This window comes from Dromiciops gliroides, chromosome 1 (assembly GCF_019393635.1).
Source record: "Dromiciops gliroides isolate mDroGli1 chromosome 1, mDroGli1.pri, whole genome shotgun sequence".
In the NCBI taxonomy this organism is placed as follows: Eukaryota; Metazoa; Chordata; class Mammalia; order Microbiotheria; family Microbiotheriidae; genus Dromiciops; species Dromiciops gliroides.
The window spans coordinates 150051263-150339620 of record NC_057861.1 but is presented as its reverse complement, the minus strand read 5'-3'; the positions used below and the strand labels follow the sequence as shown (position 1 = coordinate 150339620).

The 288358-nt window shown below is 36.3% G+C and overlaps 1 protein-coding gene across 3 annotated transcripts; it reads right to left on the bottom strand.

Moving 5' to 3' along the window:
* Nucleotides 1–144632: 144632 nt before the first annotated feature.
* On the bottom strand, nucleotides 144633–269983 carry TRIQK (triple QxxK/R motif containing). 3 transcript variants are annotated; one of them, XM_043976655.1, is made up of 4 exons: nucleotides 269860–269983; nucleotides 201817–201895; nucleotides 151544–151629; nucleotides 144633–144970 (listed from the first exon to the last, which is right to left on the bottom strand). In XM_043976655.1, the coding sequence occupies exons 2-4, from the start codon at nucleotides 201875–201877 to the stop codon at nucleotides 144857–144859; spliced, it is 261 nt and encodes an 86-aa protein (XP_043832590.1). In that variant the 5' UTR covers nucleotides 201878–201895; nucleotides 269860–269983; the 3' UTR covers nucleotides 144633–144856. The 3 variants fall into 3 exon arrangements, with proteins under 3 accessions (XP_043832590.1, XP_043832592.1, XP_043832591.1); XM_043976657.1 differs by having other exon boundaries at nucleotides 269872–269932; XM_043976656.1 differs by having other exon boundaries at nucleotides 269751–269880.
* Nucleotides 269984–288358: the final 18375 nt, after the last annotated feature.

The following is a 288358-nucleotide window of genomic DNA, read 5'->3' as shown; positions in this document are numbered from 1 at the left end:
TCTTTCAACTACAACTAACAACTGTCTTGTTGGCAGTGGATAGTGCCATCTTTGTAAAGAAAAGACACAATGAAATAATCCCCTAGTGTCCTATAAAAGTATGGATTTCCCCAAACCTAATTTATTCTCGGTATGGTTTCAGCTCTGGAGAGAATAGAGCTCAATTTCTCTTAAGGATAAGATAGTAATTTATTGTTGAACATTTTCATACTCATGAGTGATGGCTTCTTAAAGAGGGGCTGTTATGAATGAAATTCATCTTTAAGCTTGACCAATTTGAAATTAAGCTTTAAAAAAAAACACAGAAAATTTCAACCCTTTTAAATGAGAAATGACCTAATGTTTAAGTTGAGTTTTACAGCCTTTTTTTTAAAAAAGTAGGCTACAGCAAAGCCAGTATGTTCAATAAAATAAAATATCCCAGTCACCTAGTATAATTAAAACAAGTGAACCAAATGATTTACTGTTTAGCAGTAAAAAATCCCCCTGGATGAGAGAGAGAGAGAGAGAGAGAGAGAGAGAGAGAGAGAGAGAGAGAGAGAGAGAGAGAGAGGATGCCTGATCTCCAGCCAGCACCGCTCCAGCGTTGGAGCCTCTCTCTGGGGTCTGAAACCAATCTGTCTGTAGCATGTGGTGGATAAGAAGGGGGTACAATGAGTACTTCCTTGAGGTCAGAGGGTCACTGCCCTGTTGTATATGACCTGAAAAGATGTTCTGCAAGCTATTTAAAACACCAGGAACCTTAAGTATCCTCCCATATCTATCCTAAGAAAGAAAGATCTACCACAAAATCAGTTTACATGCACGGGCTGGAAACAATCAAATATGGGATTGGAGATAACAGAGTAGCTGCCATGAAGTCCCTAAGAAATTGTTTCCACATTTGCTTCCCATTCACAAAGATAACCCTGGCCTAACCCATAAATCACCTTTTCCTTGTTAGTGGTGTCTACAAGAGCTGGTCTGTGGCTTTCCATACGTTTTCCTGCTAAATGACGCTAGATTGAAAAAGTCTCCTTTCCCTGTCAGTTAAAATGTCACCTTTCACTTAGGCAGCACCCCCACCACGACGATGTCTTAACTCTAGGGTGGGGAACAGTCAATGGGGAATGTTTTGAACACATAAATAAGAATTTATATATATATATATATATATATATATATATATATATACACGCACACACATATTCATTAAGAAAGAGATTTTCTTTTCCAAAGCTAGAGGGAGGAGGGATAAGAAGAACATGGCAGCAGTTAGTTGCCCAGAAAGGTGTTTATAATTTACACATTAATTTACACGGGGCTAGTCTGCTTTTCTGCCACAAATGCACAGTTACCATAGCAACTACCACATTATAGAAACATAATGCTATTTTTAATCTAAAAAATAACTTCTTAAGAAAAAATGATTGGCAACACAATGGAAAATCCCAGGCCCACCTCAGCATCCTGTAAAAACCTAAAAAGTTTAAGCTCTAAAGGGTAGATGTGAGCAAGTCCATCTTAAGTTACATATGTGTTTACACACATTTTTCCATATTAGAATTTATCTTAAATGGTATTTGGCTGTAAAAACCAAAACTTATCATCATCATCATTGTTTGGCTGGGAGAACATGGTATGATTGATAAAGGGCGATCCTCTGATTCAGGAAGACCCAATTTCTAGGCCTGCTTCTGACATATCCTAGATTATGTCACCCAGAGCAAGTCACTGGACCTCTCAAGACCTATACCCAACTCTCTAAGATTATGTTATAAGAGCTGTAAGTCTGTATCAGTGCTGTGAGGACCCTACAGTGTTGAAATTACTTGTTTAATACAATTAATAGAGTCAGCTATGGCTGGATATAAAAGCTTACTTTGGAAACAGAGAAACCTGGGTTAAAGTCCTTCAGCCTCTCTGTGCACTAGGTCACTAAGACTTTAAGTTGTGGAGGAGGTGATGCCTATATTGGTAAAGGGATTTTTCTCATCAGAGAGTTTCCTATATCAACTAAATCGTCCATTCCTATTCTATTGTAATAAATAGTATCAACTCCTCCTCTACCTGCCCCCTCACCCCTTCAGAGTATGAGGGAATACATAAATATTACCTTTGCCATGATGTGTTCATTAAACCACAATGTAACAAAAGTGTATTGATTTATGTAAGGAAATGAACAATACAAGATTCTGAATTGAACTACAGGTTTGGGCAATCCAAATGAATTGATCCATGGAAGTCAGCTCCCTATATTCCTTGATGTAATCTAGAACTCATCAAAGTCTTTGAGAGTTAGGCTATGATGATGCATACCAGCACTGCTGCTTAGAGTCTGAAGGGACTCACATATTTTAGACTGGGCTATATTTAGCCCTAAGGGAATTACCTCTATTTCCTCAATTAGATGATTATGAAAATATTCTTTCTGACCTATGGCTAACGATGAACTCATTTCTATGAATTTTTTAAATAATAATTCACCCTACACATTGGTGCCACACATTAGAGCCAGTATGGACTTCTGTATCTAGAGCCTAGATTTTGGACCCTCATTTGATCGATGAGGAAACCGAGACCAAGAAAAGTTAAGGATTGAAGATGGACAATTGAAACCCAGATCCTGACTCTAAAACCAGCACTCCTGATAGGTCATGCTTGCCTGGGAGATAAGCTAGCTTCTCTATTTGATAGATAAGGAAATTGTACAAAATGTTAAGCCATTCTCCAACAATGAACCACTAAGCTCAATAATAAAAATTTTATTGTAAGAGTAATAATTCTTGAAACCAGTAACACAGTTTTACTGAAAAAAATATTACGTTCAATTAGTCAGCTGATATTGGCATCAACTTTTTTCTTTTTTTGCCATAATAAACCTACTACATACCACCACTTTCTAAACCAACTATAAAAATCAGCACTGACTAACATGCACAGGGGCTAGAATAAATCAGGACAAGCCTAATGAGAATTGGGTTGTGTATCTCATGGAAATTAGGCAGCTTTTCCCATTTTCCCTTTGAAAAGTCCCAGACTAGACTTCCCTGGTTAAAGACTGAATGTTATCTGATTTCAGGTCCATTTATTTGAGTGGACAATTAGCTTTACCTCAATCAATGGGTTCTTGAGCACTGACAAAAATCAATGTAAAACCTTAGTTAAGTGGCTAGTGTACCAAAGGCATTTGTGCAGATTCAAGCTCAAGACATAGAAACTGTTTGCATTTTACAATCAGAATGTTAAACTAACAATGATTACCAAGTAAAGAGGAATTGAATTAGGTCACATCAGCCAGAAAAGTACCTAAACTTGTAAGGCTTCCAAATAAATTGTATTTGATTTAAAAATTAATTCAGGTTGAGATCCCTAATCCAAAGGATGTATGGTCACTGTTGTAGTCGTTTGATTTATATGACACCTATTTTATGGCACAAAGAGTGGGGAAAAGGTATCCAGGAAGAAGAAGCAATTAGATTTGACATACTGTTTTTTTGGGGTTTTGGGATGTGTGTATGGATGTATATACATAAATATGTGCATGTGTGTGTATATACACACACATGCACATATATGTATACACACATTTGTCCTTCTTTTAAATCATCATTAGGAAAATATCACCTTTATAAAAAAATGGCAAACCATTCCAATATTTTTGCCAAGAAAACCCCAAAAGGGATCATGAAGATTTAGACACATCTGAAAATGACTAAACAACAATAAAACAACATGATACCATAATAACTAATACTTAAAAAGGTATATCAGAGTTTACAAAATACTTTACATCCTTTGAACCTCACAGAGAGCTTGTAAGGTAGGTTTTATACATGTTGTTTTCTCTATTTAACACTTGAGAAAACTGAGGCTTAGAGAGGTTCAGTGAGGGTGATGGTTGCATAAGTGAGATTTGAGCCCAGGTCTTCTTGACTCCACGCATAGCACACTATTCATACTCCACTACCTACCTTCATGAAACACGACATGAATTAATATAGATGATAAGAGTTATTCACTTAACTAATACAAATACTGTCATAATGTATCAAGATTGTGTTAATATATTTACTGAATCAAAGCTGGAAGGGACCTCATACAGTTCAACCTCCTCATTTTACAGAAGAAAACATGAGGTGTGGATACATCATGTGATTTGCCCAAGGTGTGTCAGGTAGAAAGTACAAGGATCAGGATCTGAATCCAAGTTATTTCTTTCTCTTTCACAGACTTTTGGGATACTCTTTGCTTAAGACTTCACACAATTGGTGACATGGCCTGATGCACAAAATTTCCCCAAAGTAAATGCAAAAGCAGAAAGTAAGAAGACTGCAAGCTATATTACTCTTCCACAGTAGGTCTTATCTGCCTCTCCTGATCTGCTACCAGCTAATGCAATGAGTTCAACAACCACAAGATAAAGACTCATCTTGACACATCAGTCCAAAAGTTCTGAGCATCCTTGCTTTTGTCCATTTCCTTTAGGTAAACATAGAATGGGAGAGGTGGCTAACTTCCTGTACCTCAGCTGAGCTGCCCTGCCTCTTCGATTATGATACCACTACCCTCCTTTTCCAGGATATTTACAAATTGTCTATTTGACAAAATCAGAGAAAGCTAATAGCGTCTCAATTTGTTTTAATGATAATGTCATCTTTCAGGAAGTGGGGGAAACAACAAAGGGAATTTTTGATTCTCACTAAGAGGGAGGAAGTGGTTTGTGTGGTGATTATAGGAACCTTGAATGGAGTGAGCCCTCCATCTTATAGTTGGCAATTAAGAGAAGAAAAGCCAGGTATAGTCTCTAATACACACACCCTGATTTTGAGGAGAGGAGATTTCAAAGGAAGGGCAGGTAGGATGCAACAGTCTAAAATTTTACAAGGTAAAAACAGGAAAGGAAGGGATAGGAAACACTCAAGAATGAAATTCTGAAGACATACCAGAAAATAAATCTGATGGTGAAAAGGTAATTTGCCAAAAGAAACTAATGTAGATACATCAAGGATTCACCAGGGAACTTAGATTTATTTTTTTTTAAGATACCTACAGAAAGGGGGCAGCTAGGTGGTGCAGTGGATAGAGCACTGGCCCTGGATTCAGGAGGACCTGAGTTCAAATCCGGCCTCAGACACTTGACACTTACTAGCTGTGTGACCCTGGGCAAGTCACTTAAACCCAATTGCCTCACCAAAAAAAAAAAAAGGAGAAGAATAATGATAAGAACCATAATGAACACATCAGGGAGTACCCCTAGAATCCTAAGTGGTGAGACTTCTTAGCTCTAGGAATCCGACTCATCTACGAGAAGGGAAGTTGGGATAAGGATGTAGTAGAGTTTTATATGAGTTATATTTCTACCTGACTGTCAGTAAGGAATCTGTGAGCAGGCTTTGTTAAGAGTTAGGGCAAAGGACAGAAAAAAAAGAAGAAAAAAAAAACCATGATAGATGCCCTCAGGGAATTAAAGGGTACCAAAGAGAAGGGTACCTCAGAATATCTAAAGAATGGGGGCCTGAAAACAAATTTCACCTAATTCACAATTTTGCCCAGGGCCAACCCTGAGACAGATGAACCAATTCAGCACAATTTTCTATGTAATTGGGTTATACTAACTGAAAGAAATTGCAAAAGATATGCATTTTTTTTTCTTGAGTGTTGGTCCTATCTAGGAAGTAAGAGCAGGAAAGTTCAGAATAAATAATTGAGAAACAGCTAGGAAATTTACCTATGAGTCTCACAGTCTAAAAAATGTTCACTAAAACTCTTCAAAAGATTAAACACCTAGTTTTACCTTTCAGAAAGTAGCTCCAAATTTCTTGACTTTTTGCCTTGTAGTGTATGAATATTTCCATACATTTTCTAGTGTGTAAGATGCTATCTGGAGGGACTTGGAGAAAGGCAGAATTTAAAATCAGCAGAGGATCCCAAACCCAATCCTGATACTTCTTAGCTTTGACCTTGAGCAAGTGATCTAAGGACCCTGAGCTTCCGTTTCTTTCTTTGTAAAATGGGAATGATTATATTCTCACTACCTACTTCATAGTGTTATTGTGAGGAAAGTACTATGTAAACCTTAGAGTGTTATTAATATATAAGATATCATTATTAACTCTTTCACCAGGGTATAGAGGAGAGATATCTGGTCTCTGAACCAGAAGTACCTGGTTTTAAGTCTCACTTTGGTCACATACTGACTCTAAGACCCTGGGCAAGTCACTTAAACTCTCAGTGCCCTAGGCAATTCTCTAAGGCTATAAAAAGACTAAAAAAAGTTAACCCATTAAGCAGCTCCCTATTTTAATGAAATAATAGTTTCAATCCCTAGCCCTAGGCCCTATAGTGCAGAGTGCTACAAAATATCTCAAAAGCCTAAGGATCTTTCTGTGGCATAATTTAAGATAAATCAGCTAAGGGGATTTCCACAATTGGAGCTCTCTACAGATAAAATTGCTTATCTGGGCACAGCAAAATTCTTACACAAAGGGAGAATCTATTGAATACATTATAAATCACTTCATGAAGATCTATCATATACTACTTATTGTGCTCATTGTACACATCTGCATTATTTTTATAGGTACATATCAAAATATTACAAAAATGAATGTTGGAAACTATCTTTACATGTAATTGAGGGAAAAATACTATTAGGTGAAACGAAGAACAACAACAACAAAAAGACCTTGTAGAAACTGTGAGGTTGTGCTCTATTAGCATAGCCTTTAAAAACCTGGGGTCTCTTCCATGCCATGAGTTGTCAGAGGCATAAATTGCTAAACTCTTTTTGTGACCCCAGAATTTCCAAGAGCAAAGGCCAATAAGTTGAATATCCACCTTGATGGAGGAGGCTAAAAGGGTTAACGGATAACCTCTATCAATAGTACCTAAAAGGGGTTAACAGAAAAACCTAAGACCCAAGCTTTAATTTAGATCTGAGGTCTAAGAGGGATCCAGACCCCAGTTAATGGATAATTTGAGTCTTCATTAATACAAGTTAGGGCCTAGGTTCTCCTTACCCACATTAATTGGCACTCATAACAAGAACATAAAGAGGCAGCTCATAGAGACCTTAACTATAACAATGATACACAGACAGGGTATAGAAATTCAAACTGAATAATGAAAATATTTTGAAACTAGACATGGGAATGAAAAGGTGACGTGTGGAAAAGGTCAAATTTGTCCTCGGATTCACCTTATGAGATGTAAACCCCCAAAACACACCTCCATGGAAAAAGGTACCTGCCTCGGGGGTTGGCTTAAGCCCCCAGGAACTCCAAATTAGGATAAATCCTCCCCTGTACCTCCCTAAAGTGGAGATTATTATAATGAGACTGATAATCAATTTGATATGGGGGGGAAAACCAATAGGAGAAAGCACGTGGGTCCTTAGGATTCCTCTATAAAGAATTACACTCTCACACAAGACCTAATTAGGAATAAGAGAACAGGTTTATTGGGGTACAAGAGAAACCGGCCAGGAGGAAGGTTTTGCCAGAACAAAATGCTTCCCCCCCCCTAACTTGTGGGGTGCCATTTTATAGGGTTTAGATGGGGGTGGGTAATAGTCTCTTATTGTGTGAGGGGCTGGTGGTCTTCCCGGGTTGCGCTGCGGTTGGAAGAATCCCTCGTGAGAGATCTGGTGGTGGGTGTCAACTTTGTCCTGATGGGTCTAAGCAGTCTGCTGATGGGTGGTTCCAGGTGGTCTTCTCCTGGATTACCTCATCCAGATGCTTAGAATGACTGGAATGTAGGGTGATGGTCCTGGAGCATGCTCAGTTTGATCTGTGCCGTTTATCTCCGTTAGGTGAGTGTGTGTGTCCTTGATTGTGTTCAAGGAGAGGCCTACTTGATTTCAAGGGAAAACCCCTGAGGTTTCAAGGAAAAAGTTCCTTGAACCCCCCAGAGAATTGCTGGGGTGACCGGGGCCCATAATCCTCCCATGACAAATTTATCTATACTATAAATATAACTGTCTTTTCTTTCCCTAATCGAGAGACACCTCCATGGTGCTGTTCCTGTGTTCACTCACAGTATTGCAATAAAACTTGGGAAACTGAGTCACTGAATCTTGTAATTCTTTTGGGACGATTCACAATCCATCTGATCAATTAAATCTATCCCACATCAACCTCATGCCAGTGTCACTGTGACAGGACAAAGTAGAATGTCACTGTCTTCAAACAACTAAAGGGGCTTGTCCACACAGAGGGTGATGGAGAGGTGCATGGGGGATGGAATGCACTACATAATGGATGAGAAAGTCTAAGGAAGAACAGGAAGAAACACACCAACAAGAAAATAGATCATAGAAAAAAATGAGTTGACTATGTGACAGTTGGATAGCAACAATGCTCCAGTAGCTCCCTTGAAATGTCAGGAGAAATTGAGGAAGGTCTTCAGTGCATTGGGAGCACCCCTTATAGTGACATTTGGGGAAAACATAATTGAGAATTGTGCAGGATGGACAGGTTAGGATGGGGGACAATGCCCCAAACTGGAGAGAAATCTCAAATCAATGTGACCACATATGCATTTAAGTAATTTATTGTGATTGCTTCACATCCTTAAAAATGGGAGGGGGGGGGAAGAGGAGTAGAGAGGGACAGACCTATAAGGAGAAAGTACCTAGAACTTGGGAAGAAAACATTATAAAAACACATTAACTGTGGCGGAGTTACACATAGTGAATGAAGCTCAGTCTTTGCACACAAACTTCCTTTGGGACCCAGGCAGAACACATTTACCTCCCCTCCAGTTTTAATAATATTGTTAAGGAATCACTTATAAGAAATTGCAAAGAACACTTTGGGGAATTGCTAAATAATTCTGCAGTAGTACAGTTCAGGCATCTTAAGTGCTGGACTATATGGGGTCCCAGTTTAATTTTTTTTCCATGAAACTATGAATAATGTCACTGCTGTCCCCCTGAATAAGTTGTAAAACGAAAATGGATGCTCAAAGCTTTCATGTTGTTAAATTAAATTTTAATAAGTTTCTGTATAAAGGATATATTACTTAACACAAGTAATATGTTTCTCAAAACACTCTAGTAGAGGGAAAAACTACAATAGTAATTATTCCTTTCCTTTGTTTTTCAGGACATAAAATCCTTTCCAGAATAATTCTATTTAGAGGGCTTGGGGTTGCTTTGTTTTTGTTTTTTGTTTTGTTTTGGGTTTTTTTGCCATAATACCGTATTTTGTTTTTCAAGGGGCTATGTTATGAGAGGCATGCTGTAAAAATCCAGAGATGCTGCCAGTAATTAGGCAGCTGGGTGGCCTAGAAATCTTCTCCATTACACTTTTGTTTCTTTGCCAGTTCTGCCTGTTCTCTCTTGAAAGAAGGTTTTGTTTTTGTTTACATAGCCCTTACAGGCAAGAATGAATCAAGCTCTTTTCACTTGCCAGACTCTTCTGCTAGAACTCTGTCAGCCACATTTATAGACTTGGGGCTCTGCCTTCTCAAGAACTAGGGGGCTTGCTTGGGACCTCCATCAATATTGAAATCACTATAAAACCAAATGAATGAGTGCTGATGGACAGGGTTTGGTTTGTTGAGTGGGCAAAGTCTATTCATGGATGGATGTGTGCTTGCATTCACTACTATGTATTCAGGCTATTAAGAGATGCATATTGCAGATTTTTTTTTAAAGCAAAGTAATTCCAAAGCATACATGAGGACAGTTAAGACAGTATGACTTCAGGCCCCAGGATAAATCAACACTGGGCCTCCAAGATATAGAAAAGCTTCACTCTCTCTTCTCTTGCCCCCTAATGGTGGTTTTCAACAAAATTTGTTTTTTGAATGAAAAATCTAATAGCAATAGGCATATTCCAAATTTTCTTATTCTACTGCTTAAGGGAAAGCATAGGTCATGGGAGGCACTGTGGAATAATAAAGTCCCATAGATGCCATCAGGAGTACCTGGTTTTTTACCCACTTTGACCTTTAAAAAAATAGGCTACCTTTGGTAAGTCACATAACCTCTTTGAGGATGTTTCTCATCTAAAAAAATGGGGATTATAGTATTGCTTGTACCTTGGTCAAAGGGTTATTGAGACTTAAATGAGATAATAGATATAAAGCACAATACAGACTTTAGGATGCTATATAAATGACACTTATTAGTGTATGTATGGCAGGGGATAAGAAGTACTGTATGCACTAATAAATGCTTGTGATACTAGTGATGGTTTTGTGGGCTGCTGGAATTTTAAATATATATATAATTTATATCCATCAGAATGACATCCAGGAAGCTGGGGTTCTTCCATCTCCATATCTGGTGATTTCAATGATCTTTAACAAGATTTTACTGAGAATGACATGCAGTATTATCTTGCGAAATGATCACAATCAGGAAGCAATCTGGCTTGTACTAACTATACAGCCCTTCAAAAATAGCTCTTTCCAGGATCACTAAGTTCCAGCTTCTTTCTGTTTTCTTCCTCCTTGAACACTCTGAAACACGGATGGTAGCTATTTCCTTATTGATAGTAAGAATAACAACATAATTCTTTTTTTTAATAAAAGTATTTCATTATTTTCCAGTTACATGTAGAGATAGTTTTCAACATTTGTTTATATGATTTCAAATTTCAAATTTTTCTCCCTCTCTCCCCGCCTCCCTCAGACAGCAGGCAATCTGATATAGGTTATGTGTATCTATCTATCTATCTATCCACACATATATATATATATATAATAACATTAAACATATTTCTGCATTAGTCATGTTATAAGAGAAGAATCAGAGCAAAAAGGAAAAACCTCAAAAACAACATAATTCTAAAGTGCTTTAGGTTTCACAAAGCATTTTCCACACAACTCTATAAGGTACATAGTTCAAGATCATTGGTCCCATTTCATAGAAGAGGAACTTGAGAGCCAGAGAGATTAAATGACTAATCCAGAGTCAATTAATCAATCAACAAGAATTTATTGTCTACTACATGTCAGGTATTGTGTTAGGTGCTGGGAATACAAGGACAAAAGTGACACAATACTGAACTGCAAGGAGCTAACAATTTCACCAGGGTAGACAACGTGTACATGTGTATTTATTTATTAAATAGATGTCAAATACATATATTTGAGGATAGCATAAATTAGCAGCTAGTGGGATCAAGAAAAGGCTCAAGTCTGAGCCTAGCTTGAATTGGGTTCTGACGGAAAGCAGGAATCCTGTTAGATGAAGGTGAGGAGGGAGTAGAAGCATAATTGGGGCAAAGGAATGGGTCTGGGCAATAGAGTGCTGTGTGTAAAGAACAGTAAGAAGTCCAATTTGGCCAAACTGCAGAGGTCACTCACTAGGCTAGAAAAGTAGGTTAAGGCCAAGTTGTAAAGTGTCTCAGATGTGGCAAATAGGAGTGTATAATTGACCCTAGGAGTATTACAGAGTTATTGGATTTTACTGAGTAAGGGGAATAACATGACCAGGAAAATCATCTTGAAAGCTGTGGTGAGAAAAGATTAGAATAAAGAGACACTCAAGAAAGGAGATCTATTGGAAAACCATTGCGGAAGTTCAAGAGAGAGGTGATAAGAGGCTTAATGAGGGTACTGACTTGGTTAATAGAAGGGAACTCATGAGAGGTGTTGTTGAGTCAGAAAAACTTTTTTTTTTCAGGGCAATGAGGGTTAAGTGACATGCCCAGGGTCACACAGCTGGTAAGTGTCAAGTGTCTGAAGCTGGATTTGAACTCAGGTCCTCCAGAATCCAGGGCCGGTGCTTTATCCACTGTGCCACCTAGCTGCCCTGAATAAGGAAAACATTTGGTAACAGATTGGATCTATGATTTGAAAAAAATGAAAAGTTGAGGATGGACCAATGTTGTACATCAAAGTGACTGGAAAGATATTGGTGATCTTAGCATAAATAGAATAAAACTTCTATAAATTTGGAAGAGGAGTGAGATTTGGGGATAATATAGGTTCTATTATGGACATATTGATTTGCAGGTATCTAAGGGACATCCAGTTTGAAATATCCAATAGGTGGCTGGTGGCATATGACTAGAGTATAGAAGAATTGAGGATTAAATATAAAAATCTGATATATATATATATAGATAGATACACATATATACTATATATATACACATATACATACTATACACACACACACACACACACACACATATATATAGTTGTTGTTGTTGTTGTTCAGTCATTTCAATTGAGTCTGACTCTTTGTGACCCCATTTGGGGTTTTCTTGACAAAGATAGCAGAGTGGTTTGTGATTTCCTTCGCTAGTTCATTTTACATATGAAGAAACTGAGGCAAACAAGGTTAAGTGATTTGCCCAGCATCACACAGCCAGGCTGGATATAAACCCAGGTCTTCCTGACTTCAAGTCCAGTGCTTTATCTACTGCATTTCCTATATAATTTGTTAATTAAACTCATGGGAACTGGTGAGGGGAGAGAGACATAGAGACAGAAAAAGAGTACAAGTCAGACAGACAAAGATAAATAGAGATAGACAGGAAGACTAAAAGAGAGAAGCCAAGAAAAAAGGTCTGAGACAGAGAACCCTGGGGGTAAACTTATCTTGGGGGTACATACATGGGCAGGCCTTGGATAAAAGACTAAGAAAGCCAATTGGCCACTCAGTCAGACAAGGTAGAAAGAAAAGTATTTGAGAACACTGTCATGAAATCTCAGAGAAACAGAGAGCATATAGGAGGAGAAGGTGGTCAACAGTGAATAATGTTGTAGGAAGGTGGAGAAAGAGAAGGATAATCAAGTCAAGGTAACAGGCATTTACCAAGCACCTATTCTGTGCTAGTCACTGGGCCAAGCACCAAGTATAAAAAATAATCACTCGGCCTCAAAGAGATCATAATCTAATGGTGCAAGAACACCATGCAAGCAACTATGTACAAACAAGATCGACATAGGGTAAATTAGAGAGTCTCGGGGAAAAGGTGCTACCATTAAGGGGGACCAGAAAAGACATTTCACAGAAAGGAGAATTTTAGCTGAGACTTACAGGAAGCCAGAGAAGCCTGGATCTGTTTGCATCTATCTCTGACGATGCTGGTCCACTGGATCTCTCTCTCTCTCTGTTCCTAGCTAGGTGAGTTGTGTCCCACTGGTCAATGGGGAGAGAGGGCAAAATAAAAATTCGAGGCTTACTCCTCCACCACTCTTTTTGCTGCTCTCTAGTATAGGCCCAAGGATCTGCTGCTTCAAGCTATTACTAAGCTGAGAAACTTCTTCCTGCAACTAAATTGAACCACTTTTAGCAGGCTTGCTATTTCTAAATTTAAAATACATAATCCAAGTGGTCAAGTTAAGTCAACAAGCTGTTGTTCAAGACTTGCCATGGGTCAGGCACTGTGCTAAGCACCAAGGACACAAAAAAAGGACAAAAACAGTCTTCACCCTCAAGGTGGGAAAGATGACATACAAACAAACAGGTTCATATAAGACATATACAGGATAGACAGAAGTAGTCTCAGAGGGAAAGCACTAAGATTATGGTGGACTAGGAAAGCCTTCTTGCAAGAGGAAGGGTTTTAGCTAAAACTTGAAAAAAGCCAAGAAGGACTCATCAATTGGGGAATAGCTGGAGAAATGATGGTATTTGGAAGTAACAATAATATTGTGCTGTGAGATGAAAGTGATGGCTTTAGAGAAACCTGAGAAAACTTGTATGAACTGATACAGAGTAAAACAGGAGAACAACTTATATAGTAAGGAAAAAACAACTTTTAAAGATTTAAGAACCCAAATCGATGTAATAACCAATCACAATTTCACTGGAATAATGAGGAAGAATTATAACCACTTATTCACAGATGGGGACCAAATAAACATGGAGAAGAATATATACATTATTGGACATGGCTGACTTTGCTAATTTGCTACAAGGATTGTGTATTTTTTAAGTTAGTGGTAAGGACTTGAGGAGAAGAAGGAAGCTATCAAAAGTGTTGCTAAAAAAAAAGGAGGGTCAATAAAGCTTTCTAATAAAAAAGATATGATACAAATTTATTTTTGAAAAACAATAAAATTAGTAAGAATAATGGCATAAACTAAATCAGTCCCAGTTCTAGAAATGATGTGCCAGGATTATTAGTGAAGACATTGAAAAAGGAGTATTATGACTTTCTCCTAAAAACATGAAAATACATAGAAAAGAATTAGACACTCAAAATGCAACACAGACAAGCAGGACAGCTTTGAAAGTAGCATTTAACTTTCTTATATATTCTTTAAAAAGCAAGCTCTATGTAATATTCTAAATTTCACTTAGAATACCTTTTTTCCATTCTATTTTCTACATGGAGTTTTTCTTAGTGTTAAATTCTGTGGTAAAAAGTTTTTTAACAGTCGGTTAGTGAATACGGAAAGACACCAGTTTTTAAAGGACCACCCTTTCGGGGAGGAGACTGAGGGCAGCCGTGCATGGGCTACACACGCCAGCCCCGCTGCTAAGCACTCACTCCACTTCCGGGGTGCGAGCTTAAAAGGCAAGGAGAGAACGGAAGTGGGATCTCTTGGCTGCTCTCCTGGTCCGATGACTAGCGCGACACACAGACAGACAAGGACTGGAGTTGGACGCGGCCCGGCTTGCTGTTAGCAGCACGTGCTTGACTCGGTCTCTCTCTCTCCCCAAAGGTGGCCTTGGGCTTTTGGTGAGTTTTATATGGAATATAGACTAAGCTTAGACTTAAGACTATTTGTTTTGTATTTCTATTTTCCTATCCCTCTAATCAACATCACCTGGTAACTACCACACAGTAAAAGCTCTAACTAGAGACCAGAAGCTTCTTTCATTTACTAGTCTGGGAGATAAATTAAGGGAAAGGTTAAAGAGGGGAAATTTATGATCTAGTATCCAATTTTAAATCTCACAATTCAGCATAGTAAATAAAATATAAATATATTTTAAAATACTTATTGATTAGTTACTATGTAGCTCCTTACTCTTCTTGGAGTCTCTGGAGGTGATATGTACATTGTAAGCCTCTTGTACCCCATTAACCTTTTCCGGGCAGGCAGTTGGTCAGCATCAAAGAAGGTGGTAAATGATCCCACAAAAATAGAAAGGAAGATGAACAATGGTGAGTTAAAGTCAGAATTTTGACCAATCACTTCCTCTTGTTCTATATTTCTTTTCTTTTTTTCTTTTTTGGTTAGGGAGTTGGGCTTAAATGACTTGCCCAGGGTCACACAGCTAGTAAGTATCAAGTGTCTGAGGTTGGATTTGAACTCAGGTCCTCCTGAATCCAGGCTTGTGCTTTATCTGTATTTCTTTTTTTAAAATTTTTTGTTTGTTTGTTTTGTTTTTGTGAGACAATTGGAGTCAAGTGACTTTCCTAAGGTCACACAGCTTGTAAGTGTTAAGTGTCTGAGGCTGGATTTGAACTCAGGTCCTCCTGACTCCAGGGTCAGTGCTCTATCCACTGTGCCACCTAGCTGTCCCCTGTTCTACATTTCTTAAAAAACAGAGTGAGTCTACAGGGAAAAAGTAAAGTACAAATCCCCCCAATACTAATTAAATTGAAGAAACTCAATGGCCACTTTTCAGTTTCCTTTTACCTGTCATTGATCAGTTTTGTCTTGCCAACAGTTCCCAGGCTTATGAAAGGGCTGGAGGGGGGCAGAGGAGGTGGTGATCCCCAATGCCAGGACCTTCAACATGTTTCTTTAAACCTATAGGCCTTCAAACTGATACAGACTTTTCTCCCTCTTCCCCTCCCCTCCCCTCTCTTCTCTTTTCCTTTCCCTTCTCATCTTCTTTCTCCACTGTCCCTCTGCCCTTCCCTGCTCCTCTCCCTTTCTCTCCCCTAACTCCTACTGACCTTCTTTCTCCTCCTGCTCTCTTCCTCTCTTTCCTCTTCCACCTTTCCTTCTCTCTTTCCCCAACTCTTTCTCTCTCACCTTTCTTCTATGCTGTCACCTCTCCCATATGGCAGAAAGGCAAATTTAGTGATACCTGATTCAAACACCTTGGCACTTTTAGACAAATTTTATCAAATGAACTTATGCATATGAAAGAACTTTGTACGCTGTAAAGTGATATGTCTGTATGTATATATGTGTGTACACTTGTGTGCACATACACATATATGTATATATGCATACATACATGCATGCAAATAGGCAGAGCTGGATCTGAAGCTTATAGTGAGTAAATTCTCTCTCTCCCCTCCCAATGCTTAGCAGAATCTATCCTGTAACTTAGAATCTTAGAGTTGCCTGAGACCCTGAGAAGTGAAGGCATGTGGCTGGGGTCACGCAGCCTGAGAGTGAGAGAGGTAGAGTGTAAATACAGACTGTCCTAACCCCAGTGCTGGCTGCCCACCCATTTTACCAGGCTTCAATAATAACTCCCTGTTTCATTACATTTGGTGAAACATTAATGCAGAGCAGCCAGAATGCTTTTGGAGTTTGGGAGTCAGGAACTTCGGTTCAAGTCCACTCTCTCCCATGTTTCTGCTTGTGCTTCAGGCAAGAACAAGAAGACTTGAACGTACAGTGAGTTGCTGTCCTTTTTCTCTTTGATGTCTTTGGTTTATAGCTGGGGCAAAGAGCATGGACAGTTTGGTAATTTGGGGAACATAATTACAAATTGATTTCCATAATGGTAGGACCCAATTCATAGCTGCAATAGTACATTAGTATCTTAACTAGCTGTGTGACCCTAGGCAAGTCACTTAACCCCAATTGCCTCACCAAAAAAAAAAATTTTTTTAAATAGTACATTAGTATACTTGTTTTCCCCATAGCCCTTCCAACATTTGCCACTTGCATCTTTTGTTATCTTTGTTAATCTTATAAGTATGAGGTAGAAACTCAAAGTTGCTAGTATTTACATTTCTCTAATTATTACTGAGGATTTTTTCCTGATTGTTAATAGCTTGGATTTCTTCCTTTGACCATGTATTTTTTAGAGAATGGCTCTTAGTTTTATAAATTTGAATTAGTTCTTTTCATATCTCCCATTTATGACCTTTGTCAGAGAAACTTGTTGGAAAGATTTTTCCCCCATTACCTGTTTTCCTCCCATTTTTAAACTAAGTTTAATTTGTGGTAAAAAACACACAAATATTATAAAATCAAAATTCTCCATTTTTATCTTGTGTGACCTTTCCTATAATCCATTTAGTCCTGACCTCTTTCCATATCCATAGTTCTAAAAGGTAATTTCTTCCTTGCTCCTCTAATTTGTTTGTGATGTCACTATTTGTGTCTAAGGTATATATTCATTTGGAATTTATCTTGGTATATGTTATGAGGTGTTCTTATGAACTTAATTTCTGCAACACTGCTGTCCAGTAGTTTTGATAAAATAATGAATCATCTACCCAGTAATTGGGTCTTTTAGTTTCTCAAACACTATGCTACTTTGTCAGCTTTTGTCTGTTGTATAGGCTAATCTGTTCCAATGATTGTCTTCTCTCTCTCTCTCTTTTTTTAGTGAGGCAATTGGGGTTAAGTGACTTGCCCAGGGTCACACAGCTAGTAAATATTAAGTGTCTGAGGCCGGATTTGAACTCTAGTACTCCTGACTCCAGGGCCGGGGCTCTATCCACTGTCTTCTCTCTCTTTTAAGCAACACCAAATAGTTTTAACAGCTATTGCTTTGAGATCTCATCCTGAAGCTTCCCTTTTCCCCCATTTTTAAAAACTGTACTCTTGGAATTATTAACTTTTAGGTTTTTCATGTGATTTTTTGTTTTTACTTTTTCTAGTTCTATAAAGTATTTGGGGGTGGGTTTGAGACAGCACTGCATAAGCCAATTAATTTAGGAAATACTGGCATTTTATTATATTTGGCTGGATCTATTGTCATGGGGTGCAGAGCACCCCAGAAGTTCTCTGGGGCACATCAAGGAAACTTCTCCTTGAGAAACTAAACCAAAGGACAGATAACGCCTAAAGAGATAAGCTGAACCAAATGGACTGAGCTAGCTTCGGATTCCTACCCTTCATTCTGGTCTCCCTTGGGTGTGGCTGCGGCCTTTGTGTCCTGAAGAGAGAGCCACCCCTCACCGAATTCCTCTAGTCACTACCAGTGGGGGATGGTCTTCCACTCCTCACCCAATTCCCCCAGCTACCACCAGTGGGGGATGGTCCACCCTCACTAAAGGAACTTTCCACTGGCAGATGGTCCACCCCCATCAGGCCTCTATAAAAGTACTTTCCAGTCTCCTGTTCGAGGAGATTTGGTACCTCGGAGACATGTGCTTTGTGCCTATCTCCCCATGAGAAGTCCAAGGATTTCTTTCATGGTTTCCCTCCCCCCCAACCCTTCCCTTCCCTTGCTCCTAAATAAACTACCACCTTGTTCTAACTACTTTTGTGTGCAAGAGGATGTAATTCTTTAAAAAGGAATTCCTAAGAACCCCATCCCCTAACCCAAACCTGTACCCCATTTCCCCCATTACACTATCTATGAACAATGTTTCTTCAATTATTTAGGTACGCTTTCATTTTTGCAAAAAAAATAACTAAATAAATAAAGAGTATTTTGTAGTTAATTTCACACAGTCACTTGGAAATTCTACTCCCAAGTGTTTTATAGCTTATGTAGTTCTTTTCAGTGGACTTTCTCTTTTGTATTTTACATACTATTATAATAAAAAAGGGCTTGGCAAGCCCTCACACCAGAGGTAAAACTCCTGAATACCTCATACACCCCAGTTCTTATTACAAAATGATTGAATCAAGAAAGAAAGTGCTATTTCTCTATCAAAATATATTCTTGCTAAAAGAAGCTATGTAACCAGCACTTATATAGTATTTTATATATTTATATAATGCTATTATAGTTATGTATATATTTTATGTTTTATAATATGTTATATAGTTTATATGTTTATATTGTTTTACTAAATTATTTGGGGGGCTAACTATTTTTAGCTAAATTATTTGGGGCCAGACTTGGTTTTTCTAAAATATTGCTACTTACAAATTAATGGCTATCACAGCTGTCGAATATTAAAATAAAGCTTTTGTATGTGCCTGCCTCCTACAAACAGATCAGAGAAATAATGTTTAATCTCTCCTACAAATTAATAAACAGATCAGAGAAATTACAACATCTTATATCTCTCACAACGAACCAGATCATAGAACATGATATATATGCCTGTCTCCTACAAACAGATTAGAGAAATAATGTTTAATTTCTCCTACGAATCAGAGACAGACAGAAAAAACATACCTGTCCTCCTATGAAAACAGAGAGAGAAAAAAAAATATCAATTGAATATTTTATTGTCCCAGGAAGAAAGTTAACAAATCATGGTCATGTGGAGACTTCCTCCTAAGAGAGAAGCTCAGAGGACTCCCCATTTCTTAGGGTATATAAGGTTTTAGTCAATTGACTACAGGGCGTTTTCAGTTTCTAATGATATGTCATACTAATGTATGACACAGAAATCAACCCAGAAGCAAAAAGTCGTTTAACAATTTTAGTTCTAACAAGTATGAAGGAAATACAGAAGCATCATGATAAGACTACAGAATTCCAAAAAAGGGTTTGGAAAGGATGAGGATGTCCAGATGTTACCATAAGATAGGGACTTACTATGCTGAAGGAAAAGAAGTCACTGGGTAGGGTCTTTTATCTGCTAGCTAGCTGGGTTAAGTTTGGAGTTTAGTTGAAGGACATTTTGCTCCTATTAATCCAGGGTTTCAAATCCAGGTGACCCATATATTCATATTAACATACCCTTTTAGACAGTGTTTATTATTAAAGTATATTAAATGTTAGTAAAGAATATTGACCATGTGGCAGTTAATACAAGCCACCCCCCCCCAGCAGCATATTGTCTCTAAGAGATCACATGACCCCAACCAGAGTTCAGAAGCCTTACATTACCTACTCTGGCCTAAGAGCAGAGAGCTCACGAACTGGACATCCTTCCAAGCCTAGAGTGAGAGCCAAAAAGAATGGCCTGTGGTCTGAGTCTTTTTCCTCTTCTGATAGAGGTGGCTCCTTAGGTGCTGATCAAAGCTATTTGGTTACATCATTTAATTCCATTGGTTAACACGACCTGAGGGTGTCCATATTAAAATAACATCAGGGTCTAATGGGAGACCAACCTGGGTTTAGGGGCATTCAGATAGGTGTGGTTTAATCCCATCAAGTTAATCTCCATTTCTATGGATCCGCCCTTGGGCTCCTGGGCTGGTCCCAAAAGAGATTAGCTAAAGTTTCTAAGAACTACACTTTCAAAGTAAGGGCAAAGAATAAGGGTCCCCCCAAAACAAAACAAAACAAACCATTATTCGTAATTATTTTCTCACAATTTAACACTATGCAGATAGTGTTTTAAAGTTTGCAACAAACTTTAGATGTTAACTCATCTGATCTTCACAAAAACCCTATGAGGTAGATATTTTTTATCATTCCCCATTTTATGGATAGGGAAACTAAAGCACAGTGATTTGTCCTGGGAAGATGAGGCAAAATTCTTCACTCATGCCTGAAATCAGTGTTTAGCCTCAAACTACAACAGACAAATGAAACAAAAGTGAACCCAAAAAATAGTCACAATTCTTAAGGTTTAGAGCTGGAAGGAACCTCAGGGATTGTGAGGAAAATTAATCCTGCTCAATAACTCTATGGAACTCAGCAGGCAGTGATATGTCAAAGGCTCATTTATTGTCGTTCTCATGAGAATGGGTAACCCAGGGTGCAGCTGGTGGGTGCAAAGACTGGGTGCTCGCAGGCCCTGTTTTAAACCCTAGTCCCTAATGCGAATGGACCCTCCCCCTTTTTCATCACTCTTCTGATTACTCAAGGGTTACAATCTACAGGCAAAAACTAGCTAACCAGACCACAGTATTCCTAACCCTAATTTCCGTAATTATTCTTTGGGTTCTTAGTCAATGGGGGAGGTGACACAGGGGCATATCTTCAATCTTCTCTCATATGAACACAGCCCAGGAGAGGACCTAGCTGAAACCAGCTCAGGACTCCTTGAACCATGTGATCTTGTTTGCTGGAGGGGAAGGAGGGGGATTGAGACCTTTTTCCTCAAACAGGCACTGAGGAGTGTAATTTGAATGGTGACTATTATATTCTTCTTGAGAGGAGACTATTCCCCATTTCTTCCCTGGGATCGTCTCCTACAATGCTTTTATCTCACAGATGGAGGAAAGAGGCTCAGAGAAGTTAATGGCCTGCCCAAAGTCACCCAGGTAGATGGTAGTGATATGGTGGGAAAATGGGGTATGGGATGTGTTAGGGATTGCACACAAAACGTAGTTAGAATAAGGTGATAGTTTATTTAGGAGCAAGGGAAGGAAAGGGAAGGGTGGGGGGAGGGAAACCATGAAAGAAATCCTTGGACTTTTCATGGGGAGATTTGGCATAAAGCACATGTCTCCGAGGTACCAAATCTCCTCGAACAGGAGACTGGAAGGTACTTTTATAGAGGCCTGATGGGGGTGGACCATCTGCCCGTGAAAAGTTCCTTTAGTGAGAGAGGACCATCCCCCACTGGTGGTAGCTGGGGGAATTGGGTGAGGAGTGGAGGACCATCCCCCACTGGTAGTGACTAAAGGAATTGGGTGAGGGGTGGCTAGGGATCCCTCTTCAGAACACAAAGGCCTCAGCCACACCCAAACTTATCTCCCCAGGGTAAGGGAGACCAGAATGAAGGGTAGGAATCCCAAACTAGCTCAGTCCGATTTGGTTCCTCTAGGAGAAGTTTCCTTGGTGTGCCCCAGAGAACTTCTGGGGTGCTCTGCACCCCATGATAGTAGCAGAACCAGGATGCAATCTTAGGTCCTAGTGGTATTTACAATACAGCATCCTGCCACGTGGGGTAGAACCTCCTTAGACCTTTCCAGCATTATATTAAGGGACATAAAATGTCAACGAAATACATCTTTACTAGCAATTTGTCTAGTATATGAAAACAGATGTACTCTTTCTGCTGAAAGACATAGTATAGTGAGCTCCCTATATGCTCAATTCAAGATGCTTAGCCTCCTTTTATAGTTCCTAGTGCCATCATTCTTGTTTGTTTCTTTATATACACAAAAACCTATAAAAGCAGATGCTGTAATGGAAAGAACACTGGATTTGGAATCAAGACAGACCTGGGGCTAATTGGGTGATAGGGGATGAGTCATTTCATCATTTTAAGTCTTAGATTCCTCCTCAATAACAAAGGGAAAAAAATATCAGTAGTGCCTGCCTACTTCACAGGATTATTATGAGGATTCAATGAGACCAATTAATCAATCAACAAACATAGATTAAGCATTTACATGCTAGAGATACAAAGGCAGAACTGAAACAGTCCTTACAGCCTGTAGGGCTTATCTTCTAAGCAAGGGGAAAATACATATATAAATAAATATACAATGCATAGAAAGTGGTTTGTAAATTTTAAAGTAACACATACCTGTGGGCTATTCCTATTAGTGGGAGCAGCTAGATATCTCAATGGTTAAAGCACTGGACCTGGAGTCAGGAAGACCTGAGTTCAAATCCAGCCTCACACACTTCCTAGCTATGTAACCCTGGGCATGTCCAATAAACTCTGTTTGCCTAAATCCACTGGAGAAGGTAATGTCAAACACCAGTATCTTTACCAAGAAAAGCCCATGGGATTACCGAGTCAGATGCAATTGAAAAAACAATAATAACAATTCCTATTATGATACAACTGAAATAACAACAAAACCCATGTTTGCATTGTGCTTTAAGGTTTTCAAAGTGCTTTATATCCATTATCTCCCATAATGCTGTTTGTTATAAACAGAAGTTCTAATACATTATAATTTGTGAGGTCTTGCCAAACCCTTTTCAGGGCTACTCATGAAACTTTGGTGTCCACTTTCCCCCCAACTTTTACCTTTGGCTTCAAGAAGCTGTAGCATGCACAGCAGCCACACCTAAGTAAACCTTCTTGACAGAAGGGCTAAACCAGATTGAGGGTAACTGACAGGTGCCTGAAGCAGGCTCTGTGGAACTCCTAGAGCTTGTTTGGACATCAGAGTCCAAGATGGCGTTGGGCCATCTTCTCAACTTTTGTCCTCTCACTGGTCTTTAATGACTCTGGAAGAGAAAGTGAGGAAGAGCTGCACCATGTCATCAGCCTCACTCTTTCTGAAGACTTGGTTCAGCTCTGTCTCAAATCCAATTCATACTCAAGTCAAGATATTACCTGTGATGCCACTGGTCCTCTTTAAAAACAAAGGATCAACACAATTCCAATAGTCAGACAATATTTAGAAATATGGGTATATACAAGGCACTTACAAAATGAACACAAGATCAAATAAGAGAATATATTTATTCTTTATTTCATTTTTATTTAGCTTTTAAAGAGGGATATTTCCTTTGAAGATAGAGCAAAGACCAAAGTACAAACATCTCCCCTCTCCTAGCCCCTCCCCACCTCAAGGGGGTTGTCTTCTATATCCCTCCAGTCTCTGGGAAGAGTAGGCCCTAACTTAGCTCAGTTCCACTCAGTTTTCTCCAATCTCACTAAATTTATATTCAAATGTTAAATGAATCCTTGTCTCAGATACTTCTGGACTAGGACCACAAAGTCATTCCTGAACTTTGCTCTGTGTTCTGTGGTAAAAAAAATACGAAAGTTTCTTAACAGTCAGTTAGAATAACTGAAAGACGCCAGTTTTTTTTTTTTAAGGACCACCCTTTCGGGGAGGAGACCAATGGCATGAGCTATGCCAGTCCGCCTGCTTCGCACGTCAGACTGCCTGTTAGCACTCCACTTCCTGGGTGAGAGCTTAAAAGGCAAGGAGAGAACGGAAGTGGGAGTTTTTTCCTGCTCTGCTGGTCTCCTGACTGCGCTGCACAGGCTGATGCTGATGAGAGTTCGACTGGGCCGGGCTTGAGGTTAGCAGCAGCATGCGCTTGACACGGTCTCCCTCTCCCCAAAGGTGGCCTTCGGCTTTTGGTGAGTTTTGTACGGAATATAGACTCAGCTTAGACTTAAGACGATTTGTATTGTGTTTCTACTTTCCTATCCTTCTAATCAACATCACCTTGTGACTACCATACAATAAAAGCTCTAACTAGAAAACCAGAAGCTTCTTCCATTTACTAGTCTAGGAGATAAATTAAGGGAAAGGTTAAAGAGGTGAGATTTATGATCTAATATCCAATTTTAAATCTCACAGTTCCTCAGAGCACTGATGCTGGGTTGTTGCAAAACCTGGATATTGGGATACCTAGATACTTCCTTTTCTGGCCTATGGAAACTCCTCAGATCTGAGTCTCTAATTTCTTCACCTAAAATGCAAAAGAAGAAATGCAAAGGCTATGCATGGCATGAAGTCTTACATGTAGGCCTAAGCAGGGAGAAAGCCCAAGGCTTTTCCCCTCATAACATTGACAATGAAGTAGTCATATTACCAAGCAGCCAAAGAAAACGACTAAAGAGAAAAATCTTAAGTAATGTATTTAGAGCCCTTTGAAAACCTCAAAGTGCTATCATAGATATAGATATAGATATACACATATGTGCATTATATATGTGTATGTACCTACATGCATTTTTCTTCAGTCATTTCAATTGTATCTGACCCTTTGTGGCCCAGATGTAGGAGGCAAAAAGGGGTTAACAAAAAAACGCTAAGATCCAAGCTCTAATTCAGATATAAGCTGTAAAAGGGATTCAGACCTCAGTTAATGGATAACTTAAGATTTGGGAAAAAAGTCAAGGCTTAGGTTCTCTTACCTACATTAATCACCATTCATAACAAGAACATAAAGAGGAATTAAGGTCATTAAGGTCAAAAAGACCTTAACTATAACAATGATACACAATGATACACTGACGTTATAGAAATTCTTTTTTTTTTTTTTTGGTTAGGCAATTGGGGTTAAGTGACTTGCCCAGGGTCACACAGCTAGTAAGTATCAAGTGTCTGAGACTGGATTTGAACTCAGGTTCTCCTGAATTCAGGGCCAGTGCTCTATCTACTGTGCCACCTAGCTGCCCTAGGGTATAGAAATTCTAATGAAAAATGAAGATATTTTGAAACTAGCCATGGGAATCAGAAAGAGACATGTAGAAAAGGCCAAATTTGTCCCCAGATTTGCTTTGTGATGTGTAAACCCCAAAAGCACACCTCCACAGAAAAAGGTACCCACCTTGGGGGTTGACTTAGGACCCCAGGAACTTCAAATTAGGATAGGCCCCCCCCCTGTACTTCCCTAAAGTAGAGATTATTATAATGAGACTGATAATCAATTTATCCATACTATAAATTTAACTATCTTTTCTTTCCTTATTTGAGAGAGACCTTCCCACTTTTCTGGTTCTCTCCCTGTGGTCACTCACACTATTGCAATAAAACTTGGGAAACCGAGTCACTGAGTCTTATAATTCTTTTGGGATGACTCACTATCATTTTGACCCTAATTCCATCTCACATCAGCCCCATTTTGGGTTTTCTTGGCAAAGATACTTCAGTGGTTTGCTGTTTCCTTCTCCAGTGGATCCAATGGATCCATTTTGTCAGGCAACCAGAGGTTAAGTGTCAGGGTCACACTGCTAGGAAGTGTCTGAGGTTGGATTTGAACTCAGGTCTTCCTGACCCCAGGCCCAAGCCTCTATTCACTGAGCCACTGCCTGACTCTTATATACATGCATATGTGTATTATGTATGTATATAATGTATTGTGGAGCCTAAATTTCTGTGATGTTTAAAATCTAATGTGTGGTCACCTGACCTGATCCCAATGTGGGGAAGAAAGTAGCTAAGATTTACTGATCAATTCAGCAAGAATTTAGGCTTTTAAGTATTTATTAAAGTGTATTAGAAGTTAGTGAGTAGAGAGAGATTGAGAACAGATTCCTTATAGCATGGGAAATGCTAGCTTAGATCTATTCAGTACAGCTAGAGAGAAAAACCTTCCTTTCCTAGCAGCCCATGTGAAGTCCTGCCACCACGCCAAAGTCCAGACGAATAAAGGCTTTTCCCAGTCCTCTCTGAAACAGGAAGCAGGGCCATCCACACACACACACACAGCTCCAAGCTAATTGACTGGTAGCACTGATTGACACTACTCACAGGTGGCAGGCACAACTTCCAGATGCCAATCTGACCTTCAAAACCCTATAAAGGTCACCTCATGCTTTCTCCTCAGGGCAGAACTTCCCTGCAATGTCTTTCTCAGCAGTTTGGTGGTGCTCCAATTCTCACACTCATCCCTGTGCTTCATGGGAAGAAACATTGTTTCTTCGAATGAAGCAATAACATTACAGATACTTATGACTAACAAAGTAAGGAGTATGAAAAGAGAGAAAAAGAAATTGAGCAGTGCATTAACAAAGGCTAAAGGGGGCACCCCTCCTTTTAGCAGGTGGACCTTACAAACAGAGAAAAACTAAAGGAGCACTCCCCTTTAGTGAGTGGACATTATAAACAGTGTACACAATGTGGAAAAGGAAAACAGAAAAATGCCCATTTAAGTCTTTGGAAGTCTTGTCTCAGATGATTCTTGGGATGTCTTCTGGGTTCAGTCGTGGAATGGTAGTCTTTCAGGTGTTTCAGATGCTGGTAATCAGCCAGGAAAATTTCCTACAAAATTGAGCTTAACACAACTTTAAACAGCTTTGCCAATAATCAAATCAAACAATGAGAATTCTCTAAAAAAAAAAAACATGTCTAAGGAAATTCAGGATCTTAGTTGTTACACATGAAAAATATAATAAAACAAAAATTGAAACATTCTCTAAAACTTAATATTACTACATTCCCCCCTGTGGAGGATAAATTGAGAAGACAATTGTGATATTTATTTAGAAAATAATTTTTATCTTTGTTTCATCACTTTTTTGCATCATCTGCCTAATTATCCTCATGCCATTATGAGAAATTAAAGAATCTAATATAATTGGTAGCAGATGTCAAGGCCAAATCCAACATTGTATTTATCATGACTCGAGATAATTATGGGGATTACCATAAACAAACAGAGAAATAAGTGAGTCAGGCTTAGTCAGATGCATAGGATTGAGATGTCCATGACATCAGGCATGTAGGAGGGGGAATTGAAGTCAGGTGTCGAATGAGATGGCATAGCCGGCCACCCGGTGCCACGTGGGGGAAAATTAAACCAAGAAAATCCAACCTCAACACTTGCCAATAGCCGTTTTCTTGGCCTTTCCCAAAGCAGTGCAGTACCTGGACTTCGTGCATATTTCTCCTTTTGTGACAGTTCAATGTTTACTCTTGTATGTTTTCCTCTTGTGATTGGATGGCATCTTGGCCAACTGGCATCTGATAACTCAGAATGAGGGCAATTAATGTCTTAAATGATAAATTCCCATAATCCAAGTCTCATATGGATTTAAAAGTTGAGGATATTAATGATTGCAAAAAATGTGAATGTGCTTAGACTCAGAATATAATATACAATTATGCAATAATTCCAAGCAATAACTTTTTTTTTACTAAGTATACAATTACTTTTGTGAAAAATCAGAACATATTTTAATACAAGTTAAAACACAATCTTAAGGGGCTGCTAGGTGGCGTAGTGGATAGAACACCGGCCCTGGATTCAGGAGGACCTGAGTTCAAATCTGGCCTCAGATACTTATCACTTACTACCTGTGTGACCCTGGGCAAGTCACTTAACCCCAACTGCCCTGCCAAAACAACAACAACAACAACACAATCTTAAAAGAATAAGAATCTCTACAAAAATAAGCAGATACTATTGAGTTCAAAATGTAGTTGTAATAGCATAAAAAAGAAATCCTTATGTAATATTTGAGCTGACTTTTTAAATTAAATTTTTTGTCTAGAACATTTTTTATTTCAATATCTAAAATCCCTAAATTGCATATTATTCTGCAAAATATGTCCCTATTTATGTATGTGTGTATGTGTATATATGCATGTATGTATATATCTATATATAAATATGTATGTGTATGTATATCATATGTGTGTGTATTTGGATCAGATCTTTTATTTCATTAACCTAAGTAACTCACAATGATAAACTCCTCTTTATCAAATCAGCTTGTCATCAGCTCTGCAATTAACTGTCTTTGAGATTTGCTAGGGGGCAATGGGAGTGGCCTGCAGTTACACAGCCAGTATATATGTCAGTGGTAAGACTTGAACCCTGATGTGCTTGATTTTAAATTGGGCACTCTATCTCTTGTGTGTCATATAAAGTATTATATCTCCACCCCTACCTCGCCCTTTTCATCTCCTTTTTTGTGTTGTCTTCCCCATTAGTATGTGACCTTCTTCTTCTTCCTTTTTTATTTTTGTGGGGCAATGAGGGTTAAGTGTGCCCAGGGTCACACAGCTAGTAAGCGTCTGAGGCTGGATTTGAACTCAGGTCCTCCTGAATCCATGGCTGGTGCTTTATCCACTGTGCCACCTAGCTGCCCCTAGAATGTGAGCTTCTTGAGGGCATGAACTGTCTTATGCTTGTATTTGTACCCTAGGTGCTTCATACAGTACCTGGAGCCCCTTCTTTTCAACTCCCTTTTACAAGTTTTCCCTGTCAGAATATAAGCTCCTTGAGGGCAGAAATTCTGCTTTTGTTTGTATTTGTACTCCCACTGCTTAGCACAGTGCAGGGCACACAGAGTAAATGCTTGTCATTTGCCTACCTGCCCTCCAGTCATAGATAACACCAGTTATTACTGGCAAAACTAGAGAAGTATCTTGCCTCAGCTGTCAAGCCGGTCCCATGCCTACATCTGGAGGGAAATCACACCAGTCTGTGCAGCTCTGGGAACAGACTTATTTGTTGGATTGTTGCAGAGGTGGGTACTCAAGGGGAGGGGTGGGTAAAGAGGGGGCGGGAAATCTACATATCACTGTCACACTGTGGCGCTGAAGATGTCAGCAAGTGGGTCATTTCACTCCCGCCAAAGTGCTTTTTTTCCTTTTATTACCAGCCCTATAACAAGATTATTGAAATGATTCAACAATAGTCGTGCCACAGCTATAGATACTTGTTGAAAGTAAATAATAAAAGCATTTTATCTGAATTGCTGTCATTTTCCTGTTGAGGGATACATCTGTTACATAAGTGTGTTTGGAGGGGCGCCTGCCTCCTGTGAACCTCCTCTAATTTCGTTACACTGATAGGTGCCGCAGCCGTCGGAGCCTTCACTCTAACAATGTTAACGGAGATGAAGAGGTCAGTCATTTTCTAGCAGCAATTTTTTTTTAGACGCTCGCGTCAACTGGATTGCTCCAAAATTGAAACGTAGGAAGAAATGGATTTTTAAGGAGACGGCTGTGGGATGTTTGTTTGCCCGCTGTGAAGTCACTGGAGATGGGGGTGGGGGGTGGGGGGGTACAGGGAGAGGGAGGCGTCACCTTAAGCAAAACCAATTTGAGGAAGGAAACAAATTGGCTGCATTCAGATTAAAGAATATGAAAACATTGCCCCCAGTTCCACTTGGAGCATTAGTCATCCCTAGAATTGAAAGATAAACACTCTTTCCCCAAACTGTTGGCTCACTCTAGTAAGATAAACAATGCATTGGCTATATTTTATAGCGTTATTTATAATTTTCTTAAGCATCATTAAACAGTGACTCATGGGCTGTCGATTCATTACCCCTCCATATTTTTTAAACATTTTACTATAAACTCAAGGAGAAACAATTTCAAGCAGACTCAAAAACATTCCAATTTGCATTAAGCAAATACTGTTAAGAGGATAATGACAATTAAAAAGTCAATGGCTTTGTTTAAAATAACACACAGTGAACAAGTGGGTTTTGTCCATGATCATAGATTTAAATCTAGAAAGGGACATTAGAGGTTATGAACCTCCTCATTATTTATAGATGAAGAACTGAGGTCCAGAGAGGCTATGTCTTAGGACCACATATCTAAAGCTGGGTATGGAAGGAACCTCAGAAATCATATAGTATAATAACCTCATTTTACAGAAAAGGAAACTGAGGACCAGGCAGCTTAAATGTCTTGCCTAAGGTCACACAATATATATAAGAAGCAGGATTTGATTCCAAGTCCATTCTTCTTTCTACTGCAACATGTTTCCATCCCTTTCTCAGACAACCAGTAGCTGGTAGACCTGATATTTGTACTCAGGTCCTCTAATTTTCAAGGAGCTTCACATACATTATAACATTTGATCTTCATATAGCTCCTGGGGGGTTGGGGGGGCTATTATTAACCCCATTTAGCAGGCAAGGAGACTGAGACTGAGAAAAGAACTAAGTGACTTTTTCTCAAGGATACACAGCTAATAAATGGGACATTTCAGACTTAGGTCTCCCTAACTTTAAAATCAGCTTTTGATCTACTACACACATCACCTAGCTGCCTCACTGTACAATGCTGCTTCCTGTGTACCAAGCTAAATCCAAAGTGTAATGTGTGAATCTATTACAGTGAATAGAAAATGAGAGGAATGGAACAAAGAGGGTCCAGTGCTACTTCAGAGTGTGCAACATAATTTTATGGGTTGATGTAAAGAAAGGCATAATGTTTTATAGAGACCCTATGATGTTATTATGAGAGATATAAAGGAAGTGGCTTCATCTCTTCAGCCTCTTCTGAATTTTTAGTCTGTAGTGAGTTTGTCATAAACAAAGGACTGTCCTCCCTAGGTTGATGTCAAGATTAGATAATATGATATGCTTAATAAATGCTTGTTTCATGAAGGCAAAGAGGCATGGGGGTAAAGGCAGACACTGGATTTTAGAATTAGAAGGTATACATCTGTGATCTGGTTCACCCATAGATTAATTCTATAACCTCGTGCAATTCATCAAACTTCTCTGAAATTTAAACTTCTCAGTTTTCTGTTCCTTAAAAAAAAAAATTCTTAAACTTTGGGTTGTGAGCTCATGTGGGGTCACATGACTAAATGCAAGGGTTGCAAAAATTTGGCAACAGTAAAAGGTTATGCATACCTATTGTATATACCTATAGACCTGGGATTGTATAAAAATTTCTTGGGTGAAAGGGCTGTGAGTAGAAAAAGTTTAAGAAGTCCTCCCTTAAAATATAGATAATCTTATTCTACTAATTTCAGTGAAGTTATGGTTACCTCCCAACAACTTTGTTGTTGTTCTTTGTAAACCTTGTATCACCATAAAAAAGCAAACTGTAGTTATTATAAAATATAGAGTATAGGTTATCATTATTTTAACTTCACTAGTAGAGTAATTAAAACACTGGGATGTATGGGATGTTCAGGAAGGACTAGCACCTCTGCTGTGAGGACTTGCCCAGCCATTTTCAGGGCTGCTCATCTACCTTTGGTGTCCACCTGTCATCCAATGCTTAACTGTGGCTCCGTGAAGTTGTTTAATATACAGTGGCTACAACTTGGTAAATCATCTTGACAGACTGGCTAAAACAAGCTGAGGGTAACTGATGGGCCTCAAACCCATTGGTGACTTAGAGGAATGTCTGCTCCAAGCCTGTGAAGACTTTCCCCTACAGAATGAATGCATGAAGGGGGCAGCTAGGTGGCGCAGTGGATAAAGCACCGGCCCTGGATTCAGGAGTTCCTGAGTTCGAATCCGGCCTCAAACACTTGACACTTACTGGCTGTGTGACTCTGGGCAAGTCACTTAACCCCCATTGCCCTGCCAAAAAAAAAAAAAAAAAGAATGAATGCATGAGAACAATTTGTTCCAAAGGCCATGAAGGCAATGGAAGCAAGCACTGTGGAGTGCTTAGAGCGGGGTCAGACATTGAAGATGCCAAGTCATCCACTGCATCTCTGGTCACCTTTAGTTGTCTTGACTGTTGTCTTTCCATTGGACTTTGATGACTGTGGAAGAGAAAGTGAGACTGAGAACTGTGCAACTCTGCCTCACTTAAATCCAAGACATCACCCTGGTCCTCTTCAAAAGGAAGAATTAACAACAACCAACAAAAAGATGCCATAATACAGAATAATGTGCACTAATATGAAGCCATGTAATACTGGGAGACTGAGTAGGTTTCTTGGTCCTATGGGACAGATGTAGGCAAGTTAATCAGTTAATAATTCAATCAACAAGTATTTATTGAGTATTAATATGTGCCAGAAAAACCCAAACAAACAACAAAATTCCTTCCCTTAGAGAGTTCACACTCTAAAAGGGGAGACAACATGCAAACAACTATATACAAAGAAGCCATATACAGGTTAAATTGGGGATAATCTCAGAGGGATAGCACTGGCATTAAAGAGGATGTAGAATGGCTTCTTGTAGAAAGTGGGATTTTTGTTGAGACAAAGAAAACTGATGAAATCAAGAAGCAAATACAAGGAGGGGATCTTTACCCATAATGGGGGATATCCAGTGAAAATGTAAATAAGAGGGGCAGCTAGGTGACACAGTGGATAAAGCACCAGCCCTGGATTCAGGAGGACCTGCTTAGGTTTCAGACACTTGACACTTACTAGCTGTGTGGCCCTGAGCAAGTTGCTTAACCCTCATTGCCCTGCAAAAAAAAAAAAAAAAAGAGAGAGAGAGAGAAAAGAAAATGTAAATAAGAATTATGATTTATGCATACTTGAAGGAAAATTTAACATATTTCTAGTAAGTCTGAGTCTTCTATAATGTATTAAGACCCACATATATCTTCGATGAAGGCTAACTTGCAATCAACCAATCAGATATGTGTTCTGTCTGACACTGGCTATCAGGATCATGGCAGGCATCACATAAAGACATAGATGGGTAAATACATTGATATTAGTGTGAGAACACTGATGCAGAAAACAAGCCATCTATACCATTATAAAAGCTTAAGGGAGCTGTCCAAAGATCAGAGAGATTAAGTGACTTGTCCATGGCCACACAGTATTAGAGAGGGAGTTAAATCCAGGTCTTCCTGATTCCAAGGTTAGTCATCTGTATATTATGCCATACTACCTCTCTTAGACAGAGATATGGAGAAAAGTTATGTGCTAGTTTGTGAAAGAGGAAAGAGAGACAGCAAAAGAGAGAAGAGGAAAGGAGAGGAGAGAAGAGAAGAGTAAGAAAGGAGAGGATAGAAGATGAGATTAGAGGAGAGGAGAGGAGAGGAGAGGAGAGGAGAGGAGAGGAGAGGAGAGGAGAGGAGAGGAGAGGAGAGGAGAGGAGAGGAGAGGAGAGGAGAGGAGAGGAGAGGAGAGGAGAGGAGAGGAGAGGAGAGGAGAGGAGAGGAGAGGAGAGGAGAGGAGAGGAGAGGAGAGGAGAGGAGAGGAAAGGCAGGGAAGAGAAGGGAAGGGAAGAGAAGGGAAGGGAAGAGGAGAGGAGAGGAGAAGACAAGAGAAGACAAGAAAAGAGAATATCTCTAGTGTCTCTTCCAAATCTAAAAGTCTATGATACTAATTTGTAAAGTCATGACAAGTAGTAACACTACAAAACAAAATTCAATAAGGGAATGAGTATTTAGAGAGAAGAGCAGAGAACCAAACACGGGCATCTACAGAGGGATAGAAGAAAACAAGGAGGAGAGTAAATTAATTAGAGAGACAGGAAAACTACATTTAAATTATTAAAAAAAGTATTAAAAAAAAACAAGAGAGGAAAGACTCTAAAAGGAGAGAAGGTAGAGTTTGATAAGACAGTTTTTCTAGAGAGATTCATACTGGAAGGAATGAAGGAAGGAAGAAAGCAATGAAGTAAGCAAACAAGCATTTATTAAACTCATATTACCCATCAAGAACTGTGTTAATCCCTTTATAAACACTATATTATTTGATCCTCATAACACCCCTGGGAGGTAGGTGCTATTATTATCCTCATTTTACAGTTGAGGAAACTGAGGCAAATCGAGGCTAAGTGACTTACCCAGGGCTTGAGGATAGATTTGAATTTAAATCTCTTTGACTCCAGACCCAGAGCTTTATCCACCTTGTCACTTAATTGCATACAAAGTGCAGAACGCTATAAAATGAGAAACATCTTAAACTAGTTAAAACTTTTCATTCTTATATGTCTTCTCTTTTCACCTTAGATAGACGAAAGATTCCTTAAAGAAAATACCTGCTTATGTCTGAAACATCCTTGGAAGCCAGCACAGTACTTTGAACATGGTAGTCTCTCAATAAATGTTTGTTCACTTGATTTGTATCTATTGGCTCATGATTCTTTTTTCCCCAGTTTTATTGATGTCTTCCGTTTTATATCACATTCATTTCCAAATATGTCCTTACCTTGTCCCCTACCTAGCTAGCTTTACCTTGTTTCAAATATATATATTTTTTAATTCAGCAAGCCAACTGACACAGCAACTGCGTTTAACAGCATATGCAACATTTAAACTCCTAGCCTCCTACCTCTACAATGAAAAGAATGAGGTTTTTCTCATCTCTTCTCCAGGACCACCATTGCTTTATTTTCTGTGGGTGTTATGTAGAATCAAGAGTTCTTATCTCTCAGCATATGGCAAAATTCCCTGTTCATAAATTGAAGAAAATAAGGTAATGAAATTTTAAATCCTTTTCCAAATTCTTAGAGTAATCAATCTGCTAAAACTTGGTTATTGTTGTGCAGTAAAATCATTGAGCACTCATAAATACTACTTATGAGTCTGACACAGGATCACTCATGGTGCACAAGAATTAGTGTGTGTGGGGGGGATGGGGATAGGAACATTTATTAAGCATCTACTATATGCCAGTCATTGTGTTAAGCGCATTTCGGATGTCATCATATTTGATCCTCACAATTCTATGAAAGAAGTGCTGTCATTATCCTCATTTTACAATTGAGGAATCCAAGGCAGCCAGAGGTTAAGTGACTTGCCTAGGGTCACACATCTAGAAAGGTATCTGAAGCCAGAGTTGAACATAAGTCTGCCTGACTCTAGGCCCAACACTCTATTTGCTATGCCCTTTCTTCAAAAAAAATCCATTCCTGATGTTATTTCCATGGATATTTATCCAATGATGACCATGTTTTGATTCCATATAAGAAATATAGTTTGTTTTAATTTCAAGTCCAAAAGTTTCAGGATTTCTTTGTGGATCATATTTAAGAATTTTTTTCTTTAAGGTGATAACTTAATATCTTAACTCAGAAAGTCTCCTTGTATTCCAGTTTCAAATTAACGTTTCTTGGCCTAGCAGCCAAGTTTTGCTCTTGATTACATGCATTTAAGTCAATAGGAGCTAGCTACAGGCCCATTTCCATTATTAACAATGGGAAATTAATTTTCAAGGCAGTGACTTTAATTATTTCCTTTAATCTTTGATTGTGAGTAATGTCCTACTTGCTGCCTGGAAAACTTTTTAACATTGCATTTATATCAACTCTTGCTCAAGTGATGGGCCAGTTAAGTTAGTCCACTGCCATATGTTTGAAATACAATGCTTTTTAAAGTCACAGTTTATTATATAATTCCTACAGTCTTGTAAATCATTCTCAAATCTGGCAAAGTTGAGTAAACTAGTGTTAATATCAGCTTTCAATATTTATGTCTACATTTAAAAGAAAACCAGAAGATTGCATTGTTTCTATATATTATACAATCAAAATCCCAGGTTACACATGCTTGAATAATGTTTGATGATTAAGAAATTCAACATTCAGAACTCATTTTAAATCACAAATTTATCTGTAAATATAAACTACTTGAACTTTTTTGGGAACATCCATCTGTCACCCATGTTCAATGAAGAAATGTATGAATATGGCTGCTCTTAATGGAAAACATGGAGGATGCATCTTAATGGAAAGAAAACTTCATCTGACTAAGGGTTTTTTAGCTATTTCATCCCAGTGCAGCAATTGTCACTTCAACATTGGCATCACGACTAAAAAATAAATTCTATAAAAATAACTAGTTGGCTTTGTTAAGGAAAAAAAACATCTTCCCCTCCCCCACTGGGTCCAATGAAGTTGTATTAGGAAGGAAGGAAATAAGCATTCACTAAACACCTGTCATGTGCTAGGGGCTTGCAAATATTACCACATTTGAGTCTTACAATAATGCTGGGATATAGGTGCTATTCTCCCCAATTTACAGTTGTTTAAACTGAGATAGACAGGAATGAAATGAGTTGCCCATGGTCACAGAGTTAGTAAGGATCCTGGGCTACATTCTGATTCCAGGTCCAATATTCTATCCACTGTGCTACTTAGCTCCCTCTACGAAAAGTACAGTGATTGAGGGCAAAAAAATTTTTTTAAACAGATAAAGCTGAGTAGAGTTAATATTAGCTTCATCTTAATATCTAAATTAAAAGAAAATTGAATGATCAAACTATTTATCCTAGTTATCCTAAATCCTAGTTTATATATTTGAATTTGCTGATTGACAAATTCAACATTTGCAATGATTTTTAAATCACAAATTTACCCATAAACTACTTGAACTCAACAATTTTAAAACCAAAAGATGTAGAATTATTTCTTTATCTTGCATTCTGCTAAATAGAAATATCCCTATTGCCTCAATGAAGCCTTATACACCTACATGCCTGTATATACTTTAAAATATTTCTATTTTCACATAACTAGAAAGTTACTCATATCTTTTACAACTTCTATTTACAAGAGTATTTAGTCACACTCAATATTGTGGTGCATTCTATTTATTGTGTTTTGATTGGAGAGGCTTTGTTAAAGCTACATACATCATAAAGAGGTAGAGATTGCCTCTTTGCCAAACCCTAAGACAAGAGGCAGACGCACCTGACCTGGAATCAATATCATTGATACTGTCCTCTGCTAAGATAACTCACTGAGGCCAGCTTCATGCTTTTCTTCCCCTACACACAGACACACAGACACACATATGGGCAATTAGATCCCTGACCTCTCAGAAAATAGTGAAGCCAAATGCTGTTCCCAGGCCTAATATACATGTTGGAGTAGAAGTTAGTGAACTCGGGGCAGCTAGGTGGCGCAGTGGGTAAAGCACCGGCCCTGGATTCAGGAGTATCTGAGTTCAAATCCGGTCTCAGACACTTGACACTTACTAGCTGTGTGTCCCTGGGCAAGTCACTTAACCCCCATTGCCCTGCAAAAAAAAAAAAAAAAAGTTGGTGAACTCCTAATGCTTTGGGTGCTGAGCTCCCTGACTCCCAGGGTCCTAGAAACATTTCTCTAAATGCTAACTTGCCTCGCAGAAGCAGATACAAGAGGCCAGGTCAGGGACTATTTCCAGCAGGGGTTGCATCCTAGAGGACTTGATTGATGTCACAAAGAGGATATGTACTCAATGAGGAATTCTCCATCTGAGCTGCCTGCCTTCTGAGATGTTTCCTCTTTCCCTATCCCTCCAACTCAGTTTTGTGACAGCCACCTCCATTGTACATGAGGAATGGCACTTCCCTGTGCCCATCCATCCTTTAAAAAAAAAAACAGTGAGTTTACTCTGGGTGTTAAGATTTGAGAGCCCTGACTCTCTGCCAAGGGGTCACAATTTTGCTGTCATTAAGTCTTCGTTACTCAGATGACTGCTACATTAGAAAAGACAATAGAACTCATCACTGACAATACATGCATTGCACATACTTGGTGTTTAATAAATGTTAAGTTGAAATGAATAGATTATAATGTAAAAATGGCTGTATAGTTGAGAGCTTGATTTTAGTCTTGACTTACAATTAATTTGCTCTGTGATTATGGGTAAATGATTCTATCTTTCTGGGACTCAGTTTCCTCCGGTATATAATAAAATGGCTGGGTTAGAATCGAGATATTCTATAATATCCTTTTCTTTTCTTTTTTTTTTGGCAGGGCAATGAGGGTTAAGTGACTTGCCCAGTGTCACTCAGCTAGTAAGTGTCAAGTGTCTAAGGTCGGATTTGAACTCAGGTCCTCCTGAATCCAGGACTAGTGCTTTATCCACTGCGCCACCTAACTGCACCCTTGTAATATTCTTTAAGGTTTAAAAACCAATGTTTCTATTGAAGAATATATTAAGCAGAATCAGAAAAAAATCACAATCACTACAATAGTAAAAAACAACAAAAACAATCTAAATAATGTAATTATAACCACCAAAAAAAGAAATGAGAGAGTGCATATTTCATTTGGGGAGGAGTGGTGGAGAGGGTACATATAGTTGTGCAACATTGCATAAAATTTTAGGCAGCTAATATGTTGGTCAGTTTTAATGAGCTATTTTTCTTTCACTTTTATGATGATTCACTGGGTAGGAAAGGGGGATCAATTCAGAAATTAAGGTCATAAAAAGGTTATTGACAAAAATTAAAAATAAAAATTTCCTGTGACTTCTTAGGTTCAGAGCATATGAGGGAATAATATAATTGTAGAGTTCTAAGGCACTTTAGAAGTCATTTGACCAACACCCAACCAAGCAGAATTCCACTGAGCCAAACAACATCTCTTTACCTTGTCCACAATTGGATCATGGTGTAATGATTGGAATGATGCCACCTACTGGAGACTTGCTGTGGGAAAGCTCCGCCATGAGGAAAATGCCTCAGAGGGCAAGGCCATGTGGCTTTTCTTTGGTGTCAGGAAGTGATGTTTGCTCATGGGTACTGTCTATCAAGGCTACCAGCCAATCAATTTGAGGAGCCTCCTATTTTCTGGGAGGAGACAGGAAGGAGGAAAGAGGGCCTACGTGGAGAGCTCTCGCTCTTTTGGGGTTCCTGACTTGATGGTGATGGTGGCGGCAGAGGACTTCACAGGAAATTTGAGGAAAGATAGGAATGCCAGGCTGTTGGAATTCTGTTCTCAATCTTTTTCTTTCTATTTTTCAATAAACCCTTAAAAACCTAAACTCGTTTTATCAATGATTTTAGTCAGTTTCCCCCAAAACTGGGGGAACAGATTAGAATCCACATTTAGAATCTTAAATTACACAATGGAAATGTCACCTGATGTTTTAATGATGCCTGGATACAATAAGTGTATAGTTTTCCCCTAATACACTATTTTTTAAAATGAAAGGGAAATTAATTGAGTTTGGTATACCTTTTTCTTATTCCCATGGAGACTCCCAGTGATCACTCCATTTCTTTCTACTCGTTCATAAACCAGGCAAGTCACTGAACCCTTTGAAGCCTCAGTTTTCTTATCTGTAAAATACATTGGACTGGGGGCAGCTAGATGGCGCAGTGGTTAAAGCACCGGCCCTGGATTCAGGAGTACCTGAGTTCAAATCCGGCCTCAGACACTTAACACTTACTAGCTGTGTGACCCTGGGCAAGTCACTTGACCCCCATTGCCTCACTTAAAAAAAAAAATACATTGGACTGAAAGATCTCTACGGTCTCTTTCAGCTCTAAATCTATGATCCTATTATACATTAACAAGAAATTTTTTTTTGAATTTATATGACAATACATTAAGTTCACTGGTTCATAACTTCCAGAATCAACTTTCTTTGCTTTTTTTAAAACAAGAACGACATTTTCTATTTCCATTCTTACAACAACTCCTTCAAGATCCCCCACAGCCATCAACTATCATTCCTTATAGGATCCAGCATTGTAATTTGAGTAGACCAAGGACTTTCTATTTCACTAAATGCAACAACATGAACTGCTACAGTCTCCTCGACTCTGATGGGGCTTCGTTTGTTTCTGAATCATATCTTTTCAATTTGAATCATTTAGCTTAACTGAGAAAATGGAAGTTGATTTCACTCTACTGTTTCTTAATACTCTACCATCTGCCTAATTCTTGTTCTTATTCCTACAATGAAAATACTTTAAAAAACCCATTTTACTGTCTTTTTTCTACAACATCCTACTCCGGTCCCTCATTATATTGTGGAGGTGATCCTTTATTCTTAAAATATATGCCCCAAAGGCCAAGCTCTGCCAGGTCTGGCCAAGAAAGGAAAGTTTTTATGAATGTGTCTAACAATGGACTACCCAGTAGTTATTCAGAAATTGTTGTTCAGTCCCTTCAGTTATGTCTGACTTTTTGTGACCCCATTTGGGGGTTTCTTGGCAAAGGTAATGGAGTAGCTTGCCATTTCCTTCTTTAGCTCATTTTGCAAAGAAGGAACTGATGCAAACAGGGTTAAGGGATTTACCCAGGGTCACACAGCTATTGTGTCTTGTGGTAAAAAAATATGAAAGTTTTTTAACAGTCGGTTAGGATAACTGAAAGATGCCAGTTTTTTTTTAAGGACCACCCTTTCGAGGAGGAGACCAAAGGCATGAGCTACACACGCCAGTCCGCCTGCTGCGCATGTCAGACTGCCTGCTAGCACTCCACTTCCGGGGTGTGAGCTTAAAAGGCAAGGAGAGAACGGAAGTGGGGTTTTTTTTTCCTGCTCTGCTGGTCTCCTGACTGCGCTGCACAGACGGTCTCTCTCTCCCCAAAGGTGGCCTTCGGCTTTTTGGTGAGTTTTATACAGAATATAGACTAAGCCTAGACTTAAGACGATTTGTATTGTATTTCTACTTTCCTATCCTTCTAATCAACATCACCTTGTGACTACCATAAAAATAAAAGCTCTATCTAGAAAACCAGAAGCTTCTTCCATTTACTAGTCTGGGAGATAAATTAAGGGAAAGGTTAAGTAGGGTAGATTTATGATCTAATATCCAATTTTAATCTCACAGTCTGAGGCTGGATTTGAACCCAGGAAGCCTTCCTGAGTTTTTTTGACTGTAGTCCCAGCATTCTATCCGCTTTAGCCTAGATAAATTCAGAGAGATTCATTAATAAGTTACTGAGATTATAAAGTAAGACTAAGTCAATAAATTGATGAATATTTTTTGGTTACTGCAACTCATGAATAGTATCTATTAAGGTGAAGTGTGGGCCTACACTGCTGAGGGCACAGATTATTAATGTACTGATATGCATATTGTTGTCTTTGGAGTAGGAGCCATGGTGTACTGGATATAGCATTAACCTCAGAACCAGGAAGCCCTGGGTTCACATCCAAACCTGGTTATGTGAGCCTGACCAAGATACAATTTATCAGTACCAGAGGCAACTTAGGAGTATAAGTTGAAGAGAAGGTGGCAGCCTGCATTGGCAAGGGGAATTTCCTCATATGGGAGTTCTTTATACCAATAGAATCGCAGGTCCAGTTCCTACCCCTATTGTTTCCCTTAACATTTTTTATCAATCTCAGCTCTTGATTTTATCCTCTATGATACAATTCTTACTGCCCATAGAAGTAGTGCTGTTATTTTTAAAAAATTAATAAATTCATTTGTTATTTGTTCATCTGATTTTAGTTCCAAATGTTAAATTAGTCGGAATAAAACCTTCAAAACTGGCATCATGATAAGTTTCTGTATCAGAGCTGAAGAATAAATGAAAATACAGAGGAGATTCCCTAGTTATAAAAATACTATGCATTATACATTTTAAATCATTTAGTAACTGCCTAAAATATGTTCATATATGATGTTTTTCTATGAACATTGAGATAGTGTAAATATTCTGAAGCTTCAGTATTTTTCTTTGTAACAAAAGATTCCACACAAAGTTGGAGATAAGTGTTTTCATCATTTTATGAAGTTTATTTAGCTTTTTGATGCTGAAAGTTTCACAGAAAATAACTCCATTCAGCCTTTTTGTTTGGTAGCATCTTAGTCTTCCTCTTCCTCAGTGAATCCAATTCAATAGGAATTAATTAAGAGCTCACCACATTCCAGATTTGTTGCTCTGTGCTGGTGATACACAAACCAAAATGAGAAAAAAAAATTTCCTGCCTTCAATGAGCTTACATTATACTGGTTCTGGTAATGTTTACCATAGGAGATTTAAATGATTCCTGGCACATATAGAGATCATTGCAGTAATTCTTATATCTAGAAACACACACACACACACACACACACACACACACATACACAGTGGCAACAGGGCAGAGTAGATGGAATACTGGACTTTAAATTAGAAAACCTGGGGGGCAGCTAGGTGGCACAGTGGATAGAGCACCAGCCCTGGAGTCAGGAGTACCTGAGTTCAAAGCCGGCCTCAGACAGTTAACACTTACTAGCTGTGTGACCCTGGGCAAGTCACTTAACCCCAACTGCCTCACTAAAAAAAACAAACAAAAAAACCCCTGGGTTGGAATTCTGTACCACATTCATTTGCTGTGTGAACCTGGAAACACCACCAAATCTTGGTCTCAATTTCCTTGCTTGTTCAAAAAAAAAAAAAAGATAGTATGTAGCAAACACTTTACTAAGTTGTTATGAATATGAACTCAGATTTTAAATATACACACATACATATATGTATAGGCAGAAAACATACACATGTGTATATACATGTATACATGACTATAAATACATGCATGTGTGCATGCATGCATGCATGCATACACACTCCTTTAAAAGCCTTAAATAATCTCTAATCTCTCCTCTAATCCCCTCCTGGTAGCTTGGTGCCACAGTGGACAGAGTGCTGGGTGTGAAGTCAGGAAGATTCATCTTCCTGAGTTCAAATCTAGCCCCAGACACTTACTTAGCTGTGTGATCCTGGACAAGTCACTTAACCTTGTTTGCCTCAGTTGCTCCTCTGTAAAATAAGTTGGAAAAGAAAATGGCAAACCACTCTAGTATCTCTGCCAAGAAAACCCCAAATGGGTTCTTGGAGAGTCAGATACAACTGAAAAATGACTTAACAACACAATCTCTCCTCTCCCTCTCTCCCTTTCAGTTTTATAAACAATGATTAACATGAATAAAAATACTTGTTTGAAGCTATTCCTCTTTTGGAAAGTGGAGGAAAATGCAAGGATTATTATTAATGTTCTGATATGTCTTCTAATTTTATTTTATGTAAAGAGTTCAACCCCAGTTAAAATACCTTAAAGTACAAATGTGTGGCAAAAAAAAAAATCATACTCCAGAACTATATTCCCCTAGACCCTGTCTTAAAAAAACCCATATTAAACAAAAGAGCTAGTCATATGTGAGTTAATAAAGTGAACACAAGGGAGATGTACCTCCAAATTAGAGCCAGACGGTGAATAACATAGCAGGAATGTACTTAAACCTCGGTACCAGCTTGTGACAAGGTCTGCACTCTGTCTTAGCTCTCAATTTTTGGAAAAGCTTCAGGAGCTATGAGAAAAACTTCCAACCTGACAAACACTACAGGGCTGGGAAAAGCTCCTGTTTTAACTCAGCCCAGATGTGATCTTTAATGAAAGCATTATGCTTCGGCAGCTGCAATGGATGGTACAAACATTTTAAAGGGAATAAATTATTTTAAAAGGTTTTCTTTCTTCCCTGTACAATTATGCTTGACCTTTGCTGGGGTAAAATCTTAAGATAGACTATAAAGCAATTTATGGCTACTTATCTTCCAAAGGGAGCATGCTGTAGTAGATGCAAAGGAAAGTGATGAGAAAACTGAAGACACATGTGCTAAATAAATGTGCTTATCACGCTGATATAAAGTGCCTTACATGATGTTTCCTGAAAATCAAAGTTTTCAGCATTTACACAGTGAAATTCTTATTCTAACTCCAACATTGATTATAGTAATTCACTGTTACCCCCTTTGCCCGGATTTTCCTTTGATCTTCATATTTACATTTTCATGTCTTCTCCTCAGGTGGGATAATACAATGATTTTGCAGTTAAATTTTATGATATGTAAATGTGAAAATGCCAGGACTAGCAAAAGGTCTGCAGTTGAAAGAAATATCTTTAAAAAAACAGACAAAATCCAACCCAGGTTAGTCTGCAATGGGAACCAAACATTTTCTTAAAGATAACTAAACAGGGTCAATATTCAGGGTTGTAAATATGGACCCACAGCAGCATCAGAACATTGTATAAAACTCTGAAAATGACACTAAAATGGACAGGGGATTCATTTAATGGAATGTCTGGTTTCATCAATAAATGGTCCAATAGATCACATGCCATATAGTCAATCAATAGGCATTTGCTAAGCACCTACCATGTGCCAGTCACTGTGCTGTGTTGTGGAAACAAAGAAAAAGCAGTGGGAGAATCTTTGTCATCCTGGAGCCATGGGGGAGAGACAACAAGCAAACAACTATGTGCAAACAAGGTCTATACAAATTAAATGAAGGGTAGTGGAAAGGGAAGGCAGCAAGAGTAAAGAAGTCTGGGAAAGGAATCTTGCAGAAGGAAAGACTAGGTGAGACTTGAAGTCTCACAGAGAATAAGGAAAGAATAGTTGATTTTTTTAAATGGATGATTAAATGTAGCAAATTTGGAGTCATTCCATGAGTTAGGAATGAGCACTTTAAATATTTATTAGAACTTTTGAAAAGGCCAACTTAAAAAAATAAACAATTCCCATTAAGACCATAAAATATCAAAGTAAATACAAGGAAAGTGCCATTTTAAGAAGTCATCCCCACAAGTAATAAGAAAAAAAATAGAAGGCAAGAGAATGAAGTGATTGGAAAATATGAATTGATCTTTTTTTTGAGTCTAGAAAGTTTAAGTTGTGATTCTCTGGCAGATCACTCTGAATGCATTTCATTGTTCTTGTTACAATTGTTTTAGGGATTTTTTTTTGACATTTTAATTAAAAAAAGAACTATTCCCAAAACACAATATGAGCAGAAGATGCCATAAGTTTAAGTAAAATGATCTTTCATCCTCATTTTGCAAAATTCACAGTCACATTTAAATGAAGCAACATTTTTTCCTCCAGGGTGAAATGCCTCTTTGAGAAAGTAGAATTCACATAGGTCCAGAAACATTTTCATCATTTGATTTTTATACAGTTATCATAAAGAATAGAAACGAGATGCTGAAAGCTTTGCTATTTTAATGGGTATGTTTACGTGCATGTGTGTGCATACATGTATGCTTACTGCCATGCCTCATACAAAACCTTTCAACATCTACAAAGGAGAAATAGACAGTGGAGCAACATTAAGAAAAGCTCCTCATTAAGAACTGGTGGGTTATTAACTGATTCCTATTACCTGAGTGCATCCAAGGCTCCAGGAAAACAAGGGGGAATCTCAAGTCTGTGCATCCAGTTAGCTGATAGCCCTGCAACCTCGTGCCCCCAATTTATTAATGAACTTCTAGGTTTAAAACTTATTTGGGAACATTTGCTTGAGAATATACAACCTCTCAGCTCAGTAGCCAGCTTTTAAAAAATTAACAAATCATTTTTACAAGCTAGGTGGCTGATTAGTTGTCAGCGCATGTGCTTTTATGAATTTAACAGAAAACATGATGTATCCTGGGGGGTGGGGGTTGCGGGAGGGGACAAGCTCAGTACATGTATTTCTGAATAATACAAAGTACTACAGTCCATTGTACCCAAAACGATGGATCAAGGCTTACAAAAACTTAGAAGTGACCAAGTATGTGGTCAGTTAAAGCATTTATTAAGTACCTACCAAGTGCCAGGAACCCTGCTAAGTGTTGGTGGTCAGATCAGTCATTGTGCAAATAGGTGAAGTGGATAATTTGGGTACTGAAAAGACACCCTTTTTTTAACCTCAATTTTCTAGACCACTGATTGTCTTAACCTTACATTAAACATTTAGACACAGCTCAGGCTCTTGATAAGATCCCCAGTGATGTTTAAAACATTTGCATTTTCTTTTTTTAAATAATATTTTATTTTTCCCAATTACATGTAAAATAATTTTAAAAATTCATTTAAAAAATTTTGAGTTCCAAATTCTCTTCCTTCCTTCCCTCCTCACTCTCTGAGATGGTAAGCAATTTGACATAGGTTATACAGGTGCAATTGTGCAAAACATTTTCATAGTAGTCAAAACATTTGTATTTTCAAAGATTACATGCAGCATAATGAATCTAAATTCAGTGTATTTTTTCCTCTGCATGAGCACAGGAAATCACTTAACACAACTTTTCTAGGCCTCAGTTTCCTCCTCTGTAAAATGAGTCCCTAAATCTGGATTCAATGACCTGAGTATTTTAGATCTAAGATCCAAATGGTCCTGGTTCTGCTGTCTCTATGATCTGGGGCAAGTCAATATATCTATTTCCTTGTCTGTAAAATGAATGAATCAGAGTAGCAGATCTCTAAGATCTCTTCTGCTTTTAAATTATAGGTGCATTTTTAAAAAGATAGGCTAAAGTTTCACATGTATAAAAAAAATGGTCAACAATTCTCTAACCTGGAATGGAAACAGAGATAAAGTGAGAAAAATGAGAGCTGAAAGTAGAGCCTATTCCATTTAAATTTCTTCACTTTAGTGCATGACTTCGGAAAACAAGACATTTGTAATGTTTATTTTAATTAAACACATGCTCAATATTACTCTCTTCCCCCCAACGCAGTAACATTTTAAAATGCCATGCCCCAGTGAGGCAGCTGGATTTTGAGGTAATCGACTGCCTGCCCTCTTTCTCAGCAGCAGTACAACTAATAATAATATAGTGTAACCCTTATATAGCAATAATTATGCATTTACCTTAACCTGCACTGATAGGGCTACACATACCTCTATGGAATATATTCATATGATTTATAGTGCCAATCTTCTATAAGTGCTTAACACCTTGGGTCTCCTGCCTCAATCTCATTTTACTCAGGTGACTCAGAGGCTGGCTCCCAGTTTTCACTTCAGCCTCACAAGTCAAATTTGCTAATATTTAGCAAATGCATGATCACAAATGTATACTCCCATTTAGAGGCAAAATTAATGCCAAGGGGCATTTAGAGTGAAATATAAAATAAGCTATTTCAAATAATCATTCTTTTTAAAAAGATTAATTTAAGTGTACCCAAACTAAGGTATTATTATTATTTTTTAAAAATCCAAAGTGCATGGTTTTGTTAAAGAAGGCATAATTTCAAATAATTTTATTTTTGTATAGCTAGAAACCAGTAGTGCCCAAAGCTTTGAAATTCAGGTTTCATAGCAAAAAAATTCCTTTATTTTAATTGCTTTTAATTCATAGTTAATGTACTAATGTAAATTAGGATGAATGGAATATTTTCCAAAAGCATACATCATACATTTATTTTATAGTGATGAAAAATTTAGACTTCTTAGATACTTCTTATATTTCAGAAGCAATAACAAGCAGTTTTTAAGTGGTAAGATAGTGGCATTTCTTTCTGTATCAGAGATAAAGGTGGCAACCACACCTTTCCTAGGCTGTTTTATAATAGAATGTGCCCTCATTTATTAGCTACACCTTTTCCATGTAAGTTGCAGAGGGAAGTAATTAAATTTAATAGAAGCTGCCCCTGTTTTGAAGACACTCTTGATTTAAAGCCACTCACAATTTAAAGCTGCAGGGAAATGTAATTAAATTTTATAGAAGCTGTGGCTTTTAAATGAAGACACATGATATATGTGAGTGTACACATATACACACATATGCACATATATACATAACTGATTAAAATCAAATTTAGAGACGTAGTTCTTTTTCTGTAATTATTATTATAGTTCTAGAGTAAAATAATAAGAATGTGAATTTATGTAATAATGTTACAATATATGACTATAAAACACAATAATATGATTATTATTCATATGCTTTTGAGATTGCATGTGTAACAACTGAAAATGATAAGTGGAAAATCAATGGAAAATTACTATGCCTTAGTTATAGGTACTATTGAAATTATAAATTCACATTATAATTATAGTTTTCCTTACTACTAATATTACCACTACTATCATTATTATTAAAGATAATATGATATGATATATCCAGTGACCTCTTCATTGACAAATCCAATAGTCTTTTCTCAGTAATTATTAATTTTTCATCTTTCTCTCACATATGATACTGCTGAGTATCTCTTCTTTCTGTATACTCTCTCCTTTAGTTTTTATGTCTTTATTTATTTATTTGTTCATCTATCCATTTATTTATTTGATTTTCATTTATTTATTTGTTTGTTTTGTGGGGAAATGAGGGTCAAGTGACTTGCCCAGGGTCACACAGCTAGTGAGTGTCAAGTGTTTGAGGTTGGATTTGAACTCAGGTCCTCCTGAATCCAGGGCTGGTGCTTTATCCACTGTGCCACCTTGGTTCTTTGGCTTTTATGAACTGTCTTAATGGGATTCTTTCCCTACCTATCTGACCCCTCCATCTCAATCTCACTGTTGTTCCATCAGCTTCCTGGATGCTAAGTGCATCTTTCTTCCAAGGAGTTCTCCTTTACCCAGCTATCTTCTTTCTCACCACCCTTTCCCTTGGGGATTTCATTCACTCATATAATAAGCTCAATTACCATTCCAATGAGGATGACGCACATTTATCCCAGAATCCCACTATATCAAAATTGGAAGGGATCCGCCATAGTGTCCATCTAGTCCAATCCATAACTATTTCCAGTTTCTGTACTGAGTTCCAGCTTTACATTTCCAAATACCTTCTAGAAAACTCCACTTTAAAATACTATCTTGAATGCAAAATGCCCCAAACAGAATTCATCATCTTTTCCTCTAAACCTGGCCCTTCTCCCATTTCTGTGAATGGCTCCGCCATACTTTCAAACACTGAGGCTCAAAATCTTGGCATTATCTTTGCTTCTTCTTTCTTGCCCCCGATTCTTGTCAGTTGACAAGTCCTGTCAATTTTACCTCCAAAATGCTTCTTCTATCTCTTCCCTCCTCTCACTCACCCTGTTTCATTATATTTTGACTCAACCCTTATAAGAGCCTTCCCCAATTTTCCTATAGTATTGTGTCCTCATCTTTCCTTTTTCTACCACTTCCTCCTGCCTTGTCATACCTCACTACTTACTGTTAGCTTCTTGAAGGAAAGAAATGTGCCATTTTTCTTTTCTTTTCTTTTTTTTTTTAATCCAAGCACTGAGCACATTGCCTTGAGCATATCAGGCATATAATAAAGATTTGTTACAGCAAATTAAATTAAATAATGCCCATTAATACAGGGTTTTAAAAAGAAATTTTCTTACAATATACCTGTTAGGTTGTTAGTAAGAGTAATATCTTCATTTTCATAGAGAGAGAAAAACTACCAGTCAAGGAAGGAAGTTAAACAACTTGTCCGTGTTCTACCCTCCCATGGTTCTCCTTTCTTGTCTAGCCACTCTTTCTCCTTCTTCTTTGCTGGGTCATCAGCTTCCTGCCCCTAAGTGTCATGGTCTCTTAAGAAGTTCTCTTTCATCCACTTCTCTTTCTCTATAGTACCTTCTTTATTGCTTTAATCCACTCATATGTTCTTAATTATCCCCTCCATGAAGATGACACATAAACATTTACAAAAATACTAGAATGTCAGAGTCATGTCAACATCAGAGTCAGAAGCCATAGCCAGGTTTTCTGTCTTAATAGTCCCAGCTAACAAAATGTCAGCACATAGCTTTTTCCACATTGCCTGTAGTATTAAGTACCTCCTGGCAAGGAAAATACCTATTTTTCAGTAATGTGCACCAGAAGGATTTCTCAAAATGTTATAGATTAATTTCCTTTTTACTAAACTAAGAATGGAATTTCTACATTTATATGTGTATCTGATATAGGTAATATTGAACAATTCTGAGATAAAAAGATAACATGTGGGTATTTAATACATACAAGATAATTTTTGTACATAAACATGGTATTTGCCCTAATATTTACTTCCAACTGACTTTTATATTTGTAAAATAATAGCAATTATATATACATATACATACACACACACACACACACACACACACATATATATATGAATTAAGATAAAAACTTATTACACAGTCTTCTACTATTACTACTTGTAAAGTCTCCCCATAGTCCCTGGGATCATCTACATTGTTAACATTGATTTATAAGGTCAAACTTGTTCTGTTTCCAACTTTTTACTGAAAGGCACGATGATATAAATTAAGAATTCTACAGCCATTAAGAAAGTGTCTTGTGTAGAGAGAAAAAAACAACCCTCCTTTGTAGATTAAATCTTTGAAGAAGACCTCTGTGAAAACTCTTCAGGCCTGCTTTGTTCCTTTAATGTCCATTTAATGCCTTGGAGAGGGTATCTTCTATTCTGACCCCCTTGAACCTCAGTGCCCAACTCAATAAACCTCTGAAAGCCACAAAACAGCAGAAAGAGGAATCTTTAAACCAAAGAACCTTCCTCAGGGCTAGAAGCTGTGTCATCAGGGTGAGAATGAGCCCAAATAGGAAGGGTAGATCTAGTGTCTTTTTACTACCATCAATTATCCACTTAGGATCTACTCCTGCAATAAATGCAGTACTTTTCTAACAAGCTCTTGTTTCCCATGCCTCCAGCCACAAGCATTGTTCTCCAGCGGACAAAAAATCCTTTCTTTGTTGTTCAGGAATATCAACCTAGGTAAACTGTGTAACCAAATTTTTAAAAGGACAATTAGGTCTTTGTTGAGTCCTTAGGGCCTTATAGAAAGGTTTTCCTATAGTTAGTTTGGTGGGAATTTCAGGCATGGTTTGAACATGTGGCTCTTTAAAATCATTTTTTTTTAAATTTCGTATCATTCTCAGTCATTTTTAAATCAAGTCTGCAAGAAGCAATGACTGGATGTGCTTGCTTTTTTTTTTTTTCCTTTTATTTCCCTTACCCTGAAACCTTTTCCTGCTTCTGGGGACAAGTCTTCATAAGGTAATTTGTGTCCTTTCATCAATTTTTTTTCAGTTTGCAGACAATAAACAGAAAATAAAGGGGAAAACCATATCCTTCTTGCAACAATAGGCATGCTTATTTTAAAATGATATTTTGTGAACCTAAAAATTCAGTAAGCACCTTAAATAATTTTTTTCCAAATACTTAAAAACTCTTCCTATCATTCAGCACATAGCATGGTGCCACAAGCAAGAGGGTGCTAAGTAAATTTATTTACCTAAAAATAAAGATGTTTAGTAATAATTTCATTTGCATATAGCCTTATTAATATTGTCATTTTAAAATTTTTGTATTGATTTGTTTTGTTTGTGTAGCATGTTCATTTCCCAATATATTTTTCATTCCTCTCCCACCACTCCTCCCCATTCATTCCTTATAGCAAATAGTAAAGGGAGGGAGGGGGCAGTTCAGCAAAGCTAACCCACACATCAATCAAGTCCAAGAGTCCAGGCAGTGTTCCACATCCATAGCACCCCAACTCTACAACGAAAGAATAGATGGGGGGCAGCTAGGTGGTGCAGTGGATAGAGCACTGGCCCTGGAGTCAGGAGGACCTGAGTTCAAATCTGGCCTCAGACACTTAACACTTACTAGCTGTGTGACCCTGGGCAAGTCACTTAACCCCAATTGCCTCACTTTAAAACAACAACAACAACAACAACAACAACAACAACAACAAAAAGAATAGATGGGCATTCTCCTATTTCTTCTTTGGGACCAAGTGTGGTCACTACAATTACATGGCATGTGCTTTCAAGTCTTTGTTTTTTCCATTTACATTGTTCTCATCATTGTATTTTTTTTTTTTGGTTTTTAATCCACTTTTCAGAAATGTTCTTCAAGGCCTCAGTTGAGCTACTGTAGCTTTTTAAAAATTCCAGTATAGTACTTAATGGTAGCCATGGCAGGGACTGGGGAGGTGGGGCAAGGGAAAAAAAACAAAAACAACTTAGCTGATAACTTTATTATATATTTAAGTGGGATAACAAGTTGTACACAACAGATTTACAGTTTTATGTGCAATCATTTTAAATACACACACACACATAAAGACACTATGTTATGGAAATGTTTTCTTATCCCATACATTAAAAATAAATAAATATAAAATTCCAGTATAACTAGAGGTGAGTTGGTCTCTAGTTCCGCGCCTACTCCCACCCCCATATACACACATGGGGAGCTCTCAAAGAAGTTTCTAGTTACTCCAAGGGCATGATGACTCAGTGCTTTGGCCTATGGTGGCTGCTGAACTTGGCTGTTTTTAACCATTTGGTGGTCCTAACCTTAAAGGACTCCTTATGTTGGTATGAGTACAGAACCCTTGATTCCCCCTGACTCTGTAGCAGTGACAGGGGCCAGGATACTGCACCAATTAAAAGGAAAGATAATCTCCATCTGGCTTTCCCTTCTTTCAACCCTCCAGGTGGCATCTTGTTATGGACACTTCCACTGAAGGATAGAGGATGGGTTGTACACTTTCCCACCAAGGAATCGAGGCTATGGTTCTGATAGTCCCTGGCTGCCTTCTGGATTTCATGTTTCTTCTTCTGAGAAGGTGACTGAGCCGATAGTTTTTTTGTTTTTTGGGTTTGTTTTTTTTTTGGTGGGCCAATGAAGGTTAAGTGACTCACCCAGGGTCACACAGGTAGTAAGTGTCAAGTGTCCAAGGTCAGATTTGAACTCAGGTTCTCCTGAATCCAGGACCAGTGCTTTATCCACTGTGCCACCTAGCTACCCCTGAGCAAATAGTTTTATGGATTTATACAAGCTTGGAGGTGACCATGTGAGTTGAAGAGGCACAGAGGAAAGGATATGCTGGTAAATGTTTAACATAAGGGCAAGTGGGATATAAGAACATACTTTTAAATCTGGTCTTTATCATTCATACTTTCTTAAGTCTAGGCAATCAAAAGATGACAATCAAGCCCTGATGTGTGGTTACTGCTGATTTCTGAAAAGTTCGTTGATTTCAGTTCATGCTAAAGCTTTAACGAGCTACCCTTGCTGGATAGTTAGAGTTGGCTCCCCATCCCCACCCCCCACCCCCCACCCCCACCAACCTGGAGATCCTGAGTCCACTGAGGGAAACTAACGTGATAAGGGGAGTTTCTTTATCAGAGATGACCAGATGAGAGGAGGAGACCCAAGATATTGTCAGTAGATGTACCATGAGCTGTTTAGATAGTGAAGTGCCAGTGCAAAGAAGAAATATAAAATGCCTGAATGACAATCCCTGCTTTATGTATTGATGAGTTTTAAAGTCAGCCTCCTGAGAGATTGTTTTTTTTTTTTGTTTTTGTTTTTTTAGTGAGGCAATTGGGGTTAAGTGACTTGCCCAGGGTCACACAGCTAGTTAAGTGTTAAGTGTCTGAGGCCGGATTTGAACTCAGGAACTCCTGACTCCAGGGCTCCTGAGAGATTGTAATGGTAGCTGAGCATGATGTACATTTGTGAGATTTTGTATTTTAGTATTTCTTTTGAATGTTCCATACCTGATCGTACACTTAATATTGTTTTATTTCCCTGTTTGGGGAGATCTGTACATGAAGCAATAACTAAACTTTAAGCAATCTTTTCCCAGAGTGTTGGAATGGAGAACTGAAGGAGTCAAAGAATTTGAGGGGAAAAAAAGGAGCCTAGCCCCTGGTCTGAGCGCATGCACGAAGAGAAAGAAGTCCCTTAGGAAGAAGGGAGGGATTTCAGTATGTCTGCCACCTGTGCTCAGAGCAGTTTTAAAAAAATATGCCCATATTGTTCATCTAAAAATTTCCACCTTCTCCCTGATTAGTCAGTTATCTATGGGAAACCTATGTAGGTAAATTGCCCACCTCTTTTCTGGCAATGTTAATCCAGTTATAAATCAGATAGAATTATATTGGGAAAATGATGTAGGTCAAGAGGAAACATAATTATATAGTAAACTGAAGATGTATTATATAGCCTAAAGCTGGTAAATAGTCACAAATGAGACCATTTAGCAAATGGCTTGTGTTTCTGCTTAAACTTTTATTTTGAAAGTTGTTTGTTTAAATAGTAGGGCCTTCATTTATGATAACTGTTGATGACCAATAATCAGTGATATTTCTGTGAATTTCCCAGATTTCAATTTCCTATCAGGGAGGCAGGTATAGCCAACATTTTAACATAGTACATCTCCTAATCAAAGTTTGAAGTTTTCCTTAAAGAAACCAATAATTGTATTTAAAAAGCAAAAGTATTGTTTATGAATTTGTTAATGAATTTGTTTTTCTTCCTTGCTAGACACAATAGTCAGAATTCAATATTTATTAAATATTATAGATAAGATGCTGTAGTACAGAGGTATCAAACTCATTACCCCCATTAGCTGGAAGGCACCAGCAAAACTCCAGTGCCATTGTATCAAATTAGCATGTAACTGGAAAATGTTTAATGAAATAAAAAGTAGAACACAATATAAATAATATCAATTTGTGATTTTCTAAAACAATATGATACTTAGACCCATTTCTATTTGAGTTTGATGCCACTGATAGTGAAGAGAATGAATGCATGAATGAATGAATGCAAAAGCACATGCTAAATATTTGCTATGTATAAAACCCTGGGTTGGGAATAAAAAAGCATGACAGTCCCTGATCTATGATCTCTTTGGCTCACAGAACCCATTAGTAACTGAGTCTAGCTTGCCATTCATTGTGATAATACTGTAGTTTCTCTTGACTGATAGATTGATAGATCAGTAGATGGATGGATGCATAGGTATTACCAGCACAAGGATCTTTAGTGACTCCCCATTTCCTCTAGAACAAACTATAAATTGGACAGCTTGGTGGCCCAGTGGATAAAGTATAGTTTGACATCTTAGCTATTGGTATATCCTTTGTTCTTATTTTATTGTTAGCTGTCCACATGATACAAAGATTTCGCACCTCTACCACCACTAAGTCATCTGCTTCTCTTCATATCCTGTATTCGTTGACTTTTTTTGTGTGCAAAAGCTTTTTCCTTTTCATATGATTAAAATAATCTTTTATCTTTTGTGATTGCTTTTATCATTTGTTTAGTTCAAAATTCATCTCCAACCCATAGATGTAGAAATGTATATGAATTTCTCCTCCCACATTCTCTACTATCTAAGGAGTTCATAAGGGATTTATCTCATCATTTCCAATACTCACCTACTCTCCTGGATTTCATGATTTCCAGAAGTCATCATTCTGAAAGATGGAAATCAACTCTGAAGGGCAGATCTCCTCAGACCATTTCCCACTGCACCTTCAGGACTTTTAAGTGTCCTCAAGTTGGGCAACCGCACCCTGCCCTGCTTTTCAGCTTCATTTTATGTGTTTTCTCATTTTTATTCAATTGTGAACTCCTTAAGGGCAGCAACTGTTTTTTTGTTTTTCTTTCTATCCTGTAACGATTGGAATAACGCCACCTGCTGGATACTTACTGTAGAAGAGTTCTGCCCATGAAGGGAAGGTCTTTGAGGGCAAGACCAGGAGTCAGGAAGTGACGCGAGCTAGTGGGAGGAGGAAGGAAGAGACTGGCGCTCAGTCTCGCGCTCTTTCCTGGGGACACTGGCGGAGAAGGGAGCTAAAAATGTGCTCTCCCTTTAATAGATAGGAATCTAGGCCTTTCTCTCTCTTTACCAAATTCTTATTCTCCTTAATAAATGCTTAAAAGTCTAACTCTTGCTAAAGCTTATAATTTATTGGCGACCACTCATTAGATATTTTAGACAGACTAGCTAGAATTTTAGCCCTTAACAGATGGCTGACCACGAAGAGGAAAGCTAAATCTCAGTCTTCTGATCTTCTGGTTGGGTAAGAAATTTCCCCTCCCTCTCCCTTTAACTGCTAAGTACTGGTGTACTGGCTGTGTTTTCCTTTAAATTTTTTCGAATGGACCTTTTAAACTCCCTAATTACCCTATTTTTGATTTTAGTCTGTTTAACCAGACAAATGGGAGATAAGATCATGTTAATGCTTTGTTTTTGTGGATTTTCTATTTTTCTTTTTATTTTTGTTAAAAGAGCCAGCAATGTACTCACACAAAGAAATATCACTCCCTCTCCCAACCATGCTTTTTCTGAGAAACCTGAAGAGATTCCTGCAGCTTTTCCCAATTCTAACACTAATTGTTGCTCTAATTTTGCATGCCTGGAGGCAATGACCCACCCTCTAGAAGCTTTTAATCCCCTAGCACCTGGAGGCAAAGTGGGGGAAGAGGAATCCAGGCCTGAGTTCAAAATCAAATATTTTACAGAAATGTAGAAGTAAGCAGCAAGGTATTGATATGAGTATTGGGGATTTTAGATATCGGAATCAAAAGTGTTCTAACTTCACTCAGATTATTAATGTCAGTTCAGAGGTTACATAGGATTTCTATGCTATTACATATACATTTTGGAATTAATGGTATAGGTTTATTTTCATAGAGATTTTAATGCTTTTGAGATTGTGTCTTATACTTAGTTTCTAAAACAAGGAGAATATTTGTAAAAGCCTTTTATAGTCATGTGATCAAGTTTATATTTTGTAATACTCTTATTAATATTAAGTTCATATTCATTTAGATTTCCCTAGTTTGAATTTCATTGTCTTTTATTATTCCACGTGTATTTTCTTCTATTCATTCATCTATGTAATTTTGAAACATGGTTTTGATTTCATAATACAATGTTAATTCTAGGAGTATTGTGCTCCCATATTCTGAGTTATTTGTTTTTGCTATTTTTTCTCAACTGATTATTTGATCAAACTCTTTAAAGCATTTCCCTGGCAAATTGTTTGCCATGGCAAGTGTAAATTGATTTTAGAAGTATTATTTTTGATAAGCATATTCCAAAAAAAAAAAAAGAGAGGAACATTTGTAAAAGTTGTCTTTGAGATTGTGTTGTGCTTTAACTTGTATTCAAATATGTTCTGATTTTTCACAAAAGTAATTGTATACTAAGTAAAAAAAGGGGTATTATTTGAAATTGTTGCATAATTATATATTGTGTTCTGAATCAAGATGTATTCACATTTTTTGCAATCATTTATTATCCTCAATTTTTAAATCCATATGAGATTTTAAATTATGGGAATTTATCATTTAAGACATTAATTGCCGTTATTCTGAGTTATCAGATGCCAGTTGGCCAAGATGCCATCCAATCACAAGAGGAATACATGCAAGAGCAGACACTGAACTGTCACATGAGGGGAGACATGCATGAAGTCAAGGTATGGCCGAGGGAACGGCTTTTGACAAATGTTGAGGTTGGATTCTCTTGGTTTAATATTTTATTCTCTTTTTCCCCACAATATTGTACAGATGGCTGGAAGTATTCATCCCACCCATCTCACTCCTACACCTGGCTTCTATGCTCCCTCCTATATGCCTGATGCCATGGACATCTCAATCCCATGCATCTGATTAAGTCTGACTCAGTTTCCTCCAATATGTTCGATGGCATGGACATATATTCCATCCACCTATTTTAAGCCTGGCATACTGCATGGACAGTACATATTGCTCAAGTGTGGGAATGCTCATATCCCATCATTTCTCTGTTCTTTTATGGTAACCCCCATAATTATCTCAGGTGTCATGATAAATAACAGTGTTGAATTTGGCCTTGACACCTGTTACCAATTATATTAGATTTTCTAATTTCTCATAATGGCATGAGGATAATTAGGCAGATGATGCAAAAAGTGATGAAACAAAGATAAAAATTATTTTTAATAATTAATATTGCAGCAATTGTCTTCTCAATTACCCTCCATAAGGGGGACTATAGTAATATTATAATTTTAAAGAATGGTTCAATTTTTGTTTTATTATATGTTTCATGTGTAACAACTAAGATTCTGAATTCCCTTAGACATGTTTTTGAGAACTTTCATTGTTTGATTTGATTATTGACAAAGCTATTTTAAAGTTGTGTTAAGCTCAATTTTGTAGGAAATTTTCCTGGCTGATTACCAGCATCCACACATCAACCCCTGAAAAGACTTCCATTCCACGACTACACCTAGAGGACATCTGAGAAAAGACTTTCAGAGACTTTAAATGAACAGTTTTGATTTGTTGTTTTTGTTGTTTTTTTTCTCTTTCTGTTATAATATACACCATCTGTAACATGTATTCTCTGCAGAGGCCCTCCCTTTGCAAGACTAATGTCAAAGCGTCGGTTCATGAGGACAAAAAAAAAATCACCCCTCTGGACAAAACTTTCCTCTCTTCCTTTTCTATATTGTTGTTCACATATTATTAGTTAGCAATAGTTATTATATTCTTTTTACTGTTCCGTCAAGGAAACATTTTGTTTCTTGAGGAACAACAGGGGGGACTGTAACGATTGGAATAACGCCACCTGCTGGATACTTACTGTAGAAGAGTTCTGCCCATGAAGGGAAGGTCTTTGAGGGCAAGACCAGGAGTCAGGAAGTGACGCGAGCTAGTGGGAGGAGGAAGGAAGAGACTGGCGCTCAGTCTCGCGCTCTTTCCTGGGGACACTGGCGGAGAAGGGAGCTAAAAATGTGCTCTCCCTTTAATAGATAGGAATCTAGGCCTTTCTCTCTCTTTACCAAATTCTTATTCTCCTTAATAAATGCTTAAAAGTCTAACTCTTGCTAAAGCTTATAATTTATTGGCGACCACTCATTAGATATTTTAGACAGACTAGCTAGAATTTTAGCCCTTAACAATCCCTAATACTTAGCATAGTTCCTGGGACATAGCAGATGCTTAATTAAAGTTTGTTGACTCTCTGACTTCTAACTTATTATTATATTTAATATCCAGGTCATGTATCTATTTTGAATTTAATATGGAAGAGTATTTAAGATATTGGTATAAACCTAAATTCTGCCAGATTCTTGCCAGTTTTCCCAGTAGTTTTTATCCAATAGAACATTCTTTCCTAAGTAATTTATTTTTTCCTGTCTATCAAATACTGAGTTATTAGGTTCCATTATTTGTTTACCATATCTATTCTGTTTTGTTGATTTACCTTTCTATTTTTTACCAGTACCAATTGGTTTTGATGATTGATCTTTTCAAATAATTTGAGTTTTGCAAGTGCTATTCCCCCTAAAATCTTACACTTTTTCATTATTTTCCTTGATATTCTGTATCTTTTGTTCCTCCTAGTGAATTTTGTTATTATATTATCTAGCTTGGTAGTTTGACTTGTATAACATTAAATCTGTAAATCGATTTTGTAGTATTGTCATTTTTATTATATTGACAAAACCCAGTCATGGGTTTTGAATGAATAGTTCTCTAATTTGTTCTTCATTTCTTTAAAGACTACTTTGTAATTTAATGTTTACAAGTATTGAGTGTGTTTTGGTAGATTGGCTCACCAATATTATATGTATTTTTAAGTTATTTTGAATAGGCTATCAATACCATTAACTCTTAAATATGAAGTGTTACTAAACAAGAAGGGAAGACAAGAAAATAATGTAATATTTAATCAATACAAAGCAAAAGAAGCACTATTCAAAACATAGAAATCTCTATATAAACTTAAGTCACATTCTCCCACAAATTTACACAGCAGGGATGGGCTGCAGAGGTATCTTCATAAATACCTTGATGGATCGCTTCTCCCAAGCTTGCACGGACTTTGGCCTAACCATTAATCTAAAAAAATGAAAGTCATGTGTCAGAGTGCTATGTCGCCTTCATTGATACTCATAAGTGGCTACCAGTTGGATGTTGTAAGCCAATTCTCGTATCTTGGCTCTGTTGTCAGTGACAATTTCTCACTTGATTCTGAGATCAGCTAGAGGATTGGGAAAGCTACTTCAACCATGGCTAAGCTTGCCAAGCATGTCTGGGCAAACAGTAAACTGACAAGATGAACCAAATTTGCCGTCTATAGAGCATGCGTCCTGAGTACCTTACTGTATGGCAGCGAAACATGGACTATGTATACTAGACAAGAGAAGAAGCTTAACAGCTTCCACATGCGCTGCCTTTGGCGCATCCTTGGCATATCTTGGTCAGATAGGATCACCAACACAGAAGTGCTCCAATGCGTGCAACTTCTGAGCATCTACATGCTACTGAAACAAAGAAGGCTTCACTGGCTTGGTCATCTATACCTCATGCAAGACGGGCGCATTCCTAAAGCCCTACTTTATGGTAAGTTAGCCTCAGGCCAAAGACCTGCTGGACGCCCCCAGCTTCACTACAGAGATGTATGCAAGTGAGACTTGAGGGCATGCAGCTGGGAGGAGATGGCCAAGGACTCAGGAGTAGCTTGCACTCAGCTGAGATGGGCCTTCAAGCTCTGGAGGAAGAAAAAACGAATGAGATGCAGGAACCGACGGGCAACAGAGAGCGCAGTTTTCCGGTGTTCTCGTTGCGGCAGGAGCTGTGGCTCCCATATCGGACTGCACAGCCACACTGTGGCCTGTGGCTCTTCAGGGCACTGATCCATGGTTGTCCATGAATGTTGGAAGCCTACTACTACTACTACTACTACCCTTAAATCTACAATTTCCCAGATCTGTTCCTTTGGCAAAGAACTTGATATTCTTTTAATGAAAAGTTCACTTTAACTCTGGGTTCTGCAAGGCTCTGCAGGTCTTTTGGTAGGGACTGATGAGTTTTCTCCTCTCAAGTCATATAAAGCAAAGCTTCTTAAACTGTGGGTTGGCACCCCATATGGGGTTGGTAACTAAATGTGGGGGTTGTGAAAATTTTGGCAATAGTAAAAGGTTATGCATACCTTTTTTTATATACCTGTATACCCAGGGTCATATAGAAATTTCTCAGGCAAAAAGGAGTCATGAGTGGATAAAGTGTAGGAAGTCCTAATACAAAACAGTAAAGGCAAATATTTTTTTGCAAGTTATAGACATCACTAGAGAACAAAGCATCCTTTCCCTGAAGAAGCTCTTTATTCACTACTTGAATTTTCCTTTCTTCCAACCAGCAATTTTAATAGCAGTTTTTCTTCTATCAGAGCAGCTCCTCACAACAACAATAGAGCCTCAGCCTCTCAGCTTCACAGGCTTCTGTCTTCTGATGCCTCCATTTCTGTACATAGGGATACACCTATTCTGGTAGACTTCTCTGATCTCTTTCTTGTACTTGACTTCCTCAATTGCTGACCATCTTCCAATCTGGTTTCTAATGAAGCAAATCAGGACCTCCTTGTTTGTAATGGTCATCTAATTCAGGTTGATAAATTCAAAATATGCATTTTTGTCAGATATGACAAAAATATTCCATATAGTCTAGTCCCAAAACAGTTCTTTAATTAAGTTCCCCAAGCAACAAACTATATTTCCTGAAATCATATTCAAATTAACTGATGGAAAACAATGCAGTACAGCCATATCTAACATGAGTTAACACTTTTGCCTATGTGCTATTTGTTATTCTTTCTCAGATTGATGGCCCCATTACTTAAAGAACCACATTAAATGTAATCTGGCTTATATAAGGCCAAGGAGGGAATATCACAGATGGGAAACTCTAGATATTCATCCAAATTTCTAAGATTGTATCCAAGTGCTTAGCTATAAGAGAATTGTTGATGGTTTCATTACTCTTTGTATAACTCTATATTGCTTTCCAGAATTTGGGGGGATGGTTAATTCAAAGCTCCAACAATAGTATATTGGTGTGTATACGTTTTCACGACCCCTTCAACATGGATTATTTTAATCTTTTTTTCATCTTTGACAATATGTTAGATGTGAAATGAAACCTTGGAATTGAATTGTTATAGTTAGCAATTTGAAGCAATCTTTTATATAATGATTAATAAACTTTTTAAAGAAATGTTTATTCAATAAAGCACCAGCCCTGGATTCAGGAGGACCTTAGTTCATATTCGATTTCAGACACTTGACACTTACTAGCTGTGTGACCCTGGGCAATTCACTTAACCCTCATTGCCCTGCAAAAAAAAAAAAAAAGAAAGAAAGAAAAAGAAAAAAGAAATGTTTATTCATATCTTTTGACTACTTATACATTGGAGAATGGCTTGATTTTATGTATTTGTGTGATCTTATATTTTAGATATTAGACCTTAATCAAGATATTTGATGCAATGTCTTAATTGACAGCTTCCCTTCTTATCTGTATTGATTTTGTTTGTGAAAAAACTATTCAATTTTATGCAACGGAAATCTATTTCATCTTTTGTTATTCTTTCCATCCTTTGATTAATTTTGGCATGCTATATCATTGTTATAATTTAATTTTTAAAAGTTATTGTCATTTATAAAGATGAGTCATTCCCCAATTGAGAGATGATTAAAAAGGTATGAACAGGCAGTTTTCATTGACTTCTTTTTTTTTTTTTTGGCTAGGCAATGAGGGTTAAGTGACTTGCCCAGGGTCACACAGCTAGTAAGTGTCAAGTGTCTGAGGTTGAATTCGACCTCAGATCCTCCTGACTCCAGGGCCAGTACGCTATTCACTACACCACCTAGCTGCACCCTGGCAGTTTTCAAAGAAGAAATTAAAGCTACCTGTACTCATATTCTTTAAATGCTCTAAATCACTATCGATTTGAGAAATGCAAATTAAAACAACTCTAAGCTACCACCTCATACCTATCAGACTGGCTAACATGACAGAAAAGGAAAATGACAAATTCTAGAGGGGATGCAGAAAAGTAGGGCCACTAGTGCATTGTTGGTAGAGTTGAGAATTGGTTTAACCATTTTGAAGAACAATTTGCAATTATATCCTACAGGTTATAAAACTATGTATACTCTTTGACCCAGCAGTACCACTAGTAGGTCTGTATCCCAAAGAGACCAAAGAAAATGGAAAATAACCTATAAATATAAAAAAAATATTTATAGCAGCTCTTTTTGTCATGGCAAAGAATTGGAAATTGAGGGGATGCCCATCAATTGAAGAATGGCTATACAGATTGTGGCATATGACTGTGGTGGAATACTGTTGTGCCATAAGTAATGACAAGGGGGAGGTTTTCAGAAAAAATTCATGGGAAGACCTATATAAACTGATGTAGAGTGAAGTGAGCAGAACTCATTGTACAAAGTAAAAGCAACTATAATAGTGATCAGTTGTAGAAGATTTAATTACTCTGATGAATACAATGATCCAAGACAACTACAAAGGAGTCATGAAAAAAAATGGTATTTACCTCCAGAGAGAGAATTGAGAAAGCATAAGTACAAATTGAAATGTAATTTTGCACTTCATTTTTCTTGCTTTTATTTTTTGCAACATGGCTAATATAAAATATGTTTTACATAATTTCACATGTTTAATTGATATCATAACGTTCAAATTCCTAATAGGTGAGGGAGGGGCTGGAGGGAGTAAGAGAAATTGGGATTCAATATACACCCCCCCAAGTTAAAAATAAGTAATAACTTTTAAATTTAAAAAGTTGGTCTTTTTGATTTCTTCTTTGACTCACTCATCACTTAGGATGTTATTATTAAATCTCCAGTTAGATCCATTACCTTTGCTTATGTTTCCTGTATTAATTACTATTTTTATGATTCCTGTGTTCCATTATACATGATCTATTCTAGTACTGTATACACTTAAAATATGTATATTATTTATCATTTAGCAAATGCCATAAATATTTCAGCTCTAAATTCTGCAACACCTTCTTCAAGTCTATATTTTATTTTATTTTTTATCTTTCTATTAGATGTCTCAAGATTTTGGAGAACAGTAAAGTTTCCTACAATTATTGTTTTGCTATTTACATCTTTTTGTTAGTCAGTTAATAGTCTTTTTTATAAACTCATCTGCATGCCATTTCATTTAGCTACATTTAGAATTGATACTGTTTATTGTTCACAGTCCCTTTATGCATAATGTGGTGTCCTATTTATATCTCTTGACATTGAAAATTTTTATTTTTGCATTGCCTGATAGCATGACTATAACTCTTACTTTTTGGAAATCACATGATGCACAATAAATATTATTCTCTCTCATTTTTATTCTCTATGAATCATTATTTTAGATGTATTCATTCTGTATAGTAAATTAATGATTTTTGTTTTCTTACCCATTCTTCTACTATATTTCATTTTATTGGATTCTTCAATACCATTTCTATGTTATTAAAATTTTAGTTCTTTTCCCATATTCCAGATTTTTGTTTCTTTTAACTTTTTTTTTTTTTGCAGGGCAATGAAGGTTAAGTGACTTGCCCAGGGTCACACAGCTAGTAAATGTCAAGTGTCTGAGGTCGGATTTGAACTCAGGTCCTCCTGAATCCAGCGCCATGCTTTATCCACTGTGCCACCTAGCTGCCCCTGCTTTTAACTTTTTAAAGATTTTTCAGTGAATGTTGGAAGCAATGTCAAACAGAAGTAGTTTTATGTGGTGGAAGTCATTTTGTGTTCTTGGTGATGAAGCTCAATATTGTCATGTGCCCTGATTGTGATAATTCTCCACTCCTAAGGCTATGTTATCCTATCTCTGCTTCCCCATTCTCCCTACTGCTCTGGGTATTGACTATGCTTGGGGACTCACTTAATACTCACTTAATCCTTGATACAGTCTTTAAAGGTACTCTGTCTAATATATATGCCCCTTTCTTCTAATGTGCATATTTTTTCCCAGTAGAAAATTATTTTAAGCTTCCTATCTCTTGTCACAGATGTACACCTCCCTCCTCATAGGAATGCTCTTCAGTGGTACTCTTAACTCTTTTCTTCCATAGTGATATATCATTTCCTCATATTCCTCACATCAATCTCATTTCTCCATTTATTTTACCCTATTGTTCTTTAGACTCCATTTTTTTGTTGAAAGACTTAAGAAACTGATATTCCTCAATATTCACTTATGGACTTTATAGGGGTACATTTCCCACTCTGATTTACTACCTCACCTCTCCCTGTGTATACAACATCCCACTGGTTATCAATAACACACAAGATATTAATTAATATATGAGAGTAGGGATATTTTTTTTTTGGCGGGGCAATAGGGGTTAAGTGACTTGCCCAGGGTCACACAGCTAGTAAATGTCAAGTGTCTGAGGCTGGATTTGAACTCAGGTACTCCTGAATCCAGGGCCGGTGCTTTATCCACTGCGCCACCTAGCTGCCCCGAGAGTAGGGATATTTAACCCATGCAGGATTAATAAAACTCTTCCCTATTCATTTTTTCTAATTCATTGTTTTCTTTACGTCTTTCTCCCCTTAGGTCCTCTTTGTCCATCATGATCCTCTTTATTCATTCTTTTATGCCTCAGTTCAGTCTTTTAATAAAAGGCTATAAATATGAGAGTTGATGATATTACTTATGATTTTCTTGATAATATACTTATCTTTCTTAAGTTTCTCATATTTTGATTGTTTACAAGTTAAATATTCTCCTCACATTTAGATGTGTTCATTCTATTTTTGTGAGAAGATCTCAAATCTTTTTTTGAAGTATATTTTGTCACTATTGATTAGACAGCTTTTTAGGATGGTATTTGTGTTATAGCTAGAGCTTTGCCTTTTGGCACAGCCTATTCTGAGATTTCCTCCAACTTCTTGGGGGTTAGGGGGAAGGTAAGTTGTCCAAAAGACCACTATCTTTGGCTCATTGAGCACACCCAGTTTCCTCGGAGAATAACTAAAAGTTGCACGTATCTAGGTTTTCCATGTGTATAAAAATGGTCTTCCAGATGCCATACAAATCTTTGAGGTAACAGTTATATTAAATATAGAGCAGTCTTTATTTCATCCAACAGAAAATGCAAAGGAAGCAGAGAATTCAGTGTCTCCCATAAAAATAAAGAGAATATATAAAAGTATTCACAATGGCTGCACAAACAACCAAGACAATCCTTCTCCAATGGTTTTTACTTTTCTACAGAGCCCTATTGTCCTCCATACTCAATGTCATTCTGTAGTTTGGATACCCTTTAGAAAGAACCAAATTTTCACCTTCCTCCCTGACATTCAGTTGAATGCCTTTCTTTCAAAATTTGTAACATAGAAATCTACAGATACATAGTCCCACCTTGTGGCTTGGATTCCCCACCTAGAAGGGTAATACAGTTTGGACTGATAGTACAGGGAGCTACTGCCTTCCCATTGGACCTGCACAGTCATAGGAGAAGAAAAAAACAAAACAGTCAAATCCTGCCATTTACTACATGTGTAATTTTAGACAAGTCACTTAAACTCCCCTTCTCAGATGAGTTGAAATGAATGACCCCTTAAGTATCTTCCAGCTAAGGATATACCAGGATCAGATCTTGATTAATTGTTAAATTTTCAGTGTGAATGTTTACAGGTCAGAAATGGGCAAGTGCTACAAATCAGGGCTTGATTTATTGTTTGTTGATTGGACTTAAGAAAGTGTTGGGGGGGGCGTGGAGCCAAGAAGGCAGAGGAAAGACATTAAGCTCACAGGGCTCCTGATACAATAACCCCAAAAATAACAATAAAAGAACCCTTGGGGCAGAAAAACACACAAAAATAGGGGCTGAGAGTTTTCTCCAGTTATAGATAGATTTCAGGGGGTCATGCTGGGCCACGAATAAAGCCTATCCCCCCAATCTGGCCGACACACCAGACACAGGCCAGAGGAATTTGCCCCAGTGCCTCTGAATCAGCTGCAGCACCGGCGTCTTTTGGAACCGAGCGCGCAGTTGGACTGAACGGCTGTCCTGGGCGGGGTGGGGGGTGGTGGTGGTGGGGTAAATGCAGGGGTACTTGTGGATTGGGGGGAAGGATTTGACTGTCCCACCCCAGCGGGCAACCAGGAAGAAATCCTGAGCGGCGGGAGACTCAGGTGAGGGAGGGGAGCAGGAGAACAGTCTCATCGGAAGCTGAGAACCACACCACAGAAAGCTTTGATGCTTGGTTTCTTAGTAAATAGGCCTGAGGTTATCTCCGGACCTGAGAACAGGCCAGGTGAGATTAAAGCCTGCCCCCCCTCAACCCAAAACACCTGGGACCCTCTGAAGCTGAGAACAAGAATGGAGCTGAGAAACAGTTCCCCCCCACCCCCACCCGCCAGTAGAGAGTTTAAAATCAAATGAAAGCAAGGCCAGGCAGGCTGAGAAAAAGCCCAACCATCCCCCATGCCATGCTGTAGCTTGAACAGAGTGTCCTGGTAGCAGTGCCACACTTAAAGAAGGAGTTAAAAGACAAGAAATAGTAAGCCAGGATGAGTAGGCAGAGAAAGCAGAAGACCATCGATAACTTCTTTGGGAGTAAGGCAGACCACAGTACAACCTCAGAAGAAGAAGATAATAATAGGGTCAAAGCTCCAACATCCAAAGCTTCCAAGAAAAATATGAACTGGTCTCAGGATATGGAAGCTCTCAAAAGGGACTTTGAAGAGAAAGTAGGAGAAATAGAATGAAGATGTAGAGAAAGAGAGGAAGGAATGCAAAGAGAAATGAGAGTGATGCAGGAGAGTCATGAGAAAAAAGTCAATAGTTTGAAAAGCCAAATGGAAAAGGAGATTAAAAAACTGTCTGATGAAAATAACTGCCTAAGAATTAGGATTGAACAAATGGAAGCTAGTGACCTTATGAGAAACCAAGACACAGTAAAGCAAATCCAATTGAATGAAAAAATAGAGGGCAGTGTGAAATATCTCCTTGGAAAAACAGCTGACCTAGAAAATAAATCTAGAGATAATTTGAAAATCATTGGACTACCTGAAAACCATGACCAAAACAAAAGCTTAGACACCATCCTCCAAGAGATTGTGAGGGAAAATTGCCCTGACATTCTAGAAGCAGAAGCTAAAATAGAAATTGAAAGAATCCACTGATCACCTCCTGAAAGAGATCCCAAAAGGAAAATCTCCAGGAATATTATAGCCAAATTCCTGAACACCCAGGTCAAGGAGAAAATACTGCAAGCAGCTAGAAAAACGGAATTCAAATATTGTGGATCTCCAATAAGGATAAAGCAAGATCTAGCAGCTTCTACATTAAAGGACCGAAGGGCATGGAATATGATATTCCAGAGGGCAAAGGACCTGGGACTTCAGCCAAAAATCATGTACCCAGCAAAACTGAGTATAATTTTTCAGAGGCAAAAATGGGATTTCAGTGAGAAAGAGGTCTTTCAAGCATTTGTGATGAAAAGACCTGAACTGAATAGAAAATTTGACTTTCAAATACAAGATCCTGGAGAAGCATAAAAAGGTAAATAGGAAAAAGACTTCATGAGGGATATTAAAAGATCAAACTGTTTGCATTCCTACATGGGAAGATAATACTTTGAAATCATAAGAACTATCTCCGTAAGAAATTCAGGGGCAGCTGGGTGGTGCAGTGGATGGAGCACCGGCCCTGGACTCAGGAGAACCTGGGTTCAAGTGTGACCTTGGACACTTGACAATTGATGGCTGTGTGACCCTGGGCAAGTTGCTTGGACCCGGTTGCCTCACCAAAAAACAAAACAAAACAAAACAAAACAAAACAAAACAAAAATTCTTCACAAGAAATTCACAGAAGATAGGGCTGAACTAAATATGAAGGGATGATATCTGTAAAGCATTTATGTTTTGTTCTTTGTAGGGCAGACGGGGAGAGGAGTCTTATGTCTGGGGCTGGATTTGGTCTTGGGGGGCCTCCTGGGTCCAGGACTGGTGCTTTGTCCACTGTGCCACCTAGCTAATCCATGATGACATCATTAAAATAGGGTTGAAGTGTAGGAGAAATAAACTGGGGAGGGAGAAAGGGAGAGATGGTCTGGGGAGAGGTAGTTCACATGAAGGAAACAAGAAGAAAGCTTATGGAGGAGAGTAGAAGAGGGGGAAGGAGTTGGGGAGTGAGTGAACCTTAATATCATCAGAATTTGCTCAAAGAAGGACTAACATACATACTCAAGTAGGTATAGTAATATACTTTTGCCCTGGGGGAGGGAGGGAGAAAAGGGGGGGAGAGAAGGGAAGGAGGAAAGGGCAGATTGGGGGAGAGAACATTAAAAAGCAAAACACTTTGGAAGAAGATGAAGATGTTCTGCATTACTGCACCAGTATGACACATTGAATTGCTTGATCCCATAGGGAGGGTTGAGGAGGGAGGGAGGGAGGAAGAAAAATTTAGAACACAGAATTAGAAAAAAATTTTAAAAAAGAAAAAAAAAGAAAGTGTTGGAGAAAATGTTAAAAATGCAAATTAAACTTTAAAGTATGTTATGTGTTTCTGACCAGCACACCCTGATTTTACCTACAGCTAGCTCTATTAACTTAAAATCCTAAAGTCAAATCTTTTGTTTCCTCCATGTTGTGGTTTTAGTCCTTTACTACTTCTCTATCTGTGGGAAACTGGGTGGACATACATATCTCCTATGTACTTCTCTAGAACATTCCATTACTGATTTAGTTGTTACTTCCCTGTTGTTGCTACATTTTAGACCAGCAAAATGTATTCTCAGGTCTCTAATCTCCAGCTGTTTTCTCAGGAATGAGAAAAGAAAGGAAAAGGGTAGGCAAGAACTGCCCTCTATGGCTGTAAGCTTACATAACTCCTATGTTGGTGATGAGGGGTGGGTGGGAAGGTGGAGAAACTCAGTTGTTATGTATCTCTGAAAGAAAGTTGGGAAAGAAAACACAAAATATAAGTCCCAAAGCAAGAACAGGCTTGCTGGTTCACTCATATAATACAGCACAAAGGATTGCTTCTCCCAAAAGAGCCCATACTCACAAGGTTCAACCCAACCCATTTATCTTGGGGGCAGCCCCGGTCACAACAACCCATTTCCTAAGAAGTACCAAGAGACAGCTACAAAACAATCTATTCATTTGAGGGGCAGCTCCAGTCCTGAGACTTACATTCACTTTTTATCTTTTTAACATGGTAACAACCTCTATAGGGAGAAGCAATTAGAAGTCCCAAACAAAAGATCACCATCCTGTAGGCTCAAGGGAATTCTCTTGATCAGCCTTGCTACTTATATGAAAATTCCAAGATCCTTCAGAACATAGATCATTTGATATGTTACTCTTTTTTTTAAAAAAAAAAAACTCTCCCAAAGCTGAACATAGAACATTCAATCAATATTTTTGAAATTAAAATAGAAAAATGGAAGAACAAGTCAGAATATGGGCCTGAATAATAAGGATAAAAGGGAAAGTTAGTAAATAATAAGGGGAAAATTGAAGTGCAACAGAGAGTACGAATAATACTCATAATAAAAAATCACAACATATAAGAAAAATATGAAAAAAAAGAAAAGATTAAAAGAATAAAGGTACAAAGAATAAGATACCACAGGAGTGCCAGCTGTTTAGTAGGATAAAGTAGGCATAAAAGAAAGTCATTGAAGGATAAAATAAAGTATTATAAATAATTAATGTACCAATTATAAATGATTCTTATATATGTACTAAAGCAGGACTTATAGGAACTCTTTGACAACAACTTCTCTAGTTCATATTATTTTACTTCATTCATTTGTTCATTCATTCATTCATTTATTTGCCAGATCTATCATTCCATTCGTATAGGAAAATAGTTGGCAAACTATACCTGAGGGACAAATCCAGTCTATTGCCTGTTAAATAGCAAGTTTATTCCCTAGAACATACATTCATGATTATTACCATGTAGCTTCATGAGACATATGTGTGGGTCCACATGTTTAAAGGAATATGATGCTCTAACTCTCTATGCAGCTGTGTCATCTTCCCATTTCTACCACTGGTTCCATACTAGAAGGTCTTGTTTCCTTTTCTTATGGCAACACTCAATACCCTGGCCTAAACGCCTCACTATTCAGGGTTTGCAATATCCTTCTGGTTATTCCCCGTTTCAAGTTTCTCCCCATTCCAATCTATTCTATAATCATACACACATATATACACATATATATGCATATAGAAATATAGTATAAATATAATATAATGGTATATTACATGACATATAATTATATATCATTTTATATTATATTTGAGCATAAATATAACAAATTTATTATTTTTATATAAAATATCATATTTATACCACATGTATATTATATTAGATCTATGCTATATTCATACATGCATACAACAAAATATGTAACATGACATGTAGACACACATGTATATGCATATCAACCTACAAAGATATATATGCAAATAGACATATGTGCATGTACATGTACATATCACATTATGTATTGTGTTCTATTTATATATAAATATAATGTAATACCATATAGTCTAAATATGATATATTTAATATAGAAATATATTGTGTTATATTTATGTTTAAATATAATATATAATACAGAATATAATAAATATATAATATTTTAACATATATCTCCAGTGCTTAGCACAGTGCCTGGCATATAAAAGGCTCTTAATAAATATTTATTGACTGACTGACACTGGTTGTCACCTCCATACTCAGTCCACTCCAATGCTTACCTATAACCTGTAGAATCAAATATAAAATCCCCTATTCAGCTTTTATATTCCCTCACAATTGTCCCCTTTCTACTTCTCCAATCTCCTTATATTTTATTCCCCTCTTAGTACTCTAGGATCCATTAACATTTACCCTACATGTTAGCCTATCTCAACTCTATGTCTTTCCAATGATTCTATGTACTTTGTACCTGGAGTCCTTCCCTTGCTCATCTCTCCCCCTTGGTTTTCCCGGACTCCTTCAAGACTTAATTCAACTCCTCCCATCTTCAGAAGGCTTTCCCTTCCATCTTTTCATCCACATCCTCCTCTACTCTTAGTGCCTTCACTCTAAGATATTCTTTCATTTACAATGTATATATCTTGTCATCCAGGGCCATCTCCAGTTTTCCTGATGTATGTCTTGCCACTGGATGCAGATGGCTCTGGAGGAGAGAGTGAGGTTGGTGACTTTGCACAGCCCTGACTCACTTAAATCCAATTCACTGGAAGTCATGACATCACCTCCCTGATATCACGGTCCTCTTCAAGAACAAACAATCATATATTTTGTATGTACAGTTATTTGCATGTTGTCTACCCCATTAGAAAATGAGCTCTTTCAGGGTGGGCGATTGTGTTTTTGTTTTTGTTTGTGTCCCCAGAGTGTAATGCAATGCTAGGCACATAGCAAGCACTGATAAATGCTTGTTGAAGTAGACTAACTTGAACTGAATTAAATTGAATTGGTTGCTCCTTCTTTACCAACTTCCCTGATATTTCAGAAATATTCTACTCTTTCACCAGAAATACTTCCAGCTACTCCACTGAAACCTGCTATTTGGACACCTTCCAACCCACAGGCTTACCTTGGATCCCAGTAACTACTCCTTTGACATCACCATGCTGAACAGTTGGGTTTTTTCTTTTTTTCTTTTTTTTTCCATGAGAGGGAGTGGAAATCATTCTGGACTTGAAGGAAAGAGAGAACTGGATTTAAAATCTGCCTCTAACTCTTACAAGTTGTATGCCAATGAGCAAGTCACTTGCCTCCATTCTTCCATTTGAAAAATGGGGGTATCAATACCTGAAGCACTTACCTCGTAGGTTTATTATGAGGATCAAATGAGATAATGTATGTAAGGCACTTTCTAGAAATTAATGTATGGTGTAAATGTCAGCTACAACATTATTATGCCTATTAAAATATACGTACTATTTATAAATCTAAATTATACTTTCCCAAACATATTTGATTCTTCAGAGAAAGACCAGACAATATTTTTGATATAAATGAGTAAAATGGTTAACAACTATTTAAAAACAATTAAGATGTATGAGATGCTTATGAAACATAAAGTGAGATTTTAATTGCACCAGAAAAAAATACTTACTTAGAGATAATTTTTGAAGTACATGCTGGCAAGATTTCTAACAATATATTAGGTGATAATAATAACATGTTTTGTGACAGGATTATGACTAACCTTATAAATTAGACTGAATTTAATTATATTAAAATGATGGGCTATTTAAAATTATATTCGAATTAAAATATCAGTGTATACAACTGCATGCATAACATGACATTTAGGCTAAATTCCATTTACCAGCTAATATATACACACACACACACACACACACACACACACACACATATGTATATATAATTAATAAATGGATTTGTGCATTGCCTCTCAGGACTTCAGCTTGCTCTCTATGGATGAGGACTGAACAAGATGATGGCAGCAGACAGTTTGGAGTACTGGATAGAGCACTTGATTTGGAGTCAGTAACATCTGGGTTCAAGTCTTGCCCCAGGGACTTATTAGCTGTGTGACTCTGGGTGAGTCACATAGTTTCCTCATCACTAAAATGAGGATCTGAAGACCTCTAAGGGTTTACTGTAGTCATAGAGGCAATAGCTGGAAGAGAAAGCGACAGCAGCCATAAGTAACATTGGAAATTTGCCTACTGTAGGCTGGCAGTGGTGACTGTGGAAGTTGGGTGCAGCTACTGGGAGGCTATGGCACAGTTACACACTTTTGCACAAACTCTGAGCCTGGTAAATACAAGGAAACACAGCCCGGGTAGCCCACGTAGTCTGTCAGCTCTTGTTTTGACTCCCGTCTGCCATTGCAAAGGCCCAGGGCTCCCACTCTTGGCAGAAAGTTCCTATCTGTCAGCAGTAGTTGACAGGTGAGACCCACTGGCCCAGGATCAGTGAGCTTACATTGCAGAAAGGCCCAGCCCACCTGTCAGCTGTCACAACCACTTTCTTTACAACCCTCCACTCTAGGAAAGGTGATATCTTATTGAAGAAGGATAACCATGTGAGTTATGAAGTACAAATAGGGTGAGGGTTGTGGACATATTAGATAATTTGCTCCTTTTTAAAGCTGGTGTACCTCACACAAGGTGCTCTGGGGAAATGGCTTTTTCCATGCCAACTCAAAACTACATGCTGGAAAGTTTGGAAGATGAACCGTTTGCCCAGCTGACAAAGAGAGGCCTGTGACTGAGCAGATCCCCGGCTCATCTGCAGATCCCACCTGGCCGGTGACAAGCAGCACACAGTGTACTGCAGCAGTGACAACATGGGTACCTCTCTGTGGTGGGCCCCACCTGTCGACTGGGCAGTTAGCCAATCTTTCCAATTTTAGAGCCCCAGATATAAACATGAAATTTGGCATGGCACAGAAACTTCAGCCTGCCCTGACCCAATTGAGGAAAATCACCTTTAAAAAGTAACAAAACATATTTATAAAAATACCTTTTCCCCACTGGTCCTCCTTAATTATCCTTTTCCCCTGTCTTGGTATCATGTCATCTTGGCTGAAGGGGAAGTAAGGATGCTGATAGTATGATCTTTTTTTTTTTTGCCACTAAGGCTAAATGGGCATTAAAAAACATCATTGTCTGAATGATGCTTGATCAAGGTACAAAGACCCATGTGTCCCAGTACCTCTTACTGTGAGTCCTAAAACTTCTGAATTAGCCTTAGGCCTGTTAAGAAGAAAGTAATTACAGACCAACTACACTTTTATTAAGATGAACAAATATTCAAGCTAGGTGGCAAAGTGGACAAAATGCTGGGTCTGGAATCAGGAAGACCTGATTTCAAATCTGGCCTCAGAGGCTTACTAGCTGTGTGACCCTGGGCAAGTCACTTAACCCTATTCGACTCAGTTTCCCTATCTGTAAATGAGCTAGAGAAGGAAATGGCAAACTACTCCAGTATCTTTGCCAAAAAAATCTCAGATGGGATCACAAAGATTCAGACACAACTAAAAACGACTGAACAATAACAATAAAATATTCAAGACAAGAGACTTTATTACTAAAGGGAAAGTAAGGGAACAGAATTCTAAAACTAAGAAAATTGAGGAAGAAGCAGGAAGAGAGTTAGATTGGTCAATAAATCAGTCAACAAGCATTTATCAAGTGCTGACTACATGCTAGGCATCATGTTAACACTGAAGATACAAAGAAAGGCAAAAGAAGACTTTCTTTCCTTGCAAGTACCTCAAATTCTAATGGGAGAAATAACATGAAAATAACTATATACACAAAAGTAATATACAGGGTGTTGTTGTTTGTTCAGTTGTGTCTAACTCTTCATGACCCTGTTTGGGGTTTTCTTGGCAGAATACTTTGCAATTTCCTTCTTGAACTCATTTTACATATAAGGAAACTGAGGCCAACAGGGTTAAGTGACTTGCCCTGGGTCACACAGCTGCTAAGTATTTGAGGCCAGATTTGAACTCGCAAAGATGAGTTCCATTGACTGTAGGACTATGCTCTATTCAATGCCCCACCTAGCTGCAGACATATACAGAGTAGAAGATAATTTCAGAGGAAAGGCACTAGGAATGAACAAGAAAACTATAGGGAAACAGACATGTTACCAAAAATGTTACTTTCCTACATAGATGACATTCAGTCAATTTAATCTAAAAATAGAGGTACACAAATATATATAGATATGTAAAATAGGTATAATTGCCATGCTTTCAATGTATACTGTACTTCTCTCTCTAGGTAATCCTCATATTTTTAATCTCCTTCAATATCATTAAATCCAAGGGAGATAAGAATCATTGTCCCCATTTAACAGATGGAGAAAAAAGGTACAATGAAGTTAAATGCTTAAATAGTATGTCTATAATCATACAATCACTCAACAGCAAAACCAGCATTAAAAATACTTCTGGACCATTTCTCTTTTCACTGAACAACCTGTGGGAGTCCTCTACACATTCTAAGTAGGTGACCTCCTAAATAGCATAATTTGAGAAGCACCTAAACCCTCCCACTGTGCTAAGATATTTATCTCCCTGGCCAACCAAAATGCCTGACATAATCACCTAACATTCTCTGTAGAATAACTCTTTGGGTTCAAGTACTACATCTTGAAGCGATATGTCTTTAAAAAAATAATAATTTCCCTTGGTAGGGTAGCCATAGCATCCAGAAATATATTAGCATAGATTAACTCCTTGGGTTTGTTAGCTGGCACCTTGGAATGGAGAGAGAAAAGTAGACGAAGAGGTTTTGTTTTGTTTTGTTTTTTTAATAGAATCACTCTTTGAATTGGAAGGGATAGAAAACACAACCTAAAACAACCCTTACATGACTACAAATGACTGCAACATTCTGGACAAATGATGATTCAGACTTCACTTAAAGACCTCTAGAAATGGGAGCCTTACCACATTCTGAGGCAGACCATTCCATTTTTGGATAACTTCAGCGTGGGAGAGTTTTCCATACATCCAGACAATTTGTCTCTCTAGGAGTTCTCTCCATTGCTCTTGTTTCTCCCCTCTCCACCCAAGCAGAACAAATATAATCCTTCTTTTATATGACAACATTTCAAATGCTTAACACTTAAAAGTAGCTAACACTTCCTCTTATCCCCATCTCAACTCTTCTTTTTCTCCAGGACAAAAATCCTCAGGTCCTTTCCTTTATCCTTGCTATATGTTCTTTAGTCTCCTACCATTTGGGCTGTGTACCTCTGGACGCTATCAAGTGTGTCAATGACCCTCATACAAAGTGGCACCCACAACTAAATATAACAGTTCAAACATAGTCTGACCCAGTGTTGTCCAGTAGGAATATCGCCTCCCTAGTCCTGGAAACTATAGTTTTCAGTGTAGTTTAAGAGTAAGTTAGATCTTTGTCTCCCATGTCAACTCCCATGTCCAGTACTTAGTGTAGTACTGGATGAGTGCTTAGTATAGTACCAATGATGACTACTTAGTATAGTAGCAATGAGTTATCAATGTCACATTCACCTTGCCATGTCGAACTCATCTTCTTTTTGGATCATATAATTCTTTAGTGATATTCTTATACCTCTTCATACTTACCTTCATTATTATTTATTTGTACCATAATACAGGCTGCTAATGGTTAGAAGGGAAAAAACAAACATTTATTTAGTGCCTACTGTGTGCCAGGTGCTGTTCTATATATCTTACAAATATCTTGGTCGATCTTCACAACAAGCTTGTGGGATAGGAGCTATTAAGATCTTCATTTTATAGTTGAAACTGAGGTAGACACAAGTTAAATGACTTGCTCATGGTCACACAGCTAGTAAGTGCCTGAGGCCATATTTGAAGTCAGGTCTTTCCCATTCTAGGTCTAGTACCCTCTCCATTGGACCACCTCCATTACCCTTTCCATTTACTGAGTCTCCAAAGTATTGGTAGCTATGGATCTTACCCAAATATCAACATTTATAGTATAAAGCCCGAGGCACCAATCCTGGTGGACTTGTACACCTGTACTATAAAATGGTACTTGTTGATTATACTGACACTTTTATTGAAGGCTTGATGATCCTAAAATATTATCAATATTCAATTGAAACACTCAAGGTCTGCATCATGCTAGGGATGGTAAGGCATAGTTCATGACTTCTTGATACCTGTCAAAGTTAACATTTACTTGAGAAAGTTGGTATCAAAATATCTACCTTGGTCAGAGTGGATCCTATCAGGGAATCCATATACTTTGGCATCCACGGAAACTTTCTAGTTCCTGATTGGGTATGCCCATGCATACCAAGGGAACTAAGCAGTCACTCCAAATTGTGACTCATATTTTTGCTTTCTCCAGAGGTTAAAAGTCAATACATATAAGTTCCAAAGGTTTCTTAGTAGTTATAAGCTCTAATGATATACCACAAGCTGGCAACGCCTTTCTTTGCATATATAGATCATGTCCCAGATTTCTTAATGACATTTGCTACCACCATTTTAGAATAGTAAAATGTGTTTCTTACTAGTTCTTAGATTCTTTTTTGGTGACCTATATTTTTAAAATTGTCATGTGATGCTTTTATGGCCATAGAACTATGAGCACTGGGTAGCACTAACTGCCTCCTAAGAACATGTATTGTTTGAGGTCAGTAACAATAGAGGACACCACTTCCTTCCATAGCTTCACTTTTTGTCAGTGTTTCCCCAGCCTTCTGTGGAATGGAATTTCCCTGCTTCTTGGTGTGTTATCACTTCTTGCAGTCCTTCATTCATCATCTATTATGGTTATTAGCCATCCATAGGCAAAGGAGACAAAGAGGGTTGATTTAATGCAAAAAGGTTCATGTACTCTAGTCAAAGTCCCAAACTCTCAGCTACATTTCCATTCGATTGTGGCTCAGCTTCCTGTATGTCACATACAGCTTTTACTCTTTCCTTAAGTATAGCCATTGCTTCATTGTTAGATGGCTTTCAGGACACAAAATGTGCATCCACATTAGACTTCTTGGTTTGGTAAGTGCATGATGGTAGTAGTTCACAGTTTTGATATTATTGCTACCAGTATTGTTTCTGGTCAAGATATGTCAGTGGATTTTTGTCCATGTAATTGTGAAAGTAAGCAATGCATGCAGAGTCTTTAAGCTTTTCAGTGACATTCCACCACAAAGTGAAGAACTCCAGTTTGTGTGGTGTGTGAGTGACGTGTCTCACTGTCACTGAGTCCTTGGGGGGTATATCCAATCTCTTCTGTTGAAAATCAATTTCACTGATCTAAGCCCTTTAGGTAAACATCCTTATTCAGGATAAAAAGTTGCATTTGGATCTACATAGGCCAACACTTGTGCATATGTGAGGCAGTTGAACAAGTTTCTGTAGGCTCATTCTCATTCATCTACCCAATAATCTCCAAATGGCTTTCTAGGATTTAGAGAAACAACATTTTTACCTTTAGCTTCTGCTTCTCTTCAACCACATATCCCTTGTCAAAATCATTCAGTGGCTTGGCTGTAGCCATGAAACTATTGACAAAATTACTATTGTAGCCTCTGAGTACTAGAGAAAGGGATCTTAGATCTTTCTGGATCTTTGGATATGGGTGATGAAGAAGTACTTCTGTATTCTCTGGCTTATTGTTCGTTCCTTGCTGAGATACTTGGTGACCATATACTTCATAGAGATTCTCTGAAATTGGCACCAGACATTTGACAGCTTCAGAACAATTCCCTCTGGCTACTCTTACACTATTTCTTCAAGTTCTTCTGGTGTCTTTCCAAAAACAACAAGGTCACTAAGTACACCAACACTTTCAGGTAATTCATATATTCGTTTGCTTACTCCATCAGCTACTGAGAAGAGAAGGTTGCCCTCCTGAGATGCCTTGAGACATATGCTCAACCTGATAAAAGCAAACTTGGCAGATAAAAATGTCTTCATCTTACCTTCCTTTGCATTGGAATCTGATAACATTTGTTATATAAAACTAACACTGAAAACTCCTTGCTCCCTAAAAGGCAATCTTCTATCTACTTGGAATTCTGACTATGTCTTATCTCTCAGCCTGTACTATTCTTTTTTTTTTCTTTCTACCAATATCAATATAGGCTATTCTATACAAATAAAGGCTGATCAACTGATCAAAGACTGGTCAAATTGAACTAATGGTCAAGTACGATACCTAAAAATACTTTGCCTTCCTCCAGAAATTCTGAGCATAAAGCTACCAAAAAAAAATCTACAGTGATTTATGTAAAAAGATTTCAATGGCATCCTGAAATCAAAGCTCAGTGGGAAGAATATATTTAAAATAATTGACACCTACACAATAGTAGTCTTAATATATGCTTTGGGAACTGTAAAAATAGCCAGCAACAGATTTGTAAAGTATCTAAGCGAAATCCAGCAAAATACTAATGAAACATAGGATCATTAACATGAGACAGTTAAGGGAAGATTAATACTTCCTTATCAAAAAAAAGGGAAAGGGTATCACTGGGTATTCTCAGAGCACACTATAAACAAGTTAAAAACCATAGAACTACTTTTGGAATAGATGTTCCCAAGCTAATAATAGGTATATATGCATATATGCATGCATGAATGCATGTGGATATAAGCACATATATGATAAGATTATATAATTTATATATGTGTATATACATACAAGTGTAGATATATTCACACATACATGTACATATATGTGTATATGTATGTGTATACGTACATATTCATTAGCTTGGTCAAATGTAACCAGAAATGGCTTACTTCCATATGGAACTCATAAAATATCTAATAGGAACCAAAAACTCCTCCATGGGTGCCATCCACATGAAATCAACCAGTAATATGTCAACAACAACAACAAATAAACATTAAACAAATGATGTTAACATACATACTTGATTATAGAAGTGGAGGAGTTTATGTTGGCAATTCAGATTGAGATCATCACCACCCAAAATTGCAAAAGTTATAATAAATGATGTAGACTTATTTATTGATTCATTATTTATTATTCAATGTAGGTCATGCAAGAAAACAGTAGCAACTGCATATCACTGCAAATTGAAAAAAACTTGGCAGTTGTAAAATTCTTAGCAAGATATGTGATTTCCCATTATTGTTTTATTTAGAATTTTATTGTTTCCCAATTACATGTAAAAACAATTTAAAAAATCTATTTTTACAACTTTGTGTTCCAAATTCTCTTCCTTCCTCCATCTCCACCCCCCCCCATAAAAAGGCAAGAAATTCAATATATGTTGTACATGTGTAGTCATGCAAAACACTTCCATGTTAGGTTATGAAAGAAAACATAAAACAAAACTCAAGAAAAATGAAGTTTAAAAATGCTTCAATTTGTATTCAGACACCATCAGTTCTTTCTCTGGGGATAGACAGCATTTTTCATCATAAATCCTTCAGAGTTGTCTTGAATCATTGTATTGCTGAGAATAGCCAAGTCATTTACAGCTGATCATCTTACAATATTGCTGTTACTTTGTACACAGTACATTTCACTTTACATCAGCACATGTAAGTCTTTCAAGGTTTTTCTGAGAATATCATACTCATCATTTCTTATAACACAATAGAGTTCTATTATAATCACATACAACAATTTGTTTGGGTCCCAATTTATGGACATCCCCATAAATTTGAATTCTTTGCTACCAGATAAGATCTACTGAAAATATTTTTTTGTGCATATAGGTCCTTTAACTTTTTTGGTTTTTTATCTCTTTTTGGATACCAACCCAGTAGTGGTATTGCTAGGTCAAAGAGTATGTCATGGTTTTATAGTCCTTTGGCCATAGTTACAAATTGCTCTACAGAATGGTTGACTAAGTTTACAACTCCACCAAATAATCCCCCCTGGATCTCTTTTCCAGGTCAGTTGTTTTTCCAATGAGATATTTCACATTTCCTTCTATTTTTTTCATTCCTTTGGTTTTGTTTTATTGTTTCTTGATTTCTCATAAAGTCATTAGTTTCCATTTGCTCAAATCCTAATTTTTAAGGAATTATATTCCTCAGAGAGTTTTTGTATCTCATTTTCCATTTGTCCAATTTGACTTTTCAAGACATTCTTTTCCCCACTGGATTTTTGTGCCTCTTTTACCATTTGGCCTAGACTGTTTTTTATGTTATTTTATTCAGTATTTTTTGTGTCTCCTTTACCAAGATGTTCACTTTTTATTCATGATTTTCTTATATCACTCTCATTTTTCTTCCCAATTTTCCCTCTGCCTCTCTTACTTTATTTTCAAAGTCCTTTTTCAGAGCTTGTATGGCCTGCTACCTATTCATATTTTTCTTGGAAGTTCTGGATGTAGGAGTTTTGACTTTGTTATATTTTTCTGAGGGTATATTTTGATCTTCCTTGTCACCATAGAAACTTTCTAGAGTCAGCATATTTTTCTGTTTGCTCATTTCCCCAGACTATTTCTTTTTTCTTTTTTTTTTGCAGGGCAGTGGGGGTTAAGTGACTTGCCCAGGGTCACACAGCTAGTAAGTGTCAAGTGTCTGAGGCTGGATATGAACTCAGGTACTCCTGAATCCAGGGCCGGTGCTTTATCCACTGCGCCACCTAGCCGCCCCCCCCCCCCAGATTATTTCTTGACTTTTAATTGTTTGTTAAAGTGGGCCAGTGCTTCCAGGGTGGAGAATGCACTGTTCCAAGTTTCAGGGGGTTTGTGCAGCTGTTTCAGAGATACTTCTAGGAATTTGTAAGTTTTTAGTTCTTCCAAGTTGGTAATTTAAGGAAATGTATATTTACTACTCTCCTGGCTTGTGCTCTGGTCTGCAAGCACCCACAAGCCTGCTTTCCTGCCCTAGAACTATGAATACAGTCCCACTCTACTCTGGCTGCAAGCTCTGGTGTGCTAGTGCTCCTCCCCAGCCTGGTTCAGCCACCCAAGACTGTGACCTGGATCTGAGTATGGACAAAACAACAAAGTTTTGCCTCAGTGCTCAGCCCTTCCCTCAGAGGGAAGACCTCTGTAATTTCCTTCTGGCCAATTGTCTGATCCCCTTACCCTTTGTGGGCTGAGTTCCAGAAGCAGTTGCTTCTGTTGATTCAGTGGCTCCTAGGGCTTGATCCTGGATTGCTGGGGATGGGTCTGCTGCTCTGGTGTGCCCTGTGCTAGACTGTGCTCCACTCTCACCTGGATAGGAAAGATCTTGCCAACATTCTAAGTTGTTTTTGCCTGGAAAATTATTTGACCCTGTCCTTTTGTGGGTTCTGCTGCTCCAGGAATTGTCTTATACCATTATTTGAAGGTATTTGTCCTGGGGATTCCTCTGCCGTCTTGGCTCCACCCCCTGATTTCCAGAGTTATATATCAGAAGCTCAAAACCTAGTACTTCATGACAAAACCTAGTACTTCATATTAAGACCTCAAAATATTCTTGATGATTTAATATTCAAATTGTACTTGAATTAAAATATCATCATAGAAAAAAACTGTTGCTCACAATCGTCCTTTGCTACTCCAGATTGTCAATGATATAGCACTTACTATGTACATTCACTGTGATAAGCATTTTATCAGTATTGTCTCATTTGATCCCCATAAGAGCCCTAAAAGGTAAATGCCATTATTATCACCATTTTAGAAATGAGGAAACTGAGGCAAAGAGAGGTTCATAAAAATGTTAAGAAGAATATTTTTAAAAGAAGTTATCATACTGAGTACCCATAATCATAAGCTATGTAGAATTAAAGACTTTTAGAGGTGATAGATAGGTAGGTAGATATATAGATATACTATACATCTATACAGAAAACATTTTATATTATGACTATGTGTCAGCCTCTATAATAAACGTGGAAGATACAAAAACACAAGGTGATTCCTGTCCCACAAAGTGCTTTTATTAATAGCAGAATAAATCAAAACTGGAACAGACTGGAGTATACTGCCCCCCCCCCCGCCAACACACACACCCTTCATTTTGTCTACATGTGTGATAAGTCCATGGAACATTAGGCATAATAAAATCTAATATTTATATAACATCTTCAGATTTTCAAATCATTTTTGCAACTATTATTTGGTCTTCACAAAAACCTTGTGAGGTGTCCCCATTTTACAAATGAGGAAATTAAGGCAGAAAAGTTAAGTCACTTTTCCAGGAAAACATATGTGTCCAAATAGGATTCAAATTCAAGCCTCCCTAACTATCTCCTGAGCCAGCTTAGTTGCCTAAGAAATAAGAAAAATAGGAGGAGAATGAATTTTCAGGGGACTGTTTCTATATGAACTCCATTGTAGGCAGCTAGATAATGCCATAATGCACAGAGCTCTGGGCCTAGAGTCAGAAAGAGCTAAGTTCAAATCCAGCTTCAGAGAGTTAACTAGCTGAGCGACCCTGGGCAAGTCACTTTACCTCTGTTTACTCAGTTTCCTAATCTGTCAAATGGGGATCATAATAGCACCTATCTCCTAGGGTTTTGAGGCTCAGATGAGATCATAATTGTAAAATGCTTAGCACAAGGCCTGGCACTTAGTAAATATTTATTCCCTTCTTTTCTTCCATTGAACTAGGAAAAAACCATTGCCTTTTGGACAGTGATTTAAAATTTGCAACACATTTTATATAAATTATCTCATTTAAACTTTATAAACCACCTTATGAAGTGCATATTATAAGCATTATGTCGACCTTACTGATAAGGAAACTGAGTTTCAGAGATGTTCAATATTTTGCCTATGGTCACATAGCTACTGAGTGTCAGATAGAGGTAGGTGGCACAGTGGATAGAGCACAGGACCTGGAGTCAGGAAGATCTGAGTTCAAATCCAGACTCAGACACTTACTAGCTGTGTGACCTTAGGCAAGTCACTTAACCCAGTTTTCCTCAATTTCCTCATAGCAAAATAAGCTGGAGAAGGAAATGGCAAAACATTCCAGTATGTTTGCCAAGAAAACTCCAAATGGGGTCCCAAAGAGTCTTTCTTACATGACTGAAAAAACAACTAAACAACAACTAAAACAATCTCCTGATTACAAGCCCAGTACTCTATCTCCTGTACTATGCTATCTCTTAAAAGTATTTTAAGAAAGAAAACTGTAATGATGGGAATGTGAAGGACAGAACACCATTCTCTTAAGCATCTAATTACATATTATTTTGTGCTAAGTATAACATAAAAATAATTGTTAAAACTTGGTTCCTACCTTCTAAGATAGTCACACTAATGTGTAAATATAAGCAAGAATCAAAATAGAAACTTTGAGCCAATATAGGAAACTTGAACATTTACATTATCAGTAACTTAAATGAATACATTTTAAGGATGAAATATAATAATATACTTGTCCCAAGAACATTATATTTCCATGAGATAAGGGGCAGCAGTCAATACTTCTTGGGTTGACTTATGAAAGTTTTATAGAGGAGAGGGTCTTATGTCCTATTTAACCAATGGAGTTCTCTTGATAGGGATTTCTTGAAACATATAAGTGCAGAACAGTGAAACTTCAATCATTAAACACCGTTTCATTTTTTCCTATTTACTTTATTTTTTGACAGTGTCACACTGATACCTCAACATTACTCACTCTCAGCATTCAATTGATTTGCTCAGTCATACACACATATCCCAGAACTGTAGCAATATTTACAAAAAATATAGATGAATCCTGATATAATGGATAAAATACCAATCCTGGAATTAAAAGGTCTGGTTCAAATCTCACCTTTGACACTAAACGTTTGGCAATTAATTTAGATGCTTCAAGGGACTCTGTTAGACTTTTCCATTAAATCAGAAATGAGTTGGAATTTGTTCTTATAAACAGATTTTCCATGCTGGGTATTCCCTACCTTGACAAAATCACAGCTTATTTGCATATACACATATTTTGTGAAAGCTGCAGATAATAGGGGTTATTCCCCAATGGTGGCACCATATAGTTATTTCCCAAAATATATGCCCTCATCCTTGATCAGAAGAAATCATTAAGAATCACTAAGGAATGACTAATTTTTCAACAACCACTTGAGTCATTCTTTATATTATTGCTATTATTAAGCACCTAACAAGGTTTATATTATAGAACAATGCATTTCCTTGAACTGAAAATAAGGCAGTAATTCAATAGAAAAATTTATAGGCAGTGCAGAGCCTCCTAAATTGAATTAGAATCTTAAACATAGCACTTATAATACCCTTGGGTGTAGGCTTTTTTAAAGCATTAGGGAACTCAAACAAACAAAGTCTATATTTTTGCATAGTGTGTTTTATGCTCAATTCTGAAATATTTATGTTTGGCATTATTCTCTCCATGTGAAAATATAGGCTTTGTGTCTTTCATTTGCTCAATAGTTTCTGCTCACTGATACCCACGGGCATACTACACCCACAGTTTTTGTGACAGTCCTTGTAGCTGAAAAAGGAATTTTTACAATAGAAATGAAAGCGACATTTAATTTGTAATTGCAATATAGTATAAGAGGTTATTATCCAGGATGTGTATCAATGAAGATTTATTGAGTGAGGCAGAAAGCAGAAGGTCAGTCATCAGTGAAGATCATAGAAAACTATCAACCATTTTACACAGTTTTTTTTAAGCATTTCAAGATGTCTTTTCTTCCCAATTTTGAATAGATTTGAAGCTCATTTTCTCCCCCACTCTCTTTTAACCATATACAAAAATTCCCTAGCAAGGTGACTGACTACCTGTTAATAAAAGTTTCCTAGAATTATTCTAAATCAATTATTTGCCTTTCAGCTTAAGAATTGTTATCTTGAACTACCCTTGGTTTCACTGATATGTTTGATGGGCAAGCCTGATTTAAGAAAATGCCTGGGTAGTTTAGGTCTGATGTTAGAAAGAGAGGAGATACTAAAAGGTAATTCAACAGTTAAGAAAAGGAGTTACTTAACTGTGACATAGAAAGTACATTCAGCAAAGGATAATTGAAACACTTAGCTCAGAGTAGACTCAACTTCATCCCTCTTTGTCTCCCTATAGGGTAGGAAAGGGTGGAGGAAAAAAGCATTTATTAAGTGCTTACTCTGTCCCAGGCATTGCTAAATGCATAAGCAAACAGAAATTAAGTGGCTGTACACAGAGTCACCTAGCATTCTTGGTCTTTTAATACCTCTGAAAACAGTGGTGATGGCAAGGTCAAAGTGTTATTAAAGAATGGATTACATTAAAAAATATTATGATTATGTTTATTATAAGTAAAAGAATTCACATTTTTATAAATTATTCCATTTTACAAATCACTTTCCTCATAATAATATGAGTTAGTGTATAATATAATAACTCATAATAATGTGTTAGCTATTCCCAGCAATACAGTGATCCAAGACCATTCCCAAGGACTCACTATGAAAAAACAAAACCAAACGCAATCGGCCTCCAGAGAGAAAACTGAAAAGTCTGAATGCAAATCAAAGCATATAATTTTTCCTTCATTTTTTTTCATTTTTTTTCTTTGAGTCAATGTCTTCTTTTACAATATGATTAATATGGTAATATGTTTTGCATGATAGAACATGTATGACATGTGAAATTGCTTACCATCTCAAGATGAGGGGAGCTGAAGAAGGGAGAAAGGAAATTTGGAACTCGAATTTTTTTTTAAACAATTACAAATTGTCTTTACATGTAATTGGGGAAAAATAAAATCTTATTTTAAAAATAATGAGTTAGGTAGTAGAGGCATGATCCAGTTTTTAGAAATGAAGAAAACAACTTCTTCAAGGTTACGTCATAGGGCAGTTATTAAACAGTAGCTAGGTGTCAGAGAAATAACATCTTGGACCTGGAGTCAAGAAGACCTGAGTTCAAATGTAGATTTAAACATTTACTAGCTGTCTTTAATTGGCAAATTATTTTTCTTATTGGTAAAATGAGCATAATAATATCACCTTCCAGAATTGTTGTGAGGATAACATTAGATAATATTTGTAATGTATTTTGTAAACCATAAAGAATCACATGTTAACTATTATTATTATTATTAATAGTAATAAATATTAGGCCAAGACTCAAATTCAGGCCTTTTGACTCCACTTTATGGTTCCTTTATTCTTTTCTTTCTCCAGCTTTCTGTGTAGCTTTTGCATTATATCTATATAAGCTAAGTAAAGTCTGTCAGACTTGAAAACAAGAAATTCAAAAAGTCAGAAATTAAAGTAGAAAATAAAACTGAGGGAAAAACCATCAAAATGATATATTTGTACTTCATTCACATGTATTATTCAAATTACACAAAGTCCAATGCTATGTATCTAATGGGAGTTCAATAATTAAATGATGGTAGTTATTTGAGGTATGTCTCTGTTAACCTTTTCCAGAATGAATGGACCAATTCATAGCTCAATCAAGAGTTTCTTAGTTTGCTGTTCTCCCAATACCTTTCTAACAATTTTCATTTTCATCTTTTGTTATTTCCCTCCAATTTGATGTGTGAGATAAAATCATAGTCATTTAAATATGAATTTTCCTTACTACTGGTGATTTGGAGCCTTTTTCTTTCATTTGGTAAATGACAACTTTCATTTCTTCATTTGAGAGTTGCCTGTTCATATCCATTGACCAATTATCTATTGGAGAATTGGCTTCTGTTCTTATGTTTCTATTAATTGTCTATAGATGTTAGAAATCATACTTCTTTCAGAGAAAGTTGCTGATTTTTTTCTAATGGATTATTTCTAATGAACTACATTAATTTTGCTAGTACAAAGCCTTTTAATTTTGTGTAATCAGAATTTTCCATGTAATTTTTTGTGTACATAATTGTTTGCATATTCTCTCCCCTAGAATATTAATTCTTTAAGAGCAAAGACCAACTTTCCCCCCCTTTTTTTCTATCTCCTTCACTTAACGCAAACCTGATAATTTTGTTGTTGTTGTTGAGTTGTGTCCAACCTTCATGACCCTTTATGGGATTTTCTTGGCAAAGATATTGGAGTAGTTGGCCATTTCTCTTTCCAGCTCATTTTACAGATAAGGAACTGAGGCAAACAGGTTAAGTGACTTGCCCTAGGTAAAGTGTCTGAGGCCTAATTTGAAAACATATAGTCACTTAACCCCCATTGCCCCACAAAAAAACCAAAAACAAACAAACAAACAAAAAAACCCATATAAATGAGTTTTCCTGATTCCAAACCCAGTGTGCACCTAGCAACCCCTCCTCTCAACTGGTACTTAGTAAGCATTTAATAAACTTAATAAAGGCTAGTTGACTGACCGATTGACTTATTGACTCACAAAGTGAGATAGTAAACATGAAATGCTTTTATCTCTGCTTAATTTATCTCAGACAAAAGTAGCTTACAAACCTGAGTCTTCTTTTCTCCAGGCTAATAATGTTCTCTTCCTTCAAATGATCTAGGTATAGTATGATCTTCAACATTGTGTTCAACTTCATCCAGAATTACTACTGCTTGCCAACAGCCCTCCTAAAATGGGTCAAGCAGAGCTGAGTAGCATATCCTATATACCCATATGAGTCTTTTGATGCAACTTATTGTAAAAATAACAGTAGAATTTGGAGCTTCTATGCCACATAGTTGACTCAGAAAACCCTCAGATCTTTTTTCACACAAACTAGCCATGCCTCCCCAAATTGTTTTTCTAAAAATGATTTTTCGAACTCAAGATTAGGATTTTAAACTTACTCTTAGTACATTTCATCATATTGGATTCAACCCGACATTCGAGCCTTTTGAGATCTTTAAAAGTCCAGAAGCTGACATCAAACATAATACCTATCCATCTAAGCTTTGAATTATTTGCAAATTTAAATAAGCATGCAATATATACCTTAATGCATGCAACTGATGTGGTTTTTTTAAGAAGATTAACCGGGGCAGCTAGGTGACGCAGTAGATAGAGCACTGGCCCTGGATTCAGGAGGACCTGAGTTCAAATCCAGCCTCAGACACTTAACAGTTACTAGCTGTGTGACCCTAGGCAAGTCACTTAACCCCAATTGCCTCACCAAACAAACAAACAAACAAAAAAGAGAAAATTAACCAGAATAGGACCAAGCCCTAATTCCAGAAATACTCCACCAAAAAAGGCTTCTCATGAAACTATCAGCCCACTGAGGTGTATTCTCTGGATCTAGTCATTTAAAATTACTAATGAAGCTACCAGAATTCACCTTGATATTGCTCAAATCTTTCCATCTTGTCCATATGTATAGCCTGAGAGACTTTGGCAAATGCTTTACTGAAATCTGGGTTTACAGTATTATACAAATTACTTGGGAAAAAGTAAAAAAATTGAGTTTGCTGCCATGACATGTACACTAAAATATCTAAACTGTAAAATGTTGTACATTTAAAAAAGTATTTAATAGGAAACATGTCCTTGATGTGTTGCATTCACTTTATTTAAATTACTTGGCAGTAAGGTAATAAGCTTGTTTGTTTGTTTGTTTGTTTGTTTTTCTGGTGAGGCAATTGGGGTTAAGTGACTTGCCCAGGGTCACACAGCTAGTAAGTGTCAAGTGTCTGAGGCTGGATTTGAACTCAGGTCCTCCTGAATTCAGGGCCAGTGCTCTATCCACTGCGCCACCTAGCTGCCCCCAAGGTAATAAGCTTTTGATACATTCTTTACTTCTTAAGCATGAAATCGCCCATCACATTAGATATTTTTTCTTGCCATATCTGCTAATTAAATATCTCTTTGTAAAAGCAAGTATATACTAACTGGTTAAATAAAAGTGAGTTGGGGGCAGCTAAGTGGTGCAATGGATAAATTGGATTCAGGAGGACCTGAATTCAAATTTGGTCTCAGACACTTGACATTTACCAGCTGTGTGACCCTGGGCAAGTCACTTAACCCTCATTGCCCTGCCAAATAAATAAAAAATAAATAGATAGATAGATAGATGGATGGTTGGATAGATGGATGAATGAATGAATAAATAAATAAAAATAAAACAAACTAAAAAGGAAGTGAGTCACTAGTCACTGGTAGCTGATTGTTGGGAAATACACCAGAATAGAGAACTGTGCCAGTAGCAGTAGAAAATAAGTTCTAACCCTTCTTTGGGCAGCCCCTAGAACCCTGAGAAGGGCATTAACCAACTCTTAGGGAAACCAAAGTGAGAATACCGGCCACAAGTGTCAGGAATTATTATTACTATTGTTTTTACTTCTAGATGGTAAGCTCCTAGAAGGCAAGAAGAATGTTGGTTTCGTCTCATAACCTTTATAATATAGAAGGATGCCAGTAAGAATTGGGAAGTTTACAACTGGATTTATAATAGGAGACTTATCACAATAGATATTAAGGGTACCTTTGATGAACAGAGCATTTTTCCAAATTAAGCATTGACTATAGCCTAGAGATTTTCAATGGGATTTAAATTATCTGAGTTCCCAACCATTTAAGTATATTTATCTCCATATCTTAGATACATTTCTTAACCTTTTGTGACTTGTGATAAGGTTCAAAATTCACTTGCTGTATTCTATTTCTGTTTTGGAAGTTTCATAATTCCTGAACAATTCTGTTACTCAGTATATACATATACTCATTAGAGTTCATCGTTCCATTCATGGGGACAAGATTTCCATGGCCACTGGAAGTAAAAATCTTCAAAATATATATTTTTTGCTAGATATTTTTTTGGTTTTTTTTTTAATGTATAAGGTATTTTATTTTTTCTGTTACATGTAAAGATAGTTCTCAACTTTTGTTTATACAAGCTTTACAATTTCAGATTTTTCTCCCTCCCTCCCCTCCCTCCCCCCTCCTCTAGACAGCAGGTAATCAGATATAGGTTATATCTATATATCTCTATACATATAGATATAGATATATACACACACATATATATACACATAATAACATTAATCCTATTTCTGCATTAATCCTGTTACAAGAGAAAAAATCAGAGCAGTGATGCAAAACCTCAAAATAGAAAAAAAAAACAACAGCACCCAAAACAAAAGAAATAATATGGTTCAATCAGCATCTATACTCCACAGTTCTTTCTTTCTTTTTTTTTCTTGGATTTGGAGATCCTCTTCTATCATGAGTTCCCTGGAACTCTTCTATACCATTGCATAGGTGAGAAAAATATAGTCCATCACAGTAGGTCAACACTCAATGTTGATGATACTGTGTACAATGTTCTTCTGATTCTGCTCATCTCACTCATCATCAGCTCACGTAAGACCCTCCAGGTTTCTCTGAACTCTTCCTGCTCATCATTTCTTACAGCACAATAGTATTCCATTGTATTCATATACCACAACTTGTCCAGCCATTCCCCAATTGATGGGCACCCCCTCAACTTCCAATTCCTTGCTACCACGTAAAGAGCAGCTATAAATATTTTTGTACATGTGGGTCCCTTTCCCCCTTCCATGATTTCTTTGGGCAAAAGACCTAAAAGTGGAATTGCTGGGTCAAAGGGTATGCACAGCTTTATTGCCCTTTGGGCATAATTCCAAATTGTTCTCCAGAATGGTGGGATCAGCTCACAACTCCACCAACAATGCATTAGTGTTCCAATTATCCCACAGCCTCTCCAACATTTATTATCTTCCTTTTTTGTCATTTTAGCCAATCTGATAGGTGTCAGGTGGTACCTCAGAGTTGTTTTAATTTGCATCTCTCTAATCATTAGAGATTTAGAGCATTTTTTCATATGGGAATAGATAGCTTTGGTTTCTTCATCAGAAAACTGCCTGTTCATATCCTTTGACCATTTCTCAATTGGGGAATGACTTGGATTCTTATAAATTTGATTTAATTCCCTATATATTTTAGAGATGAGGCCTTTATCAGAAGCACTGGCCTCAAAAATTGTTTCCCAGTTTTCTGCCTCCCTTCCAATTTTGGATGCATTGCTTCTGTTTGTACAAAAATTTTTTAATTTAATATAATCAAAATCATCCATTTTGCATTTTATAATATACTCTATCTCTTGTTTGGTCAAAAACTGTTCTCCTTTCCAAAGATCTGATAGGTACACTATTCCTTTCTCTCTTAATTTACCTATGGTATCACCTCTTATATCTAAATCATGTATCCATTTTGACCTTATTTTAGTATAAGGTGTAAGATGTTGGTCTATGCCTAATTTCTGCCATACTATCTTCCAGTTTTCCCAACAGTTTTTGTCAAATACTGAGTTCCTATCCCAGAAGCTGGAGTCTTTGGGTTTATCAAACACTACATTACTAGTGTCATTTACTACTGCATTTCCTGAGCCTAGCCTATTCCATTGATCTACCACTCTATTTTTTAGCCAGTACCAGATAGTTTTGAGGACTGCTGCTTTATAGTAAAGCTCCAGGTTTGGTACCGCTAACCCACCTTCCTGTGAATTTTTTTTCATTATTTCCCTGGATATTCTTGATTTTTTGTTTTTCCAGATGAATTGTTATTATTTTTTCTAGCTGTATAAAATAATTTTTAGGTAGTCTGACTGGTATGGCACTGAATAAGTAAATTAATTTAGGCAGTATTGTCATTTTTACTATATTAGCTCTGCCTATCCATGAGCAATTGATATCTTTCGAATTATTTAGATCTGATTTGATTTGTGTGAAGAGTGTTTGGTAGTTGTGTTCATAGAGTTCCTGGGTTTGTCTTGGTAAGTAGACTCCCAAGTATTTTATATTATCTACCGTTACTTTAAATGGAATTTCTCTTTCTATCTCTTGTTGCTGGACTTTGTTGGTCATGTATAGAAATGCTGATGATTTATGTGGATTTATTTTATATCCTGCTACTTTGCTAAAGTTGTTAATTGTTTCAAGTAATTTTTGACTTGATTCTCGAGGATTCCTTAAGTATACCATCATATCATCTGCAAAGAGTGATAGTTTTGTTTCCTCCTTGCCTATTCTAATTCCTTTAATTCCTTTCTCTTCTCTGATTGCTAAAGCTAACATTTCTAGGACAATATTAAATAATAGGGGTGATAATGGACATTCCTGTTTCACCCCTGATCTTATTGAGAAGGCCTCTAATTTATCTCCATTGCATATAATACTTGCTGATGGCTTTAGGTAGATACTGTTTATTATTCTAAGGAAAGCTCCCCCTATTCCTAAACTCTCTAGTGTTTTTATTAGGAATGGGTACTGTACTTTGTCAAAAGCTTTCTCTGCATCTATTGAGATAATCATATGATTTTGGTTGGTTTTCTTATTGATGTGGTTGATTATGTTAATAGTTTTCCTAATGTTGAACCAGCCCTGCATTCCTGGTATAAATCCCACCTGGTCATAGTGTATTATCCTGGTGATCACTTGCTATAATCTCCTTGCTAATATCTTATTTAAGATTTTAGCATCAATATTCATTAGGGAAATTGGTCTATAATTTTCTTTCTCTGTTTTTGCTTTGCCTGGTTTTGGTATCACCACCAAATTTGTGTCATAAAACGAATTTGGTAGAACTCCTTCTTCACCTAGTTTTCCAAATAATTTGTATAATATTGGAATTAATTGTTCTTTAAATGTTTGGTAAAATTCACCCATAAACCCGTCTGGCCCTGGGGATTTTTTCTTAGGGAGTTCATTAATAGCTTGTTCAATTTCTTTTTCTAATATGGGTTTATTTAAGGATTTTATTTCCTCTTCAGTTGACCTGGGCAGTTTGTATTTTTGTAAATATTCATCCATTTCATTTAGATTGTCAAATTTATTGGCATACAGTTGGGCAAAATATTTCCTAATTATTGTTTTAATTTCCACTTCATTGGTGGTAACATCACCCTTTTCATTTTTGATACTGGTAATTTGGTTTTCTTCTTTCTTTTTTTTAATCAAATTAACCAATATTTTATCTATTTTATTGGTTTTTTCATAAAACCACCTCTTAGTTTTATTGATTAATTCTATAGTTTTTTTTTGCTTTCAATCTTATTAATTTCTCCTTTAATTTTCAGGATCTCTAATTTAGTGTCTAATTAGGGATTTCTAATTTGTTCTTTTTCTAGCTTTTTAAGTTGCATGCCCAATTCATTAATCTCCTCTTCCTCTCTCTTATTCATGTAAGCATTTAGAGCTATAAATTTTCCCCTAAGCACTGCTTTGGCTGCATCCTATAGATTTTGGTATTTTGTCTCATTATTGTCATTCTCTTGGATAAAGTTATTGATTGTTTCTATGATTTCTTGTTTGGCCCATTCATTCTTTAGAATGAAATTATTTAGTTTCCAATTGATTTTCATTCTACTTTTCCCTGGCTCTTTCTTACATGTAATTTTTATTGCATCATGATCTGAGAAGGATGCATTTACTATTTCTGCCTTTCTACATTTGACTGTGATGTTTTTGTGCCCTAATACATGGTCAATTTTTGAAAATGTGCCATGTACTGCTGAGAAAAAGGTATATTCCTTTCTATCCCCATTCAATTTTCTCCAGACATCTATCATGTCTAACTTTTCTAGTAATCTATTCACCTCTTTCACTTCTTTCTTATTTATTTTTTGGCTAGATTTATCTAATTCTGAGAGGGGGAGATTCAGATCCCCCACTAGTATAGTATTACTGTCTAATTCCTCTTGTAACTCATTTAACTTCTCCTCTAAGAACTTGGATGCTATACCACTTGGCGCATACATATTTAATATTGATATTACTTCATTATCTATAGTACCTTTAAGTAAGATGTAATTTCCTTCCTTATCTCTTTTAATGAGATCTATTTTTGCCTGCACTTTGTCTGAGATAAGGATTGCTACCCCTGCCTTTTTTACTTTAGCTGAGTCATAATATATTCTGCTCTAGCCTTTTACCTTTACTCTGTGTGTATCTCTCTGCTTCAAATGTGTTTCTTTTAAACAGCATATTGTAGGATTCTGGTTTTTAATCCACTCTGCAATTCACTTCTGTTTTATAGCAGAGTTCATCCCATTCACATTCACAGTTATTATTACTGACTGTCTATTCCCCTCCATTCTATTTACCCCCTTTATACTTTTCCCCCCTTCTTTCACCCTATTCCTCCTCACTGACGTTTTACTTCTTACCCCTGCCTCCCCCAATCTGCCCTCCCTTTTTATCACCCCCCTCTCTTTTCTTTACCCTTTTCTCCCTTGCTTTTGTCCTCCCTTCTATCAATCCCCCTCTTTCCCTTCCCCTTTTGTTTCCCTAAATAATGAGTTAAGTTTCTTTATCCCAATGAACGTATATGTTATTCCCTCTTTGAGTCAAATCTAATGAGAATAGGGTTGAAACAATGTTCCCCCTCCTTTCTTTCCCTCTATTGTAATAGGTTTTTTTCCAACTCTTCATATGATATAATTCATCCCATTCCACCTCCCCTTTCCTCTCCTCCCCATAGACTCCCTTTTTAACCCCTTAATTCTTTTGTATCATCACATCAAAGACAATTTATATTTATACCCTCTACATAAAGTCCTTCTCTCTGTCCAAATACATTTACAGTTCTTAAGAGTTATGAGTATTATCTTCCTGTGTAGGGATAAAAACAGTTTAACCTAATAGGGTAACTTTTTTTCCCCCTCTGTTTCCCTTTTTAAACTTCTCTTGAGTCTTGTATGTTGAGATCAAATTTTCTATTCAGTTCTGGTCTTTTCACCAGGAAAGATTGAAAGTCCCCAATGTCATTAAATGTCCATCTTTTCCCCTGAAAGAAAATGCACATTTTTGCTGGGTAATAGATTCTCGGCTGCAACCCAAGCTCCTTTGCCTTCCGGAATATCATATTCCAAGCCTTGCGGTCCTTTAATGTTGAAGCTGCCAGGTCCTGAGCAATCCTGACTGTGGCTCCATGGTATTTAAATTGCTTCTTTCTGGCTGCTTGGAGTATTTTCTCCTTCACCTGATAATTCTGGAATTTGGCTACAATATTCCTTGGGGTTTTCCTTTTGGGGTCTCTTTCAGGAGGTGATCGGTGGATTCTTTCAATGATGATTTTATCCTCTGATTCTATGATATCAAGGCAGTTCTCCTTAATAATTTCCTGGAATATGGTGTATAGACTCTTTTTCTGATCATGGCTTTCAGGCAGTCCAATGATTCTCAAATTGTCTCTCCTGGACCTGTTTTCCAGATCAGTTGTCTTTCCAATGAGGTATTTCACATTTTCTTCTATTTTTTCATTTTTTTTATTCTGCTTGACTGATTCCTGGTGTCTCATGGATTCCTTATCTTCCAACTGTCCCACTTTAATTTTTAAGGCATTGTTTTCTTCAGTGAGATTATGCAGCTTTTTTTCCATTTGGCTAAGTGAATTTTTTAATGTATTGTTTTCTTCAGTGAGATTATGCAGCTTTTTTTCCATTTGGCCAAATGAATTTTTTAAGGCTTTGTTTTCTTCAGCTTCCTTTTCCAAGATGCTGATTCTTTTTTCATAGTTTTCTTGTTTTGCTTTCATTTCTCTCCCCATTTTTTCTTCTACCTCTTGCAATTGATTTTTAAAATCCTTTTTGAGCTCTTCCAGGAAGGCTTTTTGTTCTTGCGACCAATTCACCTTCCCTTGTGAGGCTTCAGATGTAGACAATTTGAGGCTATTGTCCTCATCTGAGTTTGTGTTGGCTTCTTCCCTATTGATACAGAAGCTCTCAATGGGGAGGGCTCTTTTTTGCTTCTTACTCATTATTGCAGCTTATTTATTTATTCTTTAAGGTGAGGTCTGCTCTGGGGGCTCCAGGGTCCCTGTTTTGGGCTTCTTGTGCAGGGGTATAGGTGCTGTGTGACCGGGCTTTTACTCTGAGGCCTTTATGGTGTGTGGAGATCCCCTGCCCTGCACTTCCTGTCTGATTGCGCTCGGCCAGCCACGCGCCAGACCCCGGCGTCTGATCCCACCTGACCCGTTCGTCTCCCTCCCGGCCGGTGCAGGTAGGTTTTTCCACTGTCCTTTTTGGCCACCAGATTTTTGAACCAGGTTCCGGGAGCCTCAGTTGTCCGGCTGTGGCCCGCAGTTCCTGCTGACTTGCCCTGACCCCCTCGGCGCTGGGTTGCTGCCCTGCGCTGGGCCTCCCTTTTGCCCGAGTCAGACCGACCTTTTCCTGAAGTCTTCTAAATTATCTCTGGTTGGAGGACTGTGTCTCTCTGTCTCTTTGCAGGTTCTGTAGTTTCAGAATCTGTCCAGAGGCTTGATTTAATGTTTGTTTTGAGGGAACAGAAGGAGAGCTCAGGCAGCTTGCTTCTTCCTCTCCGCCATCTTGGCTCCGCCCCCCCTTTGCTAGATATTTTTGTCTGATACTCATATTTTAAAGGCTTACCTAGACTTTTAATAACAATTTTAGTATGGCTGTGAATAAAAATGGTAATTTAATCAGTAAAAACTCCCTTTTCCCAATCTTTACTATTCCATAATTTGTATTGTCTTGCCCATGACAAGTATTTTTCTCTATTAGCAACTTTAGAAAAAAAATCTCACTCCTCTTCCAACTCCAAGAAACCTACATAATACTGTAGAAGAATTAGTAACAATCCCTACAACTGTCAGATCACTCAAATGATCTTTTCTGGTTTGGAGGGTTAATGATATTGATGATTTGTTAGTTCTGCTGTTCTGTTTTGTTTATTTTTGACAAGACTTTCTTTTATGCCTCAGTGTCACTAATCAAGTGTCATTGTGGCCTTGAAGGAACTTTTTCTTCTGCCAGCCAACAGCCACTGCTATATGTCTCTAACTGTTGTTTAAGTGTGTTCTTTCAGAGCTATAACTTTTGTGCATGTCATTATAAGTGTAACCATTCTTAAAAATCATGGAATTAAAATATAACTAAAGAAAGCAATGAAACACATGTACATGGTGCAAAACCCAGCACTCACTTGACAGAGATCTAAGTGGGACAATCAGCTCTAGCTGGTTTAATTTGGTCAAGGTCAGATGTTCTGAGTCAGCCTAGTATCAGCAAAAGCACACACTCTCATTACCTTTCCTTGAAAAATGAAACCATATCAAAATGATTACTTGTCCCAAGTAATTCTTTCATTATTGTACTAAGGCCCCAATATTCTCCTGATAAATTAGTCTACACTTAGCAGTCTAGAAATGGGGAGAGGTAAGAGGAGGGAGTATGGTTTGGCTCAATCTCTGGCTGAGGTTTCTATGACCCCATCTTTGGCTAAAGTTAGAAGCCCAGGCACGTGCCCCTGCCGTCCACGCAGACATGGTGCTCCACCCACCTCACACTGATGCCTACATGGACCTGGCCAAATTATAATGATTGGAAGCCTGGTGAGGGCAGTCAGGTGACCTTCAGTGGCCAGAAACTGAGGTGGCTGGAATTTGTACAGCCACCTGTTGATTCTTGTCAATCAGGGCTGCCAGCCAATTAGTTTGGGGCTGTGTGTGTGTGACTGCCCTGTTTCCTGTGAGAGAGGGGTTTTCTGGGAAGGAAAAGGGGAGAGATTCTCCATATTGGTGTGTGAGAGGGAGAGAGATGGGGCGCAGTCGTTTTGCTTTTTGGGAACAGCTGAGTCCAGTTGGTGTGAATTCAGGTCGTATCATTTTCCTTTCCCTATTCCTTTTTTCCTTTGTCCCTAGTTCTACTAACCTTACTTGTGTTTTAAATTTATTCTTGTTAATAAACCCTGTTTTGTTTTTTGAAAGAGGCTGTTAATCTCCTTCCTTACCCCAGTATTACGGCGAGCCACCCAATTAACTTTCCTCATATTGAATTTGGCCCTTACAGCTGTATAAATAAAGGCTTAAGTTCTCAGATAAGGGACTTGAGAGTCCTGCTAAGACTAGTCAGATGACATATATTGTATGATGTTAAGTTCTGGACTGACTCTTAGGAAGGAGTTTGATAAGTTGAAGCATGTCCAGAGGAGGGTGGCCAGAATAAGAGGCATAGAAAATATGCCACAGATGTACTAATTGAGGGAATTAGGCTAAACATTCCTGAGAGAGACAGCCAATAGATGTACTTTTATTAATAACCTGCCAGGTATTAATGAAATGATCAAATTACCCAGAGACTATGTCTGTCATATTTTTAATCATCATACTCCTAGAGAGCTGATTGTTAAACATACCCTCGGACAGAAGAGAAAGGTAATGCTGTTACACAATTCTAATAGAAATATTTGGGTTTCCAATGGTTCATGCTGCATTTTCTCTAATAACCCTGTGGGATCATAAGAGATGACATTTATTTATAAGACACTTGGAAGTTTACAAATTGCTTTACATGATTGATCTCACAGTGGCCTTGTGGAAAGAATGTTGGATTTGGAGTTAAGGGATCTAAGTCTGAATTCTAGGCCTACCATTATGTTGGGCAAGCAATTCAGGCTTGTCATCTAGGTAAGCAACTCTATGCCTCAGTTTTTTCATCTTTGAAATGAGAATGTTTGACTTGATAACATCCAAGATTCTCTCTAGCTCTGTGACATCTATAATAGCATTTATAAAGCACTTTTAGACTTGCAAAGTAATTTATTTAAATCATTTGATACTCACAAAAATCCTCTGAGATAGATATTATTATTATACTCATTGTGTAGATGAGGAAATGGAGGCAAAGAGAAGTTAACTGACTTGCCCAAGGTCACAAAGCTAACATATGTCTAAGGTCGTTTTTTAAAAATGTATTTTATTTATAATTTATGGAATAAGCATTTCTATAACATAGTATAATAAAAATATGATTGCACATGAACCTGCCAATCTATTATGTGCAATTTACTATTCCTTTAAAAAACATAGTAAAGTTATCATGTAAGAAACCCCACTCTATAGATGGCCACCATTAGACATAAATATGCATATGTGTGAATATATGTATTGTATGTAAAATCATTCCATACATGCTTTTATTTATCAGTTCTTTCTCTGTATGCAGATTGTATCTTCCTAATGTGTTTTAAATTATTTGGGTATAAGCTGGGTTTTCTAAAATATTGCTAATTATATATTAATGGCTATTGTACCCATTTGGGCGGTATTATTAATTAATATTGAATATTAGTAAAGAATTGACCATTTGGCAGTTAACACAAGCAGGAGGAAAGCCCTTGTGCCAGATTGTCTCTAAGACAGCACATGGCTCACCAGCCTACCCTGTCCTAAGAGGAGACTACTTACCAATTGACAGCCTTCCCAAGCCAAGAGTCTGATCCAAGATGGTGACAACCAGAAGCCTCACATGGTCTTGGCTTTTATTCTCTTTTGATAGAGGCAGGTCACTATACAGTGATCAAAGATAATTGGTTAGCATCATTCAGTTCCATTAGTTGACAGGACTTGAGGATGGTCCATATTCAAATGAACTCTATAGATGATATCAGGGGAGAGTATGCAAAAGACCATCCCCTAAATTGCTCAAGGTAAAGTCTATTATCTAGGTGTGGCTTAATATCATCTGCTCAATTTAGCTAGATGAAAGACTCTATATCTCCATTTCTATTGTACCCTTAGGCTGGTCCCCAAACCAGCTAAAATTCCTAAGAATTGGACTTTTTGGGGTGAGAGGGAGAGAGGACTGAAACTGATCTGGGTTCCCCCTCCCAATAAAACTCACTATTAATAATTATTTTCTCACAATTCATATGTCCTTCCTAATTAATTTGTATATTTATAATAGTCACAAAGAGAATTGCTAAAAATAGTTTAGAACATATAGGTTCTTTTCCTTTTTCACTAATCATTTTTTGAAATAGACCTTGTAGTGATATTGTTGGGTCAAAGGGTATATGTGGCAGCAGTCTTTGGGCATAATTCCAAATTGCTCTCCAAAATGGTTGGATCAGTTCACAATTCTACCAACAATAAATTAGTATCCCAATTTTCCATATCTGCTCCAACATTTGTTGCTTTCCTCTTCAATGATTTTAGCCAATCTGACAGGCATAAAATGATATCTCAAGGTTGTTTTAATTTGTATTTCTCTAATCAATAATAATTTAAAGAATTTTTAAATAAAAATAATTTGTTTTGACTTCTTCATTGGAAAACTACCTGTTCATATCCTTTGACTATCAATTGGGGAATGACTTGTGTTCTTATAGATTTTACTAAGACAGGATTTGAACTCAGTTCTTTCTGACTCAACCCCACACTGTTTAATGCACCATCTAGCTATGTATAAAACATCTATGAAGCTCACAGCAACCCTGTAAGGTAGCTACCATACTTGTTATAATTTCATAGATGAGAAAACAGAGACTCAGATTAAGTGACTTGCCTATTGTCACATAGTAAATAAGTGTTTCAAGCAGATTTGGAACCTAGTTCTTGTTGGCTCCAAGTGAAGCAAACCCTTTCATACACCTTGTAGTTAGTTACCCAAATCAGGGACACATGAGCTGCTGAAAGATGTGACAATCTAAAGGATCATGCTTCAATTTGTCAGGAAAACTGAATAAAATTATGGCAATTCTAAAAGCGGCTTCCACCCTTATTAATTTTTTTTTAATTTTACAATTTATCAGTGCCCTAGATAAATTATTTTCCTATCATCTTAAATACAAATATGCTGTCCAGCATGACAATTTTCTAGAGCTTAAATTATATAATATATAGACTCAGGAGAGCTGTACAGCTAGGGAGGGGTGTGTGTGTGTGTGTGTGTGTGTGTGTGTGTGTGTGCTCTTGCTGCTCAGATGTGGTCACCAGGTTCTATCAGGGTGAGAACTATTGATGTATGAGAGATACTAATCATGCTATTACTTCTATTCACCAAACCATACCCCCAAAAGTAAGCCCAGGCCATTGCTTTAAGCTACAAATGACAACATAAGGCAAATGACCACCTTGAATGACCTTGCTCCTTTGACCCAGAGTAACTGAGTAACTGTTCTCAAGAGATGAGTGATACAGCTCTCTTACACAGTCCCCAACCCCCACCTCCATCTCTCCACATTGCAGATTGCACTGTGTTTGTTGACGCTGTATTTTCTTTCAAATTCAGGTATAAACAAAGTCATAAAGTGCTATCCTTTTCTGGGCATCTGTTAAGGAAACATTAGCTTCTAACAGCTTAGCATGGCTGGGCCTTCACCTCCAATTTATTTCTTCAAAATAACAGTTGTTGGAGGCATAAATACAGACATTTACAGAAAACCTCATAAATAAACATATGCAACAAATCATATGCTCACTTTACAATGGTAACTTAACACAGACCTGTCTATAGGAGATTAGGTCATTGGCATGAGATGTTCCATTTAACAAATCATTCTAATGTTGTTAGATCAGCCTGCCCAATTTACCTCTGGAGAAATCCCAGATAATGTAAATATCCCAGGTAGGGATAGCATCATTATTTCACTCTCAGAAGCTCTTTATGTCCCATTAGCTTCAAAACAGGTATGTGTGTGGTAATGGTGGTAGCTAAATATAGAGAAATTATGAAGTGTCTATTGTCCACAAGGCAAAGAAAAATTGAAAAGCAGTCCACACTTTCAAGAAGCTTATATTTCATTGTGGCAATAAATTCTAACAGATTAATCCTTGTTTATATGATAATTTGAAGAGGAAGGAAAGAACAGATCAGTAGAGGTTTTATATAATCATTGGCTTGTGAACTGAGCCTTGAAAAAATTTAGGTTTTCTAAGAGATAAGAAGGCAGCTCATTGCCAGCATGGAGAGACAACTTGAGCAAAGATAGAGTTTGGGGAATAACAAGTATGGCCAGTTAGGCTTGAATAGATTGCAAATGGAAGTCAATAATGTGCTCTAATCCTAGAAGAGAAAGTTGGAATCAAATTAGGAAGAGCTTAAATTGCCATTGTAGAGCAGTTTGCATTTTATTTCTGAGACAATAGGGAGTCATTGAAGGTTCTGCAGCAGGGGAATGGCATGATCTTTAGGAAAATTATTTTTGGTAGCTTGTGTGGAAGATGGATTAGAGAGGGGAGTGACTAGAAACCAGGAGTTCAGATAGGAAGTTACTACAATTGTCCAAGCAAGAGATGATGAAGACTTAAAATTGAATATTGCCCGAAGAATTTTGGCCTATGAATGTAAATGGGATATCATTTTGCTATAAGTAAAAATAAAGATGAACAATTTAGAGAAACTTGGGAAGATTCAAATGGACTTATGAAAAGTGAAATTAGCAGAACAATTTACACGATGATCACAATAATAATGTGAAAGATGGGATTGTCTTGGACCATTGCATTGCTGAGAATAGTTAAGTCATTCACAGTTCTTCAAGGAATACTGCTGTCTCTGTACACAACGTTCTCCTCATTCCGCTCACTTCACTATACATAAGTTCATACGCGTCTTTCCTGCCCTTTCTGAAATCCTGATTGCCATTTCTTACAGCACATTAATATTCTATCACTATCATATATCACAACTTGTTTAGCCATTCCCCAACTGATGGGCATTCCTTTGATTTCCAATTCTTGGCCACCATAAAAAAAGGTGCTATAAATATTTTTGTACAAATAGGTCTTTTTTTTAATTTTTGGGAATCTCTTTGGGATATAAACCTAGAAGTGGTATTGCTGGATCAAAGGATATGCACAGTTCTATAGCCCTTTGGACCTAGTTCAAAATTGCTCTCCAGAATGGTTGGATCTTTTCACAATAGTGGATTAGCATCCCAGTTTTCCCACATCCTTTCCAACATCCAACATTTTCTTTTTTTTGTTATATCTGCCACTCTGATAGATATGAGGTGATACCTCAAAGTTATTTTAAATTGCATTTCTTTGATCAATAGTCATCTGGAGCATTTTTCATATGATTATAGATAGCTTTGATTTCTTTATCTGAAAACTGCCTTTTCATATCCTTTGACCGTTTATCAACTGGTGAATGACTTGTATTTTTATAAATTTGACTCAGTTTTCTATATATTTGAGAAATGATGCCTTTATCATAGATACTTTTTTAAAAAAAATCCTTTCTCAGCTTTCTATTTCCCTTATCTCTTTTTCTTTCTTTTTTTCTGTTTTTCTTTTTTTTTTGTAGGGCAATGAGGGTTAAGTGACTTGCCCAAGGTCACACAGCTAGTAAGTGTCAAGTGTCTGAGGCTGGGTTTGAATTTAGGTCCTCCTGAATCCAGGGCCAGTGCTTTATCCACTGTTCCACCTAACTGCCCCTATCCCTAATCATCTTGATTATATTAGTTTTATTTTTGTAAAACCTATTTAATTTTATATAATCAAAATTATCTATTTTACATCTTGCTTTGCTCTCTATATCTTCTTTGATCCTAAATTCTTCCTCTGTCCATAAATCTGACAGATAAATGATTCCATGGTCTTTTAATTTGGTAATGGCATCAACCTTTATGTGTAAGTCATGTACCCATTTTGACTTTATTTTACTATATAGGGTGAGATGTTGGTCTATACCTGATCTATACCATACCACTAGTCCAATGATTCTTAAATTTTCCCTCCTGAATCTATTTTCCAGGTCTGTTGTTTTTCTGAAGAGGCATTTTATGTTTTCTTCTTCTTTTACATGCTTTTGATTCTGCTTTAACACTTCTTGATGTCTTATTGAGTCATTAACTTCCATTTCTCCAATTTTGGTTCTTAAGGAATTATTTTGCCCAGTAATCTTTTGCACCTACTTTTCCATTTGGACAATTGTATTTTTTTAAGGAGTTATTTTCTTTTTCCAAGCTACTGACTCTCTTGTATAACTCCCATTTCTTTCCCCATTTTTTCTTCTATCTCTCTTATTTGATTTATAAAGTACTTTTTGAGCTCTTCCAAGAGGGCTTTTTGGTCTTGAGATCAATTCCTATTACCCTTTGAGGCATTGAATGTAGGTTTTTTGACATTATCGAACTCTTCTGAGTTTGTGTTTTGGTCTTCCCTGTTACCATAGTAGTTTTCTATGGTGAAGATTCCTTTCTTTTTTTCCTTTTTCCTTTTTTTTTTTTCCTTTGCAGGGCAATGAGGGTTAAGTGACTTGCCCAGGGTCACACAGTTAGCAAATGTCAAGTGTCTGAGGCCAGATTTGAACTCAGGTCCTCCTGAATCCAGGGCTTTATCCATTGAGCCACCTAGCTGTCCCTTCTTTTCTGTTTTTTATTCATATTTTAGCCTATTTTGTACCTTTTAAAGTTGAATTTGGCTTCTGGGACACAGGGTGCATTGTCCCAAGCTTCTTTTGCTGTGGGCCAGGGGCCTGATCACTGGCTTTCTGTTCTGAGGCCTCAGGGGCTTGCAGCTTGCTTACTACACTGGGGTGGCCCAGTCTAATTGTGCCTGTTATGTAGCGGATACTCCAGCTGGCAGATTTCCTTCTGCATTGAAGGCCGTCTGCCTCACAACTGGCCTGCTGTGCCACTAGTTTTCTGAGTTAAGTCCTCAGGTACTGATCTGTGCTGTGGCTAATAGTCTTCCGCTGGCTTGCCCAGACACCTTTTATTCATGTGAGACAGACCTTTCCTGAAGTCCCTCTAGGTTATCTTAAGCTGGAAGATTGTTTCACTCTGTCTTTTTGAGGTTCTGTATCTTCAGAATCCAATTAGAGGCTTTATTTAATGCTGTTTCTGAGGGAAATTTGGGAGACCTCAGGTGACTTCTTGGCCCTGCCTCCTCCTGTGCCTTCTCTTCTCTCTCTACAGTCTTAGTGAGTTTATAAGTTCTCATGGCTTCAATTATCTTTACACAGGTGATTCCAAGATCCATAAATATGTATCATTAATCTGTTTCCTGAGATCTAGGTCCATTACCTGCTATCTAAAAGACATTTCAAACTGGATATCCTATAGGCATCTCCAATTCAACATGTTTAAATGAGAATTCATGGGCAGCTAGGAGGCTCAGTGGACAGAGAGCCAGGCCTGGAGTCAGAAGGACTCATCTCCCTGAGCTCAAATCCAGCCTCAAAACTTGCTACCTTTGTGACTCTGGGCAGGTCACTTAATCTTGTTTGCCTTACTTTCCTTATTTGCAAAATGAACTGGAAAAGCAAACCACATTTCAGTATCCTTGTCAAGAAAACCCCAAATAATGGGGGTCAGAAAGAGTTGGACATAACCTGAAATAACTCAACAACAACAACAACAAAATGAGACTTCTATACTTTTCCAACTTTTCTCATTTCCCCATATATATGTAGAGATATAGCTATGGATATAATTAGATACAAATTAAATAATTAGAAAGTAAATATACCTGTATATGCTTCTAGATGAATTTAAGCTTATTGAAGGCAAGGATTCTTTCAATTATGTCTTTATATTTTTAGAGTGTAGCATGGTTCTTTGCACATGGTAGTTACTGAGTGATTGTTTAATTTAATTGAACTGAGTGAAAACAATGAATTGAGCTTAAATAATTGGCTCATATACGCTTCAAAAGCATTAGGGCCAGGTTAAAAATCCAGGTTTATTAATTCCAATTATAAAATGAGAGTGTTGGACTAAAGTCCTTCAAACTTTAACTATGTGTTCTAATCATGAACATTAGTAGTCTGTATCCAGTGTTATTCTATCTGCACATTAGTGTAAGCTTTTGAGCCACTTAAGCTTCTTTATTTCTCTCAAATGACTTCTCAGTTTATCTTTGACCTTACGTCAAAGAACAAAGATTAAGTTACAATCACTTCACATGGTCTTTATTTTATTTGTTTATTTATTTAGTCATTTTTGACCCAAGAAATCAACTTATCTTCAAGGACAACAATCAGAGTAATTCTAGATGTTTCAGGAATATACAAAAAACTATTCTTGCCTTTGTTATAGAAATTATTCTATCACTAGAAAGGAAAATGAGTAATAAGAAATTCTCAATCTTATTTAGGCAATCATTTAAAAAATGTTTTATAAGTGCTTTTAGAGAGTACAAAACTACATTTTCCTTTTCCTCCCTTAAAGTCACAAGGGCTACTCCATTCTCATTTGGGTCAGTGGCCGCAATAAAAACATCTGGTTAAAAGGTCAACACAGTTTCTTTTGACCCTGTCTCCCCCCTCATCACTATTTTCTCACAAAGGTAGGAAGATTGGGGCAGCTGCTCTTGGTAAATGTATTCTCAATTGTGGGTGATCCCCTCAGGAGAGGCTCTGTCACCAAGGGCCTTTCCCTCATTGACAGCTGGATGCAGCTTGTCTGCTTGACTGCTGCTCCTTGGAAGAGAAATGGAAGCATTTCGGGCTGTTAAAGGTGTGATTGATGGGTGCTGTCAGGCCCTACCTGTCAGCTCATTGCATTGACAAGACTGAGCTCCCCTCTGGGGAAGGAGGCAGAGAGTACACAGAACCAGCCTCCAATCCTTTTCAATGAAAGTCAAACATCCTCCTTTAGCATTCTGGTTCCCCAGCAAGTGGCAACTTGCTTTCATGATGAGATCCACAGAGCTGGAAATTCGGACTTTAGTGGATCCTGTGCATTTATGCAAGAGGGGGAGGGGGGGTTGTGGAGAGGAATTAAATTGTTGTTGATATTTTTTTCCTCTGTCAATATAGTAGGTTTGTTTTCTGATCTAGGGTTTGAGGATAGAAAAAAAATAGATGACAAAGGACAAAGACAGATTCTTTTTATCTGTGCACATTTCTGGTTAACCATTTTCATAAATACCCATGCATATATAATTGTACAGATACCAATTTCTCTGAAGTAATGTGTATTTCCCACCTGCAAGTGAACTAAGGGAATTGACCTAGATGCAGATAAAATCTAAATCCTAGGCTCAGGCTGGCCAGACTGCAATTTAGCCTGGGCTTCTCTGGCTAAGACTTCAATTGTAAGTGTGATGGTGCCTTCCCTTGTTTTGGATACCATAGTTTTATTAATACAGCCTGAAATCACATTTGCTATTTCTGGTAGCCAGAAAATAAAATTAGTCTTTTTTACATAAACCATCATCAAGTTACCTTGCCCTAATTCTGTAACTGGGCAGTTGATTTTTTTTTTTAGTTGAGTGCAACATATATAAGCTATATCAGACTGCTTACTGTTTCAGGGAGGAGGAAGAAGGCAGGGAGAGAGAGAATTTGGAACTCAAAATTTTTTTTAAAAGTTTTAAAATAGTTTTAACATGTAATTGGAGAAAAAAATAAAATATTTTAAATTTTCTGAAGTGATCCAGTGACAAAACAAAGTCAAGTATAAGACTTTGTAGTTTTCCCTCCTCAAATTCATTTTGCTTAGAATCAGTTCATTTTTCCTGTATAAATCTTTTGTAATCCCATTATTCAGGGCCTTGCACTGTATCAAATAAATTATTTTCAATTGAATTGATTTCTATTACCTAATATATCCATTCTTAAATCTGACAATTATATCATCTGATGCCTTTATCCAACTTATCATTATGAAATCTGGGGTGCAGGGGAAAGGCCAGTGATAGAGCTCTTTGGCATCATTATACCTAGCATTTAAAAAGAACTTTAAGGTTTTCAAAGAACTTTACATTTACTGTTGTTTTAGTATTATCCCTATTTTATAGATGAGGAAACTGAGGCAGGCACACTTGTCCATATCTATTAAGTATCTAAGATAGTGTTTGATTTCAGGTCTTCCTGACTTCAAGTTCAGTACTCTATCTACTATACACCACAAAGTATAGCACTAGAAAACTTTCTCCCAGAGTGATATCAATCCATTAATCAAAACTTCTGGGTGCTTTTATTATACCCAATCTGATCTATACTATGCATGTCATTCTGTGATCATTCAGTTCACATTTATTCATCTTGTGAGATGTGTGGGATATTCAAGGAGGACTATCACCTCTAGTGGGAGGGCTTGATGAGCCTTTTTCAGGGCTGATCCTCTGCTTTGGGTGTCTACATGGCACTCAGTTCTGGCCTGTGGTTCCAAGAAACTGAAGCACGAACAGTGGCCACACTCCAGTAAAACTATTTCAGAAGACAGGATAAACCAGTTTGAGGGTAGCTGAACAGGCCTCAAACCTATTGGTGAGTTGGGATGCAGGGGGAAGGGTATATACCTCAAACATATGAAGAGTTCCCCCAGGAAACTGGGCATATGAGAAAAAAATGTTCCAACAGCTGTGAAGGCAGTGGAAGCAAGCATGACGGAACTCTTAGAATTTGGTCAGATGTCAGAAACCAAGGTCATCCACTGCATCCCTGGCCATTGCCAGTCATTTTGACTTCTCCTGCAACTGGACTGTGATGACTCTGGAAGAAAAAGAGTGAGGCTGAGGATTCTGTGGAACTCTTCCTCACTTAGATCCAATTCATGAGCAGGTCAAGACATTATTCCATGATGTCATTGGTCCTCTTTGAAAATGAAGGATGAACAACATCAATCCATTTTGTCCCTAAGAATGTCATGAGAAACTATATAAATATCTCACTTGTGTTCAGATTTAATATATATTTAATATTTATCTATTCTCAGTCTTCCTAGTGTTCCTATTAAATTGTTATAACATGTTTTGCTCTTAGTGAACCCATGTTAGCTCCTTGTAGTCACAATTCGATTTTCTAAGGTTTCACAAACCATGTATTTAATAAACTGCTCTAAAAATTTCCTGGAGACTAATGCTAAGTTCACGAAGTTTAGTTTGGGGAATTTATCTGTTTCTGGTGTTTGAAAATCAGAACATGTCTGGGCTCTCAGTCTCCTGGCACTCCTCCTGTTCTCTACCATTCCTCTGAGACCATTCACTGACAGTGGCTCAGCAATCACACCTGCATGTTCTTTCATCATCCTGAGTTGCTGAAATGTTAGATACTGGTGGGGATACAAGTAGTCTGGAACGACTACAGGGCAGTCTCTACCTGGAGGAGCAAATTCTATGAACTTTCCCCATATCTGGGAACAGAAAACATTCTGTAGTAGTCCAGGGTCTGGATTTTGGCGGCAATCAACATACAAACCCATTGATGTCCTCTTCAATAATTACTGGAAGAATGAAGTTAAATATTTCCTAATGACATTTAAAAAATAATATCCTTTAGGTCTTCAGGGTGAGAATTAATGACTGAAAATATTGATCCAACTCATGAGCTAATATAATACTCTCATAACTTGTGCAGAGCTTTGATTTAAATCGTGACCATGACCACAAATTAGGGGGACCATCATTTCTGAAAGCCTTTTTGGCCTGCTTCTCCCCAGCAGAGATTGGAGTTAATAGAATGTTTTCAGGTTTTTATTAAATAATTATTTTGGCTTAAGGCAAGCAACATTTACCAAACACATTTCCCCCCTTGTACATAATGGCAAACATCACAAATGATAAAAGAAAATCATAATCAAATTATCATATTAGCATCCAGTAGCAAAGGGAGTAACAAATATCATGTATTGGAAAAAGACATTCATGGGGCATCTAGGTGGCGCAGTGGATAGAGCACCGGCCCTGGAATCAGGAGTACCTGAGTTCAAATCCGGCTTCAAACACTTAACACTTACTAGCTGTGTGACCCTAGGCAAGTCACTTAACCCCAATGGCCTCACCAAAAAACAAAACAAAAAGACCAAACTTATCTGAAAATATCTAAGAGGGTTAGGGTACTGTAAGTTGAATGTGTCAACAAAATTGCAAAGGCCTTGGAATACTCAAATATTCACATGAAAAGAACTAGTACTCAAAAGGATGTAGGTTACCCAGATTTTAGTTCCAACTTTATCAGTGGTTTGGCAGCTGATCTTGAGGAAGCAATTTTTTGCCCTCTGTAAAAATAAGAGTAATGGCAAATGACTCACCCACTTCACAGTATTTTTGTGAAGATCAAATGAAATAATGTTACATGGAAGTGTTTTACAAATTTTTAAGATAATATATAAAACATGGTTCCTTAAGTCATCCCATAGGATTGAAATGACAAAGAAATTAGAATGATAAAACTCCAAAGACTTCGTCTCTGGGGTCTCATCTTACCCATCATCCCACAGTCCCCATTGTTGGGGCCGAATGATTAATCTGCAGTCTTACCAGGATCTCTCTTCTTTGGCTGACCACCCTCGGATCATATCTTCTTTTAAAATCTTTCATTTGGCTATAGGGACACATAGGGTAGAGAGCCTTCCCTAGTGCTAGGGCATTCCAAAGCTGAACCCCAGCACCCCCATTAAGACTAATTGACAGCCTGAATTTACCCCTGGGAGATGAGGGATAATCTAGCTATCTGTCTTGTCTACAGGTTTAGCACCACAGTCCTCAGGCCCACAGACAGAGATGTTTAAATATAAAAATGAGGTAAGGCTCATCCCTCCCTGACTCTACTCCATTAAAGCCAGGTTGGGGGTGAAGCGAATGAAAGGAGAGCATCTGGGATTGTGGTTCTCTCGGTTGCTGCTTAATGTCTCCGGTGGCCTTGGAGTACAGGCCTGCTCACAAGGGCATAAAAGGCCATCTCTTTATAATTGGGAGCAGACTCTGGAGCTATGTGGTCAGGGATACCCACAGAGATGCTTGCTGTTCCTGAGCAGCTGCGACGACACTTTCCTTTGAGCTAGGAGGCAAGGCCCATTAGTAACATGAAAGGGCTGTTTAATTCTGAAACAAGATGTGTACAAATGTGTGTCTCCTATCAAAACTCATCCATGGCTTCCGAAGTTAATTAAAAGCTAATTTTCTAATGAGGTGGCAACAATAGCAACGACCTGTTATCAGTATAGGACCCACTGCCAGCAACCAGTGTGAGAGTAGGAAGCCTCTACATTATATTAGACCATGCCCTACTTGCATTAATTAATTGGCTTTGCAACTGTATTGCTTTCACAGTGGACAACAGTATAGACTGGCATTAAAATAATTACAAATTGAGATGGTGAGAAACAACCTACATAATGCTGAATTTGGAGTCAGAAAGACCCAGGTTATAATCCTGCCACTGCCAAGAACTTACTAATTGTGTGACCATAGATAAGTGATCTAACCTCTATGAGTCTCATTTTCCTCATCTGTAAAATGAAGATGATAATACTTAGAGTTTTTTTTCTCCAGGAGAATTTTGAGGGTAAAGGAGGTATGAAGGGAATAATATTTACATAGTGCCTACTACATGCTGACCACTGTGCTAGGTGCTTTTTTAAAATACATATTTCATCTGATCCTCACAACAACCCTGGGAAGTTGGTGCTATTATTATCCCTCTTTTATAAATGAGGAAGCTGAGGGCAGCTAGGTGGCGCAGTGGATAGAGCACCAGCCCTGGAGTCAGGAGTATCTGAGTTCAAATCCGGCCTCAAACACTTAACACTTACTAGCTGTGTGACCCTGGGCAAGTCACTTAACCCCAATTGCCTCACCAAAAAAAAAAAAAAAAAAAAGAATAAATGAGGAAGCTGAGGCAAACAGGGTTCAGTGACTTGCTCAAGGTCATACATCTAGTAACTGAGACTCAATTTGAACTCAGGTCTTTCTGACTCCAGGCCCAGTGCTCTATCTACTGGACCACCAGCTGCCTCTTTGTACACTTCAAAGCAGCGTATAAGTATCAGTTATTATCCCAGAGCACCTGCTGGGATATTTATTTTATGGCAATGTCTGTTTCCATGATTCCTACTGTACAATATATTATCCATGAAAAGGAAGTGTTAAATTCAGGGATATTGAATATTTGCTATTATGTTGAATGATGCAAATCCAAGAATACACAAAAGAGGAGTTTTACTAGTGCAGGAGATTCCTGTCATGAGGATTCCCTCCACCAGTATGGATGAAAACTAGCCTGACTTTGTAGGTCAATACTAGGTCAGGGGCCTTGCCAAGGGTCATCCAGCTACTAAGGGTGGATCTGAACTCTGCTCAAGTAACATGGTCAAATAAATCTTCTGAATAACATCCCATTTAAAACCAGCCTTGCAATCAAAATTAACAGGGGAATGCCTTCAGTTAATTTTTGGTTTAAGCCAACAGTTTTGTTGATTTAAAATGTCATTTATTTTAGATCACATACCCAACCAGGAGCACTGCTAGGCATTGTATTAATAATGATAGTCTTGCAGGCAGCTATGTGGCACAGTTGATAAAGCACTGGCCCTGGATTCCGGAGGACCTGAGTTCAAATCTGTCGTCAGACACTTGACACTAGCCACTTAACCCTCATTGCCCTGCCCCATGCCCCCCACAATTCACATAATCACTATAAAGATGCTAAGGGAAAAATTATTGAAATGTTCCAGGAAAACAAAACTTCAGCGGAAATTACAGGAAACTAGGTATTTAATGCAGTATGATATTTACTTGTTAAATCTGTATCAATACATATCTTCAAGTCAAATTTAGTGTCTCTAGGACAATCTAATAAATTGAATAAAGACAGTCCTTATACTCATTTTGTGGCAAGCAGCGGGTAGGAAAATGCACTTTGAATATCTCCTTCTGCATGTAGTTTCTTGCTGCTGACTCAATAGGATGGCAATTTCTTGTTATTTGTTCATATCTTTAGATAATAGTGCAGTGCTAGGTCTTTTGAGACAATTGGACCTGTTCAAAATCGTGAAGTATATACAGATTCTTATCTGCCTTTGGGATTCAGCGGGGCATTATCATTTTCTTCTGTGTGATGATTACAAGGAAATCTGTGAGAGCTTATAATGAGGTTTTTCTCCTCATATTGAGATTTACTCTCTAAGAGTTAATCAGCTAGATTGAAGGTGAGAATGGTGAAAGATTTGTTACATAAATAAAACTTAGTAACACAATCGTTTTTGAAAGTATGGAGTTCACATTTTGGATACTGATCATTTGCAAACTGTCTTGCAATTATCTTCTTAGTTTATCCTGTTTCCTTTTTACAATTTGTGTCTGTAATAAGGTTCTCAGTAAACTTCAGTGGCTCCCTATTACCTCTAAGTTCAAATGTAAACTTCTTTATTGGGTATTTAAAGATCTTTATAATGTGGCTCCAATGTGCCTCTCCAGCCTTATTATATATTAATCCCCTTCATGCACAATATGGTCCAACCATATTGGCTTTCTTACAATTCCTTTTATAAACCAGTAGGTGGTGCAGTAAATAGAGCTCAGGGCCTAGAGTCAGGAAACCTCATCTTCCTGAGTTCAAATCCTGCCTCAGACACTTACTAGCTGGGTGACCCTGGGCAAGTCAGTTAACCTCGTTTACCTCAGTTTACTCATATGTAAAATGAAGTGGAGAAGGAAATAGCAAACCATTCCAGTACCTTTGCCAAGAAAATCCACTGAAAATGACCAAACAACAAAATGACAACAGCAGGGATCTAATGTGCCTTTTCTCCCTTATTGTACATTAATTCCTTTCATTGTATAATATGGTCTAGCTATATTGATTTTCTTGCTGTTACTTTTTCAAACCACTATATTTTCTCTCTTGGTGTCTTTGCACAAGCTGGTTCCTATAACTGGAATGCACTGACTCCTTACTCTTGCCTCTTAAAATTCTTAATTTTATTGCAGTTTTTATTTGTGATACCTTCTATATAAATCCGTTCCCTATCCAACCACACTTCCCATTAATTCAATTCAATAAACATTTATTAAGTGTCTACTATTGCATTCTATCTGGGAGAGCATTCAAGACATGGGGGATGGCCAGAAAAAAAAAATACCTGGAGCAGAGAAATGGAATGTTTTATTTGTAAAACATCCAGGAGGCCAGTGTCACTGGATCAAAGAAAATGTGTTAGGGAATGATGTGTAAGAAGATCAGAAAGTTAATGTTGCATCTCTTTGATGGGGTGTGGGGGGAGGAGTTAGGGAGATCTCTTCTCCCCTACTGTCACTTCAGAGAAGGTGCAGATATCCTCTGACTTCTTACTTCCTGTTGGCCAAGCTAATACTACTGATTGGCTGCTAAGCTGGAGTTCTGTGGATATACTTACTGGATGGGGAACTCCTACCCCTCAGGATTTTCCTCTTTCTGCTGGCCTCAAGGTGTAAGGACCTCTATTTGATATCCATAGGGTAAACAGGGGGATGCTTACCTCATCAGCCTTACCCATGAACGCATAAGTTCCTGGGTAAGCCTGTGTCTGTCCAAATGCTACCTCATGTTTGGTTTTTCTTTTCTTTGTTACAGGGACTTATGAAAGCTTTACCAGCTCTTTTGGGGCAGGGACTGCATCACTTTTGTCTTTATGGGCTGAGCACCTAGCACCCCGCCCACATAGTATATTCTTGATTGATTGGGGATGAGAAAGCTATTTTTTTTAAAAAGTTTATATTTTATTTTTTCTAATTATATGTAAAAGCAATTCTTAACATTTTGTTTTTAAAATATTCTGTTCCAAATTCTCTCCCTCTGTCCATCCTCTCTGTCCTCCTGGAGAAGTCAAGTGACATTTTTTTTTTTGTGGGGCAATGAGAGTTAAGTGACTTGCCCAGGGTCACACAGCTAGTGTATCAAGTGTCTGAGGCTGGACCTGAACTTAGGTCCTCCTGAATCCAGGGCCAGTGCTTTATCCACTGTGCCACCTAGAAGTGCTCAAGTGACTTTATATAGATTATATATTTGCAGTCATGCAAAACATTTCCATCTTAGCCATGTTGCAAAAGAAAACAGCAAAAAAAGAAAAGAAAGTTGAAAAATATTCTTCAATCTGCATACAGACTGCATCCCTTCTTTCTCTGGAGATAGATAATATTTTTCTTCTTAAATTCTTCAAGAATTGTCTTGGATCGTTGTATTGCTGAGATTAACTAAGTCATTCACAGTTAATTGTTGTACAATATTACTGTTACTGTGTCCAATATTCTCCTGGTTCAACTCAATTCACTTTGTATCAGTTAATATTCCCAGGTTTTTCAGAAATCTCCCTGCTTGTCATTTCTTATAGCACAATAGTATTCTCTCATAATCATATAACATAACTTATTCAGCCATTTCTCAATTGATGGGCATTGCCTCAGTTTCCAGTTCTTTGCCATCACAAAAGAGCTGCTAGATCCTTTTCCTTTAAAAACATATCTTTGTGATACAGATCTAGTAATGGTATAATTGGGGCAAAGGGCATGCACTGTTTTATAGCCCTTTGGGCATGGTTCCAAATAGTTCTCCAAAATGGCTAGATCAGTTCGCAATTCCACCAGTAGTGCATTAGTGTCCCAATTGTCCTATATCCCCTCCAACATTTACCATTTTCCTTTTCTATTAGCCAATCTGATAGGTGTAAAATGTTACCTCAGAATTGTTTTAGTCTGCATTTCTCTAATCAATAATGATTTGGAGCATTTTTTCATAGGGCTATAGATAGCTTTGATTTCTTCATCTAAAAATTGCTTGTTCATATCCTTTGACCATTTATCAATATGAAAATGTCTTATATTTTTATATATTTGCTTCAATTTTCTATGTACTTGAAAAATTAGGCCTTTATCAGAGAAATTTGTTGCAAAAATTTTGTTTTCTGCTTTCCTTCTAATCTTATATGCATTGGTTTTGTCTGTGCAAAAACTTTTTTAAGTTAATATAATCAAACTTATCCATTTTACATCTTGCAATGTTCTCTATCTCTTTTTTTGGTCATATTTTTCCCTTAGCCTTAGATCTGACAAATAAACTATTCCAGGCTCCCCTAATTTGCTTAAGATATCACCCTTTATGCCTAAACTATATATCCATTTTTACTTTTATCTTGGTATATTGTGTGAGTTGTTGGTCTATTCCTAGTTTCTTCCAAAACTGCTTTCCATTTTCCCCAGCAATTTTTTTTGTCAAATAGTGAGTTCTTATGCCAAAAGTGTTTATCAAATATTAGATCACTATAGTCATTTACAACTGTGAATTGTGTACCTAATATATTTCATTGATTCATCACTCTATTTCTTAGGCAGTACCAATTGTTTTGATGGTTATCTCTTTATAATATAATTTGAAATCTGATACTGTTAAATCACTTCACTTTTTCATTTATTCCCTTGATATTCTTGAACTTTTGTTCTAGATGGATTTTGTTATTATTTTTTCTAGTTATAATTTTTGGTAATTTGATTGATATGGCACTGAATAAGTAAATTCATTTAGGTAGAATTATCATTTTTATTATATTAGCTCAGCCTACCCCTAAGTAATTAATATTTCTCTAATTTTTTATATCTAACTATATTGTGTGTGAAAAGTGTTTTGTAATTATGTTCTTAGTTCCTGGGTTTGTCTTGGCAGGTAGACCCACAAATATTTTATATTGTCTACAGTTATTTTAAATGCAATTTCTTTTTCTATTTCTTACTGCTGGACTTTGTTGGTAATATATAGTATATTAATGATTTATAAGGTTTGATTTTATATCCTACAACTTGGATAAAGTTGTTAGTTCTTTAAACTATTTTTAAGTTGATTCTCTAGGATTATCTAAATATACCATTATATCATCTTCAAAGAGTGATAGTTTTGTTTCATCATTGTCTATTCTGGTTCCTTAAATTTGTTTTTATTCTCTTATTGCTATAGTTAGAATTTTTAGTATAATATTGAGTGATAATGGACATCATTGCTTCATCCCTGGTCTTATTGGGAAGGCTTCAAGTTTATCTCCTTTATATAGATAAAGGTTGCTGTAAGTTTTATATAATTATGACAATATTTTAAGGAAAGCTCCATTTATTCTTCTGTTTTCTAGTGCTTTTTTCAAAATAGGAATGAATGTTGTATTTGCCAAAAGCTTTTTCTGCATCTATTGAAATTGTTATTTTTGTGATTAATATGTTCCATTTTGTATTCTATTTCCTCTTCTGTTAATCTGAGAAAATTATATTTTATAAATGTTCATCCATTGTACTTAGGTCATTAGATTTATTGATATATATATATATATTTGGCAAAATAAGAATTATTATTAAGAGGCAAAGTCCCAAGAAACAAACATTTCCAATAAACAGTCAGAGATTGGCTCAATTTTAGGGGTGTGTGAGTATTGGAAAACAGACCTTCAATTTTTTTTAATGGGGGACAGCCAGAGAAAATTCCAGGAGCCAAGAGATGGAGTGTCTTGTTCATGGAACACCAAGAAAGCCAATATTGCTGGATCAAAAGTACAAGTTGAGGAGTAAGATATAAGAAGACTGGAAAGCTGGGAGGGGACTAGGTTCTGAAAGGTTTTGAATACCAGACAGCAATTTGTATTCATCTTGGAGGCAATCAGTAGCCATTGAGTAAGCAGTATGACATGATCAGATCTGCACTTTAGGAAAATCATTTTAGTAACTGAATGGAAGATAGATTGGAGTGGGGAGACTATAGAAGGTTATAATTCCAATAATCCAAGCGTGAGGTGATGAAGGCCTACACAAGGGGGGTGGTAATGTGAGAGGAGAAGAGGAGATGTATTCAAAAGATGTTGGCAAAACTGAAATCATTAGGTCTTAGCAAGAACTTGGAAATGGTGGGGTTGTCAGAATAAGAGATAGTGAAGAATACAGGATGACTCCTAGGTTGCAAGTCTGAGGGATGGGAGGATGGTGCTATTCTCTACAAAAATAGGGAAAATAGGAGTAGAGGGTTTAGGAGAAAAGATAATGAGTTCTGTTTTGGACATATTAAGATCTCTACTGGACATAAAGTTTGAGATGTCTGAAAGGTAGTTGGAGATTCAAGATTGGAGGTCTGGAAAGAATATGAGGTAAAATCAGTCATAGGTCATCTTTTGCCTCAATTCTTACCTAACCTTTAATCACCAAATGGGTGTTGCTTCAGACAAACTGAGACCTGATGATAGACCTTATGTCTTGCCACTGTACTCAGATGATCCTGGAGGAGAGAGAGTGAGGCTGATCACTTTGTATGGCCCTGTCTCACTTAAATCCAATTGACTTACAAGTCAAGACATCACCCTCCTAATGTCATTAGTCCTCTTCTTGTCCTTTTCAAGGAGAAACAACAACTGCTGGTTCTTCTGCCTGCCTCAAGTCTCTCCTTTCTCCAATTCATCTTCCATTCAGTCACTACACTGATTTTTCCTAAAATGAAGTTTTGATCATGCCACCCCCTCCTCCTACTCAATAATTAGCTTATTATTGCCTCAAAAAACAAATGCTAAATGCTCTGTTTGGCAAGCAAAGCCCTTTATAACTTTGCCCCTTCCCACCTTCTGGTCTTCTTATAACTTACTCCCCAACACATACTTTTCAATCCAGGAGGAGGAAATGGATACTCCAGTATCTTTGCAAAAGAAAACCTCAAATGAGATCACCGAGAGTCAGACACAACTGAAATGACTCAACAACAAGGGCCAGTGCTCTATCCACTGCGCCACCAAATTCCACCTGTCTCCAAGAGTTTTATGGCCAACAACAAAAACAAAAAAAAGGCAATCCACATCCTACCTGATGGAACACTTGGAAAGCCTCCTTTGGAAAATCTGTTAAGTTCTTACTCATACAATAGTCATACAGTAAATGCCCAGGCTCATAATTGAAGGTTTTTGTTTCTTGAAGCATATATCAGTGGTTAAGCTCCTCTGCTTTCATCTTGGAGAACTTCTTTACCTCAGTAAGGTATCAAAACAAGACTTTTGTGGAGGAATTAACCATTGAGAAACATAAAATAAATAATTTGTTCTTTTATTCTTCATCTAATAAATAATTAATTCTTCAGATAGCTGAAAGTGAAGAAGATAATGAAACATTAGAGCAAATGATGAATATTATTAATCCTGAAAACAGGAAATCGAGATGACATCAATAAATTACTCATCTTTACCGGTAGGTAAAACTAAAAAAAATAAATCTATAAAGTAAATAATTTCAAAATAAAATAAATCTGTAAAATAAATAATTTCAAAATGTTAAGCCTGTATTTTCCCCCACTTTTCTATTTTTTTTTTTAGATTTTTAAGTTAGAATACTAGAAATGTGTTTTAAAGGGAAAAAGTTCTACAAATGAATTGCTGGACACTAAAACATAGAGCTAAAATGACAGTATGCCAATATGAACATGGTGTAGCCTTGCAATTCCAAAGCCAAATTTTGGTCAAGAAAAAGAGAAGCAATTATAGTAGCACAATTACAAAATATAAGATAAATGTTTAAAGAGTATTGATAATAAGGTCAAATCTTCCAACACAAACATAATATTCCACTATAATTTTTCTTATAATCATTAATTAAAATTTAATATCCAATTCTATAGCAATTCCTACCAAGTTATGCAGAGAACTATGAAATAATATATAATAGATACTCAGAATATTATAAAAACCATGTAGAGAGTGAGTATAAATGGATGCTGAATAGGTCATCGAAAGCGGTAATTGAACCAAAACATACTATACCTGCTATTTTTAGCATCTTTCATCTCAGTGATGGTATACAACCTGGCCCATCAACATTCGTGTCAAACATCTGGTAGGTTAAGCCATACTTTGCTACAGAGAAGATGTAATATAGGAGTACTAGCCCTCTGATAGAGCGATCTTGTATTCTCTTGGAGTTTGGAAATACACTGAGCATGTCAGTGTGCATTAAAAAGGTAAAGCTTTTGGATCTCATTTTAATTTGGGGTTCAGAAGACTATAATTGTGGAGCACCTCTGCAAGCTAGAATTTAATGAAGCTAGAGGCTCATTTAAGCAAAGAGGGCTGGGAGACCTGGAGTTTTGGTATTGCTGTTTTGTTTCATTAAATGTTTCCACTGTAAAAGTAAAAAGAAATGTGACTTGGTCCCTGTCAGATGATGAAAGGCGGCAGACATCATTAGGACCTAACACATGATTCACTCCTAGCCTCCGTCAAAGAGGAGCCCTTTGTTTGCTCATGATCAGACATAAAAATCTTCCTACAGATTGATTTGAAATCATTTCTCAGCTCCTATGCTCAGATCTATTGGTGAAACCAAGTGTGATTTCCTATTACAACTTTGTAAGCTTTCCTCTGAGGCTCTATGTGGCAGGATGTTTCAAGGGGCAGCTATCCTCACAAAGAAAAAAGGTTCAGTGCAATGAAGGTTTTTTTGAATTTCAGAAAAAGCATCTTCTCAGTCACAGCATGTTTCTGGGAGCAACCTGATGCTAGGCAATTTATGATTATTAAAACATACAATTTGCATTTAAATTAAATGAATTAACAAACAGTAAAGCTGACAATAATGTGCTGTATTTACCCATTGTCTCTTTCTTTCATTTTCACACATGCTTTAGGAAGGAAAAATGAAATTTACAGTGTTTCACTTGTTTCACACAGGAAGAGACTGTGAAAAATATAAGTTAGGACAAATCACTTTAACCTCTCTTACTTTCCTTCCATTTTGCTGGAGAAATATACCTATGCCTGCCACTGTCCCTTACTTTACAACATAGAAATATTGCTAAAAAGTTGTGTGTCTAGCACTTCTTCTTCTTCTTCTTCTTCTTCTTCTTCTTTTTTTTCTTCTTCTTCTTTCTTCTTCTTCTTCTTCTTCTTTTTTTCTTCTTCTTCTTTTCTTCTTCTTCTTCTTCTTCTTCTTTTTTTCTTCTTCTTCTTTTCTTCTTCTTCTTCTTCTTCTTCTTCTTCTTCTCTTCCTCCTCCTCCTCCTCCTCCTCCTCCATCTCCTTCTTCTCCATCTCCTCCTCCTCCATCTCCTTCTTCTCCATCTCCTCCTCCTCCATCTCTTCCTTTTGTGCTTTAAATTGCATTTGAATTTTGTAGAGAAAGAGGATCATTATTTAAAGGAATATTTACTGAAGTGAATCTTTTGTAAAGTGAAGAATTCCTTTAAATGTGAATAACTGGGCCTGACTCACCTCTTATATTGAGACTTTGTTTTATAAGATTTTCTTAAATCATAGCAAGCTGTATATCAATCTTCAAAAATGCCTTAATTAATAGATGTCAGGATCATACTAGTGATAATCAAAAACAGCTAATGTGTAATATAAATTGGTTGTTAATTAAAACATGGGATTGGCCTACATGGCTTCTAAGATAGCTTATAATACTAAGATTGTATGATTCTATGAATATGCTTTAATAATGATGATGGTGATTAGCAAAGAGCATCATTACTTCAATCAACCCAAAAGCATGTATTAAGTGTACTATGTGAGAGACATTGTGCTTGAGATACAAAGAGAGAAATAAAACAGTCCTTGTTCTCAAGGCACTTATGTTCTCTCAGGGATGCAGCGTGTGTATATAAAAAAATACATACAAGGGAGGTATAAGTGAGAAAAATCTTCATGTATGTAAAGCCTAAAATTCTAACTGTGATGTTTAAAATCTAATGAGTAGTCACCTTAAATTAGAAGCTTTAGCACCAGTGTTTGGGCATTAAGTATTTATTAAAGTATATTAGGGGTTAGTAAAGAGAACATGTAGAGAAAGAAAGAAAAAGCCCTAGCTCCCTGCACCTGAAGCTGCTCCTCTGGCCATCTCCAACAAAATGGACCTTCTCTCCCCTTCTTTCCAGCAGAAGCCTTCTGTGCACCTGCCCAGGTGCGGTCCCTATACACACAGCTCCAATCTAATTGGCTGATAGCATCGATAGACAAGACTTAACAGGTGGTAACTTCTGGATGCCAGACAGCTTCCGGATGCTTAGTCACATGTTTTCTTTTCAGGGGGGCATTGCCCTGGTTCTCACAATGTCCCTCTCAGCAGGGTGGTGGTGATAATCACATGTAGAAGATAGTGCTTGAGTTGAATTTACGACAATATATAAGATTCTAGGAGGTGGATGTGAGAAGGAAATTGGGCATGGGGAACATCAAGGGAATATGAACAGGAATGGAAAATGAAGTATAGTATATGAAGAGTCATTTTGTATGCCTGTGAAACCTGGATAGTATACCATTACCATGTCAGGAAATTGAATGGCTTTCATTTGAATTGTCTTAGGAAGATTCTGAAGATTACCTGCAAGATAAGGTACTGGACACTGAGGTCCTTTCTTGAGCTGAACTGCCAAGCATTCAAACTCTGCTACAGAGAATACAGCTCTAATGGGCTGGCCATGTTGTTATAATGCCAAATTTATGTTTGCCTAAAAGGTTATTTTATGGAGAACTCACACAAGGAAAGTACTCATATGCAAGTCAGAAGAAGAAATACAAGGACACTCTCAAGATTTCTCTGAAGAACTTTGGAATCTACTGCATGACTTGAGAGATTCTGGCAAAGGATCTTCCAGCACACTGTGGCCATATTAAAGAAGGAACTGTCTTTTATGAGTGAAGCAGAATTGCAGCAGCTCAAAAGAAATATGAGACATAAATTTAAGGACATTGCCACTCCAAGTGTTTATGTGGACTATTGTGCCCAACCTGTGATAGTCTTCTGAGCTCATATTGATGTGATCAGACATAGTCAGACACACCATATCTTGACTCCAATATAGTAATGTTATTTTGGTCCTCTGCCATAATGGACAAGAACCCAACAACCAATATGAAGACTCAGAAAGCCAATATTCCTACATTGTAGAGTGAGTCAAGGTGATTATAAATATAGGTGGCAGCCAAGTTGTGAAGAACTTATATTGGAGCTCAACAGTAGTAGGGGTGGGCAACTAGGTGATACAGTAGATAGAACACTGGGCCAGAAGTCAGGAAGACCTGGGTTCAAATCCAGCCTCAGACACTTGCAGGTTGTATTATCCTATGCAAGTTACTTAACCCTGTTTGACTCAGTTTCCTCATTTATAAAATGAGATGGAAATGGAAATGGCAAACCACTCTAATATCTTTGCCAAGAAAACCACAAAAGGTGTCCTGAAGAGTCAGGCATGATTGAAACAACTAAACAGGAGGCAGCTAGGTAGTACAGTAGATAAAGCACGGGCCCTGGATTAAGGAAGACCTGAGTTCAAATCTGACTTCAGACACTTGACATTTACTAGCTGTGTTACCCTGGGCAAGTCACTTAACCCTCTTTGCCCTGGGAAAAAAAGAAACAACTGAAAAAGCAACAAAAGCAGTAATAGGGGGCCACTAGAATTTATTAAGAAGGGAAGAGACAGGATGATAACTTTGCTTTAGGAAAATCACTCTGGCAGTTTTACAGAGGGCAAGTACGGCAGAACGAGGTTGGGGGAGGGACAAAGAGACAGACAGAGAAAGATGCAGAGAGAGATAGCATCAACATAACTATTATCACCACCATCATCATTACCTTTGAAGATTCTTATTTTCAGAATTCTATAAATACATGTTTCAAAGTCTGTTGATAGACAGTCAAGACAGATAGGCAAAGCATTTATTAGCTTACCATGTACCAGTATTTGTGCTATAGAGGGTGGGGAGGAGGAAAGTGGATAAGGAAAGAGTCAGGAGTGGAGTTAAGGGAGGACTGAACATAGGGAGCTTAGATATGCCTGAAATTGAGATTCTGGGGAGGAATCCATCATTGGGACTAGGGCGCCACAAGAGTGGAGGCATCTTCCAGGGTAAGAAGATTGCCTGGAGAAGATGGAGAAATCTGGAGAGGCAGGAAAGTAGTTGAAAAAGGAGTGTATCATTTTCATATCTTTTTTTAGGCAATTGGGGTTAAGTGACTTGCCCAGGGTCACACAGCTAGTAAGTGTTAAGTGTCTGAGGTCGGATTTGAACTCAGGTCCTCCTGACTCCAGGGCCGGTGCTCTATCCACTGTGCCATCTAGCTGCCCCATTTCCATATCTTTTTAAAAGAGAGACAATAATAATTATTAATGTTGGTATGAGGAAAAGATCTTGCAAAAAAGAAAATTAAAGTTTTCTATAAAAGAGCTAATATTAAAACTGTGTGATCACAGGCAAGTTCCTTAAACTCTCAGAGTGTCAGTTTCCTTTCATTAGTAAAATGACGATAATAAAGACCATTTTGGGTATCTAGATAGCACAGTGTATAGAGGGCTAGGCCTTCTTCAGTTCAAACCCAGCCTAGCTGCATGACCCTGGGCAAGTCAATTAATATTGTTTACCTCAATTTCTTCATCTCTAAAATGAGCTAGAGAAAAAGAAATGGCAAAGCACTCCAGTATCTTTTGTTTTTGTGGGACAATGAGGGTTAAGTGACATGCTCAGAGTCACACAGCTAGTAAGTGTCAAGTGTCTGATGCTGGATTTGAACTCAGGTCCTCCTGAATGCAAGGTCAGTGCTTTATCCACTGTGCCACCTAGCCACCCCCTCCAGTATCTTTTTTAAAAGTTTAATTTAATTTTAATTTTTTTCCTAATTACATATAAAGATTATTTTTGAGTTCCAAATTTTTCTCCCACCTCCCCTTCCCTCCCCTCTCCCAAGGCCAGCAAGCAGTTTGATATAGATTATACATTACAATCATGTTAAACATATTTCCACATTAATCAAGTTGTAAGAGAAGAATCAGAACAAAAGGAAAAAAAACACAAGATAGAATAAACAAGAACAATCACAAAAAAGCAACAACAAAAGTGAAAATAGTATGCTTTAATCTGCATTCAGACTCCATAGTTATTTTTTTTCTGAATGTGGAGAGCATTTTCAACCACAAGTCTTTTGGCATTGTCTTGGATCATTGTATTGCTGAGAAGAGTTAAGTCTATCACACTTGATCATCATACAATGTTGTTGATAGTGTACAATGTTCTCTCGGTTCTGCTCATTTCACTCAGCATCAGTTCATGTAAGTCTTTCCAGGTTTTTCTGAAATCCATCTGCTTATCATTTCTTACAGCCCAATAGTATTTCATTACATTCATATACCACAATTTGTTTAGCCATTCCCCAATTGACAGGCATCTCCACAATTTCCAATTCTTTGCTATCATGAAAAGAGCAGCTATAAATATTTTTGCACATGTAGGTCCTTTTCTCTTTTTTATGATCTCTTTGGGATACAGACCTAGTATTGGTATTGCTTGGCCAAAGGATACACTCCAGTATCTTTGCCAAGAAAACCCCATAGACAGTAGTGGCATGATATCATTTGCAGGGTCATGAAGAGTCTGACAAGACTGAACAACAAGAAGATACTGTTTAGAAAACAAAACAAAAACCAAATGAAGGATTATTAAAAGGGGCTTTTAATATTGTCAGCAAGAATTTGGATACCGTTACTTAGGGGGAGAGAATAATGATAGACTATGGAGAATATAGGGTGGAATGGGATCACTTGTACAGGTGGAGGCATTTGTCTTGGAAAGGAAAAAGGCCACCATTTCATATTTAACAGGGGTTAAGGATAGATATATGGCAAATATAGAAGGGTGAAGATTGTGGCAGAAGGCTTCTGGGTAGTATAAGGTGAGGAAGAAGGGAAAAAGGAACTCTCCGGGAATAACCTCAATTTTTGTAGTGAAATATGAAGATAAGATTCTCACTTCTGAGTACTGAGGGAAGGAAGAATAGAGGAGGCCTAAGTATGGATGAAAACAGCTGGAAAAGTTGCTATGATTAGTGAGGTAGTAAGTTAATTAGGGATGCATAAAAATGTTGCCTTGATTCAGTGAGAGCCCAGTTGAGCCTGATGAAAAGGCTGGGAAGGGTTTGCATGTGTGTGTGTGTGTGTGACATGTCAGTCTTTGATCACTTGATGAGATGACATAGGTATGAAGGATAAGAGCCTCCTGCTTAGCCTGAGAATATATAGAAGTATAAGCACTGTTTGGAAACTATAGAAAAGATAAGCTTGAAATAAGGAAAAACTCCCTAACAATTAGAGCTCTCAAAAAGTATATATAGTGTCCTTGAGAGATCGTGATTTCTTTGTTTTTGTTTTTGTAGGTCAATGAGGGTTAAGTTACTTGCCCAGGGCCACACAGCTAATAAGTGTCAAGTATCTGAGGCTGGATTTGAACTCAGGTTCTCTTGAATCCAGGACCGGTGCTTTATTCACTGCGCCACCTAGCTGCCCCTGAGATAGTGATTTCTTTATCACTAATGGCCCTTTACTAAGGCTAGACCATTCTTCTTCATAAAGGGACTTCCTTATGTGCTAGACACTAACCCATGTAAATTCATTGTGCTGCAGAGAAAAATGGTTTCTTGGTGATTTTTCTTCCAAAATATTACATGTAGGTAGGTCTGGATTTTGTTGTTATTGCTGCTGCTGCTACTGCTACTGTTACTGTTGTTTGTTTTGACATTCCTTATGGTTTCAGGGCAGAAAAGCAGGACTGTGGTTGCTTGCAGACCAAAGCACAGGCCAGGAGAGTGGTGAACATACCTCTCCTTAGATCAAACCACCTTGGAAGAACTAAAAACTTAGAAATACCTAGAAGTATCTCTGAAACCATCCCCCTGAGGCTTGGGTCAGTGCAGCCTCCACTCTCGAAGCAGTGCCCCACTTTAACAATTAAAAGTCAAGAAATAGGCTGGGGACATGAGCAAACAGAATAAGTATCATATTGTATTACCCAATGCTGTGCTCCATTCTCCTGGTATTTCTATTATCTGTGAACCACCATTTCAACTCACTCTTTGCACATTCTCAGATTATCTTAGGGTCTATCTAGCCTTCCCAAATGGGATCCATATGCCATCCTTTGACTCTCTTGACTATCACTTAGTATTCTGTTAACTAGGTGAGGGTATGGTCTGTGGTTAAGGCATAAAATACTTAAGTGGTATCACACTTACCATCACCATCACTATCACCACCATCATGTTGCACTCATTTTGGACTTCCTCGAATCCTTTGGCAGCAGTTATTTTTGGAATTCTTTGGCTTTTCCACCATGGTCCTGCACTTGGTACCTTGCCCCCTACTTCAAACTTCACAGCTTTCCCTTTTGTGTGTTGTCTTCCTCCCTTAGAATGTAAGATCCTTGAGGGCAAGAACTATCTTTCTTGTTCATATTTGTATTCTCAATGCTTAGCATAGTACCCAGTATATAGTAGGTATTTAATAAATGTTTATGACAATTATCTTAATAGCTAGCATTTATGTAGAGCTTCAAGGTTGGCAAAGTACTTTGTAAATATTACCTCATTTTGTCATGGCTTTTATTAGAATCAACTGAGCTAGTTATAATGGGCTTTTATTATATTAGAATCAACTGAGTTATATTATAATTTCGTATCAGTTGAAAAATATAGCCATGTACATATATATTGAAGCCTACATTAATTTGTGGGGGGGATGGGGGAAAAAGGAAGTATGCACTTTACATTTAGAACAAAACAGCCTTTTACTAGTATTTTAATTGGAAGGGAGAGATGGCACAAAATCCAATGTTCAGAGGATGTCCTGGGATCAATAAAGATTCATTTATATCTCTTATATACCTTTATGTTTATATTACATACAATGATGCTTCATTACTAAAGTGAAAAAAATGGGCCAATAAATATTAGGTTCTCAAAAATTCAATAAAAAGAGGACCCTTGGGGGAGCTGAAAACTTCAATTAACCAGATCATTCACTATGCACAATGCCAGCAATCAATATTTGACTCAATTGAATTCAATAGCACCTATTACATACAATGCCCTGAAATAGCTGCTAGGAATTCACAGAAAAAAAACTGAAACAACCTTGCCCTCCAGGACCTCATTTTCCATAGGAGGTGGGACAGGGATACTATCTTTGTATTACAGTGTATTTTGTATTTAGATGTAGAAAAGAGTTGCTTATTATTATGTTAATACCATTGAGGCAAATAATCAAGGGGTATATATTTTTTTTCCTTCAAAGAACTAGAATTGTAATGAATCCAGTTATTATTAGCTGGATTAATTTCTTTATATAATTTTCTATCAAACTTGGCCTCAAAAACATTTAATTCTGAAGATAACTGAAAGTATTTTCCATGTGCCAAGTAATCTTATATCCAGAGTCTATTGGTAAAATTTAGGTTCAACACATCAAGAAACACTCTGTATGTGGATATACTTATTGATACCATTAATACTATTAGCTCTACTCAGCATTTTCAATCTAAATGTATATACTCAAAAAGAAAAAAAAAAGTACTTAGGATAATAGGAACAAAAATAAAGACAAGTATTTTTCTTTTCTTTCCTCTTTTCTTTTCTTTTCTCTCTCTCTCTTTTTTTTTTGCAGGGCAATGAGGGTTAAATGACTTGCCCAGGGTCTCACAGCTAGTAAGTGTCAAGTGTCTGAGGCTGGTTTTTGACTCAGGTCCTCCTGAATCCAGGGCCAGTGCTTTATCCACTCTGTCACCTGGCTGCTGCAACAAATATTTTTCAAAAGCAGACTCAAAAGACAACAAAATGTCTTTATTAAGGCTGGCTAATTTTTGAATTTAACATTTTCATATGAGATAATAATTTGAAATGCTTTAAAACCAAATTCATAACTATTGTATAAGATATTTAGGCAATGTGTTAACATTATCCAGTAGCTCAAAACTTGGCCTTAGTATATATTTTTTTAATTAAAAAAAAAAATTTTTAAGGGCAATGAGGGTTAAGTGACTTGCCCAGGGTCACACAGCTAGTTAAGTGTCAAGTGTCTGAGGCTGTATTTGAACTCAGGTCCTCCTGAATCCAAAGCCAGTGCTTTATCCACTGCGCCACCTAGCTGCCGGGCCTTAGTATATTTTAAATGAACACCTAAGTAGCCTGGCACATTTTTATGTATGTATGTATGTATGTATGTATGTATGTATGTATGTATGTATGTATGTATGTATGTATGTATGTATTTATTTATTCATTCATTCATTCATTTACTTACTTATTTATTTATTTATCTATTTATCTATCTATCTATCTATCTATCTATCTATCTATTTATTTATTTATTTATTTATTAGTAAGGCAATTAGGGTTAAGTGACTTGCCCAGGGTCACATGGCTAGTAAGTGTTAAGTGTCTGATGCTGGATTTGAACTCAGGTACTCCTGAATCCAGGGCCGGTGCTTTATCCACTGTGCCACCTAGCTGCCCCTCTGGCACATTTTTTATAATCTCAAATCCACCAGTCTCTTCTAGACAAAGGGGAACCAAGCTACAGTGAGAGTTCATCAATAGTTCCTCCACTTTTCTATGATTGTTTTCTTTCCAGGGAGTTTATAGGAAATGGATTCTTCTAAATGAGGACAGATCCTTTCTGAGCATAAGATAAAATAATATACATACTCATCAGTAACATTACCTCTAGTATTTATAATTCTTACTTTCCTAAATACAAGGAAGTAGTGATATCAAATCACCCAATGAGACATAAATAATAACCATCTATTATTGGCATTTCTTATTTAACTATAACAGATAATTATTTAAAAATGGAAACAAAAATATTATAGTTAGTGCTTTTCTAGCATTGAAGAATGAAAATGGCTGCTCAATGTTGCATAAAAGTTTGCTGTTTTTAAAATTTTTTAATGTCTTATTGATATTTTTCTTCTCTATATCATAGTCATAGGTCACCTAGGTAAGGCAGTGGGTAGAGTACTGGGCCTGAAATCAGGAAGACTTAAACTCAAATCTGACCTCATACACTTATTGGCTGTGTGACCCTGGGCAAATCACTTTAACCTTCATTTGTGTCAGTTTCCTTATCTATAAAATGGGGATAATAGCACCTTCCTCCCAGGATTGTTGTGAGGATCCAATGAGATAATAATTGTAAAGTACTTAGCATAGTACCTGGTACATAGTAAGCACTGGTAAATGTGAGCTATTATTATTTCCAGAGGAACCTCTACTCAACCCCCACCCCAAACTTCAGATTGAGCCTCTTTCCCTCTTCCCCCTTGCAACAAAGTAAATGAATTAAGCAAAACTATCTGACATAGTGACAGTGTCTGGCAATGTACACCACATCCTGCCCTAGTACACCTCCTCTCTCTATGTCATGAAGACATGGTTAAATTTCATTATCTGTTCCCTGAGAGTTTTATAGAGTATTTTAATTATTTAGAGATGAGCTTCATTTTAGTGACATTTTCCCATTGACGTTGTTGCAGTCATTGTGCATGTGTTCTTGTGGTTTCACTCTTCATCCGTTCATGCAAATCTTCTCATGTTTCTTAGGAGTCTTCAGTTTTCTCACTTCTTAAAGCATAATAAAATTCCTCCTACCTCTATATACTCTGGTTTTTCAGAAATTCCCTAACCAACACACTTTCAGTTTTTGATAGGCTAAACCTAAGAAGAGGAAATAAAATGTATAAAACTGAACTACACAAGTACATCATAAAGGAGGCATTGTTAGAAAATAACTTATTGGGGCAGCTAGATGGTGCAGTGGATAGAGCACTGGCCCTAGATTCAGGAGGACCTGAGTTCAAATCTGGCCTCAGACACTTAACACTTACTAGCAGTGTGACCCTGGGCAAGTCACTTAACCCCAATGGCCTCACCAAAAAACAAAACAAAAAAACCAAACTTATCTGAAAATATCTAAGAGGGTTAGGGTACTGTAAGTTAAATGTGTCAACAGTGTGCTGTAGTGGTGACAAAAAAGGTGACTTAACTTTAGGTTAATTTCACATTTAGGAATATGCATAATGGTCTAACTTTATTCTATCCTGATTGTATGCCAACCTAAGTATCATGTTCTGCATTTTAGGAAGGACATTAAGGAGTTAGAGTGTACAGAAAAAAAGTAGTTATGATGGTGAATGAAAGCTCTTGAATTTATGCCATATGAAGATCAAAGAAACTTTGGAAGTCTAATCTGTAGATGTACAGACTACAAGATGTTTCTTTTCAAGTATTTGAAGAGCTGTCATTTGGAAGATCAGACTTGACTGATCTGGAATTGGAGAATTGGGGGTTTGATGTAAGGAAATCTTTCTAACATAAGAATAGGTTAAACTACCTCATTTCAGCTCTGGTGACTTGACCAGGCCAGAACAATTTTTGATGGAATTGAACAATTGTAACTATGTAAAAAGATCTTGTACACCAACTTGAATCAATCAAAGCCATTGTGTGAGAGATTAGGTCATGCCTTACATAATTTATATCAAAGGAAGAAGCTATCTGAAAATCCAGGAAAGAGATTATGACAGTCTGGATTCAAGAGGTCTAAGTAAAAATAGCTTTTCCAGCATACCCTTGAGGAGCAAAGGAAGAATTAAGCTGCGCCAGAGGATGTAGATAATCAAGGAGAATCATGGGGTCTATAAGCATCTCAGAGTGAAGCTCTTAGGCTGAGACAGGTTCCTCAAAATGTCAGCTCTTTCCCCAACTTGCTTTTCTAATACTTATTCATCCACAACCAGTATAATATAATATACTATTTCATTACCCAAGTTTACAACAAAGTGAATTTTTCCTCAAGAAGGTCAGGGGTTAACTAGAGATAGATGTAAATTTCAGGTCAGTCAGAGAGCCCAACCTCTGCCTAGGTGTTAGGAATTTTTGTCACTGGGGGCATAGAGCAATTGTGAATAAATTTAGAACTTTCCATCTAAAATAAATTCCCTGAAGTCAAAGAGGAGTGAACCATGTAGACCTTAGGGGCTATTATGTTCCACAGCCAGACTTTAAATAATATCATTTTTACAACAGGCCATTACCTCAAAAATTGCAGCTACCCCAAAGTACAATGGATTGCCTTGAAAGGTTTGGGGTTCACCTTCATTTGAGATCTTGCAAAGTGTGACCCGCAATTTGTTAGGTTAGTTTAAATGGAGAATTCTTATTCAGGTTAAGATTTAAATAGATCAGGGCTTCCTAAACTTTTTCCACTTGAGACCCTTTGCACTCACAACCCTGGGTGTATAGGTATATAAAGTAGGTATACATATCAAACATTTACTGCCAAATTTTTCATGACCCCCACATTAGTCACATGACCCCATGTGGGGTCATGGCCCACAGTTTAAGAAACTTTGAACTCCTTGACTTCTTGGGTTCTTTCCAATTGTGAGATTCTGTACTCAACCCTATGAACCAACCTAATGGGTATTTTTTTGTATATAATATTTTATTTCACCTGCCAATTCTTACATTATAAATAGCAGGCACCAACTTCTTGTGACTTAAGGTACTTGTGCACGCTACTTTCATCTTTTATTTTTTTTTTGGTATCATTGTCCCTTTTGTTGTTCTGTTAGGTGCTTTTAAATTACTGAAATAATTGCTCCACAAATACATGATTATATAAATGAACTGAGTTACTTCCAATTTCACCACTAACTAGTGGTGTACTAGATGAATAAATCACTTAATGCCTTCTTGTCTTCCTTTTGCCATTCATAAAATAGAATCATTTTAAATTGTTTGCTTCACAGAAATCTATTGACAATTAATGATAAAATGGGCTTATTTGTTATAGTATCTGTCACTCCTTAAATTAGGCACTCAGGGAGACAGAATGACTTTCTAGTCATCAAGGTGACAGTAATGTGTTATTGTTTTGGTGGTTCCCAAAAGGCAGTGAGCTTCCTTAAATGTCTTAATACTAGATCAAAACTGAGACTCAGAGTATCATCATTCCTATCTTTTATGCCTATGCTAAAACTCTGAGCTAATATGAGAGAAATACATCAATGAATATGTCAGTATAGTCTAAATGGAAAAACTTTCAGTAAAACATATTATCATATAAAATATGTGTAGCTATCTCCTTTGACTTCCTTGTTTCATCATCTGACAATGCAGACTTTCTTTGCTCTTGTCTATTTTATGTAAATTGCTCTCAAAGTACACATTTTAAGCAAAATTAATCATCGGTAAAATTCTATCTTCTGCAGCCAAGAAATCCTCTGAATCAATTGGAAGTGAAATTGACAATAAAAACAACCATCTTCAATTCAACTCACCTGATTACTGTGTCTTCATTTATCCAGCTTGATTCTTCAAAATCCATATTTAAGGAAAATGAGGCCAAAATGGCACAGAAGGGAGGTTAGAATAATAACCTTAAAAATATATCAACTTTCTGTCAAGACTCCACTAAGAAAATTCAAATTTTTATTGCCAGACTGGAGGCTCCTTCTTTACACTCAAACCAGATTTCATGACACCTGGTTCTTTCAGTCAATAATAAAGATGTCAAAATCCTGAGCCATTTACCAATATGAAGAGTTTAGATTCAGGTTCATTTTAACAACATCAACTCAAGCAGGAGAGTTGCAGTTTCTCACTTTCTCAATGTTCTGTTCTGACCTAGACAAATATGCCAGAAAGAAATCATTACTATGTCATATAATTATAATGAGTAATAGTTGCTTAAATATATATGCATATATTATCTTATAATCAATAACATGTGATGAACATATTCCCAGTGATAAAAACATGAGAAATTGATTCTTATCATGTCCTATTTCCAGAGAAATAATTTATCAGCTATAACTATTTGCTGTAAATTGCTACCCACTGCACATATAATTTCATTCAAAACTAGTGAAGGGCTAGGGTACATCTCCTCTAGGTGATTCCTTGTTAAACTAGCTGATGGCCTTAAAAGATTTGACTCCCTATAGTCTATGTAAGATATTTCTCATTGGTTCATTTATAGAATGTTTGAAGAAAGGGTTCCTAAGGGGGGGGGGCGCGGGGCAGGAGTGGGGGAAGAGGAGAGAGATGGTAGAAGAATTTTATTGCTTAGTCCAGAAATACCAAAAACTGGTTTCAAAATACTATGAAATATCACAAATTATTTTAAGGAATGATGTGAAATTCTCAGAAACAAAATTGATTTTAATTTATTTTATTCAAGATAAATCTATATGACAGAATCCCTTTTTGGAATAAGGGACAAAAAAGAGTTGGGAAGATAAAAATCAAGGTGTGGTAAATCTCACATCTATAAAGAATAAAAGGAAAGGAAGTAAAAATGCAAATCAGGGATGAACTAAGCAGAGAGAAGAAAGAATAAATCAGAAAAACATAGAGCCTGTTTATGTTTCAATAGTTTGTATAAGTTTGTATCACAGGCAATGCTTGTATGATTCTGCCCAATCAGACATCCAGTCAGTTGGTCAATAAATAGGAGACACCACCACAATACCATCCAGCATGCCCACATCAAAGAAGACACTATATAAGCAAAGCAGAATTGTAGTAGCTCCAAAGAAATGTGAAAATTTAGAGACCTCTACTTATCTCACTATAATCATTATTAGCACCTGTGGGGACCAATTTTTTATTGGGGAGTGTTAGCCTAAGTGACCAGCCGCAATATTGGGGCAAGGAAGGAAACCAGCAGCCTCCCTCAAAACAGAACAGGATTTATTTTAACAAGAATGAATTTAAAACACACACACACACACACACACACACACACACACCCACACACACACACAAACAGGATCAGTAGGATCAAGGGAAAGGAAATAAAATGGGGAAAGGGAAATTATACAACCTGAAAAAATACCACTGCCCAGGAATCAGCTGAGATTACACAGCAGAGCTCCTGTCACCTTCCAGCTTCCAGCTAGAATGGCGAATTCTCCTCCCCTTCCCAGAAAATCCCAGTAGCCCCCAGCCAATTAGCTGGCTGCTCTGACAGTCACATGACTGCCCTTACTAGGCTTCCAATCATTATTATTTTGCCTGACTCATGTAGGCATCAGCGAGTGATGATGATGTGAGGTGCCAGCACCATGGTGATGGCTACAACCAGTGGGTGGAGCACTGTGCCATTTGCAGAGCCTCAGAGGCCAGTGTGCGCGCTGAGGTTTTTTTTTTTTTAATTCTAGCCGAAAGATGGGGTCATAAAAACCTCAAATAACAATTAATTCTTTACACATTATTGTGCCCAAGATGATATTGGTCTTATCAGCCACAGTTGGACACATTGTATCTTGATGTCATTTTGGTCCTCTTCAAGCACAAAGGGCAACAACCATTAAGGGTTTATTATGTGCCAGACACTGTTCCAAGTGCTGGGAATACAAAAAGAGGCAAAATGAGTTCGAGGAGCTTACAAAATGGGGGATACGACAAGCAAACAAATATGTAGACATAAGCTACATACAGGATAAATGGGAAGTCCTTAAGAGAGAGAAAGCAGTATAATGAAGAGGGGTTGGGAAAGCTTCCGGATGAAGATGAAATGTTAGTTGGAATCTTTTTTAGATGAGCTCTGTTGGACTTGATGACTGTGAAACCAAGAAGGGATTTTTGTTCTTCCTATTTCTGTAGATGCTAATATTATTATCACAATGATCCCAAACTCTCTGTGTGACCTTTTGCTATTTTGGAACCTGTCTTAGCTCCTAGTTAGTTTAAGACTTTCTCCCATGACAGGAGAGAGGCTATACTACTTTACATGTGATGTGATTTAAGGACATATTTTTTCTGTAACTAATTAATGAATCCCATCATTATCACAATGTCATAGTTATCCCCATATCTGGAATTTTTATAGTGCTTTATGATTCTCAAAATGCTCTACATAATATCATTTAAGCCTTACAACAAACTGATGAGATAGGTACTATAGGTATAATGATGAACATTTTACAGATGAGGAAACTCAGGCTCAGAGACTTGCCCATGGTTATATAGCTGATAAATGTCAGAAATAGGCTTTGAAAATAGGTTCTCTTCATTCCAAGTCTTAAGACAGTAGTAGTAGAAGTAGTAGTAGTAGTAGGAGGAGGAGGAGGAGGAGGAAGAGGAGGAGGAACAGCAGCAGAAGCAGTAGTAATAGTAGTAGCATTAAAAGAGTAGTAGTAGCAGCAACAGCAGCAGCAGTAATAGTAGTAGTAGTAGTAGTAGAAGTAGTAATGTAAAACTAGTAAGAATACATGAAAATAGGGGGCAGCTAGGTGGTGCAGTGGATACAGGACGGGCCCTGGATTCAGGAGGACCTAAGTTCAAATCCGGCCTCAGATACTTGACCCTTACTAGCTGTGTGACCCTGGGCAAGTCACTTAACCCTTATTGCCCCACAAATAAACAAATAAAAAAGAATACATGAAAATGAGGGATAGAAGAAAATGGTTGTGGCAACAATAGGATGTAAAGTAGGAAAAGGATGAAAACAAATCAGAGTAGCAGAGTGGGACAATAGTGAAAGGGAAGAAATATTGGGACTCAGCATAGTAGAAAAAAGGGGTGTGGCAGACAAAAATCAGAGCACTAACGAAAACAAGATCCTGGTAACACTGGGAGCAGGGTGTTACTTCAGAGTGCCAAAACTTGGAGGACACTGATAACACTTATGTTCCTTTAGCAGGGAGAAATGTTTAGCACCTAGTTAGCTAAATCATTAATCAGGAGGATCCTCCCCAGCAGTGGCTTTGTTGGGGCCCAGGTTTTCTCTCTTTCCCTCAAGGGTAGCTCTATTGATCATTGCTGGGATGATCTTGGCAAGTGACTTAAAGTGTATGGCTTCTAGTTTCTTCAATAAAATGAAGGAATTGGGAAATGATGTTCTTTAAGGCCCCTTCTAGGTATAAATCTCAACTCCTATCAAGTCTAAAAGACCAAATACATTATTTGCTCCCCAAATATTTTATGTGTTCCAGTTAATGCTATTTTATTATTTCTTTCAAAGCAGCAAAAATAATCTTAAGGGCATTTCTCCTCCTTCTTTCTTGGTCTTGCACTATGTAAAATATTAATATGGGTGATAGAACTAAAGCATCTTACTCAGAAAAGAATAATGTAACTTTTATTTGTTTTTATTTATTCATATCTCCATTTTTAAATTGCGGCAATTGAAAAGGTTAGAGTGATTCAGAATCCTAATTCTTTTTTTTTTTTTTTTAATTTGAAAAGGGGAATAGAAGACCCAAACTTTTTGGTGGCCTAGTATGTGCTCCAAAGCCAATCCAAATGACGACCTGACTTGTCACATTGGATAGAGCAACTGTAGAAGCAATTTGTTACAAGCAGATGGATAATTGAACACTAAAAAGGATAATGAACTAGAAAGAAATTAGATATTGAAACAGGTCTCTTCACTGATTTTGTGGGGCTTTCCCCTGCAGCTCTAGTTTGATATAATTTTATTTGCCGAAATTAGAAAAAAGGCAGGATTGAAATGGGTGCCCATGAAAACAGAACCTTCCACATGTTATAGCCTTTACAGTCACCATTTTCTTGATTGGTCCAAATATTTATAGTTCATTGTTATGACTGCCAAAACTGGCAACCACAAGGATTGTTGTCTCAATTAGGACAGTAAACAGATTGTCTCTTTTTTAATGAAAAAATCTAAAATGTAATACTTCACAGTTTAACATGTTTATTCATCTAAACGAGCTAAAAAATAATGGTGCGACATCTGTTCGAGAGGCACTGGTACCTCAAATTTTGGCTGCCTCCCCACCAATTTGGTTGTTGTTTAAAAAAAATGAAGAAGAAGAGGGAATGCTGTCATCTAACATTCAATGACTTGTAAAATCCTTATTTTTCCCCCTAAATATGGATCTCACATCTATTAACGTCGAGGGGGAAAAAGTGTTAAGATAATAATAATATGCTTAAATATGGAAGAGGCTGAAGGAGTTTATACAGTCAAACCTCCTGTTTCATAAAGGAGAACACTGAGACACAGAGATATTAAGTGTCTCAGCCAAGGTCACAGGTACAAAGTGGCAAAGCTGGAATATGAACCAAATCATCAGAATCCACATCCGTCATTATGTCCACTATCCTGTGTTGCCTTAAAAGTCATAAATGGATAGGTTTTATGCAAATCACTTTATTTTTCTTCATGATATTTCTACGTAGACATGGTATCCTCGGTCCCTTTTGTGTTAATAACCTGGAGGATTAAACCCCAGGGCCACAGGCAAATTCTCTGGATGGTATCTTGTCTCCCCAGAACAATATTACCAAAGCTTTGCTCATGCTACACAAGTGACATAAGGATCCTATTTACTGTACAGGAAGCAACAGACATTTTCTACAGTGGACAAGCTGGATGCCTATATCAGTGATGATGCTTTTAGTGGATCAGTCTAAGCTACAACTATCAAGTAACTGTAGAGAAACCTGAGCGCTGGGAAGCCAAGTACTGCCACGTGGTGTGGTGGCTTCTTTGGTCTATTATTTGATCCCAACAAGCCTTATATTATCAATTCATTCTAGAAGTACATAAATCAATTTCTAGGGAATTATTTCTAAACCTTTTCTGAGTTACATTTTATTTATTCCATATACTTTTAATGTATGGAAACTATAATAATATCAACACCCCATATAAATACAGTTAAGTTTAAATGTGGACAATTTTCTTCATTTGGATCAAAGAATCTCCTTCTATTAAGTCATTATTGGGGATAATGTGATTCCAGAGTTACAGGATCAATTCCATAAACATTTATTAAAAATTTGCTATGTGTAAGGCCCTTGCTATGTGAAAGAATATGTACAAGACTAAGTGTTTCAATTTCCTTATAAAGAAATACTCTCTGGGGAAGCTAGGTGGCACAGTGGATAAAGTACTGGCACTAGATTCAGGAGGACCTGAGTTCAAATATGACCTCAGACACTTGACATTACTAGCTGTGTGACCTTGGTCAAGTCACTTAACCCTCATTGCCCAGCCAAAAAAAAAAAAAGGAAAAAAAGAAATACTCTCTTCCACCATCCCTGGCCTATCCCTTATTCAGTCATAAGGAAACTGAGGCAAACAGGGTTAAGTGACTTGCCCAGAGTCACACAGCTACTAAGTGTCTGATGCTGTATTTGAACTTCAGAAGATGTCTTCTTGACTCCAGGCCCAGCATTTTATCCATTGTGCCACATTGTTGCCCCTGACCCATCCCTTAATCCCAGTTATTCTGAACATGTGACAAAATTGTTTCATGGGGAAACATAAGGAGAAAATTTAGCTAATTCAATACTGGAAAACAACAGTACTAGAAAAGAAATTCAGTTTTCTTCTTATCTCACTATAGTTATTATTGTCATCTTAGTACATAAAGGACTTTTTTTTCCCCTCAGGAAATGGGTGATAAATGATCTTACCATTCACATTCATAACAAATAAGAGATTTTACTTTTCTCACCTGAAATTCATTTTAGGTTCTTCCCTTGTATTGACTTAAACAAAAAGATTGTGTGCAAGATCCATATATATCTTTTCTCAAGGAATTCTAGATTTCTAGTATCTATTTTTAGTACATTTAGTATTCTAGACTTTAGTATTTATAATAGTAGCTCTTTTCAATTGAACTACATTATAAGAATTGAAGACAGTAGAGTTGTACAGAAAGTGTTTTTTCTATGTTTGGAGTAAATATTAGAGAAAAAACCAAAACTTGCTTCCACACTCCCAAAATTAGTTTGGTTAAAAGTTTGCATTTAAATTGAATTTGTATCCATAAGTTTGAAAGGATTCGAGAAGGCATTTGTGGTGTTTGGCCGTTTCTATTTCTCAGGCCTTTCTGGAGTCTGGAGTTCTATTTATTCCCCAAAGCTTAGACCCTATCTTATCCTGGGTCAAAATAAGAACCAAGACATTCCTAACTGCCTACACTGTATTTCAAATGGTGCCATATGCCATGCTGTACTACTCTGGTAGCTCAATTCCCATTCATTTACCCATTATTTAGTCAACTTGAAGACTCAAGTCTCCATGATTTGGGAATTTCTCCATTTATCCTTATCTAACCATGTATACTGCTATTATTGGATCACTTTCATTAAAAGAAATTTGACAAGAGGTTATAGTTCTAGATCCTTGTTAGTATAAAAACAAATTTTTAAAAAATCTAGAAAAAAACAACTTTCTGGTGCTTTAACAAAATCTATGCAGATTCGAAAACCTCACCTCTCCCAAAGAGTTAGTCTTGTCTGTCTGTCTGCCTGCCTATCTCTGCCTATGCATGCATGTTATTTGTATATATGTACATAAAATTATATGCATATTTATATTGAAAAGTGATTAATCTTCAAAAGCATAATGATTACTACTGAATTCTTTTCACTAAAAAGCAACAACAAAACCAATTGCCAAAATATTGCCCATTTGTCTTCAATGGTAGGAAAAAACACCAGATAAACAACAACAATGAAGCCTGCAAATTAGCTAGAATTTCTGTGCTCATTATATTCTCTGTTATATCCCCACAAGATATAAATGCATCTAAAGTACATTTCATGAACACTTTCTCCAGCACATACTGCCTCAGGCAATGAGGCATTCCTCATTTCTAGTCCCATTTCATCCCCATTATTGGGTAAACTCAAAGCCTCCCACTTTGAGGAATGTTCATCTATACAAATAAACTGGTGACAATGACTCAGAAAGTCAGAACCTTAAAAAAAAAAAGTCCAAACCCAAACCCATAGTTTAGATAGGTCAGTAGATAAGAGCACTGGGACTTAAGTCAAGAAGACTTAAATTCAAATCCAGCCTTAGTCACTTATTAGTTGTGTGGCCTTGGGCGAGTTAGTTAACCTTGGTTTGCTTCAGTTTTCTTAAGTGAAAATGTAGATAATAATGGCACCTTACCTAGCAGAGTTGTTGTAAGGATCAAATAAGATATTTGTAAAACACTTAGTATAATGCTTAGCACACAGTGCTTGAAAATGCTATTATTATTATTATTAATAGTAGTATTATTAATAGTAGTAGTAGTGGAGTTAATACTTATCAAATACTTCATGTCTTTTATGCAATATTTGGAAGGAATTGTGAGAACTTTGCAGAATGAAATATTTTCAAGGAACTTTTTGGTTATGATCATTGATTATGTTTTAACTTGTGCCATATTTACTTTGGGTAAAGTTTCTGATCGAATACATAATGCAGCTATGTTATTTCATTTAAGTCACCGCTAAAAACTAGGAATAACCTTTATTTAATGTAAGTGCTTTTGAACACCATATGGGAGAAGAAATAACTAAATGAAAATTGCTCACGTATATGTGATGGGGGTGGGGAGACAACAGCATTTTGTGACATGTGGCATGTCACTCAGGGAAGTAAAAGGCCCGTCATATCCAAAATGCCAGCTTGTGATATTCCTTTGCCTTCTCCTTCACTAACAGACATGCCACATGTCACTAAATGCTGCAACCTTCACTAAAAATGCCATCCATATTGGTCAACCATAGTATACAAAAACTACTGATTTGTCGTTTTAATTTGTGAGTGCAAAACAAGGGGAAACCAACACTCGCTAAATTTTGTCTTCAGATATTAAGTATGAATGATCAATAAGCATCTGATTTTTTTCCATATTTGAAAAATAAGGTGTGCTATTGGCACAAATTCTAGACAGAATAGTTTCACAGAGGAATAGTATTTTTTAAAGGCAAAAAAGTATTCTAGTTTAAAAAATGATCCATTTTGGGCATGATGGCATACTTCTTTTTGTGGGAGAGGCTGAGACTGATGAATGTCTTGAGCCAAAGGGTTCTGAGCTTCAATAGGCTAAGCCAACTGGGTGTTCATATTAAATTTGACACCAATGTGGTAAGCTCTTGAGAATGGGATGCCTAAGGAGAAGAGCCCAGGTCTAGGTAGGAAATAAAGAGAGGTCAAATTTCTCATGTTAATTGGTATTAGAATTGGGTTTAATTGGCTATAGTACTTCCAGCCAGGGCAAAATAGGGGGACCCAATAAGAAGACAGGGAGTAGGGGGAGTGTCCACTGTGCTTAAATGAAAGGTACCAAATATTAAAGTGTTTTAAAAAACATATATTCTTTTTGGCAGTGCAATTATGATAGTGATAATGCTTTATATACATATGCCACTTTTCAGAGGAAAAAGAGTTTTCTTTGCATTATCTGATTTTGTTTTTACAACAGCGTTTTGAAATAAGTAGGGAGGATATCATTATCTCCATTTAGGGACAGCTCAGAGAAATTAAAAGACTTTTTAAAGGTCACACACCTCATACAACATGGAGCTTGTTCAATGTTGTTTTTTGTTTTTTGTTTTTGGTGAGGCAGTTGGGGTTAAGTGACCTGCCCAGGGTCACACAGACAGTAAGTGTTAAGTGTCTGAGGCCGAATTTGAACTCAGGTCCTCTTGACTCCAGGGCCGGTGCTCTATCCACTGTGACACCTAGCTGCCCCCAATGTTGTTTTTAATGGATGTAGCCTATCCAGTATGAAAACACTTTTATTCCATATATATCTATATATCTCTCTATATATAATTCAAAATTACCATGGGAAAGCTATATACCTAGATTCATATTGATAGCCTTCCTATAGGAGTACTCATTTTTCACATATCACAGTATCTTATGAGATAAAATGATAACTTGCTTCCCAGAGGATGTAATGTGGAACATTGGGTAGAAGTTGCAGCGAGACACATTTTTCCCTTGATGTGAGAAGAACTGGGCTCCCTTGGGAGGTAGAGGATTCCCCTTCATTGGTGATCTTTTGACAAGATGATCACTTGTCATGCATTTTGCATAGAAGACTCTTGTTCCAGTCCAATTTAGACTCAGTGGACTCTAGAGTCTCTTCCAGATCTGAGATGCTTTAATCTAATTCATTAGTCCTTAAGCTTGTCAGTCCACATGCCACATAAGAATATAAGTAAAAGAACAAAAATCCTACCAATCTCAGGGGATTCTTGCCCAGGTAAAGAGCTGTTGCTGCTACAGCATACTTAAATTGTTAATTACTGTGCTATTTAATGAAGACTTAAATGTGCAGTGGAAAAATTAATGTTCTCAAAACCCCCCAACAAAATGTATAGGACTATATATATATCACTTGTGTTGAGAACAAGGCTAGCAAGGATTTAGAAAAAGAGTCATTTAGTGGAGCAGCTAGGTGGTACAGTGGATAAAACAACGGCCCTGGATTCAGGAGGACCTGCATTCAAATCTGGCCTCAGACACTAGACACTTACTAGATGTGTGACCCTGAGCAAGTCACTTAATCCTCATTGCCCCAGCAAAAAAAAAAAAAAAAAAAAAGTAATTTAGCGACAGCACAGTGTTCTGGAAAGAGTGTTGGACTTAGAATCCAGAATTGTGGGTGTTAATCCTGACTCAGATGCTTAGTTATGTAATCTTGAGCAAATCACTCATTTTCTCAGATCCTCTGTGTAAAATGGGGATAATAATCTTCATGCTAGTTACTTTATAGTAATATAAGAGAAATGTTTTGGAAACTTTAACACTTCACATAAATTTGAGTTATTATTTGAACATTGTTCTATGCTATTTTAGAAAGTGAAAGAAGCAATGAGAAATAGAGAATAAGAATTTAATCACCCATTAAATTGCTAAAATTAGGCATATAGTAAATTAGCTAGGTGGTGCATTGGATAGAGTGCTGAACCTGAGTTCAAATCTGTCCTCAGTCACATTAGTTATGTGACCCTGGACAAGTCATTTAACCTTTTTTTGTCTCAGTTTCTTAATTTATAAAATGAGCTGGGGACAAGGAAATGGCAAACCACTCCAATATCTTTGTTAAGAAAACCCCAAGTGGATTCACAAAGATTTCACAAGAAAACCCCAAGTGGGGTCACAAAGAGTTGGACTTGACTGAAATGACTGAACAACAACAACAAAATTAGGGAATTGGTATTGAGCAATATCCACTTTTAAATCAGATAATTAATTTTGTAATAACTAAATAAGCCAAGATTATGATTTGAAAATTCTATGATTTTGCTAATACAAAAAATTTAGGTCTGTTTAGTTCTAATCATTGAGTCAATATGTAAATTGTTGACGGTTTCTTAATGTCATTAAAAAGTTCTTCATAAGCTACTCTATTGGTTTATCAGAATACTTAATATTGTTTAATTTTTTACAATGGCGTGTTATTTAGAAATTTTAAAAAATTATCAGTTTTTAAAGTTCTGACTTTATTCATCATTGACAAATGAGTCAATAACAACTGTAAAAAAGATTTATCTAAACTGAAACTAATATATGATATATAAAGAAACATTCTTTATTCTTGTGTCATTTATTCCTTTTTGGGGATTTAATCAAGTTATGTCTTGAGAGGTGAAATGTAAATTTGTATAAAGCAAAATTTGACAAAACTTTGGATCATTTTTATTTGGAAGAATATGCATGAAAAAGATTCTTTTTTTAATATATATATCCCTAACAAGAGGAGCAAACTGATACTTCAAGCAGCAGGAACAACATAATTAAAATAGAATTCCAACTTTGTATTAATAGAGTGATATACTAATTAAAAACAACATCAACTGAACTTTCTATTTACACCAGTTCAGACAGCCCAAGAGGCAAAGAACTCGATTTTAGAGGCATATGTGACTCTTCGAGCTTCTGTCATCCAGGTGCCATTTCTGAAAGAGCACATGTGCTCTGAACAGTTGGCGAAGAAAGAAAAAGATGACTGTAAATGTATGTGCAGATAGAATCTATGATGAAATAGAATATGCTTGTAGAAAAAGAAGCATTTTCTCCTAAACCACAAAATTTCCTGGGACTTTTCCTCCAATCATATACTTATGAATGCAATCTGAGTAGGTGTCCATAAACAAGAATAATAAAGAATAAACTTTAATTTGAAATTTCATTCCATGGGATTGGAAAGAAACAAAGGATTTGCTGATCAGCAAAGAATCCTGATTCATGAAATTGTATTGGGAAATTGGACTGGGCTTCCCAAGAAGAGAGGATCCATTGTGCTGTTTTGTTTGTTTTTTTTTTCCAGCTAAACAGTATAAGTAGTATAAACAGTATAAACTGTCCAGTGCAACTTGACATATTCCATTGTAAAATGAGAATCTTTGCTTGATATTCACTTAAACCTCAAAAATGTTTCCCAAGTGAAGCAGAACAATTGAAAGATTCTGAGAGTTTCATGCTTTGAAAAACTTCAGAATGTTGTTGAAAGTATTCTCAAACAGTGTTATCCAAGGCATTTGCTTTTCCAAAAAGGGACCGAGATCCAATGATCAATGTGCTGCTAATTTTCATTCCCCTCCAGGATAGGGCCAACCTCATCAGATAATTTAAGATAAAAGAAAGCGTAGAAAGCCAGCAGGAGTACCAATATAGCTGCAAGGACAAGGCCAACTTCCTAGAGAAGAAAAAAAAGACAGACTTAAAAACAATGAAAAGAATCAATTTTAACACCAATGAAACCCAGCAAATCCTACTTATTTGTGTATTCCTTTTGAAACTGAGTTTCCCATTCAATCTTTTGTGAACTGAACAGAGGTTATAAAGCCTTTTGCCTGTGTTTCACTAGGATTTTCATTAGAATGATAAGTTATTTAATGGGTGGGTTACTATTCTACTATCACTACTATCCCTCCTTCTTTAATTTCTGCTCTTAGCAACAGAAGTATGAGAATATGATGTGTTTTATATTTACAGGGTACTGTACCTTACTGGAATATTCCTACCACAATGATCACCAATAAGTCTACTATAGTAGTTGCAATTCAAAGCTAATTTCACTATGTGAAGGCTATTTTTTTGATGCAAAAATCATTCCATCTTATTGGACTGTAGCCTTTGCCTATAATTGATGATGAGTTATAGCTCATCCTTCTTAAACACCCTCAAAATTTTAATACACAATCTCTAAATTCCATAGTTTATAACAGTGTAACAAAGGTAAGCCATATTATTTTCTTACAGATAGTACAATCCAATTTAACACACTATCTACCCCAAACGTCCTCTGAACCACAGAGAACAGTTTTGGATAGTTTATTACATGCTTGATATGAATTATAGTAATCATTTACATGGGGAATTATGGCAAAAACCAGTGATTATGATGATTTATATCAACGTTTCTGTAGGAATACAAACCATGTCTCAGTAAAACAAGCAAGTATATTTATTCTCCCCATATGACCACAACATGAAGGCCTCTTCTCAAGATTAACCCATCATTAGACAAAATAGAAAAAGGAAAGGGCAAATAGACCATCCTAAAATTCAGAAGGAGTTAAAACTCCCTTGGGGTTTATCCACTTATAAATCATGTCCACAACTTAGAATTATTTTATGAAGAGGTAGGCATTTGCATTTCCATAAATGCAGGTTTCCCCCCTGAAAAAATGATAGTTCAGTAATACAACAGATGCTACAACCAAACTTTAAAAAATATTAAAATTAATTTTATTTATGGTTAAATATGGATTTTTTAACTGCAATGTTGAAATTACAAATGACCACTTTGTATATGTGCCTAAATTAGTGCATTTATTTGGGGTTATCTAAATAAATTTCGATCAAAATGATATTGTGGCTGAAAAGTTAATATGTGATTTCATACAATGATTTTTAGAAACAATTTTTAATTTACTGATATCATATGTCAAATGAAAATTCATTTTTCTTTGTTACTGTAGGAGTACTTTGGCATCTCAAAAGGGCATGGCAGCATCAGACAGGTTTCATTTATTTTCGTGTATCCACAGCTGTGCTCCTAGACCCATCTGGTTACACAGCTACTAATTTTAAGAGGATGTAATAAACAAGTGACACACAACTCTGTGAGCTCCATCTGCTCTGTGTAGTGGACAGCAAAAGTGCTAGATAGCTTCCGTTCACACTGACATAGTCCAGGACTAAAGTTTTCTCTTGTTTGGCAGCCATCATTCACCCTTCACTGCCAATCAATCATACTGCTCCTCATCACTGTCTTAAAAATGTCTTCCCAACATGTGCATCAAAGATTTCGGTATTTGAAGATGTAACAAATATTCTCAGGTTTGGGGAACAAAAAGGGATCACAGATCTGCGAACAGTCTTAAAGATGTTCATCCTGATAGTGAAGATGCCTGGTATTTCTATCATGGCCTCAATTACATAGTTATATATAATATACACATGCTACATGTACCTATATACATATATCTCTGTCTACTCACTTGCATATGTCATTTCACTACTTGTGTGATTTTGGGCAAATCATTTCTTTGGGTATCCGTTGCTTCATTTGTAAAATGAAGGTGTTATACTAGATAACTTCTATGGTTACTTCAAGTTTCCTTAGAGACCAGGAGGTCTTGGAATTGATAGAGTACTGGGCTTTGAGTCAGGAAATCGAGAGTTCAAATCCTGTCTCTGATACTGAATACCTATGTGATTCAGAACAAGTCAATCACTCAGCCTCAGTTTCTCCATGTATGAAATGAAACAATTGGACAATGTCTTCTAAGGTCTCTTTCAAGACAAAATCAACAATCTCATGATTCCTTCTGGTCATGTACTTATAGCTTACATCTGTACAGTTAAAGGGGATCTGAGAGGTGTGGCAGTATAATATGCCACGGATATTTAATCTAGTTCAAATCTAGTTTCAGCCATTTTGTTGCAGAGTTTAGCATCATGGAGACTAACATTTTGATCACAGAAGAGTTTGAAAGATTGCATCATGAATGCCTTTAAGCACACTGTTGGAACTAGTCAAAATTTGGTGGCCTATAGGCATTAAGTGATCTGAAATTAATGTCTTTAGGATCGGATCACAAAGAGAGTTCTAGAATTATTTCAAGGTTCAGAGCTTTAAGGACCTAACTGCAAATCTCTTATTTCAAGGGTTTAGGAGGGTCTGGTTATTATTTGAATACTGCTTTAACTGGATATTTTATTATGAATGTAACTGGAAAATGTTAATCTTATCTGAAGTAGCTAGAAAGCCTCACAACCTCAGAGACAGGAAACTCTGAAATCAAGTCCAGTTTGTGATACATACCGGTTGTTTAACCCTGGGAAAGTCCCTTTACCTCCCCATGCCTCAGGAAACTTTCTAAGACTACAAAAGTTTCAGGATGGTTGCTAATCTGTGGAGAATTGTTTCACTGGGAATTCCCTATTCTGATAAAATCATAGGTCCAAACCAAATTGTTATAGTACTGTATCAGCTAAAATCTTACTTTTGAAAGCAAAAGGTTAAATCTACATTTTCTTCCCCTTAATAAAAGTAAACATACGGATGAATGAGTAATTGAATTCTTCAAAAAATAGCGATGATTCAATTTTAGCCATATTTTAATTTTTGGCTCAAAATCTTCTAATTAAAAAGCAAGAAAAATGTAAATACCAGTTGCACAGATTTCTGACATTCCCTTTTTTTACTGGGTCATAACTTTAGGTACTTTATTATATTCAAATTCATTTTTTTAAAAAAAGAAAGATAACACAAATCTAATTTCTCATTTGAAAATGAAATTCTTAGTCAAATAAATAGCACATCTTCATGCCAAATCATAAACATTAATTCTATTAGTAGTCACATGAATTTAAATACGGACCTAAAACTTACAAGAGATTATGAGATATTTGAGTATAGTCAATAAACAAGCACTTATTAACACAATTACAAAGTGCCAGAGACTCTGCTAAGCACTTGGGATACTTTCAAGGAAAGTTAAGTAATTCCCAGTCTATGAGAGAAGACAACATGTAAATAACTATGATGCATATATAAATGTATATTCTGGTTTTTGTTTACTCATGTCTGACTCTTCCTGACTCCATCTGGGGTTTCGTGGCAAAGATACTGGAGTGGCTTGCCATTTCTTTCTCCAGCTCATTTTACAGATGAGGAAACTGAGGCAAACAGGGTTAAGTAACTTGTCCAGAGTCACATAGCTAGAAAGTATTTGAGTCTGGATTTGAACTCAGATCTTCCTGACTCCAGGTCCAGTGCTTTATACACAGAGACAGAAACAGAAAAGAAGAGCACAGTGAGACATAGAGAGGGAAAGAAAGAAAGAGACGAAAGAGAGGAGAAAGAACAGAGGACAGAAGGAGAGAGAAATGGAGAGGGAGAGATAAAAGGAGATAGAGAGAGAGAAGGAAAGGAGAGAAGAGGAAGAGAGAAACAGACAGAGACAGAGAGAGCACAAAAGCCTCCTGTAGAAAGAAGGAGGGTGGTTTTTAAGTTGGATCTTGAATGAAGCCAGAGAAACTAAGACTGAATTGGGAGATTATGTTGTGTGCAAGGAATAATGTGTAAGCCAGTCATGAGTTGACACTGTGTCAAGGGAAGCAAGGTAATAAGGTTGAAAAGACAGGAAGGAGCTATTTGTGAAATGCCAAACAGAGGACATTTCCATGTATTATTAACATTCACATCTCCTTTGACACCTAGCAGCATGCCTTGTATACAGTAGGTGCTCAATACATGTTAACAATAATTTCATAATGAGTCAGAATCGTTTCTCTTGTGAAAGGGCTATAATTCACAGGAACTAGCAATGACCAAAGCAAACATTTTTACCACCCTACTGCATATGAAAGCTTAAAGATATTTTAAAAGACATCATAATTCATTTCAAAGAACAAGTTGTAAAAGGATAAAATATGATGTGATTATGGTCATTCTGGTTCAAATAGATAAGAGTAAAAACTTTTGATGCTTATTAGTCCTTAGCTGCTTTGCTGACATTATCAACATGGATAAAATCACTCATTGGGGAAATTAAAAAGCGTTAAATGGCAATAGCTGAAAGTAACTTGGTTACTTTAAATCCTATGTTGAAATGACAAGGCAATCAAAGTTTGACAGGACAACCTAATTAGTATGCCAGTTTTGAAATGCAGAATACCTCCAGGGGTCTGATTCTAAAAAAGTTTCACATCATTTTAATGGGCTATTCACATCAGTTTTCAAGCAAAGTAAACAATTTTTTTAAACATTAGATCTTTTGTTTTCTACAGGTTGGCAACTCAAAGTGACATGGCAATTTATTAAACAGGGGAAACAAAATGCTCTAGTTTTTAAACTCTTCTATGACTACTTCAGATATAAAGTCCAGGAAAAATATCCATTTTACCCATAAAAAGACAAGCATATTTCATATTTCATATTTCATGTTCTTTAAATGGCATCAGGCATTTGCAATTGCCAGAGTTAGTCCTCAGCTCAGTCTGAAACCACATCGTTATTGCCTTAAAATTTAAAAATAAATCCCCAACGGGTATTTGGGCTAGCTATTTTAACTTAAAGAAAGTGTATATCACTAAATTCATATTTTTTACCTTAATTTAAATACATAACTCTTTAACTATGCTAAGAAGGATAAAGCTTTTTTCCTCCCAGACTGGCATCCCTTTGAATTAAGGAGCATCTAATAAAAGATATAAAGGAGAGACATTATTGTCCAGCACTTAGCATCGAGTCTACCACATAGAAAGCATTTAATAAATGCTTGTGGATTGTTGATTGGAGGAGGAGGGTTATTCCCATCTGTTAGGAATCATCAACAAACTTAATACTCAGAAATTAAAAAAAAATTAACTTGGGTCTATATGTACAATAAAAAGTTGATAATTTTTTTTTTTTAGAAAATGCATGTCATGGAAGTAACTTTTTAAAAAGGGGAGTGAAATTTCACATAAAAGAAATCAAAGAAAGGCTTCAAAAGGTTAATCATCTATCTTTTAAACAAAAAGGCAATCTCTTTTTTCTCATTAAAAACTGACACACTGCACTAACGGAGGAGATTATGTTGTGAAAACATTCTGCAGCACAAGGCAATGCTTGATCAAGATCAGCAATCAGGAGCGAAAAGAAAGCCCTGTTTCGTGATTATAATAGCAAATTCTGGAAGACAACCAAATATATCATCTGGCAGCTCAACAGCTGTTACAGCCTGGTAGTAATACCTTGGCATTTGCTATAAGCTGTAATGTGGAAAAATTGATTTTTCATCTGCCAGAAACAAGAAAACACTCTTCTTTTTTAACATTTCTGAAGTTTCTTTAAATAAAATATCTATATTGAGCAATTTTTATTTTGTATGTTTAACAGGAGGATTGCCAAGTTAAAATGAATCATTAATAGAGAAACTAACAAATACATTTGAAAAGAAAAGAACAGAAGTAATAATGGAAATAAATATAATTTAGCTAAACTACATTGTATACTAACAAGATTATATTCAGTTGAATTTTATATCTTATAGCTCAGACTAATATTTATTAACTTATGTTGAATTGTATATGTAGTTCCTAGACAATTAAAGATACAATTTCCTAACAGACTAAATCTAGGATCTTTCTCAGGGTTGAAAGATAAGGTATTGGCATTTGTCATTAAGAATAGCAATAAGCTTCACAATAGCAAATACCTTTATTTTACTGGTGAATAATCCAAATACAGAGAGTAACAATTAGATTTTAAACAACTATTACAAATAATTGCTTACAAATTTAGAGAGTGACTAATATTGTATAAATCATTGAGGTTTCTGAACTATGTATACAGTAGCTAAATAAGAAATTATAATTCTAAGGGTATTACTACATTTGAATGACTCAATTAAATAAATTCATGTTTCATTTAAAATTATAGAACATTTAAAACCCTTTCAGATCATTCTCCATTACTCAGGAGTTATAAGATGTTTTAAATAAATGCGGACTTTTATAACTATTTTAGATCCTGGCATTCCACATAAAGTTTGAAGTGAAGTTGCTCAGAAATCAGCATTTTCTTGGTTCATCTTTTAAAAAGAGAAAGAGAGAGAGGAAGGAAGGAAGGAAGGAAGGAAGGAAGGAAGGAAGGAAGGAAGGAAGGAAGAAAAAAAGAAAGAGTTAGAAAGAATGAGAGATAGAGACAGAGACAGAGACAGAAAGACAGAGAAGTGACATCCATTCAGCAAATTTATAAAGTTATATTTACCTTTATGCCTATCGCTGCTTTCTTGGCTTCTGATTTTAACTTGGCTGCTCTTAAAACAGGTCTGTTTTTCTTATAGTCTTGTTTACCTAGGGTAAAACAGTTTCAGAGAATAAGTTAGGATTACAATGTGGTCATGTTCAATAGAAAATTAAAGAATTCTTTAACAGAATGAAATAGGTACAGTGTGATTGAAAACAGAAGAGAAGCAAGATGATACTTTGGAAAAGGCATTAAACTATGAGTGAGGAGATCTAGATTCTAGTCCTAACCACTTCTTCCTAGTAGTTTGAATCCTGGCAAGTTATTTAACCTCAGTTTCTTCATGTGTAAAATAAAAGAGTTGGAATAGCTGTCTAAGGACACTTTAAATGACCTATAAGTTCATGCACAGAATCAGAATTTTATTAACACCTACAAAACCTTTTCTCAATAATAAAGGAAGCATTTAGTGAATTCCTTATGAAACAAATATGATTCTTCTACCCAAACCAGGGAGGGATAAAGCAGATAAACTACAATCCAATTTTATTAATGTATATTTAGGTGAATTTTTCCCGTAAAATCTTAACATAGACATTGCAGCAGTATACTCTCAAAATATTAATTTTAAAAGTAGTTATTACAGAGATGTAAGAATGGTTTAACATAAGAAGAATGAATAGTATAGTATACTCAACCATATATACAATCTAAAGCCACATGATTAAATCAATAAATGTAGAAAACATCTTTGACAAAAGTAGTACTCATTTATGTTAAAACATCTAAAGATTACATATGGAACTGCCTTTTAAAAATAATATCTAAATATGATTTAATATATCTGAAACCAAGAAATTACATTATTTGCAATGAAGAAATACAGAGCTATAAACTAAGTTCGTGGATAATGAAAGGGTATTTCATCTCTCCGTAACTACCTGATCTTTCTTTTATTTATTTATTTATTTTTGAATAGGCATATCAGGCCATCTATTATTTAATTTCTTACTTAACCTTAAATCACTGAATGGGCATTGCCTTAGATAAACTGAGACCTGGGAAAGACCTTACAAGGAAGATAAATTTCTTGAAACAGAGTTCTGGAAACCAGGCTTTGATAAGGCCCATTGGAATTCAAATAGAGCTACTTAACTATGCCTTAAACCCAAATCACCTTGGCTCTCACAGATTGGTCAATAATAGGTCCCAATCCAAGCCTCTTGTTTGGGTATTCTTGGCTCAGAGTGAGTTTTATCTCAGACAAACTGAGATCTGGGAAAGACCTAGCTTAAAAAAGTCCATGATCCCCCACTATATCAGAGGCCATCTCCAGGCTTCCCGATCCATGTCTTGCCACTGGACCCAGATGGCTTTGGAGGAGAGAGAGGAGAGACTTATCACAGCCCTGCCTCACTTAAATCCAATTCACTTGCAAGTCAAGACATCCCTTTCCTGACAACAACAATTACATGATCTAGTAATAGGAATGCTAGTTATAATAATTACAGGAGAAAAATTAAGGTATAAACAATAGCAAAGAACAGACATAACCATGCCTGTTTGTAGTTGATAATGATGCTTCTATATCCATAGACCTCCTAGCCTTGAATAAGAGACAGAGGTAGTGTCCTTTCATTTCTTTTCTTGGGAGCTAATTTTGTTCTTCTTAGTTAAGTAAAATTCTTTTTTTTTTTTAATTGTGGTTCTTTATATTGGCATTGTTTAGTTCATTGTATATAATGTTTTCATGGCTTTTTTCACTTCACTTTGCATCATCAGTTCATCTAAGTCTTTCTATACATCTATGTATTCATCATCATCATCATTTCTTATAGTACAATGCTATTCCATTTTATCCATGTGCCAAAACTTATTTAGCCATTCCCAAATCAATGCATATCCTTTCCCCCCCAGTTCTTTGCTACCTTCCCAAAATACTGCTATAAGTAATGTTGTGTATATAGAACCTTTCTTTTTATCAGTGTCCCCTATTGTGATATATGCCTAGAAGTGCACTCTCTGGATCAGAGAGTATAAGTATTTCATCTACTTCATTTCTATAATACCAAATTAGTTTTCAAAGTAGTTGTACTAATTTACAGCTCCATCAACAATGCATTGTGTGTCTATTTTTCCATAACCTCTCTAACATCCATTATTCCAATCTTTTGTCATCTTTGGAAATATTCTGTGTGTGGGTAAAAATCTCAAGGCTGTTCTTATTTACATTTCTCTTATTATTATTGATCTGGAGCATTTTTTCATATGGTTAATAGTTTTCAGCTCTTTTGAGATTTGTTCTTGGATTTGTCAAACAATATTGATAATAACTAGCATTTATATAGCACTTGAAAGTTTATAAGATGCTCTACAAATATTATCTCATTTGATCATCACAACAACCTTGGTAGATAGGTGCTATTATTATTGTCATTTATAAATAAGGAAACTAAGGAGGGCAGAAGTTAAGTGACTTGCCTTGGGTTATACATCTATTAAGTGTCTGAGGCAGGATTTGAACTCAAGTCTTCCTGACTCCAACTCTGATAATCTATCCACTGTGCCACCTTACTTCCTGAACTAAGCTCCCCTGCTAGTACCTAAACATTGCTACTTCCTAATATAGCTTTAGATCTGGTAATTCCTCCTCGTTTTCATTATTTCACTTAAGATTCACAATCTTTTGTTCATCCAAGTGAATTTATTATTTTGGCATGTTCTATAAAGAAATTCCTTGTATATTTGATTAGTATTTCTTACCACTAAATCTGTAAACTCTTTTAGCTATTAACCCTCATTAAAAAAAATATGTTGTCCTGCCCACACTAACAATAAACATTGAATTTTTCTCAAATTAAATAGTTTTTCTGTGTCCTTTTATAAATACCAAGTGTGAAAGCTAGGTGGCAGCATGAGTAGAATGCTGGAACTATACTCAAGGAGAGTATATTCATTCAAAACCTTTCTCAAACACTGTGAACTAGTGAACACTTAACTTCTACCTGCCTCAGTTTCCTCATTTTCAAATGAGGATAATGATAGCACCTAACTCCTAGAGTTTTTATAAGTATCAAATGAGAGAATATTTATTAAATGCTGTGCCAACCTTAAAAACAACATATAGGGCAGCTAGATGGAGCAGTGGATAGAGCACCAGCCCTGGAGTCAGGAGTACCTGAGTTCAAATCTGGCCTCAGACACTTAACACTTACTAGCTGTGTGACCCTGGGCAAGTAACAACCCCAATTTGCCTCACTAAAAACAAACAAACAAACAAACACAACAATAACATATACATGCTAGTTATCATTAGTAGTAGTAAAATTATTACTAGTAGTTAAACCATTAGATATTTTATAAATTTTATAATTACTTTGAATAGGATTTCTTTATAATTTCCTTATGGTTTTCACTGGTGCTATATGGGAATGTTCATGATTTGGGGAGTGTATTTTGTTTTCTGACACTTTACTGATGCTATCAGTCATATTGCTTACTTTCTGAACAGATTATCTGGGGTTACCTAAGAGAAACATCATATAAAATGAAACAAGCCTGGGGTTTCATCTCAAACCGAACAAACTGACAAAGATGACAAAAGATGGAACTAATCAATGTTATAGAGGTTGTAGAAAGAGAGGTACACTTAATTCTTTGTCAGTGGGATTGTAAATTAATGCAACTATTTAAGAAAGCAATTTGGAATTATGTAAAATGGCTGAAATAGCTATACCTTTTGATTTAGAGATTCTACTTCTGGGAATATATCCTAAGGAGGTAATTGATAAAAATAAAACCTCTGTATATACCAAAATACTTACAGCAATAATTTCTGCAGTAGTAAAGAATTAGAAACAAAGTAAATACCCACTGATTAGGGAATGAATAAATAAACTGTGATATATAAAGATAATGGGTTATTATTATGCTATAAAAAACAGGTAAACTATATGAATACAGATAATCACAGAAAGACAAATGAATGGACACGGTGAAGCAAGCAGAGAAAAGGAAACACAAACACACATATATATACATATATACATATATACATATAATACACACACACATATATAGATATATATACACACATGTATATAAATTTCCACAATGTAAGTAGAAATAATACCCACAAAACAAATGAAATCAATATAACAAAATTACAAGTACAAAATCCCAAAAAGAAATATCAGATTACATTGTCATTAGATCATCACACCAGATTACCAAATAATATTTCTTGAAGCAGAGGCTAGGTGACCACTTTTCAGGAATGTTATGGTGGGGATTCCTTTGTATATGGATTAGAATAGATGACTCCTCTTCCCACTCCTTCCTATGGAAAAGTCAGTTGAGAGGTGGGGTTCATATCTGTGAAACATTGCATGAATCATCTCTTATTTTGGATGTACTGATAGGATTTGCTGTTTTTTCTTTTTATTGTTATACTATTGCCATTCAATATTTTTAAGCAAAAACCTAAAACATGAATAAATTAAATTCATCAAGGAAATTTAATTTTACTCATTAACTCCAATATCTTTCCCTACTATTTTTCAGAGTTATAGTTCTTTTGCATCTTCTAGTGAAAAAACAAAAACCAAGATTAACAAAAAAGCTATCACATAAATAAGAAAGGGAAAGAATAAATCTAATGGACAGGATAATGCAGCATTTGGCTTACTAACTTCTTCATTATATATTTTGAATTTCAAATATATTATGGTAACAAAGTATTTGTGGGTAAGAGTTAACAAATGATTTGACTTTTCATTAATTATCTTTGCCTCACACTTATTAGATTAGCTAATATGACAAAAAAGGAAAATGATAAATGTTGGAGAAAATGGGGGAAAATTGGAACACTCATGCATTGTTGGTGCAGTTGTGAACTGATCCAACCATTCTGGAGAAAAATTTGGAACTGAGCCCAAAGGGTTATAAAACTGTATATTACCCTTTGGCCCAGCAATACTACTACTAAGTCTGTATGCCAAAGAGATCATAAAAAAGGGAAAAGGACCTGCATGTAGAAATATTTATAGCAGTTCTTTTTGTGGTAGAAAAGAATTAGAAATTGAGGGGATGCCCATCAATTGGGGAATGGCTGAACAAGTTGTAGTATATTAATGTAATGGAATACTATTGTGCTATAAGAAATGATGAGTAGGCTGATTTAAGAAAAACTTGAAAGACCTACATGGCCTGATGCTGAGTGAAGATGCTTGAGAAGAGCCAAGAGAACATTGTACACAGTAACAGCAACAATGTGTGATGATCAACTGTGATACACTTGGCTCCTCAACAATACAATGATCCAAGATAATCCCAAAAGACTCATGATGGAAAATGCTTTCTACTTCCAGAAAAACAACTAGGGATACTGAATTGAGATTAAAGTATACTATTTCTGTTTTTTTGGTTGTTTTTTCTTTCTTATGGGTTTTCCCTTTTGTTCTGATTCTTTTTTCACAACAAGACTAATGTGGAAATAGGCACTATATATATATATATATATATATATATATATATATATATATATATATATATATATATATATATATCAGATTGCTGTCTCAGTGAGGAGGGAGGGAAAGAAGAGAGAAAAAATTTGGAATTCAAAATCTAACAAAAATGAATATTGAAAAGTATCTTTAAATATAATTGAAACAATAAAATACTATTAAATAAAAAATACTTATCTTTGGGTGCTTGTTCTCACTCCAATTTTTTTTTTCTGCTCTGGCTGGCCCTCCAACTCTGCTTTCCTACTTGAATCTTGCTCCTTTTTCAAATAAACATCAGTTCCTTTTCATAATCTAGTGCTACTTTTTTTTTTTTGTGGGGCAAAGAGGGTTAAGTGACTTGCCCAGGGTCATACAGATAGTGTCGTGTCTGAGCATGGATTTGAACTCAGGTCCTCCTGAATCCAGGGCTGGTGCTTTATCCACTGTGCCACCTCGATGTCCCACAAAGCAAGTTTCTAACAAGAATAAACAAGGGGCAGCTAGGTGGCGCAGTGGATAGAGCACCGGCCCTGGAGTCAGGAGTACCTGAGTTCAAATCCGGCCTCAGACACTTAACACACACTTACTAGCTGTGTGACCCTGGGCAAGTCACTTAACCCCAATTGCCTCACTAAATTTAAAAAAAAAAAAAGAATAAACAATACATTAAAAAAAAATCAAGGAGATAAGACCTAGAAGCCAACTTGTGCTATATTCTAGAATACTATCTATCATACTCAAACTCTAGTGGGAAGAAAAAAAGTCTCTACCTTGTTCCATATGCTTTTCATATGGGTATGGACTCTTTTGGGATAATGTTTCAGATAAGAAACAGATTCAAATTTACCTCAAAGAGTGAAAGTTAAAGTGAGAATTTATTGGTCTTCCTCAAGTGGCTTTCAACCACTAGTTAAATAATGTATTCTATTTCAATTCAGCCTCAGCAGTTTTTCAGAGCATACTTCCAGATTTATATTAAACTTGATATGAACATCTGAAACTACCTTTATAACAAATAGACTGTTTTAATAATGACTCTACACCTGGTAGTTCTCCAAAATAGTGCATCTGTCATTAATTTAGCATTCTCCTTGCTGTGATAGCCAAAAGAAAAGTACATACTGCAAAATGTGGTCTGTCTACCAAGTGCAAAAGTTTAAAAAGTGGCATCTGTTAAGTTCCTTATAATTAAAACCAGATCCCACAATTGTACCCAAAGACTTTTGAAAGAGCAGAACTTTTTAAAGCCTCAGGAAATATGTAGGATTGTAAATAGTTATTATTTGCATGTGAAATCCAATAGGTGAACAGATAAACAACCTAGTGTTTTGCAGAAAGGATGATTCCTTAGATATAGGATTTAATTTAGGTTATATTAATAGTACACACCCATTAGTGTAGTGAAAACATTCTAAATGGGACAACAGCATCGAAGTAGGAGTTTGGAAACTACTAGGACCTTGCCGTAAGCAACTGTGTGATCCCAGGCAAGTAACACAATTCAACAAATGAAGAGTTTTATTTTATTTTTTTTAAGAAATTGAAAAAAAATATGTTTCAATATTCACTCATCAGTTCTCTCTCTGAAGACAGGTAGCATTTTTCAGAATTGTCTTGTATTAGTGTATTGCTGAGAGTAGTTAAGACAGTCACAGTTGATCATTGTACAATTTTGCTGTTACAGTGTTCAATGTTACCTTGGTTTTGCTCACTTCATTTTGCATGAGTTCATATACGTCTTCCCAGGTTTCTCTGAAACCATTCTGCTCATCAAAATGAATTCTATTTTTAAAATTATAGGCATAGCTCAGGGATATTATGGGTTTGGTTTCAGTATATCACAATACAGTGAACATTACAATAAAGCAAGTCACATGATTTTTTCCCCCAGTGCATATAAAACTTATGTTTTATTCCCTACTGTAGTCTGTTAAGTGCACAATAGTATTATGTCTAAAAAACCCAATGTATATACCTTAATTAAAAATACTTTATTGCTAACAAAATGCTAACCATCATCTGAGCCATCAGTGAGTCCTAATCTTTTTGCTGGTGAAGGATTGTATTTCACTGTTGATGGCTGCTGACTGATCAGGGTGGTGATTGCAACGGCTGTGGCAATTTCTCAAAATAAGACAACATTGATGTTTGCCACATTGACTGACTCACCTTTTCACTTGAACACTTTGAGGCCATGGCAGGGTTATTAATTGGCCTAATTTCAGTATTATTGTGTCTCAGGGAAAAGGAAGACCCGAGGAGAGGAAGAGAAGAGGGAATAGCTGGTTGGTTGATGGAGTAGTCAGAACATACCTAACACTTAATGATTAACTTTGCTCTCTAATATGGGTATGGTTCGTGGTGCTGCAAAACAATTACAATAGTAAGATCAAAGATTACTAATGACCAATCATCTTAAGAGATACAATAATAATGAAAAAGTTTGAAATATTATAATTACCAAAATGTGGCACAGAGGCACCATGTGAGCACATGTTGAAAAAATGGTATAGGCTTTCTAAACATAGGTTTGTTACATTCAATTTGTTTTTTAAAAAAGCAATATCTGTAAAGTGCAATGAAGCAAAGCACAATTGAGGTATGCCTATACTAAATGCCTACTGTAGTAAACAATTCTTGGAGTTGAGTTGACTCATTTGGGAGGGGCCACACCTCGCCCACCCTGAAGTTACATATGCTACTGAGGTCAGAAGGAGAAACCTCTCCATAGGCAGTTTTTGAAGGACCTCCCCTTTTGGGGGAGGAAGATTGAACACTCGCTGAGGGGAGTCTGAGTGGCTTCAGGAACGCTGGTGTTTTTCTCTCTCCTTCCTCTTCCTTTCTGGTGGTGCAAGCAACTAGCAGAAGTCCCAGGTGTGGCAAGTGAACACAAAAAGCCCTGCATTCCTTTGAATTAGCTTAATTGGAAACAAGCTGGGGATTGTATAGACTTAGGTTAGAGCTAGGAGAATGTATCTGTATTTCTTTTTCCCTATTTCCTTATCTTTGATTTTTATTAATTTCACCTTTGTTGTTTAATTAATTCCCAAGTAATAAAATCTGATCCTTTAGTGGAAAAGAAGCTGTAAGGCTCCATTCTTATTGGCCTGGGAGAAATATCTAAAAAGGCAGTTTGGAGGGGAGGGAGCTTTGAACCTAGAGGTTCCTCATTATTTCCGGGATGCCAATATTTCAGCGAGTCACCCAATTAACTTTCCATATATTAAATTTGGCCCACACACTACTATGTACAATGCACCATTAGCTAGTAGGGATACACAGATGAGAAAAAAACAGAGTCCCTGCCTTTAAGAAATTTACAATTTAATCAGGGAGTAGGAATGAGAAGAGGCATATAAAGATGTCTAAGGCATGGCAAGGAAGGGTGATGAAGATAGCAAAGTCTATAGCCACTTTTAGTATTGATAATAGACAACAAGATTCTTACAGTTTTGAGATTCAATTCTATAGCGAAGTATAAAAGCAAAGCTGGGGTTAAACATTGAAACAGATCTACTGAAGAGTTAAGCATTTTTACTTTGTATCTCCTATCTCCAGAGTCTAGCACAATGGAAGATAGCACTTAATAAATTCATGTTAATTGACTGATCCATCACATCAATGTGGATATTCCTTCCAAGGATACTGATCATAAAACATTAACATCTGCACATCCACGAAATGCTTGTCTACACCCTCCCATAATGTAACTATAGGGTTGGGGTATACTGGTCAATGTTTAACAACTGGCTTTCTGAAAAAATTGAATGTGTGTATGGCATGCTTTAAAATTAAATCTACACTATTAACATTCTCTACTTTAAGCCTAGATGATCAACAGAACAATAAATCAAGTCCTTATTTGTATTATCTGTCAACCTCAGAGGCTGTGCGGGATCTTCCTCTTGACAATGCAAACACCTTTGGTCAGCATATGTCTTCCACTTTTCTACTTTACCTGGTATTATTGATAAGAGGATAACAAACAAGGTTATTTCTAATGTTATCTTTAAGGTAATCTTGAACAATTTAGATGTATGTGTGTGTGAAACTTTGTTAGAATAGAACCTTTATAGAAGTGTATTGCCCTGCTGAATAAATTTTTAATACATCATCAACAAACAACACAATGAGATCTTATATTCTAAACATATTTCATTTAATTTTATGATAGTAAAAATGTAGTCTAACACAGAATATACCTTTTGAAAGCTTGCCTGTCTATTACTAATAGCATCAGCAAGGACCCCTTCAGTGAATATGAATAAACTAAAATAAATCAAATAAAAACCATATCTAGGATAGATTTATAAGCAGGTAGTTTCTCATATTTTGAAATGACCTCTTTCAGTATTAATAGTCTGAATTTTTTATATGTCCTTGGTATCTTCCCTTTCTTCAAATAACATCCAAATCAATCCTTCAATATCTTAAAAAATCCAACAATGGTCTCCTCTATAACATAAACTTGGTATAATCAAATGCCTTTTCCTGCCTCAATTCCCATTGGTGTTTTTTCACCCGTTACCCCCATCCCCGTAAGTATAATCAGGAAAGTGGTCTTTAAATCCAAGTGTGGTGCAGTCACTTTCCTTGATGGAGTAAGGAATTACAAATTCCTTTGGAGATCTTTTGTCATTCTCCTCATAACATTCCATCTTCCTTCTATGAAAAATTTTACAAACAAGCTTATAATATAAACTGATAGTAATAATGCTGGTTGGCATATCTACTTGACAAGTCAAGTGTTTGTTGACTGAGGTGCTTTTTATGTTCTTTAGGCCTTCTTAAAATAGTAGATGAATTAAATTGGTGTTTGACACTGCTAATGTTGCTGAGTGGGACAATTAAAGTGCCCCAAACAGTAACAGGAAAGTATGGTGGAGGGGGAGGGTTTAAAGCAGAAACATAAGAAGTTCTATCTTGGATATGTTGAGTTTGAAATGCTTACGTGACATCCACTTTGAGAAGTGAAAAAGGCAGTTGGTAACGTGGATGTAACCTATAATCACTAGTCTGCCAAGTCTGATTATAAACAAATAATCCAGGAATGGTTCCTACATTAGTAACAAGTCATTTCTAGTTTAAAAAAATAATCAGTTTTGGTTTTATGATGTTATTATTTGTGTGTGTGCTTGTCATGTTTAACATCTTCTAATTCTTTCATCTGAGAAAGTATCCTAGTTAGGGTATAGGCATGAGGTTTTTGTGTAGTATATGCCTTTCTAATTTCTAACTCCTGATCCATATTTCCTTCATATTTCTCATTGTACTCAGCTATTCCAATCTTTAAACTAAAGTCAGTGAGTGCTGAATTATATCTTGATTTAATGGAGAGGGTCTCATCAAGTTCTTTGTCGCTTTATCCCCTGCAACAGATGTTGGTGAATAAGCTTCAATTATTTTCAAGGTGGTCTTTTTGCAAAAACTTATCATAAATATTGCAAGATGATATGCCCAAATGTTCCATGAAATGCTATTTATTATTGCTTCTATTTTTTATCTACAGAATAACAGAAACAACATTCAGAGCCCTACAAAATCTAGCTCCAATCTGCCTTGTCAAATTTATCTCCTCTAGTGAATTCTCACAAGTCCCATATATTCCAATTAGAATAGTCCAGTTGCTGTCCTAGAATATACCATGTGACTTTCTTTCTACCTTTTGCCTTTGTTCAAACTGATTCCAGGGCCTGAACTTTACTTCCTTCATTTCCACTGAAATACTACTCATCTTTCAAGTCCTAGAGCACATTGTACCTTCTCCATGCATCTCTTTCAGATCACTCTATTACACGGTATTACTTTTCTGCATTCACTGAAGTAATTTGCCATTAATTTAAACACTAAATGTTCTTTTTAGCTCCCTGTAATCTGGCTTCCAACTTCATATGGTTACCCTTTAAGGCTCTGTCCTGAGACTTCTTTTTTCTTTCTCCAGTTTTGCTTGGTGATCTCATAAGATCCCATGGATTAAATTTTCATCTCTATGCTGATGATTCTCAGAGTTCCTTATTTAGCCCTGACCTCTTTCCTCTTCTCCAGTTTCACATGTCCAGTGTCATATTGGAGCTCTTGAATAGGATGTCTCATAGACATCTTAAACTTGGTATTACTAAAACTGAATATTACTATACTCCACTCTGTGGAGAATAAATTGAGAAGACAATTGTGATATTAATTTAGAAAATAATTTTTATCTTTGCTTCATCACTTTTTGCATTATCTGCCTAATTATCCTCACGCCATTATGAGAAATTAAAGGATCTAATATAACTGGCAGCAGATGTTGTGGCCAAATCCAACATTGTCTTTATCATGACACCTAAGATAATTATGGAGGTTACCATAAAAGAACAGAGAAATAAGAGAAACGAGCATTGACAAACTTCATGGCTCTACAGACAGCCGATGCAGTATGTTGAGGGGAAAATGAGTCAGGCTTAATCAGGTGCATAGGATTGAGATTTCCATGACATCAGGCATATAAAAGGGGGAATCGAAGTCAGGCTTAGAATGAGATGGCATAGCCTAGCTGTCTGGTGCTATGTGGGGGAAAATTAAACCAACAGCATCCAACCTTGACTCTTGCCAATGGCCATTCTCTCGGCCTTTCCCAAGGCAGTGCACTATCTGGACTTCTTGTGTGTCTCCCCTTTTGTGACAGTTCAATGTTTGTTCTTGTATGTATTCCTCTTGTGATTGACTGTCATCTTGGCCAACTGGCATCTGGTAACTCAGAATGAAGGCAATTAATGCCTTAAATGTTAAGTTCCCATAATCCTGATTCTCACAGGAACTAGTGAAAATGCCCAGAGTCAAAAAATGGAGTGCGAATGTACAAGCCTCTGACTTTAAAAGCCCTTCATAATCTGGCCCCCTCCTACCTTTCTAGGCTTCTTATACCTCCCCTTCACCTTCTTCAAGTACTCAGTGATGGAGTGACAAGCTTCACTTACTTCCTGTTCTTCACACAGGGGCCTTTATTTCCTACCTCTTCAATTTTTTATTGGCTGTTCCTTATTTCTAAGACTCTCTCCGTTCTCATCTCCACGCTTCTGTGGCTTCCTTAAAATCTTTCATGGAAAATCTTATCTTCTGCAAGGAGCTTTTTTCCAATCTCTCTTGTGCCATCCCTCTGAGACTAATTGCAGTTTTCCCTATACAGTTTGTGGTCTGCATAGATAGTTGCCTGCATGGTAAACTGTGAGCTATTTAACCACGAGCTCCTTGTGAGCAGTGACTGTTTCTGCCTTTCTTCTGTGTCCTGAGCATTGAGCACAGTGTCATATTAGGTGCTTAATAAATGCCTGCTGATGTAACTTTTACTTTTTAACATTTCTTATGTTGTTGTATCCTATTGAATTCAATTCATATTTAACTTTCATGTTACATGACTTATCTTTCCAACTAGAGTGTAAATTCCATAAGTCTAGAGATCTTTTATTGTTTTTGTCATCTCTAGCACCTTGCATAGTGTTATTCAAATAGTTAGTATTACGTGAATATTTGTTGAATAAAATTTTCAAGGTCTATTGGGATATTAGTTGATATTTTCACAAGTTCCTATCTGTACTTAGGGCATATAGTCTTTTAAAAAAGTAATAAATGATTATCCTACAAATTAAAACTCTAATTAATTAATCCATTCCCTACTAAAGCAACTAAACTATATTCAGTTTTTTACTGCAACACATACATTTCTTTCTCTCTTTATGGATGGCAATTCTTCATTCTCTAGTAAACAAAAATATTAATTCAATGAACTTCCACTTTACTCAAATACAGTTCTACTCAAAGCTGGGTTATACTACTTAAGTACCCAGTGCTCTAGATAACTCTTTAAGACCCTTAAGCTTCAAAGAAGATACTGACCTGCATTGGTAGATGGAGTTTCATCACTTGGGGGTTCCCTATACCAATTAACTTATAGTGACAGCATATATAACTCTCAGTCTATTCAATCATCTGTCTACCTATCTATCCATCCATCCATCCATCCATCCATCCATCCATCCATCCATCCATCCATCCATCCATCCATCCATCCATCCATCCATCCATCCATCCATCCATCTATCTATCCATCTATCCATCCATCTATCCATCTGTCTCTCTCACTTCCTGGTTGTGTTTTTGACTCTAGATTTTGGCTCAATTGCTTTCTCACTCTAGGATTTCCCTCACTGACATCTCACTCTGGAACAAACCTCTTGCATGCCAATCTCCTTTCTCTCGTGGCATATTCTTTTTTAAAATTTTATAAAAGTATTTTATTATTTTCCCGTTACAGGTAAGGATAGTTTTCAATATTTGTTTTCATAGGATTTTTAGTTCAACATTTTTCTCCCTCCCCTCTTCTCTCCCCCCTCCCCAAGACGGAAAGCAATCTGATATAGCTTATATATGTACAATCACATTAAACATATTTCTGCATTAGTCATATTGTGAAAGGAGAATCAGAGCACAAGGGAAAAACCTCAAAACAGAAGGGTTTATAAAAAAAAGCCCAAAAGTAGAAACAGTATGGTTCAATTTGCATTCAGAATCCATAGTTCGATTTTCTGGATGTGGAGAACATTTTCTATCATGAGTTCTTTGAAATTGTTTTGGATCATTGCACTGATGAGAAGAGCTAAGTCTATCACAGCTGATCATCACACAATGTTTCTGTTACTATGTACAGTGTTCTCTTGGTTCTGCTCCTCTCACTCAGCATCAGTTTATGTGAGTCCTTTCTCTGAAATCCTCTTGCTCATTGTTTCTTACAGCACAATGGTATTCCATTACATTCATATACCACAAATTATTTAAGCCATTCCCCAAATGATGGGCATTCCCTTGATTTTCAATTCTTTGCCACCACAAAGAGAGCTGCTATAAATATTTTTGTACATGTGGGTCTTTTTTCCTCTTCTATGATCTCTGTGGGATATAGACCTAGCAGTGGTACCACTGGGTCAAAGGATATGAACAGTCCCATAGCCCTTTGGGCATAGCTCCAAATTATTCTCCAGAATGGTTGGATAAGTTCACAGCTCCACCAACAATGCATTAGTGTTCCAACTTTTCCACAGCTTCTCCAACATTTATTATTTTCCTTTTTTTTGTCATATTAGCCAATCTGATAGGTGTGAGATGGTACCTCAGAGTTGTTTTAATTTGCATTTCTCTAATCAATAGTGATTTAGAGCATTATTTTCATATGGCAATAGATAGCTTTGATTTCTTTATCTGAAAACTTCCTGTTCATATCCTTTGACCATTTCTCAATTGGGGAATGACTTGCATTCTTATAAATTTGAATTACTTCTCAATATATTTTAGAAATGAGGCCTTTATCAGAAATACTGGCTATAAAAATTTTTTCCCGGCTTTCTGCCTCCCTTCTAATCTTGGCTGCATTGCTTCTGTTTGTACAAACCCTTTTTAATTTAATGTAATCAAAGTCCCCCATCTTGCATTTCATAATTTTCTATCTCTTGTTTGGACATAAATTGTTTTCCTCTCCATAGACCTGAGTAGTAAACTATTCCTTCCTCTCCTAACTTACCTATGGTATCACCCTTTATGTCTAAATCATGTACCCATTTTAACCTTAATTTGGTATATGGTTTAAGATGTTGGTCTATGCTTAGTTTCTGCCATACTATCTTCCAGATTTTCCAGCAGTTTTTGTCAAATACTGAGTTCCTATTCCAAAAGCTGGAGTCTTTGGGTTTATCAAACAGTAGTTTACTACAGTCATTTACTACCATGTCTCCTGTGCTTAAACTATTCCATTGATCCACCAATCTATTTCTTAGCCAGTACCAAATTTTCTTGGTGTATTCTTTCCAGGGGTATCCATTTTAGAGATGGGGACTTGCCAGTTATGCTTAATCTCCTTCCCACCTGTGTTTCTGACTCTCTGGATGTTGTCACCATAACTCAACTACCTTCTCACTCTGAAACTTCCCCTAGCACTTTGAGTCTTCCTACATCCCTCTATTATAAAAATACTTTTTTCCAACTGATAAGTTTCTTTCACCACCTTTCTTTTGCAGATAGCTCCAGGCTTGCAAAATTTCATTCCCCTTCTGATTGTTCCTCCAGTCTCTGGATTTTGCCACCATTATCCCTTTTCCCCCTCTGTATCTCTCTACCCCTTTCCATCCCTCTTTTATATGCAGGGACTATCTTTCTTATGGTTTGTATTTACATTCCTCAAGTTTAGTCATATACCTAAAACATAATATATACTTAATAAATGTGTGGACTGTCTTGTCGTTCTATCTCTATATCCACATAATGTATGACTATATTTAGATATGGACAAATAGACAAAAGTAGAGATAGAGACAGAAAGAAAGAGGGAAAGAGAAAAGGATAAGAAGACAGAGTGAGACAGAGAGAAAGTTTGTGAACCAGCTGCTTACATAAATACATAATATACTATGATTATGTTAAAAAAGTCAAATTACCACATGAAGAGAATATGTCCTGAAAATATAAAACATGAAATCATAGAATTAAAACTGGAGGAGAGCTTAGAAATCACCTGAATCGGTTTTCTTCTCTCATTTTAGTAGAAGAAACTGAGACCCAGAGGTTAGTTAAGTATTACATAACTAGTAAGCAATAGAAATCAGGAATTGAACTCAGTTACTCTATGAATTGAGTTCTTTCCACTATTTTACTTGTTCCCAAAATCTGGGTTACAGAATCCTATAGAGGTAAGGTATTATTGGAAGGGGTTTATGAATCTGAACTATGTAACTGACTTTGTGTGTGTGTGTGTGTGTGTGTGTGTGTGTGTGTGTGTGTGTGTGTGTGTGTGTGTGTGTGTGAGGAAATGAGGGTTAAGTGATTTACCCAGGGCCACACAGCAAGTAAGTGTCAAGTGTTTGAGGTTGGATTTGAACTCAGGTTCTCCTGAATCCAGGGCCGGTGCTTTATCCACTGCGCCACCTAGCTGCCCCCTATGTAACTGACTTTCAGTAAAAATATGCAACATGAATCATTAAAATAAGTAAGAAAACATAGCTTCGGGGGCAGCTAGATGGCACAGTGGATAAAGCACGGGCCTTGGATTCAGGAGTACCTGAGTTCAAATCCGACCTCAGATACTTGCCACTTACTAGCTGTGTGATGCTGGGCAAGTCACTTAACCCCCATTGCCCCGCAAAAAAAAAAAAAAAAAAGAAAGAAAGAAAAAAAAAGAAAACATAGCTTCCACAGACTCAATAAGCAATGTCTTGAACTTATAGATATTTCTGTTTTCCTGAAGGCACTGTTGAAACTAATAAAATACAAATTAACTTTAAAGTGGTACTAAATTCATAGTAAGTTTTTGTCATGTGATCTTTTCTTAATGAATGGATGCTAACCCATGTAGGGTTCTTTATAAAAGCTAATCATACTTAAAATGTTATAAACTACTTCTTTTCATCATACTGTTTTCAAGTTTGTCTGAAATTTATTGTTCATTTTTTTCTCTAAACTTGGGCAATATAGTTCACATCTGGTCCAGGTTCTCCTTATATCAATGAGGATTTTGGAAGGAATAAAGGATTCTTAGTGTCTAATAAAGTCTAATATGGTCAGGATGTAGATCAAAAGAAATTTGAAAATAGGCATAGAGGTTTGAACAAAATTCCCCCTCACCATATAACCCAATATTCTCACAAATACTTAGAAAAATAAGGGATCACAGAGACAATCTAGTTGAACTTCTCCTTGGATATTCCAAACTGATTCTAGCTTCTGTTTAAAAACATCCAGTGATGGATAACTTTCTACCTCATGAGTTAGTCCAATCCCTTTTCAGGCAGGTCTCTGGGTATTAGAAAATTCTTTGTCATGTGTGAAGATCTATCTCCCTATAATTTTCATCTACTGGTCCTAAGTCTGCTTTCTGTGGCCACACAGATTAAGACTAATCATTCTTGTGGATGAGAATTCTTTATAAGATTGTTACACTCTTCTCCCTAAGATTTTTTTCTGATCCAGGCTATGTAGCTCTTGTTCCCTCAGTTATTTCTCATATGATATGATTTTGAGACATCATCAAATATTTTGGTCACTTCTTTTGTTGTTTTTTTTTGGGGGGGAGGGTGAAATACATTCAGTTTACAATGTTCCTCATAAAATGTAATCCATAATAGAAAATACTCTGATGTGATCAAATCAGTAAAGGGTATAATGGTGTCTTTGTCCAAATGTAACAACTTTTATCCCTTTAAGACTGAAGGTTATTCTGTTTGATAATGAAGATTAAAAGAATGTCACCATTAATTAGATTTGGTTTCCTTTTTGCTTGTTAACAGTATATCATGTTTCTAGTCTTTTGCATCTTTGCTAATTATTTTTTCTCCAAAAAGAAATGTCCAAGTGCTTTTCATTGTTCTTAGAATTTTTAACAAAGGCCAGAATGGCCTTTGGCTTCTTCCTACTGACATTCTCTTTATAATCAAAGATAAATTATAAATTGCTTATTAGGAAAAGTCTATGGTCTTGAAAGCCATTGTTTTAGAAATCTCTTTGTTCAGGCGTCCATAATACATGCACATACTACATACAGAACTATGTATGTATATATAGACACACATACACGTCTGCATACAATATAACTGGGAGAGCTAGGTGATAGAGTGGATAGAGCACCCACCGAATCTGGAATTTGGAAGATCTGAGTTCAAATCTGGACTCAGATCCTTAACAACTGTGTGATCCTGGACAAATTGATTAACTATTTGCCTCAGTTCCTCATCTATAAAATGGGGACATACCAGTGAAGGAAATGGCAAACTATTCCAGGATCTTTGCCAAGAAAACCCATAGACAAGTACATGGGGTCACAAAGAGTTGGACACGACTAAATTATAACAATCACAATGTGATATAAATAGATATGATATTCATTAGCAAAATCATAATTATCAAGCAAAACCTCATTATCTTTTGGCTATTTGGATAAATAGCTTGCTGCGCTCTTACATTCTCAGTAGCAATGAGTCATACAGAAGACTGAACATATAACTTTCTATTGTTGAACTAGGTTGGACTTCTTGATTTAAAATTTAATAAACCCTTGAAAAAAGGGACTCTACCCTCCATCATTCCTGACCCTTGGTATAGATCATGGATATAAGATGGCTTCCAATTCACAGAAGGTGCTTTACCAAATTAAAAGATGGTCTCTCCTCTCACATGTTATATATCTTTACAATTTAAACATTGAGAACATCTGTAATGCATATAAATAGAGAAAAATGTCAAACTTAATGTAGACTTCATCAAAATAGATCAAATACTTCATAGCTTTATGTAACATAAGCACTGGAACTACTCTTTCAATTCACTCACACTGGAAGGTCAGATCCTCAGAGGGCAGTTTACTACATTTCCTCAGAATTCTGGGGTTAATCTTGAAGAGACAGGTATTTTTCTAATGCTCATGAGTTTCTATTGGTATACTTGTTCTCATAATTATAAATGGATAACAATTAGTCAGCCAGATAATAAGCATTTAGAAAGAAGTGTTTACTAAGGTGATATGGCAAGAACAGTTGGTAAAAGATATTCGTCCTAAGAGTATGTGACACATTTTCCCTTGTGCATATTTGAAGTGCAAGGGGAAGTCTGCTTAAGGTTATAATATATATGAGAAATAAGTAACTAAGTTCCAGGTTGCTGGAAGTTCTTTCGTTACTTTGTAGGGTTCTTAAAAATTTCCACTTAGGAATGGCATAACTTTTCTGCTAAGCTCTCTGTAGAGTCTAGGACCTGCCTTTCCTTGGTGTGTCTAGTGTTAACAGGAAATAACAACTTCATGTAACTTATGTGAAAACTAGGTTTATTACAAGAGAAAGGAGTGTGCATATGGAACTCAAAGACTTCACAATCCATGCAGAAGTTTGCCTATTTATGACAGCAGGACAAGAAGAGGAAGAGATACCGGAATCTCCACCAAAATGGGCATGGCATGGGAGGGGAAAGGTGCAGTAAAAGTGTTCCCACCCAAAGGGGGGGAGCAAGACAACAGGAAATGCCACATTCTTTTTCCCTTGGGATTTGCTAGACCATGCAGATATGATGGTCTTCTTATCTATAAGGCCTAGTGCACACTATCTGATGCCTGTTTTAACTCCCAAAGACACACTGGGAGTCCAATTTGGGATGCAAATAAATTATGTCAGCTGGGGTGAAGGACAGCCCCTTGCATGCTCTGGGTCCAGTATTTCTGGAAAATATGGCAACTCAAAAAATTGAGTTCAGGGGACCCCTTAATATTTCTTAACACTAGTCTATCCATGGGGGCAGCTGGATGGCGCAGTGGATAGAGCATCAGCCCTGGATTCAGGAAGATCTCAATTCCATCCTCAGACACTTGACACTTACTAGCTGTGTCACTTAACCCTCCTTGCCCAGCAAACAAACAACAACAACAACAAAAACCACTAGTCTATCCAATCACTGCTATTCTGGGGACACTGTTAGGCTGTTTACAAAAGGTTCAAGTCCCCTAGCCCTTTAATTTTCACAATATTCTCCTCTGCTCAAATCAGAGGATTGGGCAGGACAAAGCACTCTCTTCCTGACATGCCTTAAGCAATGATTCCTTAGAGGTTTGACTGGAATAGCTTCCACCACTAAGCTTCCAGACACTACAATGCCTGATTCCAGCTTGCTGGTGTTATACAAGGTCTACAGGGTGGGATCAAGTTTCCTCAACCAATCTGAACAGACTATTTAATCTACTTGTTTTCAAGACATCTAATTTGACATAGGGCTTTTCATACCTATTCTAAAGACCTTGATTGATTGACTGATTCAATGTAGATTTATAGGCTTTAGTAACACCTTGTTTATACCTCTAATTCTTTCAACTAAGATATCTTTTAACTAGACAAAGGTATGAGTATATATGGATGTAGCAACTTGGTAGTTAGTTAATTGGGGGTGAAGTGACTAAACTCTTAATTTTTTTTTTAAAAAGTTAATATTTTTTAGGACTGATAAAAATGATATCCAAATTGCACCTGACTTCTTTGGTTTATAAATGTGGAACCAAATATGGAATATGGAATTCAATAAACATTTTAAAGTTTTGAGTTGCAAATTTTATTCCTCTTTGCTCCTTCTCTTCCTTCCTGAAGTAGTAAGCAATCAGATATAGGTTGTACATGTACAATTATGTAAAACATTACAATATTAGTCATTTTACATAAGAAGATTTGAGTAAAAGAAAAAATGAAAGAAAGAAAAAGAAAAATAGCATGCTTCAGTATGTGTTCAGTCAATATTAGTTCTTCCTTTGGGTGGATAGTATGCTTCATCATTAGTCCTTTGGGATTATCTTGGATCAATAATTAAGATCATTTGCAATTCTTCATTGAACAATAATGCTGTCACTGTGCACAAAGTTCTCCTGGTTCTGTTCATTTCACTATGCATCAGTTCATATAAGTTTTTCCAGGTTTTTCTGCAATCATCCTGCTTGTCATTTCTTATGGCACAATAATATTCCATCACAATCATATACCACATCTTTTTAGCCATTCTGCAATTGATGGGCATCCCTTTGATTTCTAATTCTTAGCCAGTACAAAAAGAGCTGCTGTAAATATTTTTTTGTACAAATAGGTCTTTTACTTGGTTTTTGGCTTCCTTTGGGATACAAATCCAGCAACCATATTGCTTGATCAAAGGGTATGCACAGTTTCATAGCCCTTGGGCACATTTCCAAATTGCCCTCCAGAATGGTTAGATCAGTTTACAACTCCACCAACAGTGGATTAGTGTCCCAGTTTTCCCACATCCCTTCCTACATCCAATAGTTTCCTTTTTTGTTGTATCGGCCAGTCTGATAGGTGTGAGATGGTACCTCAGAGTTGTTTTGATTTGTATTTTTCTGTTCAATAGTGATTTAGAACATTGTTTTCATATGACTATATATATATATCTTTGAGAGAACCACAACTATCTATTCAATGTTCTTGTTGTTGACTATTGGAGACATTCTCATTTTATACAAAGAATTGTCTTTTTTTTTTAAGGTCAATACTAGTTACATTTTTTTTTGGGTGGGGCAATGAAGGTTAAGTGACTTGCCCAGGGTCACACAGCTAGTCTAGTTACATTTTCTTTCAAAAAGCCTTAGCCCAGTTTAGTTTACTTTTTTCAGTAGTTTTGCATATTTAACATACCCATCAGTAGCATGAATGCCATCCTACCTAAGAACCAAGATCTATAGAACACTCTCAAAATGTAATGAAATGCATTTCCACTCTAGTACTATACTTGGGCAGCTATGTGGTATAGTGGATAGGGCTCAGGGCCTGGAGTCAGGAAGACCTGAGTTTAAAGTTGGCTTTGGACACTAACCATGTGACCCTGGCAAGTCATTTAATCCTGTTTTCTCATCTGTAAAATGAGCTGGAGAAGGAATGGTAAACCACTCCAGTATTTTTGTCAGGAAAACCCCAAATGGGGTCATTAAGATTTGGACATGACTAAAATGACTGAACAACAACAAAATACTTGGACCACATTATTTCCCCCCACATTTTCTTTATAATATCATAAGAAAAGGCTATGGTATTTTGTTAAAGAGCTTCCTGGTAAAATGTAATAGAGTTTGTCTCATATGCAAAGTAATATTTAATGTTAATAATTCCATTGTTCTCATGGTCATTTGTCAAGAATTAATAATGGACTAAAGACTACCTACTGCATTTGGATATCTGAAATTCAAGTCACCAGCCTTAACTTAAACAAGCCTGTACCATTGCCCTTTGTTGATGCTTCAGTCCAAGCTCATTATCATGTGAATATCTGGTTATTGTTTTATAAATGTTCACATTGCAGAAGCTCACTGTTTTTTCCTCTCAGTAGACTTTACAATATCCACCCTCATTATCATCATGTGGCAGTGCTGCTCTTCATCTGCCTTTGCTGCTTTAAAAATTAATGCACAGCTATTTTCTGAATACTGCATAAGCTGCTTATGAGTACATTATGCTATCAAGTAAGCACATGCAGAAAAGCTTCCTAAACTGTTATTCTTTCAATGAAAATACAGCTGGTTCTGCTTCAAAGGCACATCTTTTCACCTGCAAATGGACTTGCTCCTACACTTATTCCTCAATTCATTGTCTTTTATTTGTGTCTGCAAATCTTTAATTGCCTTTAATTAGAAAAAAGTAAATTCAGTGCTTTAATCTTGCAAATACATTCAATTATAATTCTGTCTGGGATGAATACCAAGTTCTATTCACTGTCTGATCTTTATAACAAAGGTATATAATTTATTGTCCATTTATATAGACCACACCAATTAAGCCACTATAAAAAGAAAAAGATAAGTCAAAATATTTGAAAAGACAAATGTGCAATCTAAATTTAATTACTTGAATTATTGGAAGATGAGTTATTTACAAGCCAAAAAAAAAAGACCTAACAAATAATAAAAGTTGCTAATCAACAATAGATATTTTAAAATTCCTTTCAACAGTGTTTGAGATAATTTCCAACCAAACCCTTTCAAATGTTCTCCCATCTTAAAAAAAAAAAACACAAAAAACAAAAACAACAACAACAAAAAAAACAAGCAGCCTCCCCAAAAACCACCACTGCCCGGGATCATTGTGTCCTAGCAGTAGCACTATTGCCTCCCAAACAGCAATATGATTTGGCACAGATAGCAACTTCCCATCTGCTATATGAACAAGACTTTTAGTTACAGTATAAAAAAACTGCAAATCATTGTAGAAATCTCATTTAACACCAGTGGTCCAATGAATTCCTGGAAACTTACAGTAGAATTCTGTTAGTTATATCAGTGAAAGAGTAAGTGGACTCAGGTAATCAAGGGCTGCACTTTGATAGTTAAAATTTGAGCTAAAAAAAAAAAAACCCAGAGTTAAAAAGAAAATTAATTAAAGCACAAATCAATGAAACTGATAATGTAAAATGAATAATAAGTACTAATCTCTCCAACCCAAAGAAAGAAGCATATAGAGCCTGGTATAGAGGACAGAGGGCCAAGCCTCAAATCAAGATCTGAGTTCAATTCCTTTCTTTGACCTACACTGGCTATCTGAAAAGTCATATAACTTTTCACGGTCTCAAAGAGCTCTTTGATATAAAATACAGAAAAGGGAACAGCTAGATGGCACAGTGGATAAAACACCAGCCCTGGATTCAGGAGGACCCGAGTTCAAATTCTGCATGAGACACTTGACACTTACTAGGTGCGTGACCTTGGGCAAGTCACTTAACCCTCATTGCCCTACTCCTCCCAAAAAAATTACAGAAGAAATTTTGATCTGCAGTAGTGAACCAAATTGTCTATGAAATCATATATCTAGACCTCTTCCATTACCCAATCCTGGAAAGCATTTGAAGTCTGTGCCATAATAATAACAACAAGATCATGATCATTCTTATCATCATCATTCTCATTCTCATTCTCCTCCTCCTCCTCCTCATCAATAGTGTTACCTTATACATATAATGTTATATCCATAACTACATAAAACATAGTCGCCTTATGCAATTTCATGCATTACCTTTGCTATTACATTTTCAAGAAAAGAAGAAGCAATTTTGTCACAATAAAATGTTCAAAATAGCTCTTACTACGTCAATTTTCTGTAGTTTTGATATAAAGGAGACACAGTGATATAATCATTCTTAGAAAGAATAAAACCATATAGACTGCAAAATAATAATTAGTTTTGGCTTTTGGAAACTTGAACCATTGACCATTTTTCAACCAGAGATGGAGCAGCTTGACACTAATAATGTGCTTGAAAAGGACGCATCATTATTTAACACAACATTAAGTATTAAGGAACAACTTAAAAAAAATCCTAGACAGCATGCTTTAACTTCTGAGTTGATATATTATTATATTTAATGGTTCAAAAATAATCCAGCTGGTTACTCAAGAAACATAAATTAATTCTGAAGTAACTATATTTTACTATGAGCCAAGGAACAAGATGCATTAAGGTGACTATGAAGACACTAATAGTTTTTTTTTCCCTTCAAATTCATATAGATGTCATAAAACATACATTTACCATGGCATTAAATCAAACAGACAAATACTTATTGATCACACAGCATAAGGCACTTTAACTATGCTAGGTGCTGCAGGACTTACAAGGATGTTCAAGGCAACCTTATATATCATGTAAGAGCTTGCATCCTATTTGGGGAGATAAAACATTAAAAAAATATGAAAAATTAAAATCAATAAAAGATTTAAGCAAAATTTCAGAACAATTAAATATATATCACAAGGCAGGGAATGATTAATTGATAAATGACTTGAAAAGTGCCAAGAATTTTAAGGACATTTTTTTTTTCAGGGAGGAATATATAGGGAGGGCTTTAAGGACTAAATGCCATTTGAAAATCAGATTCTGAAGAGGAGGTAAAATTTAAGATTTAGGTAAAGAGAAGGGAGGGCTTTAAACATGAATAGAATGACAGGAGTTAAAAGTGTGGCACTATGTCATCATCTAAGTCTTAAAAAAGCTAGATTGTGCTTTTTAAGGAACATTTTAAATATTTGTGACTGATTACTCTGATAGGAGGACCAATGTGTTGTCATTGTCACTATGATTCAATATAATTTATTTTGTACCCATATACTAAATGAATGATATTATACTACACAAATTGAGAGATCCTGTTATAAAAACTTGTCCATGAAAAGCCAGTGGGTAGTGAAGCATGCTTTAGATTTTCTATTGTTTAAGACTGAAATATGGTTTGTTACATAGTTACAAGACTATTGTCCACTATGACCAAACCTAGTATAAAAAGAAAATATTTTCCCTGAAATATTGTTTCAGTTCTAAAAAATAAATCAAAAGATAAAAAATAAGCAATTTTTCTGAGTGTAAATTCAATAATCTCATCCAATTCTTTTTTTGGGGGGGAGGGGGCAATGAGGGTTAAATGACTTGCCCAGAGTACACAGCTAGTAAGTGTCAAGTGTCTGAGGCCAGATTTGAAGTCAGGTCCTCTTGAATCCAGGGCCAGTACTCTATCCACTGCGCCACCTAGGTGTCCCCCATCTCATCTACTTTTAACCCTTTGTGCCCTTTCCAAGAAAGAACAGTTACACTAAATAGTTGAGGCAGTAAAAACAAATAATTTTTTTTTAATATTACTCATTTATTTCTAGTAATTTTTAGATTCACTGACATGGAACGACCAATACTAATATTTTCCATTCATAATACATTTATTTTATGTGTAATTTTTTTTTTTTTTTAGTGAGGCAATTGGGGTTAAATGACTTGTCCAGGGTCACACGGCTAGTAAGTATTAAGTGTCTGAGGCTGGATTTGAACTCAGGTACTCCTGACTCCAGGGCCAGTGCTCTATCCACTGCACCACCTAGGTGTCCCCCATCTCATCTACTTTTAACCCTTTGTGCCCTTTCCAAGAAAGAACAGTTACACTAAATAGTTGAGGCAGTAAAAATAGTTGAGGGCCAGTACTCTATCCACTGCGCCACCTAGCTGCCCCCATAATACATTTATTTTAAAGGAAGAAAAAGATGCCAAACTAAAGAAAGGTTCTCATCAAACAACTTGCTTAATATTCGTATGTTAAAAACATGTAAGATTAAATAACCAACATCAGGTGAAGCACAGGACAGGGAATGCTAAGGTTTAGCAGAGGAAAGAAAACTATCTCATGTAACATTTAAAGAGAAGGAAGGCATCCTTACTGATGTCTGGATTATCCAAATATTTCTATTTTCAGGTGACACTGTATTAATTGCACCTAGCCTAGGAATGCTAAGAAGTATCCTCAATGAAATTCATATCTATTCAAAAGAGACTGGCTTAACAATTTAGGAAAAAGATATAGAGAGACAGAGAGAGAAATAGAGACAGAGAGACAGACCCAAAAGGATACCCAGGGAGAGATATGGATGAGATATTGTGTCACTCGAGTGGGCTATATCGCTCACATGGATAGATCTAAGGCCATACCCTGGACTATACAAGAGATGCTCACTGGGTAGAGAAGGGCATGGGATATATTCAGAAACAAAGGTGATATAAAAACAAAATATAGCCATATATATTTAAAATAAGGAAATGTTTGTTTAGTAAAACACCAGGAAGTCAGACAAGGACTCTCCTAGCTGGAAAAGAAAGCTAAAAAGCAAGCATTTGATATATTCATGAAAATCAGGGTCAGAAAATGGCTGAAAGGGGCAGCTAGATGGCGCAGTGGATAGAGCACCGGCCCTGGATTCAGGAGTACCTGAGTTCAAATCTGACCTCAGACACTTAACACTTACTAACTATTTGACCTTGGGCAAGTCACTTAACCCCAATTGCCTCACCAAAAAAAAAGAAAAAAGAAAGAAAGAAAATGGCTGAAAGATTACTTAAGAAAGATTATTTTTAAAAGGGGAGGTCAGGAGGAAGTCAAAGATGAGAGGGGAAAGAGAATTACCAGTATATACCACTGCAGATAGGCCCCTGCTTTGCAATCTGATCTATTAAGAGTTGCCTTTCTATATTGCTCTTGACCATGCACTTCAGATAGCCAATGAGGAAGACTAGGGATTGAGTAAAAGGGTAACAATCTTGTTTGCATAGGTAACAGAATACTTTCAATGATTTCATGTTAGTTTCACAAATTCCTAGTTGCTACATATGGCAATCTATCATATGAAACAAAACAAAACTAAGAATAATCAAAATTGTCAAAAGACAATGGAAAGCCACATGATTGGTACAGTAGAAAGAACAATGGCTTTGGATTCAGAAGACTTTCCTTAAAATCTCTCCTTAATGACTCCTGAGGATATTTTTAGGTAATTCATTGAACTTTCCCAGTATTTAATTTTCCAATTGGTAAAATGAGAGTAATGGGCTAGATGGCTCCTGAGATCCCTTCTACTTCTAAGTATACGATCTTTTAAGTAGGAAAGAAAGTAAAACAAGTATGACTTACATGAACGAAAGGGTATAAAAGATATGATAAAGTATATATTATATATGTTGTTATTATTATATATTATGCATATATAATATAGCCGTTATCATATACCTATACACACCTGTGCACATGTATAAATATACACACACAAGGTGGGTAGATTCAGGTAGAACAGTGGGAGATATCAGATTGATAGTCTGAGTGCTACACTGAAATCCATGAACTATTAGAACATGAAGAACATTGGGGAGGTCTTCTTCAATGAATTTCAATTAAATAACCATTTACTAAATAGCGACTAAGAGCCAAGCAAGAGTCAGCATGGTGAGGTAAAGAGAGAGACTGCCCTGGAGTCAGGAAGACCCGGGTTCAAGCCCTACCTGTGATAATCACTGTGTGAATCTGGGCAAGTCACTCAACTGCACAGTGTCTCAAGCAACATTCTGAGACCATATGTTGTAGAGAAACCTACATTGGTAGAAGGAGTTTTCTCATGGGGAATGCCCTATATTCTAATAAAAGACTAGGTATAGTCCTGTCTCATCTTGTGTCAGGCAGTGTGCTAGATATTGAAGTTCCATCAACAACAAGTGGTCCTTGACCATTTAAGGACTTTACTTTTTACTAGAAGAAAAACACCTGCACATATAAATGAATAGAAAATTATTTTAAAAAATAAATAGAAAGACATAGTGATCCAGGCATATACCCAAAAGGTTTTAAGTAAAGAAGAAAAGGCCCCATTTATATAAAAATATGTATTTGTGTGTGTTGGTAAAGAATTGGAAATTTAGGGGTGCTATCAAGTGGAAAATAGCTCAACAAATTATGGTATATGAATGTAATAAAATACTATTGTGATGTAAAAAAGGATGAAGGGAATGGTTTCAGGGAAAGCCCAGAAGACTTTTATAAAAGATGCAAAATGAAATAGAGTCAGGAAAACTATATTATGACAGCATTTTAAAAATAAACACCTTCAAAAAACTTGAGAATTTTGATCAATGCAATGATTAAACATGGATTCTAGAGGAATGATAGTGAAGAATGTTACCCACCTCCTAAGAGAAAGAAGATATACTATATATGTAGAATATAACGTATGGGAATTTGTTTGTTAGAATATGCATATTTGTTACAAAGTATTTTTTAAGGGAGGTGGAAAGGAGAAAAATAAATGCGCTTTTTTTTTTTTTTAGTGAGGCAATTGGGGTTAAGTGACTTGCCCAGGGTCACACAGCTAGTAAGTGTTAAGTGTCTGAGGCTGGATTTGAACTCAGGTACTCCTGACTCCAGGGCTGGTGCTCTATCCACTGCACCACCTAGCTGCCCCCAAAATAAATGCTTATTAAAGGAAAAAATTTAAAAATGAAATTAGAATTCTAACTCAAAAAATCCTCCAAAAAGGAATTATGGACTAGAGGTAGACCAATTGCAAGTCTCTCTACAGGCCAAGCCACCAAAAATCCTAACTAGGCACCAGCCTTATGAATTCAAAGCAGAGAATGCCAATTCCTAAAGCACTCAGTCAGCACTTCTCTCCCCATTCCTCAACTAGCCACCATTCTATGGAAGAGCTTTTAACCTGATGCCCTGAATTGTGCTCTGGGATTACTGTCATGTCTGTGTCACTGGTAGCACATACTGCTTTTGCCCTCACCCCATGATTCTGGAGCAAAACCCAGCAGATCTCAACTCTTCCAACAGACTTGCACTGGAAGGAAGGTACAGGGAAGGTAGAGGATTGCTCTATAAGGGCCCTCAAAATATAGTCATTAGTTAGTTGATGGAAACATGGAGGAAAGTCTCCAAATTAGGGAGCTACAGGTCTGTTCTTGAAAGTAATCTCTACTATACATTAACATAAATGAATTGTATAAAGGCACAGATGGCTTACTTATCAGATGTGTAGATTAAATGAAGTTAGAAGGAATAGATAAAATGTTGGATAATAGGATCTAAACTAATCTTTAAAGGCAAAACCATTGACCTAAATTTGATAAAATGTAATTTAACAGGGATAAATGTTAAGTGATTCGCTTGGATTTAAAAGAGAAAGATGGAAAAAATGATACAAAATAAATAAAATCAGGGGTACATAAAACTAACAATCATAACTAAATGTGAATGAATGAAATCATCCAATTAAATGAAAGAGAATGGGAAATAAAATGAAACTCAACAATTTTCTTCTCACAAGAAACACATATAATCCCACAAAGAACATGGAGAATGAAAATAAGAATTTGTATCAAAGTCTACTACATAAAACCTGATTCCAAAATTGGATGAGTTACAAATATGCTATAGGCCAAGTCAACATAACAATCCACAGTATCAAGTTAGAGAAACAAGAAGACTACATAATGCTTATAGGCATCAAAGGAAGTAAAATTATCATTATCTACCTAGGTATACATATGTCATTAATATGTTTATATACATGCCAAAATCAGATAGCATCTAAATTCATGAGAAAATCCGACTGAATTGCAAAAATAAAAAAATTAACTGATTTTTAAATACCTATGGCATTTTCTGAATGTGAATATTAAAGAATAGATATGTTTTCTTAGCATCACATAGTACCTTAAGAAAAACAGACCATATGCTAAGACATAGGGAAATGATGAATAAATGTAAAATGGTAGAAATATTATAAACATAATTTTAATTCTTAATGTAATAAAAATTAATATGGGGAATACAAGCAAATGATATAGATCAAATGGAGACTATATAATGACAGACTGAATAATAAGTGGATCAAGAAACAAATAAGAACTAATAACTATATAAAAGAGTGATAACAATGAGACAACATACCAGAATTTTGGGGACGTAGCTAAAGCAGCCCTCAGAAGAAAATTACAACTCTGAAAACATAAATTAACAAAATATGGGAAAAAAGAGTAGATTAATGAACTGAGTGTGAATTAAAAAAAATTTTAAAGTCAACAAATTAACAAACCCAAAAGAAAAACAAACGAAATTAAAGATGTCAAATGACCAACAAGATAGACAAATAGTTGCTTTTAAAAAATTTCTCTAAACCCAGAACTGCAAAGGACAAGGATTACGCACCATTATGGAGTAATTATTATAGAATTCAAATGACAGAAAGAATGGCTGCACATGGCAAAAACTTCATGAATTAACACCAAGGAATATTAATACTTTGAGCTCTATATCAGAGAACCAAGCCCCAACAAATTCCCATATAGGAATGTACTGCAGTCTACTCTTACTCAGAGTCAATTGTTAACTTTCAGTGCAAACGTTTACATCTCTGAAGACTTGATTTTATTATTCTACTGTTTAGATTTAAGAAAGTGATAGAGATCATGTTAAAAATTCAGGTTAAACTTAGATGTGTTTTGTGAATACATATTTTTTCCTGGAGAGCCAGTTGTTAAACATATACCAGTACAGCATTCATTGCCTACACTCCAGTGTTGCTGGGCACAAGCAAGTTCAAAGGCTTCTGATTCAGAGGCACATTATAGAGCTCTCCAAATCATAGTGACCCTAAAAATGTAAGAGACTGAGTCTGTCTCAACTTCTTTGCATTATTTGATGCTACTGAATACTTTTTTCCTCCTAGACACTCGTTCCTGTATAGATTTTTAGGATGTTACTCTCAATTTTCCTGTCTGATCAATCCTTCTTAGTTTCCTTTACTAGATTATACTTCACATCATACCTCTGAGAGAAGTGATTATTTTTCTATTATTAGTAACCAATTTTTAAATTAGGATTAAGCTTTTATTTTTTCCTCTTTACTTTCTAATTCAGGGACCAGCCCTGGTAGACTGGTTGAACAGTATAGGCTCTGAAGAACATTGCTGATAAATGAGATCACCCAAATCCTCTGTTAACAAGCTTTTCAACTTGCTCACTCAACTACTAGACTTTACTTTTGATTAAAATGTAAACAAAAATCTAATCTAGGTGAATTCTTGCCCTTAGGATATAAGACCATATCACTGCCCTTCTCCATTAGGGTTTAGGGTAACCCACCTCATGAAGGAGAAAACCAATCAGAATGGGCTAGATAGTATGAGAAAATAAATGATGATTAATAATGGATTACTTGGGGGAACCCCGGGATCCAGTTTTTGTTGGCTTTATCTTCCCCTCAGCCCAGAAAGTTCAATTCTTAGGAGTAAATTTTATTCTTGTTCAGGACCAACCCCAAGTGTACAATAGGAATGGAGATAGACTCTTCAGACTAGCTCATTGAAGGAAGGACTGATGGGATTAAAACCACACCTGGACTTCTCTAGCCTTGTCCTTCAGCAATGGTCTTTTGCACTTCTCCATTAGGCCATGAGGTCATGGCAGAGTTCATTTTAATTTGGACCACCCTCAAGTCAGGTCATCTGATGGAAGTGAATGATGCTAGCCAATTAGCTTTGATCAATGTACAGTGACCCACCTCTATCAAAACAGTATAGGGGCGGCTAGGTGGCGCAGTGGATAGAGCACCGGCCCTGGAGTCAGGAGTACCTGAGTTCAAATCCGGCCTCAGACACAACAGTTACTAGCTGTGTGACCCTGGGCAAGTCACTTAACCCCAATTGCCTCACTTAAAAACAAACAAACAAAAAAAAACAGTATAAAAGTCGAGACCATGGGAGGGATGCCATTATTCTTGGTGTTCTTGGCTTCGTGCACCCACTGTTACTTGGTGAGTACTCTTAAGACAGTGTAGGTTGCTAGGCCATGTGCTTTCTGAGAGACAATAAAGCACTGGGGCTTTTCTGATTGTGTTAACTGCCACACAGTCAATTCTTTACTAATATGTAATATATAATATTAATAATAAATAATTACTGCCAAAATGGGTGCTACAGCCATTATTGTAAAAATAGCCATTAATTTATAAGTAGCGGGGCAGCTAGGTGGTGCAGTGGATAAAGCACTGGCCCAGGATTCAGGAGTACCTGAGTTCAAATTCGGCCTCAGACACTTGACACTTACTAGCTGTATGACCCTGGGCAAGTCACTTAACGCAGTAATGATTGGAATGACGCCACCTGCTGGAGACTTACTGTAGAAAAGCTCCACCATGAAAGGAAGGTCTTTGAGGGCAAGGCCATGTGGCTTTTCTTTGGCATCAGGAAATGACGTTAGCTGGTGGGAGGAGGAAGGGGGAGCCGGGCGCTTTCCTTTGGACTCTGGTAGAGAGCGGAGCTAGAAATGTGCTCTCCCTTTGGCCTTTCTCTCTTTACCAAATTCTTATTCTCCTTAATAAATGCTTAAAATCCTAACTCTTGCTAAAGCTTATTGGCGTCCACTCATTAGATATTTTAGACAGACTAGCTAGAATTTTAGCCCTTAACAACGCCCATTGCCCCACAAATCAAAACAAAAAACAATTTATAACTAGCAATATTTAGCAATTACAGTTAACACAAATAATTTAGAAAACACAGTATAGATGGTTTCTTTTATCCAGACTGCTGGAGGTGGTTGATCTCATGTTCAAGTCACATTCTCAGCAGGAGGAGCTGAAGTCTTTCAGCCTACTTCCTCATTTGAATGTCTATACCCTCATTAATTGTTCACTAGTCAAAATTGATTTCCACCTGTCAGGGACACTCATTTTTCCAAAGGTATTCAAGATTTGGTGATCCCCATGGTTTTGTCTTTGGTTATTGAGAGATCACTGACCATCAAATTTATTGATTACCACCTAGCCTAATTAATAATTTGATGATTAATTACCTAGAAACTGTCTCTTGGGCTTTTCCTTCATCTCACTCCCTAACTTAATGTACACTCCAAGGCCCCACTGTGGGTCCTCTTCTTCTCTGTCTATATGCTTTGTCCTATAGTAAGAGATTGCATATTCACTGGCCATCCTGATACCCTAGAATTCTCTCCCTGTTCATCTTCTTCTATATTCTTTGGTTTCTTTAAAGCCTCAGCTAAAATCTCAGCTTCTATAAGACACCTATCCCACAACTCCTTAATGTTAGAACCTCCTCTCTGGAGATTAGCCCCAATTTATCCTGCATCTATCTTGCCCATGGATGATTGCTCTCATTTTGTCTCTCCAATTAGAATATGAGATATCCTTGAGGGCAGGACCATTCTTGCCTTTCTTTCTATCCCCAGTGCTTCTTGACTAACTAGTGGCTGACTAGTGATATCATAAAGTATCATCTTAATGGATATAATCACCAGGTCTTTCTGTCTAGCAGCATTCTATTTCCTGAGATGCAGTCCCATATCACCAACTGCCTATTGGATATTTCAAATTACATATATTCTACAGAGAATCTCAAAATCAGGATTTCCAAAGCAGAACTCAATAACTTTCTTCCAAAAATAACTTGTCTTCTGAATTTTCCTATTTCTATAGAGCTCAAACACCCTTCCAGTCACTCAGGTTCATAACACTGGTGTCATCCACTACTACTTACTCTCACTCATCCCATATATCTTCTTAATTGCAAAATCTCATCACTTCTATCTCTATAATATAAAGATTCCCTTCTTTCCAGGCATACCTACTACTTCAGTTTAGGCCCTCATCACCTCTGGCCTGTACTATTACAATAGCTTTCCATTTTGATCTATTCTCCATGTAGCCGCTGAAGTATTCTTCCTAAAGTACAGGTCTGATCAAGTCATCCTTTCCCCCCCTCCCCCCACGCCCTACACACACACACACACACACACACACACACACACACACACACACTCACACTCAATAAACTCTTGCGGCAGTAGCTCCCGATGACCTCTAGAATCAAACGTAAATTCATCTGTTTGACATTTAAAGATATTTAAATCTTACTCTGTCCTAACTTGCTGGCTCATTATACATTACTCTCTTCCATGTCCTCTATGACTCAGCCAAATTGACTTTCTTAGCCTTCCTCACTCAGTATTTTGTATCTACCTAGGTATACATATGTCATTTCTACTTTTAGAATGTAAACTCCATGAGGTTAGGGATTGTTTTCATTTTTTTCTTTTTATCCCTAGGGCTTACCATGGTTCCTGGTAATAAATACTTGTTGACTGATTGGTAAAAAAGAAATTATGAATGAATTTTGTATGGAATTAAAATATTCAACATGGAATTTTAAAATACAAATAGCAGATATATAAATATATACTGGAGAATTCTTTGAGTCAGTCAAGTGTTTGTTAAATGCTTATGATGTGCCAAATACCAAGCTAATAGCTGGTGATTCAGAGAAAGGCAAAAACAACCCCTGCCCTCAAGGCATTCACATTCCAGTGGAGGATAAAACATGTAAATAATTAGGTATATACAAGATATACAGAGTAGATGGATGGGGGCAGCTAGGTGGCCCAATGGATAGAGCATTGGCCCTGGATTCAGGGGGACCTGAGTTCAAATCCAGAATCAGACCCTTGACACTTACTAGCTGTGTGACCCTGGGCAAGTCACTTAACCCCAACTGCCTCACTAAAAAACAAACAACAACAAAAAACAAACAAACAGAGTAGATGGATGGTAATATGGGAGGGGAAGACACTAGTAGCTGGAGTGAAGAGTAGGAGGAGGAAAGACTTCCCATAGAAAGTGAGATTTGAACTGAGTTTTAAAGGAAGCCAGGGAGACCAAGAGTCAGAGGAGAGGACAAAGACCCTCCCATGTATGGGACAGCTGGGAAAAAGACTCAAATGTAATGTCATCTATGAAGAACAAAAAGTAGGCCAGAGTGGCTAGATGTTAGAATACATGAAGGGCAATAAAGTGTAGAAAGACTGTAAAAGTAGGAAAATGCCAGGATATCAAGAGAACTAGAAACATATTTGGAATTTTAAAAAATAAAACAAAATGGAGGAAAATTTGGTAGAAGCAAAAGATAGTTAACTTTAAAGGTACAAATGAATCTTATACAAGTCAGAGTCACTGATCTTAAAGATAGGATGCGCAGAGATAACTCAAGGAACAGTGGTCTTCCTAAAGAACATGACCAAATAAAATTTTAAAATGTGAACACTGGATTACTTGAAAAAGAGAAGAAGAAACAAGATCTTTTGGATAGAGATGATATAGCATTGATCATGGGAATACACTGAAGACTGAAACACCAAGGCATATAGTAGTTATATTTAAAAACAATGATTTTTTTTTGCAGGTGTCAGTGGTTGGGGGAGGGCTTTCAAAAATGAAGAAAAGACAACTTGAATCACGCAAGATTATTTTGCATTCATGAGAAATTGCAGGAGGAAATGGAATTGTATGGTCCAAAAAAAGCAAAGGAACACAAGCTGTCACATTTACAAACATATCCTGTAAAAGTGTATATTAAGCAAAAGGGAGACATTTAAGGCATTCCTCCAGAAAGAAAGGGGAGTAGGATAAGTAAATACACCAAACAATAAAAGCAAGATAAAGGAAATATAATTATTAAGAAAACACTAAGGATATAATCTTGTAACTTTTCCACACTGTTATTTGACAGTTCTAGAAGGGCTAGTTTTAGTCAAAAGATAAACTGAAAGCATAAAAATTGACAAAGAGAAGACAAATGCATCTCAATTTTCTGATCACATGATGATTTTTTGAGAAAATCATAGAATTACTAAATGAGAAAATTAGCATGTTCAGGGAATTAGCAGGATACAAAATAAATTCATGAAAATCTCTACCATTCTTATATAACAATAACAAAAGCAAGGAAGAAATAATAGAAATTGAAGATCCCTTAAAAATACAAAATGTATAAAATATCTGGGAATTCATCTCCCATTGTGCACTCAAGAATTATAGGAATATAATTATAAAACACTATTTAATAAATAATTGGAAGGATATGCATTGCTCTTTACTGAGTTGTCAATATACTAAAAAATGACACTACCTAAATTTACAGATAGAGAGCTTTGTCAAACTATGAAAGGGTATACAGTATAGAGCTAGGATAAAATAATAACAAAATTCATTTGGAGAAAAATTTATGTAGAAGATCAAGGAATGGGGGAATGGAAGCAGAAATGGAAGAAGAGTAACTTCCAAATCTCAATTTTCACTAGAGGATAAAGAAATGTTCATCAAAACTATTTGATACTGATTAAAATTGAAAAAGTAGATCAGTACATCAGATTATATAAGAACAAATTAGGGCAAAGTATTCAATAAAGTCAAGAATATAAATTAATTAGTAAGACTCCCTACTTAATAAAAGCTTTTAGAAAAACAAGCAACTGTTTAACAGAAATTAGATTTCAATCAACATCAGGTATCACAATAAGCTCAAAATGGATCAAAACAGTGAACATTCTAAAAAATAAACAAGCAATAACAGAAAATAGAAAATACCTTTTACAACTATAGCTTATGTTGGGGCATGGAATACTTTTTAACCAAACACATAATAATGACTGGCTATAGAAAAAAAAGAAGATAACTTTAATTACATTAAATTGAAAAACTTTTGGATGAACAGAATCAATGCAAGTAGGATTATAAAAGAAGCTATCAATTAGGGAAACATAATGTTTGCAATAAATATCTCTGATAAGGCTCTAATATTCAAGATATAATGGGAACTAACACTAAAATATAATAAGATGAAGTGCCATTTCCCAAAAGAAAAGAGGTCAAAAGATATGAAAATAACTTACACAAGAAGAAATATGCATATATGTACATACATTATTAACAATATAATTATTCAAATTCATGATAAGAAAAATGCCAATAAAATAACTGAAGTTTCACCTCACACTCAGCAAATTTTCAAAGATGACAAAACATGGGATAAGGCAATATTGAAGGGATTAGAGAAAGATATTTACACTGATAAACTATAGGTAGAATTGTGAATTGGTCTGCCCATTCTAGAAAGCAATTTGGAATTATGTTAAGAAAGTGACTGAAGGGGTAGCTAGGTGGCACAGTGGATAAAGCACTGACCCTGGATTCAGTAGGACCTGAGTTCAAATCCTACCTCAGACACCTGACACTTACTAGCTGTGTGACCCTGGGCAAGTCACTTAACCCCCACTGCCCCCTCCCCCAAACTGACCGAAACGTACACATCCTTTGATGTAGAATTCTAACTTTTAGACATGTACTCCCCTCAATCAAACACAGAAAGAAGGATCCCATCTATAGAAATGTATTCTAGAAAGCACTCATTATAGTTGCAAAGAACTAGAAAAAAGGAGAAATGTTTTGATTGGGGAATAGATAAACAAACTGTGGTATATGGATATATTGAAATAATATTGCTGTTAGAAAACAATGAAGATAAAGAATTCAGAGAAGCATGGGAATACACACGTGAAATAATCTAGTGAAGTAAGCATAATAGGGAAAACAATATATTACAATGTAAATAGCAATAACAACAAAAACAACAATCACTATGTAATTATAATACTCAACTGTGTATTAGTTTGACAGGATGGAGAGGCAGCATGGACTAGTGGAAAAAAAGCAGAATTTGGGGTCAAAAGTCCTGGATTTGAATCATGGCTCTGCTATTTAATGTTTTAGGGTAAGTATTTGACCTCTCTGGACCTCAGTGTCTTTTTCTGTATGAGAGATTTAAACTGCTTGAACTCTGAAATCCCTTCCAGTTTTAAATCTATGATTGCATGTCCTTAAGATTTCTTTAGGACCATTATACTGGTCAACCAATATAACTAAAAATGATACACTGAAAATTATATGAAATGAGTATCTTTTTGTGGATTTGTAATTTTTAAGTGGTTTCATTTCAAAGTTCATAAACTTGAAAATTTAGTTGAAATTTCTACCAAGTACATATTGTCCTTTCCACAATAGTGAAGATACCTTTTCCTTCACTAGTTATTTCTGATAAAGCTTTTGAGGTAAGAAGACATTAATTTTTGTAGTAATTATAGATTTAGGACTTGACCATTTTCTGAGCAGTCATTCTTCTTTAGTGTACTGACTAGAAAGTGGGTGGCAGATTTTGTTTCCTCTTCAGCCAACTGCACAATTATAGATAATTTTACAATCCTTTAAACAGTGTCAGTTTAATGTGATAATTTTACATTTATAAGGCATTTCCAGTGACAATGTCAGCCTTTTTGATACTCACTTTGGTAAGGTATTTTATAAAGAATGAGCTGTAAGAGCCATTCATCACTGTCATTAAAATAGTTGACAAGCTAAAACTTTTAGTGGAAGTGGATGTTTGAGGATGCTGTTGCAATGATTTTTCAGGCTAAAAAATTTACCTGGTTTATCAAGATACAAGCAATACCAATAACAAAAACCTGGGTGTTAATGGTCTTAATAAGGAAACACTGCAACTTCATAACTACCATCCCTTAGGATTATATACCATCATTTGTGAGGTAGGAACCTATCTAGTTCACTTATAATTTTAGTTCTCCAAAGAACTATGAGCTGCAGTTTGACTCTAATTTAAGCTACATCTCTTCACCATAAATATCAACTGACAGGTTTTAAGTAAAAGTGAAAGATGGAAATAGTAGGTTACTTAAAAGAGTAAATGGAAATGCATATTTATGAGTTCTTATAGCACTGGCTTATGGAATTCAGAACTCAAGGTGAAGTAATGCCTTAAATGCCTATCAGGAAATACAATTTTACCTTCACTTGACATAACTGGAAAAGTAAGAGTAGGCAAAACCAACAGTGAGTCTGCATCCAGGCTTGTATGATATGCATTATGACATTAATGTATACCAAAGTAGTGGTTATAAGGAAAAGGTAAAGAGATTTCCTTTAATATATACTATTAATGCATTAATGGTAGAAAGTTTAACTTAAGAGTCTTTTCTTGTTTTTACCAGCTTAGAGATTTATAGTGGCAATTTCAAGTAAGAGGCTGAGACACAAAATGAGTTACTCTTCTCATCTCTACATTAGATTTTTTGTTTATTAATAATGCATAGATCAAAATGTTCTGTAACTGCTCTCAGTTATCAAAATTAATGAAGAGAGTAGTGATATCCTCCACAATGGTAGGAAATCTTTAAAATCATTTACATTTAACTTTGAAAGTTATGATTATATTTATAGTGAATTTTCTATTCTAATTTTTTGTTTGTTTTTTTTTTGCGGGGTAATGGGGGGTAAGTGACTTGCCCAGGGTCACACAGCTAGTAAGTGTCAAGTGTCTGAGGTCGGATTTGAACTCAGGTACTCCTGAATCCAGGGCCGGTGCTTTATCCACTGTGCCACCTAGCCGCCCCCTAAGTTTTTTTTTTGTGTGTGTGAGGCAATTGGGGTTAAGTGACTTGCCCAAGGTCACACAGCTAGTAAGTGTTAAGTGTCTGAGGCCAAATTTGAACTCAGATCCTCCTGAATCCAGGGCCGGTGCTCTATCCACTCCACCACCTAGCTGCCCCTCTAATTTTGTTTTAATAAAAACTCAAATAGATCTGTGATCTCATCACTTCAAGAGTTCCTCTGGATGCTTATTGTACTGTGTATACCTATCCATCCTGGTTGACCCTTGTACATACATTCCCAAAAATTCAAAACAGGGGATCCATCTAATACCAGTTCAACTCCTCATTCTATCACACAATTTCTTGGTAATATTCCTTTCTCCTGTTCTTTGGAGTTCCTCAACAGTTATGCGTTGTTGCTTGCTGATATCCACAACGTACCTTATGTCATGCTGCCATAGTATTTAAAAGAACTTTTGCTTTCATGGAAAATGGAGTCAGTTAAAGAGCTTTGAAATTTCTTGAAAGCAAGAAAATCTACTCTCTTCTTGTTTAGTTCTGGAATCAATTCATTCTGTATCTGTACTGTCTATTCCAGAAATGCATGCTATTGGACAAGCTCTATAAGGTATTATTCATTCTACTGCAAGTTGAAATCTGTGCAATAAATATTTTTTTATCCACCTGGTCTTTACTCTGTGGATGGATAGGTCAGATTCCTTTGAGGATTTAGAGTTCAAGTTTTCCAGGAGTTTCTGCAATGCTCTAGACCTTAATGCAAGTAGGAAAATATCATCCAAATACAAGAACTTCTAACCATTCATAGAGAAACCCTCCTTGACCTGGACTCTGTGTGGAATCTCTTTTATCACAGTGGTCAATAACTTTGATGAGTAAACATCTCCATGCTTAATGACTCAACATGTTGATAAACATCAGAAAACCACTGAACAAAGTTATTTCTATTGTGTTATATGTCATCCAAGGAACCTAAAAGACATATTAATGTGTGGAAGGGAGATACTTTGTTGTAAGAGATCCTGAAATGCGTAATTTTGAGCTACTGAATTTAATTCTTTTTCATAATAAATAATAAGTACAATGGTATTTTATATTCTCTTCATATCTTTTTTCTTTGTGAAATAGAAAAGATGTAGTCTATGATTGAATATTGTTTCTGAAAACTGCCTGTTTCCTATAAATACTATCATTAAGCATGCCTTAATTCATGGATAGATGATTATCACACAATTTTTAATAGATGAGAGAGTAGAAATATGGGTGGGTAACAGTTATTGGCATTTTCTGAGTCAACTTTTTTCACTATTATCAAGGCTCAAGTTGCTTTTCATGCTTTTTGTATCTTCCCCTCCCTTGTCCATCAATTCTCTCACAATTTTATTCCCTATAATATGCTGGCTCTTTCCTCTTCCTCCTTCTCCTTTTATTCCTTCTCCTCCTCCTCCTCCTCCTCCTCCTTCTCCATCTTCTTCTTCTCTCTCTTTCTTTTTCTCTCCCTCTCTTTCTCTTCTTCCCCTCTTCCCTCTTTTTGTCTGTTCCTGTCTCTATCTCTCTCCCCATCCCACCCTATGTATGTAGCATTTACATAATATTTTATAAATATTTTACAAAAATTCTGGTATTTTAATCTCACAATAATCCTTAGAAGTAGGTGCTATTATTTCTTTTCTTTTCTTTGTGGGGCAGTGAGGGTTAAGTGACTTGCCCAGGGTCACACAGCTAGTAAATGTCAAGTATCTGAGGCTGGATTTGAACTCGGGTCCTCCTGAATCCAGGGCTGGTGCTTTATCCACTGCACCATCTAGCTGCCCCTGGTGCTATTATTTCTAATTCATAGATGAGGAAATGAGGCAGACAGAGGTTAAGTGGTTTACCCAGTGGCACACAACTAATAAATGTCTGAAGCTGAATTTGAACTCAGGGTTTCCTGACTCCAAATCCAGTGCTCTATCCACTGTGTCATCTACTAGTCATCTATATACATATGTGTATGCAAAAATGTATATATATAAAATATCTGGATATCATCATGTATATATATCCGTACACTATGTATGTACATACATATAAACACATATACAAACACACACACACATATATATAAATCAATTTCATTCTTTATCTGGTACCTACTAAACATTTTTTTTGGAAGGTTGATGATATAGAATTATGAGATTTTTTATTAACTTTCAAGTCTTTGGCCTCTCTTATCCTTTTTTCTTCCTTAACAAGACTTTTTCATAAATTTCTCCGAGTTGAAATTTTCCACTCTTTTCGCTGGAGTCTCACCAAATGTAAAAATGTTCATTGACTTCATTTGCAGTGTCTTTTAAGGTTTTTCACAGGATTTCTCCATCACTTCATCCTGAGCAACCAATGCTGATGCATAAGTTGCATCATTTTCATGATGTTCTTTTTTGCAATTACTTAAAATTAGTTACACAATCTATGTTAACCAGATACCCCAAGAAATAATGTTTTTGGTGGCTATAGGCTAGAATACAACCCACTCTGCCAACTGCCTTTCTAATGAGTAGCTGAAAATAATTTTTCCATTTAGTTGCAACTTTCAGCTTTCATCTAAAGCAAAAATGGCAACAGGAATATGATTCTGTTCTACCATAGGTCTACTCTTCGAGTAAGCATCTCTTATTTAGAGTACAAATGGTCAAAGGGAATTTTATTTTCTAAAAAAATGTGATTCTCAGAACTTTTCACCATTGTTGCAGATTTAGGGGCAGCACAGAACTGAGAACCATTTAAACTTTTTTTTCTCTATTTCATGGACTATGATGGCAAGAATAAATAAATAGAGAGATAAACCAAAAAACAAAAAAATGAACATCACCATTGTGGCTAGACTACTGGTCATGTGCCTTTCTATAATTAGTTAGTCTTGTCCTCAGCAAACAGATTTTGTCTACTACTGAGAATATTCTGGAAACCTTTCTCATGGCAGCCCCTACCAGGGCTTCTACTCTGCTAGCATACCCTCCAAGAGCTCAGGGTACTTTCAAGTCATGAGACACCTCATAGGACTAAGTTTTATTTAGGTCAATGAAAATGTTTCTTTTAGGTTAATGTAAAATATTTCAATTATTTCAGTTAGGGTAAAACTGTTAATTGTTACAGAGATGGATTTTATTTAGGCCAAACCTAGAACAGGGAGAGATCTCAAAAGTTATATAGTTCCAAACTGAAGTATGATTCATCTCTAGAACAATTAGTCTTAGTTTAAATGAAACAATGTAAATCTAACTAACCAATTCTAGGATTGGGTGATTGTACAACTTCACTCACCCCCTTTACCTCTGGTTATATCTTGTCCATGGATAGTTCTGAATTTCTGGAAACAGTCCAAAAAAAGTCATCCCTCTTTCATGATGCTACAAATGAAAGCTAAATCTGAACAAAGTTTCTTCCCTCATCCCAACTTCAAGTAATACTGGGACATTTCAGACATGTGAAAATCCATCCAGAACCATCTTTCCCACTTTGCAATGGTCCTTCTATGCCTCTTTACCCTTTCATTAAAAATTTTCTAAGCATATCAAGCCCTGTATAAAACTGAAGTGAATTGCCTCTTTAATTCAGAATATGGATTGAAATGCCATGCAGACTAGGTTATCACATATAAAATAGGGAAAATATAAGTAGCCCTAGGACCAAGAATGCTGCAGCAATCCCAATATATTCAGCAGTATTCTCCTTCTAGTACTCAGAATCTTGGTTAGATAAGACTTGATAGAAAATGGAAAATTAAGAAGAAATTTAGTTTTAATTTTAAAAAAATGTTTAACCACATAGTAGCCAAAGCAGCCAGCTTTCAGTTCATCTGCATTTCATTTCCTGTGTACACTCCTTTACACAGGATCTACACCATTCCCAGAATACATTCCTCACTTTTTGTCTCATAGAATCCTTCTTTTCCTTTGAGGCCCAGTTCAGAAGTCACTTCCTCCAGGAAGCTTCTCCTGGTCACTCTAGTTGATAGTAGACTTTACCTGCTGAAATGATCTTGTCTTTATTTACCTGTTTACTTGTTACTTCCAAATAAGCTGCTTGAGGGCAAGGCTCAATTGCTGCTGCTTTTGTTGTTGTTGTTAGTAGTTATAGCATCATTCAAAGATCCCTACACAGAATGAGCACTGAATAATAAGTACATGTTGAACTGAACTACTGAATATAACACTTTTAGATGTGACATTTCAGTTCAACTTAATGACTGTTCTCTAGACACTTGTGTTTAAGGATGATGAATAATACATGGGCTCTGTCCTCAAGATTACACATTACTAGGATAGATAAGACAGGAATACCAATGACTCTAATAAAATTAGAATATGATAAAGACACAGAAGTGGTACAAAGTTCTGTGGGAAATCTGAGGAAGAAGAAATAACTTCTAGGGGATAGGAATTGGCAAAGAAGGCTTCAAGGAGGAGCTGATACTTAATCAGAGACTACAAGGAGAGAAGCATGTTCAGATAGGGGCAGCTAGAGGGCACAGTGGATAAAGCACTGGCCCTGAAGTTGGGAGGACCTGAGTTCTAATCTCATCTCAGACACTTATTAGCTATGTGACCTGGGCAAGTCACAACCCCAATTGCCTTAAACATCCAGGGCCATCTCCAGTCATCCTGATACATATCTTCCCACTGGACCCAGATGGTTCTGGAGGGGAGAATGAGGTTGGTGACCTTGCACAGCCCTCCCTCACTTAAATACGATTCAAGGCAAGTCATGACATCACCCTCATGTCATGGTCCTTTTCAAGAATATGTTCAGATAACCAAATAATCTTCTAAAAGTGCCTCTGACCATGTAATTATCATGTTGAAGAAACTTTAATAGCTCTCTATTTCCTCTAAATATAAACTTCTCAGTTTGGCATTTAAATTACTTCAAAGTTTATCTCCAACTTCCCTTTCCAGGATTATTGCCCTTCACATTGCTTCACACACTGAACATCAACAACATCTGGCCTGTGCCTATTACTAGAATGTACTCCCTCTTCAAATCTACATTTTAGAATTCTTCTTTCAGTGGTCAACTCAAGCACAATTTCCTTCCAAACCTTTCACTCATTAGTGTTCTTTCTCTCCTCTGAACTTATCCTCTGTATCACTTGGAGCCCCAACTCACAAGGTAGGCACCCAGGAAATGGATACATCAAATTTAATGTACAATATGAATATACTCTCAAAATGTATAATTCACAAGACCATACCAATGTGTTTGCTTTAAATAGTTAGTCAGAAGACGCAATTATTTCAAGGCAAATAATTCAATTAAATGATATAGGGAGAAGATAGCAACAGAATATTTCCTTCACAAACCTGGAGGACATTCATACAAATGCATAGTTAGTTTCATTGAAAAAAGTGGGCATGTGTATAGAACATTTGTGGAGAGGAACACATATGAGAAACATGTGTGGCCAAGGTCCACATGGGAAGCAGTGGTCTTACAACATACATGTGGCCAGTATGAAAATGAGGAAAGTAGCACACATAGGGAAAGTGGGGCCAGGGCACATGTATGGAAGAGCAACTCACACCAGCAGGCCACCGATGAATTCCAGTGATGTTTTCGGCAGGCCTACTCCTGCTGGTCTCATGGTAGATGGAATGCTGTCCAAGTGACTTTCTGATGGTACACCCATGGACCCTGCTCTGTAGGACTCATAGTCTCCTCTGGACACTGCTCTGCAGGATAGATCATCTGATCATCTCTCAGATGCTGCCAGGCTGGAGGCTACCCTGCTGATCCATTCTATAAACCATACCATATGCAGCTCTGCTTGACACTCTTCTGCCTCCAACTTTTAGGTCACCTGACATCCTTGACAATCTCTTCTTCAAGAAAAGAATGGGTGTTGCCATATGCTGTCAGCAAAAAAGCTGACAGATGTTTCCAGACTCCTTCGGTAAAGGTGAAAACCTGTCTACAAACAACAAAAAGTCCCCTCACTACTTCTCCTTTCTTTGTTTCTAAGATCCCTGGCTCTGAAGCCTGTCATCTTCCCAGCAGATTTCCAGCCCCAAGCACCAAGGTATTTAGGGGGGAAAAAAGCAGTACCTTCCCAATTGTAAATCCCTCTGACTTAATCTTTTTTTTGGTTTCTTCTTCCCGAATCAGGGGCTTGAGTCTCATTGTTAGGCTCTTTACCTAACCCTTATGGTAAGTGAGCATTTTATAACTTAACAGGCAGAGAATACTGATTTGTGAAGAGCTTACTATGTGCAAGGCATTAGACTGAGCTGGGGATATATATACAAGTAAAAAGAAACACAAGAGGAAGACAACATACAAAAGGGAGTTTAAAAAGGTAGAGGGGGTTGGTGGTGGGTTGGAAGGTCTTAAATTCTGGAAAGACAGAAGTAAAACTGGAAGGGGAATCAAAGTTGCAGACCCAAGGAGGAACATATCAGTGGGAGAAGGGGTCCAGAATGGTGGAGGGATATTCCAGGGTGAGAAGGCTATAGGGAAAGATAGATGGATAAGGGTGAGTAGAGAAGGCAGTTTAGACATGGTGGCAAAGTTTAGAATGTCAGAGCAGAACTGGGAGTTGGGGAGGGAATGAAGGTTGGCTGAATGAAGGTCACCTCCACAAAATGGAGGACCAGGGGAGAATACACCAATGGGAGAAGGTAAGCATAAATGGAAACAAAAGAAGATGAAATAACAGGGGTGAGGAAGCCCAAGGCACTCGAGAAAGAGCCAGGGTGAGATAGTATCTGAGGCATGATGATGAAGTCCTAAAGATCAGGAGTAGAACTGGCAGGTGAATTACTTCCCAATTTTCAAGATCTAAGTCCATAATGGTTGTTTGCATGACAACTACCAAATCGCTCTGGAGTTTGGGCTTTGCCATTTTTCAAAACCCAAGCCTTTCCCCTTCTCTGAAGGAAGGAAGAGGCAGAGAGATAACACTTAGCCAAGAGGGCTCTGCCTTTGTCTTCAGTTTTTGTCTTTGCCCCATTCCTGGGTGCTTTATGCAGATGTGGCTGCGCAAATCCTAAGCATGCTTTCTACTGGAAAGAGAAAATATACAACCATATAGGTATATATTGCAAGTAAATAAAGATCCATTTGCAAGTCATGTGTCACCAACAGAATTGGTGTTCCTTTAGGGATGAGGACTCTTTTTTGTCCCGTCTTTCTATCCCCAGAATGTAGAGTGACTTGAACATAGTGAGTATTTAAAAAATGCTTGTTGAAGTGGATTAGGGTGAGGGTAATATATTTCAGATATAGAAATAAGTGAGAGAAAATCTTTAGAAGAAAAATGTTGAAAAGCAAATGGCTCAGTTGGGCAAAAACACATAAAAAGAGGTAGTTAGAAAGGGAAAAAGAATCCAAATTAGGCAATGTTGTCAATGTGAAACTAAGGAATTTGGACTTTGTTAGGTAGAAACCTTTGAAGATGTTTGGGTAGGAGACTAACATGGCCAAAACTGTACCTGGGCAAAAGAGGAGTATCATAAAGTCAAATAAACAAAGATAAGGTGTAGAAACTCCCCAAAAGGCTTAGAATAATTAACTTCATTCTAATGTAACTGATTTTTTTTTAAAGAAACAGTAACTCCATGAAGGATCTCACTATCTACTAGAAGTATTCTGGGGTCAGCTAGGTGGTGCAGTGGATAAAGCACCAGCCATGGATTCAGAAGGACCTGAGTACAAATCCGGCCTCAGACACTTAACACTTACTAGCTGTGTGACCCTGGGCAAAATCACTTAACCCCAATTGCCTCGCAGCAAAAAAAAAAAAAAAAATGAAAAAAAAGAAAGTATTCTGATAAAGGAATAAACATGAGTATTCTTATTCTGCAGCTAGAGAAATTAAATGCAATGAAAATGGTGAGCTGATTTGGTTGTGATCATAGCTCTGAATTGTTAAAATAGTCCAAGACAAAATCTAGGTATGCTGACTCATTCTATCACTCTGGATACAGTGTAAATAGGATAAAAGAAAGGGATATATTAGAAAGCCAAAGAAAGACAGGTTTAAGTGATCATTTAGTAAAATTCAAACTATACTGACAATTTGAGCTCAATCCAGAGAAAAGAAATTGGCTTTACTTAGTGAATTAATCCATCAATGCTATTTTTAAAAAATGTTTTTCTTTGTTGTTTAGTTTTTTTCATCAAAAGATCTCTAACACAGAAAAAATATCATTTAATAAATTTTCATTCTTTTTTGTTCCCACTCCCTGGTACATAGCAAATCTTAACACCACTCCCCTAGCCCCAAAAGAAACAAACAAACAAAAATCCAGTCTTTGACGGAAAGAAGACAGTAATATTATTAAAGGCAACATTTTGGAAGTCAATGCATTTTATTCTATTACCTGTGTTACTTTTATAGTATTTTTTTCTATTCTGTGCTAACAGCATAAAAATTGAATAATAAAGGTTAATAGTTACTGCAGGAATTTGTCCTTTTTCAGTCTCTCAATATGACTTTCTCATTCTCCTGAACAAAGTAAAACAGCCCATTGAATAAATGATTATGGAGAATTATGTTCACCTTTTATCTTTTAAAAAAATTCCAAACTAAAGAAAGGTATTTTCTAGTATAAGAGGATCCATTGGCAAATATTTAATACCGAACAACCTTTATTGTCTGAACGATTTCTGAGATCCTTACCCCAACTTTCAGAGAAGCAAAATTAAGCTCCACGTAAAAAGACAGGGTTTGGACTGGTGTACTATTTGCTTGATAAAGCAGAGAAAATCTTTACCTACATTCTAGTACATTAATAATTTGTAAATTCCTTGGTTTTTAATAAGTATGCCTATCTTCCCCCTTTTCCAAAATGCCACAGCACATAATAACCCTAACATATTTTGTTAGAGGGTCTCATGAACTATGATGGCCAAAAATTAATCACCAATTAATCAGTAAACATTTGGTGATAATTTGTCCCCAGATGAAACACACTTAGCTAGGCTGGTACACAGATAAAGCCTTTTTGGAAGTAAGTTTATTTTGGTATAACCTATTAGAGCCTAAGCTCCTTTGGCATAACCAATGAAATCTAGGATTACCTACAAAATAAAATTTTGTACCTACAAAATAAAATTTTGTACCTACAAAATAAAATTAATACTTAAGTTGAGGTTGACCTAGAATAACATTTAATTAACCTGTTATTGAATTTTCAGGATTTGTAAAAAAAAAGAAAACGAAAAAAGAAAAAACTAGATGAAAGACAAGACAATTTTTCTGATCAAACCTCTACAAAACAAAAAGTTATACATAAGAGGAAAAGCAATTTCATCTGTGTCCAGTGTCTAGGATATGATGAACCCCAATGAGATAAAAACACAATGAATTAATAGTAGAGAAGGCTAATTCTTAAATCTTAATGTGCTCCCTCAAAATCCCTTTTAACCTCTGCTACTTGTTCTGGCAGGGCTTCATAAATTGATCCATGTGCTTCCAAGAGAAATCAGCTCTATAGTTCCTTCTTGCCAGTGCCCAGGAAAAGCAAAAGGCAAAGCTTATTCTGACTGGGGCTCTAGCATGGTAGCACTGCGTTCTGAAACAGAGCTCAGAGAACTAAGGAACAAAGGGAATGGGGACAGGATACCAGTAATTGTGTTGTGTGGTACTCCACTAAGTCTGAGAGAAAGAGACCAACTTTTAAATGGGGCCTGTTCTTTCCTTTCAGAAATAATTTGGGGCAAAGACTGAGGCTGAAGAAATGGTAATTTCTCAATGTAAGAGGAGACAGAGATGGTACTGAGATCTAGTACTGGGGGAAATTACCATCAATGAGGAAGGAGTCAGGAGGAAGGAGCAATAGGTAAAATGGAGGAAAAAAAAGGACTGAAATTATCAAAGATTGTAAGACAAAAAATAACTCAGTTAAAGACCTTGACCATAAACAAATGAAAGAATAGGGAAGATTTTAATAACCAAAGGAAATGTGGTCTCCAGATTACTGAAAAGATTCAAGGTATCTATAACTATATATTGCAAGACAAAGGAAAGTGAATCAATACCTGATGAGGAAGAGAAACCTGTGGACTCCCAAAGAAGCATGGAACCATATAAGGATGGTTTAAAAAAAATAAGAAGGGGCAGGTAGGTGGCACAGTGGATAAAGCACTGGCCCTGGATTCAGGAGGACTGATAAAAAGGATCTGAATAGGGTGATATAGGCAGATGGCTTCAAAAGGAGAGGTGTCTGAGTGATGGTAGCAAAGGAAAGATATGAAACAAGGTGTATGCCTACTCATTCTCCTGGCTCAGTGGTTCTGAGACATTAAAGAAGATACATACAGTAGTGGAGAGGGTGGCCAGTGATGCTATGTATTCTGAAACAAGTCATACTAAGAGTATAAAAGGAAGATCTAAGATGAGGAGAAATTTGGTAACATTTTTTTCAGAGGACATAATGGAAGTAGATTCCATTTATATAAGATTTTGAAACAGGTTTACTGATATGGATGCATATGAGACATTGGTAAGCCAGAGAAGATGGCTTTCACCTTGGAAAATCCAAATCATAATGAATAAGGAAAAGGGAAATGACCTTGTCAATCATAGGGCAGGAAAGTTCCAATTGATGGGTTCCAACATTTTCTCAAGAATCAAAGAAAATTGTTACTTACCAATTTGCTTTCTATATTGATCAACAGGAAGTTTTAAAGTGGAAGCATCCTTTCTACCCATCTTGAGACTCTAAAATACCTATTCAAAAGGGGGGAAAAAGAATTTGAAAAAGGAAGAAAAATACCTATTCAAAAAAAGATATTTGTAAAAATTAACAATAAATCACATATGAAAAAATAAAGTCTATTGACTATCTTTGTAAATAATGTATTCAAGTTCTTTTAGTTTTGTCTGACTTCATGATCCCATTTGGGGTTTTCTTGGCAAGGATACTGTAATGACTTGGCTATTTTCTTTTCCAACTCATTTTGCAGATGAGGGAACTGAGGCAAACAGGGTTAAGTATCTTGGTCATATAGCTAGTAAATGTCTGAGGCCAGATTTGAACTTACATCTTCCTGATTTAAGCCCTGCTGTTCTATCCCTAGCTGTCACAATACCTAAAATTATTTTGGTTTCTTGCTATTGGATGGACAGTTTATGTGATACATTACTGTACTTTAAAAGGGGGGAGAGAAGGCCTCTTTGACATTGGGTCTAACAGGCTTCAGTTAATTACTTAGCAAGTCATTTACCTTCTCTTAGGCTCAGCTTCCTCACCTGTAAAATGGGTATAATAATTACACCTACCCAGGATTGTTGCAATAGTTAAATAAGATAAGATATGTAAAGGGCTCTGTAAACTTTAAAGAATTTTATAAATGTTGAGTATCATTATTATTATTTCAAACACTTCAAAAGGTCTTTGATTTCATTGGTGTAAGTATAACTTATAACTTTTCCATGGCTTAGTGGCCAGTCTTTGTAAGTTGTGATGGCAAGAAAGAAAGGAGGGAGGGAGAGTGGGAATGGGGTGGGAGGGAAGGAAGGATGGAAGGAAAGGAAAGGAAAGAAGAAAAAAAAGAAAAGGAAAAGAAAAGAAAAGAAAAGAAATGATCCTGATAAACGACTGTTCTGGTGATGATCTTATGTGGACCTAAGCTAAGTAGTCTGGTCCTTGGATGGCAGATGCAATCTGTCACAGGGCTTGCCTTTGAAGCCTTTGTAATTTCATAAGGCATGTCAAATCTTGTGTTCCATTGGTATAACCTTGACAACTGAGGCCTACCTCCATGCAAGAACTTCGATTTTCTTAATATAGACTTCTTTGCTTGATTTTTAAAATTTTATTTTAAGGGCACCTTGTCTTTCAAATCTATTTCAAATATAATAATAGCATATAAATACACTAAGGTCATAACTGAAAACAGAAGTCAATAGACACTAACAAAAAAACCACAATACACAGGGTTGAGTTTCTTTAGTTTTTATAAGGTTTTTTAAAAAGCATTTTTCTCAATTTTCTATATCCTGTCTAAATAAGGTCAAATATCACTTTCAAAATCCAAATTCAAAATATAATTTGAGAAACGAACAAATTAGGGACATAAAATGTGTTAAATAGATAATGGTATCGTTATTATCATTGTTGCAAAAATTATTAATAGTGAAAAATTTAATTTTCACTATGGGCACTAAATCAGGGGCATAAGCAAAATTATTTTATTTTTATAGAAAAAATGACTAAAGGCTATTTAAAATGAGCCACAGAAATCCCCATTTATCTGTGTAGTTCAAACTGTCAGTGCATCAGATATCTAGAACTTCTAAAATGTTGTGACTTTTCTTTGTTCTTCAAAGCTCTATTTGGTAATCATCATTCATTTCGACTGCTTTAATGGTTGGATAGCAAACTACCAAGAAACCCACGGAGGCATTAGCACATACAGCCACAATGTCTAAGACAGCTATTTGCATAAAAGATCAGCCACAATCTGAAATGTGTTGTGATAGAAGTGGAAAGGGAATAACAGATCTATAATAGTATATACAAAACCAAAATTGTTTTCACAATTTAATTCTCTAGGGACTATGGCTCATCACCTTCCCTTGTAAAGAATGTAACACTCCCTGAGGAAGTAAATTGCTATGAACCTAAGTTAAACTAAAATATGGATTAATAAGATCAAATATTTATTATTGATGAAGTTTTTTGTGAGGATGGTTTTGAATGTAACCAGTATAGATTTTTAAAAGGAAAAAATCTTTATAAATAAAAAATGTTAAGTTTATTACCAAAGTAGAAAGTCCATTATAATTCAGTGAGTTCATTTTTGCTGTGTTAACAATATTTTTTAAATTACCAAGATCCTCATTAGATATGTTTTTTTAATTTTTTTTTTCATTAGATATATTTTTAAGGTTAAAATCAGTATGTGGATGAATATTTTATTAACCTGAATTTTACAAAAAATACCCATGATATAGATTTTCAAGAAAAACATATTTAGTGTCTAAAAGCAAGACTATAAAATGTGCTCATTTTTAGTATGTTTTAAAATTTTTTTCAAATATGTGGAAAATTAAATAGAATGACTAAAGACACTTGGAACTTTTATATTTTTCCTGCTTCTAGAAAAAGTATATAAGTCAAATCTGTATATATACACATACATATGTATATATTCATATCAAAGAACTTTAAAATTAACATCAGAAGTATAGAGAAAGCAATCATAATAGTTATAATTTCTCTTTCTTGTATCAACAATAATCAAAATAATACTGAGGTAGGGAATCAATATTCAGAAAAATACAAACTAAGTTATATTCCAAAATAAAATAGCAATGTATTTGATGTTTTCAAAATAGGAAAAATGAATAAAATCCTTTTCACAACCTGTGTAACCATTAATATCCTGGGATTTAGGTACTGAATATTTTAAAATGCAGTTAGGATCCTTGCTACATCCAACTCAATATGTACTAACATTAGAACAACCCAGAGAAAAATAGCATGTGCCCTGTGAAAGTATGACACACAAATCTGTAAAAATTAAAGTTAAAGGGGAGAAATCAGTAGAGAAACTAAGGAAATAACTAAGTAGATGTAAATGCCTAATGCAATTTAATGTAGAGTAAAAGAACCCCAGCACAAAACTACAAAAGATAATTATCCAATGTCTAGAATCAGAGAAAAAAAATATGGAATGGTCCCTGGGACTCTGAGTGGTTGATAAGCCTAATAAAATAAAGGAAAAGATAGAGTCAAATAGACATTTTAGGAGATAAACTGGGAAACCTTAGACAATATCCCTCCTTGCAAACTCCCAAATGGAAAAACCAGAACTCAAAAATCCAATGATAGTATGTGTAATATGATATCGTTATTTTCAACCTAATTCTCTCATCCTGTAATGTTAAAATGACAACTCTGCAGTAATTAAAACTGCAACAAGAAAATTGTAATAGCCAACATTTCTAAAAGGCTTTGAGGTTTTAAAAGTTTCATATATATGGATATGGATATATATGAAATTTTCATATACACACATATATGAGGTCATATATGTATATACATATATGTGTATATACATGTACACACATATAAATGTTACTTGACATTCACAACAACTCTGTGCAAGTCCAACTGAAATAAGAGCAGCATGTTCCTGAGGCAGCTTCCTTGTATTCTTTGACACAGCTTCCTCCGCTCCCCACCCCATACACACAAACTCAGCTTCCCTGATCAGTACAGCTTTTTTACATGAAATACATGCATCGTACCTCAACAGCATGAAATGTTAAAAGTATTACACATGTTTCTAAATAAATATTATGAGACAAAGGAATGTAAAACAATTCTTGATGTATCAGAGAATCCAGAAGAACAGAGAAGCATAGCAGGACATTCTAGAACATTAAAACAACAACAACAACAACAACAACAAAAACTTTGAATTTGAAGGGAACAGAACAGAAAAACTTAAACCTTGGTGGAAAGGGTAGAGAACAATGGATTTGGAATAAAAATATACTGCAGTAAAAGACAATCTAGAAAGATATGTAAAAGGCAGTAACACAAAAGGAACACATGATTACTGCATAAGCAAAATACATTGATGCCAAAGAAAGGCTACTGAGAGACAACCTAAGGATCCTACATCTCCCAGAAGAAAGTGGGGAAAAAACATAAAAATTTAAACACCATAACTTAGGAAATTATACATGAAAATTGTCCAGAGCTTCTGAATACAGAGAACAAGGCACTAATCAAAAGAAATCACAGGACAGCTACAACGGGGGGAAAAGCATCTTTCACAGCAGTTGAATTTCATAGTTTTAATGACAAAAAATGCTACAAGTATCCAGAAGGAAACATTTCAAATATGAGAGAATCTAAGTAACACAACATTGTTGTTGTTATTATTGTTCAGTTGTTTCAGTCATGTCCAACTATCTGTAACTACATTTGTGGTTTTCTTGGCAAAAATATGGAATGGTTTGCCATTTCCTTCTCCAGCTTATTTTACAAATGAGAAAATGAGGCAAACAAGACAACTAGTAAATGTCTGAGGCCAGATTTAAACTCATGAAGATGAGTCTTCCTGACTCTAGGCCTTGTAATCTATCCAGTGCCACACCTAGCTCACCTAACACAAGACTACTCTGCATGAAATCAAAACTGAAGAAGATAATGGAATAATCAATTGCAAAAAAAGCAAAGGTACTCAAGATGCAACCTGAAATGATATATTCTACAAACGTTAACCAAAGTATTGGTTGAAAATAGGTTCAATAATAAAGAAGCATCTGAAGCATGCCTGCAAGAAAAAAAAATAACTGTGAGAGATTATTCTGCTAGTCTTGTCCACTGGACTGTGAGCCTCTCAAGATCAGGGATGATTTTTTATGTGTCTTTGTAACCATAATGCTTAGCACTAGGAAATCAGTAAATGATTTTAAAATGCTAGTGGAATGCTTGACTAATAATTGAACGTGCAAACATTCCTGAACAATAGATTCAAAAGATAGGTGAATTAAAGAATATGTAATCAAATAAATTATTACATCTTGATGTAGTTGTAATTTTTTTTAAACAAAAAGGAAAAACTGATATATTGGGCTAAAAAAATAGAGAGACCATTGAGAGATTGTTTTTAAGTACATGAAGTGATAAAGATAAATTGAGAATTTAAAGAAATAGGAGGCATGATGATAGAAAATCAGACCTAACATACCATGGACACATAACCCTTTTACAGGTTACTCAATATATTCAGTGGTAGTAAATTAGATCGGGAATGTGGGGGATAGAGAGGGATTTGTGATATACTTAACCTCATGAAGTCCATGTGTAAATGATTAAAGGAAGATAATTCCTATACTCCCTTAGCAATAAAAAGAGCTATAGGATAATTGGTGGGAAGTGGCAAAAGAGATGGATTAACAAGAGTGGGGAATGAAAGGGGTGAGGGATTTTCACTGAAAAGCAATCCCATGGCATAAAAGGGATATGTTACGTCTATAATAGGAAAAAGGGTTTTTAGGAAGGGCCTAATTGGGAGGGGGATAATGGTACACAAAAAGACTACTTCCTTTGAGGGTGTTGAGTCTACATGAAAATCAACCTAACTCAGGAGAAATGAAATTAGAGCCTCTCAGGGCAACTAACACTAAGCAATAAGGAAGGACATGGATGCCCCTCCCCGCCACCCTGCAAAAAAAAAAAAAAAAACCTAAAAAGATTGCATGGCAATTGGGAACATGCAAAATTATGGTGAAGGAAAAAGGCAGAATTATACCTCAAAGTTTGGGACACAGAGCAATTTCTGCAATGTGATTATACTCAAATCCTCATTACTTCCCTCCTTGAATTGATACTTATAAGCATTGGAGACAAGGGAGAAAACATAATTGAACAAGAGCTATAAGTATTACAACACAGAAAATGCAAAATACTTAGGGGAAAAAAAGTGTTCAAATTTGGTACTTCACATAAAATAGAGACTGGTACCATAGCAGTATCCCTTTTGTCTAAAGACTCTATATAAACTTGATCCCTGAACAGCTCTGTTACTATCTAAATGCTGCTCATGGGAGTTGTTCTCATCTTTCTGTGAATAACAAAAAAGCTTTGGGGCAGCTAGATGGCGCAGTGGATAGAGCACCAGCCCTGGAGTCAGGAGTACCTGAGTTCAAATCCAGCCTCAGACACTTAACACTTATTAGCTGTGTGGCCCTGGACAAGTCACTTAACCCCAATTGCCTCACTAAAAAAAAATAAATAAATAAAAAATAAATTTAAAAAAAAAAAGCTTTATTAATCCCTATTCTTGGAGCAGACAGGTAGCTCAGTAGATAGAGCACTAGACCTGGAGTCAGGAAGACCTGAGTTCAAACCTGACCTCAAACACTTCCTCATCATGTGATCCTAGGCAAGTCACTTAACCTTCTTTGCCTCAGTTTACTCATCTGTAAAATGAACTGAAGAAGGAAATGACAAACCACTTTAGTGTCTTTGCCAAAAAAATCCCAAAGTGGGGTCAGGAAGAGTCAGCTACTACCGAAAAAAACTGAATAACAACATTTTTCTTCACCTGAACTACTCCTTCCATTTTGCCTTACAAGGGTTCTTTGTAATTTTCAGCATTTACATTCCTGACTCTACTTACTTCTTTCTGCATCAGTTTATCATGGCTAGATCTTTCCATGCTTTTCAATATTTATTCATTATACAACACTTTTTATAAGTTGGCAAAAAGTATCTATAAAAGCAAACCACTGCATACAATAAATATAAACTAGAAGCTTTCCCAATAAATTCAGGAGTAAAGCAAGGATGCCTCCTTTTTATACTATCATTTGATATAATTATATAGTTATCTAAAAGAGCAATAAGACAAGAGTAACAAATAAAAATAATAAAAATAGGGAAAGAGACAAGATTATCTTTTATTTGTAGATGGCATTATTTTTAATTAGGAAGTCCCAGGGAATCAGAGAAGAAACAACCTTAGATAATCTAAATGAAAAAAGATAAAATGAGAAATAATATGTAAAATGTTTTTCATACCTTAAAGCATTATGTAAATACTAGTTATGATTATCTCATTATTGTTATTAATAGCTTCAGCAATGTCAAAAACTCCAAAATAAATCCATAAAATCAACAGTATTTTATACAATAACAACAAAACCTAAATGGTGACAATAGAAAAAGAAATCATGTTCAAAGTAACTACAAAATGAATGAAATATTTTGAGTAAATTTATCATAGCATATTCAATATTTGTTTTTCTGCTCCAGGGGTTCTTTTATTGATGTTTTGGGGTTAATTGTATCAGGAGCTCTGTGTGTTTAATGTCTTTCCTAGTCATCTTGGCTCCACCCCTGGATATTCAATATTTATACAGTGCAGTTATAAAATTCTCAGTGTAGAAATAAAGAACAAATATTTAAAATGAAGAAATATTCAGTGCTCTTGGTTATAACATGCTAATTTAATAAAAATAACAATGCTACTAATGTTAATTTACAGACTTAGAGCCAGGGCAATCAAACTACCACAGGGATATTTTACAAAGCTAGACAAAATAAACATTTATTTGGAATAATAAAAACTACCACCAAAATGTCCCCCCTTCAACTAAACAGCAAAATAGAAATCCTGAAAATTAAATTACAATAACAAAATTGAAAACAAAAAAGAAAGAACAAAATTAACAGTTGATTAAAAAATAAAATAAACCATTAGATAATTTGATTTTAAAAACAGGAAAGTAAAATAATCAGTATCAAAAATGAAAAAAGTAAATAAATATCCAATGGAATAAATACAATAAATTATTTGAAATTATTTCAACCAAATAAATAAAACTGACATTCTAAATCAAAAGAATATTTAGAAAAATAAAAAAAATGTTTAGATTAACAAACCAAGAAAGAAAAGATTTAAGAAATCAAAAAACCATAAATGAGTTCCTAAAGGGGGGAAAAAAGGAACTGGAGAACAACTAAATTTGAAGTAATTCTGTTAAACATTCAAAACAAATTCAATACTCTTAAAGTTATTTGAAAAAACAAAACAGGACTAGAAGACAACCCAGATTCCTTCTTTGATATAAATATGGTATTGATACAAAACAGAGGAAGAAAACTATAGAACAACATCCCTAATGAAAAGTAATGCAAAAAGTTTCAATAAAATGTCATCAAGAAAATTTATAGTAACATATCACAAACATTATTCACTATGACCAGTTTGGAATTATACCTGGCATGCAAGGCTGATTCAATATTACATAAACTATAAACATAACTAAACATAGTAATTGCAAGAAGAAACAAAATCATGATAACATCATGATTTTTTCAGGAAAAAAATTGACAAGATACATTATCTTTCTTCAATATGATGAGTAGTATCTATTTAAAACTAAGACTCAGCCTTATTTGAAATGGGGATTAAACTAGAGGCCTTTCCAGTAAGATTAAAAGAGAAACCAGGATGTCCATTATCATTATTGCTATTTGATATAGTGCTAGAAATGTTAGCAATATAGCAATGACAAGAAAAAGATATTGAGAGAATAAGTATAGACAAAGATAAAATAAAATTATAATTTTTTTCTAGATATGATGGTTTACCTAGACAATCCTAGAGCAGTGGGTTTGAAATAGACACACTGACTCAGAAAACTGCAAATTGCTATTATTTACATTTTATTTGATTTTTATTGATTTTGTTAAACATTTAGTAATTATATTTTAATCTGGTTCAGGCCTTCTCTGGGTGAGTTTTACACCTAACTAAAAGTTAGTTGAAACAATAAACCAGTAAAGTTTCAGGAAATAAAATAAACACACATAAATTATCAGTATACATATATATACACATAGATAGATAGATAGATAGATAGATAGATAGATAGATAGATAGATAGATAGATAGAGATATATAACAATACCCATCAGGAAGAAATAGAAAGAGAAATGTCATTGAAAATAACTAAAGAAAGTATAAAATATTTGGAATTCTACTTGTCAAGCCACACACATATAGGAACTATAGAAATACAAATACAAAATACTACAGAAATAAAGACATCTAAATAATTGGAGAAACATTTATTGCTCCTATGTAGGCCAAGTCAATATTACAAAAATTATACTTCAGTCTAAGTGAATTTATTCCAGGGCCATACAAATCATAATAGCAAATCATTCTATTTTAGAGCCAGGAAAAATTATTAAATTTATCTGTAGGGGGAAAAAAAAGGTCAAGATGCTCCAAAAAAATTAAGAAAAAAATTGGGAAGAAGAGAATCTCTCAGTACCAGATCTCAAGCAATACTAAAAAGCCACAATCATTAAAATTTATTTGGTGCTATTTAAGAAATACAGAAATTGACCAGAGGGATAAAGTAGATTTATAATATAAAGAAGCAAACAAACATGGTAGCCTAGTGTTCAATAAACCCAAAGATCCCAACTATTAAAGAATGGTAGAACTCAATATTCAACAAAAACTTGGGGAAATGGTTAAGAAGTCTGGCCGATGAGAATAGACAGTTTTCATAAGAAGAAATTCAAGTTATCTATAGCCACATGAAAAAAATGTTTTAATATCATTAGAGAAATAAAAATTAAAATAATTCTGAGGTACCATTTTATATCCATTAGGTTTGGCAAAGGTGTCAAAAAATGCCAAATGTTGAAAGGGCTTTAAGTACAAATATATTTATAGTAGCTCTTTTCTTGGTAGCAAAGTATTGGGAATTTAGGGAGCAACTATCAAAGTTATTTTGTCATGATAAAAGGTGAATGGAATGGTTTCAGAGACACTGGGGGTGACTTCTATGATCTGATTTAGAAACTGGACAAAAATTTATACAATGATAATATTGTAAAGACAAACAATTTTGAAAGACTTAAGAACTCTGATCATAATTACCAACCATGATTCTAGAGAACTCATGATGAAATGTTTTACCCACCTCTTGATAGAGAAGTAATGGACAAAGTACAAATTAAGACGTGTGTGTATGACATAGACAGTTCAAGAATTTGTTTTTCTTGTTTATAATAAGGCTTTTGTTTTTCTTTCTCTGCAGATAGGTTAGGCAAGGGTAGAGGGGAGGGTGGGAAGTAAAGAAGACAGACTTATGGATCATAAAAATTATTTTTAAAAAATCCCATAACTTTTAACCCAAAAGTTCCACAGGTAAGTATGTGTGATGCCTAAAAGCCATCTAAACATATAGCCAAGAAGGTAATTGACAAAAAAAGAAAACTTTCACACGCTAAAATCTCCATAATAGCACTTTTGAAGAAGTAGTAAAGAACTGGCAACAAATCAGATTTCCACCAGTTAGGTAAACAAATTGTGGTATAGGAATGCAATGAAATTTTACTGTGTTGCAAGAAGTAACAAACATAATGAATGCTGAAAAGTTTAGAAGTACTTACATGAATTGATACAAAGTAAAGTTTATGCAATGCCAGGAAAATGATATACAATAATGATTACAGCAATACAAGTAGAAAGTATAACCAAAGAATAAGTGAAACTGAATATTGTAAAAATTATAAAGAATAAGCTTAGGCCAAAATAAGAGATTAAGAAAGACTCCTCCTTCCCATTCTCCTGCAGAGGTTGGGTCCATGGGCATAGGATACTGCATATAAGTCAGATTTTTTTCTATGTGTTGATAGAATTTGGTGAATTATTTTTTCTCTTTATTTTTTTTACAGTATAAGTGATGGTTCTTTGGGATAAGGCATACAGAGGAAAATCCAAGGAACATAAAAGCAAAAGATCAATAAATATTTTTAAAGGAATCTATTGTAATCATTCTTTCTCTATCTTTTCAATCTTAGCTAGTATGTTAGAAAGCAATCCACTAAATTAATAACCTTTGAGGTGTTAATGGGATGACTACTAATGGTTCAATGTGTTACCACTTCTGGGGTAAAGTGTAAAGTGAGCACTTCTATTAGACTAAAATTTAAAGCCAAATGTTAAAGTGAGGTATGAGAGAAATATTTATTACAATTTCATAGAGAGATAGAACATATTTATTAAAACCCAAGATACTATACTAGGGGCTACCCCTAGGGCCTGAAAGAGAAAGGTTTGGGCCAATTAAAAAAAACAATAGTAATGAGTAGTAATTTACGAAATTCAATAGCCAAAAACACCCTTTAAATACAACTTCATTTTTTTATTTTATTATTTTTTTTGGTGAGGCAATTGGGGTTAAGTGACTTGCCCAGGGTCACACAGCTAGTGTTAAGTGTCTGAGCCCAGATTTGAACTCAGGTCCTCCTGAATCCAGGGCCAGTGTTCTATCCATTGTGCCACCTAGCTGCCCCTAAATACAATTTATTTTTAAAAGGATTTTAGATGATTTCAATAAATATAGGGTGGACTACTAATGATTAGAATGTGTTCTTGACTTTTTTAGGTGACATCACAAACAAAACATCCTTCCATACCCTTGTTTGATAATAAGTTGAGTAGAGCACTGTGTTAACCCAGGAGAGCTTTTTAAACAAATTATTCCCCAAAATTATTAAATAAAAGACTGTGCCATTAGACTATTAAATCTGTGTCATTAGACTATCAGTAGCAATAGCCAGTCAGTCAGCTCTGGTAATCCCAGCTATTAATAAGTGATGATCTGAGAGAATCAGATCAGAATCTGGCCAAGTTCAGAAAACACAATAGATGGGAAGAGGGATGAGAGCACCAAGAAGTAAAGAAATCAAGCAAGGCTTCAAACGAAGATGTATTTGAGCTGAACTTCCAGGATAGAGTAGCATAATAGGGAGAGGATTCCAATACCATGGAAAGCCTGTGCAAAGGCAGAGACAGGAGAGGGAATTTTCAATGACAAGAAAGGCAAATAGGCCAGTTTAGCTCCAACACCAATGTGTTGTGTGTGCGATGAGGAATAATGTTCAATCAAGCTAGAGAAAATGTGCCAGAAGCAGATCAGAAAGGGATTTAAGTGCCAAACAGGGGAATATGTATTTTATCCTAAAGGCCACTAAAGGTTCAGAAAATGACATGGTCAGACCTATGCTTTAGTAGTACCAATTTGGGAGCTATGTGGGAAATGGAAGATATTCAATGCAAAGAGGCCAGTTAGGAAGTAGTTTCAATAAACCTTGGTAGGGAGTAATCATTTTATCTAGCATTTTGAACAGAGGAAAAGAATACAGAGCTATACTCTAGTGTGCACCCTAAGATTCAGGAGATCCTATTTGGATTAGGGTGGTTACTTGTGGAGGGTCAGATTGTCTACAGCACAGAGGAATAATGTAGAGTTAGATTGAGAAGATAAGTTGGGTCCAGTTAGTGAAACAGGAGTTTGCACTCCTGCTTTTAATCACCTCATAAACTCTCCAGGGTCTAATGATGTTCTTTATGCAGATGACTCACATATCATCTATCTAGCTCCAGTCTATTCCCAAGTTTCTATCCTGTATAACCATCTTAAAATTGGACATTTTAAGACCAGAGGTCCCAGAAACATTTCACACTCAATATGTCTAAAATAAAACATACAATCTTTCTCAAAACAGCAACAACACTCCCCTTCCAAACTTCCCTGTTTTGTCAAAGACAAAACCTTTGTCAAAGTCTCTTAGGTGCATGACCTTAGTATCATCCTCAATTCCTCACTCTAACTCACTCCACGTATCCAATCAATTGCCAAATCTTGCCATTTCTGTCTTAACTGGATCACTTCACACAGCTACCACTTTAGTTAAGACACTCATCACTTCTAGCTTAGATTATTGTATTAGTTCCTAACCCATCTCCCTGCCACAATCCTCTCCTCACTCTATTTTAGCTTTTATAGCCTTTCACAACCGAACCTTAATCTCTTTCCAGCCACACTCTAAATTATTCCTCCTCCTCTTTCAGTGAATGAGCCAAAATAACCTTCTCTCTGTTCCTTCCATAACATCTCATCTTTCTTCTCTGTGACTTTGCACTGCATTTTCCTCCATATCTAGAATATGGCCACTTCTCACCTCTGCCTCATAGACTCTCTCTTCCTTCAAGGCACTACTTTCTTTTTTTCTTTTCTTTTCTTTTTTTTTTTGTGAGGCAATTGGGGTTAAGTGACTTGCCTAGGGTCACACAGCTAGTAAGTGTAAAATGTCTGAGGTCGGATTTGAACTCAGGTCCTCCTGAATCCAGGGCCAGTGCTCTATCCATTGTGCCACCTAGCTGCCCCAAGGCACTACTTTCTATGTGAAGTGGTCCCTGATTTCTACTCCCCCAAATTCTAGTGTACTTCTTTTTAAATTACTTTACATCAGTGCAAGTCATGACATCACCTTGATGTCATGATTCTCTTCAAGAATGAAGGACAAACAACAACAAAATTTTGCATCTAACCACTTTAATTTATTTGTCTCTCCATTAGAATGCAAGCTCCCTTTTAATATTTTAGTATTTGTATTCTCAGCACCTAGGACAAGGATTGGCCCAAGGGAGCTATCTAATGAAACTTGGTGATTGATTGAAGAAAGAGGATGCATTTGAGAAAAGGTAAAGATGTGGAATAAACTTGGCAAATGATTTTATATGGGGGGGATGAAGGGTAGGTGTGGGAAAGTGACTAGAAGGAGCTCCTAGGTTATGAAGTGGGGTAAGTGAAATAATGGTGTTGTCTCAATAGGAATACTAATAGGAGGGAAAGAGATGAATTTATCTTAAAGACAATGAGTTATGCCTCATATACATTGATTTTGAAATGCCCATGGGACATCTAGGTAAAGATGTGGGTGAGGATAAAATGTGGACAGCATTACACCATATTTGATGAACCTTAGGGGGCAGCTAGGTAGTGCAGTGGATAAAGTACGGGGCCTTGGATTCAAGAAGGACCTGAGTTCAAATCCCACCTCAGACACTTGACACTTACTAGCTGTGTGACCCTGGGCAAGTCACTTAACCCTGATTGCCCTGCAAAAAAGCAAAAACAAAACATAATTCATGAGCCTTTAACTTTTTGAATAACCAAAGAATATTGAACAAAGAAACAATGTCAAGCTGGAGAGTAATTTCTAGTGGCATGACATGAGAAGCAACTAACAAGGAAAAACTGATTTGCTGAAGTATAAATGATGGAAATATTGGTGGGGAGTAATAATTTTATCTAGCATTTCAAAGAGAGGAAAAGAATATAGAGCCATACTCTGACATGTACCCTAAGATTTGGGAGATAACATTTCAAAGCTTTCAAAGAATGAAGGTCTACACATTAGAATAGGAAAGATGAGAAGATTAAAACTGTGAAGATACAAAAAGAAATAATTCTGAGGAGGAAAAGAGGGAGTTTTCTAAAGCTATTGGTATGGATATATAGGGAATCCATCTAACAACTTACATTTTTAAAAGCTTAAGTAATTGGAGGAAATTCATGTTACATCATAAACTATAATATCACCAGATAAATTTATAATTTATTGCCACACTTACACAATTTTCAAGAGAATAACTAAACAAAAACAATATCAAAATTGAAAAGGAGGAATAAAAGGTGTAAAGTATAAATTAAAGGAAAATAGTACTACTGGGTCTAAAGTTATTTTATAAACCAAAAAAATCATTGAAAACTATTTGGTAGCTATAATTATTCCTTAAGATGGAGTTTCTCAACCCATTTCTCCTTCCTTTAAATTCCATCACAGACCGTATGTCTCTTAACTATTCCCGAGAGGGAAAGTGGTAGAGAGAGATCCAACCTTAAAGCCAGGAAGACTTGGGTTCAAATTTTACCTCTGAAACACACCAGCTGTTTAAAAGTGATTAGGTCATTTAGTCATGATTCAAGATGACTCTCTAAGCCTATAAATTGCCAAAAGTTTGCTCATTTATACTGCTTAAGTAATTTCTTCACCAAGGCTTCCTACACTGATAAAACCAGACGTTTAATACAATAATTTTATTTTATCACTTAGCCTCACTTTTATAGGTAGTGAATAAAAGCCCCTATAGACAGTGTTCAATTGATTTATTTATTATTTCTTCTATTGACAAGAGCATTTAGAAATAAGCATTTCCTTCTAAGAAATGCTTAGGATATGTTACAAAGTTTTATTATGTTGTTTCATTATTAAATATTTTTTAATGTTTATTTTTATTACCACTGCCATATTCTTTAAGGAGACATTAAGTCTCCATTAAATATGAATCCCTTCTTAATATTTCTATTATTGATTATGTTTTTATTGTGTTATTCCATATAAAGTATGTTTTAATATTTGTGTGTATTTTATGCCACTATAGACAAATTTTTTTATTTTTTAATTTTTTTTATTTTTTAGTGAGGCACTTGGGGTTAAGTGACTTGCCCAGGATCACACAGCTAGTAAGAGTTAAGTGTCTCAGGCCAGATTTGAACTCAGGTACTCCTGACTCCAGGGCCGGTGCTCTATCCACTGTGCCACCTAGCTGCCCCAAGACAAATTTTTAATGGAACTATCTGAAGCTGGAATCTCACAAAGCCCCTTACACATAAATTTTCTAAAATTATATTAAGGTCCATTAATTCTTTCTTGTTTATCTTTCTCTTAAATTTGTCTAGTTCTGAAATGGGAATGTTAAAATCATTAGCAATTCCTTTGTTACTAGTAAGTTATTTTTGCAATTTGATTAAGTGTTCTTTTAGGTATATGATGCTATGCCATGAAGTATCTCAAAAGTCAAAGTACAGTTTTAAACTTTATAATCTTTGGGATACCCTGTATTTGGTATTATTGTCTCATTATTTATGGTACCCTTAAGCATAATGTAATTTTTTGCTTCTCTCTTTTGACCTTGTTTATTCTATTGCATTGTTTGAAATTACAATTGTCACCCCTGCCTGATTTTTTGTTTAGTCAAAGCACAAACAATTCTACTCTGACCTGTATTTTGACAATCTATAGTTCTTTAAGTTACTAGCCTTGTGAACCTGAGCAAATCACTTAACTTCTGCCTGTGTCAATTTCTTCATTCATATAATATAAATAATAGCAACTACCTCATAAAGTTGTGCAGATAAAATGAGATGTAAACCTTAAAGGGCTATAAATATGCTATTATTATATTATATTATCTCTATATATTATACTTAAATGCCATATTATCTCACATTACCTATTCTATTCCATATTATTTCATATTATGCTGAGCTTTACTTTCTGATTCATTATCTCACCTTCAACTTTTTTATGAGCAACTTCATCTCATTTAAATTCATGGCTATAATTGTTAAATTGCATTTCCCTCTATCATATGCTCCTTTAGTATTTTCTCTCTTTTCTCTAACCATACTTATTAAGAAAAATAGACATAGAGAAAAAAAGGAAAAGAGGTCAACAGTGGTAACCTGAAATTGAATACAACTCTTTAGATGGTGGAATAGATACTTTCTGCAACCCCTCAGTAACCCAAAAACCTCAGAAAAAAGTTATGTGACCTATATCTGGGTAGATAGATAGATAGATAGATAGATAGATAGATAGATAGATAGATAGATAGATGAGATACAGATACAAACTAAACCTGAAATCCATAAGAAAAAGAAACATGGCACAATATAACAACCTCATGAAATAACATCAGAGAACTTAAAGGCCTAGTTTTCTCGCTAAGAAGAAAATTCACCTCCATTGCATCCTTATAGAAGTGGGAGAATACTGTTGGAAAAACCTGCACAAATTGTCAGACTCGTGAGAAGTGTGGGTTAGTTTTGGTGAACTGCTTTTCCCTCCTTTCTTACATGGGATAGCTTGCTGGATAGGCTGAGGTAAAAGAAAAATATTCCAAAATGAAGGTGATATAAATAAAAAAGATATATATGTATATATATATATACTTAACAAAACCCATTATATATGTGTATATACACATACATATATAGGGTTTTGTTTGTTTTTGCCAAATGACTGATTTCTGTGAGAAACCAACTCTGGTCCTGGCCTTCCCCTGTAGCTGCCACCTGTAAGAGTGTTTTGAGAAGCCTCACTGAGTGGCCTGTGCATGCTGATGAGTCAACTCTTAATAGCTGCTGAATTAAAATCAAAGAGTAATTAATGAGTTCTAAACATCAGTTATGAACTCATCCACTTGTATTATTGCCAGTTATTGTCCCCCCACCCAAATCAAAAGAGAAAAAGACTGATTATCTGTAAGAAGTGGAGCCTTTTCTATATAAATGTTCCTTGTCTCCCATTAAGCAGCTTGACCAGTGAAAAACATGATGCAGTGCTGGGCTTGGAGTCAGAAAAACCTGGGTTCAAATTTCCCCTCTGCTCTTATTGTGCAATGCTTGGCAAATCACTTAATCTGACTCCATTTTCTGATCTGAAAAATGACATAGTTAGTTTAGAGAGTCTATAAAAATCTTTCTAGCTCTATTATCTTTCAGCTAAGTACCAAACAGGTACAACAATGACAATAGGGGTTAATTATTGTTTTGGAGATGTGTAGCCTCAACAAAGGCCAAAGAAAAATGGAATGGTCTGTTGTCCTCTAGCACATTATCCTCATCATCTCAGGCAGCCTTCAAATACCCTCAAATCTGAATATCTGAGTTCTACAATAGCTACTTGTTTTTACTTTTAGTGGTACAATCCTCATGCTTAATACATGAGCATTTTATTTAAGGACAAAACAAGTATAACTGATCACTTCTCTAGTCTTAGGTAATTTAGCCTCTGTCTACAATAGACAAACATTCAGACTTACTATGAGGATCAATTTGAGCAAAATCCATTGTCATAGTGACAAGTTCTAGAGAAGTTTTATCACCACCTATAGATAAATGATCCAATGTGAGACAATTTTATGGAGAACTGACACAAAGCAAGCACTCACACAGAGGTCAGAAGAAGCAGTACAAGGACACTCTTCCGGTCTCTCTGAAGAACTCTGGAATCAATTGTGAGACATGAAAGACACTGACACAGGACTGTCCAGCATGGCGTGCCCACATCAAAGAAGGTGTTGTATTCTATGAGCAAAGCAGAAGCTCAGTAGCACAACATGAGATACGCATCTAGAGACATCTCCATCCCAAATGTTCAAATGGCCTATCTGTGCCTGATCTGTGGGAGAGCCTGCCAAGCTCATATTGGAATGATCAGCTACAGTCAAATGCACTGTACCTTGATCACAACATGATGATGCCATTGCTTTCAGTCAAGTACAAAGGATGAACAACAATAGATAGATGACTATATAACAGATTTTTAACACTTTACATAGCAATAAGCCTTGCTGCTATAAAAAGTACCTTCCAGAATTTCTCACCATACTTATATCTTGCTTATAGAATGTTTAACTGTACAGGTATAATCAGGGTAATACATCAAGTTTGAAAATCTGAAAAAAAATTAATGAAGAATGGGTGGAATCTTATAAGCAATGTTCATTTTTAAAAAACCATTGTAAAATTTTCAAAATGGCTACAAGAAAACAATGCATTTATTTAACATGATTAGTTATCACAAAATCCCTCACCCCCACACTCTAAAACACTAAAAGTGATACTTATTTTTGTTTTAATGTTTTTAAATGCGCAGATTGTTGTGGCATCTGGGCACATGACATACTTGAAAACAACACATTAAATTTATACTGCCCAGAATAGAAAAAAGCTGCCTTGAATGTACCATCAACAACACTCACCATTAGAAAAATTTTCATTAGCAGTATGAATCCCATGGATTAAGGAATACTTTAATAAAATCATAATTCTGCAGTATGAACTGGAGGAACTGATTGCTTGAAATCTTGTTATGTGATATTTTACACATAGTAGATGATAAATAAATGAATACATAAAGATCTGTATTTATAAACTGGAAATTCAGTAGGAAATTTCCAGCCACTAAGACCTTACCCAATACAAGAAAATTCTACTTTATGATGTACAAAGTTTAACTCTAGGACTGTCAGAAAATGTATCCTTTGATAATTTCTGTCATTACCTAGAAAAAGAGGAAAACAAGCAATTAGGCATACTGATGCTAAGCAATGATATAATTTGGTTTTGTATAACTGAAATAATATTTAATAATACAATGTGCAAATTCCTCTAAAAATAAGATCATACGATCATACATTTAGCTTGGGAAGGGAACATCAGAAATCAGGGGTGCTTAACGTTTTTGCGTGTCATAAGCCCTCTTTGGCAGTCCAATGAAGCCCATGGATCTTTTTTTTTTCTGAATAATGGTTTATTGCCTACATTAATAATGGATGGAATGCTAAATCTCACCTAAAGGATAGAAAAAAATAAAGTGTAGCTTTTCTCGTTCAAGTTTATAGACCTGAAATCTGTTTATGGACTTCAGGTACTATTACTGATCATCTGATCCAAGCCCCTCATTTTAGATAAAGAATTTGAGCAAAAGAATGGTGAAATGACTTGCTTTGGGTGATGTTTGAAATGATATAAGCTAATTTAAAGCCTCATTTCTCATCTATTTTATAGCAATATAAGATCAAATAAATAAAATCCCATATTCCATTGTATCTTTATGATGGTTGGAGATATACTTTTGGTTCTAAACAAAACATTAAAAGAATGGAGGCATCTTCTACTCTTGATCAAATAATATAACAAGGTAAGAAGGCCATAGGATTGCAGATTCAGAAACTTTAGTGGAAAGACACTTGAAATTCATCTAGATCAACTATTTCATTTTACAGATCAGAAAGCTAAGGCCAAGAGAGGTTAATGATGGGTACAAACTCATATGCACGAAAGCAGCAGAGTCAGGATTTGACTTAATATCCTCAATTCCAAATTCAAAGGAATTTGCATTCTGGACCATAAATTTTACTATATAAGTTAAGCATTTAATGACTACAAAATAATGAATTTCAAGGTTGTAGAGATTTGCCCATCACTCCTTCCCATGACCCTTGCAGAGAGAGAGATGTTCAGCTCAGCCAGAGAAACAATGAATGGATGGAACAGTGGGGTTAGGAAGCCAACATCAGTGGCTGCACAGAGTGTGAAGGAAAGGTAACTGAAACCCAGCTTAGACAATTCTCTCTCTCAGAACTGACATTAGGCAAGAACTAGGCTAGTGAAAATTATATTTCCCAAAACAGAAGGAGGCTAAGTCAAGTTTGAAATCTAGCTCTGGGGCTGGACCCAAGATGAATAGGGGAGGGGTCAAAAATGACGAATAGGGAATATATAAAGGAAAGGCTAAAACTAAAGATTTTTGATCAATTGAAAACCTTGATCACAAACAGATAAATCAACTAAAAGGATACTAAAATTCAAAGGAAGGATAATTACTGAAACATCAAAAGATTTAAAAACTTCTCTAAAAAATTAAAAGACAGAAGAAATAAAACCATTATATGATATGAAACATAGACACCTGTGGAAGGCCAGGAGGGCATGAAACAATAAGAAGATCAAGAATGGTTTAAAAGAAAAAAGTTAGTAGAGAACAAAATAGCAGAACATATGGCCCACACAATGTTGATAACTAACAAAGTAGAAAAGAATTTTTGAACACACTTATAAACCTCTCCAAAGAAGTGAGGAAGAAAAAAAATTGTAATGCAAAAATACAGAGTGCATGCCAACCTGGGACCATGCCAACATTCGATCTCATACTCCTTCCCTATTCTTTACTCCCGTGATCTCCCTGGGGAGAGCCAGGTCCTAAACCAGAGTTGTATGATCAACCAGTAATATCTACCAGTGAAAGACTAGTAATTGTAGGGCTTGTTTCTAATACTCTCCTAGTCTTCTCTTGAACCTCATGGCGTTTTTACCTGTCGACCAGCTACCCAGGCACCCATAATAGCAGCTGCATACCCACCATTAGAAAATTCTATTTTACCCTTCCCCACACTCCCACATACATGTATCTTCTGGGGCACAGGCCTAATAGTAATATCACGATGTCAAGCAGTATGAGCAGTTCATTGAAGTTTAGGGTATAGTTCCCAATTGCTTATACATTTCCTCTCAAATCAACTCTAACAAATGCCATTTTTTCATTTTTGCTGTATTGTCAACCTGATATTATAATGATGTAGAATTTCAGAGTTGGTTTAATTTCCATTTCCCATATTATTCGTGATTTGGAGCAATCAACCCACCCCAGAAAAAGATTGTAGTTCACTTTCCTTCCTTTTTAAACAGTCCCTTTCTTATCCTTTGACCATGCATCTACTAGGGAACAAATTTTCATATTATATATTTGAATCAATTTCTATGTCTCTTGGATATCAGAACTTTATCAAAGAGACATGCTGAAAAGCTTTTCACCCCAATTAATCATCTCCTTTCTATTTCTACTTGCATTGATTTTGTATGTCTGCATGTGCACACAAGGTTTTTAGTTTTAAGTAATAATCAAAGTTGTACATTTAATTCCTGCAATCTTTGCTATGTTTGGTCAAAAATTCTTCCCCTAACCACAACCGTGAAAGTAATCTCTTTGTTATTCTAACTCCTCTATGATTTGACCTATTATATCTTGGTCATATAACTAGTTGGATGGTATTGTATATGGAGTGAACTGTTACAATTAACTTAATTTTTGCTAGATTACTTTCGAATTTTCCTACAAGCTTTTGTAGATGAATTCATGTTCAAGTAAATGAGGTCTTTCAGTTAATTAAAAAATACGCTACTGTCATTTGTTTCTCTGGATTTTGTATTTTTTTTCTGTTCTCATCCTACTTGGCTTCCCTGTGGTATATGATAAACTACACCATCCCAAATACTCCTCTTCCTGTGACTGCCATCATATTACACTCATATGGTTCATCTCCAACCACTTGAAAGCTCTTCCTCTACATTTCTGACTCCTAATCATATCGCTAAGGCCAAATGAAATGTAAAAGTATGTAAAATATTTGGTGAAACTTAATAATCCTATATGAATATGAGCTGTTATTATTCTTTTCATTCCTGTCATCTTAAATGCACAGAGTTCAAATAGAAATGGTACTAGAATAAGTTGGTCATCTTACTATATTCATATTACATGTTTAATAGATTGACCCACATATGGATAAAATGACTTTTTATAATTAAATAAGAGAATTGGCATGTAAATTAATCTTCTGTAGGCTCAGGACAACTCAATTATATATGTATTTCATATTGTTCCAACGTAGTTTTCATTTCTCTAACTATCCCAATTCTTTAATATTTAATAATGTAAACTATTACATGGGTGAATAAAATAACTTTTGTAATTGAATAAAAGTACAGTAATAACCTAAGATATGCTCATCCAAGCCATAAGCATTTGACTTTATGAGTTTTTATTTAATATTCTCATTACTTATAAGGCAGTTCTTCACATTTTTAAGGATGAGTTTTCACTGTACTTGTCTTGAGCAGTTGAATTTGAGAAAATAAGCATCACCATGCAGTTATCTTCACATAGTGAAGATAGATAGAGCTAGTAACTGTTGAATTAAGTTCTTTGTGTTAGTATGATACGATTTATGTTGTTTTCATTGAATCTTTTTGTCTTTACTGTTCTATTTTTTTCTTGAATAAAGAGTTCAAATAAAAATAGGAAGAAACCATTGGTTTAAATAAGTATTACTTGGGGGGCCAAAACATAAACAATGATTACAATGAAATAAGCAGACACGTAAGAATTCTCCTCAGGAAGGGATTTTCAGGGACATAATATTCTCCTAAGACAGAAGAAGACTGTATTGGAACTTAAGTCATCATCTACAGACTCACTAAAGCATTTATGGGACAATTCCAGTAGCAGGTAGGATAATGGGGAGGAATCTGCCTCTTTCTTTTCCCATGTGGTTTTGATTTCTTCTACAAAGTATCTACATTCTGAAAGCATTCATTCCATGTAGTTTGGAAATTACATGTATGCATTATGCTAACATCTAATAAAAACCTAAATGTTATGTCTAGGTGATTGTAAACAACAGTTTACTCTGTGAGGATGCTCTGGATCTAGTAGGGATTTATCTGTTGAATTCTCAAGGACATTTTGATGCGGGCTCTTTTAGTAGAGGCTTTTGTTATTTGTCAGTTTATGAGAGATAGTGAGTTGCTGATGTAAAATTCAAACCACTAGCTATCTCAATTTATAGATGACATGATGGTTCACTTAGAAAATCCTAGGGATTTAACAAACAAACTAAATGAGACAATAACTTCAGCAAAGTTCCAAAAATAAATCAAGAAAAATAATATTTTATATAATAATAAAAAATCAAGAAGAAACCATAGAAATAGAAATCCCATTCTAAAACCTACATAATGCATAAAATATCTGAGAGTCAATTTACCAAAGCACACAAAATGCTTGTAGACATTCAATTACAAAATATTCATTAAAGAAATAAAGAATTTGTAGATGGCAGAGTAAAGGAGGCACAAAATACAAACTCTCCCAACATTCCGCTCCAAATCACTTTACAATGATACCTAAAATTGAATTCTAGAGAAGCAGAGCCAACAAAAAGATCAGAGTGAGACGTTTTTCCAACCCAAGAACCTTAGGAGGTTGGGAGGAAAGATCTGTGACACAAGGCTGTAGGCATGTGTACACAGATCCCACATGAAGGCAACACAATGGTAGAACTTGGTTTGGCAACAGTAGCTGTAGAAGCCATTGGAACTCTCAAGCCATAAACAGTAAGGGGATCAGGCAATTAGATGAAAAGAGATTACAGGGGATCCTGAGCTAACACTGGGCATAGGAACACATGCTAATTACTCTATGAGATACCAAGAAACAATAAAACAAAGCCAGAAAATGAAAAATAGAAGAAAATGTGTATCTTGGGAAAAAACTGACCTGAAAAATAGATCAAGGAGAGAGAATTTAAGAAATACTGGAGTTCCTGGAAGCCATGATAAAAAAGACTAGATATCATATTTCAAGTTATCATAGTGGAAAACTGCCCTAATATCCTATAATTAGAAGGTAAAACAGAAATTGAAAGAATTCACTGATCACTACCTGAAAGTGATCCCAAAATGAAAACTCACAGCAATATTTTAACCATACTGCAGAGCTCCCAGGTCAAAGACAAAATATTTCAAGCAACCTAAAAGAAATCATTCAAATATCATGGAGTCAGAGTCAGGATTACACAAGACTTAGTACCTAACCTGTTAAAGAAGTGGAGGGTTTAGAACATGATATTCTGGAATGCAAAAGAACTAGTAATCCAACAAAGAATAACTTATCTAGCAAAACTGAATATAATACTTTAGAGGTGGTGAAATAGACATTTAATGACATAGAGAACTTTTAAGCATTCTTGATGAAAATACCACAGCTGAATCAAAAATATGACTTTAAAAATGAAAACTCAAGCATAAAATGGGAAACATGAAAAAGAAATCATAAGGAACTTATAATAATGTTAAACTGTTCATATTCCTATATGGTATGGTGATACACATAACTACTAATAATTTTACATTATTAGAGCAGTTAGAAGGATTCTACATAGAACAAATGGGAGCAAATTGATTATGTTGGGATGATCTAAAAATGGATGGGCAAGAAAGAAGTATGTACAGAGAAAGGAGGAAGATAGAGGAAAATGGGAGAAAATTATTTCACATAAAAGAGGCATGCAAGAAAGCTTTTACAGTGGAGGAGAAAATGGGGGAAGCAATACTTGAACCTCACTCTCATCTAAATTAGCTCAAAGAGGGTAGATATATAGATGATAGAAAGAGAGACATCCACATACATATATTCAATTATATACACTCAAGTCTTATTTTTTTAAATGATAAATAGTATCTATCCAAAACCAAGAGCAAGCATTATCTGGAAGAGGGATAAACTAGAAGCCTTCACGATAAGATCAGGGTGAAGCAAGGATATACAATATCACCACTATTATTTAATACTGTATTAGAAATATAACTATAACAATAAGACAAAAAATAAAGGATAAAAATAGGTGATGAGGAAACAAAATCACTCTTTACAAATGGTATGATGGTATGTTTAGAGAAACCCAGAAAATCATCAGCAGCAACAAAAAACCTAATTGAAACAATTAAAAATTTAACGAAGTTGCAGGATATAAAATAAACCCACATAAATTATCAGCCTTTCCATATATTACCAACCAACACAGTAGCAAGAGATAGCAGGAGTAATTTCATTTAAAATAATTGCACAAAATAAAATAGTTGGGAATCTACTTGTCACAGCAAACCCAGGAACTATATAAACACAATCACAAAATACTTTTCACATGCAGATCTTTACAATAGGGGAAATATTAATTGCTCATGACCTGAGCCAATGTAATAAAATGACAATTCTACCTAAACTAATTTATGTATTCAATGCCATACTAATCAAACTATCAAACAATTATTTTATAGAGCTAGAAAAGTTATAATAAAACTCTTCTGGAAGAACAAAAGGGTATCAATGAAACAGAATGTGAAGGAAGGCAACCTAGTAATAACAAATTTCAAACTATATTAAAAAGTGATAATCATCAAAACAATCTGGTAATGCTTAAGAAATAGAGTGGTGGATCATTGTAATAATTTAGGCACATAATACACAGTAGCAAATGACCATAGTAATTAACTGTTTATTACACTCAGAAATTCAAATTTTGGAAACAAGAATTCAATTTCCAAGAAAAATTGCTGGGAAAACGAAAAAGTAGTTTGGAAGAAACTAGGCACAGATCAACATCTTACACTGTATACCATGATAAGGTCAAAACAGGTAAATGACTTAGCTATAAAGGGTGATATCATAAGTAAACTAGGGGAGCCAGGAAGGACATATTTTCCTGTCAGACCTATGGATACAAGAAGAGTTTGTGACTTTTTTTTTGTGGGGCAATGAGGTTTAAGTGACTTGCCCAGGGTCACACAGCTAGTATCAAGTGTCTGAGGCCGGATTTGAACTCAGGTCCTGCTGAATCCAGGGCCGGTGCTTTATCCACTGTGCCACCTAGCTGCCCCCGAGTTTGTGACTTTAATATTAAAAATCATACCCTAAAAACATTAGGAAAAAAGTAGAAAATATGACATTCATAATTATAGAGAAGTGATGTATACTTAATCAAACAGTGGACAAAGAGAATTACTAAAGTTAAAAATGATAATAAAAATTACATAAAACTAAAAAGTTCCTGTACAAACAAAATTAATGCATACAGGGAAAAAAGGGAAGTAGTCAAGTTGAAAAAAATATCATTGATATGAATTCTAAGAAATAGACAACTAGCAAAAAAAAAATTCATTATACCAAAAGTCATCCCCTATTAGATAAGTGCTTGAAGTATATGAACAAATAGTAATCAAAGGGAGAATTGCAAGTTATTAACAACTACATGGAAGAATGTTCCAAATCACCAACAATGAGGAAACTATAAAAGAACCCTGAGTTTCACTGCAGAGAGTACAGAAGATGACAAAAAAATGGAAATAGTCACTCTTGGAAAGGTTATAGAAAGTAGGTATACTAAGGTATTGTTAATGAAGCTATTAAGTTATATGACAATTCTTCAAAATAATTTGGAATTAGTCAAATAAAGTGGCTAAAATGCCAATATCCTTTTTTTCAGAGATTCTATTGCTAGCATTGTAAGGGGCTAAAATTTTAGCTATACTGTCTAAATATCTAATGAGTGGTCACCAATAAATTATAAGCTTGAGCAAGAGTTTAGACTTTTAAGCATTTATTAAGGAGAATAAGAATTTGGTGAAGAGAGAGAGAAAGGCCTAGATTCATCTATCTATCTCGGGGAGCTACAGTTTTGATCCACTCTCCATGAGAGTCCTGGCAAAAGAGAGCAAGAGCCTCTTCTTCCTCCCACAAGCAAATGTCACTTCCTGATGCCAAAGAAAAGCTGCATGGCTTACCCGCAGACACCTTCTCCTCATGGCAGAGTTTTCCTACAGTAGCTCTCCAGCAGGTAGTTTCATTCCAATTGTTACAGCATATAACACTTTGAGAGTTCAAAAATGAAATTAAAAGCTCCACATACACCAAAACTGCAGCACTTTCTGTGATAGCAATGAACTGGAAACAAAGTAGATATACACTAAATTAGAAATGGCTAAATGGTTGATGGGGGGGGGCGGGGCGGGGTGAGCTAGGTGGCACAGTGGATAAAGCAGTGGCCCTGGAGTCAGGAGGACCTGAATTCAAATATAGCCTCAGACACTTGACACTTACTAGCTGTGTGACCCTGGGCAAGTCACTTAACCCTCATTGCCCAAAAATAAAAAACGAAAAACAAACAAGAAATGGCTAAACAAACTATGAAATATGAATCAAGTATGGATTTATAATATGATGTGAAAAATCATGCACATGATGAGAAGTATGGAAAGACTTACATGAACAGGTGCAAAGTGAAGTAAGGTGAACCAGGAAGGTAATAAACACAATGACTAGAAAAATTTAAAAATCAAAAGAAAAACAAGCATGTAACTATCAAAATTAAATGTTGTAAAATTACAAAGAAAAAGACAGTACCACAGAAGAAATTTGAGGAAATAACCTACTATCACCACTTTCCAGGGCTCAGGGGTATGGAATATTGGACATAATGTCAGATATTTTAAGTATATTGAACATTTTGCTGCATTTTTATTCTTGTTTTCTTTTTCTTTGAAAAAAGATTTGTTATATGAGTTGTCTGGGAGAGGGAGAAGTAGGAAAGGCAAAAAATATACTAGAAATTCTACGGGAAAAAAGAGATCAATGCAATTTATTTCAAAAAATTCTAACTACCACGCTGTGCCTTGTTAGGAATTTTGTAGGTGCTAAACTTTTCAATCTGCTATGATGTCAAGTGAATCAACAAGCATTTCTTAAAAGCCTTCTTTGTGTCAAGCACTGGATATATGAAGAAAGGCAAAAAATACTCCCTTCTCTAAAGTGGTTAGCTATAGTCTAATGTGGGGAAAACATGCAAATGACTGTGTAAAACTATATGTGTGTACATGTATATGTATGCATTATGTGTGTATATATATTATGTACATAATATACCAATATGTGTGTGTGTACACATTCACACACACATATATATAAATACATATACAAATATACAGAGAGAATAAATTATAGCTAATCTTAGAGGGAAGGCACTAGTGCTGAGGGGGACTGAGAAATGTTTCTGGCAGAAGATAAGATTTTAGCTTGATCAGAAGGAAATCAAGGAAGCCAGAGGCACAGATGAGGAGGGAGGGAATTCCCAGCAAGGGGAACAGCCACTGAAATTGCACTGATTGCACTTTCACACAGCTCCCTGCCCCTCCCCCACAAAATCAGTGGTTGAGGTGGATGATTTGGAATACTCCTTGTTCCCGACACTTCATGCTCACCCCATATCATCAATCACTAAGTAAACACTCCTCCTCTGAGTTTGGTTCAATATATGTCTATTGCCCAATAAAAATTCTGGTAGATGATGTCTATCGACTGCTAGGACATTCCCCTTCCCTTCTCAATGAATTCAGTGCCTGGGTTCACAATCTTTCTCACCTTCCCAACTCCTGCTCTCATACTAGTGGACTTCAATATACCTACTGATACTCCCTTAAACACCCTAACTTCACACTTCCTCCTATATAGCAGCTTTATTCTGGAACTTGTATTTCATAAATGTGATTTTATTAAGCTTAAATTCGATACAACTTTATTTTTAGACTAAGCAGGATGGTTGATAACCCCGCAAACTATAGAAAAAATAAGATATTTGCTCAGGGTCAAAGAGCAATTTAGAAATAACAATAGAATTCAATTCAATCCATTGTTAGACTATGCTCCCTCTGCCTATGGAGCTTAGTTCTGTATAGAAAAGGATTAGCAAGCCATGGCACATAGACCAAAGATGACATGTGTGATGAAGTTAGATAGCATAACAGTGAAGAATTTTAATAAATGTATTTATGTAAATATAATCAGAAGGAAAATATCTACCTCCTTTGCCTGATCTTTTCCCATACCCCAAGCACACAGAAACTTGAATTTAACTCACTTCCTTCCCAGAAGTCTGGAATGTCCTAGATCCCACTTTTGCAAGCACTTTGGAGTGCCTCACATTCTAATGTACAAGACTTATTTAAAGATCCTAGAAACCAAAAGAGGCTTCTGTAAAACGTGACTCTTAGGAACTTGCCAGTCTATTTTCATAACAGAACCATCCAACACTCTCTGTTCTCTAAATCTCAGAGGATTAAATAAACAAAGATATGAGAGCCCATTTTTTAAAAAGTTGTGGTTAACTGACCTAGAAAATAATATGGGAAGGTAAGGATAAAAAACTAACCCCAAATAAAGTATTACAAGTCCCGGTTAAAAATAAATGCTAAAATGCCTTAGAGGGTGGGAGAGGTAAAAAAAAAAAAAAAGGCTTTTAGTGTAATTGGAAATATTACTTTTAAAATGATCTTACAAACATGTAATTACCCTGAAAAAGTGGAGTAATGGATGACATCAAAGGAAAGGGTGTAATGGCAAGATTAAGAAATCACTACTCAGCAGCCTGAGTATTCCAGGTATCTTTGTGATATAGAGGAAAATTGAGGTAGACTCTTATGGTAAATTCATGGGAGAATGGACAGGAATCACACTGGATAGAGAGGCATGAATGGATAGTGAACAGCATCATGGGAGGGAATGCTGATACTCAACTAGATCCACTATTTTGTATTTAAATGTTTTCTCTTTTTGGGCTACTAAATGGAAAATGAGATTCCTAAAGTAAATAACATATCTTTGGAAATAATCATTCACAATCATCTATGGGTAACAAAGTAAAGATTTTGTTACTCAGAATCCTGTTAGGGGAAGGGAGATTGTTATGTTTATAAGTATTGATAAATTTTTTAAAAGGCATTTTAAAAAATGGATTATCTCTTCAAAGTCCTTGTGTGCTATCTTAAGACCAGACCTGATAATAATAAGAGTAAGATTAACACACATTTTATAAAAAAGGGATGTTTAACGAGTAAGTTATTTTTTACTGCATCAGAGAAAATATACTCAAGTTTAAAGGTAACAAATGCCCTTTTCCTTTATGCTAATTTTGTTTCTAGTATCTTTATTCTGTTGTAATTTATTCTGAACCATTACTAGCAAGTAGAATTGTAAAAAAGTTCCAATTTACAAAATTCTCATAGAAGTGGCATTAACATGCTTCCATGTTATTGAATTATATCATTGTAATTGTATCATTACTACTTTGTAATATAAGAATTTTCTCATATTGGTACCTTTCAGATAAAAAAATCTATACCAACATACTATAACATGTTTTACTCATATGAAATGATCAAATCATATTGGCAGAAAAATACAATAACAAGTATTGAGGTAAAATTTGGGGGTAAGAAGGGGAAAAGGGATGTTGGAGAAAGACTCCAGGAGATGAATTCTATGTATGCGAAAAAAAGGGAAAAATTATTAAAAACAGCAAGTTTAAACTTTTCTGTTTTTCGAGGCTTTACACAACAGAATTACTAATAAAGTAGTTACAACCAGGATCTGTGAGTTACTCCTTTTTGTCTAAGCTTGAGCTCACTTTCCCCAGATTCTATATGAATTGATGGGAGTATGTCACAACTTTCTGTGGGAGAAGTTTGGTTCTAAATGTTTTTACTCTATCAAATATTACTAATCATCCCTTTCGAAAAAGCTAATTAAGTCTGGCTAACTAATTGAAATCAGCAAATAATGAATCAACATGGGAAGTAAACTGATAGGGGGTTGCTATATGTAGCATTACAAAGATATCTTCTAAAGGACTACCCTAGGAAGCCTGAGGGAAGAGTTAGTCTTGGTCTGGGAACTGACCTGCCAGTGAGACTGAAGGATGGGAGAGTGGTGTTCAGGCTAAATTTAGCATTAGGGAGTTAATTAAGTGGCTCACTGTAATATTGGGGTTCAGAAAATAATGGGGGACCTGTAGGTCCAGAGTTTCCCCTTCTCCAAACTGCCTCTTTTCCAGTTATGTCTCCCAGACTAATAAGAAAGGAGATTAACATCCTCTTTTTCACAAACAGATCAGGTTTTATTAATGATAACAAAATTTACAACACAAGTGGAGTTAATAAAGCTAGGGACAATGAGAAGGGGGGTAGAGAAAGTTAGAATCTAAATCTCTAGGGTAAAAAGGCCCCAGGTACCTCAAGTAAGCTCTACTTCCTCAGCTACTCAGAACAGCTTATCTCAAACAAAAGCTGACTCAAACCCCAAACTTGTTTCCAGCTCAGCTGGCTTAATGAGCTAGCCTCACTGGAAGGAACACAAACTCACCACTGCCTGGAATCTGCACTTCTAAGGAGAATCAGCTTTGCAGTGTCTCCTGATTAGGTTCGAAGATCAAATACACCAGCTCCTCTCTCTCTCTCCTTTCCTTCCTCGTCCCTCTCTGAGAGTACTCTCTCTTCCTTCCTGCCTCTCTCAAATGCAGGGTGGTTTTATAGCAATGCTGAGTCTCCAATTGGTTTAATGGTCCCCATTATAATTTGGCCAGGCTCATGTGGGCATGGGGGAACTACTAGGTGGGGGTTAGGTACTTAGTTTGATACTTGTTCTTTGTATCGTTTGTTCCATAATCTCTTAAAGTACACACCCATCTTCTCTTTGGCTTTTAAAGCTTGCATCTTTTCTCTCTGATCATGATGAAGCAAAGATGAGGTTATAAAAACTACAAATCACAATTAATTCCTTACAGTGGCCCCAAAGCATGAAGGACATATGTAAAATACAAGAGATGCAGTGTAGTGTAGTGGGATGGAGAGCTGCCTTCCAAGCCAGAAAGGCCCCAATCCAATCTCGAATCTAATACCTCCTGGCAGTGTGATCCTCAGCAAGCCACTTAACTTCAGTACTCTAGGCAATACCCAAAGACTAGAAATTGCAGCATAGCTGCCAGCCTGCATGATAAAGGGGATTTCCTTAACTAAGAGTTTCCTATGCTAATGAAATCAGTAGATAAACATTCATCAAATACCTACAGTGTGCCCAGGCACTGTGCTAAGTGCTGGGGATACAAATAAAAATAAAAATAAAGACAGCCCCTTCCCTTAAGGAACTTACAAACTAATGGGGGAAGACAACATGTAAAAGAAAGCAGGAGGGGGAAAAAACTGAAAAGGAGGGTGAGAGAGCAGAAAGAAGGGGGTATAGAAGAAGATAGTGGGCCCTGAGGCATGATGAAGAGTTCTAAAGAAGTAGAAAAGCAATGTAACTGGTGGTAAATCCAGAGAGTTTTGTGAAATACACACACACACACACACACACACACACACACACACACACACACACACACACACACAGGGTCACACAGCTAGTAACTGTCAAGTGTCTGAAGTCAAATTTGAACTCAGATCCTCCTGAATCCAAGGCCAGTGCTTTATCCACTGTGCCACCTAGTTGCCCCACTACTGAAATTTTTAATAAGGTTAAATACGCCTCTGGAAGATAAAATATTAGATTCACTTCAGAGTACATGGAAATCAACATTATTCTCCTGCAACAACTATTTTCATTCTGTTTTCCCTAAGAGAGAAAATTATCTTCATCAAAAAAAAAATGATTACTATGGAGTCAAAACCCAAGTTAAATGAGGAAGTGGTTAGAAAGTCACATTTAATCAGTTCATATTAACAGGCCCAGTACATTCAGGAGTAACAAAACAAAAATAAAACAAAAAAATCCCCAAGACAAACTAGGCTATGAGTGAATACCTTATTTTTGAATTACCTCTGAAAAATGGAGAACAGAAAAGATTCTGCAGGACTGAAGGCAGGAAATTGTTATTCTCATTTCAAAATAGACAAGATGGAGTCTTCAAATTGGGTCACTTCCAGTGAGTTTAATACAGATTTCTCATAAAGTTTCAAGAATTCATTATTAAAAGGAAAATGTGTAAGCAAATAGAAAGGAAAACTTTTTGTTATTTCTTTAAGAGTTAGTGAAGAAAAGGTCTTGTTAGATTAACCTTAATTTTTTAATGTGGTTATTAGTCTAAAAGATCAAGGGAAGGTCACAAAGAACATATAACTCGATTTTGTCAAGGCATTTAAAAAAGTCATATCATCTATGTAAAAATATGGATAAGGTAGTAGTACAGATAGGTAGATTTGAAATGTGGACAGAAAAAATGGTTTAATGGTTGGATATCATCCTTGAGGAAGGTTTTCCAGACAAGCAATAGAGTATTCTGCCTGATTCTACTTGATCTTTTTTTTTTTTTTAAATCAAGGACATAGATGAATACATTGGAAGTACATCTAATACATTTGAAAATGACTAAAATTGGGGGCAGCTAGGTGTTGCAGTGGATAAAGCACCAGTCCTGGATTCAGGAGAACCTGAGCTCAAATTTGGCCTCAGACACTTGACTACTAGCTGTGTGACCCTGGGCAAGTCACATAACCCTCATTGCGCTGCAAAAACAAAAGAAAATGATTAAAATTTAAGAACTACTACTAATTAGTAACAGCTAACTTCTATTCTACTTGAGGGTTACAAAATGTTTTATTTACATTACTTCACTTAATTATCAAAGAAAATCTTGGAAGTAAATAGTACAGAATTCTAATCCCCATTTTAAAGATAAGGAAACCAAAGCTCAAATAAGTTAATAAGAAAAACAATGTTAGGAACAGCATTTAAACTCATTTTTTTTCCTGTTTCTAATCCCAGTGCCCCTTCTATTATCTCCATGCTTAACGTTGAATAAAAGATTCAGGGTACAAAAAGATCTTAGTAAATGGACAGATGAATTAATAAGATGAATTTTATCCTTCATATATTCCTAATCCAATGCCTAATCATGGCATGGAAGTACCCCAGTACGGTATGTGGAACATAAATTTTGGCTGGTTCTACTCTGGCAACAGAGTCTATTGTCCAAGGAGCTACTGAGAAAAGTATATAAAGGCTCATTACTAGTTGGCTGGATCCTAGGTGATAAATTCTTACAGCTGTGACAACCTAGAAATAAAAACAAAATAGAAATAGCCTTCAATCAGTGTCTGCAATGAGGTTGGAAAAGGATAGAAGGAACTAGGAATCAATTTTTAGACCTATAAACATTAACTGTTGATACTCAAAATGTGAGATCTTTATCCATGGATGAATAAATAGATATAATTCTGAAATTTAATTCAATTCAATGAACATTTTATAAAGCATCTAATATGTATCAAGCACTGTGCTATGTGCTAGGGGTATGAAGATGAGAATGAAATAGTCCTTTCCCTCAAGAAGATTCCATCAATTAAAGGAAATAAAATCACACAAATATATCAACATGATAAAAAAAAACATTGTGAAGAATAATGGAATAATAAGACTAGTATTTCTTCAAAAATAGTTTTGTTTCTTAAGCAGGAGGTAAAATAAGTCAAAAAAATTTGGTGTAAAGATCCAATTGAGTTGAAATCACTCAAGAACATTCAGAAATTAACTGATAGAAAAATAACACTTAGAAGGAAAAAAGAACAGCTTTAATACAGTTGATAATGATCAGTCCTAAGCATGGAATCATCATATTTGTACTTAAAATGTGTTATACACAGAAGTAAAAAGGGCATGTAAGAGAACTAAGAAAGAGTGAATTGATTAGAGTAAGTATACACTTAGCAAATCTATGTTGGAGACAGCATAACCTTCAAAGTTGAAGGCATTGTTTTACACAGTAATTCAGGGAGGGGAAAATACCAAAAGAATGGGAAAAGGTCATCCAAAATACTGATACCAAAAAAAAGATAATTGAGAAGACAATTATTAGCAACCTATATAACCTGTAGACATTTTTATAAAATGTTTATGAAAAGAATCAGTACACTTCTTATGAGTATCTTTGATTAAATGAGAAATATTTATTGATTACAAAACAATTGGTGGAGTAAAGCACAGCCTTAAAAGCTCTGCCAATAAGTTTATAATAAATACATTAAGATCAAATAAGATTCCATGATAAACTTTTTATCATACTTAGATTAGTAACAACAAAGGAAACACAAACCAAGCAGATATACTTGCTAAAATTTTCACCACTACAATAAAAGAATTCCCTGAATCTAAGTGGAAAAGAAATTCCACATAGAAGATGAGGTTCTCTGTGTGTTCCTGCATGCAGTTGATATTATGCTGATTAAATCAAACCCCAGCATACTGGAAGGCCACATGCATAAAATCGATGCCTAAGGGTCCCAGTCTATCTACTAGTCTGATGTTTTTCACCATCATAGACACTTGTAAGTCTTACATGCTCCCTAACAGATTTGTGCTCTAACCAGTACTAGCTCTCTACAATAAGACTCCCTCTTAAGACTGCATCCTACCAGGAAAACCCTGGCCCTCTTCTTGGATTTCCAATGTGCACTTTGACCATGTGAACATGGTAAAATAGAATCAGTGACTGCCAAGCATGCAGATTAGACACAGTGTTTTTATTCACAGGTACAAAATCAGTCAAAAATACCTTTATACATACCACATAGGTCATGCAACCACAGCTTCTTCTGAATATAATCTTTACCGAGTCTAGGGACAGTCCAAACCAAAAGGTTCACAGATGTGGTTCAAGATGCTTTAACATGTTTTCTTTCAGTGAAGGCATGTATCTATAAATCTTGGAACACCTAGCTGCTTAAAAATCATTGTTATAATGATGTTAAGGTAACTGGTAGATGGTAGATGCAATTAGGCTACTCAATTCAAACTCAACTAGAAACAGGAACCACTAAACCCTACGTAAGGATCCCTGTGCCACATGCTGATGTAGAAAACACATTGATATTATGTTTTATTTTGTTTTTATTTATTTTGTTAAAGATTTCCAAATTACATTTTTATCTGGTTTGGGCCTCACTTGGAAAATGGTATGGGCCACATGTGGCCTATGGGACATATGTTTGGCACCTCTGGTTTATGGCATATTTCCAATGATGACCTATATGTGAGAAGTAGTGTAAAGGATATCAAGAAATGTGTAAACACAAAAGGAGACAGGCTAATAAATTGTTTTGTAAATCTTAAAGCATTATAAATGCCAACCAGTGTTCTATTATTAGCATTAATAATAATGCTATTTATTATTGTTAATACTTTTAAAAGTCCCTGCTCTCAAGAAGCTCATATTCTAATGGCGAGAAGGAAACTAGCAAATATTTATTAAATACTTGGGATGGGCCAGGCAGGTGCTATTATTATACCCATTTTATAGTAGAGGAAACTGCAACATAAAGAGGTTAAGTGACTTGCCCAGAAATATACAGCTATTCAGTATCTAAGATCAAATTTGAACTCAGATTTTCCTGACTCTAGGCCCAATGTTTTATCTACTTATTGAACCAGCTAGCTGCCTCTAGGTGTTTCTCTTACTGCCAAGCATCCCATCATTCCCAAAGTCTAAATGTCATAATATCCATCCCATTTATCCCATCCTTTCAATTCCCACTACATTCTCAGCTCTCTTTTCTTCCAACATACACTAATTGACTTCCAAATGGTCTTCCTGATTCGGCTCTTCATCCTCTCTGGCTCATACTTCACTTTATTGAGAAATCTCCCTAATCTAACACACAACTCTTAATAACATGACCACTCTACTCAAGGACCTTTGGACACTTTTCACCAATGAATAAAGTATAAAATCCTGACCCTACCATTACAACCACCTTTACAATATTACTTCGTGCCATCCATTACTTCATTGCTTCTATTATGCTTCTTATATGGAATATATCCTCCTCCACTACTACCTCATATCTCCATCTGTTTCTTCTTGCAAGAATTCATTCTTTCAAGGACCAGCTTACCTACCATCTGGAGAATAAGGATGCCCTTTCTGGCCCTCTTAACCCCATCATCACTGGGACAAAGTGATCTCACACTCCTCAAATTTCTCATAGCAGTTGCCTCTGCATTTCTACTTATCACACTTTCCCCTTTTGTCAGAGTATTTTTTTAAATGTACCAACCCATGGGACATTTTCAGCTACTAGAACACAAGACCTGTATCTTACCCTACTCCTAAATCACCAGCCATTTAGAAGAGTACCTTGCACATAGCAGATGTGCAATAATTTTGCTTGAATTAAACTTTCCCATTTGACAATATTATATTATTCCTCCCAAGCTGTAGTACCTGCTCAATCTATTTAAATATCAATTAATTTCATTCAAAAAAATTTTCTTCAATTATTCAACAAATTAAATTCAATAAACATATATTAATAACCTAATTTAAACACATGTATATATGCATATGTACATATATTATATAGAGTGAGTGTATATATATATGTATGTGTGTATATGGTTATGGTAGACACTGCAGATGAAGATGAGAACTGATGGAGCATCTCCTCTAAAGAAGCTTATTAATCTACTGTAAGGGAAACGATATGTACACAAATGAATATAATACAAAGTAGAATGTGATAAGGGCAAAGAGGGCTCCTTAAAGAATTTTGGGAATATCTGAAGAGATGGTGATCACTTTCAGATTCAGAACTTGGGGGATGGGAAAATCAGGAAAAATTTCAATAGGAAAATACTACCAGAAGAAGGAAAATAAAGGATTTCAAAAGAAGAAAGGAGGATTTCACACACACACAAACACATATTTACATATATTTATAGATTATGTAATAATAAAATACATATATCACAAGTATATAGAGATATATAGAATTCTAACATTTCACACAACTTCCAGAGAAAGCACAAAACTATTTATATATTGCCAGCACAATGCAATACATAGAGTAGATACTTAATAAATGTTTGCTGAATTGAATGAAATGTGTGTGCATCTATCTCCCTCTCTAGGTGCTAAGCCCTAGATATTAAAATAATACCAGTCTTAAATTAGAGAATTTTTAAAACTATCTAAAAGCTGCATTACTGTAGCTGGCCTTTTGCTCAACACGGCAGCCCAGAATACTTTAAAGAATAAATATCACACCTTACAAAGAGTAACAAATACAGTATATGGGAAAATGCAATAAATAAAATTCATTACAAAAAGGATGCCTCAGGCAGAAAGAAATATGACCATAATAGAGGTGAAAAATAGAAAATGCTGTATTTAATTCTATACAGAACTCAGTGTCATCTACTTGATTCCCTTAAAATACTTTGTTTATGTATAGAAAATGACAAGTGAAATGATTTTGCATGTGTATGATATATCTCAATATAGGATAGGAAATAGAAGACAGAAACAAGAAGAGGAACCAAATCATAACAGCATACAAACAGAAAAGTCACATATATACTCAGAAAAATCACAGTTTACATTGGATCAGTATCTAAAAATCAAACATCACTTTTTCACAGACTGAAGACTTTTTTCTCCTAAATATGGAAATAAAAACAAGCCAGGGTTTTAATATAATATTTTCCAACCTGGAACAGCTGCAAAAAATAAATCTTGCTAGAGATAAGCTCTGTTATAAATATCAACACTCCCTTTAAATAAGGGAGTCCACTTTTCAGACCATCTGCCTCTCTTTAAAAGGGGGGGGGGGGAGAGACGCTAAAAACCAGGACATTCTTTCTCAAACAAGGCATCAAAAAATTAACATTGTTTCCTATGTCTTTTATAACACTGGTTACATAGCCCCTGATCAACAGGATTTCTACTTAGTTTTTGTGAAATGCAGTGTTGATGTTAAGGTGAGTTTAAACTATATTATTTGAAGCTCTTTAGAGTTCTTTCCAAATTATATGAAGAAACTGAATTAATATCAATTAGTACATATATCCACTTTCAAAGTTTCTGTCAAAAAATTTATCCTATGCTTCATTTCATTTGCATTCTAGACCAGATTTAATTTTGAAATATTAATTTACCTTTATTCTTAATTTTTCATTCTTTGTTAATGACCTTATGATTGAATGTTTTAATTTATTCATTGTACCGCATCTTTACAACCATTTCTATATTTAATCCCACAAACCATCTCTATCACTTAATGCTATAAAGCATTTGTACTTAAGAATTTATGACACATTTTGCCAAATAAAGCTGTTTTGCATAGTTTAATGGGTATAACTGCATAAAATGTGATGAAATATCCTCTAATACTAATGATGTTTAAGAGAAAATAAGAGAAATGTAAACAAAAGAAATTAGCATCCTCCATCTTAAGAATGCCAGTAGTAAATGTTTAGTCAATTCTCTCAATTACAGTGGTAGGTTTCTGAGCTGCTTCTGAAACAAAAACACCTGGGGAACCCTGACATTTCTTCATTTCTCTTCTCTCTTCTCTACATACTCACATGCTCTCTCTCTCTCTCTCTCTTTCTCTCTCTCTCTCTCTCTCTCTCTCACACACACACACACACACACACACACACACATACAAATACTTATAATACACATGACCAAACATACATGCTTCTTCATAATATTTTTAAAACCAAAACATGGAGCTCAAATCTATAAAGGCTACATTTTGCATGTCTTTTGTAAGAAAAAACACATGACTAGGATTTGTTTCCCTTCATTTTCATTCATTTTCTATGGTAGACCACCTATGTCTATAATTACATACAAAGTTCTCTTTGCAAGTGGCATTAAATTTCCTTCTTGTATTGATGAATCTTCAGCACTGTCAGATGGAAAAGGTGGAGAAATTTGTTTGTAGATTTAGTGAATTATTTTATAGTTCAAATTAATCATTAAATAGCAAAATTTTTGTACATATCAATCAGTTTTTCCTCTATATCATGTTATATAGTTGGTACACAATATGAAATTATCAGTCATGTAATGAAAATCAATTAATTATAGATTTCCTTGATGTAATCAACAATCCAAATTTACCAATACAATTTTAGAATATAAAAATATTCATATTTACAATAAACTTCTGAAAATTTGCTTTATAAATTTAAAGCCAGTTATAATGTTCTAGATGATCCAAAAATGTAATAGCCATAAAGTTAACTAGCTTTTTCTTTAAGTTAAAAATAAAAACCACCTTTTATTGAATATGAAATCTTTTAAAAGAATATGAGTCTCATAGTAATCTACTGTTTGATAAACACAAAGACTCCCGCTTGTGGGATAGGAACTCAGTATTTGTCAAAAACTGCTGGGAAAATTGGAAGATAGCATGGCAGAAACTAGGAATAGACCAACATCTTACACCTTATACAAAAATAAGGTCAAAATGGGTTCAAGATTTAGACATAAACGGTGATACCATAGATAAATTAGGAGAGGAAGGAATAGTTTACGTCTCAGATCTATGGAGAGGAAAACAATTTATGTCCAAACAAGAGAGAGAGAATATTATGAAAATCAAGATGGAAGACTTTGATTACATTAAATTAAAAAGCTTTTGTACAAACAGAAGCAATGCATCCAAAATTAGAAGGGAGGCAGAAAACTGGGAAACAATTTTGACAACAGCATTTCTGATTAAGGTCTCATTTCTAAAATATATAAGGAACTAAATCAAATTTATAAGAATCCAAGTCATTCTCCAATTGAGAAATGGTCAAAGGATATGAACAGGAAGTTTTCAGATAAAGAAATCAAAGCTATCTATTGCCATATGAAAAATGCTCTAAATCACTATTGATCAGAGAAATGCAAATTAAAACAACTTTGAGGTATCACCTCACACCTATCATATTGGCTAATATGACAAAAAAGGAAAATAATAAATGTTGGAGAAGCTGTGGAAAAATTGGAACACTAATGCATTGTTGGTGTTGCTGTGAACTGATCCAAGCATTCTGGACAGCAATTTGGAACTATGCCCAAAGGGCTATGGGAGTGTTCATACCCTTTGACCCAGTGGTACCACTGCTAGGTCTATATCCCAGAGAGATCATAGAAGAGGAAAAAAGACCCACATGTACAAAAATATTTATAGCAGCTCTCTTTGTGGTGGCAAAGAATTAGAAATCAAGGTAATGCCCATCAATAGGGGAATGGCTAAACAAGTTGTGGTATATGAATGTAATGGAATAATATTGTGCTGTAAGAAACAATGAGCAGGAGGAGTTCAGAGAAACCTGGAAGAACTTACATGAACTGATGCTGACTGAAAGGAGCAAAACCAGGAGAACATTGTACACAATAACAGCAACATTGTGTGATGAACAATAGAAATAGACTTGGCTCTTCTCAGTAGTGCAACAATCCAATACAGTTTCAAAGAACTCATGGTAGATAATGTTCTCAACATCCAGAAAAAAGAACTGTGAATTATGAATGCAAATAGTTTCAACTTTTGGACTGTTTTTTTTTTCCTTCTTCTTTGAGGTTTTTCCTTTGCGCTCTCATTCTTCTTTTACAAGATGACTAATGTAGAAATATATTTGATGTGATTGTACATATACAACCTATATTAGACGGCTTTCCATCTTGGGGAGGAGAGAGGGAAGGGAGGGGGGGAGAAAGGAAAAATTTGGAACTAAAAATCCAGTGAAAACAAATGTTAAAAAACTATCCTTATATGTAATATGTAACTCAAAAATAATAAAATTTAAATTAAAAAAAAGAATATGAGTCTCCTCAATAAAAAGCTAGATACACATGGTCTTATTATGGAAAATATTGAATGGCTCACTTAAGTGTTGTGCATTAGTCAAATGTATAGGAAACACATTACAAAACCACATATAGAGTGTTACAATGTATACACCATTGCATGACCCTCAACTAAGAACAATTTGAGATATGCATACATATATTTGTGGGGCATGAAAATATGAGAAAGTAGGAAAAGGGGAGCTATCTAAAGAGGCCAAGGAAAATGAGCAGGAAATTTACCAAACAACTTAGCTTTTTAAAAGATGTATGGACTTTGAGAGAAAGGGCAGATTTAAAAGGATAAATGCAGCTATAAGAATATTATCTGAAATTCTGAAGTTTAGCATGAGCTGATGCTATTCAGGAAAGCTAAGAACAACAAAAAGGTTTTGGTTTAGTTTCGTGAAGCTAAAGAAGAGATAGGACATGAATTGGAGAGAGTAGAGAGAAAACCATTGTCTATTTCTTTGCTTTTTATTTTTCTCTCCCACGTGGAATGATTTCTTGACTGCAAAAGACAGAACAAAATTGATTAAGAGGGAATTGATAACAAAGCAGAGACAGTAAGAAAGCAAGTACTTGTCCTTTGTTGAGATGAAAGTACCTGGCCCAAATAAACATCATCTTCATACTAAAAGAGTGGATGGATTTGATTGTATTCAGGGAGCTTGTGAAAAACAAAAGATACTAGAGAGGCACAACAAAATCAGAGAAGGCTGATTTTGTCCTAATATTCAAGAAACAAAGAACTACTGGTGACTGAGTCTGAGTCTGACTCCTCCCAACATTCTATAATACAGTATTAAAGCAATGTTTAGTGAACATCAAGGAAGGAAATGATGATCCCAGAGCCATCATGTATCATCCAGTACAAATTGTGACAAATAAAACTTATTTCCTTATAAATAGAAATTATTTTGCTAGATTTTAGCAAAGGAATTGATAACGTCACTTATTCTATTCTAGAATATGGGCTAAATGACAGCATGATGAGATGAATTTGGAAATGATTGGACCCTAACAGTTAGAAGGAAAGGGGTAATGGGGATTTTTTTGGACATGTTAAGTTTAAGATGTATATGAGACATAACAGTTTGAAATGTCCTACAGGCAATATGTGATGAGAAGATTGGAGTGCAGGAGAAACAAGACCTGGATATACAGATCTTAAAGCCAATAGTCTAGAGATGATAATTAAACCCATGGGAGTTAAAGGGGTCACCCTGAGAGTATATAGAGAAAGAAAAGAAGAGGACTCAGGACAGAAGAGCCTTAGGGTATACCCACAATAAGAGGACTGTGATATGGATGATCAAGTAAAGGAGACTGACAAAGAGTGGTGAGCTAGGAGGAGGAGGATGGAGACAGGGGTGGAAGAGAGAGAGAGAGAGAGAGTTGTCACAAAAACCCAGAAGCACAAAATTTCTGAGAGAACTGTCAATAATCTCACACTTTTCAAAGAAGTCAAGATCTATTTTTTAAAAAAATCATTAGATTTGAAAATTAAGAAATCATTGGTAGGGGCAGCTAGGTGGCACAGTGGATAGAGCCCCGGCCCTGGAGTCAGGAGTACCTGAGTTCAAATCCGGCCTCAGACACTTGACACTTACTAGCTGTGTGACCCTGGGCAAGTCACTTAACCCCAATTGCCTCACTAAAAAAAAATTAAAAAAAAAAAAAAAGAAATCATTGGTAGCCATTTTAGTTGTGAGATGAAGTCAGAAGCCACATTACAAGAAATGAGCAACAGAAGCGGAAATGGAAGCCATAAGTATAGGCAGGGTTTTTTGTATGTTTTTTTTTTCCCCTAGGAGTCTTCTATTCACAGTGACCATGAATAGGAGGAAAGATATAGTACCCTAATTTGAATAATGAATGAAATATTTATTAAGCATTTACTATACACCAGACACTGTGCTAAGCTTAAGGGAATGGTTGCAGCAAGTAAAGTTTGTTTTTTGGTTTTAGGGTTTGTTTTTTGCTTTGTTTTGTTTTAAAGGCCACCTAGCCATTTCTGATGTTTTTGTTTTTTAAAGTAGGCCAGCGGGGCAGCTAGGTGGCACAGTGGATGGAGCACTGGCCCTGGATTCAGGAGGACCTAGGTTCAAATCCAGCCTCAGAACCTTGACACTTACTGGCTGTGTGACCCTGGGCAAGTCACTTAACCCCAATTGCCTCATATATATATATATATATATATATATATATATATATATATATATATATATATATATATATATATATATATATATATATATATATATACATACACACACACACAGAGACATATATATGTATATATGTGTGTATATATATATATATATATATATATATATATATATATATATATATATATAATTAAAGTAGGCCAGCCATCAGGACTTTAAAACTTCTAGAGAAGAGGCATGATGTGTCATTGCATCTCTGTTACTGACTCAGGACCAAATAACTGAAATATTGATGCTTCAGAGCATAGGAAATAAGCAGATTTTTAGCATAACATCTGATTTACAATATACAAGCAGAGTGAATAGTGTTGGAGCTGGAGTCAGAAAGACCTGCATTCAAATCTGGCCTCAGACACTCACTCTGAGGGAAAGTAATTTAACCTCTGTCTGTCTCAGTTTCTTCATCTACAAACTGAGGATGATAATAGGACCTGACTCCTAAGGTTCTTACAAGGAAAAAATAAGAGAATATAAGTAAACTGTATTTGCCAATTTTTAAGTGTTATTAAAATGCTGGTTATTATTATTTACTGTAATGTCATATGCATAGACATTAGTGGAAACTAAATATAGAACTTCAGTTATTTCCCTATCTGTGAGAATGTAATAGAAATAGTTCTATCAGAATCATGGTCTTATATCTTAGCATAATCACCATATTTTTATAACATCTACTAGTAAAAATATTATTAAAATATAACATTATAACTACTACTTTTAGGGAAAAACACATCTATTAATTATTTATTAAATATATAATTATAATTACTACTTTGGGGGGGAAATTCCTCTCTTAGTTATTCAGTCTGTCAAATAGCACAGTGTCAGGCACTGTGTTAAGCACTGCAGATACAAAGAAAGGCAAAAAAGTCTGTTCTCACAGAGCCTATAGTCTCATGGGGGAGACAGCATGTAAATGACTATATACAAACAAGATATACACAACATAAAATTGAGATAGTGAACATGTAATCTCTAAAATATTATCTTTTATTATGTTCTAATACCTAGCAAGAAAATATTTTAATCTTCTAGGGAAAATGGAAAACATATTAGTGAGATCTTATAAATATTCATTAAAATCACCAAAATTGCATAGACATAATTCTTTTTAAAGAATCTACTTCCTTCAAAATGGTTAAGTAAAAATTAATGTTCACATATGAAATAATAGCTAACATTTATATAGGGCTTTAAGATTTACATAGAATTTTACATATATTACCTCATTTTATTCTTACTACAAGGCTGTGAGGCAGGAGTTAGTATTATAACCATTTTATAGATGAGCAAACTGAGATTGAGCTCGGTTATGTGAATTAATTGTGAGTATGAAATGAAAGATGAATTCAGGTCCTCACACCATGTTCAGTGAGCATTCTACTTTGCCAAACTTCCTCAACTACAAAGTAAATTATTTCCTTTAAAATGCATGGGGTGGGGGCAGCTAGGTGGCGCAGTAGATAAAGCACCAGCCCTAGATTCAGAAGGAACTGAGTTCAAATCCAGCCTCAGACACTTGACACTACCTGTGTGACCCTGGGCAAGTTGTTTAACCCTCATTGCCCCGCAACAAAAAAATTGCAGGTGACATTGGGGGACAGGAGGGAGAGGGGAGCAAGGGAGAGGGAATAAGTATTTATATAACATCTACTACGTGCCAGGCACTGTGCTAAGAGCTTTACAAGTATTAGCTTATCTTATTCTCCTTATTCTACCCTGCTAGGTAGGTGCTCTTATCATCCCCATTTCACAATTTTAGAAACTGAGGTAAACAGATGTCATGTGACTTGTCCTATCTCAAGCTGAATTTTTACTCTGGTGTTCCTGACTCTAGGCCCAGTGTTCTAGCCACTGGGTCACTAGCTGCCTCAAAACAATTACTAAACCTTTTACCATTTCCCCCTTTTCCCCCTTCTCAAAGTCATTTCACATTCATCCATGTTTTTAGGTAGTAGAGTAAGTTAGAGAACCAAATTTACTGTAATTCATTGTCAGTGTTGAGAAAAAATATTTGACAGTCCATCAGTTGATCTAGCAGTCTCACTACATACCAATGATGGAAAAGACAGTCAAATTCTTGTACCCCAAGGAGGACCCAAATATGCAACCATGCTATATACATGTTAGAAAAGCCATGCCAAACACACACACAGACACACACCACAGAATGAGCACAATATATGCACATTTTTATAATGATACCAATTAAAACAACACTAAACAGAAACTAAATTCAGATTCTTTGCAATGACTGATATTGGCCCTGGAGAGTAAATGGAATAAAACACTTCCCTCTTTTCCCCAGAGAAATGGGGAATCGTTGGGGGTGGTGAGGTACTGTTACCTAATCTGTCAGACTCTTTTGCTTTGTCAGTTGGCTTTGTTGAACTTTTACTTATTTTTTTAAGAAATGAATATGAAAGGGAAAAATAAAATTTTCTTCAAGAAAGTAATTCAATAAACTTCATTGTTGTTGTTTTTGTCATTGTTCCTTATACAGAATGATGAGGGAGGGAGATGTTCCATATATTTTTCATCAGTTTTCAAATAATTAGAATCCAAATAAGGAAATAGCCTAAATAAGAAAACTATATGGATTATAATTAAATCTTTCTTTGATGACTCAGAAGGCACTTACGGATCTTAAAGATCCTCAAGACAATCATTATGCCTGTATTAATAATGAATGGAAATACCAATTAATAGTTCTAATTAACACAATGCTGTCCAAGAGACTTGTGTATTTCTAATCTACTCATTCCTGATAACTCAAGAAAGTCAAAGTAATTAATCAATCAAGAAACCTTTATTAAGCAGGAACTATGTGCCAGGCACTGTGCTAAATGAAATAGAGTTGGTGCTCTCAAGCTCCCTTTCTACACAAGATATATACAGTGTAAATGAGAGTGAATCCCAGAGGGAAGGTACACACAGTTGGTGGTAACCCAGAAAGGCCTCTTTCAGAAGTGAGATTTGAGCTAAATCTTTAGGGAAGGGAGGAAAGTCAGGAGGCAGAGATGAGCATTTCAAGTATGGAAAAAGGCCAGTGGAATGGACTGAGTCAGATGACTAGGGGTTGTGTGAGAATACTACTGGAAAGTAGGGGGAAGGGGGCTGAGAGGAAAGGGTAATGAAGGACTTTAAAAGCAAAACTGAGGGTTTTATATGTGATTATAGAGATAATAAGATGCCACCAGAATTTATTAAGAGTGGATATGTGAAAACAGGGAAAAGGACCCACAAGTACAAAAATATTTATAGCTGCTCTTTTTGTGGTGGCAAGGAATTGGAAACTGAAGGGATGCCCATCATTTGGGGAACGGCTGAACGAATTGTGGTATATGAATGTAATGGAATACTATTGTGATATAAGAAACAATGAACAGGTGGATTTCAGAGAAACCTGGAAGGACTTACATTAACTGATGCTGAGTGAGATGAACAGAACCAGGAGAACATTGTACACAGTACCAACAACATTGTGTGTTGATCAACTGTGATAGACTTGACTCTTCTCAGCAATACAATGCTCCAAGATAGTTCCAAAGGACTCATGATGGAAAATGCTCTCCAAATTCAGAAAAAAAAGAACTATGGAATCTAGATGCAGATTGAACCATACTACTTATGTTTTTTGTTTTTCCTTTTTTGAGGTTTTTCCCTTTTGCTCTGATTCTTCTTTCACAGCATGACTAATGCAGAAATATGTTTAATGTGAATGCACATATATAACCTATATCAGACTGCTTGCTGTCTTGGGGAGGGAGGACAGGGAGGGAGAAAAATTTGAAACTAGAAATCTTATAAAAACAAATGTTGAAAACTCTCTCTACATGTAACTGGAAAATAATAAAATACTTTTATGGGAAAAAAGGTGTGGATATGTTTGTGGGTGGCACGGTAGTGATGTGGTCAATTTGGCAGCTGTGTGGAGAATGAATTGGAGTGGGGTGAGACTTATGGCAGGGAGACCAACCAGCCGGCTGTTACAGTTGTATAAGCATAGGTGATAAGGGCCTGAACCAAGTTGATGGATGTTAGTGGGGAGAAGGGTACATAGACAAGAGATGTTGTGAAACCAGAAACAAGATTTTGCAATGAATTCAATATATGGGGCAAATATGAGAGAAGATTTGAAGATAACACCAAAATTTTCAGATAACAAACTACTGTAATGATTGGAATGAAAGCCTTAACACTACCTAATAATTTACTAACTATTACTGGCTATAGAAACCTGTTGACCAAATGAGGTAGCTCTAGGTTTCCATTTTAGTGACCATCATTCATTTACACATTCATTTAGATTGTATCAAAACCAAAGAAGAGAAAGAAACCACAAAATATTTACAAAATATAGCATTGTCTATCGAAAGTAAGAACTACTCCAAACTTAAATTCGTTGCCCGAAGCAACCAAAACAACACAAGAAAAGCTAAGTAGACACACATACACAAAACAAAGCACCTTTTGCCAAATGTTAAATCAAATAAACACACCTTACTTACATCGTGTTCTCTAAGCTGCCAAGTCTGAATTTGGGAGAACTGCCAAAGGGTGAGACGTTTCCTAAAAGCAAGGGCCGTTATTGAGGAAGTTATGTTGTCATTCCTGGCAAGTTCAGTGGCAGGTTAACAAAAGTAAAAGAATCTTGGTTGTTTCTCAAGCATTTAAATGGCTGTCATTGAGAAGAGGGAAGAGATTCATTTTGCAAGGACTCAGAGGGCAAAAATAAAAGCAGTAGGTGGAAGCTTGAAAAGACAAATGTATATAAGGGCTCGATGTAAACAGGGACTTCCTATCACTGAGTGCTCTCACTATGGGGAATGGGCTACTCAGAAGGTTGTATGCTCTTCCTCATTAAAGGACTCCAAGCAAGGGTGGGATGACCACTTGTGGAATGTGCTGGATGAGAAATGATTGTTCACCTATGGAATGGTTTAGATGGCTTCAGAGGTCCTTTTCAATTCTGAGATTCCATGATTCCTAACTATAACTCAGAACTTGGTACTAGGGAAGATTTGAAGTGAACTTTTGGTTTAACTTAAAAATAGTAAGAAATTAATATTCTTCAATTTCCTGCTTATCCATTACATAGAATGTGGGTATAAGCTTTTGTTTTGAAGATTTACTTGGGTAAAACATCTTTCTGGTTTTTGTTGTTGTTGTTTGTTTGTTTTTGCAGGGCAATGAGGGTTAAGTGACTTGCCCAGGGTCACACAGCTAGTAAGTATCAAGTGTCTGAGACTGGATTTGAACTCAGGTCCTCCTGAATCCAGGGCTGGTGCTTTATCCACTGCACCACTTAGCTGCCCCCCTCCATTACATAAAATAATGGTACAATAGTCATCATTTAATGAACTAGGAACACTTACATAATACATAGCCTAATACAAATTAAACTAATTTCTCCGTGTTGCTCATAGAATCAGTTACATTAGCTTATAATTAGACCCAATATATAAATGAACTGGGTTTATCTTTAGATAACAATACTACATCCTCATTTATAAATTCTTAAAATCAGGTGTTTCCTAAATTTATAAGCAATAAACATTGCTTTCATTTTGAGAATTAAGGAAAAGGTTCAGTCTTTTGTTTGTTTGTTTTCGTTGAAAAACATTTAAATAACATTCTTCCCCTAAAAAATAAAACATTTTAAAATAATACAGTTGATTTTAGGATAATTCAAAATTAATCAAGTCTTCATTTAGATTAAGAAGAGGCCTGGTAGAATGGAATGTTAGAATTAGAACTTAGCATCCTAACATAATACTCTATTAACATTAGTTAGTGTTCAAAAATTATTATTATTATATTGCTTATTCTTAAAGTTTTCTTAGAAATTCACTGTACTCTCTAAATGACAATGTACACATTCCTTGAAAACTAGATCATATGAACCTAAGTATCTCTTCAAATATATCTGAATTAAACTAGCATGATACAGGTGATTGGTTGCAGAATTAAGTTCAAAATAAAGGACAGTCTTGGCCAGTGCTCAAAAATTTATCTCACAATCATCTGTGACCAAATTAGCCCATCACCACATTCAGAAACTATTTCCAGGAATAGCCCATGTTTTTTCTAGTAGTGGCTGAAAAGATTCCTTTAGAAAGTTATGTAACAACCCACTACATTTAACAAATGAAGATTAAACTAACATAAAGTTTATATGACTATCACTCTCCCTCGTGGAAGAATTTGGAATTAATAATCAGACTCCTGGATGTGTGAATGTATTTTTCCCCCATGGGAAATGTGTTACCTAAATATGGCAGCTGCCAAAGTCAGTTCTGGTTTTTGCCTCCACAATTTCCAGATTCAGAGTACTTTCCATATTTATTCTGGCTTGCTCTTTGATTACATCTCAGAGGGCTCAAAGGGGGCAGCAGTCATAACACAAGAGTTAACTCTACAAAACCTCAAACAAATGAATATCACACAACCCTCAACACCTGCCAGATTTTCTCTTTGGAGACAAACCTCAAACAATTCTAATAAGCAGGGGTTGGTAACATGCCAGGAAAGAATGAGATAGAGAATTTCTATCATCTGGTGGTCACTCTTAAATTTCAATTCTTTTTCTTTTCCCTTTTCTAGACTATTCAAGAAATGGAAAAAGACATTGAAATCTTGAGAATTTGTGTCCAGTCCTGTGGTCACAGGTTCAGATTTCAATAACTGTTAAATTAAAAAGCTAAAAGAGAAGAATGAAGACACTAAAACAAACTTGAATAAAATTATATTTCAACTACAGAACTTAAAATAGGATGCTTTGAAAGTTCTGTGGTCTTATCAACATGTGTATTGCCACAGACTGAGAAACACAGCCTATGCAGTTCTTATTCCCAAGTCACTTTATTCTCCAAAGCACTCCCATGCAGAATAGAGGCCCTTCCTCTTTGGTTCTATAAATATTGCATAGATCTCAAAGCACCAGAGATGTCTATCTCCTCTATTTCAGGCTCACTATATTACCTGTGGGCATCTAGGTGACGCAGTGGACAGAGTGCAGGGCCTGAAAAGTCAGGAGAGCCTGAGTTCAAATATGCCCTCAGCCATTTATTAGATGTGTGATCCTGGGCAAGTCACTTAACTCTGTCAGTTTCCTCAGCTGTAAAATGAACTGGAGAAGGAAATGACAAAACCATTCCAGTATCTTTGCCAAGAAGACCCCAAATGGGGTCATGGAGAGTCAGACACAACTGAACAACAACAATATTACCAGCTCACCTACTCTTCTAATCATACATTGTCCTTGATGACTTTTAGGGTACTTCTTGCATGTAAGCCATCACCAGCTATAAGCTAAAACCGGATTAATGACATGACAAACCTTGTCTTGTTCTTTGAGAGGCATAGTCAATAAAGCACTGGATAGAAACGCCTGGCTTAGAATCCTGCCTATAACACTTATCGGCTGAGAGACCCTAAATAAGTCACTTACCTTCTTTGCCTCAAGTTCCTAATTTTCAAAATGTGATAATCATAACACCTACTTCATAGGATTGTTGTGAGGCTCAAATGAGACAATAGTTGCAAAATACTTTGCAAAATGTAAAGTGCTATAAAAATGCTAGCAAGTATGATGATGGTATCAGTGATCACAAATTTATAGCCATAGTTCATCATGAAAAGAATATACTTTACAAGATGAGTTTCTGTTACTTTTAAGCTTTGGGGGATCAATGAAATCCCTTTTCACAGTTCCAAATTTGATTCAATCCAGCCTCATATTAAAATCTTTTTCTAGTCCAAAATGTAATGATAGATCAACAGCAATTGCAGCAGCCACAGCAATAGCAGCAATAATCCCTGCAATGTGCCATCCATAGTCCATGTCATAGGGAATGAGCAATAGAAAAGTAGAGGAGTATAAGATAGGGTAATGTACAGTGGAGGTTCTAGGCCCTGAAACCACTGCGGTAGCTATGAATGCACAGAAGGGATCATAAAACACTGACCAACTGGGTTCTGGCTATACCACTAACTGGATAGGAAACCTATATGATGGGATGAAAGTTTTGCTATGAATCTAAGAAACAGATGGGGTGGTGTGGGGTTACTGCCTGGCTCTCTTTAAAAATATAATGATCAGCCCAGAGAGAGGCCCTCCTTCAAATGCTGGTGCCACAGAAAGACAAGCTACATTGGAACAAACCAGAAATACTAATAGCCCACCAGCTGAAAAGCCTTTAGTGTAGATGGCACTAACTGCTAACACGGGCAAACCCTAACTGTGTAAAACACAACAAAGACATGAATACTTATATTCTTCAATATTGTCATAACAAATGTGGAAACATCTCCCTACCTAAAGGCAAAGACTTAATTTGGAACAAATGAGCTAATATTTGTAAAATTACTTAGCATGATGCCTAGTAGATGCTACATAAAAACTCCATATAATACTTACATATAAATTATAATCACTACTCTCAGCTCCAACCCACACAATACTAAATTGCAATCAATTAAGGGCAATCATTTAAAAAAAGGAATTTCATCCCTAGGTCAAGATTATTCAAAATAACTGATACAAAAGTAAAGCTACTAACGTCTGAAGGAAAAGTAATCCTATTATGAGGGAATGAACGCATTACAGTGAACATAATAAACAATTCAACATCAATCAAAAATTTTGTTATGGAGCCTTTAGAGGCAAAGCAATCAGAGGTAAGAGAGAAGTCCTGAAGGAAGAAGATGTGGAAAATGTACTGTCATCTTCACAGACAATAAAAGCTCAACACAATGAAAATAAAAGTTTTATCAAGCGAGAAACAGGAAGTTTTCCACCATTAATATAATGAATGAAGGGAACAGTAACATCAAGGGATCTTTATTGAATCTCTAGCTGCTCTGCAACCTGGAAAATGGTGGGGCTGGATGAGATCCATAATTATTGACTCAAATGCTTCATAGTGGTACATGAATCACTAACAAAGAATTTTAACAGCTTCCTTTTCCAACATAAGCCTGATTCCATCTTTCTTTAGAGAAGTTATCATGTACCTATCACCAAAAGATGAGAACATCAACAACACTTTTAAATATTGGTCAATTGCATGTTTCAGGACTTCCTGTAAAGTATACATAGCTAACATCATTTAAAATCTAGAAATATCCCTATTTGCTGATGATATAGCTTCTTTAGAAAATAATAGGAACTGAATAAAGAACTAATTGAAACAATTGATAACTTGAGCAATTACAGAATACAAAAACACAAAATTCAACAGCATTTCTCTATAAGAAGAAGAAATCCAGAAGGCAATATGGAAAAGGAAGTTCCCTTCAAAATAACTATGAAATGCATAAAATATTTGAGTTAATCTAAAGTACATTCAATATCTGAATATATTCAGTTTCTCGATTCTCCTTAAGCAACTACAGTATGATTTTAAAAGATTGAAAAGGAAGAAAAATCAATGTTCATGGCTGAGCTGTGAAAATATAATAAAAATCCCAATAACCGCCAAAGTTAATTTATAGATATAAAACTATGCCAATCAAACTACCAAAGGAATATTTTACAGGTCTAGACAAAATAATAACAAAAGTCATTTGGAGGACTGAAAGATCTGAAATTTCAAGAGTAAAAATTAATTAGGCCCAGGCCCAAACATTACACTATATTCCACAATAAATGAAAAAAGTGGTGTGTGATCTGAGGATTAAAGATAATAGCATTATAAAAAGTTAGGAGAAAATAACTTCATGTATCTTTCATAACTATGGGTAGAAGATCAATTCTTAACCAAATGAGGCAATTATAAAAGTTGAAATAGATTTTCGTTACATGAAATTGAAAAGCTTTTGGACAAACAAAATTAATGCTATAGGACAAAGAAAGAAGCAAAAGGAGGTTGGGGGAATCTTTGTGGCAAACTTCTCTGATAAGTGTTAGGAAGCAAGATATATAACTAACAAAAATATAGGATAATGAAAGCCATTTCCCAATAGACAAGCAACATAAACAAACAGTTCTCAAAAGAAAAATTGCCAACTATTAACAGCCATATAAAAGAATGCTCTAAATCACTAATAATTAGAGAAATGCAACTGAAAACTCAGAAGGTTCATCTCACACTTTACAAATCAGCCAAGATGAAATGAGATGGGAATAGTCAAAGTTAGAGGTGTTGAGGAAAAACATACTAATGTGTTTTTAGTAGAGTTGTGAATTGGAAGAACCATTCTGGAATGCAATTTGGAAATTATGCATATTGGCTGAATTGTTTATACCCTATGACCCAGAGATTCCACTCCTAGGCACATACCTCAAAAGATCAATGACTAAATGAAAGACTTAATGTACACCAAACTATTTATAGGAGCACTTTCTTTTATGGTAGAAAAATGCAAACATTGTTGATGTCCATAAATTGAGAAATATCTATGCAAATTGGGGTATATGAATTTAAAGTACTATTACCATTCTGTGAGAAATGGCAAATAGATGAATATAGTGAGCATGGAAAAATTTATATGAACTGATGCAAAGTGAAGTAATGAGAGACAGGAAATAGCAATAATTACAAAATATAAATAGAAAAAACCACCACATAACAATCAAAACTGAATGCTATATAATTATAATGACTGAGTTTAACCCCCCCCCTCCCCAAAAGGTACTGGAAGACATCTCTAGGGTTATGTTGGTGTCAGCTCAAAAAGACTTGTAAGAACCAAATGTTAAATTTTCAGTGTGAACATTTGCACCTCTGAAATCAGAACAAATCGTGGGATGTTACTAATGCAAATTAAACCTAAAAGTGTGCTATGCTTATTTTTTCCCCCTGGGGAACCAGTTGTTAAACATTTACCTACATACCACTTCACCTAATCCTAAATGCTTTGCAAAACTTAGGTCCACTCATCTGGAACACAGCATATGTTAATGAAAAACTTCTTTGATATGTCAATTGGCTACATTGCTGTTGTTGTTTTTAACATAAAGGAATAGTTCTATGGAAGAAAATAAAGAGATACAGGAGGAAATACAGGCCATCTAATAACAAGGTACAAAAAACACTTATTTTAAAATCTATAAATATAAGAAAATAAATGAGTTGAAGAGCAAAAATGGTATGCCACAAAGTCCCAAAGGTGAACAAAGCAACTCTTTATCAATTCAAATATTATTGAACAAGCTACCCCAAACCACTGTGATACTGACACTGACTTTGTTGATTAACACAAAGTCTTGCACTCAGTTCCATAAACATACTCATGGCTCATTCTATACTGCAAAAACAAACAAATAAATGAGATACAGGTGTAGTGAGAATACTAGAGTATTTGACTTCCACATGGAAAACTGTTTTATATGTTTTTAAAAAGTGTAGTCTTGGGGCAGCTAGGTGGTGTAGTGGATAGAGTACTAGCCCTGGAGTCAGGAGGACCTGAGTTCAAATCCGACCTCAGACACTTGACACTTACTAGCTGTGTGATCATGGGCAAGTCACTTAACCCCAATTGCCTCACAAAAAAAAAGAAAAAGAAAAAGAAAAAAAAGTGTGGTCTCCCCTGATTAGAATGTTAATTCCTTGAAAGCAGGTACTGCTCACCTTTCTAACTTGTATCCACAGTCTTTGGGAAACAGTATTTAATACTTTCCTTCCTTCTTTATTTAAAACATGACACCTTGGGGGCAGCTAGATGGCGCACTGGATAAAGCACTGGCCTTAGATTCAGGAGGACCTGAGTTCAAATCCAGCCTCAGACACTTGACACTTACTAGCTGTGTGAACCCAGGCAAGTCACTTAACCCTCATTGCCCAGCAAAACAAACAAACAAAAACCAACAAACATGAAATCAACACAATTGTGTCAAGAATAAGTGATATAAAACATGGCAATTTCAGGGAGGGAGATAGTTAAAGCTTTAAACCATTATATTCATTCATCAGTAGAACTAAATATGGCTTTCAGATCAAAGAATCATACCCTGCCTAAAGCATTATAATCACTTGACATCCATGTTATACTGTTTCACTGAAACCATTAAATAGCTAATCTATCTTGTGGAAACTTTCTCCAATGTTATCAAAACACTGTACAAAGGAAGCTGAAGACTTTGAGGTTGAATCAATAGATTGAGGGTGACAATTAGAAACAATTTGTTCTTTTCCAGGTACAACACAATGAGAACTGGGTTATCAAAGAGAAAGTTGAGACTGTATATGTTAAGAGACTACCCAACATTCAAAAGTGAAACAATTTATAGGAGGAAAATATTTAGAGCATTACTATGAAAACCTATGCGATATTATTCTTAATGTATATTTTTATGGCACACCAAAATGGACAACAATGGATTTAGAAGGTGTCTAGCCAAAAACTGCATGATGTTAACAAAACATGATACTCATCACCCCCAAGCCATTACAGAAAGAATAACACCTCCTTATCAAAAAGGTAAAAGAGAATTGATATTCTCTGAGCACACAACAAATAGATTTAAAACTTCACAGAAACACTTTTGGCACAAATGGTCCTCACTTCAGAAAGCAGTACTAAATGCTGATAATAGGTATACATCACTGAATCTGTCAAATATAACTGAAAGTGGTTTATTTCTGAACAGCTAAGATTCAATAGTGGAAGCAAAAGGCATACCACATATAACATCCACATGAATTCAATGAATAGTACCTCAAAAAAGAAGAGATATCACTTGTCAAATCAAATGATCAAATAAGTTCTTCAGTCATGCAGATCTGTTTACAATAATAAAAGGGATTATGATATTGATTCAGGACCAGGCAAATGCCACTAGAAATTACAAAAAGCTTGGCTTCGAGGAGCACAAACTTATTGACTGACAAAGATTATGCAATGAAATTGTGGGAATTATGCAATATATCAGGGCAGGTTGCACAGATATAGCATCTACTGAATACCTAATCTTCCATGATCACAGGGATAGAATTATAAAGTAGAATCTCAATATCCATAACAAACTAACAGATGACAAATGTCCATTCTACAGATACAAATCCCCAAATAATCTTGAGTATTTAAAAAAAAGTTATAGTTGAAACAGCACAACATTATAAACAAAACTATAGCCAACAACTGCATGGATCTAGCATTGATCCATTAAAAATCTAAGCATAACATTTTAATAAACATTACAATACTGAATCTTATAATCTCCAAATTACACTGGATAAAATGTTTTCAAAATGTACTAGACATCTGGCAGAAGAAATTAAAACCATGTGGGGACAGGATGAGATTCATGTCATCCCTGTCATCCTACCTGTTACCAAAGGTATCCCTAAGATACTTTCAATAAGTCTAAAGAAGATGAGCTTACATCACAATACTTGTATTCAATTACAGGAGGCAATAATTTTATCCACCTGCATGACAGTCTACAGATTTTTATTAAAATATAAAAGAAACATAACAAGATAGTGACTTGCTTTCTGACATTTCTACTTGATCTCCATCAAAAAGATGAGAACAGGATGATGATGATAATAACATTAATACTAACCCCTTTAAAACCCAAACCAGGATCCATGCTGTGAGGTGGAAAGGCAAAGGAGATGAAAGCAAGACAGGAAGACATAGAGTATGTATGTGCCTTGAAATCATTAGTCACTGTGAATGATCATAAGGCTCAAAAAAAAATCAATGAGATGGCATGGTACTACAAGTTGACCCTATGAATGAATGAATGCATGAACAAATTCATGAAAAAAGCTTTTATTAAGCATTTACCATATGCAAACACCAAGCTAAGCAATGGGAATTAAAAAAAAAAACAGAAAAGTCGGACAATATCTGCTCTCAAGGAGCTCACATTCTAATGAGACAATACATATGGAAGGCTTTGTCTATAAGTCACATGTAAAGATACCTTGTGGGGGAAAGGAGAATAGGAAAAAAGCAGGTGGGTATATCATCTTTAATATGATTTCTACTGATAAAATCATATCTGTTTATGATATTGAACCATTTGACAAGGCCAAGGAATTTGGTGGTAAGAACTTTTTTGGGAGTGGCTGGGGGGAGGGAGTGTCTTCTATAGCAATTGAAAAAGTAGTTGCCAGATTACATCATCATACGGGTTGCTTTCCAAGATGATGGATAATGGGGCTGGTCTAGATGTAAGACCCATGATAGGGGATGATGGTGGTGTTACCACTCCCCAGACTTTTGAGTAGTTGGTCAACAATTAGGAGTAGTGGTGAAAGATGTGTCGCTTCTCTACCATAACTTATTCCCTTTGGGATGATTGTATGACCCAATGTGGAAGCAAGACAAGTGGGCTGGAAGGCACTGCTATCCCCAAGGTTTCTGGGTCTAGAATTGGAGGTAAGATGTTGGTCAAGTTGGTGGTAGTGGTTTGATTTACCTGGCACATTCTGTTTCTGTAGATCTATTTATAGAAATGGAGGAGTTTAGTATAGTGGGTCAGGGAGCTGTTCTACTTTACCTAAGCTGACTTGCCAAGAGGGCAGTCATCTGGCATTTGGTGGAGATTGCTAGCCTGTCTCCAGAACAGTTGTTTCCAAGGATGGGGATTGAGTTGGAAGCAGGACTGATTTTCTTGGCTTCAGAATCCTAGGCTATTCTCATCAGAGAATTAGGGTAAGTGGTAGTGGAAGTGGTGGTAGTATGATTTGCCTGATACAAGCTGCTTCCTCTCTCCCTCAGATGGGAATGACCAACTTGATCCAGAGGAGAGTAGAGCTCTCCCTCCTTTATGTCTATACCTTAGAAGAGCAAGATATACCACAATGTATCAGAAATACCAATATCTACCCTGCCACCTGCTGAAAATATTGCGGTTCAGATGGTGTTGGACAATTAATGTGGGCAAACCACAAATATGCCTCAAATGTATTGCAGAGCTGAATGTGTTCTTTATGCCCCTGTAGGACATTATAACAGAATTGGAAACAGATTTCATCATTTATAGGTAAAGACTCCATACTGCTTTTTATCTACAATATCCTCAGATGAATAAAAGACCATTGTAAGAAATAACTTCATCTTCAAATGTGGCTTAGATAAAATAAAGCTGAAATCTGAAGAGAGTAAAGCTGAAATTGCCACAAATTTCAGAAATTATGACTAATAACAAAAAGGATAACAAAAGCAATACTTATCTGTTTCAAATGATTTTGAAAAGGAGATGGACGTACTTTGGAATTTTGGAAAGCCCTTTTGGAGATTGAAGGTATAAATCTAACTACCAGATAAAAAAAATAAAACTTTTAAAAAGCAGGATGATTTCAGAAAAATCTGGAAAGAATCACATGACCTCACATATAGTGAAGTGAAAAGAACCAGGAGAACATTGTACATGGTGAAAGCAATATTGTTCAATGAAGAACTGTGAATGACTTAGCTATTCTCAGCAATACAATGATCCAGGACAATTCTAAAGGACGAAGCATATTATCCACTCCAGAGAAAGAACTTATATTGGCTGAATACAGACTGAAGCATGGTATTTCTCATTCTTTCGTTTTTTATTCATGTATTATACAAAATGACTAATATGAAAATGGTTTATATCATTGCACATGTATAACCTATATCTGATTGCTTTACCAACTCAGGGAGAGGGGAGCAGAGGGAGAGAAGGAGGGATAAAATTTGGAACTCAAAACTTTAAATAAAAATGTTTAAAACAAAAATCTGGCATTTGCTATGCCCATCATGAATGAACATATTCTCCTACAATATCTGACATAAAGAAAAAAATATATAAATATATATTTGAAAAATATATATGAAATATATATAATATATTTTAGACCTGCACATAACAGTGTATATGGCAGTTGCTGCTACAGTAAAAGAATGGTATAAACACTCCTAAGGACAAACATCAAATTTCACCATGACAGAAGCAACTTACATAATACTCTTTCTTGTTCTTTCACTTTGAAATGTTGTATATTTTCTCTTGATTAAGTTAAAAATAAAAAAGAAATGTTCATATGACATCAATATTAACAGATACATGCAGCAGAAGTTATGAACAACATATTGTCCAATGTTTAATGTCAAGAAAAACAACAACGTGCAGGATGGACTCGGAAAAACAGGCTTCTATCAGAAGATCTAGCTTATCTCAATCAGAAATTGAAAGCAAAAACCAAATGGTTGTGATGATATGATTCACAGCAATATGAGGAATAAAAAGCATTTAACAACAATCAAAAACTTCACTGTACTTGTAGTAAAAAAAAAACAACAACTTGGTAGGCAAAAAAAAAAAAAATCAGGAGAGAACCAGAGAACCCCTCCCATCCCCAGGAGAAAGATGTAGAAACTAATAGTAATAACTAACATTCATAAGCACTTGAAGCTTTGCAAAATACCTTTTAATCTCATTGGTCCTCAGACAAATGACCTCCTGGATAAATACCATACTATTATTTTCCCCGTTTTATAAATGTAGATCGAGTCATACTTAAGTAAAAGTAGATTTTTTTTTTCCATTTCAATTGTGGAAGATTAGGCTGATCTCTGTTAAAAGATTGTATATTTAACTGAGGAGGCTTTGTCATGTTCTACAGCTTAACAGTTGTAACTTCATCTTTACACAGGAGCATTTCAAAGAATTTATGGGGGGGGGGGAAGCTAGGTGGTGTAGTGGATAAAGCACTGGCCCTAGATTCAGGAGGACCTTAATTCAAATCTGGCCACAGACACTTGACACTTACTAGCTTTGTGACCCTGGGCAAGCCACTTAACCCTCATTACCCTGAGGGGGAAAAAACAGTGAAAGAATTTACCATTGATAGGGAACCCCACAATTTGTATTCTGCATTGGACATCCTCATCAAGGACATTGACAAACATCATCATCATCATTATAACCAGCACTTATACAGCACTTTAAAGGTTTGCAAATCACTTTACAAAGATTATCTCATTTTATTCTCACAACAACCTTGTAAGGTAGGTGTTATTATTAACACAATTTTATATATGAGGAAACTGAGGCAGACTAATATTAAGCAATTTGCCCAGGGACACAAAAAAGAAGTGTCTAAGGCCAGATTAGAACTCAGGAAACTCAGTCCAGGAAAACGCTGGATACACTATTGCCCTGTTTTTTAGACCCATTTGATGGGTATACATGACACATATCAAGACAGATTTTATAACAGTTTGAAGGAAATTGTCAGATTCATAAGGTTTCTCTACTTAATCTATAAAGATGTTGGCACATAAATTTCAATTATCTTCATTACACACTATACTGGTGATCATCTTGTCTGTTGTCCTTTTCTAGTTTGGCCTTTGATCAACTAGAATCATCTTTTTGTTTCAATAAGGCATTGAAATAACAGTTCTGTGAATCTGCCATTCTGCTGTGAAGACAACCAAACCAAGACATAAAAGAGGCATGTACTTCTTAAAATCTATTAATTTAAAGTTTATTTCTAAGTAATCTCAACCTTACTGGACCTAAAGTAGCTATTCCTAATAGTGATACCAGTCAAGTACTTTGATAGGGACTGAATAAATGTTAATTGATGATTATGGTGATATTCTATTTGATTTCAGCCAGTTTCTAGGAGAGCAACCCAAGGAGAGTGAATTCTATTAATGCTCTTCTACTAAGCAAAGGATTTAGTTCCTGTGTCTACTGGTTCCAGTGTTGAGACAGTCAAAACTTCTAAAAGGAAGAAAGTGTAGCAGCATTTTTTAAAAATAAAATTTTATTGATATCTTTTCTTTTTACACCAAGTAAATTTTTCCTGTATCCCTTCTTCATTACCCTCCCAGAGACCCCATATAACAAAGGGCACAATTTCTTAATGAAATAATACCTATACTTTTACTCAAGAATTCATCACTTTAGTGCAAAATTCTTAACACTGATTGCCTTATTACACACTTGAACATAACACTCTATCTCCTAAAGTCTATCTGCCTAAAGAGAGCACTGGCACAAGCTATGTCTCACAGCTGAGATCAGGGGCCACCCTTTCAGTGAAGCATTCCCTGCCATGCTAACCTGAACCTGTGCCTCCGATAAACACATACACACACACACACACACACACACACACAGACAATTGCTAAGTCTCCCTCCATCTTCAAATAACCTTGTATTCTTATACTCATTTGTATACATGTACACATCATAGGCCCTCTGAACCTCACAATGTAAGCTCTCTGAGGACAAAGATTATTTTTATTTTGTCTTAAACCACAGCACTGTGGATTCTGCTTTGCATAGATGAGGGGCTAAAAATTCTTTTTGCTTGGAATTGAAATATAAACAACTGTTTCTTAAAATCTCAATTTAAAATAAATCTTTTCAGTTCTAAAATGTCAATGAAAAGATATATATAAGTTGTATGTAATTCAATTTTTATCAACCCTAACTATAAAATTAGCCTAATGAAGGATCACCAGAAGTGATGTATAGAATTTTCTTAGATTAGTTTAGTCCCCGTGTCTCAGAGGCAGCACCACACTTGGAATCAGAGGACTTGAGTTTGAATTCCACCTCTGCTATCCCCTATGTGTGACCTTCTATAAGTGATTTTGCATCTCTGGGACTCAGAATATTCTCATACAAAATAATAAGGAAGTTGGACTAGATTATCTTTAAAATTCCTTCCAGCTTTAAATCTATGCTAATATGAACCCAAACAAGGTAACATTCAGTCATCATCTTGCAGCTTCCCATTGCCAGAAGACATTGTGGAGCTCAGAGATGGAGAGATTGGCAAGGTTCTACTGTTTGAAGTGCCAGAGGAAATGTTCACTCCATAGCTCACTCACCAAAGTGGGAACAACTGAAAAGAGAAATGATTGATTGCAGCTCTATGGGGCTTTTGCTGGTGCCAGGAAGTAGTAAACACCATTTGTATGTAGAAATAGATGGTGAAGGCTGGCTTTAATAGGAAGAGAGCTAAGTAATGATAGAGTAGGTGGGCAAGGATCAGCAGAAAGGTCCTGGAAAGAGTAGTGCATTACTGGATTTGTGAAAAGTGGGTGCAGGATTGAAGCAAGAGGGGCTGAAAGAGATGTATGGCATTTTGCCCTTAGGTTTTCCCTCCCTCTATGTATGTGCCTGGGGCGGGGGGGAGATAGAGGGAGGATTGTTCACAGTACCAGCCAGGGTCATGGCTCAAGTGGCTATCAAGTCCCCATAAACAAGATATATGTTTTTTTGTTTGTTTTTTGTTTTTGTTTTGTTGTTGTTGTTGTTTTTTATGGGGCAATGGGGGTTAAGTGACTTGCCCAGGGTCACACATCTAGTAAGCGTCAAGTGTCTAAGGCCGGATTTAACTCAGGTACTCCTGAATCCAGGGCAGGTGCTTTATCCACTGTGCTACCTACTGGCCCCCTATAAACAAGATATATGTTAATAAAAGAGTACACAGGGGACAGCTAGGTGGCACGTTGGATAAAGCATTGGCCCTGGATTCAGGAGGACCTGAATTCAAATCCTGCCTCAGACACTTGACACTTACTACTTGTGTGACCCTGGGCAAGTCACTTAACCCTCATTGCCCTGTAAAACAAATAAACAAAACAACCCCAAAACAAAACAAAACAAACAAAAAAAAGATGTATTTGGGGGCAGCAAGGTGGCACAGTGGATAAAGCACCAGCCCTCAGACCCTTGACACTTGCTAGCTGTGTAACCCTGGGCAAGTCACTTAACCTCCATTGCCCCACAAAATAAAAGAAAAAAAAGAACAAAGAAAGACAATGACCATAGCTCAAAGTAGATGCTACTTGGAAACTGGGTTCCTTGGTAACTCTAACAATGTGTTACAATGCTGTGTTAAAATTTCAAATCAGAGGTTGTAGGTTTGAATTCTAACTCTCTACTACTTTCTGTGTACCATGGGACAAGTTCTTTTATCTCAGTGAGCCTCAGTTTCCTCTTCTATAAAAGGAGGGGACTCTAAGGTCCCTTACAGCTCTAAATTTATGATATTAAGGAAACTACAGAAATACAGCAAAACTTAGGGAAATAGCATTTGAGTTTAAACCTAAAGGAAAAGGACATAAATAACTGTAACTGAAACCAAATACTCCTCAAGGGAATAGACTGGGTTTTAGAATCACAGAATTGTAAAGCTTGGAGGGGCCTCAAAGATGATTAAATCCCAACCTTTGATTTTATAGACAAGAAAACTGAAGCCCAGAGCTTGTATGACATTCATTTTTGTACTACACAGAATGTCTTGCACAAATCAGGCTCCTGAGAGATATTCATTGGCCAATAAATGATAGAAAACTCCATAGAGTCCATTCCAGAAATCCAGAGACAAATCAAGAAACACCCTAAGATTACTGGATACTCCCCCAAGCAGAGGCAACCAACACCCTTCCCAAGCCTTGAACACATTTCCTCTTCACCCTCATGTACTTATGTGAGAATTGTGAGAACCTGCTGAGAAATACATTGCAGGGAAGCTCTGCCCTGAGGAGAAAGCAGGGTTTTGAAGGTCGGATTGGTGTCTGGAAGTTGTGTCTGCCACCCGTGGGTCATGTCAATCAGTGTTACCAGCCAATTAGCTTGGAGCTGTGAGGGCAGCCCTGCTTCCTGTTTCAGATGGGGCTTCTGGGAGAAGCAGCGAAGGAGTGGGGTCTTTTCATCCAGGACTTTGGTATGGTAGGGGACTTCACATGGGCTGCTAGGCAAGGAAGGTTTTTCTCTCTGGCTATACCGAATAGATCTAAACTAGGGTTTTCCATTCTCCCTCTTCACTAACTTCTAATACACTTTAATAAATATTTAAAAGCCCAAACTCTTGCTGAATTGATCAGTAAATCTTAGCTCATTTGTCCTTCACACTGGGGTCAGGTAAGGTGACCACACATTAGATTTTAAACATCACAGCTAGCATTTTAGGCTTTATACTCAGAGGTTCATATCAAGAACCATCTTCTACATGAAGTGTTTCCCAGACCTCCCTAAGCTGCTACTGCCTCTCCTTACCTTAAAATCATCTTGTCATTACCTACTTTATGTGTATATATTTCACTTTATTTTTTTATCCATGGAACCTGGAACATAATAGGTGCTTAATAAATGTCTGTTAATTGAAAAATGAACGAAGCTCAAGATTATAATTTTTTGAATTCCAATCACTGTTAACTTACAGTATACTGAGGACCCCAGATCATTCTGAGATGAACAGATGTGTAGTTAGGTTTCCCCTATCCTGTATTTAGGATATGAATTTTTTTAAACCAAGTATAAAGCACTTAAAACTACTAAATTTCACTGGCAATGATGCAATAAACAAATCTTTCCATCAACAATGAACATAAAAACTGAAAATGTAGTCTTTGATAACTTTAATGGATATCTATATATGCATGTGTATATATGCATATGTACATATGCAGAAACACACATGAACATATAGGCATGCAACATGAACATTAATACATGCATGCAAATGTCTTTATATATTATATATATGAGTATCCATATATATACATATATGTGTGTGCATATACATACACATACACACACACACACACATATATATGTATAAAATTTCCTTTTAAAGAAACTTCATTTTATGGGGATAACATGCATTTAAGTGAGGCTTAGTTTTGTACCAAAAAAAGTAAAAACATTGATTCCATAAAGAAAGTTCAAGCATTTTTCTTTTCATGTGAGAAAAGCACATAGTATAGAACCTTACAATGTGTAGCCTCTGACTGCTTGATCCCCAATAATCCAGCAACCAAATGTCATGGGAGGATTATGGGCCCCGGTCACCCCAACAATTCTCTGGGGGGTTCAAGGAACCTTTTCCTTGAAACCTCAGGGGTTTTCCCTTGAAATCAAGTAGGCCTCTCCTTGAACACAATCAAGGACACACACACCCACCTAATGGAGATAAGCGGCACAGGTTGAACTGAGCATGCTCCAGGACCATCACCCCACATTCCAGTCCTCCTAAGCATCTGGATGAGGTAATCCAGGAGAAGACCACCTGGAACCGCCCATCAGCAGACTGCTTAGACCCATCAGGACAAAGTTGACACCCACCACCAGATCTCTCACGAGGGATTCTTCCTACCACAGCGCAACGCGGGAAGACCACCAGCCCCTCACCCAATAAGAGACTCTTACCCACCCCCCATCTAAACCCTATAAAATGGCACCCCACAAGTCAGTTGGGGGGAAGCGTTTTGTTCTGGCAAAACCTTCCTCCCGGCCGGTTTCTCTTGTACCCCAATAAACCTGTTCTCTTATTCCTGATTAGGTCTTGTGCGAGAGTGTAATTCTTTACAGAGGAATCCTAAGGACCCACGTGCTTTCTCCTATCGGCTCTCCCCATATCACAAATAAAGCAGGCTGTCTAGCTCATCACCTTAATGAAAGATCAGAGGTTGGCTAACCCAGGAAGAGAATACAAGAAAAGCATCTACCAAATCAAATTCCTTTTCTCCTTGGCCAACACCATGTCAGTCTGCAAGTGTGGAGTATACACTCAGAGATCATTAAGGATATAAAAGTCAGGACAAGTTCTAGCCATACTAACTGCTTTTGGAGAACAGAAGTGGAGATTTCTCTTGGAAGGGAAAAGTAGCTGGTGCCCCTAAAAGAACATGCTTATGACTAAAGTTATGATGGAGATTAAGAATTAAGGGAATAGAAAATGCTTTGAATTAAAGAGAATAAACACTGCACTGAGATACAAATAAAGTCAACAAGCATATCTTAAGCTCCTATTACTGTCAGGCACTACACTGACATGCCACCTAGTATAGTAGATAAAAAGCTGGCCTCAGGTTCAGGAACACTAGGATTCAAGACATTCTAGCTACATCCTTACCTGTGTGAATTCTTGCAGTCCACTTAACCTTTCAAGTGTCTCCCAAACAACCCTCTTACATTCAGGGCCCCAGGCACCTCTCTAATTCTATAAATTTCTGAGAAGGTGTTGATCTGAATTAGTAATTTTCTCCCAGGAAGTTCCCTACAGTGATGAAATTGCAGATCTAGGGGTGTTTTTTGACCTGTTTGTTTGCTGCTTTTCTTCTTTAAATTCATTGGACTAAATATGAGGAGACATTTATTTTGGTCCTGGCTATACTAACTCCCTCTAGGACCTTGGGCAAATCACTTTAATTTTCTGGTCTTCCAGTTTCCTCATGTGTAAACTTAAGAGGGTTGACCTGAATCTCTGATTTTTCTTCTACATTTAAGTCTAATAATATATTTGGAGTACAGAAATGTGAGCAAAGGCACTCCTTTAAGATAGTTACAGATACATAGGAGGTAGCTGGTTGATTGATTATAAGGAAGACAGGGATATGTCTAGAAGGGGGTAGGTAAACTTACTTTCTCTGTATTTTGAAGAGAGGGAAAAAAATACTAAATATGATTGTATTCCTCTGGAATGCCTTTTCCTTAGGCAACAAACTGCCTTCATCCTAAATCTTTACCTCTCCCACTCATTCCATTTACTAACAATTACAGAAACCTGGCCCATCCCACATGACACAGCCACTCAGGCTACACTTTCCCTAATTTGCTGCCCACGCACTCAGATCACTCCTTGCTCCCCATTGCCACTTCCAGATTCTCCCACTACCTCCAATACCAAATAGCCTCTCCTCTTTTAAGACCATCTTTCAAATTTTCCTGTTTATCCCGTATAAAGCTTGTTTAGCATATATCTGTTTGTTGTCTCTACCTCGCCCCCCTCCCCCCAATAGATTCTAAGCTCCTTGAGGTCTTTTCCTTCATTTTGTATCTCCAGCGCTTAGGACAGTACCTGGCACTTAGTAGGTGATTAAAAGATGTTGATTGGTTGAGTGAGTGATTCTCGGTCACTCCCTTAGTGATTTGGGGAGGGGGGGGAGGAAAGAATTTCATGGGACCTGAGCAGGGCGAGGTGGATCTCCTAGTCCTGCCACATACTCCCCTGTCTGCCTAGCTGTCTCTTTGGAGAGGTGTGAGGAAGGAACATGCATAGGTTGGACGGTACCAAAAAGATCAGAGAAAGGAGAGGGCAGAGGTAAATAAACCTTCTCCATGGTGTAACTGACAGCCCGCGTGAGCCAATCCCCAGTCACAACACTCCAGGAAAAGAAGGCGGGGCTCACGGATCCCCTTAGACTGTACAGAGCCCGCCCCGCGGAGTGAGACACGCTGGCGAGAAGGAAGGGCAAGATGAGAAAGAGGAGGAAGAAGGGGGGAGGAAGGACGCGTTCCCTAGCAACTGTGAGGTTTCCCTGTCCTCACAAAGTGGCAACGTTCCCTACCCCCCCCCCAACCCCTTCATCCACTCCCAACTTCCTTCCCTTGCATCTTTAAGCGCTCCCCACCTTCCTTCCCGCGCCTCCTACGAGACGAGGGCTCCGATTTTCAGACCCAGATCGCGGGGGTCGTCCAGGCTAGGGCCTCCCATCCCGTTAGTCCCCGACACTCACACACCTCAGCTCGCACCTAGGGAAGGGCAGGCAAACTTAGGGAATCGAGCAGTTGGCAGGCGCAACCCTCCTCCGTGCTGTCACTCCGGCTACGGGGGGGCGGAACAAACCGTGGGTCCTGATGTCTGATTGGCCACAAGGGGTCAGCCTGAAAGTCAGAGGTATGGGGTGGGTGGGAGCAATTGTCAGCCGGCTCTTTGATTGGTAGTTTTATCATTCAGAGTCTTTCAATCATAGAAGGGAATGTAAATTGCCATCTCTCAGATTCATGGGGTGTTAAGAGATGGAAAGGGACCCTTTAGAGGTTCTAGCTCAAGGATTTTTAGCCTTTTAGGGGTCATGGACCTCCCTGGTGGACCTCATGAAACCTGTCTCAGAGTAATGCTCTTTAATTGCATAAAATTCATAAAATTACAAAAAAGAAAAAAATATTGAATAAAGTTATCATTGACATGCACTTGCGGGGGGAGCAGACTGGAAATTAGGATTGTGTGTGTGTGTGTGTGTGTGTGTATAAACGCACACATATATAGCATGCAAATTTTATATAACTTATACCTAAATATATGATAATGTAAGTTTTACATATAAATTTTATATAATTTCATATATGTATATATTTTTTAAGTTCAGGGACCCCAGGTTAAGAACCATGATTTCTAGTCTAAGTCCCCTTATTTTCCAAATGAGGAAACTGAGGGCTAGAGAGAGGCACTAGGACTAAGCCAAATAAGTAGTCAGTGGCAGAGTTGGGATTCGAACCCTCAGAGAAATTCTCTCTATGTATGTGCCTTTTCTTTTTTTTCAGGATGGCAGTCTCTTGTGTTTTGAAACCAGTGAGAGAGAGTGCTTGTGGGGTACTGGGCTTAGTGTCAGGAATATCTAGTTTTTATGTCCAACCTCAGACCATTTAACTTGCGGCGTGATTCCAGGCAAGGCATTGTGAAATAGGGATAATCCCTGTAGTACCTACCTAACAGGACTGTTATGGGGATCAAATGACATAAAGTAATTAGGCATTTTGCAAAACTGAAATATATAAGAATCCACAATGAAGCAAGTAGTCTAGGTCTGCTTAAATTTTTTTTAAAAAAAGAACTTTATAAGTTACGTCTAAATTTTGCTTGATCTTGAGCATTCAACATACTAATACAACAAATCATACGTGTTCAAAAAAGTAAAACTAGTAGTAAAGGGAGCACACAAGTAAACAATGTCCAATTACAGTCTGGGGAAAAAAAATTAAATGCTAATTTTCCTCTAGTGGATTCCTGAAACTAGGGTATCCAAATAATGAAACTTCTGAGTGGAGAATTTCTCTAATAGGTCCTTGCAAATTCTAAGGACCCTAACATTATCTCATAAAGAGTTTCTGGTTCCATGATGTCATTCTAATGGAATCTTGGGAAAGCATCTCCATCCCCCTGTTTATTTTCACATAAGCCTAGGTTCCAAATCAGGGTCACACTCATAGCTACTCCCTATCTTTAATGACACATATCTCACGGGAAAGGGTGTACTGAGTTGTAGGATATATACTTTCCCAACATGAGTTTCAACAAACATTAACCATGCCTTTAAAATGTCAGAGTAATTAATGCATTCACAAAATACATAGGACCCTCAAGAAAACTTTGAGGGGTATGTAGGTGACCTGTCCCATGCTGAATCTATCCCACTTATGTACATACCATAGCCTCAATAATGTTGATTAATTCAAGTTAAAAAGCATAATGTCATGGTAAATAGGTGAGTAGGTGATTAAGTAATTACATACACTGTTTCTTAGGGCACTAGTCATTCTTTCTCTGTGGTTATGTATGACACAACCTACCTCAGTCTGCAAAGCAGTTGTCAAGGGTGGAGCCAGAGTTCTAACAATCTAATGGAGCTGAGATAAGTATAAGGAACTGAACTCCAGGCCCCCCTTGCTATTGAGCACAATTCCTATATCTTTTACTTCGTAAATCAAGAAAATCACTTAAGATTTGGGTAGTAGTTTGGCATAACACTTTACTTTTACACTCTACTATAGAAAGCACTAAAACAAACATCAGACAAAGTCATTATTGCAGAATTAGAAACTCTGGGCACTTCCAGCCTATCCCTCTTCTTTTACAGATGAAGAAACAGACTCAAAGAAGGTCATTGACTTTCCTAAGGTAACCTAGTATTCTTTGCACCAGAACTTTATGCCACTCTTCACTAAAACATAAATCTCTTTTCATATAGTCCACATTTTTACATTAAGGCTATTGATTGGAGGCAATTAGGTGGCTAGAGTACCAGACCTGGAGTCAGAAAAACTCATATTTCTGAGTTCATTTCTGGCCTCAGACACTTACTGTAGCTGTGTGACCATGGATAAGTCACTTAACTCTGTTTGCCTCAGTTTCCTCATCTGTAAAATGAGTTGGAGAGGGAAATGGAAAAGGAAATGTCAAACCACTCTAGGATCTTTGCCAAGAAAACCCAAAATGAGGTCACGACTGAAACCACTAAACAACAGCAATGATATTGACTAATTGTAGCACTTATTACATATAATTTTTGAAATAAAATTTGAGTATCTGATGAAATGATTAAATACAAAATTTTAATTAATCTGTTTAATTAAGTATATGTATTCATTTATTCAATCAACATGCATCTTTTGTTTTGTTTTATTTTGTTTTTCAGGGAAATGAGGGTTAAGTGACTTGCCCACGGTCACACAGCTAGTAAGTGTCAAGTGTCTGAGGCCGAATTTCAACTCAGGTACTTCTAAATCCAGGGGCGGTGCTTTACCACTTCGCCATCTAGCTGCCCCAATCAACGTGCATCTTAAAACTGTTATGTATTAGGCACAGTTCTTGGTCCTAATTCTAGCACAATTTGAACATAAGATCTTCACCAAAATAAAATACAATACAAATAGAATGTGGCAAATAAGAGGAAGTTTCCTAATTATTAATTATAGAGCAACTATATAACTATAGAAGTTCTACAAATAACATTGTAATAGGTAGGCAGATCTGGAGTAGAATGTTGTGGGGATAGTGTTCAGGTGAAAGAGAATGAGATAGCTGCCAGCCCCTGAAGAGGGCTGTTTTGTTTTCAAGTAGCTTAGAATTTTATATGGCAGAGATGTGGAGAATAAGAGGGAGTGACAGTTTGCTAACGATTGGGAAATAAGTCCAGGTAATGTGCCAATTTTTTGTTTTTGGAAGAATCGATGCTGATGAAGGCAAGCGAGAAGTATGTTCTCCATCTGTTCACTCCTCATGGAATCCCAGTCCGGATGTCTTGCTGATTACAATAGTCTCACAGTGGTATGAGCCCTACAACAGCATAGGTGACAATGGTAGTATGGTGCTGGTGGGCCCCTAGTGATGACTAAGAGAAGATTCAAAACAACATTCACATTTAGGGCTCAGAATTGGTTCCAGGAAAATGATCAAGCTCTTCCCTCTCCCTTCCCTGACCCCCAGAAATTAATTATTTCTACTATCTTCAATTCTCCTTTCAATTAATCAGTCAGTAAGTCAATATGTATTCATGTCCCCTATGTTCCAGGCACTGTGCTAAGCAGTAGGGATACAAAAAAGGCTAAAAACCAACCCCAGCTATTTCTTGACCTCATGCTCTTCAGAGTTGCAACACTTTCTTTATCTGATTCTGGTTATTAATATTATCCCTTTATGCTGCAGAAGTGCATTCCACAGCATAAAAATCATCATCATCATTTGTTGAAAAATCATTGTAAAATTAGTTTAGCACATTATATATAATATCATGCTTTCTTTCATATTTCTCCTTCATGGAGATATGAGAAGCAACTAGTTTGGACTCAGATTTTTACATCATCAATATCCAGGCCAAGTTTAGTTACAAATGTTGGAGCAGGTTTTTTGTTTTTTGTTTTTTTATAAAGGGCAGTACTGTACCATAAACTAAACAAGTGCTCTGAGGATAACCTAAAATAGCAATAGTTATTAGACCAATAACTTCCTGAAGGAAAGGGGAACTTCCCACTCGCAAATGTTTTCATTCCCTTGTCCTTGGAATATGACAAAGTTTGAAATATTTTTTACAAGATGGATTATTGGAGTTCTCCCACAATGAGACTACCCTGAAACATTGGCTAACTGTTGCAATTGCAGGATTTTTTAAACTTTTCTAACTTGAATTCTCAACTATAACTTTCATTAATCTTTCAGAGTATTTCAATTTCACTGGTTTTTAGAATTAGAAAAAGAGCAGTGATTGTCTATTAATAAATACATTATTTGAATAAATACCCTGAAATGTAAGTAAAAGTAGTGAATATATTTCTTTGAATGATTTTTCAATTGCACATTCATATCACTATACTGAATGCATGTGTTTGAATGTTCTCACATGGATATGGGATCACACATCTAAGTAAATATATTGTATGTGTTTGAATGTGTAATCATTGGAATAAACACAGCTGCATTTATTTTAGTATGTATATTTCCAGATGTTTGAAACTCACACATTCAAATATCTGGAGCTCCACACCTTGGTTTGTAGTTAAACATTTAGGAAAGAAGAAAAAAAACTGCTGTACTGCATGTGTAAGAGTAGACAGTACTATGACTATATTCATTGAGAGCCAAACAAAGTTATTGTCAAGAATAAGTATGTTGCCTACCCTCCTGGGTTTCCTTTCTTCTCTCTAGTGATTTACTGGGAGACCTTGATCAGAGATCCTTCAGGTAGTTTATTAATCTAGAAAATGGATATCATGCTCTTTCACTTCATATGGGTTTGTGGTAAAAAAATATGATAATGCAATCTTCCCAAATACCTTTGGCAGTTGGTGCAGCAGTGGTTAGAGTATTAGGCCTGGGGTCAAGAAGACCTAAGTTCCAATTTAACCTCAAACATTTATGAGCTGTGTGACCCTGGGCAAATCACTTAACCTCTATCTGCCTCAGTTTCCTTATCGTAAAATGGATAAAATTATAGCACTTACCAAGGTTGTTGTATCAAAGGAGAAAGTATATGTAAAATACTTTGAAACCTTTATACATGCTGGTTATTATCCTCCTCATCAGCATCGTCAGGATCATTTTGTCTTTGCCTTTGATTACCATGTGTGTCTTCTACATTGTCCAAGTCTCTGTCTTATCCCAGTCCTCCAGTTACCCTTTTGGTGACTAAGCAGAATCACTACTTCTCATTGGGTCTGAGGGAGCAGGGCTCATCCAGAATCTGACGACTAAAGGGACCCTTCCTTCCAGGCCAAGTCACTTCAGAATCAGTTGTGATAGGGATCCTAAATGGGAGCTCTGAGTATCAAAGTTCTTTTGTGTTAAATAATGAAGATTGGGCCTTGTGGGGAGGGTTCTCCCATTTTTCTAATCATTCATTGGCAGATTCAATTAACTAAGGAAACAGCTGCTCAGTGCCCCAACAATTGTCATACTTCACCTCCTAACTTCATTCCTGGCCATGGACTGTCCCCTCCCTCCCTGACCCCCTCCTTTCCCCAAGCCTATCACCTCCACCTCCTGGTTTAGTTCAAGGCTAATTTGGAAACACAGATTCTTCACTTGGCCTTTCCCTAGCCTGGCCACCACCTCTTCCAGTGTCTTCTCTTTCAAATTTCCTGCCATTTACTATACACCCATACACACATATTTGTACATAGAATATACATGTATAATATGATCTCCCCCATTAGAAGGCAAGCTACTTGAGGGCAGGGAGTGTATTTTTGTCTTTATGTATTAAACACTCTTTGGATCACTATCCCTGAGCCAGCCTGACAACATATTTTTCTGAGGGACCTCGGGATATCTCTGATGATTTGGGGGAGGTCTTTCTCTAATACTATCAGCTTAAGTCCCTTTCCAGTATGTTTCCCCCTATTGTGAACCAGGGACTAGCTCCCCAGTTCTATTTAATCAGCCAACATCAAATAGCTTTTCCAAGGGAATACTTACTCAGAAGATATAGAAAGAATAAAAATACAAATGTTTCCTCCCAACACCCCAGGGTCATGCTCTCCTCTATATTATCCTTCTCTCTCTGAGGAAAGCAGACTCAGACTTAGTAAAATTTCTATGGCATTGATCCCACTGAGTTAATGTCTGAATGCAGCTTCGCTCCCAAATGAGTTCTCATATTAGCTGTCACTAGGTTGGGAGCTGGAGTTGTCTTCTCACTACCCAGGATATCAATACTGGGATGGTTCTAAAATCCAGCATGCCCTCTACTCCTGAACTCCTCAACTGATCCCCTGCCCCTGCACTAAATTCTCAAATTGCTGGATTCCTGGACATTTTGCTTTCCTGACGTTTCAATACTCACATGGCGTAGCCTACAGATTTATCTCCTTCACCAAAAATGAAAGAATAAACATACAGGCAATAGACTAAGGCCCATTTTCAAAGGGCCACATGTTGACTTCAGATGGGGAGAGAGTTCAAAGACATTTTGCCTTGCAGCATTTTCTTTCACCAGATGCTGTTAGAAGTGGTCCAACCAAGACAAAGGGGGCTGAAGCCTTTTGGAGGTAGCCCAAGTTCCAGTTCTATAATAATGGAAACGACAACTAGCATCTTAAATATGTAAATATTAAATATATAGCATCTTAAAGTTTGCAAAGCACTTTACAAATATCTCATTTGATCCACCTAATAACCTTGGGGAGGGTAGGAGTTATTATCATCCTACTAACCACTGATTAAGTGACTTACCCAGGATCACACAGACAGCATCTAAGGTTACATTTGAATTCAGGTCTTCCTAACTCTAGGTCTGGGGATCTATTCACTGCTACATCCAGCTGCAACTGTAGCCATTCAAAGAGGCTATCATTTAGCATGTAGGTAGCAGACTGGACCAGTAACAGAATGTCTATGTATATATCAAAATCTTTCCAAGGCACTTCCACTAAAGATCATCACAACTGTCCAAGAATCAGACTCCTCAACCTCTTCTACATGGGGAATTGCATTAGCCAAGGATCTACTCTCCACGGGCTCATACAGATTAGGCTCACTGGCCAAACGTGTATTATTTGCATTCTCAAAATTTAGCATATTGACTGTATATAGTTAGTGCTTAATAAGTGCTTATAATTGCACTCATTCTTGTTCTCACTTTCAGCACAGACCATCTTTTTGTTTAGTTCTAGCTGTTCTAGTACAATTACTCTTCCTATCTTTATTTTATTTTGTATTAGTTCTACTTGCTTGTGTGATACTTTTGGGGACTGTTATAATAGTATCCAAAAGTGGTAGATGCATTGGTATTGATTTTTTAAACAAAAGATTTTGCTGTAAAAGTCATGGAAAATCTTTTTTTTTTTCATTTTTCATCATCTTGTCCTCTAAGTTCATTCTTTTATTTTTTTTTTTATTTTTTGGTGAGGCAATTGGGGTTAAGTGACTTGCCCAGGGTCACACAGCTAGTAAGTGTCAAATGTCTGAGGCCAGATTTGAACTCAGGTACTCCTGACTCCAGGGCCAGTGCTCTATCCACTGCGCCACCTAGCTGCCCCCTAAGTTCATTCAATACAGTTTTATTTCACATTCTGTACAACAGAACAAATGGTTTTGTTTTGTTTTCTTTTGTTTTGTTTGCAGGGCAATGGGGCTTAAGTGACTTGCCTAGGGTCACACAGCTAGTAAGTGTCAAGTGTCTGAGGCTGGATTTGAACTCAGGTACTCCTGAATCCAGGGCCGGTGCTTTATCCACTGTGCCACCTAGCCGCCCACAACTGTTTTTTAATGAAAAACAAAAAACAATATTCCTGTTACTTTTATATTTATGAACAAGAAAAGAAACAGAAGAAATTATGGTTCACTTTAGTTTTTTTTAATTAAGTTTGATGTACTTTCTAGTCTATGAGCAAATATGGACCTGAATCAGTAGGGTGGACAAAAAGGAAAATAGAAAATTCTCCATCTTTCTAACCTGAAGTTTGCTTTTGGCTTTAGTACCTCAGTTTATCAAAGTCAATCTACCTATCAAACCTGGTCATAAAGATAGAATACTATTCATGGAAACATGGTAAACATTTTGGTGTTAAATTATAGAAAAATATAATAAAGAGCAATATCTTTCCCAAAAAGCATTTAAAAAGAAGCAATATTAATAAAAAGTGGAAGAACTAAGATGATGGAATACAGGCTAAGACCCAGCTGAACTCTCCCTACATTCCCTTCCAAATAACTTTAAAATAAAACCTCAAATCAAATTTTGGAGCCAAAGAGCTAACAAAAGGTTTATACACACACACACATTTATATAGAAATACATATATATAGACATACTCACACTCACACATATACATATACACACACACACATATAGTCCAGCCCAACAACAAAATGTAGGAAGTTTATAGAAGAAGTCTGTGATACCAGGCTGGGTACAGGTCTAGAGTGAAGAAGATTCCCTAGCAATGGGCCATGAAAGTGACCAAGATGGCAGCACAAGCTTGTGGGGCTCTAAGCACAGAGATTGTAAGGGGGTTAGAAAACTAGTCAGAAAGAGAATACAGGGGACCCCTTTACAGACACTGATGCAAACAGGGTTTTGCGACTTGCTCAGGGTCACATAGCAAGTAAGTTTCTTAGGCTGGATTTGAACTCAGTTCTTGGTTCCAGATCCAGCACTCTATCTTCTGTACCTCCTAGTTTCCAAGAGTTTTTATAGTAGAGGGAGGAAATGGAGAATGAGTGGGAAATGCTAAAACTTCACTCTCATCAGAATTGTTTCAAAGAGGGAAGAATATGTATACTCACTTAGTTGGGTGTAGAAATCTATGTTATCCAATAGACAGATAGGAGGGGAAGGGAATAGGAGATACAGGTTTGGAGATGATAAGTGAGAGAGTGGTTTGGCGGAGGTAATGATCAGAAACAAGACAAACTTTTGAGGAGGGACAGAATTTAATAAAAGAGAGTAAAAAGACAGAGTGACACATAGAAGGATAAACAGAGGAAAATGGGATAGAGGGAAATGCATAGTTAGTGATCATAACTGTAAATGTGAATGGGATGAGCTAACCCACAGAATAGAGGTATATAGCAAAATGGATTAGAAATCAGAATTCAACAATATGTTGTGTACAAGAGATATACTTGGGACAGAAAGACATATACAGAGTTAAAATGAAGGGATGGAGTAAAGTCTATTATACTTCAGCTGAAGTGAAGAGGGCATGGGTGGCAATCATGATCTCAGCAAAGCAAGAGTAAAGTAGACCAAAATGAAAGAAATAATAAGGGAAACTACATTTTTCTAAAAGTACCAATGAAGTAATATCAAAATATTTTATAGCAAGTTTCTCTGACAAAGGCCACATTTCTCAAATATATGGTGCCTGAGTTAAATTTATAAAAATAAGCACCATTCCCCTATTGACAAATGGTCAAAGGATATGAACAGGTAGTTTTCAGAAGAATAAATCAAAGCTATATATATAATCATATGAAAAATTTCTCTAAATTGCTATTGATTAGAGAAATGCAAATTAAAAGAACTCTGAGGTACCAACAGAAATGACAAATGCTAGAGGGGATGAGGAAAAATAGGTACATTAATGAATTCTTGATGGAGCAGCGAACTAGTCCAACTGTTCTGGAGAGTAATCTAGAACAAAGCCCAAAGGGATACCCTTTGATATAGCAATTGCAAAGAGATAAAATGAAAAGGAAAAGGACCTATATGTAGAAAAATATTTATAGTAGCTCTTTTTGTCATGGCAAGAAATTGGAAATTGATGGGATGCTCATCAATTGGGGAATGACTGAACAAGTTGAGGCATATAATTGTATAATGGAGAACTATTGTGATATAAGAAATGATGAACAGGATGGTTTCAGGAAAATTTGGCAAGACCTTCATGAACTAATGCAAAGTGAAGTGAGAAGAACCAGGAGATCATTGTGCACAATAATAGCAAGGTTGAATAATGACCAACTGTGAAATATTTGACTACTCTGATCAATACAATGATCTAAAACAATTCCAAAGGACTCGTGAAGGAAAAAAAAATGCTATCCACATCCAGAGAGAAAGAGAGAATGATGATGATGATGATGAACTCTGAGTGTAAATTGAAGGATAATATAAAAAGAAAAGATTGATAAAATAAATAAACAACCCATTTTAAGAAATTAAATGGTCTTTTGCATCATGCTCAAAAATTCCTTAGCAACTCCCATAATATTTTAGATGATAATGCTTCCTGTGCCACCTTAATTAAGTAATTTAGAGACCTTTAAAATTTATACCTAAATACTAATTTTCACACTTATAATGAAAAAGTCTTCAAAGTTAGTGGTGGCAAATCCTTTTTTAAAAACTTAATTTCTGCCATCATTTTAAACCTTTCTTAAGTGATAGCTACAAACCATAGTGGACAGAGCACTATGGATGGAGTTAGGAAGATCTGAGTTCAAATCTGACCTCAGACACTTATTAGCTGTGTGACTCATGGTGAGTTATTTAACCTCTGTCTGCCTCAGCTTTCTCATCTATAATATAAGGATAAAAGTAGCATCTAACATTAAGGGTTATTGAAAGGATTAAATTTTATACTATTTTTTTTTTTAGTGAGGCAATGGGGGTTAAGTGACTTGCCCAGGGTCACACAGCTAGTTAGTGTTAAGTGTCTGAGGCCAGATTTGAACTCAGGTACTCCTGAATCCAGGGCCGGTGCTCTATCCACTGCGCCACCTAGCTGCCCCAAATTTTATACTATTTTTAAATAGCTTTGAGCACCTTAAAACACTATATAAATGCTAGCTATTGTTATTCTTTCTTGGACTCAAGCTTTAAAACATATATTGTAACATTCAATTCCTTCACTTTTATTCATCAAGATGCAACAAAAGATTGCCAAAGGCTTCCTAAATTTCTTGTTTTTTTGGCCCACAATCAATTTAACTTTCACATTGGTTTCTTCCATTGGCCAATACATGTTCAATAGATGCCACTCCATCACTTTCCCTACCCATCTCCATTCACCCAGCACAGTCCCTGTTGGCCAGGTCTTTAGTTAACTCTAGGATACCTCCCTGTACGTCTCTTATCCAAGCCCCAAAAGGCTTTCCCAGGTTCGTCTTTTGATTTCATATTTTCATTTTGCCCAGCTTTTAAAAATAATAATGTTTTATTGGTGATACTTAATTGCTTCAGATCACAGAATACGATGATCTCAAAAGAATCAAATGAAATAATATATGAAAAACACTTAGCACAGTGTCTGGCACATAGTAGGCACTTAATATATGCTAGTTCCTTTCCCTTCCCTTCTCTTCTCAAAAGGAAATAGAAAGATACATGGTGAGTATAAGCAGGTTGAAACATATCACTATTTATATATTAGAATCCAAGGAGGGGTACAAAAGACAACATCAAAAAACATTAAAAACTTTTCCACTGAAAACAAAAACAAAACACTTTTCCACTAAAAAGGGGTATGCAGTAAGCATACCCACTTTCATTGCTTTTATTTGACATAGTATTGGAAATTCATGGGCTGTATGGCAGAGCAGATACCACATTTTTTTATAGTCAGAAAGATCTGGGTTCAAATCTCGCCTCTGCCATAATAGCTTTTTGACTCTAGGCAAATTCTATAGTTTTTCTGTGCTTCAGGCAACTCCCTTACACTCATCTACAATTGTAGATTTTACATGGATAAATAGATTTTCCACACCCACTGCTACCTATGTTGATAAAATCATGAATTATTGTACAGGAAATTATAACAATTTCAAGGACATAAGAAAAAAAATCCATCACTGAAAACAATGAGATCAGAATATTATTGTGGACCAATGACATCATAATATGTGAAAAAATGCAACCATCCACCAAAATTTAAAGGAGAAAATAAATAAATTTAGCAAGGTCACATGGTATAATATTCATTTGCAAAAATAATTAGTATTTCTATTTACTAGCAATAAAGATCACAAAAGTGGAATACAAAGAAACAACACTTACAATAACAAAGAAACAGCAAATATTTGGGAACTAACATAACTAAAATGAACATGATCTTAATGAGAGCAATTCTATAGCTAAAATGACTGAAATAAAGGAATATCAAAGCAATTAAAGGGACATTCAATAATCATGGAAGACAGCATGCTTCCATTAATTTACATATTTGCTACAATACCAGTAAAATATCAAGAGGTGTGTTTAGATAATTGAATATCATAATGTATTTTTATGAAAAAAATGAGTAATAATATCAAGCAGTGTGATCAAAAAGAGGGGCTGATTAAGGTGATCTCATACTGCTCATCTTTAAAATATTTTATAAAGTGGTAGCCATCAAATTATGTGCTAATGAGAGAGAGAGTAAGAGAGAGGGGGGGGGCGGAGATCAGGAGAGCTACAGCAAGAGAGATAGTGAAAGAGAGAGATTAAGTGAATAGAATAGAGATACCAGTAATCAATCAAATATATACAAAAACTTAGCAGTAATAACCTTTTTTGTGAATAAATACTAGAGAAACTATTTATATTTAGTAAATATGTTTGGAGTAACTAGTTATCAAATTGGCATGAAATGGATTTGGACTCACATCTCATACTATATACCATAATTAATGCCAGCTTGATTAAAGATTTAAAGATTATCTGAGCAGGGGAGATAACTGTTTTTGTTAGTAGAAAGAATTACAGATAAATAGATACTTAAAGGTAGAAGTTCTTGCTTGCATTTTTATAAAATTCTGTAGGTAAGGAGATAGAATATTTATTAATTGCTTACTATATATGTGATAGACACTCTCCTAAGGGCTAGGGCTATATTTAAGCAAGGAAAATAGTCTCTGTCTTTAAGGAGCTCATATCATAGGCCAGGAAGATAAGACATAAAGACATGATGGAAAGACATGAGAGACACAAATGAGAGAGCATGGCAGCTCATACTGGTGATGGCCATGAAGTGCGGCCAAGGGTTCCATTAAGGCTGTATAACCAAATACATTATAATAAAATCAAGAAATTAGAAAAAAAATCTATGGTGAAATATGACAGATACTATTAACATATGCAGAATTAACTGTTCTACAGTTGAAAAATGGTCAGAAGGTATTAATAGATAATTATTCAAATGAGAACGACACAAATTTAAAAAGTTGAACTTGAACTATAATCATGGATGCAATTTTTTAAAAATTGAGGTACCACCAAAGTTTAATCCATTAAATTGGGGGGATTAAAAATAAATTACATTCTGATAAGATTTTGGAGGTGGGGGAGGAAGGCATACTTGTTCCTTGTTGGTGGGATCATATGTCTATTGATTTCCTTTCTTCCTTTCCTTCCTTCCTTCCTTCCTTCCTTCCTTCCTTCCTTCCTTCCTTCCTTCCTTCCTTCCTTCCTTCCTTCCTTCCTTCCTTCCTTTGAGAGCAATGTGACAGTACAAAGTAAAAGTTATAGAAAATAGTCATATTATTTGCCCCAATAATTCCATTTTTGAAATTATATACTAAAGGCATGTATATATAATCAATGAGTAGTCAGCAAACTTTTGTTAAGTGCCTACCATGTGCTAGGTACTGTGTTAAGTGCTGGGGATACAAATATGAAAAATTATTGTCTCTGCACTCAAGGAGCTGTAAAAATATTTTTACTGACTTGGGGTCCTAATCTCACTGGGGATCTAATCTGTGGACTTTTGACTGACTGGCTATCTGACTGCTATTAATTTAATATGGGCCATTTATAAAGTTCTACCACACTTGCTCCTCCCAAATTGATAAGAAAAAGATTAAGAAGCCTCTTACATTTTAACAGCAGAGGTCTTATTTATGAGATACAATTTAAAATTAAGAATACAGGGAAATAAAATGTACAACCTGACTGCTTTCTGACATGTCTCTTTCTACCTGCTGCACCCGAAACTTTTTTAGCCTTCTTCTGCGTACCAATGGACCTTCTTCTAGTGTTCCCCTCACTGAAAAGCCGCCCTGCTCTGTACTCTTTCTCTGGAGTCCTTCTGTTGTCTGCCCCTTTCTCTATCCTCCGGAGCCCCCTGTCTGTTTCTTAATCTTCCGGCCTCCCTTTTCACTGTCTTCTCCCCTGTATATATGTTCCTTCTCTCCCCTCAAACCTTGGGCTCCCTACGCCCCTGAACACACCAAGCTAATCTGCCAGCTGCACTAGGGCTGTGCCAAGTGGGGCTGGAGGGGCCCATGCCCCCTGCTGTGTGCCTGGGACCTCCGCAGGGGTTACACTAGGGCCTGACAGGACAAGCCTGGGATCTCTGGGGCAGCTCCCCTCAGGGCATAGGGAGCTGGGGATTTTTCCCTCAGCTGTCTGACCTGGTGTGCTGTAAGGCCTATGGGTTGTTGTTTTTTTGGCTCAGCTGAAGCAGAGGGGGAGGGGCACCAGCCGCTCTTACACAGAAAAAATCCCCTGAGGGCCTAAGGCTTTTTAATCACAGCCCAAAGGCAGGGTCCCCAAATCAAAATAAATTTCCACAGATCTTACAATCTAATGGGGGGAAGAGAAAACACATGCCAAAACATTGAAAGATGGAGAAAGGGGAAGAGGGAAATACTTCTGCCATGGTGGAGAAATTAAAAGAAATCCGAAATGGGTATAGCTGGGTGGGAAAATGAGGAGGTATTTGAGGATATATATATGTGTGTGTGTGTGTGTATTGTATGTATTTATGTACATATGTTTAACCTAAAAGCCCAATAAAAAGGTATAGTTAGATAAATTGTGGTTATTTAATGCAGTAGAATATTATAATGTGATTAAGATGAACAAATTTGGAGAATATAAAGAAATTTGGAAATAATCTAATGGAATATGCAAAGCAAAAAAAAGGCAGTAGATAGAAGCCAAAAGAAGAGAGCACATATTAATCATATAAAAAAAAATAGAATAAATGACCAAAGAATTCTGATGGAGTGACTCAGGGATTTTTGTAACACATTTCATATTGAAACTCATTTATTTAAATGAAAATGGTTGCAAAGCAAATTTAATTACATTGATCATTAATATTGCTCATAATAGAACAAAAACATTAAAAATGTCATCAAGGACACATATGACTTAGAAATGAAGATGGGCCTGTGTTGTAAGAAGAGTTAGGGATAACAGAAGACCGGCCCCAGGGCTCCATTGGCATCCACCAGATATTAAAAGAATCAGATGAAAACTTTTAGTATATTAGGTGGATTATCTAGGGAAAACTTATGCCAAATCTTGGACAAGTATTTGACAGTATTAGAGGGGTTGCAAATTGCATCAGTAAAGCAAGTACTCATTCAGACATGGACATTAAATTACTGAAGTCTTGAAGTAATTTGGATTTGGGAAATGGAAATTATCTGAAAAATTTATAAACATTGAAAGTATTATTTTCCTAAAGACAAACTCATATGGTACCAATAACAATTGTTTAATAATTCTTTCTGGCTCTAAAATAAGAATATTTGGATATTTCACTTTGAAATATTTTCCTAAATAGTTATTAAAGCCTAAGTATATATAAATACTTCTTATCAAAATTAATATTAGTAGTGCTATATAAATGCACTAGTCTAATGAAAAGGCAACTACCATCAACAATGTAAAAATTAAACGTATATAAATGAAATTGTTCTTTATATGTGTTAATATAATCTAAAATTTCATATCCTGGCAAGCTGAAAATAGATGGGCCTCAGGCAGAAATAGAATTTTCCTTGGCCTATCCTCACCAAATAATGAAAATGTGCAAAGATCAAATAAATATATTAACAGGACAACATATGAATGGATTAACAAACTGAAAAAACCATTCACGTACTAAATGCTTATAAACATGCATATAGGTAAGTTCTTGCCATTGTATGTAATTAAAATTAAGCAGAATCATGTGGTTATTTACTTGTGTTCATATGTGAACACATAAAAGCCACAATATCAAATAGGGAGCTGGAGAATTTTAGAGAGCTGAACTAGATCTTTTGTAATAGTTCTACCCTCAGAGCACTTTGCAAAATGACACCTTCTTACAATACATTTTGAGATCTGCTGAATGAATTAAAATCAGCAATAGATTAGCAAATTACTCATTCCTTTCTAGCAAGTCTTCCTTTGCCTTGAATTTTGGAGCTAAATTATCCAAATTAGCTGTCTAAGTGACTGAAATTTATTGGTTAATAGGTCAAACTTACTATCTGCTCATCATTGGTTGACAGCAGGTGACCCATTAGAAACACTGCTATAGAACAATTCAATTTTGTTTTTTTCACAAAGACTGGAAAACATGATTTCCTTAGGGATTTCTTTAAGGAATGTTCTGCAAGCCCCAACTTATTTTGTTCTAAGTGCTGAAAATCTTTCTTGTGATCCACAATGATACACTCAAATTTAATAAGTAGAGTGCATGGGGTATCCTATTCTTTGAGCTTCTGCTGGCAAAATTAAAATTGTAGTTTATACTTTACAATAACACAGGATTGATAATTTGGTTATGAACTGAGTGACAAACCACAGTCTAAAACTTTTCTTTGTCAATCACTGTGTGATTTTTTGGTCACCTGGTCACTATGTTATTGCCAAAATTTATCTGTAAGATAGAGAAAAAGAGTATCCATTTTTTTCTTTTTTAAAAAAATAAAAGTATTTTATTATTTTCCAGTTACATGTAGAAATAGTTTTCAACATTTTTTTATATAAGATTTCCAATTTCAAATTTTTCTCCCTCCCTCCCCTCCCTTTCCCCCTCCCCAGGAGTATCCATTTTAAAAGATTATTGGACTATTATAATAATATGTAGGAAATTATCTTAGCTATTTGGAAGAACAGTAAAGGAGTAGAACCATTGAGTTTGTGAAGGGAATTCTTACAACAAAAAAAATCATGGAGCTTTACAAATAGCAAATAAGTTGAAGAAAATTGCAATGTAGCATAAATACAATACAAGGTATTGTAAAATAAAATTTAATAGGTAAAATTGTTTGGAATATCCTAAATAGAGAAGGATTTGAATTTAGGTTTGTCCTGACTCCAGGCTTAGTTCTCTATCCACTGTGCTGCCTAACTACGTAAATCTTTCTACTAGTTAGAGCTAATTTAAAAGGTTTTCAAGCACAAGCTGGGTGATCCCCCCTTTTTTGTCCATATCATAGAGATAAACCTTGGTTATGCATGGGTTGTACTAGGAGAGGCTTCTGAGGTATCTTCTAACTCTAAAATTCTGTGACTGTGTGATATCATCACCTTCAAACATACATAGGCAATATAATGTATCAAAAAACTGAGAATACCAGCATGGTGATGGAGGTAGGGTAAGCTACTGTATGGCAAGTCAAGTGGGATTGTTCCTTGGAGGGCTGACATCCAGGGAGCTGTGCTTCCTCCATGAGAGATACAATTCCTGTGGCTACCATCAACTCAATACCTTTCTTTTGTTGTTGTTGTTGTTGTTGTTGTTTTGGTGAGGCAATTGGGGTTAAGTGACTTGCCTAGGGTTACACAACTAGTAAGTGTTAAGTATCTGAGGCCAGATTTGAACTCAGGTCCTCCTGACTCTAGGGCCGGTACTCTATCCACTGTGCCACCTAGCTGCCCCCCAATACCTTTCTTATGTCTTCCACTGGTCTATGCTACTATGTGGCACAACCTTTCCCAGCTCCCTGATCCATCATTTACCACCAAGTCACTTGTTCCCAGTGTCTTATTTCTGTAACACCATTCTTTTTTTTTCATATTGCCTTTTCCACAGTCTTCCACAAGGGCAAGGTAAGAGTGATCCCTCCCTTTGATCAACGGTACCTTTTGTCTGAACTATCTAGGATCCATATCCCTCACCATAGGCATAATGAAAAAATCCATAATCTTTAGGACACAATGCCCTTTAGTGGGAGAGATCCTTGGTCACCCTACGGCAGATGCAAAGTAGCTGGGGAAAGGATCAGTGTCAAACTGAGCTCAGGAGAAACTCAACTTGGAGTAGAAAGGCAACAGAGTTCTACCTGGCTGCTATTGAATTGACTTCCACATTCATTGTGGTAAGTAGCAGGAAAAAGAGTTCAGTCCTCTCTGCTTACCTGAAGCTATTCAGAGGCTGGGCAACCCATGCCCCATAGGTGTCAAACTTGTGGCTCTCACAGACAAGATCAGGCCAACTTCCCAAACCAGATTAAAATGGAAATGGGACATGTTAAACAAAATAAATAAATAAAAGATAATATTAATTTGTGGTTTTCTAACTCAATATGCTGCCTACAGGAATTGTTTTGATTCTAATTTGATACCATTGATGGTACCAGCAGAAATCACTTTCTATTCTTGCTTGACACCATTGTCCCAGAGAACCTGAACTATTCTTATTCCCAACTAAGAAGAGGAAGTGGAAATATAGAGACGACAAGCAGGGTTCACAAGTGGTGGAGGTTGGCAGAACATATCTATGAAATAGTGGGCATGCAACCAATAGGAGAGGGCACAACAACAATGGGACCTTAATGTGCTGTCAGCCTAAACTGGGCTGGTGGTTGTATAGG

Excerpts from the sequence above, each read along its gene's own strand:
- TRIQK (XM_043976655.1), bottom strand. The coding sequence starts at position 201,877 with ATGGGTAGAAAGGATGCTTCCACTTTAAAACTTCCTGTTGATCAATAT. Across the intron at positions 151,630-201,816 it reads TCAATATAGAAAGCAAATTG|GTAAACAAGACTATAAGAAA; the intron begins GTAAGTAACAAT and ends GTTTTACCCTAG. Across the intron at positions 144,971-151,543 it reads AAGCAGCGATAGGCATAAAG|GAAGTTGGCCTTGTCCTTGC; the intron begins GTAAATATAACT and ends TTTCTTCTCTAG.